The sequence below is a fragment of the Mesoplodon bidens genome (genome assembly GCF_964165515.1).
Source record: "Mesoplodon bidens genome assembly, chromosome: 17".
Classification (NCBI taxonomy): Eukaryota; Metazoa; Chordata; class Mammalia; order Artiodactyla; family Ziphiidae; genus Mesoplodon; species Mesoplodon bidens.
In genome coordinates, this window is record NC_138174.1 from 2,431,407 (window position 1) to 2,719,764 (window position 288,358).

Sequence of the window (288,358 nt, forward strand, 5' to 3'; positions counted from 1 at the left end):
TCTGTCCACTGTAAATCGCTCGGCACAGCCGCTGGCTTGTTTTTAACAACCCTTCCTGACAACTGTAGTACTGCCTTTTCCCCTCATATTAATTGATACATGTGACAGAGGATAACGCCATCTCTGGGACAACAAAACCTTTCGTTCCCCTGAGCCTCTGGGCATCCACTTGGCTGTCTTTGTAGATGCTTTTTCCTCGCTGATTAAATGAGATAAATTCAGGCCACTTTCTGAGTTCCAGTGAACCGGGAGGGGTAATCCAGCACCTGTTGGAGGCTTGTGAAGCTGGTGACCAAGCCGCCCACACCTCCCTGGCTACTCTGTCCTCCCAGCCTGGGAGCCGACCGGGAGCCTCTAAAACCAGCCTCACCTCATGCAAAGCCGCTCCTGCTGGGTTTCAGAACCACATCTTCATTTTTCAGATTTTTCAAAAAGGCTTTGATGGTCAGAGCTAACAAGTAAGTACAAAGCCTGTAATTTAAGTCTGAAAAACATGTTGATAGTAAAAAAAAAAGTTAGCTATTTGACTTACTTTAGCTCAAACATCCAGCTATTTGGAAATATCTGTTTTTGACTGAATTTCTCCTCCCATCCAGGTGTTTGGCATTTTGTAGACAAGGATTAAGTGACCATATTAGCATGTAATGTGTCATATCCCTGGAAATTTGGGCAAACTAAAAGAAATTGGCTTCTTTCTTAGCATAATCAAAATAAACTTTTCTCATTTCGTTTATAAGGTCACATCCCAAAGGGGAGGTGGGTTCCATGAAATAGTGGTTTTCATCCAGTTGCTACTGGTTTCACTCCGGGGTAAGGATTTCCAGCGAATAAGACATGTGAGCTGAGTGGTCGGGGCCCGTGGAGCTACGAGGCCCCTCAGGACGCTGCACGTGTCACCTCCATGCAGGCATGCGGCCTCCGCTGGCTGCCCCCAGCTGGTCCTGGGGAAGCACCTCCCAAAATGTATAGACAATGCAGATGGACTCTCAGCCTTGTAAGTTTCCCTCGTGAGGGCTGAGGGTGTGAGAGGATAGAGCCTGGACCCCTGGCCACAGGCAGGGGCAACAGGCGGGGCTGCACCACGCCCCGCATACTTCCGGGGGGCTGGCCGGTGCACGGGTGGGAAGAGGATGCTCAGGGATGGAGGCTCCCATGCGCAGAGCTGAACCCACGTCAGAGCCAAAAAGCAAACCCGCTGTGGACTAAAGCATAGCATTCGCTTGCCCTCTCCCTGCTTCTGTTTTCTAGACATTTACGGACGTGGGAGACTCTGGGCCAACCCGCTGCAGGTCCAGGCTGGCAGCTGCTTCAGTAAATTCCTCCAGTGAGGTGGATCGGATCCTGGTACGGACCATGACACCAGGGTGGAAGAGAAGTTATGGACAGGTGCGCACAGAGACAGCAGGATGTTTGTAAACAAAGAACAATCCCTGCAGCCAGCCGTTTCTGCCTTGTGTTTTCCCAAAGCCCACACCCGTGGGGGTGCTGCAGCTGATTCCTGGGGAAGACAGAGGGCACGTGAGCCCTTTCCACGAGATCACAGTATTGGGGGTGAACGCGGGCAAGCCAGCTCTCAGTGCCCTGCGGGTATGAAATAAACCCTGGTCTCCAGGTGTGGGAAGCCATCTTCCTATCAAGGTTTAAATCAGTATTTTTCCTGTCACGCTCTTCTGAGGTCAGGAGTTCGTACAGCCTTTGTCGTCACCGTGCCCTGTGTGCGTCGCACCCAACAGAAAGAGCTCTGGCTAGACGTTTAACTAACCAGGAGTTTTTGTAAAGATCATATCCAAATTTCACCAGCTATGGGATTGGGGGAAAATCACTCAACCTTCTGAGTATTTCTTTCAGTTTTCTATAGTGAAATCACAGTAACACCCACGATTCAGAGTTGCTAGAAGGAGCACAGGAGGACACAGATTTTCGGAGCTTTGCAAACTCTCAAGTATAGGACACGAGGCGGGGGGTATGCACCTCTGCCTTGTGGGCCCCAGGAAAGCACAGGGCCGCAGGCCTGCGGTGTGGGCAGCCTTCGGAGGCCGTGTGCCTCAGGGTGGAGGAACTTGATTTGCGTTTGGCAAAGATGTCCTTCAGATCAGCAGGTAGAGAACTGAATCTAAGGGGCGGGGAGGCCTTTACGTGGCTCTAAGGTGTTTTACACAAAAGGCAGAGAAGAGAGGCAGTGGACCCAGGGCGGGGCTGACGGTGGGATGGGCGTGGCCAGAAGCAGCCTGTTTTAAGACGCTCCAAGAGTCAAGCGCGTTTCCACAGTGTGAACGGTGTGAACCTGGGGAGACAGAGTGAGAAACGAGTGTGGGAGTAAAACACACATGAACACAAACCGAGAGTCAGTCTGGCACATGCTCAGTTTGTTACCTGCGCGCACCTGGAAGGGAATGTGAGCTGGTGGGACCCTGAGTCTGCAGACCACGGGTGACGGCAGGGCTGAGACGCGAGTTCCACGCGTCAACGGAATTGAAAATGACGGTTCCTGGGAGCACTCAAGCTTCGGGGGCAGGGGTAGGTGGCCAGAGACTGGGCGCCAGGGTCCCCCAGCATCCCGAGGGCAGGAGCCAGCACCACGGGGACTGGGTCAGATGCGGCCATCTCTGGAGGCCTTCCTGACTCCATCAGTTCCTGGCACAGAGTCAGGCTGGGATTCCGTGCAGGGCTGTGCCTTTACTCAGGGGCCACCCGCTCACACTAGGCGGTGGACCCGTGAGGGCAGGGGCCGTGTCCTGGTCATTGCTCTGGATCCTGAATCTGCCCCAGGAAGATGGCAGACGTTGAAACTGATGTTTGTTGAGCAAAGCAAAACTTGAAAATCTGCTTGAATACCCTAAGATTTTATCCCATTTTGTAAGTAACTTGTGTCAGGAGAAGCTTCAATTGCATAATAGGTGGGGTATGTGTAAATGTTACTGTATCCATAATACCTGGCCCTTGCTGTATCTGGGGTGTGACATTTTGCCCTCAAAATGTATATAAAAAATATACAGCACGGAGACAAAAAAAGAGAAGAATCTCTCTCTCTTCCTCTCTCCTCTGTCCTTTCACTTTTTGAGAGCTGTGGCTGAAAAGAAATCCTCTAAGATGAAAACTACTAATCGCAATATTTCACATTTGGGGTCATTTTCCTTCATTTTTAAAAACATGGCTGTAGCCTCCCCTCCACTCCCCACTCCCAGCCATGTTTCTAACCTGCCGCAAGGCCAGCAACACCTAATGCAGAGTGTCCGTGTCCGAGGGTGGCCATGCATATTCATCACCGCCCCTTGGACCATCCTGGTGATTTATCTCTTGCATCTCTCATCTCCTTACTGGGTTTATAAGTTATGTGATCTTTCACTTTCTGTGTCAATTTCCTGTCCTCATTTTGCAAATTCAGTGCCACGCATCCATTTCTATTAATTTGGCACCTGGAACTGAGATGTACTGTGTGGTCTGACATCTCTAGTTCAATCAAGATAAAAGATCAGACCCGCAGCTCTCTCTCCGTTGCCCCAGATTGTGGTGTTGTTCTCTGTACCAAGCTGAGTCATCTCCTTAAAGCATAGGCCTCGGTTTCCTTGATCAGTAAAGTGGGGATCATACCTGCAGTGTTTCCTTCTCATAAAGAAGTGATAAAATTCCTAAAGTAAAAATAATTTTCATTGGCTTTTGTGCTTCAGGAAATTATTTTCCTTATAAAACACGGGGTCACCTGAGTGATAAGGAAACCCTGTTTAACCACAGCCAATGTCTGCAACAAAGGCCTGGCTGGAAGTTCCAGAAGTGGCCAACCAAGCCTCATTGACCGTATCTCCAAGTGTAGGTGACACCTATGGAGACAGTTATGTCTGTTAAATCTGAAGAGGATTAGGTGCCTATGAATTAGAATAACGTCTGCAGTTACACCAGGGAGGATGCAATTACCAGGGTGATCCATCCTTACCCTTCAGGATGGAGGCCGAATAACAGCTGGGTTTGAGAAGAAAGGTCTACTCCCATGATCAAATTTCATCAATGATCAGGGGCAGGATGAGTCATCCACCTGCTGAAGCTCCCGGGCCAGACCTTCGCTGCAATCAAACATCGACTCTAGAGGACCAGGTCCTCCCGGTCACTCTGTGCCTTACAAGGAAATGTCCAGACTCGCAATGTCCAGATCCACGTAAGCCTCAGTATCCACGAGGGGATCCAAGAGAAGCCAGTGCAAATGTAAACCAGGCCACAAGGCTAGGAAAATGCCCAGAGGAACCACCGCCAGGGGGACGCCAAGTCTGCACGAGGCTGTCCTGCTACTGGGTTTTAAAAGTAGTTGGTTTTCTACGTCTGTGACTCTATTTCTGTTTTGTAAATAGGTTCACTTGTACCATTTTTGTAGATTCCACATGTAAGCGGTATCATAGGATATTTGTCTTTCTCTGTCTAACTTATTTCACTATGACAATCTCTAGGTCCATCCACTGAGGGGGAAAGCGGGGGGAGGGATAAATTGGGAGATTGGGATTGACATATACCCACGACTACATATAAAACAGAAAACTAATAAGAACCTACTGCTTAGCACAGGGAACTGTACTCAATACTCTGTAATGACCTATATGGCAACAGAATTTTTAAAAGAGTGGATATTACGTATATGTGTAACTGATTCACTTTGCTGCACAGCAGAAACGAACCCAACACTGTAAATCAACTACATTCCAGTAAAAAATCATTTTAAAAAAAGTAGTTGGACATTTTTTAACACAGTAGCTCTCTCTCCCTTTACACTCTCTTCTCTTCCACTCTTCAATCTGTAGTGGGGAAGAATCTGTATTTGGTAATTTAAGCTCTCATCTTAAGAAAAGTTTGAAGTAGTTGTGAGTAAACGTTGTGAGCGGGAAACCTGAACCCGGAGTCGGTGTAACCGACCAAGTCCCTAACACATGGGGAAAGTCAGCAGCACCAGAAATAAACACAGCCGCGCATACATCAGCAGAGAATGTGGATGGAAACTTCACTGTGGGTATCACTGGGAACAGGGAGAAAACAAGCAGATGGTAATACTGGAGGGAAAGGGGAAATATAAAAAGAAAACATAAAAAGAGGAACTATTGAACTGTTTTGCACAGGATAGGAGAAATTTTGAATTGTTTTCTACTTAGCAAGGTAAGAGTTAAGATAACAGTTACGATAAAAATAAATAACACATTCATGAAAAGGATTATATAAAGGCGTAAAAGAACTTTAGGCTTAAAAATGGCGTTCAGGCAATTCTAGAAAGTAAGTACATATATATTTGCCTAAAATTAGTGATAAAACTGGATATATCAAAATCTAACTTGCATTTGAAGAGATATAAAACAGCCTGCAGACATGTTTAGTTGAAACAAATCTAGTACATCACAAACAAAATGCACAGCAAAATGATTTTTCAAAACATTATTTGAGGTTTTTCACTCATGAATAGCCACCATCACGGTTATTTATCAACATCTCATATTCAATTGTTAGAAATGTTATTGGTAACTGAAAGTATGTGTTATCTAAACAGGTATGTTTTGCAGAAGCACCGAGATGGGCATTGCTTTGGTTCATGTCTGAACCATTTCGGCAGCAGGCGCCGTGTGTGCAGCCAGGTCTGAGCAGATGCTGGGTGTTGAGGGCACAGCCCTAACAGCATGTGGCCCAGCCCCCCGTCAAGGGGTTTGGGCTGGTCAGTCGTTAAACTACTCTGTTCACATAAAGATCTTCAGATTTACGCCAAGACACATCTTTCACATGAAACTCGATAAATGCTTCAGCTTCAAATGTTAAGCAATCCCACCCATTTGTCCTCAAGCACCATTTCCTCTGAGCCCTCCCTCCCCGACCATCTAAATTGGTGAGCCCTGGTCTTTCCCGTTTCTAAAGTCCTCCCTGTGCTGCCCCTAGAGACGCACTCAACAGTCTGTTCTGTCTGACCTGCCTGCTCTCAGTCTGCTACTGTCCTGTGCGTCACACATCACCGAGCCCCAAAGGGTTCAGGAAGTGCCTCGTGAATGAAGGTTTACGGGACCCGAGCAACAAATAAACAAATGACGTGATAACTAAACTGAGCTGTCCCAGGGCAATCATGAGACCTGGACAAAATAAAAAAGCCGATTTACCTGTGCCCTATTTTCGTTTTTATTTCCCTGGAAATGAAACACTCTTCATTTGGATTAAAGATTCATTTTCAGTCCAAAATGACATGTCCAAATTTCTCAGCTTCTCTGGATTACTGGATAATCCAGGGGTCTTTCATTCCTCAGACTAATTTATTCTTCCGCCCTCTTTGAATGAAATGAAGTGTGCAACTTGAATCATGGAAACTACTATTTTAAAAATTGTTTACAGGGGATAAGGGGGGAAGGGATACATTGGGAGATTGGGATTGACATATACACACTACTACTACTATATATAAAATAGATAACTAATAAGTTCCCTCTGTAGCACAGGGAACTCTACTCAATACTCTGCAATGGCCTATACGGCCATATGGGAAAAGAATCTAAAAAAAAAAAAAAGAGTGGATATATGTATATGTATAACTGATTCACTTTGCTGTACACCTGAAACTAACTCAACATTGTAAATCAACTATACTCCAATAAAAATTTTAAAAAAGAAAGAAAGAAAGAAATTTATTTGGGATAAAAAAAGTTGTTTACAACCTATATAATTAGACAGGTAAATATGGTCTAAGCACGATACATATATTTTAAATGTGTAATAGTGCTACCACAACCATTGATGAAAGATAACTTTGTTCTGGTTTATATGAACAAGTTTATACATCTTGAATACTTCTTGCAGGTTGTATTATGAAAATATTTTCTCTCTTGAAGAAGGGATTAGTTGTCAGAAATCCGATATGTTCAGCAAGAGAAGGAATCTTGGTTTTCTGATGGAGGTGGATTTTCTGTTCAAGATCAGTCATAACTTGTTCCTATAAAAACACACACGGAAGGGATAAGGCACGTTCTTCCCTAACATTGCAGGGAAGCAAGTTCAGAATTTAAAGATGAATTACCTCATTGTTCTACTAATATACGGTAATTAACTGCGCCTCTCGGTTTAAGTTACTAATTGGGGGATTCCCATCAGGGATTGGAGCTACTTCTCCTCTCAAGAATGTTCACTTCTAAACCAGTTGTTAGACGCCGTCTCATTAAGTTACTACTTCGTTCGCTACAGCTGCTGCTTCTTCATCTCTTTCTTCAGAAGAATCCAATCCAGCAGAGGCGGCTTCCATGTTTCATAATTACCTCTCCTCCAAGGAAGGCCAAAGAAGCTGACGGTAGCGCAATCCCATGACTGCACATCTTGGAAGTGATGAGGTACAGTCAATAAAATATAGATGTATGCAGGATTAATGGAGCAGGTTGCATTTCAGAAGTAGAAAACCCTTGCAATTATAAATTATTTCTTAAAGCTAACTGCATTAAAAAGAAAATCTTTCTGATTTCTCTTAAAGTCACTTTAAATGGATCCATTCTTCTGGTTGTTTGTCTTAGTTAACCTTACATTAAGCTTTGTCTCTAGTTTAGGAGTTTGTTTTTCAAAAAGTCACTCTATTTGCAAATAAGAGAAAGCTCTGCAGAGAAATAAAACTAAAACACAAAATCTTCTTTTCCCTCAATCAGAATTTAACAATGAGTTCACTGGTGCATGACACTAAAATGTATTTCTCTGTTAGCAGTTGACACAAGAATTCAAGCAGGATATTAAGCTGAACAGCAAGGTCTTGTGAGAAAATCAGGAAAAGTCTTCGGAAATCCATCGCCAGAGGCTCCACACTGGTGAAGGGGGGACTCGTGCTGGAGGGAGGGTGGGTGTCTCCCCTTGGGAGAGGTCACAGGTGCGTTAGATTTTGAGAAGTCTTGGTCTCAGACAGCCACGCTTTTTCCCACAAAGCTGTCAAATATGTCTTACCCTTAAAGAACCATCAAGAAGGTGTGAGAAATAATGGAAGCCAGACAAAGGACAGTCCTGTCCTTAATTGCTTGTTTGTGGAGGCCCAGGCCTCCAGTGGTGGAGAATCCTCACCAACCTCACCTTATAGTATGATGAAAACAAACACAAGTTAAGATGTGGGTTCACAGCTGCGAACCAGGCCACAGGGGCTGAATGAGATCAGGAAACAGTGCCCCTCAGAGTCTGCTGACCCCCCTCGGGCCTGTTAGCTTCTGAGTCTCCTGGATATGCTGAGGTTCAGGCAGAGCAAAGATAAGGTTTCCGTGTCCCCTCAGCACCTGGGCCAATTTAGCAGCAGTGCCCCTCACGCTGGGAGACTTCCTATCCTTCTAGACTTTTCCTCCAAAGCAGTTTCTTCTCAAGAGTGTCCCAGGTCAGAGAATTTATGGTAGATTATCGGGTGGTGAAAAGAGCCCCCTCTGCCCTGTGTACTGAGCTGTGGTGCAAAGCAGCCTCTTTGGGCTCGTGAGGACCTGTGTGTCTGTGAGAAATCCGGAACCAAAGTAAAAGCTGTAGAACAACAGCGACAGCCAGGACAAAACACACCGCCTCGCTTTGACCCAAGAAATGGAAAGCATTCTACGTGCCTCCAAATTCAGCCACATTCAGGCTCGGGCCATGGTAAAGATGTTTTTTTTCCTGTTCTTCTATAGAAGGCACTAAATGTGCATCAACACCCATATAGGAAAATAATTTTTTAATAATGGAACTTAATTTCTATGTCCCGGCATGCCCCAGTCCCACCAGGGGCAGGAAGTTCCTTCCAATCACTTCCAGGGAAGCCCACCACCTGCGGGCCAGGCAGTGCTGGCACGGGCGGCTAGGCCATCCAGTCATGTTCGTCTCTGCAGGGACGGCTGGTCCCCAGCAGCAAAACCTCCCAGGTCCCAGCTGGGCCTCCTCCTTCAAGGACCCTGCAGGTCTCCGGGCTGTTTCTCAGGCACCTCTGAGCCCATGCTGGTGCGAAGGAGCCACAGAAGCATTGGTGGGTTTCCATACACCTTCTGCAGCTCCCAGGAGCTCTCCAAGGCAGCCCCACATCTCGAGCAGCAATCGTCACCTGGTGCTCTGGCTCCTGGACCCGGGGCCCTGCGCTGATGTTGGCTGATGTCCCTCAACCTCTGAACTTTCAGATTTCCTAGAAACTAGATGTTTGTGCCAACCCACCAGCGAGCTGTACAACGTTCACCCTCTCCTCTTCAGCAATACCTCAACAGCTAGTGGGTGTTCTAATAATTCTAAGGAAAATACTTGACCCCTCTGGGCAGAGAAAGCCAAGCTACACCTCGATGGCTCCAGACTCTGACTGTTCCAGAAGCTTCATGCTCCAAGTCCCTTAAGGACTAGACATTTTTTTTTAATTAAAATTCTTGTTTTGAGATAAATGTAGATTCACATGCAGTTGTAAGAGATCCCAGGTATTGAATACCTTGTACACAGTTTCCCCCGATGGTAACATCTGGCAAAACTACAGTACAATATTACAACCAGGATGTGATGCAGTCCACATACAGAACATTCTATCGCGCCAAGGACGACCCCATTTTATCCTCTGGCAGCCACTAATATGTTGTACTTTCTCTATAATTTTGTCATTTCAAGAGCATTATATAAATGAAATCATATGGAAACATTATATATAACATATACAGAATATTACATATTGCATATATAATATGTATATGTTATATATTAATATATATGTACTATATAGCATATGTGCAATTTAGTACATTAAAGTACATATATAGGATATGCTATATGCTATATAGTACATATATATTATATGAAAATTTTTGTGATTGCTTTTTTTCCCCTCAATATAATTCTCTGGAGATTTAACCAGGTCATTGCAGGCATCAGTAGTTTCCTCCTATTTGATGCTGAGTAATATTCTGTGGTATGGATGCCCCACATCCACTGAACGACATCTGGGTTGTTTCCAGGTTTGGGCTATTATGAATAAAACTGCTATAAATATTCGTGTATAGGTCTTTGTGTGAACGTAAGTCTTCATTGCTCTGGGATAAACGCCCCGGAGAGCAAATGCTAGTAGATATGGTAGTTACACACTCAGCTTTTTAAGAAACTACCAAACTGCTTTCCAGATTCCCACCAGCAGTGCCTGAGCGACCCAGTTTCTCTGCACCCTCGTCAGCATTTGGTGATGTCACTATTTAATTCTAGCCATATCAATAGGTGAGTAGAAATAGCTCTTCACGGCTTTAATTTGCATTTCCCTAACAGCTAATATTGTTGGACATCTTTTCGTTTACTTATTTGTATTTATCTGTAAATCCTTTTCACTGAAATGCCCGTTAATATCTTTTAACTATTTTCTAATTGGATTGTTTGTTTTTATACTGTTCTGTTCTGAGATTTCTTTATATGTTATAGACACTTGTCATTTATCAAATATTTAGCTTGCAAAATTTTTCTACCAGTGTATAGCTTGTCTTTTTATCCTCTTAATGAGTGTTTTGCAAAGCAAAACTTCTTAATTTTGATGAAGTCCAATTTATCAATTTTTCTTTTTATGGGTTGTGCTTTTCATGGCAAGTCTAAGAACTCTTTGCCCAACCATATGTCCCAAGATTTTCTCCTGTTTTTCTCTAAAAGCCTTAAATAGAATGACAGATTTTTTTTTTTTTTTTTTTTTTTTTGTGGTATGTGGGCCTCTCACTGTTGTGGCCTCTCCCGTTGCAGAGCACAGGCTCCGATGCGCAGGCTCAGCAGCCATGGCTCACGGGCCCAACCGCTCCGCGGCAGGTGGGATCTTCCCAGACCGGGGCACGAACCCGCGTCCCCTGCATCGGCAGGCGGACTCTCAACCACTGCGCCACCATGGAAGCCCAGAATGACAGATTTTGACTTAAGTTTTGTTTAAGCTGTGAAGTTTAGGTCACTATTTTTTATTATTATTATTATTATTATTTTTGTCCTATGGATGTCCAGTGGCTCCAGCTCCATCTGATGAAAATCTGTCTTTTGCCTTTTGTAAAAGTGACTCGCCCCTCCTCCTCTTCCTCCTTTTGTCTTATTTATAATTATCTTGGATATTCCTCAATTTTTCATATGAACTAAGGCTCAGTGGTCAAGTCTCATTTAAAACTGCCCTTTAGTAATCTGACTGGAATTTCACTGAATCTGTATATTAAATTGAGTACAATCGACATCTTTAAAATATTTACTTTTCCCATTTAGCAAAGTGAAATATATCTCCATTTATTCTGGGTTCCTATGTCCCATAACTTTTCATAGTTTTTTCTACAGAGGTCTTAAACAATGTTTGTTAAATGTATTCCCAGATACCATATAATTTTTGCTGACAATGAGAAGTATATCTCTTATTCTACTGTATTATTTTTATTGTTCTTATAAAAACTCTCTACTACTTTCAAATACCAAATATTTTGAATCTCCCTTTCCAATTCAAATATTTTAGCTTTGGTTAAAACCTCTAGATAAATATTAAATAGTAGGGATAATCCCTAACTTGAATAAGAATACATCTAAATATGGGGATATATGTATAACTGACTCACTTTGTTATAAAGCAGAAACTAATACACCATTGTAAAGCAATTATACTCCAATAAAGATGTTTAAAAAAAAAGAATACATCTAAAGGTTTACCATGAAATGCTACTTTTTTTTTTTTTTTGGAAATGCTACTTTTAACAGATATGTTTTTAAAGTTAAAAAAAACCCTCCTATCTAGTTTGCTAAGAGCTATTGTCATGAATGTGCACTGAATTTTTGACAGCTTCTTCTGCATTTATTGTGCCAAACACAATGCTGTCTCTTTCCTTTACCTTACTAATATGAGCAAGTGCAATGATAAAGAATAATGCTGCATCCTGTGACAAATTCCACCTCTGCACGCTCTATTTTCTTTCAATACTGCTACACTTGCTATTTTTTTTTTTTTTGGTGAGATTTTTGAAAATGTGATCATGAGTAACATTGCTCTGGATTTTTATTTTATTTTCCTTGTCTAGCTAGATGTAGATTATTGGCCTAAAATAATAGGTGCATGATTTAATGCACCTTAAAATAAGGTGCATAATTTTATTTTGCTATGTTCTTGGAATAGTTTGTCTTGAAGTTTTGCTAGAAGTCATCTAGTAAAAAATGTCTCATCTTGTCATTTGAAGGAGGGATCAGGAGGGACCAACATACAAATGTATTTCTTTTAAAAGTTATTGGTTTAAGTTTCTTAAAAAACAAATTTATTTGAGAAAAATTTGGTAAGGTATATTTTTCTAGATAATAGTCTACTTCATCTATATTTTCAAAAGTTTGGTACGATGTTGTATGTGGCATTTTCTTGTTTTAAAATATCTCTCAGGGGCTTCCCTGGTGGTGCAGTGGTTAAGAATCTGCCTGCCAATGCAGGGAACACGGGTTTTATCCCTGGTCCGGGAGGATCCCACACACTGAGGAGCAACTAAGTCCGTGCGCCACAACTACTGAGGCTGCGCTCTATAGCCCGCCAGCCACAACTACTGAGCTCGCGAGCCACTACTGAGGCCCGCATGCCTAGAGCCCGTGCTCCACAAGAGAAGCCACCGCAATGAGAAGCCCGTGCACCATAATGAAGAGTAGCTCCCGCTCGCCGTAACTAGAGAGAGCCCATGCGCAGCAACGAAGACCCAATGCAGCCAAAAATAAATTAATTAATTAAAATAAAATAAAATAACTCTCTGTTCATTAAAGTTATGCCTACTTTGTAATTCTTGGAGTTGTTTATTTGTTCCTGACCGATCCTGAATTTCTCCTGCTCACTCTGTTCAGATTATGATCTATTTTTAATCCTCTCAGAGAAAAGTTTAAATATATATATTAACTATGGGTTTTTCTAACAATATGTGACAGTATTCGGTACCTCTAACTTTCTCCCTAAACTACAAAGACTTTAGCATATTTAACCTTTCCTGTTCATATTTCTTATTGTTATATGCAGATTTAGTATCTTTGTGATTGACAATGAATTAACTTTGGTAATATATATGTTTTTAATTCTTTTTCTCTGTTCACTATTGTCTCTGTCATGGCACACACATTCAATTCTTTTTGTCTATGTTTATTTGCTTCCTGCAAATATACCTTTTATAGTACTTTTAGTAAGCATATGTGGTTTGTAAAGTCTTACCTGTCTTTATATTTCTCTATTCTGTGCTCCCTGTTGAATGATAATTCAGCTGGGTATAGAACTGAAGTTGATATTATTTGTCTCTTGGTGATTTGAAAGCTGTTACTCTGAGGCCCTCTGCTCTATATTGTTGATGTTGAGAAGTCTATTCAAATAACTGCCCTTCTTGTTTGGGTAATTAGTTTTCCTCATTATTAGTTTAATATTTTCCCCCTCTTATCTAGGTGTGGATTTTTAAAAATCTTTCATGGGATTTAAAATGGATAATCGGGCTTCCCTGGTGGCGCAGTGGTTCAGAGTCCGCCTGCCGATGCAGGGGATATGGGTTTGTGCCCCTGTCCGGGAAGATCCCACATGCTGCGGAGCAGCTGCGCCCGTGAGCCGTGGCCACTGAGCCTGTGCGTCCGGAGCCTGTGCTCCGCAACGGGAGAGGCCACAACAGTGAGAGGCCCACGCACCGCAAAAAAAAAATAAAAATAAAACAAAATAAATAAATAAAATGGATAATCAATCTAGAGACTCCATACCTTTCTTCACTCTGAAAAATTCTCAGCTTTTAGCCACTGTCTCTATAAACACTGTTTTTGGTCCACTTCCTCTGGTCTTGATGTCCTTCTGTTCTTAACTAGATTTTGATTTATCCTGGACCTTCAAAGTCTGTCTACCACTTTACCTAACTGCTCTTTCATATCTTCAAAAAATCTCCTTGTCTTTTGGGGACACATTCTGAGTAAATGCCGCAGTACTGAGTTTCAATTCTCTAATTGTCTTTGGAACTAGAATGTTTTGGAAGTTGGATTTGTAGGCAGAACTCATCAAGAAGGATCTCCATGCCTCTGTTTCTTTCTCTCTCTCTCTCTCCCTTTCTCACACACACACACACACACACACACACACACACACACACACACACTCTTTACTGACTTTTCTAGGAACTGCAGTTGTGCACGTCTTCCCCACAAGCCCACTCCTGAATCCCAGCCTCTGCATGTCCAGAGCCCTTCCTCTGAAGTGATGTTGGGGATATAACTTGCATTCATTCATGCAGTTAACCAAAGTGAAGCACAGCTGTTCTGAGGAACACTGTGCCAGAAGGACCCTCCAACCCTGGCCGTACAGCCCTGGCCACCACATTTCTGCTGGCCCTCTACCAAGAACTCAGCATGACTCCTTTTATTATTTGTTTTTCCAAGGAAGACACATTTTACTATAAGAGAAAGGCAATAAATGGACAACTACATAAATAGAAAAGTGGAAACGCAATGTTAGAGTTATACACTGTAGATTAAACATCAAACCCAAGTTGGGGGTATATTTGAGGAGTGCTTATTGGCTCAAAATATTACCTCAGCACTGGAATTTCACTTATATTCTTTATTAAAGTTGGTTATTCTCCCACACAAGTCCCCCAAACATGGATAGCAAGGAATCATTCTGAATGCTTTCTGTGCCTCGATTCTCAAAATCAATCAGTCAGCAAGACCGGACATTATCTCCTTATATTTTTAGAATCTTGCTTCTTTATATCCCATCTAATGACCTCATAATCTTTACTATGGTAACAGTCCCCTCACTATTCATCCTGATCTAATATTTATGTAAGAGTTAAATCCCATTTTTAAAAATGCTGTTGGGCTTCCCTGGTGGCGCAGTGGTTGAGAGTCCGCCTGCCAATGCAGGGGACATGGGTTCGTGCCCCGGTCCGGGAAGATCCCACATGCCGTGGAGCAACTAGGCCCGTGAGCCATGGCCGCTGAGCCTGCGCGTCCGGAGCCTGTGCTCCGCAACAGCAGAGGCCACAACAGTGAGAGGCCCGCGTACCGCAAAAAAAAAAAAAAAAAAAAAAATGCTGTTAAAGCTCACGCTTATTTCACAATATAATGAGTTAACTTTTTCAAGGAGGCTATCCTTTTATACACTTAGTTTGGGCCAGTCACGTTCTACGTGACTTTACATATTTATTCACCTAATGATCACAATACTCCTGTGATGCAGATCCTATTAATAGGCTTACTTTACAGCTGACCAAACTGAAGCACAAAAATATTATGTAATCTTCCAAAGGTCATGGAGCACATAAGTGGCACGCTGGTCCCAGAGACTGTGCTTTTGAGCGTTACATGTAACCACAATATCCAGTTTATACCACCTTTGCCTCTAAGGTTAACAAACCAAAATTTTGCATCTTTGTAAGGTTTTAAAGTTCTTTTGGAACAGAATCTAGCTTATTCATCTGCATACCATCCAGGGCTGCTTTCAAACTACTATGGCGGCAGAATTGAGTCATTTTGACAGAGACCTTGTGACACTTAAAACTAAAATACTTATTGTCCTGGCCATTTGCAGAAAAAAGCTGCCAACTCCTGTTGTAGAGCAATAGTTATGCCTCCTGCAAGCAGTCTTCTTAAGTGAGGGTGTCTTCCAAGCTCTGAGGGGCAGGTTTGCACAGGCTTGCGATGCCCGTTTGTGGGCTGACATGATGAGACACACTCACACTCGACTTCAGGCTGATCTCACAGAGCCTGGACCCGTGGTGTTGGAACCAAAAAGGACCCTGGAGGCCACCTTCATCTGTGAACAAGACCACCAAGGACCTACAGGTGCGCAGACCTGAGCTGGTGGGGGAGCCAGCCTTAGCCTTCGATTCTCTTTAAGCTGCGGCTCAATAGGGTGTCAGGAATTCTAGAGCAGACCTAAAACTGACATTCAGTACATTATTTTGAGATTAAATAAAATATGCACTCAAAGGATTAAGTGCCGGTTTTCACAGGGGCATGTGAATAAACGCCCATGCAGAATCACTATGCTTTGCAATTTATTTTTTTTAATTGAAGTATAGTTGACTTACAATATTGTATTAGTTTCAGGTGTACAGCAAAGTGATTCAGTTGTACATGTATATGTATATATCTATATTCTTGTTTTGATTCTTTCCCATTATAGGCTATTACAAGATACTGAGTATAGTTCCCTGTGCTATACAGTAAACCCTTGTAGTTTATTTTATACATGGTCGTGTGCCTCTGTTAATCCCATACTCCCAACTTACCCCTCCCCTCCTTCCCCTTCGGTAACCATAAGCTTGTTTTCTATGTGCAATTTGTTTAAAGAGCAAACTGCTCTATGGCAGGAGTGTCCGGTCTGCAGCCTGCTTGGTGCTTGTATGTCGGAAAGATTACAAGGCAACACAGCACGATTTTACCTACAGGTCATTGAGGCTAGTTTACTAGTCCATTGAACTGCCCCAGGGGACCATCAAATTCTACCTTAGGTAAGTTTTGCAACAGTGTGACAATAATTTCAAAAGGTTGAAGTGAAGGAAATAGCCACGTTTTTCCCCCTCTCAATTTTTAATTAGTGATATTAAATTACAGAAATGCCAAAAAAAAAAAAACCCACCATGGACCGTGAAGTCCATCTGTCTTTCAGGCTCATGCAGATTGTCTGAAGTGGCACCAAAAGGGTATTCACGTGGGAAGAGGAGTTACCAGCATGAAGCTCCAGTCGCCCCTTCCATCTGCAAAGTGCGGACCTCGAGTCTCCCTGTGGGAGCTGAGTGAACACAGCATCCCTAAGCCCATAGGACCCTGAGCCATACTCAAAATTACATGCAGTAAACCTGCCGGAGATGCTTTGTCCTATTTCATTTTGAACTCATGTCCCTTCGGAGCCAAGTTCACTACATTTCTGTAGTTAAAATTGAATGTGGGAGCCTATCGTGTTTTATACTGATTATGACACCACTCTGTGCTCTCACATTTATTTGTTGGTCATTATAAGATCTGTCTTGTCCTCTCCGTTCCTAATTTTCACCAAAGTGGCTCATCCCAGATACATTAATCCTTTATATCTAATAACTGAATGCATCAAGCCCCCTTAAATATCTATAACAAGCAAAAATCTATCATATTTTAGCTAAGGGTTGTATTAACTTTGTTATCTCTTCGTAGAAGCGCAGAGAGAAAGCTGCACATGTACAAAGGGAACGTACCTTAACAGAAGGGGAGTGCTGTGGCTTGCATTTTCCACCGTATCACACGCAAACCCGAGGAGGTGTCCCGGTGGCCCGTGGAGACGGCGGTCCCCAGTGGCATTGTCTTTCCCTGTGTAGACACAGTGGGCAGGTGTCATGATTAGACTTGACAGCTTGAGTTTGGAACTCCTAAGGGAAAGCCAAGGACAAGGAGGTAGTGAGGTGGAAGGAGGCGAGCTGGGGGCCATGGGAAGGAGGGGCTGCGTGGGAGAACTTGGGCTGCTGCCAGGAGCCACTGCCAGGGCTGGAGTCCAGGGAAATCTGGCCACGCTTTCCCCCAAATCTGGCCTCATGAGAGCTGGAAGGGAGACGCCAAGGATAAGGCACACACCACTCTATTGCTATTTGAGGGGTTTGTTCGCTTTTCTGTTTTAATGACAATGATCAGGGTTACCTGCCGTGCAAGTTCTGGGGCACAAGGTTTATAGCAAGGAGAGACTGAAATTCAGAAACTGCGTGTCACTCTTTATCTGGCTCTTACCCGACATGTACACAGTTCCTGATGGAATACAGGTACAGTAGGAAAAAATATCTCACCCACAATATTTAGGGCCTGATACTTTCTGAATTTAAGACGTTTCCAGAGTTGGGATACATTAAGCCTCAAAGCTTACAAAAATTAAAACAAAATTACCTAGTAAGGTATGGTACAAACCATGTAATTTAAATTTCCTAAGAAATGAACAGTTTTACAACCATTATTATATGATTATATTTGATCTCAACTTGTAATTTAACATATGCACATGCTAAGAACATCTTTTCTAGTCAGGACATATAGATTAATTCCATTGTTTTTATTGGATGCAGAGTACGTCACAGCTTGGATATATCAAAATTTATTTAACTCTTTCCTTACTGATGGTCATTTAATTTGTTGAATTTGTTACCATGTTTTTTTTTATACTAAAACTAGTTTTGCAATGAAAAAAAAAAAGAAATGAACAGTTTTTAATTGCATTGTTAGAAGACCTTTTATTCAATACAAATATATAATAAAATCATGGATATGTATTAAGGATCTCTCTTTTTCAGTCATTTGAAAACATATGGGTTTATCTAATAGGAGAAGATAATGTAATAAATCTGAGTGCATACCCAAATATATTTTAATTGCCAATTATTGCACTGAAAATAAACATCTGCATTAGATACTCATTTCTGTAAAAAAGTAATGCTATAATTTTTTTTTTTTTTTCGGTACATGGGCCTCTCACTGTTGTGGCCTCTCCCGTTGTGGAGCACAGGCTCCGGACGCGCAGGCTCAGCGGTCATGGCTCACGGGCCCAGCCGCTCTGCAGCATGTGGGATCCTCCCGGACAGGGGCACGAACCCCCATCCCCTGCATCGGCAGGCAGACTCCCAACCACTGCGCCACCAGGGAAGCCCTGCTATAATTTTTAAGTAGTATTTATTCAAAGCAAATACTTTTTGATATACAGGTGGGCTGCTGACAAAATCCTATCATCATGATTAAAATCTGCAGAAACCTAAGGAAGAGAAAAACGAGCCCTTTGGAAAAGATTCATCCAAGGCAGCAGCATACTATGTTATGCCTCTATCTTCCTAACTTCTATTTTCACCTGGAGAGCCATCTTCTTTATGGCAAAGATCTGTGTTCCATGAAATTGATTAGATGTTTTTAACAAGAAGTCATTTTTGACCCATTCATTATTACCCTCACAACCCAGAATGTTACATACAGTCACTACCCAGTCATTTGTAACCTGGTAACTCACAGCATCACCACTCATGCATTCATCATTACACCATCTCAGCATCACCAGCCATCACAGTATCATCAGCCATCACAGCATCATCACCTCAGCATCACCAACCATCACAGCATCACCAGCCATCACAGAAGCAGCATCTCAGCATCACCAGCCATCACAGCATCACCAGCCAACACAGCATCATCACCTCAGCATCACCAACCATCACAGCATCACCAGCCATCACAGAAGCAGCATCTCAGCATCACCAGCCATCACAGCATCACCAGCCAACACAGCATCATCATCTCAGCATCACCAGCTAATGCAGCAACTCCAACCAACTCACCCCCACTAACCATCACAGCATTGCCGTACCACCAGAACATCATCAGACAATCGGAACATCACCATACCATCAAAAATTGTTTTTTAATCAATCCAATGATAATATTTTAAGAATAGAGTATAAGGAGGAATTTTTATGGAACAATTATGCATGTTTCCTGGGAGTTCAGACTGAGATATATAAATGATCTGCAATTCTCTGAGAGATTGTAACACAGAAAGTCTGGTCTGATACATAGATTTGGTTAATACTTTAACAAGAATTAATAAGAATGGAATATATATGAGGGAAATATCAAGAGAGAATGTCAGAAATAATTAGAAAATATCACTGAAAGAAGGAAATAAGCTCTCAGAGGAGCTGGAATCACACCAACAATAGTTGTTGCCCATTTCCTAGTTTTGCCAGCTTGGATACCCTACCACACCTGTTTTTATAATCCAAACAACTTGCTACTAAATCCAGTCTCCAAGACCTCTTGTGTGCATGTGTTTTAAGTTTATACCTACCACTGCTCAGAGCTACCTTCCTTGAGTTACTTCAGTACCTGCCAAGTTTTTTGCCCAGGTTTGATCCAGTTGTTGAAAACTAATAGCCAGAAGAGCAAGTCTGCTGGTGACACTGCATCACTGCACCATTGAATCATGTACCGAGTTCCAACAACCACCTAGACCTTACATGGCAACTTTCAGAGCCAACAGGTAAATCTTTCAGGATCTAGTCATTTTAAAAACTGTTCCACCTCAGAAATTAGATGTCCATCATTTATGGACAGTATTTGTGATCAGAAATCTGAGTAAGAAATCAAGTAATCTATGGTTAAGGCTATGATACTGATTTTAACTCTTATAGAAGTTTATTTAAAGAAAGTAAGAAACTATCATCAAAATAAGAATGCCTTTGAAATGTATATAAATTGTATTTAAATTGCTGTGAAAATCAAAAAATAGTTAAGCCATTATCATATTAAACATACTCTCCGTTCCCTTTTCTTTGTTGATTTCATCAGAGAAAATACTGGATTTGCTTTTTTAAAAAAAGCCAGGTTCATTCTAAATTAGATTTTGTATGAACTGGAATGTTTCAGGGAGTAGAAAGGGGTAAGTCTGAGAAAAATATCATCCACACGACTCTCTGGGTTTCCCCCTTTGATGGATTCAGAAATTTTCCCACACACTTCTATTCTATCATCTGATGTAAAATGTAAACCTACAGCATATGTGTAAACACAACTCCAAAGACGACTGAGGTGATCCTCTTTCCAGGATGGAATCTGAGTCTTTTCTGCCCCGTGTGTGTGCTCGGCTGAGCTGTGCCCCGACCCCTCATGCAGACTCTGCCCCCAGATCCCAAATCAGCCAGTGTGGAAAGTGCCCCCCGAGAGCACAATGTTGCCCCATGCCCTCCCCTGTCCACACCGCTTCAGTTTTAACATTACTAGTTAATCTAAGTCTTATTCCCTTCTATTTGCACAGACACGGCTCCCTCTCAGAATATATTATGTCACCCAAAGCACAAACTGAGTCTCTCCTCAGTGGATGCCCAGAGCCAAGTGTGGTACCCAATACACGGTTACTGTTTGTTCAACGGTCAGTGAGTCACGGAAGGGATGAAGAGAGACAGAGAACGGCTCACACCCATCTCCCTGCCCATCAGATGTATTCACTCATCACAAAATTTCCATGACAACCCAGAGCTGCTTTCCCACTTCAAATAGCACACCCTAAAAGCCGTGATTCCACATGCTTAAAATAAGGTAATTGTCAAGAATAAATTTCTGGGCTTCCCTGGTGGCACAGTGGTTGAGAGTCCGCCTGCCGACGCAGGGGACACGGGTTCGTACCCCAGTCCGGGAAGATCCCACATGCCGTGGAGCGGTTGGGCCCGTGAGCCATGGCCGCTGGGCCTGCGCGTCCGGAGCCTGTGCTCTGCAATGGGAGAGGCCACAACAGTGAGAGGCCCGCGTACCGCAAAAAAAAAAAAAAAAAAGAATAAATTTCCCCTAGAGCAAAATTAAGGGCCTGTCCAAATGTTTTTCAGATTATTATAATTGTTTACGCAGTACTGCTTACCAATCCGAGCTATCTACAGAAATGGAATCTAACTCAGCAAACAGACAAATTTACTTGGCTCCATTTTAAGATTAAAAGCAAAATTATAAGTAAAAAGGAGAACACGTTTGATTTTTGATACTCACTGTACCTCTTTACTAGAAAATTATATGTCCTGAATACTCGACATGCCCATACTCTTTCTTAATTGAAAAGTAAGATTCATACATGAAGGCAGAGTTATTTTTTTATCATTTTGAACAACTAAAATATTACAAACGAATGACACGAGTGTGAAGAGAAAGCAAACGAAGCAAAGCTCTTTAACCAGTACCATTTCTGTAAGAGCTCCTACTTGGGAAGATAAAATTGCTCAGCATCGCTGGGGAATCACAAGCCCTCTGTTAAGTAAAAGGAACGATACTGTTTGGGATGACTCAGAATTGCCTTGGCGCTTAGATACATTCACGGGGGGTGTACACGCGCTCAGTACATGTGTTTATCTAATTCCTAAAACTTCTGTTTAAATAGAAAATGGTCACAAACGGTTTCTTTTTATCTTGTAAGGCAGAAAAATGGCATGTGAGCGCCGGCCAGGAAAACAGTCCCTGCATAAGTGAATAAACACCCTTATCTTCCCCACGGTAATGGACGTGCCAGGTGATCTCCCCTCTGGCACTGGAAATTATTCATCCAGTGTACTCTTTTTTTTTTTTTTTTTTTGCGGTACGCGGGCCTCTCACCGTTGTGGCCTCTCCCGTTGCGGAGCACAGGCTCTGGACGCGCAGGCTCAGCGGCCATGGCTCACGGGCCCAGCCGCTCCACGGCATGTGGGATCTTCCCGGACCGGGGCACGAACCCGCGTCCCCTGCATCGGCAGGCGGACTCTCAACCACTGCGCCACCAGGGAAGCCCCAGTGTACTCTTAAATCTACCATTGTTTCCTGGTTTTTGAAGATTTTCCCAAAAGGCGTTAGCTAATTTATCCGACTGATTTCATAATGTAGAAGTGAATTAATTACCTCTCCCCATCTTTGTCTCCAATCAACTCTCCCTCTACAAATAAAACTACCTAAATATATGTAGGTGATGAGAACAGAGAGGAAAAGCTAAGATTCTCCGTTTAGGAATGATTCTCAAGTCTGAGAAATTGTCCTAGTCCAGAGGACCCTCGGTGGATATGATGACGCCTTGTAACAGGGAATCCAGGATGGGATCCTGGAGCAGGACAGTTGGTAAAAACTAAGGAAATAGGAACAAACTATGGACTTTAGTTAATGACAATGCATCAGTATTGGTTCATTCACTGTGATGCATGTGCCCTAGTGATAGAAGATGTTACTAATGGGAAAGTGAGCCTGGGATGTACTGGAACTCTATACTTACTACCTTCTCAACTTTTCTGCAGATCTGTCTATTCTAAAATAAAAATTATTTTAAAATGCTTTCTCTTACTGACTGAATTATTTTGACCCCGATGAAATACATTTAGACTATTATGCTACAGTCAAAATTAGTCTAAAGATTTTTACAAAAATCTCATCAATTAAGAGATAGAGCTGAACTGTGACAAAATACCCTCTTCCTTTGATTTTATAAAACAGTACATTTTTCTATGCTTACCTTCATGTGATTAATAAAGCATGTAGGTGAAATGAGCTGGCAGAATTCACCAAAGTTGTAAAACATTTTGAGTTGCTACATGTAAAATAATTATGAATCAAATTTAGGAATTACACAAAATAGTCTCTTCCAGGGGACCAAGGCACTGTGGAAATGGCTCATTTTTAATAATATTCCATCGTATTCAATAGTTGACAATGGGAGGAAGTCACCATATTAAAACTAAGCACAGGGTGTGGGGTGGTCCATGACAGTGAAAAATACATGGCTTAACCAGGTCATAAATGGGCCAGGAACTGCTTTTTGGGACCCAATGCCCTAGAAACTGAACAATTACAGGAATCAAAAATGACCAGAGCCTTTCTGAGTCTTTTATCAAATGATTCTGTAAGACGATTCATTTCTAAAATCTTTCTCTCACTTACTAATAAATATCTTCCATAGATGTGGATGATGAATGTGTATATACACGCTTGGAAGTTTTATATTTTACTCTCATAAAATTAGTAGAAGTGAAGGGGTCTGCGTTTTTCTTTTATTCCAGAAATAAGCTTTCCATATAATCTAATGGAATTACGTGTGCCTATATCCTTGTGTGCGTGTGTGTGTGTAGAAGCAGGTCACAAGTGATGCAGACTCACATATACACTGAGAAAGCTATCAACCAAGTGAATAAATCAGAGACTGTAAGTGTTCCTGCCCTTACCCTGCAGAGCTAGGTTATCATTTATGGGTTGTTTGGATTTCTTACCCCCTCCTGTAGGGAGCAGAATTGTGTGAATTCTTCCTCATGCTTAGATGTATGAAAAGTACCCCTAAACGTTCCTTGAGAAAGCAAACATTGTATTTAATGCAACACATTAACACATATTACAAATTTTGAAATGGATTTTTTTCCTTTGTGATAAATCTGTGCTAACAGTGGGTTCTTGTCAGCATCCTCCAGTGTGGCTGGTCCCTTGAAAAGGTTTCTAACTAACAGGGGTCTGTGGAGATCCAGCCAGAAGAAGCGTGAGCCCACATGGCCTGTTGGCAAGTGGAGAAAATCCCGAGATCAGCTCACCCCACACTGTGATTCCCAGAGCACAGACTGGTCGGGGTGCTTGGGGGAAAGTGCATCAGGGTGAAGTTTTCCTTGTTGGGCTTCTTTACAAAAGGGGAAGAGGAATTGAATATCCTGACTCCGGTCCACGTGGGGCTCCCACTGGCGTAAAGGGAGGATTTGAACACGAAAGGAATGTGAGTTGTTCACTCAAACTCCTGCAGGGTGTGTGTGGCCCAGATTCCAGCCCTTCACAAACAGCCTGAATCAGGGCTCCAGACAGGAAAATGAAGCCCATCCAGGAGGCACTGCCCGTTCGAGCACCCTCGATTTTTTAAAGAGGTTTTGAATAATTTTTCTTCATTTTTTTTCTTGTCTTCATGGTGAATTACGGCATCCCCCCTGCTATTTATAGCGTTTGCACATCAGTCTAAAGACCGGGATAGGGTCTATTTCTGCAGCGCAGAGGCTGCCCTTGGATGACGGGTCATGTGTGTCAAATCCACGCCAACGTGTGACAAAGTGCTCTTGGAAGGGCCAAGATGTGAAAAGACTACTGGAAAGCACACATGTGGTTTTTGAAAGAAAGAAACAGCACATTTCCATCCCCAGCAGACAGAGAGTCCGGCAGAAAATGCTTCATTTTCAATAAAACTTCTCAGGCTCCACTGAAACCTGGATCAGGTTTATTCCTACTGATGCCCCTGGTGGCCCTGCGGTGGGAGGGATTACAGGGGTGACTCGCCCCCCACCACCGATATCGTGGGGATCATAAAAGGCCCCTGGGGAAAGTAAACCACAGTTCATGTCCCTGTAAAGGGAGCAGGAGAGGCAGGGACCCTGTGCTCTCCCCAGACCCCGGCCTGTGTCTTCACGTCCTAATGGGATGTAACAAATGGACTGAACCCCGAGGCCATGGGGCTCATGCTTACACTCGTAATGATTTTAAAATGTGTGGCTGCATCTTGAGAAAGAACAGACCTTGACATAATATCCGTTATCAAACGCCGGTAATTGACACAGAGACAGGCTGCGCTTTACACTGGGTTGTAATGAATCTGCTTGGCTGACCCCAGAGCCTGCACTTCTGAGCGCCCACGACTCACGACCTGATGCTCTGTCAACTGCTCCAGGAGAGATGAATTACGGATGAGGTACTAATGACGCATTTCATCACCTGTTTACCTTCAGTGATCAGTTGCCCTCCTTTAATTTACCAGAAAGACGTTTTTTGAAGCTACTGTCAGTTAGAATGGCCTCTTGTTTGAAGTGGTTATAAAGTAACACATACCTGAGGAAACTTGGCTTCTGGTTCTGGTACTAAAGTTCTACAGGAAGAGAGAGAAAAAAAAATCAGGGTTTTCTAAACAAGAGAGGAAAGGTTAACACTTGTGATTTCTTCCATTAGTAGGTTTTACTTCTCAAATAAGGGCCGCCAATAAAGTTAACCCATCAGAATATGTTCTCATAATTTAGGATCAATACTGAAGCAAAAGTCCCATAGGCTCTGTGCTGCATTTCATGTCAGCATCCATTCCTAATACGTGGAGGGTCACAGAGGCACCATCACAGAAAAGAAAGATCAAAAGAAGTGGGGTGAGATCCCAACTCTGTGTGGCTTCGGTAGCCACTTATCCTACTGCATTTTAAATTTCCTCAAACGCCTTTCCCACTGAATCGTTGTGCAAATAATAAGACAAAATTAGAAAATGGTTTTATACTGTCTGGTACCAAGCAAGAAGCCGTGCCATTTTCCTTTCTCTTGCATTTTAACAGCTATTAACATTCAATCCTATTGATTTCAAATCAGCAGATATTTGTGCTGCAGGGGATAGAAATCATCATTAAGGAACCATAATAACCAAATAACTATAATAAAAGGTAGAATAAAGCAGGGAATTTCTCTAAGAACTTTATTTCCTGTTTATTTCAGCTTTAGGTTTGTTTTCTTTTTCCATTCTTCATTCATTTTTATATAAAAATATTACATTAAATCTCATGAAATCTAGTTTAATATGTCCTAGTTTCGAATCCTAATGTAATTCACCCCTGAAAAAAATCACGAAGTTGCACTAGCTTACAATTACCTCCTACCTAGAATCTAAACTCTACCTGGTGGGTGAAGCTGTGTGCATTTACTAACCATATGAGCAGACACTAAAGTTACATGTGACAGAACTCAACTCAAAGCAGCTTGATCTGGTGGGGGACATATAGGCCCCCTTGCCTAAGAAAGGGGCAAATGGCCTTGGGCATAGAGGGATTCAGGAATGCAAACATTTCCCCAGGAAGCCTTCTCTTCTTCACCTCCAGGCTCTGTTTTCCATTTTCTTGGCCTCCTTTTCAGGCAGGCGGTCTCTCTCTATAGGCTGGCAAGATGGCCCAGTGGCAGTTCTAGGCTTACAACGTCCCTACAGCCAGCAAATCCAGTGAGAAGAAATCATCTTTTTCAGGAAATTCTAGCAAAAGCCCTAGAAAGGTGGTGCCTGGCCCAGCTGGCTTATGGCCCCTTCCCTGAACCAATCACTGTGGCCAGGTTGGTACAGACTCTGATTAGCCACCTCTGTGACTGAAAGGGAAGGAGGCCAAGCACATCACACACATTCAATGGGTTTTCTACAAAAAGCTGTGTTCAGTTACAAGGAAAACTATAGAAGAGAGTAATGACTAGTCGGTGATAGCCCTGCTCTTGACTGGTCCTGAGGCTGACCTGGCTCCGACCTTCATTCTCCCTTGGATACAGCTCTTGGGGAGAGGGCAGTGCGGTCTCCGGCGACCTTCACTCAGGACACCGGCCCTGCGTCCCCGTGTTCTCCTGCGACTTCCGTGCTCCTTCCCGTCCCTAAATCCTCAGGCCTCTCTGCACCTCTCTGATCGGTGACTTGTTTGGCCTCGTGAGCTGATTCCTGACCAAGCCTGTCCTTATCAGGCTACCTGATCCCTGTCACCCTGGTCACCTCCATGAATCCTGTCCAGGCTGGTTTCTAAGGAACCCACACACACGTCCCCAAAACTGTTTGCCAGCTTCTCTCTTACTGCTGTCCAAGCTCCAGTGACGAATGTGCCCAAATACAAGCAGACTATTCTCTAAAATAGTCCTCTTTTGCCTAACTCCTTGTGAGTTTATTTTCTGTCACTTTATTTATTAGCCTAAACTAATATACTCTTCAATTTCTCATTCCGTTAAATCTATTCATGTTTTTCTAACCACCTCCCCCCCTTATTTCCTGACTATTGGACTCTGATATTACTTTAAAGGCCACAGAACCATTGGAAAATGGAAAATGGTATGGATTTAGGTTTGGAAGGCACGGGCTCAAGGACCAATTCTACCACTTCTAATTGGGGACTTGCTGCAAATCACTCCCCACGGGGACAGCTCAGCATCGGTGAACTGGGACACGGTCCTTAGAGCTTGCTGTGAGGCTCAGAAGAGGCAGGCCATGTCTGCCAACTGCACATATTGTTCAATTGTATGTTTCAATGTTTATACTATTTATTATTTATCTCACATACTTGCTTTCGTGATAGTTTGGTTTTGCTACTTCCACCAAATTAGACATATTTGAAGGAGACCAGGAATTATGAACTACATTCTGCTAGCATACCTTTAGGAACACAGTAGATGCCCAATAAGTATTTTATTTCATGCTTGGCTCTGAAATATAATGTAAGGAGAAATACTTGGCAGGTTTGAGCCTTTAAAATTGGAGTGTCAACCCTACGATCACTAGAACTTTAACACCAAAGTCAAATCTTATCATTTAGGCAACATGGAATAGATGAACAGAATTCCATTTATGTAGAACTGTCCAGAGGGAGCCATTAATTCATTCTCTCTTGAGGAATGAGAAGGAAAGGCAATTGCAGTGTAAAAATAATGACTCGTATGTCATTATAAAGCTGGGAATACCTGCTGAACTTTTACTTAATTTTGGCGTCAAGGAATAGATTATATTCGCCCAATCTTTTATCCTTCTGCATGGAAAGCAGAGAAAACCAATGTGGAGAATGAGTGACAGACAGACACAGGGAGACACACGAATAAGATGTGAAAACCTCATCCTTGTTCAAGTGTCCCTCAACTTAGACTGCTTTCCAGTCTCGTGTTTTATGAGGCACCTCAGCATCCTTGTAATAAGTTCCCATATTTACTTAAGATCATTTGAGTTGCACAAAAATCAGCCCTGATAAACAGTTTAATAATGTCATTTCCAATACATGAGACAAGTAAAAATTCTACCATTACTCACTTCATGAAGGAAGACAAAATACTAGGTTCATGATATTAGGATAAATATTAGGATGGGAAAGGTGAGGGAGATTTTATTTCTGTGTAGGGTGGGCACTTACCAGAGGACAGAATAGCTCTTTCCAGGCACAAGGAAGCTAGTTTCTTTACTAACAGATTGTACTGGCTGAGTCTAGAGTCCCACACTGGACACTCAGATTTGAACCAAACCCCAGCACTGTGATTTAGTAGCTGCATCACCATTCACAAATCACAGAACCTTTCTGTGCCTCCTTTTCCTCTTAGTAAGAGGCAAATAGCAACGAAATCTATCGCGTAGCGTTCTTTGGATGATGAGATGTTGAAATGTACCAAGCACGCTTAGCATGTGCCTGGAATGCAGAAATATTCAGTAGCTCTAACTGTATTTATGACTGTGGAATTAGGTGGTTTTGCAGAGCTGAGGTTAGTGGTCTGCTCTTGAAAGCAAAATATCTTAGAATCAACGGGTAGCTCCAGTCTGCTGAAGCTGCTCCCACATCAGCTCAGAGCAGCATTTCTCCTCTCAGTGCCCAGCCCTGGCAACGTCTCCACCTCCACAGCTGGGCTTGCACTTGAACCCATTCCATCAGGAGCATCCCCTCAGTTTTCTCAATACTTTACATCCTTAGCCCTGTACCATGACCACTGACATTCCAATCCACGCCACTACAGCATCAAGAACCTCTAAGAAAATACAAATATTATTTACTAAACCTGATTCACTATGGGATTAACATGCACTGGTGTATATAACAGGGAGATTTTCTTCAAAGCAAAATAAAGCAAAATTTAAAAAACCACTATCTTAATTACTCATTTCTGACCTCAAGTTTCAATTAGTGGAAGGCCTCATTCTATAAACAGTCCAGTGAGTGACCAAGTGTCTACTTATTGGTCCATCTTCACTGCCATTTATCAACCTATCAGTTAAACTTGTTTATCATTCCTCGTGATTCTTAGTGTCCATATATTGGATCTAATTCTATCTTTAAAGCATGATCTACCGTGTACACTACTGAAGTCCCAAATTATTGTTACCCAAATGTGGACTATTTCCACTGTTTAGCAAACCTAACCAGAGTTTGGGGAGGATTCTAAAGGAGATTTAATTAAATGCTTCCATTTTATTAGACCTCACCATTTCTGGTAAGAGTTGAGTGTGGTAGAACACTGCAGTTGGGGCTGAAATAAAATCTAGAGCCTGTCTTCAGATTTAATTTAATTCTATTACTGCTTCCATGATGAACATGGAAATTAGGTGTTGACTGGAGAATCTGAATCCCAAAGAATGACCTCTAAATAAAAGAGCTTTTAAAAACCTTAATTTGATGTCTTGGTTGAAAGATGCTAAAAATAAAATTAAAACTAGGCTCTTTCAGGGGAAATACTAAAATATTCTCATCTAGCCAGCAAAAAGACTCTAAAATCACATGCCAATTATACAGCTTTTAAATTTATTTTTTTTAATATTTGTTTCTTCTAGAAGTAAACAGTTAACGCAATCTTTTAAAAATAATTCTCAGTATTAAATGGCCTTTGGCTCCTTCTCTATATACTTACAAATGCTGGTGTACAGAGACCTCACTTTAGTGATCATTTTCAGTTTAGACTCATCAGGGAAATAAGTACAGGTCATGGTCTGAAAATGAAACAGTGGTATTTTAACTTAACTTTTAAAAAAAATTTATTTAGGGCTTCCCTGGTGGCGCAGTGGTTGAGAATCTGTCTGCTAATGCAGGGGACACGGGTTCGAGCCCTGGTCTGGGAGGATCCCACATGCCGCGGAGCAACTAGGCCCGTGAGCCACAACTACTGAGCCTGCCCGTCTGGAGCCTGTGCTCCACAACAAGAGAGGCCGTGATAGTGAGAGCCCCGCGCACCACGATGAAGAGTGGCTCCCGCTTGACGCAACTAGACAAAGCCCTTGCACAGAAATGGAGACCCAACATAGTCAAAAATAAATAAGTAAATAAATAAAAAGCCAAGCATTTGAAGCCCTTAAAAAAAAAAAAAATCTACCCTCAACACCAGCCCTGTACCTGACCAAACACCACTGTCTCAATACATCAGTGATATTTTCCCCACTAACCGTTTCCATAAGATTTTTTAAATTATTAACTTTCCTACAGAATAAAGAAAAATTATGAATGCAAACGTTATAATTCATCATGTCGATAAACAATTTAACATGAATTATACCTTATTTTATTATTTTTTTAGTCTTTTAAAATGTATTAAACAAATTATAAAAGTCATGCATTTATGACAATTTCAACAACACAGGAAAGTATAAAGTGAAAGATAAAGCACCCCATCATCTCACTCCTCACAAATCATCATCAAAAATGTTAAAAAAAACAACAATAGCATTAAAAAATCATCTTCAATAATTTCTTACATATCCTTCCAGAAATTTTCTCTTCATGTATAAGCATAGAAAATCTTTATACAACCCAAGTAGATCCATACTGTACACAGATCTTTGCAAACTACTTTCACATTTTAAAAATGTATTTTTTTTTTCTTTTTTTTTTTTTTTTTTTGGCGGTACGCGGGCCTCTCACTGCTGTGGCCTCTCCCGTTGAGGAGCACAGGCTCCGGACGCGCAGGCCCAGCGACCACGGCTCACGGGCCCAGCCGCTCCGCGGCATGTGGGATCTTCCCGGACCGAGGCACGAACCCGTGTCCCCTGCATCGGCAGGCGGACTCTCAACCACTGCGCCACCAGGGAAGCCCTAAAAATGTATTTTTTTAATTTATTTTTTTAACATCTTTATTGGAGTACAATTGCTTTACATTGTGTTAGTTTCTGCCGTATAACAAAGTGAATCAGCTATACATATACATATATCCCCATATCTCCTCCCTCTTGCATCTCCCTCCCACCCTCCCTATCCCAGCCCTCTAGGTGCACACAAAGCACCGAGCTGATCTCCCTGTGCAATGCGGCTGCTTCCCACTAGGTGTCGAATGAATTATACTTTAAACTCAGGGATGAAAGCTTACTCTTGATGACTTTCTTTCAGCACAACTCTTACCCCATTCTCAGACAATTTTAGCATCTCAAAGGATTTGTCATCTTACTTTTTTTTTTTAACTTGGTTATTGGTTCATTCCTAAAAGGCTATAGAAAGATAAACTGTAAAAGCAACTAATTTATAGTTATGGGATGTGAGTCCTGCCTCTGTGCCCTAAAATATTAATTTCTTTGGATTTCAGATTTTTTATGCCCCATCTAAATAAGGCTGAGCTACATGTATGGTTGACCACTTCTTCAGTACCACAATGCTTTACATTCTCTTTTCTTCCTCCCTAACAGCTATACTTTTAAGTATGTTTTTGTGCTTACTGGCTTGTAGTTATTAATAATAATACAATATTAATAAAACCTATCTACCTTTCATTAATCAATAATAGATATATGTCTGTCTACCTAACTAACTAATCAGGGTTTCCTATGAGGATGAAATAATCATTGTTACCATCCTTAACGGGTATAACTTTAGTCAAAAGCAGAGAGTCTTGATGCTTTTAGTCTGAACTGCATGACACTAGTGCATTTAGAAGCCGTCTTACAACTCTGTTCTGGGAACTGCTTCATCAGGTGACCTCTCAGACTCTTTCCAACACCAGGGTTCAATCAGTCACAAGCAACTTGATAAAAATCATTATGTCTTCAAAGCACCATCCTGCCATGTGGACTCGAACAAGGAAACAGATTTAGGCTATGCCATCAGTGGTAGCAAGGACCCTGTACAGATTTTCAAGCATTTCCTCCTTTCCATGGGTTCACTGTGGTGAATGTCAAAGGGAGGGGCCTGCAATCCATCCGTCCTCCTGGGCATGAAATATGGTTGTACCAGGAGTCGACCACACGTGTGAACGTCTTTAGGAGCATCCACAGTCGTAGGCACTGCGGGATCTGTCCTCTTGCAACCATCTGGGTCAACAAGGCATATCCACATTAAAAAAATCTAATAATACAAGGGAAACATGCTGTCAGGACCAATGAATTAAAACAGTGGTGGCTATGGGTTAGGAAGTGAGGGCTCGCTGAGAGGCTGGGTGATCAGGAAACTCTCCGTGGACGAGGCAGAATCAAATCACCAAGGATTCTGACAGCTCAGGCTGCGACCAGGCACCTGTGTTACAACAAGGTCAGGACAGAAAACACGTTTTCTTGACTGAGCTAGCATAGTCAGGAGGATTTAGAAAGTGACAGCCTTTGCAACTCCAAGTATATGCAGAAGTCCACTGGACAGAGGAAACTGCTTGCACAGACGATCAGTTTGAAAAACAAAAAAAAGACAATTCTTTCCCTTTGACATTGATTAGGAAGGTAGCAGAAAGAAGGAGCTGATAAGCACATAAAGGAAAAGAGTTTGTGAGTCTTGACGATTTTTATCAGGGAGACCAGCAGTAAGCAGTTTCCTGAGCACAGCCTAGAAGAAGCATGGAAGGAAATTTATATGAAAATACTGGTCTTTTTCCCAGATGTTTCCCATGTCTAGACAGTTAGTGAACAGAGATGAATATCTGTAGTCTTACTTCATGTACCAAAAATCTCCTCCTTTTAAAATGTCTGCCTGGACGCCCAGAGCGGGTGTGCCCTATGAGTGATTTTCAAAGTATGACTCAAACAATAGGAAGCTAAAGTGAATTCATCTATTTTTTGTGCTTTGTTTTTATAAGGACGGCTGATAGTTCCCTTGGTATCAAGACTTCTTGAAAAGGGGGAAAAATAAGAAAATGAAAAGAAAAATAGTTGATTTGATTCTATAGCCTCCTGTCAAGTGCTGTTTTGAAAATTCAACTTTGAATTTTCTTGTGGCATGAGGACAGCGTTATTTCCATTCCCAAGCTCTCATGTGTAGCTTAACTGAGTTGCAGGGTGGAAAGAGACTTTGAGAATTCAGCCAGTCCAACCTTCAACTGCAGAAGCAGAGATGGAGGCCCTGGAGTGTTTTTCACTGGCAAATAGCCTCCTCCCAAGGCCAAGGAACTCTCTGGAGTTATTTTGAAAATGTAGGACTGTCGCGCCCTGATCACGACAGAGGTGTAGGTAGACCCCCGTTCACCAGGGGACGTCAGCCAACTTTTTAGAGTGGGATGGGATGTCCACTGTCACCTAGGAATACAACTCTTTGATGTACTGTACCTTAAAAAAATTTTTAAAGGAAAAAATTATTTCTGAGGAAGGGCAGGATTGAATTAGTTTGCAGGAAATTAAAGCCCAAGGATAGAACAGTATCACTGTTGCATCCTTGGCAACCTAGCAGAAAATTCTGGTTACTCTTGCACTTAAATTTTCATTCACGCGCTTTAACAAGCTATTTTCTTATGGATTTTGCTTGGAGAGGTATCTCACATCCAGTGCCATGCGCTCTGAGGTGTTCTCACCTTGAGAATATTTCCTTCATGTAAAAAGCCTACGACTCTATACTTAAAAATACCCACGTTTCACGTAGGCATGTTAATTAACTTTAGCACTTGATGAAGTGCTTTCCAGCGTCTAAGATGCTGAAGAGGGCATGACTCTGAGCTTCAAACATCAAGTGGAAATGCTTGGGTAAATCTGGGTCAGGTGATTATTAATTTAAGGCCAATCAATGATTGACCATTTATGTAGTATGAGCTGCATTTTAAAAAATCTTAAATTTCGTGTTTTCATAGAAGTGGTCAATGGGAACAAATGACACAGGAAAACAAAACATCAATAATTCTAACCTCAAAAAATACTGCCTTACGGGATTGCAGCATTATAGGAATCTGTATGGTAGATTAGGACATTTATGCTCCAAGTCCCTCCCTAATTGAAGAGCCCATGAATCCGTGACCTCTGGACAAAACAGGGTTTCTCAACTTTGGCATCATGAATATTTTGCTGGATAATTTTTTGTTTAGCAGCATCTCTGGCATTTGCCTACTAGATAGTGGTAATACTCACGGCAATCTACTCAGTGGGAAGACAACCAAAACTGTCTCCAGGAATTGCTAAATGTCCCCTGGAGGGCAAGATCACCCACCAGTGGAGACTAGAGAAAGAATTTTTTAATGTACTTTTAAAAAATTTTATTTATTTATTATTTCTTCTTTTGTCTGCATTGGGTCTTCATTGCAGTGCGCGGGCTTCTCATTGCAGTGGCCTCTCCTGCTGCAGAGCTTGGGCTCTAGGTGCGCTGGCTTCAGTAGTTGTGGCTCGCGGGCTCTAGAGCGCAGGCTCAGCAGCTGTGGCGCATGGGCTCAGCTGCTGTGCGGCATGTGGGATCTTCCAGGACCAGGGCTCGAACCCGTGTCCCCTGCATCGGCAGGCGGACTCTCAACCACTGCACCACCAGGGAAGCCCTAATGTACTTTTTAAATGTTAACTTTTACCCCTTCCATAAACCCCCTCCCCAGTTACAGTTCAGTCAATGTCCTAAGAGCCTCACCCCAATTTGGGACCAAAACGTGCTGGGCTTACATGACCTCCAATAAAACTTCAATAGTATTAAGAACAATTCATCTTTCTTTCTCATTTATTCATTTTCCTTCTGAATATTTAATAATAGTGTAATGCTTTCTAATGTTTCTTTTGATATTTGCTGTTTCTATTAACGTTTTCTATACATGGCTCTTGAAAGAACGAAAACCGTATAAACCCTCAGGTTTTAGCAGTTGTGTTCTGGATCGCTCTTATGTTTTCACTTTGAAAGACTGATTTGGAGCCTATGGCTTACATTTTGTTTTATGAACAAGTAGACACGCACCTGTGTAGCTGTTTTAAGATTAGCAGTGAAGCCATCAACATGACGTAGCAGCTGTCACCTCTGTGTCCAGCCCACCGAGAAGTAATGCAGCAGTATCTTGCAGTGTTTTCAGTGGGACCGGCCACCATCCTACATGACCAGAATCTAAAACCACAGAGGAGAGCTGGTGTTGTTCTTTGGCACTTAATAAAAAGTTAATGCTGGGCTTCCTTGGTGGCGCAGTGGCTGAGAGTCCGCCTGCCGATGCAGGGGACACAGGTTCGTGCCCCAGTCCGGGAAGATCCCACATGCCGCGGAGCGGCTGGGCCCGTGAGCCATGGCCGCTGAGCCTGCGTGTCCGGAGCCTGTGCTCCGCAACGGGAGAGGCCACAACAGTGAGAGGCCCGCGTACAGCAAAAAAAAAAAAAAAGAAAAAGAAATTCTTCAATACAAATGTAATACAGAAAACAACCACAGTCCTTTATCTTAATTTCTATAATGTTACAGTTTTGTGAGAGCACAGAAGGAAATGTATATGAAACCCGGGTAGTGACATCATTCCAGAAATTCTTTAAACAATTGAACACGTGTATTATAATGTGTTAATATTTTCTCCCCAGCAAGTGCCTGGTGTTAGGCCCTTAGGAACTGCTGAAGGGCAAGTTCACAAGCTTGTTGTTATTGACGCTTCTTTTCCAGAAGCCCAGGCGTTCTAGTTCTGCCACAGTCAGTCTTGGACTTGTTTTTACCTTTGCCAAAAGAATTCCCTTGACTTCTGCTCTGATTTGGATTCTGTTCCCTTGGTCCTGTGACTTTCTCTCTCTAGGATTACTTTTCAGTCTAGGGGAAGACATTTTCCAGAGTTCCCTGAGAAATGGTACTTGGCAGGTCATTTTTTCGAGAACTTGCATGTCTGAAAATGTCTTTATTATACTCATTCTTGATTGATAGTTGGCTAGGTATGAAATTCTAAATTCCCTCAGCATTTTAAGGTTTTGTTCCATTGTCTTCTAGCTTGAGGCGCTGCTGTTTGAGAAATCCAAGGCCAATCTGGTAGTTCATTCTTTTTACGTGATCTGTTTTTCACCCTTGGAAACTCTTAGACATTTTAGACCGTCTAACTCTGAGCTCATTCCTGAGAGTGCCTCCACCTTTTCACTAATCATGTGTCATATGCAAACAAAGAACTTCTGATTCCCATTTGTAAAATGTGTAATACAATATAATGAAAATTGCATGTAAATAGTACCTCGTGAAATTTTGCTCCATGATGAAATTATCCTTTTTTTTTCACTTGAGGAGAAGTGTTACCAGAATTTGTGACCTTATCTCCATCAGCTAAGGGAACTTCTAGGGAGCTTCAAATCCCAAACCCAAGTTTTCTCTTAGCGCTCGCCCCTTGGACTTTCTCCAGCTGGGATTCATCACGCCAGCCTCTGAATTATCTCCGTTTCATTTCCTGTGGTTTCTGACTTCTCCTCTCCTCCTGCCAGTTTCGCTGGACCTTCTCTCCTTGACCCTGGTTCCTAAACATGGATATGCCTTTGGATTCTTTGCTGATGCTCTCCTACATTGTGTGATATTTGAATTTTAAGAGGCCTCATTTAATTTTAGGATATTAAATGTCACCATTACGATTGTCACTTTCAAAATACATATCTGATCATAACCTATTTTACATGTCGCCCTGCATTTCCACCAATATCATCCTCGGAGTGGTGTACTGAAGAAAAAAGCTGAACTGAGATCTTAGCGTAGGTGTTGGCAAACTTCTTCTGTAAAGGGCCAAAGAGTAAATATTTTAGGCTTTGCTGGCTACACAGCCTCTGTGGTAAATACTCACTTCTGCTACTGCAGCGTAGACGCAGCCATTGACGATACCTAACAAATGAGGGTGGCAGCATTCCAGTCAAACTTTATTTATGAAACAGGCAGAAAGTCTTATTTCACCCTGGGCTGCGGTTTGCCAATGCCAGAGCTATGTCTTGAATTTTGCAATAAGTAGATGTTTGACCTTAAGAAAATCATTTAATGACCTCAATATCACAAAACTACTGCATTAGAAATTATTTCTTTTGACTAGAATTTTCCTCCTCTCGCCCACTACCTTATGGGCCTACTAAACTCCTATTCATTTTTGAGACCCAGCTCAAATGTCGCCTCTTGGATGAAGCCTTACTTCACTCATGCTTACAAGACTGAGTATTAATAATCTTGGTACTGGACTTCCCTGGTGGTCCAGTGGTTAAGACTCCGCATTTCCGGGACTTCCCTGGTGGTGCAGTGGTTAAGAACCCGCCTGCCAATGTAGGGGACACGGGTTCGAGCCCTGGTCCAGGAAGATCCCACATGTCACAGAGAAGCTAAGCCCGTGTGTCACAACTACTGATCCCGTGAGCCACAACTACTGAAGCCCACGTGCCTAGAGTCCGTGCTCCTCAACAAGAGAAGCCACTGCAATGAGAAGCCTGCGCACCGCAATGAAGAGTAGCCCCCGCTCGCCGCAACTAGAGAAAGCCCATGCGGCAACAAAGACCCAACGCAGCCAAAAATATAAATAAATAAATAAATTTATTTTAAAAAATAAAATGACTCCGCACTTCCACTGCAGGGGGCACGGGTTCGATCCCTGGTCAGGGAGGTTCTGCATGCCGCGCAGTGTGGCCAAAAAAAATCTTGGTACTTATACTATACTTGTACCTAGTCAGAATTAGCTACACCTCCTTTTATTCCCATACAGAATACATTTAGAGTCCATTAAAACACTCTCAGTGCCCTTCTGTAGTTGTTTTACATGTCTCTCTTCACCCCTTGATTTTAAGCTTACGTTTTGAAGCTTCAATATCTATTGAAGTCCCTGCTATGTAATTTACGCTGAATCATTGCTTGTTAAACATTTGTGCATTTGTGCGAAGTAATGGCCTGCATGTTCCTTACGTTGTCTTCCTGCTAAAAATATAATTATACATGTTTTAAACCGAACTCATCCTATTTCTTCCCAATTCTGTTTCTCCTCTTGTTAATGACATCCTCAGTCTTAGTTACCCAGGGCTCAAAATTAAATTTATCTGCATTGTGGTTAAAAGAATAGAATTTGTGTCAGACAGATGTGAAGCTGAAGCTCAGTTAGGATCCTGGGTACATTATGACTGTCTCAAGGCAAAGTTTCCTTATTTCTAAAAGGATTAGGTGCAGCCCAGGGTTACCGTGGGCAGTCAATAAACCTTGGGTTTTGAATGTGTAGCTGACACTCTACAAATGGTTCCTGTTATTTCTTATTGGGCTCGTTCTAACAGTTCTGGTAGTATGATCTTCAACAAATTTTGGAGGAAAACTCATTTTCCCTGTAACTTTTCTTGGTTTGCGATTACACTACCTGATGCCCTTGATCCTGGAACATTTGGTAAGAGCTAATTCCTTCTGGAGACACTTAGTCTCTCTGTAATACTCAAGTAATATATGTTACGTTACATTTTATAGCCAAGAATTAGTTTATAATTAACGGATAGTATTTAATTGGATGTGACTCTTTTTAAAAACCATGTGTTCTGTCCATAGAGGGAAAATATTTATCTTTATATTTTTAGATGTTTTGGGGAAACCCCCATATACTCAGGCCTACTGTATCTTAAACGCATCTAAACATTTTGTGTAGCCACTGGCTTTCAGTAACTCAATGAATGATATTATTCAATCAAGCGTTTTTTAAGAAGAATTTTTTTCTTTTCATTTATAATCAGAAGTATACAGATGGCTGTTAATTTTGTGTCTGCGCCCCCTTATTCTTTCTGCACAACACAAATTCCTATTCATACTCCAAGCTGTGTTCCTAAAATTCATTTGGTTCCCAAATATCTATTTTCTTGTGACAGGTCTTTAATTCTGTTCTGGAATAATATTTTAATATTCAGCTTAATTTAACTTTTTTATAAACTTGTGTTATTTTAAAAAATAGATTATAAGCTCTATGTATGAAATAAAATTATTTTATTAATGTTTATATTCTCACACAACCTGGTATAATTCTGCCTGTTACACAGGCATTTATTCTTTTCTCATCGTTGTATTAATGTAATAAAAATTATAACGAACAAAGCTGAGCAAGTCTCCACGAGCCCTGTTCCACAGACTAACTGAACAAATGTTTCTTGACTTCAAATTATTAACATGCTAGTTTTAGAATAATATTGATCATTTTCTTTGAGGAAAAGTCAGTGAATGAAATATACATGTAACGAATCTTCTCTGAGTATCTAAATCCTCAGTATATACATTCACTTAAAGGATGTGCTATTATGTTACGCCTTACAAAACCCCATCCTACTTTCCAAATACCTGTATAGTAATTGAGCCTGCAGGATAAAACACCATGTCCCACAACGTGCCTTCTTTGAAGAGATATCGTCTCTGATTGAAAAATCATTATGGCTATTATTTATTTTTGCAACTCTGCAAAAACTAAGCCACTAAGACTATGCAGAAGAATTTCGAAGAGAAATACAAAAGTAAACAGTAGGTTTCATAGGAAATTTATCAGACTTAACATGGTAATAAATGTGGTAAAAAATAAAACCTCAAACATAGCAACCAGCAAAACAATGAAAACAATGCCTTAAACTTTGTCCACCAGCTCCACCACATGGCATCACGGGAATTTACAGTTTATATTCAAGGGGAAAATAATCTTCCCAAATATTTAAAAATACCTATTCATGGTGAATTGAATGTCTCATGACCAAAAAAAAAAAAAGTATTGAAAGTAGTAAGAAACAACTTTTATGAACAACTAATGTACGTCCTTTTATCGTGTTCTAAGTTTAAGAGGTTATAAGAATATAGTATTTTCACCCCGCAGGAAAACAGATGCCAAGGTAAACTAACTTTGAATTTTAAACATAAACTTTTGCAGAATGTTTTGCAATATTATTTTACAGTTTACAACACTGGGTTGAAAGTTCATGGTTTGTTTTATTCTATCCAATATCTATTTTACACAATAGTCTTATATCTGTGCAAATCACATCATTTCAAAAAATATAGGATAGAAAACCATAAGGTCATCCCTTTATAAATTTAAGAAGGCTTTAAAATTAAACAAATTATTTCTTTGATTTAACATTCTGATCTCCTACCACGCTTTGGTCTGTATCCTTACGTTGCAGCCTACAAGTATAATTTTAAAAAAAATAAATTCTGCAATACTATTGCTGTGAGAATCCAAAGCTGACCAGCCTAAGGAAAAGAAGGACAGGATTTGGGAGGGATTTCAAGCGCCCATCACGGGGAGAAGGAGTCAGATAACAGAGGTAGGGAGGAGAGGAGGGGTGGGCACCGCAGGGCACTCACCTCTGAGTTCTAGTGTCTTCTGGGGGTCTTAGGTCTAATCTACAAACACTGCAACTGGACTTGCCTGACTCAGGTGCCTGCCCTGAGCTCAACTATCCCAGGGAAGACTCAGTCACCTTTGCTCATAGTCACTGACGAAGGCCATTCCTGGGCAACCACCAAGTGTTGGCAACACCTGGGTGCCGTCCCTATAACCAACACCAGCACCAAGATGGTTCTAAAGGCAGTGGGACTATTTAAAGGAGGAGGTCGCTTCCAACTCCACTTTACCCAGATGAATTACTAAACCAGCCAAATCTAGGTAATTAAGTATTTCCAGCCCAAGAGGTTGAGGTCCAAATTATATTTATGGATTTTAGACCACAAATTGTACATAATGGGAGAATTACAAACTTCTCTCTCTCTCGATGTAAATTTGGTCTTTCTTTGGGCAGATTGTAGGAGTACCAGCTAAATGAAGCTTTTTTGACCAATAAAGCATTTGGTCCTGTCCCATTAGGTGTTAAAGGAGGTTACCGGAATTACGACAACCCTCTGGACTGAATGAACTTTCACAGCTGCACCCCTGAAAGACACTACCTGTTGCCAACCATGAGTTGGCAGGTGATGGTGGCTCTACGACCATGACACTAAGGTCATGTCTGCAGGCAGGGACCCACCTGTTTATGTGGGATATACAGCTAATGCATTAGCACATGTGCGCTTCTTAAATATCTTTTATATCCTGAGGGCCAACTTTTCAATAACAAAATAATTCCCCCTGCCATTTATGAGGCACTTACTCCATGTCAGGCCCACATCTGCTTTACATGTACTAACATATTTTAGTGCATGTACAACAACCTTGTGATGTAAGTATTATTATCATCCTCTTATACATCGAGAAACAAAGAAATGCAGTCCCAAGATGACACTTCTAAGAATGATTTAAATCAGGTCAATCTGCTTTGAAGCCCATCCGAAGATAAATTTCCCTATAAAAGCATGTTTAAGGTCTATACCGAGAGATAAACTATCCTTTTCTCAAACTTATTAGAAAGTATAGATAGTGTACAGATTCAACTGCAATATAATTCATATCGAAGGAGCAGATTCTTGCCTTGTTCTGTGTCAAACTCTGGACCAAGGAAGAATCTCAGACTCCTAACGCGCTGAGAGCAGTAGCTACAGATCTCACCCGAAGAACCGCACAGAAACCATTTCCAGTTATTGTTTGTACCGTTCACTTGATAGTTATAGCAGTCCTACATTGGGCACCTACCGTAAGGCAGTTGGTTTTCCTACATTGTCTTATTTAATCTTCCCAATACTGTCAGGTTGGTATTATCATTCCCCCTTTACAGACGAAGTCGGGGGGGGGGGGGTCGCAAGGCCCAGGTCCTAAATTAGGTCCAGGTGAAGCTGGCTTTCACATCCATCTGGGAGGGGGAGAGCTTGTTTCATTTTGTTTCGATTTGGAGGCTTATACTTTTTCCGTTACAACACATGACACCTCTAGAACATTCATTTACGTCCCTGTGTTTAATCTCACCTCCCCAGATATACAGTGAGCCAAAGGTCACTTCAAATTCCAACGAAATGCATCGTCTTGGGGAGGGCTGTTATCAGCGGGTATCAGGTGTTGTGGCCACATGGCTGACCCATCTAAACTGTATTTGGTGGGCACCCTTTACATTGCTCAGACCACAACGCAGAGATGCCACGTGCTCTGCAAAGGAGTGGCTTTCCAGCTGAAGAATTTTATAAGCAATCAACAGTCTCTGCAGAATCACATAACAATTTCCTCTGACTATTCCAACAGAGATGTCTCTCCATCAATATTCTGTGCTACCAATCCACGAACAGAGATAATATTCCCAGAATTCATTTCAAGTATGAACAGCATAACCAGGGGGTTGGTTGAGAACTCTTGAGAGAGAGAGAGAGTGTGTGTGTGTGTGCATGTGCGTGCGCACACAGGCATGTTATAGGTTTACAAGCTTTCCAGTAGTTTGTTTTTTAGAAATCTTTGAGTACGCTTCTTTGAAAAGACTTCTGGATCCTCCGCGCCAAGGCACCGGTATTTCTAGCTAGAACCAAAGTTAACTATTGACCCGCACACTGTCTTGCGGGAGATCCAGGCACTTAATTACCACCCCGTTATCTGCTTTCGGTATCTTTCCTCCTGCCCGAATCAGCTCAACAATTTCCAGACATCATGACATCTTCTCTGGTGTCATCATTTGATCACCCACTTTTTGATCTTTACAGTTCATCTAAGTTTTTTACTTTCGGAGAAGCACTACACATTGTAGAAGGACTTTAATTTTTTCCAGCCTAAAATTTAACTCTTGCTTTACCTTACATTTTCATTTAAGAAGCTATTTGATTTCTTTTTAAAACATCTTAAAACATCAGTCCTTGAAGTGACTTTGAAAGTGTCTGCTCTCTCCAACCCTAGTTTGCGTATTCCAGAAATCGGAACTCTGGGCTAGTTTTTATTCCTCTTTTTGGACAATAATAACTATCCCACAGCAGCCGGGGTTGTATAGACACAGCGTACTGTGGAGTAGGCTGCATACTCCTTTCAGACATTAGCACTTCCCTTGCCTGGAAAGATTCATTTGACACTAGTTTTGAAGTCCTCCAGTGACATAAATGTGCATTCCTTTCAAGGTCCCCAACCTGTTATACGAATGTTCAACTCAATGATCCTCCAGACAGGTCCTCAACTCTCCACAGCCTTCATTCTACGAGGGATGTTATCTTATCTTAGAATTACACTTAAATTAGGCTGAGATGATCTTTCTTAAACAAACTTTGTTAGCTAATACTTAATACACTATGGCATTCAGGCACTAACTCACCATCTCCCTAGGAGGTGTTTTGAAGTATTTTCTCGTGAGTTTTTTTTTCTATTTAAGGAGGATTAGAACATCTTTTCCTTATGAATCCTACAGATAATTATATTATCTATAGGATTTTGAGACAACGTGTTCCAATAAAGAGACATAAAAATGTTAAGAACAGAAAACAATGAAGGATACGTATGTGTACACACACACACACACACACACACATACACACGGGGAATAGGGAAAGAAGAACAGAGGAGAATAAAATTCATTAAAACCTATAGATTTCAAGTAGGAGACTACAATAATATACTAAAAATTGTAGATACCATAAAAAGTAAGGTTTGTTGGAAATTTTCTCCCTATGTTTGTAAATAATTACTATAATGTTACTTAAGGAAAACTTTTGTTGAGTTGCAGAAAGCAGGTTACACTGCATTTCAAATTTTAATATTTAGTTGCTAAAATATTAGCGCCTTAGAGATAATAGACAGCAGGGGGAATTGGTGCCATTTTCATGACAATAATACAATTTTTAGTGGAATTCACCTAAGCCTGTGGAGATGGAGAGGGAGACCTCCAGTCTAATGCTCTTTTTTTAAATCTCCCCCATGCCATCCCCTCCCCAGGCTCCAGGTCATGGATGCTCTCAGGACAGCAAGGCAGAGGCTCAGAAAGCTGTTTTCCAAGAACTGACTTAGGCACAAAATTCCGGGAACAAATCACCCACCAGCATTATTTTATTGTTCTGCTTTCAAGAAACACAGGTCTTTCTTAGAACTTCAGCGCATGGCCTACATCACAATTCACAGGCGTTCAGGCAAAATTCGCAAAATGTTTGTTAGTCTGCAGTGAAAGTCTCTGTTCAGACTCTTCTGGGTGCTCCTAATGGGCCTCGTCAAAGCCAGGCTGGGACATACATTCTCATCCTGCAAAGCAGCTGAATCTGCAGCATCTCTTTATCTGCCTCTCCCTGCCCCCTTTTAAAAATCAAACTTATCCTTTCACCCACTTTTATTTTCCTTACCAGGCACATCGATACACACTCCAGACCCATAATAACCCATTCAACACACCTACAAACTCTGTTTAAATCCACTAAGGCCTTATGAAGTGATTCAGAAAAATCGCATAAACAGTGTCACAACCAGAAATGAAGAGTTGGTATTACCTGGACATATTACCTTTCTGAGAGCACACAGATTTATTTCCCCCTCCACTTTCTTTGTTCTGTATGTAACGTTACAGTGAAACCAAATCTACACTCTGATTTTCACATTTTATGAATTTCATCAACGCTAAGTATGTCTAATACCCTCCCTTAATTTTTATAGATTTGAATTAATTTGGAAAAAAATGGAAATGAATAAAACGATTAAAGAGTTAAATAAAATCAATACATTACTATCCAGAGACAACAAAGATTAAATTTGGGAATAATAATTTCATGACTTTTCTCTCTATACTTATTTATACCCAAGTAAAGCATATGGGTACTTAATGATGTATTTGTTAATAAGTTAATAATTTTTACAACTAATGAAATGGATAATTGTGCATGATAAAAAATTAAAAACAAAATGACAGAAAACACTATTCTTTCTATATATATATATTTTTAATTAATTTATTTATTTATTTTTGGCTCTGTTGGGTCTTCGTTGCTGCGCACAGGCTTTCTTTAGTTGTGGCAAGTGGGGACTGCTCTTCATTGAGGTGCACGGGCTTCCCATTGAGATGGCTTCTCTTGTTGCGGAGCACGGGCTCTAGGCACGCGGGCTTCAGTAGTTGTGGCACGTGGGCTCAGTAGTCATGGCTTGAGGGCTCTAGAGCGCAGGCTTCAGTAGTTGTGGCACACAGGCTCAGTAGTTGTGGCTCGCGGGCTCTAGAGCGCAGGCTCAGTAGTTGTGGCCCACAGGCTTAGTTGCTCCACAGCATGTGGGATCTTCTCGGACCAGGGCTCGAACCCGTGTCCCCTGCACTGGCAGGTGGATTCTTAACAACTGCGCCACTGGAGAAGTCCCGAAAACGCTATTCTTAATGGTTGCATAATATCTTTTGGATGTGCTATGAATTCTTGTCCACTCTTTTGAAAACACTTCTATGATTCCAAACTGTAGTACTATTATATTTCCATTTTTGTACTTGGATCCAGACCAGATCTCTGATTATGACCTTGGATTCTGAGATATTAAATTGTGGGCTCAAACTTTAAAACATTTAAAAGCTTTTGGAACACAAAAGCCAATGTGTTTCTAGAAAGGTTCTATCAAGTTTATCAATCACTGTAACTCCATACCTCCTGACCATAAATTAGTCATATTTTAATTGTTTCCTATTTTATAGTTAATAGTTAATGAATGTAACTTGTGTTCCATTTATTACAAATCTATTGCACATTGTATTTGATTTTATATTGATTTGCCATTTGTATGAAATTTGTTAATTGACCTTAGTTGATTTTTATTAGTGCTTTAATTTAGGTGTTTTTTGTTTGTTTGTTTACAAAAGCTTATTATATATTATAGTAATTAATACTTTATCTGGCATTTATATAGCATATTGTTTTCTTAGCTCTAATAATTTTAATCTTTTGACTTCAGTGTGTTAAATGTAATTAATTAATGTTTTCCTCTGTGACTTCAATTCTTTTCAATATATTGATAATTTAGTGTTTAATTTATGTTTTGGTAAATGATATGAGATGAGAACAAACATTGAGTTTTTCCAAGTAATTAGATATTCTTCCCGGTACCACTAATCAAACTATCCATTCTTCTTTGGTGTGGTGTGTTTTCTTGATCACACACATGCACACACCACACACACACACACACACACGGAAAGGGAGAGAGGGGCTTTCCTTCCACCCGCTGAAGCTAGCAACAGAACCAGGATGCTTAAATATAAGTAAGTATCATTTTACATCTGATAGGGCTTAATTTCCCACATTCTTATTCTTTTTTATTCTCCCCATTCTAACTTTTTCTAACTTTTATTAAGCCCTCCCCCTCAGCATCCTCACGAAACCTATTTCCTTTATCCTATGGCTAATAATTGTACTAACACTTTAAGAATTTAAGTTAATGTGGGAAAAGTTAATATCTTTAACATAGTTCGTTTACTTATTCAAGATCATGGCACATTTCTCTATTCCTTAAAATTCACTTTTAAGTTTCTTAGTAAGTTTTCTGGGTTTTTTCCTGTATGTTTAACATAATTCTCTTTAGGGAGATTCTTAGTAGAATTTTTGGATTTTATTTTTCTGATTGTTCTAGTTTTATTTGCTATCATAATCCTCTCTCATCTCTACACCATCAAACTTATAGAAGCTATACAAGAGAACTTTTAGTTGTATGCTAGCATTCACTCACTTTACTGAATACTCATGCTTAATTTTAGGTTTTTATCCAATTGATTCTTTTGCATTCATTAAGCATGGAATTATGTGATTTCAAGTAGTGGTGAAGTTGTCAACTTTGCAATAGTTATATCTCCTTTCATGCATTTTTGTTGCATTGACCAAAATGTCCAGAACAATCTTGATTAGTTGTGATATGTTTATAAATATATACATCAACAGAAATTCTGACTATATCTCTGTTATGTTTGTTTTGCTGTTTTATACCACAGGAACACAAAGGATCATGAGAGACTACAATGAACAATAAAACCAAAAAACTGGATAACCCAGAAGAAACTGTTAAATTCCTAGAAACCTACAACCTACCAAGAATGAATCATGAAGAAATAGAAAGTCTGAATAGACCAATAATGAGTAAGAAGACTGAAGCAGTAATCAAACACCTCCCAACAAAGAAAGGCCCAGGACCAGATGGTTTCACTGGTAAGTTCTACTGAACATTAAAGACAAATTAATGTAAACCCTTCTCAAACTCTTCCAAAAAACTGAAGAGGCAGAAACTCATTTTATGAGGACGGTATTACCCTGACACCAAAGCCAGATAAGGACACCACAAGAAAAGAAAATAAAAAATCTATACCCCTGATGAATGCAGACGCAGAAATATTCAAAAAAATATTAGGAAACTGAATTCAATAGCACATTAAAAGGATCATACACCAAGATCAAGTGGGATTTATCTCTGGAATGCAAAGATGATCCATATATACAAATCAATCAGCGTGATACACTATATGAATTAAATAAGATAAAAATCATCAGATTATCTCAATAGATGGCACAAAGAAACATCCTCTCATGAAAAAAAAAAAAAACACTCAACCAATCTGGTATAGAAAAAACATACCTCAACACAATAAAGGTCATACCTGACAAATCCACAGCCAACATCATACTCAATGATATGATGGTCATACCCAATCTTTTCCTCTAAGATCAGGAACAAGACAAGTGGCCCACTGTCACCACTTCTATTCAACATAGTCCTGGAAGTCCTAGCCAGGACAATCAGGCAAGAAAAAAAAATAAAAAGCACCCAGACAGGCAAGGAAGAAGTAAAATTGTCTTTGTTTGCAAATGATATGATCTTATATATAGAAAATCCTAAAGACTCCACCAAAAAAAAAACTCATAAATAATAAATGAATTTAGTGAAATAACAGAATATACAATCAACATACAGAAATTAGTTACATTTCTATACATTAACAACCAATTATCTGAAAAAGAAATAAAGAATACAATCCCATTCACAATAGTATCAGAAACAATAAAATACTTTGGAATAAATTTAACCAAGGAGGTAAACACTTTTACACTGAAAACCAAGACTTTGGTGAAAGAAATTAAAGAAGATATAAACAAATGGAAGGATATCTCATGTTCATGGATTAGATGAATTAACATTGTTAAAATGTCCATACTACCCAAAGTCATGTATAGATTCAATGCAATCCCTATCAAAATTCCAAGGGTGTTTTTAACAAAAATAGGAAAACCAATCCTAAAATTTATATGGAGGAATGAAGACCCTGAATAGCCAAAGCAATCCTGAGAAAGAAGAACATAGCTGTTGGCATCACACTTCCTGATTACAAACTATACTACAAAGCTGTAGTAACCAAAACAGTATTTTATTGATTTTAATCATTTATTTATCATTTATTGATTGATTTTATATTTTGCTATGAAACTTCAAGCACATTTTAACTTGACTTATGCTTTTAATCAACATAAAAGGATTCTCATTTTGCCACTCTGAACTGTTTGAATTATTAAATTTATTTTTTTAATATCCATTTTATTTGTTATTTTATACTATAAGAAATACCATATGAAATATCTTCTTGACTTTCATTTTACCACTTACTTTGATGGTTTTCATCTTCTTTTTAATTTTATTTTTTAAAATGTATTTGAGGGGACTTCCCTGGTGGTCCAGTGGCTAAGACTCCACACTCCCAATGCAGGGGGCACTGGTTCAATCCCTGGTCAGGGAACTATATCCCACATGCCACAACTAATAGTTCTCATGCCGCGACTAAAGATCCCACGTGCCGCAACTAAAAGATCCCCATGCCACAACTAAAAAAAAAGATCCTGCATGCTGCAACAAAGATCCGTGTGCCACAACTAAGGCCCAGCGCAGCCAAATAAATAAATATTCCAAAAAAATAATTAAAAAATAAAATGTATTTGAAATAAATTTTCTTTGTTGATTAAATTCAAAATTAAAATCTGCTTTAATCCCCCCATGCAAGACAAAAAAATATGTGACACATTTAAATTTTTTATCTTCTTTTTTAAATTCATAACCTTAATACATAAAAACTGTTATTTTTATATTCAGGTTATGTTTCCTGAATTACCCCTTTCTATATATGTATATCACCTTTATTCAGACTGGTTAATAAATTTGTATTCTATTTTTTCTGTATTTATTTTTTTATCTTTTTTCTTTTCATCCATATCTCACTATGTAACTTTAGAAGATAAAGTTCTTAATCATAACTATGTAAGGACATGCAAATGCAAAAAAAAAAAAGCAAACAAAAAAACCCCACTTGGATATTATGTAATAAAAATATCCAGAGTTCAGATTTCAAATTATCTCATAAATCTCATGGTTAGTATGAAATTTATTAGAGTTTTTTGGTTGGAATACAGTTGAACAGGAAACAAGACTCATTGTGTATTTTTTTTGGTATTGAAATACTGAAAGATCTCTTTCAATTTAAACTCTAACATAGCTAAATAAAGTGTGAATTTAAAGAAGGTACAAAAATGACAAATAACTCATTTTAAAGTTACACCTAGTTTTAGATGTTTTGCAATATTTAAAGAGAAATAAAGAAAAGGAAACATGATTCCAGCAGCCTAGGTCAAAACCAAAGTTCAGACTTGATTTGTTTAGTTGAATTCTATTTTTTTCCTCACACTCCAGTGGCCTAGTGTTCTAGTCTAGGGGTCCTTTCCTTTCCTTTTTTTCTTTTAACTGTTTGACTCCCTTCACCCACTTCTCCCACCCCACCTCTGGCAGCCACCAATCTATTCTTTGTATCTATGAGGTTGATTTTGGGTTGTTTTTTTTTTTTATTTTTTAGATTCCACATATAAGAGAGATTATAAGGTATTTGTCTTTCTCTGACTTATTTCACTTAACATAATGCCTCCACGTTGTCAAAAATGGCAAGATTTCCTTCTTTTTATGGCTGAGTAATATTCGTGTGTGTGTGTGTGTGAGAGAGAGAGAGAGAGAGAGAGAGAGAGAGAGAGAGAGAGAGAGAGAGACATGGTCTTGGGATCACCAGATGAGCTATCAGCAAAGCCATGGAGTATTGAAAGCTAATGGACAGGGCACAATGACCTTGACATGGTGGAGAAAATTTAACCCTAACTGCCTACAGAGGAGAAGGAAACAGCAGGGATGAAGCAACAAAACACAAAGGACTTTTAGGGCAGTGAAAGTATTCTGTGTGACACTATAATGGTGGGTACATGTCATTGTACATTGGTCCAAACCCATAGAATGTACAATACCAGGAATGACCCTAACGTTACCTATGGACTCTGGGTGATAATGATGTGTCCATGTAGGGTCATAGATCATCACCAATGTACCACCTGGAGGGGGATGTTGATAATGGGGGAGATTATGCATGTGTGTGGCCCGGCGTTATATGTGAAATCTCTGTACCTTCCATTCAACTTTCCTGTGAACCTAAAAATTCTCTAAAAATACAGCTAATTTGAAAACAAAATGAAACAAACCTATGAAGCATACTGGTTTGTACAGAGACCGGCAGCAGAAAGGAATAGAGGCATCGGGCACCCCTCAAGGTGGAGGGCAAGGTGGGCTTGAAGGTGGGAGAACAGGTGCCCTCAGTGGGGGCAGCAGCCTGCCCACGTGTCCTCACCAGGGGCAGCAGGTCTCCTCTCTGTGGAAGTTGAGCCAGGACCTGCAGAAGGGACTACCAGGCACAGCGGAAGGGACGTGCCAGGCAAGGCGGGGACAGTGGGCAAAGGGGCGGCCTTGGCACTGAATGGTCCCACGCACTTCCCTTCAGCCCTTTCCCCGGGTGGTTCTCACACTGTGGTGACAGTGCTTACAGGATCTGTATGGGAGATGGAAGGGGTCCAGACTGAAGACAGAGGAGCGAAGGGGAACCAGGATGACGATGAGGGAAGGCGTAGGACGCACGCTTTGCTGAGCGCTTGCAGCGAGACCAGGACCGGCCCAGCAGGAGGACACGGGCTCCAGGAGGGACATCGATCATGGACTAGTAGGTCACCTGAAGTCCACACTCAATCGACAGGAATACCACAGTCCTTTCAAAGGGGAAAACTAATTTGTAGGGACTTAGAAAGGCAATCAAATTTTTTTAAAGCATTAATCATTCTAAGAAAATAAAAAACAAACCAAGGTGACATATATTCAAAATATACTATGTGTCATCTATGAACAAAAGAAAGCCTACCTAATCATACATTATAACCACTAATTTAGCCAAAATCATCATGAATTAAGTAGGGAGAATGGAGATGTGTATGAGTGTTTGTACGTGAACGTGTATGTGAATTACTTGTGTGTTTGGGGGCGGGGTAGCTGAGCGGGTGTTGAGTAGAGAGGAACTTAAAAACCATAAATGAGTAATTCAGAAGTATTCATTTAAGCCTATTATTTCAAACATGAAAATAAAGCAGCTAAAAATCTGAAACTGACTGCACCCGAAGAGTGAGGCTTGGGCACAAGGGTGGGTGGATCCTGTGTTACTCTTTTAAGTTTAATTTTCATACATACAGGTATTACTTTGATTTAAAGAAAACTTTTAAAGCAATTAAATTAAACAGGAAAATGCATCAACAATGCATCATAATGAGACTTTGCCACCTGCATTTGACTTCACCTACATCGCCTTCTGGTGTCTTCCCAAAGGACCAGAACAGTGCTGCTCTCAGGTTCGTATCTGTGGAGTATCATTGCTGCCTAGCATCTCAAAGGCGTTCAATAAATGCTCTGAATTAAATATGTAAATCCAATCAATATAAAATGAGCCTTCTTTTTACAAAAAGTGAAAGGGTGTGACTCAAATAACGCTAAAGCAATATTAAAAAGACAGTGAATGGGTATCCAGGCAAGAAAGTTTACCCTGAAGCCAGATCTTGTTTAAAATCCATCCTACGCTTTTTGGGAAGATCCCTAAACTTCTAACATTTGAATTTTCTCATGCTTAAATGGTGATTGTAACAGTTCACTCATAGGGTTGCTATGAAGATGAACAGAAATTACATGGTTTGCGGCTCCTCTTTGTACACATTTAGTAAATATCAGTTTCCCTTTTCAGACCAGTGATAAATGGTATAGTGGCTTCAGTGGAAAATGTGCATGGGTTTATATATCTTGATGAATTAATTTATGGAAAGGAACTAGAGGATAAACCAAGTGATGTAACACAGCAGACACACTGCAAAATCCATGCTAAAACTTTAAAGGGAATCTGTGCCCATACACAGAAACAGACACATGAATACTTCCCCTAATTCTGCAAAAACTCTGGTTCTAGATGCAACAGAATCTCAGACTTTAACTGGAGAGTTTAATACCTAGAAGTCTCTCTCTATGCTTGTAGCAAAGCCAGGGCATCCCTCGGATGCCCTTGGACTGTCAGAATCAGCCCTAATCAAAGACAGAATAAAAGAAGAAATAAAAGAACCAGAATTGGAACTCAGATTTTTTTAAAAAACCGAGACTTGTTCTTAACTTTTTGAGTTTCCCTGCTTCACAGGTCTGACTCTGTGCATTGCACCTCCAAGTTAGCTTCTCCAGTGCTAGAGCTATTTCGGATTCAAAGAGAGTCCTATGCATGAAGGAAACACATACTTCTACGGGAATAAAAAAAAGTCAACATTCCTTAAAGATGTCTCTTATCAATTACAACTCAAGTGTTGATTACAAAGGGAAACAATTTCCCATTCAAGACTGCCTAACTCGGGTCTAGTTTAATGTATTCATCGAAGCTAAGTTAACTTTCCAAAGGTCTTTAGCACAACAAGCCGGCATCCCCTCCTCCAAACCCCACCCGCAAACTCTGAAAGGAATGTATATGATCTGGACAATACACAAAGGAACAAGTGGGGATACAGAAACAAATGGCTATTGTGATGGGAGCTTGGGGGTTCCTGATCCCGGCTGAGGGGCTAGAAAGAAGGCAGTCAACAGTGGACACCAACAAGAGAGCATTGTGCCCGCAGAAGACTGTACTTTGTGTACGAGGGGAAAATCAAAAGCATTGTAGACATTGCTCTGATTTCCCATAACACAAATGTTATAAGACCAAGAACAGCTGAATGAAATGGCAGTTGATACAGGAGACAAGTCCAAATGATGAAGCCTAGTCATGGTCAACAGTTAATTAAATTCAACACACTGTTTTTATCATCCTTGGGCTTTGACTCTCTGACACTGACATTCCCCACACACTTTTTAGGGAGTTTTGACTTGGCTGGAATCTCTGGATAATAATCACCTTCTATTTAGCTGAAAGCAGCCGGGAGAGGGGCCGTTTGATCATTTTTAGTGAAGACGGTGAAGGAAAGCATCAGAAAAACCTCTCGCTTTCCCAGTGTGGTTGTAATTAGCATCCCTCTGAGTCAGTTCTTAGCCGTGACAAAGACCTGTGCTTGGTGGCTGGAAGACGGGGTGTCTTCACAGGTGAATGGGTGAGGAAGGGGCCAGAGGAGGGGTGGGGTGGGTGAGGGTACAGAAAAGGGGGCGTGGAAAGAGGCCGCGTTTTCCTATTGCTTTCTTGACCTACATAGATTTCCCTTTGGGGACTGAATGAGGACACATAACTACCTGCCCTGAAAGTTGCACAAAAGAGCATCTGCTCTATTCTAAAGGTGAGAAGAATCTTTGTACAGGGATAAATATAGAAGCACACACACAGCAGTATGAGTGTCTATATTTATTCACATCCAAGTTAAAAGAAAAGGACCTTTTTAAAGCCTACGAGAATATTTTCTACGTATGACCTTCATGTGCCTAAAAATAATTTCACTATCATACACACAATTCATTTCTTCTTTGAAGCAGAGAGGAGAATAATTAGCTTTTCCAAACTCTGTATCATGACTAATTTGGATATAATATGAGCCCCGAAAAATCTCCAAAAGAAAAGTAAATCTCCTGGAAATGCAAAGGAAATACTTTCCACTAGCTCTGTAATTGTTTACATTATATCCCAAAGATGTTATGACTTGATTTAAGAATTTAATGATATGGCAGTTGCTTTGTCCATGGTTGGCCAAAAATAAATTTTTAAACAGGTTCAGGTCGGTCACCTGGACATGGAAATTGCACTCCCCACCCTGGACGGCTGTAGGAGGAGACCTTGTCAGCATCTCCATCATGGGCGGTAGGGGATTCGAGTCTTCCAGCAGCCCCCACCCCTGCTCCCACTTCCCTGAGTGAGTGCGTGGCCACCCAGCCATGTCAAAACTGCAGGGACCCCAAAGCTCTCTCCCCTCCCCACAAATAAAAACCAAACAAAGCAAACCAGCAGAGCGGAGCACCCTGAAGCCCTGCAGATCATTTCATGTGTGAATGTGTATGTTTTCAAAGTCATATAACTTCCTATCACTTCCCCAGAGCTGGTACTTCTAATTCATTCAACAAGTATCGATTGAGCACGGGGGGAGCGCGGTGTCCTTCTAGGTGCCTGGGAGACCGCGCGTGGGAACTGTACCTGGAAAAATCCCTGCCCACGAGCTTCTAGTGGAGGGAGAGGCAGTTGATACTGAGTCAACACAGACCTAGAAGGATGTCAGGTGGATGCAATGGACAATGATTCAGAGTAGGGGAGGGCGTGTGGGGTAGGAGAGTCTGCGTAGGACTGTCTGCGTAGGAAGGTCAAAGAGGCCTCTCGGAAAAGAGGGCGTGGAGTGAGGGTCTGAAGGAAGTGAGGGTGGGGTCACATGACACCTGCAGCTTCCTCCCACTTGCCGTGGCCTGGACGAGCCTGCGGTGGGGAGGGTGAACAGGAGGGTAGACGTGGTGACTCTTGGCGGGGGTGAGGGGAGCCAGCCCCAGGCCACAGAGGCCTGGGCCCCTTCCCTGAGGGACACGCAGAGCTGTGGGAGGGTGTGCAGCAGAGCGGTGGCATAATGTTCCCCATCTCAGTAGGACCGCTCTGGCCATCGGGAGGCCCTGGCGTGCACCCAGGTAAGAGCTGGGGACCCATGTGGAAGTCGCAGAGGTGATGAGACATGGTCAGGGTTTTGGGGGGGTTGGTATATTTTGAAACAAGAGCCCAAGGGATTTGCTGGAGGGTTGGAGTGGGCGTGAGAGGAAAAGAGGCGTCTAGAGGTCACAGTTGCCACTTAGGAGTAAGAGGAGAGACCGTGAGAGGGACAGATACACAGAAGAGATGCCGAGAAGGCATCAGACACAAGACGCGTTCCAGGGAGGACTCTGAACCGAAGGCACACGCTCGGGAAACACTGGCTTCTAGGAGAGAGTGCCGGCCTCGCGATGAAACGCAGTAACCCAGGGAGTGAGTGTAGACCATGCAGAGGAGACAGAGGCTTGGGCCCAGGGCGCACTGCAGCGCTGGGGCCTGAGACGCTGGGGAGCCTGCAAAGAGCCCCCAGAGAGGAAGAGGAGACAGGAGAGGGGTCCCAGAGGACAGCCGGGCGAAGCACCAAAGGGACAGCAAGGAATTCTCTACCAGCAGCTACTGATGGAGTGAAACGTGTGAAATAAAGACAGAAGGGGCCACTGGATTGGGTAACATAAACCATTACATTAAAGTAAAAGTCTATGAGTATTTCTATTCCCTGTATATGTGAAAAAGGACACATGTCAATGGATCATGAGAAGAAGCAAGTAGACAGAACGTAGTTTGGCTGACCCAGTGCCAGGACACCGTCTCCTGCGGGGCTCCAAGGTGCCGGCAGCAATGAAATCCCATGTCTGCAGGCCACTCTCGGGTGTCAGGAGTGACCCTGGAAACCGTGAAGTGACAACGTGCTTTGCTGTTAAGATACAGTCTAGGGGCACTTCACCAAGGCCATCTGCTTTTCTCCAGGAGCCTCTCAGCCCCCTTCAAGCAGGAAAGGCTTCCAGAGAACAAGGCTGTGTTACCCACACCTGCTTCCATCCTCATCACAGACTCCGAGTGAGACACTGGGCCCTGGGAAAACAGCGTCCGTGTGATGTCCCCCCAGGAAAGGAAGCAATGGTGGGCCCCCATCCGTGTGAAGCACGCCAGGGGGCCCAAATACACAAACAGAGCAAAGACACATGGCTTAGCTGTGCATATCAAATTATTGAGAATCCCATCGTTAGTTTTCCTCGTTTTGACTACATTCACTGTGTGCGTTCAGATCTGCAACATAAAACAGAGGACATGGGCTTCCCTGGCGGCGCAGTGGTTGAGAGTCCGCCTGCCGATGCAGGGGACACGGGTTCGTGCCCCGGTCCGGGAGGATCCCACATGCCGCGGAGCGGCTGGGCCCGTGAGCCATGGCCGCTGAGCCTGCGCGTCCGGAGCCTGTGCTCCGCGACGGGAGAGGCCACAGCAGTGAGAGGAACGCGTACCGCAAGAAACAAACAAACAAAAACCAGAGGACAGAAGGACAGCAAAGCAAGCCCCGGCAAAGCTGCTGCGCGAGCCCTGGCGCGCGGAGGTGCTTTCTGCTTCCCCCGCTCCGGGTCACAAGCCCTAAGAGGGGCCCCACGGGGGCTGCTGCACCACCCCAGAGGAAAACTGAAGAAAGGCTTTAAAATACATACAAACTCACAGACATTCCTTTAAATGTACAGAAACTACCGTCACGTAGTTTCATTTTAATCCGAAAGAAGCGCTGGCAGGGTTTCTGCTGACTCTGCTGAATTGAAAGCCCTGCCATCTTCTGCGCAACCTCACTTGCCATCCCACGCAGGAGCAGAACCAATAAAACACGCACGGCGGGGCAGACAGAAACCCACGTCTCCCCCATGCACGGAATCGAGATCAACGGTCACGGGAGCTCAGATGTGACAGAAACGGATACAGGTGCCGATGCTGTCCTTGTGCCTGAAGAATCTGGTTCTGCAACGTTTTCCTGAAGGAGCCCAGGCCGGTCACCTGACCACAGGTTTTCCCGTTCCCGTCAGTGTTAGACAAACAACGGACGGTTGGAAACAGAAGGACCACGGCTAATTTAAGGCTCTTTTAATGTCAGGCATCCTTAGCACAGGAACCGACCAACATGGTGGAGGCATTTCATGTGAGAAAGAACGGCTCACGGCCTTTGCGTTCATCTTAACATCACCCACTTCTCTGCCCCCCAGCTGCTTCTTTCTTGAGCTCAACCATATAAGCCACTGAGTCAAAACTAAGTCTAAGGGGCTCAGGCCCCTCCTTCAGAGGCCAGTGTGGGATGATGGGAACATACTCTTGGAGTGTGACACTGGAAGGCCAGGAAAGCCTGTGTGCATCCCTTAAAGAAATCTCTCCAGATGAGCCTAGATGCAGAGACCCCTGTTTAGAATCATCTGAAATTGAACCTAAATGGCTGAAAACCATCTAATCTGGTAATGTTTATTGCCACTTTCAGGATGACTGCTTTAAGTGAAGAAATAAGAGCTTAATTTTGACTAAATATCTCAGGATCTCTAGCCTGGAGGGTGTGTGTGTGTGTCAATGTGCTCAGAGTTGAATTGGAAAGAGGAGGGTTAGGGTACCTTTTATTTTACTTTAAACCAATAAAACCCTAGCTTTATAGTGAGAAAAGATTCTTCAGTCATCAGGGCGTAATATCAAGGAGTTCTGACAGTATGGATTCCTTTGTTGAGCAAGTCCATGCATGTAGGCTACACATACATATTAGGGTATTTGCTGCAGAGCTAAAGGTCACAATTCTTGTCCAGAAATTGCATTATGTCAATGGTGTCTCTAGAATCGTGGCCACATCCCTCCAATCTTTGCCTCCATCTACATGGCCATCTCCCTGGGCATCTCTGCTTCTTCTTACAAGGGATCTTGCCACTGGATTGAGAGCCCACCTAAATAAGCCAGGATGATCCCATCCTGAGACCCTTAATTGCATCTGCAAAGACTCTTTTTCCAAGTAAGGTCACATTCACAGCTTCAGAGGGTTAAGATGTGGACCATTCCACCAACTGCAGGTGGATAGGCTTTTGGCAGATGGAGAGAAACAAGGACAGTTTAGCACAGCTGCAAACTGGTGCACAGCACTACTCCAACATGCAAAGAAATTCTGACTTTTCCATTTTCTATAACTAAACTTTTAAAAACATATATATTTTTTATTGGAGTATAGTTGATTTACAATGTTGTGTTAATTACTGCTGTACGGCAAAGCGATATATATACATTCTTTTTTAATATTCTTTTCCATTATGGTTAATCATAGGATATTGAATATAGTTCTCTGTGCTATACTGTAGGACCTTATTGTTTATCCATTCTATAAAAGCTTATATCTGCTAGCCTTAAACTTAACTTTTTCTTGAGTCTCTACAAGTGCCAGTGGAGATGGAAGGAGACTTCAACGTAGGAATCCAAGGAGAAGAGTCAGGGAGAAGGGAATCTTCAATCCTTGCCTTCCCTCCACCTGGCTTCTCCCCCTCACACTCAATGACAGAGGAAGGGCTAAATCTCCCACTCCCACTTTATTCAGGAAGGAATTTTCTCTCTGTCATACCGTCCCCTTTGCCAGGTGATAACTACCTTAACCTAAGAATAACGTACTTGGGAACACACTTAACAAAAGTGCAAAAATTGTACACCAAAAATTATAAAATATTGTTGAAAGAAAATTAAATGAGACAAATAAATGGAATATTCATAGGATATTTAATATTATGAAAATAGAGATATTGCCCCGAATTTATCTACTAATTCAACACATTTCATTTCAAAATCCCCGGTACCAAATTTTTCTAAAAATGTTGACCAGCTATTACTAAATTTCATATGGAAATGGTATAAAACCAGGATAGCCAAAACAGTCTTGAAAAAGAAGAATAAAGTTGGAGGACACACCATTCCTGGTTCCAAAACTTGTTATGAAACTATAGTATTTAAGACAGTGTGGTATTGGCATAATGACAAATAGTGCAATGAATATAATTCGAAGTCCAACAATAATCCTTTCCCCTTATGATTAACTGATCTTCAACAGGATGCCAAGACAATTAAAGAGAGAAACATTTGTCTTCCCAATAAGTGGTTCTGGGACAACTAGATCTCTACATGCAAAATAATGAAGTTAGACTTCTTCATAACGTAAAAATGAATTGACTCAAAATGAATCACAGACCTAAATGAAAAAGGTCAATTATAAAACTCTTAGAAGAAAACATAAGAAGTCTTTGTGATCTTGGATTAGGAAATGGTTTCATGGTTATAACAGTAAAGGCCCATGTAACTGAAAGAAAAATAGGTAAATTACTCTTCATCAAATTAAAAATACTTTTGTACTATAAAAACTGGGAAAACTTTATGTGTAAAACACAGTCCACAGAATGAGAGAAAATATCTGAAAGTTATATATCTGATAAGGGACTTGTTTCCAGAATATATATTTTTAAAAGTTTTATAACTCATTAATAAAAAGATAAATAAACCAATTCTTTAAACAAGCAAAGGTAGAAATAAAACCTTCTTTGTTCACAGATGACATTATTTTCTATGTCTATGTAGAAAATCTCAAAGAAACAGTCCAAAAAACCTCCTAGAACTAATAAGCAATTATAGTAAAGTGGCAAGATATACAAAAGCCAATTTCTTTCATATATACCAGCAATGAACAAGTGGAATTTGAAATTAATAACCCAATACCATTTACATTAGCACCAATGCATTAAATACTTAAGTATAAATCTCACAAAATATGTGTAAGATTAATATAAGGAAAAGTACAAAACTGATGAAAAGAATCAAAGATCTAAATAAATGGAGAGAGACTTCTTGTTCATGGATAAGAAGACTCAATATTGTCAAGATATCAGTTCTTACCAACTTGATCTATAGATTCAACACAGTGACCATCAAAGTCATAGCAAGCTATTTTGTGAATACTGACAAATGGATTAAAGTTTATATGGACAGATAAATGACTGAAAATACCCAACACAGCAATGAAAGACTTACTTCTAGACTTATTATGAAGCCACAGTAATCAACACAGTGTAGTACTGATGAAAAAAATAGGCAAAGAAAGCCCAGAAAGAGACCCACATAAATATAATCACCTAATCTTTGTCAAAGGAGCAAAGGCAACTCAGTGGAGAAAAAAAAGAATCTTTTCAACAAATGGTGCTGGAACTGGACCAAAAAATTGAATCTAGACACAATCTTTATACCTTTCACAAAAATTAACTCAAAATGGATCATAAGCCTAAATGTAAAATACAAAATTATAAAACTCCTAAATGATAACATAGGATAAAATCTAGGTGACCTTGGTTTTGGTGATGACTTTTTAATTTTTAAAAAAAATTTTAAATTTTTTGTTTTTTTAAATATTTTAGATATTTATTTATTTATTTTTTGCCACACATTGTGGGATCTTAGTTCTCCGACCAGGGACTGAACCCAGGCCCTCATTAGTGACAGCACAGAGTCCCGCCAAGGAATTCCCTTTTTAATATATTTTTTTTTCTGGCCTGGTGATTAATTTTTAGATACAACACCAAAAGCACAATACTTGCAGGGAAAAATAATAAATTAATGTCAGTCAAATTAAAAACCTGTTTTCTGCAAAAGACACTGTTAAGTGAATGAAAAGACAAGCAAAAAATGCTTGCAAAACATATCAGAAAAAGGACTGGTATCCAAAATATACAAAGAACTCTTAAAACTCAACAATAAGAAAATAACCTGGTTTAAAAAAATGGGCAAAAGATCTGAACATACACCTCACCAAAAAAGATACACGGATGGCAAATAAGCATATGAAAACACATTCAACACCATATGGCCTTAGGAAATTGTAAATTTAAACAACATTGATACACCCACTACTCACCTATGAGAATGGCTAAAATCCAGAACGCTGACATCACCAAATGCTGGGGAGGACATGGAGCAATAGGAACTCTTATTCACTGCTAATGTAGCAAAATGCTACAGACACTTTAGAAGACAGCTTACCAGTTTTTCACAAAACTAAACATATTCCTACCACACAACACAGCACTTATGCCCCTTGGTATTAACACAAATGAGCTGAAAACATATGCCCACAAGAAAACCTGCACATGAATGTTTATAGCAGCTTTATTCATAATTGCCAAAACTGGGAAGCAACCAAGATGTACTTCAGTAGGTGAATCAACAGATAAACTGTGGTCCATCCACCTAATGAAATATTACTTAGTGTTTAAAAGAAAGGAGCTATCAAGCCATGAAAAGATATGGATGGGTTAATGGGTACAAGGATACAGAGCTTCTTTTCAAGGTGATGAAATATTCTAAACGTAGACTATGGTGATAGTTGCACTACTCTGAATATACTAAAACCCAATGAATTATAGACTAAAAAAAGAAATTATTTGCATCCATACCATGCATTATATATTAGACTTTGAACTCTTATTTATGTTTTCCCATTTGAGCCTCCCAATAAGTTTTAGGATTAATTATCTCATTTTTTAAAGACAAGGACATGTGGTTCCAATTAGTTATGCTAGTTAGTGAGGGAGCTAGACAACAGACACCACCTCCTACAAACCCTTCCTCCTACTGTGTGTTCTCACCACCCCCCTTGCTATCTCTCCCCAGAACAAGAGCCGATGGTGGCAGAGGAGGGTCTTAGGCAGTCTGTCCAATTTGTCCACTTACTTTATTCACAGTTCCTTGAACGAACCATGTGACCGTTCGGTCAGGTTGGAATTCATTTTGATCCAGTATATACAATGTGGCTTACTGGATTTGGAGGAGACATGGTCATTCAACTTTTATTTGCAAGTGTTTAAGAAACCAATCATGCAGGTCAGTGACCCCGATCCTTCAAGAAACCCTGGGGAACCTCAGAAGCACATTCCAAAATTTTGGAAAGATTGTCCTTTCCAGAAGGCATCATTTTAATTTTCATTTTAGTATCTTGACCAAGTGTGTGGACCTGCCAGGGAGACCTTGGTTGGCATGATAACTCATTACTCACTGGACAATCTTAGGTACGAATTAAAGTCTCTGAAGTGCAATTTTCTTTTGAATAAAATGTGAATAATAAAGGGCCTTCCTTGTTAGGTTATTGTGAACATCACATGAGCTGAAACACACAAAAGGTTATCAGAGCACCCTGCCTGTCACATAATATTTCATTAATACAATTCAGTCCTACTATTATTACCAAAAGAAAGAAAAAGAAACACAAGGAAATATTTTGAAGGTCCACTGGAGGACGTGATTATAGTTTGGAGAGATGGACAAAGGAAGGGGAGGAGTTAGAGGCGACCCCAAGGTTTCTGCACCAGAATAAGCAAGACAGTGACGCTGCCGTTAAACTTAAACGAAGCTCAGTGAGTTTTTTCACGTTGGATGTAGTCGCGTGAGAGCAGAAAACTGAAATAAACTTGGGAAGAATCTATTGTACAATCAAACGCTCTTTGCTTCAAAATAGAAATAGATTCAATGACTATTTGTTGAATGAATGAATAAATCCAGGGTTATCACTGAATACCCCTTGTTGGCTCCTTTGCAGATTTTGTCCTAATTCCCACATGCAAGCTTAGTCCAAAAGAATCTGAAGAAGGACATCTCTTAACCCAAAAGATTTAACTCCTCCAAACCTGGATGAGCAAGAAAGGCAGGCACTTTGTGCTTTCAGACACTTCTAGAAAAATCTGAATGTGGACTGGACATGAGATAATACAAAGGTGTGATTGTTAATTTTTTTAATGTAAGAAAATGCCTATAATTTTTGGTGGTGCAAACCAAAGTATTGTATTTGCTTTCTGAAATCATTCAGCAAAAGAGAAAGAAAAAGAACATATGAAAATTGTGTTAATGGTAGAATCTGAGTGACGAGATTATGTTGGCTCTTTCTTTACTTTTCTTTATTTTTTGTTATAAAAAGAAAATAAGTGAGAAGTATAAGGATCAAAAATCAAGATACTCTGAGCGATGGAACAAAACAGCTGAAAAACCTTGAGACTGTCGACTTCCAGAACACATGCTAAATAAATAACAAAACACTGTGGTTTGAGCCAATTAGTCCTGGTTCTTTACTGTTTTCAGTTGAACATTTTTATGCCATTGTGAACAGAATATTGATTTCATATTTACCACATTGCTATCATAAAATACTTTTTTCATAGTTTTAAGAGCTGACTATTCTATGAATCCTTAAGATTAATAGAGCACATTTCCTTCTAAAACCATAGTGTTCCTTACATGGTTAATTGATTTCTCTCTACATCTAGCTCATTCAAAAGAGTAATTAAGCATTTTACATATATACAATAATGCAAGATTTGGAAGAAGAAGCAGAGAGACATGAAATCTGCATGGAGAAAAACGATCAGTTTAGGGAAGTAAAACAAATATATATGTATGTAAACAGTTTATTTGGTGTGGGTTTCAGCTTAGAGACAGTCCCTCACATATGATAAACCGTAATCTATTTTCATAGGTAGTGGGAAAATCAAAACAAAAGAAACGTCATCGTTAATTCAAGTAAAATCGTGTCCTGTTTCTCATTAGCTATTTACAATTTAAAGCTACATAGAAGAAAACTGCTAAATATGCTTCTCCACTAAAATTATATTCTAGCATAGCTAAGATCATGTTTTACTTCATGTTATTTTTAAGTAAACATATATAGTGCCCGTGAATAAACTTGTTTTCCTCAATATAAATGAAAAGTGCAAGTTTGGTCATAATTTTCCACAAATAACAATCAGTAAATATGTGATTATATTTAGTGGTGAAAACCAGCCACCTATATCAGCAGGTTAAGCTTCTGTCCAAGAGATTTTTTTTGAATTTTAACTTAAACATTGTACAGTGCAGTGGATGGCACGTAGCCTGTTTTTTATTTTCCTAAACTTCATCAATTCATAAAGTTTTAGGTATCTTCACTTAGAATTCTGTCTTAGGCATTTTCACACACCAGTACTTTTTTAAGGAAGCTCTATGGTTGCTCTGGGATTTTGTTTTTATAACAGACTACAGTTAATCAGAAAGAAATGTATTTCACTTTGAGTTTATTTTTAAATTTAAATGAATGAATCAACTCAAGCAAATTTAGATCTGATAAAATAGGACTCCAAAACAACCCGCCTCTTGGCTTTTCTGGATGAAGAATATTAAAGTAAAATGTAAACAGGAGCTGTGGTTCCAGTGAGGAGATAATCTCTGTTTGCCCCAGGTACTCTGATCTTACCATTTTGTGAGTAGAAAAATAATCTAATTAATTTGATTGCCTTGAAGTACTTGCTTTATTGCAAATCATAAAACCAGATGAGGAATAAGATGAAACAACACTGGCATGACCCTGAATACTTGAGATTTTTCAGTAAGGCGGGGAACAAAGGATTTATTTCTCTAACTAAAGGATGATGAGATTAGTTTCCCCGTTTTCCCATTAGCGGCTGTATATCTTTCTCATCCTCTCTCGGTCCTTACTCAACTATTTGAGCTCCTCTATCACTAAACTTGTAATGTATTCCCTGCCCAGCCTTCAAAGCCATATTCACATTCACAGATAAAAGGCTTGGTGCACCGTCCGGGGTAGGACGGCCACAAGCCACCCTGTGGTGATGACATGAGCACATGATAAACGTCCTGACACAAAAAAGCTATTTTTTAGAGGCGGCCACCACTCCATAAGCAGACCTTTGTTGTTCTATCTGTGAGTTAAAGGATCGGTCCTCCCACTGAAAGGCCCTGGAGTCGACAGACGGACTGCTCCAAGTTGCTGACACCACAAGACAGAACAAAGAATCTGTCCAAGTCTTGATCCCCTGGGTCGGCAGAGGCCAAGTTCAGCCAAGCCATCTATCAAGGCCCTGGAATGTGCAGCAAGAAAATACCCGCATTCTGCCAAAGGAAAAGCAAAGCTGAGTCACTGACGCTTCACGGGACGAAGGAAATTCTTCCACGTCCAGAAGGCACCAGCAGCCTTCATCCAGGTCTGCACCGTATAATGGGTAGATTTTCAGCAAGTGCTCAGAAGACAAATGATGCTTTTATCTGGCTTCTCCCCCTTGCAGGAAGAGTTTACGTTAAACCCACTTAGCTGTCTGGAGTGCAGCCTGCGGATTACCTGTTTGTATGAATCGACTACATTACCTGGTCACGTGACTGGGGGAGATGGGGGAGGAGGAGATTTTTGTCAAATTGGTTTTGCTTTGAAGGGATCTTCAACAATTTCTGAAGCCTCACAAAGACGACTATACATTCTGGGCCCCACTAGGAGAGAGGATTAAAAGGGAACAATATACCGAGTAGAGACGTTCGTCTTGTATTTCTAGTAATTTTATTAGTTCAGCCTCACTCAATTGCAAGCTTTAACATCAGCCACTCATTATGGCAAAAAAGTTGGGAAGCGAATAAAAAGCATATCTCTGAGACAGTCTTCTCAAGCTTGGGAGCTAAGCGTCCAATGGAATTTTGAGATAAGGCTTCAGCAGGTAAAGTGAAACAATCCTCTTTTGAAAGAAAACTGAAAGGCCCTAAAAGTCAGGTATGAAGACAGCATTTGGAGGACAGGCATCTTAAATGTTAACAAAGTTGAACTCAAATACCTAAAATGATTAATTGACCAAACTCGCGTTGAGGTTAAAGCTTTTTTTGTTCCTAAAATACATTTTGATTCCAAGAAGGAATTCTTTTCGCAGCCACCCTGAGTGAGGTCTTAGTTTTAGCCTCAGAGGTTTGCCTTCTTTATATTTGTAAATTTCAGTCTCAACTGAGGGCAGGTGGGGTGATAAGATGAAAATGGCAGGATATCAGAGAATTTAATTTCCAGCCTCAGTTCCAACGCCCGAAACCAAATTACACACTAAGTCTTGTTGGTAAAGCCCTCTAATGTCAAAAGTTGACAGTCAATATCTTGTGGACCTCCCACACACAGCTTTTTTCTTTTTTTTTTTTTCGGGACCAAATAAGATAAATGCATGTGGAATTGGTTTGGGGGAAAAAATCTGAAATATTGTGATGAACTCATCCTTGGGTTGAATTTAGGGTGGATCTCACAGATAGGGAATGTAAATTTAATCTACAATTTTGTTCTCCATTCCATTTCCAATTTTCATCTCTTTAACAGACAAAGAAACCACTGGACTACTGACTGCAGAACAGAAGAGAAAAGTGGATTCTTCAGGACTTTCTGCCCTGCCTTCCGGTCATTTGCTGTGTTAGCTCTCAACCTGAAGCAATTTCTAACTGAGACCAAAAGCCCATATTTGGCCAAGACAAGAGGCAATTAAATAATTTAAGTTTAAAATTCAGGTTTAAAATTCAATATAAAGGTTTTTTTCTAGAGCTTGATAAAGACAAAAGAAATCTAATTTACAAAAACTGAATATTTCTAGACACATACTTCTTTAAAAAGCAAATTCACAGATATTTATTCACATTACAAAAGATTGACTGACTTTAGCATAGCTTTGATCATCCAAAGTATAGTTGTTTTTTAGCAGCTTTATTAGATGTAAATTGTACCTACCATGAAGTTCACTCATTTTACTGTACAAGTTAATGGGGTTTAGTATACTTAAAAATCTGTGCAACCATCACCACAATCTAACCTTAAAATATTTTCATTATCTCAAAAAATAATGGTGTAGCCATTAGCATCCACTCTGTCCTCTCTCACCCCAGCCCTAGGGTTAACAATTAACCTACTTTCTGCCTGTTCTGGGCATTTCATGTAAATGAGTTCATACAATACGTGGCCTTTTTTGACTGGCTCCTCTCTCACTGAGCACAGTATCTTTGAGTTTCATTCACGTCTCAGCCTGTGTCACCACTTCATTCCTTTCGTTACCAAATAATATTGCATTGTGTGGATATACCATGTTTTGTTTATCCGTTCATCTACTGATGGAAATGTTAGTCATTAGGGAAATTTAAATCAAAACCACAAGGAGGTAACACATCATATTCACCAGGTAGCTATATTAAAAAAACAGACAATAGGAAGTGTTGGGAAGACACAGAAAAATTGGAAGCCTTATACTTTGCTGGTAGGAAAACAGTTCAACAGTTCCTCAAAATGTTAACTATTGAGCCATCGTATGGACCCCTAATTCCACTCCTAGGTGAATTCACAAGAGAAATGAAAACATATGCACATGAACGTTTATAGCATCATTGGGCACAACAGACAGAATTCATTTTATACACTATTTTCACAAACATATTTCAAATATAAAAGTTGACATTCCTAAATTCTACATAACTTCTCTAACCTCTCATGTGAGAGAATCTGTTTAGGGGAAGCCCTTGGGGGGACACTGTGGTGCCACTGGCCGGGTTAGGGTGTCAGCCTCCTGAGAGCAAGGTTTTCCTCCTGTTTGTTTGTTTTGTCTTGATTTTAGGTATCATCTAGGAAGTAGAATTTCTAGCAAGCTCCTGAAGGAGTCCCCATCAGCCTCAATTAAGTAGGATGACTTATTAAAGATGAACAATGTAAATGAGAAATTATCGTTATTATTATAATTATTATCATCACTATTACTTTGCTGTTAGAGTACTTTGTCTTTGATACATTAACTAGAATCAAAATTCTCATCTTCAGAGAGTCGGCCCCTTACTCTTCGTGCCCTTGTAGGTCACCAGGTGAGCAGCCTTTAGAGGCATCTGAGTTTTCTACGTGGTATTTCATCTCTTTGCCTGTTTTCACCCTCAGCTGTGACTCCCCATCTTCACATGTATGTTACGTGAGCCAGGTCACACGGTTTTCAAAGACGGTCATTTTAGTGACTATGCTTTCTTCTTTTACCTTGGGGTCAGGTTGTTCCATGCTCAGAAAGACGAGGGAGGATTAACTGTGTAGAGAGATAAACAGATCTGTGTTGCTGGAGAAATAAGTACAATGGGGGGGGGTGTAGGAAAACAGTTTTATTTGTCCTTTTCACCCAAAGGCTAAGCCATTCCTATCAGATCAGCCAGTCCCACTGCTTTCAATTTTAGTGAAGCATATTTTTTTATAAGACTATCTTAGGAGTTTGGGATGTAAGATGTAATAAGCATTCTCAACTGGAAAAACCACATACAACTTGAGAATGTGTCACTCACGCCTCCCCTGCAACCTATTTGTGCCTGGACAGGTGCTGGGCACACAGCAGTTTCTCAGTGAATGGTTTAAAAATTAAGGACACTGCCAACAAACACATGAAAGAATGCTCAACATCATTAATCATTAGAGAAATGCAAATCAAAACTACAATGAGATATCATCTCACACCAGTCAGAATGGCCATCATCAAGAAATCTAGAAACAATAAATGCTGGAGAGGGTGTGGAGAAAAGGGAACACTCTTGCACTGCTGGTGGGAATGTGAATTGGTACAGCCACTATGGAGAACAGTATGGAGGTTCCTTAAAAAACTAAAAATAGAACTACCATATGACCCAGCAATCCCACTACTAGGCATATTCCCTGAGAAAACCATAATTCAAAAAGAGACATGTACCAAAATGTTCATTGCAGCTCTATTCACAATAGCCCGGAGCTGGAAACAACCTAAGTGTCCATCATCGGATGAATGGATAAAGAAGATGTGGCACATATATACAATGGAATATTACTCAGCCATAAAAAGAAACAAAACTGAGCTATTTGTAATGAGGTGGATAGACCTAGAGTCTGTCATACAGAGTGAAGTAAGTCAGAAAGAGAAAGACAAATACCGTATGCTAACACATATATACGGAATTTAAAAAAAAATGTCATGAAGAACCTAGGGGTAAAACGGGAATAAAGACACAGACCTACTTGAGAATGGACTTGAGGATATGGGGAGGGGGAAGGGTAAGCTGTGACAAAGCGAAAGAGAGGCATGGACATATATACACTACCAAACGTAAGGTAGATAGCTAGTGGGAAGCAGCCGCATAGCACAGGGAGATCAGCTCGGTGCTTTGTGACCGCCTGGAGGGGTGGGATGGGGAGGGTGGGAGGGAGGGAGATGCATGAGGGAAGGGATGTGGGAACAGATGTATATGTATGACTGATTCACTTTGTTATAAAGCAGAAACTAATAAAAAAAAATTTAAAAAAAGGAAAAAAAAGTGTATTCTGCTCTTTTCAGATGGAAAGTTCCTTAAAAAAAAAAAAATTAAGGACACAAAAATGAAGAGAACAGCTGAGGCTGGAGACACAGACAGATTCTACAAGTCTTCAGACTGAAAGGAGAGTCAAGTGGTTGGATCGAGTGTCAGAAACATTTCTCTGATCTCAGGGTTGAGGACAGACTGGAGAAGGACAAGATAAAAGGAGAAGTACCAGTCTATCCACATAGAGAAAACGAGGGCCTGAACCACACACGGGAATTAAAACAGACAGGTAGTATTTACGAGAGGGCAGGGAGGGTCATCTGTGAGGCTGACTGACCCCCTGGAAGCGGAAGGTAAGAGGAAGGGAAACACCAAACATGTGTCCAGGTGGCAGGGTCAGGCCATGGCCTCACGGAGGCGCCTCTCACCTGGGCAGGAATTTGCTTGGCTGGGGATGGAGAAGAAGTGAAGTTTGGTGCTTACGGAGGATTCCGCGCCTGGATTATCATCCAGTGATACGTGGGCAGGCAGCGGATCACAGAGGCCTGGATTTCGGGACAGGGGTATGGCTGGGCCACGCACGCTGCAAAGTCTCCAATATAAAGGTAGCAGTTTAAGCCTTGGGAGTGGATGAGCTTTCCAGGAAGAGGGCAGAGGATGAGGAAAGGATTATAAATGGAGCCCCGGGGAACAACCAAATTAAGGTGTGGACAAAGGCCCTCACCATCACTAGAAAGGTGGTGTGACTCAGAAAATCTGTCATTATTGATAAACAGTCAACCGCCTCCTGTTATGAGTTGAATTGTGTCCCCCGCAAAATACATACGTTGCAGTCCTAACGCCGGTTCTTCAGAATGTGCCTTTATTTGGATGTAATGGGTTAAGATGAGGTCCTCCTGGAGTAGTGGGCCCCTAATCCAGTTTGACTGGTGTCCTTGTAAAAAGAATGTCACGTGAAGAAACAGACTCGCACACAGGGAGGATGCCACGCGAAGACTGCAGTTAGGCTGACACAAGCCAAGAAATGGCCAGAAGCCAGGAGAGAGGCCAGGACAGATCCTTACCTGCTGCCTTCAGAGGGAGCTCGGCCCTGCAGATGCCTTGATCTTGAACTTCCAGCCTGCAGAACCGTGGGACTATACATTTGTTTCTAAGCCACTCAGTTTGGGGTACTTTGTTATGGCGGCCTCAGTGACTGGACACCGCTGCCACACAAAGACAGTAAAGCTTTTCTGTTCTAACCCCCTCCACACTCCTGGCATCCTTCTTCGATCTTTCTCTTGATTCTCAGAGGTTTCTGGGTGGGTAGATCATCCCCCCTCACTCACCAGAGCCTGAGAATCAAATTATCCTGCACGTCTTGACCACTTCTGTTAACCTAGTCTTTCCCCCAGCTTGAGATAAGCCAGGAAATATCATTGTACCTCAATTTCCTCATTTTAAAATAAGGTGGTATGGGGCTTCCCTGGTGGCACAGCGGTTGAGAGTCTGCCTGCCGATGCAGGGGACACGGGTTCGTGTCCTGGTCCGGGAAGATCCCACATGCCGTGGAGCGGCTGGGCCCGTGAGCCATGGCTGCTGAGCCCACGCATCCGGAGCCTGTGCTCCACAACGGGAAAGGCCACAACAGTGAGAAGCCCGCGTACCGGAAAAAAAAAAAAAAAAAAAAAGGTGGTATGATTGCAAGACTATTTCCAGCTCCAAGTTTCTAAAAATAATTGGATGGAAAATAATTTGCAGAAAACTGAGGATCAGAGTGTCAATCCCCTCCCACCCCCATCTCTTCTCACCACTAAACATCCCGAGCTTTTATCTGAGCAAAGGTAGAGACCTTCCTTGGGACCTTAACAGATAAATCCTCACAATTCGCTTGCCATATTTTTAAGCCTTTCTTATAGGCTTCTTAAATATGAAAGTCTCATAACTGCATTAACAGTATTTTTTCCTTTATCTTAAACCTGTCCCCTTAAAGCTTCAAACTTTACTACGATTTGATGTTAAACTTGATGACTTACAAAATCGCAGGTATAAGACCACAATTCAAATCATTCTCAGATTCATCCCTCTAGACCGTGGTCCTAAATTGTTTTTGTCATTTCACCACCTGAAATGCCTGTCTGATTTTTGCTTCACCTTCTCATCTGCTTTCTCTGCCATCAAGGTTAGACTGCCCATCATTTCTATCTGTTTCCTCCCCTTCTCTAACTATATTGCTCTAACTTACCATTTCAAATTCAATTTCTTCCGTAAAACTAAAGAACCACCTAACGAAACAAAGGAAACTCTTTAGTGCCATCCTGGCTTTAGAATCTGTGCTCTTCCTGGTAACTCATAGCCTTCACCAAACCAATGGTATCACTGCATATCTTAAATACTGTTATATCTTAAAGACTGTTATCTAAATGTTGTTGAAACTTTATCACATGCCAACCTGAGAAAAAATGTTGTGTATATTTTTGAGATAAGACAGCCATCACAAAGTTGGCCCACGGACTGTATCTGGGAGTAACATTTCTCACTGTTTTTTTGTTTGTTTTGCCCTTTACTGTCATAACTGTGAAATGCATACTTCATAAAAATAGTTTTGTTTCATGAAGTCAAACCATATTGTCGTTTTAGACCTACTAGTAGTAGAAGAGGAAAAAAGGTATGTTCTTTCCAGCCTGAGCTTTGTAAGAATTTTACATATTTTATTTTAAAACCAAAATAAATAAAATCCTTGTTCTTTCATCCACCAAGCACAATGCAGGTTCTTCAAGAAAATAAAATATTGTTAATTGATTCTCCAAAAGCCCAGTAGAGTGTAGAACCCTGTTTTTCACTACGCATTTTTATATCTAAGTATGTATTTTACAGGAGTTTCACAGTAAATAGGAAGTGGCCCTTTAACAAGTGGTTGGCAAATAGCCTCGTATGGAGGGGGACAGGATTCTCAAAGGAAATGGCAGAATAGGGGGGTGCCAGGCTCATCAACTGAGAGTCTTTTATCAGTGGAAATGTAATGAGACATTTATCTCAAAACAACTCTCTGTGAATCAGGTTGTTTTACCCATTTTCTAGAAAAAGGAACCGAGTGTCATTTCCTGCAGCTTGTGAGGGGCAGAGTTGGGACCATCTGTATCCAGGTTAACACATCCTCCTACTCCTCCTGATCACAGAAGAAGCCGTAAGCGAGCTGCCTATATTAATGCAAAGAACAGCTTCCTTTCCAAATAATCTGAATTCAAATTTAGTAGATTCCCGATGAATACGGTTTTACTTTACTATTTCTGAGATTCTACCCTATTGCAGGCTGGATTCCTTTTCAATTCTAAGTTGCAGGGAAATCCATCCTAAGAAAAGTCTGTCTCTGTCTCTCTTTGTCATGTACACACATTGTTACCCACGTTTAGGAAGCTGTAGACTTTTTGTCGACTTTGTGTAAATCAATGGGCTATAATGCATACCTTTTTTCTTTTCCTGGCTGCCAAGGCATGGTAGGTATATAAGTGGATTTATGGTGCCACCATGTGGTAATATACAGAGACTCGTTAAAAAAATTTTTTTTCATTAATTCATTTTATTTTACTTATTTTATCTTTGGCTGCGTTGGGTCTTTGTTGCTGTGCAAGGATTTTTCTCTACTTGCAGCGAGCAGGGGCTACTTTTTGTTGTGGTGCACAGGCTTCTCGTTGCAGTGGCTTCTCTTATTGCGGAGCACGGGCTCTAGGCACGGGGGCTTCAGTAGTTGAGGCACGCGGGGCTTCAGCAGCTGTGGCTCGCGGGCTCTAGAGCACAGACTCAGTAGTTGTGGCGCAGGGGCTTAGTTGCTCCACAGCATGTGGGACCTTCCCAGACCGGGGACTGAGACCATGTCCCCTGCATTGGCAGGTGGATTCTTAACCACTGTGCAATCAGGGAAGCCCCTCATTTTATTTTTTATGCCAGTTTTATTTTATTTTTTACATCAGGCTCCCTGGATTTCAATCTGTGACTTCAGCATCACCTGTTGTACCATTATTCCCTGACTCTCCGTAAAAACACTGCCATCCAAAAGGAGAAGTTTGTGTGACTTTGGTCTTTTGGGTGGGATATTAAGTAAAAGATGAGATGTTGGATGCTGCTTTCTACTGGACCAGGCATGGAGTTACTTGTGGGTGTACTTTTTAAATGAGGCTTCACTTGCAAGGGTGCCTTTGATTGCTAAGAGGTACGAGTAAAGTGGAGTCCAAGTATTTGTGAGCTATCTACAGGCAAAACATAACCAGCTGGAATACAGTTAGTGACTGGTTTTCTCCAGGTACATTTTCTAATTTATTCAACAAGAATCTGTCAAGTCCATGACTAGCATAAAGTATTCTCCTAGAAATTGTGGGAGCTCACAGACAGACAGATGGATGAAGACAGATAGACTGATGGATAGGTATACAGATAGATGATAGATAGACAGACAGATAGATACAAACAGAAGGAGATAGTGACAGATTTCCATCTTTGATCAGTCTATAACAAACTGGAAAAACAATGCCTAGAAAGGTCATACAACACAGCAGCGGCTACAAATGATTCCTGTCACAAGGGATCTGCCTCTAATGGCAAAGTCTTTGTCGTTTACCTTAAATGATACAGGGATATATTTATTTGTCTATATAATATTATATTTTACAAGACAGGATAGCGTCATGATCAACACTGCAAACTCTGAAGCTAGACTTCCTGGTTTCAAAACTTGGCCCTGTGATTTGTCATCGAGGCGTATTCCAGGAAGTCACTTACTCTCTCAGTGCGTCAGACCCATCAGTAAACTGGAGATTATATCCAACTCTAAAGGTTGTCTAAGGACTGGATGGTTAATAGGAGTAAAGCTCTTGCCATAAGTAAAGCAACGAATGCACTGCCTGGCACATAAGTGCTCAGTAGATGCCAGCCATTCCCACAATATTATATTTACTATCTTAAATTATTTTTACAGATGTTTTAAATTTTACCATATAAACAAACAGGGCTGCCCACCTTAAGCTAGAAGTCTTCAGCACAGATTACTACAGTGATTCATACTTAAATTTGACAAGATTAGTCTCCAAGCTCCATAAATAGAAGCACTATACTAAGTGGACATAGGCTAGAGCACCTTCAGGTCTATGGTCTGCCCAGCCCTAATCGCTCTGTCATTTAAGGCGGTTTCCATTAACTTACAGAGGTGTTAGCAATCTCAGATCCTTTTCTGCCAGATTCATACAACCAGTGATCTAGGGAGCCAGGATGTGAAGCCAAGCCCCAACCAAAAAAGAGAGTGAGATGACCTCGTGATACTTCACCGGTAGGAGATGCTATTTAATAGCCTTTTTTTCAGGTTCTGACTCAATACTGTATTTTGTTGAATCTAGGATGCCACAGGTTGTGAAATACACATTATTTTATGTTCCATTAAGAAAGAAAATACATGCAGCCAATTAAACTGGTATGAGTTCAACTATAAGATGCATTCTGATTTCTGGGATGTTCGAATTTGAAAAAAAATACAATATTAGAAATGATAAATTATGGTCATAATTGTTTAAGGAGTTCAGTAATTTTAACTGCTGGTGCTTAGAATTTACTCAGAGGAAAGCACTCATGATCCTGCAAACCCAGGGGGTCCTGGCCACAAAGAGGTCATGGTCCGCGAGTGACCAGGCCCCTTGTCAATCCACTCAGCACGAGCGGGACTTCCCACGTCCGTGTACAAAGATCTCTGCCTGCATAGAGCTCATCTTCTATTGGAGGAAAACACACCATCAACAAATAAAAATATAATTTCAGGTAAGTGCTGTGAAGACAACGAATGACTGGTTAACAGTGACTGGGGAAGGAGGACAAGATGTGTAGAATGACTGGGAAAGGCGTCTCTGAGGGTATGACTTGAGGCCTGCGTGATGCAACGCCAGGCAGGAGGCTGTCGGGAGAGTGGCCGAGGCCCTGGTAAAGGGCACCAGTCCCAAGACGGAATGAGATGGAGGGAAGAGAGTAAGTCTGGAGGATGGAAGACACGAGGAAATGCGAACAGACTCAGACGAGATCAAAGAAGTGGGCGGGAGTCACGGAGAGGGAGGAACCGCCTTTCCTCTGCTGCCGTGTCCAAGCTCAGCCACCACGGACACAGACCCACCGACGGGTGGTCCATCCGTTTCCTGCTGGCAGCCAAGTCCATGGAGACCAGCTGGCCTCCTCCCTCTCTCAACTGTTAGGGTGAACCCTGCCAAACTGGCGGAGACACAGGTCACAGGGGAGGAGCTAACCGCTTTGGTGGATAAGTTGGAAAATGGCACGTGGGTCACATCCCGGGACTCAGTTCCATGAGCAGAGCGTGACCCGCATGCAAGCCCAGCTCTTGGTCTATGCGAATGCAAACGGCATCCTGTGTGAGCCACGGACCTGCTGAGAATAAGGGAGGCCTTATATTCAGTCTACTAATTATGGGTCTCATGAGGGCAATTTTGTTTTTTAAAAAAATTAAAAAGCCAGTCAAGTAAGGGGAATGCAAGCCAGGGATTTCCTGGAACTTAAACATTTTACATTTTTAAAAGAAATGACAAAATATCAGCTCGGTTATTTCAAAAAGTTGTTATAAGGAAAAGAGTCTTTGGATCTGACGGGGTTGAGGTCAACTCCCTTCATCAGTGTAGATTCCTTTCCTTCAGAAATCCACATCTGCCTCCCGTGTGCCTGGCTCACAGTCTGTCATGTATTTCAGTGGATTTGCCTTGGAAACCCAGGCCCCTCTGTCAACGTGTGACACCACACTTCACTCTGCCTGCTCATCTTCTGTATCTCACACCCTAAGCAGGGCATTCATCCATCACTTACGTTTCATACAAGAAGCTTAAGAACATGTATGACTGGGCAGGACCCTACGGGGATGGGGGGGGCTTTGCCATCACCTGGTCCAGTTTCCTCACACACGTCACAGATGTGCCCCAACTTGGCAACCACACAGATGGCATCTGCCCTCCAAATGGTGCCTGAGCTCAGGAACGGCCGTAAACTCAGCTCCCTCATTTCAGTCTCCACTGGTTACCCCTCCCTGGATCTCTACCCACGGGTCCCCTCACCCTCAGTGTTCACACATCAAAGGTGCAGAAGCACAGACAGAATTCTAGCTCTGGCCACAAAACAGAACTGAATTTCCCATAATTCTCAGGTTATACAGGTATGCTGAGCTCTTAAAAGAAATTTATGCTCAAAAAATACAGCCTAATTACATGAAAATCGTGTTGAATGGAAGTTATTTTTAAAAAATCATTATTTACTTCTGGAAGTTAGTTGATTTTATTTTTTTCAAGCAGATACAAGGATATTACCACCAGAGAGCACCATGGTTCTTCCTTAATCTGTATATACATACCGGTTATACTGATCCTTAATTTCAGGGGTTTCTTAAACAATAACCATCATAATTTAAGCTGAATTTGGAAAATTCTTTTGCTTTATTTTTGATCTTTGTCTATTAAAATATCCAAAGGTATTTCAATTTTGTTTTTTAATGTGAGATATGAAAACATGTTTAGAGTGTGTTTTCAAACACCATGATATACTTTTAAAGTTTTAAAACAGTTTTGCTTAAACCTGACCCTACCTCATCCAGTGTTATTTACACTTGACCTCTTACACTTGTGCATACGCCATCCATTTCCTGATTCGCATGAAATGTTTGTGTTAATGATCCTCAGGTCTTATTTGTGGAAGAATACAACTTTATTTATGAATCTTGAGAACGGCTGATGGGCTTGAATACCATTTTAGAATCATCCCACTCTTTTACTGAATAAACATTTATGCTTATCCTTCTCACTGCCCTCATCTCCAAACTCAATGGATAATATCTAAGGCCACTCTCTGCTCTGATGTTTTATGAGTGTATGAGACCATATTCACAATGCACCAGCCAGAGAATATTGCCTCAGAGACAAGTACATGAACAACCCCTGCTTTAAGTCAAATCTGACCATATGATTGTGTGCTCTTTCTTAATTCTGAGGGTGTTTTTAGAATAAAGTATGTGTGGTCAGGTTCCCATAAAGAGGAACTTCCTTTTTCTCTGGTTGGGTTCAGGAATGGACATTTGGGAATGCTGCAGTTTTGGTTTCTTGGGTGATGATTTCAATGGCCTCTGCCTGGAACTCACCTTGCTTTTCGGACATCACCAGATACCACGTTGGCCACACAGATATAAGCAAGTCCCCACTCTGATTGTGAGCTGTGCCTGGGTGAGAGTTGCTTAGAAGAACTAGAAGAACTGACCCCAAAGTTCCAAGAGTCCGGGTCCAGGGAACCTCTGTAATGAGATGCCCCTGTCAGGACATAAAACCAGGGTGGGCGGGTCAGCGGACAGGGTGACTCTATGGACAGACTGTCCTGTGTTCAGTATCCAGAGCTGGCCTTTCCTACTGCTAGAAGGAGAACTTGGAGAAAAACAGATTCCTTCAATGTTAAACATGAGAGTTCAAAGTCATGTTAATTTGATCTTTGAAAGGGATGATGAATACAAGACATCCTTGAGATATAAAAAATAATCCAGCACTAGTTTTGAAAATTATGACTTGAAATAAAAATGCTTTGAAAACATCCCTTATTACATGTCTTCTAGAGCAGGCCCTGAAAAGATCATCTAAATAATCGATCGGTTATTTTTCCTTATAGAAATTCCTTTAATAATACAAAACTTTTCTGCTGGGGAAGCAAAACTGACTTTGATTTTTCTAGGGAAGCAAAGTTGTAAAGGGATACAAAAAACGCAGGTATTTTATATGACAGAATTGCACGTGGCTTAATTTAAAATAAAAGAAGACATGATATAACAGTGAAGTAGCCCTAAATTATATGTCTATGATTTTCAATTGCATGAGATATTTATGCTTTAGGAAGCTTTAATTTGGGTTAAAATCATATTGACACATATAAGCCTCTGTTTCCTTAGTGATTAAATTAAAATGGGAGAACACAGCTCTCTCCTAATACATTCAAGCTATTGTCTCATTAACTGTTCTCCAGAGGACTATTCCAGGTAAATGATAGGAGGTTTTCTATAGAAAAAAGGTTCTAGGGCTTCCCTGGTGGTGCGGTGGTTAAGAATCCACCTGCCAATGCAGGGGACAAGGGTTCGAGCCCTGGTCCAGAAAGATCTCACATGCTGTGGAGCAACTAAGCCCATGAGCCACAACTACTGAGACTGCACTCTAGAGCCTGCGAGCCACACCTACTGAAGCCCGCGTGCCTAGAGCCTGTGCTCTGCAACAAGAGAAGCCACCGCAATGAGAAGCCCGCGCACCGCAACGAAGAGTAGATCCCGCTCGCCCCAACTAGAGAAAACCCCCACACAGCAACGAAGACCCAATGCAGCCAAAAATAAAATTAATTAATTAAAAAAAAAGAAAGGTTCTATGATGAAATAAGTTTGCAAAAGCCTACATAACTTATCTCCTTCCTGGAGATTCACAATGAATATTATTATTTAAGGACACTGAGAAATTCTGGAGTAAAGAACCTGCTAGAACTTTTTGATATAGTTTCTCAAACCTATATAACCACACCCTGAGCATATTAAGGAAGAAGTATTCCACAGCACACAGGTGAGAAATGCTACTGTAAACAAGAGCATAATTGAATAATTTTCACCCCGACATCGCCAATAAATATCTTAGTGGAGGGCTTCCCTGGTGGCGCAGTGGTTGAGCGTCCGCCTGCCGATGCAGGTGACACAGGTTCGTGCCCTGGTTTGGGAAGATCCCACATGCCGCGGAGCGGCTGGGCCCGTGAGCCATGGCTGCTAAGCCTGCACGTCCGGAGCCTGTGCTCCACAACGGGAGAGGCCGCAACAGTGAGAGGCCCGTGTACCGCAAAAAAAAAAAAAAAAAAAAAAAAACTGACAAAGCATTAAATAAAATTTGAATAAACATGTAAGGACAAATAATCTCAAAAGGACAGGAGCTATAGTCTGGTAGTCATATAAAAAAGGCTGTCAGATTTAGATAAGATCAGGTAATTATTTTCCACCTGAATGCCTCCTGCAGTTAGGTATCTCATTTTCCTGTCTCACTAAATGAAGGAGGAGAGGAAAGCAACAATAGCAGTTGATCATAAAGATGTGTGATCTTTTCAAAGACATAAACGCCCTAAAAACAGAAGAAGAGGCTGCAGAGGCTAACCTTGCAGGTAATCGTCCAAGTGGAGACATTCCTAGACTCAGAAGTACTCCTGACTATCATTAGTTTCAGATTTACTACAAGGAGGTCCTTCCAGGGTCTATTGTCTTTCTTTCTTTCTCTTCTTCTCTCTTTTCTTTCTTTTAGTTTATAATACTAGTGCTAGAAGTTCTCTCTGAGAACAGCCAGTTTAACCCCTTAGAAAGGCTATGTGACTTGTCAAAATCTCTGACATTTAATTATACAAGCATCATTAGAGCTTTTGAATCCAGGTTCCCTGCATCTCAGTCCAATATTTTTCCCATCATGAGCCTCCTAGGCTTTTATGTTTTGTTTTGCTTTCTACCCAGAATAAACAACACACAATTTGCCACTGAATTGTCTGGAACTCCTTGACACAGCTTCAATGGTCCCTGATTACTTCATTCCATAGATTATGGAACTAAACCACAGACAGACAGACAGACAGACAGACACACACACACACACACACACACCCCACGGAGACGTCCCCCCCCAAGTCAGAGATCTGATGAGTGCTACACCAGAGAGAGGCACTGAGGGTATTTCCCTTTCTGATCACTCCACCCACAGGGTGCTCATCATCAACAGACTTTGAGTAAAACCCATGTAACTGAGGATGGCAAGAAGCGCCCTAGAATCTAAAAATATGAATTTAAGGACAGAAAAGACATCACTGTCCTTATTATTTGTAAGGTTCAACTATTTTATGAAATGCATAAGGTTCATTCATAGGACTCCTCTAGAAAATCTTTCATCATTTTGTGTAAAACACCACCGATATGTAACCCAGTGAAGCACAAGAAGAAGAAAACCACCTTCCCATCTGCAGTTTCACTCATGTCATTTCACTCTGCCTTCACCGCTTTAATGGATAACCTGCCCATCAACAAGGCAGTTTCTGTAGTTTGAAATAGGACCTGCTGGTGTGAGTGCCCCAAAATGTATTCTAAATGAAAGTGGATCATGAATGTATTTATAATGTGGACTCTAAAGCAAGCGCCACAGAGTGTTTGAAGAGTTCTTTGTGCCAATTCTGTGACTATTTTTTAAATTCTGAAGAGGTTCTAAATTAACAAGTCATGATTACGGATGAAATGAAATAATCTGAACCCTATTGACTTTTTCCTGATATAACTGTGCTTTGATCCTTGTTTTAATGAAGCTCTAAATGAAGGATACATATCAACTCAAATCTTATTTCCCAAATGTGAGCCTGACCTGTGTTGCTTTGTCCTTTGAGATGTCAAAGGTGGTTAAAAGAATAAAATCTGACTTTGATCGTTCCTGTACGCCAACCAGAAACGTTTCTATTGTAGAAGATCTGCATAAGCAACAATGACGTTCTCTTCTCACTGTCAGGAAGGCAGTGGAGCAGCTGCACCCACTCTGATAAAACACAGATGTTCTCTGCAGCCCCATCCATCTTACTCCCGAGAGCTGCCATTAATCAGCTCCATTTTCCCACCACCTTCTTTCCGAAAGACCATCCACACAAGGGCTCTGGCTCCCTTTCTCTGACACATGGTCATTGATGTGACATCTTGGGCACACACACCCACGATATGAGAGAATTCCAACAGGACTCTGCAGTGCTTCAATCTCCTACTAAAATTTTGGGGTTTGAGTTACATTTATTTTAGATGTTAGAACAATTTAAGAAATACAAAATAGTATTATGGCATGAAATTATTCATTTATGATCCCACCAGGGAAAGATGAATACTATTCATATTTTTACAGATTTCCTTTCAATCACCTCTTTGTCCACATATATGGTATATATTTTAAAAACTTAGTATTCTCCCTTTTTGCTCAATTCATGAATAACTTACCATATCCTTACAAATCTTTTTTAAATGTTATATTTAATTGCTAATAATATTCCATTATATTGATCTAACTGGAGTTAGCCAATCCTATTCTTTTTCATTTTTAACCTCTAAATTTATGCAAAAATATTTCTCTAAATTTATTATTGAGTTCTTGGAATAGATTCCTGGAATTAGAATTAATGAGTCAAATGACTAGATGTTCTTAAGACTATTAACAAAAATAACGTAAGGGCCTGCGTTTCACAAATCCTCACCAGTAACAGCTCATTTGATAAAGTAAATTTATTTGACATTCCATTCAATAATAAGGGATTGGCTTTTTAATATTTATCATCCATTTATGTTCCCTTTCTTGTGAATATCTTTTGTTTTAATATTTTCACATTTATTTATGCTACTATGGTGTACATTATGCGACTTACGACATGTAATATACTATATGTTCTATTGTATATATTACATAGAAAGGCTTGCCATTTTAAACTTAGCAAGAATGTCTTTATCTAAACAAATAATAGGTTTTCACTTATCCATGTGCTCATATTTTTTCCTATAGAAACTTTACAAATATTCTGCAAGACCAGAAAGCCTTCAATCAGAGTATGACAAGAGACTGTTACCCATATAAGCGCTATACACATTCATAATCTTTTCCATAATCCAAAATACTCTGAAACTAAAATGAGAGGATTTTATAAAATTATTTGGAAGCAAAATCTGATATAAGATTATATGCTCATAAAAATCCGTGGGCTAGGGACTTCCCAATGAGAAATATGAAAGTCAGGTATACAGCAAAAAAATTCTACCATGTGATCAAATTCAACAATTCTCTGTATTCTGGGACTTCCCTGGTGGCGCAGTGGTTAAGAATCCGCCTGCCAATGCAGGAGACATGGGTTCGAGCCCTGGTCCGGCAAGATCCCACATGCCGTGGAGCAACTAAGCCCGTGCGCCACAACTACTGAGCCTGCACTCTAGAGCCCGCAAGCCACAACTACTGAGCCCGCAAGCCACAACTACTGAAGCCTGCGTGCCTAGAGCCCGTGCTCCACAACAAGAGAAGCCACCGCAATGAGAAGCCTGTGCACCGCAACCAAGAGTAGTCTCCACTCGCTGCAACTAGAGAAAGCCCGCGTGCAGCAACGAAGACCCAACGCAGCCAAAAATAGATAAATTAAATAAATAAATTTTTAAAAATAATAATAATTCTCTGTATTCTGGGACTTCCCTGGTGGCACAGTGGTTAAGAATCCGCCTGCCAATGCAGGGGACACAGGTTCGAGCCCTGGTCTGGGAAGATCCCACATGCCGTGGAGCAACTAAGCCTGTGAGCCACAACTACTGAGCCCATGAGCCACAACTACTTAAGCCCACGCACCTAGAGCCCGTGCTCCGCAACAAGAGAAGCCACCGCAATGAGAAGCCTGCACACCGCAACAAAGAGTAGTCCCCACTCGCCGCAGCTAGAGAAAGCCCGCGTGCAGCAACAAAGACCCAAAGCAGCCAAAAATAAATAAATTAAATAAATTTTAAAAAATAATAATAATTCTCTGTATTCTGAATGTGTTTGTGTGCTGTGTGTGTTTTGTGTGTATGTGCCCTGTTCATCATAATGCCTAAATATATCGCAGATCAATTCAGTTCTGTACTCACTTCCTGGGTCCTCTTTTCTCCTTCCTGTCTGTATGTTTTTTAAAATAGTCTTCATTTTCTGCTTTATAACAAAGTGAATCAGTTATACATATACATATGTTCCCATATCTCTTCCCTCTTGCATCTCCGTCCCTCCCACCCTCCCTATCCCACCCTTCTAGGTGGTCACAAACCACCTAGCTGATCTCCCTGTGCTATAACGGATTCACTTTGTTATAAAGCAGAAACTAACACACCATTGTAAAGCAATTATACTCCAATAAAGATGTTAAAAATAATAATAATTTAAAAATAATAAAAAATAAAGTAGTCTTCATATACCCTACTCAGTGAGGATAATCATATATTTTGCATCATACATTCAAACTCTCTGCAGATATATTGATGCATTTGATTCAAAAAAACATAATATTTCTATCAGTTAAAAAAAGAACTTGTATTCTCAAGGATTCTGGATAAGGGACTGTGGATGTTAATATCAATTATAAAAGAATTCTGTTTCATAGACTAAGCACTCACACATATTCACCTTCTGGCATGAAGCCAAACTAAACAATCATTTAGGTATATTTGCAAGTGATTGTAGCAGAATGCCACTGCATCCATGATTTTTTAAAAAATACAAATTCATACTAAAATCAGGCTACGACTGAAAGAAAAAGAAAATTTGGATAAAAGGTGTTTTCCAGTGAAATTGTCTAGATCTTCTTCAGTCTCTTTACAAGAGTCCTTCGTAGAAATAATAATTCTACTTAGCTGTGTGTAAAACTGGTAGGCTAGGGATTCCCCAGTGAGAAACAGAAAAGTACAGCATGCACCAGAATAGCCCCCCACGTGATCTAAGCTCATAAATTCTACTGTATTCTGAGTGTATACACGTCATGCATTGTGTGTGTATATGTCATGTTCATTATGATGCCAAAATAGATCTCGAATCTCTTCAATTCTGCATTCTTACTTCCAAGTCCTCTTCTCTCCATCCTGTCTACATTATCCCTAAGAGATCTCATCTGTCTCATGGCTTCAAATTCCCTGTGCTGGACCCAATAAAGACCCCCAAAGATGTTCACAACCATGTAAGGCTACACATTACTTTACGTGGCAAAAGGGACTTTGCAGATATGGTTAAGGATCTCAAGATGGGGCGATTATCTGAAATTATCTGGGTCAGAATCAGAGAACGTGACGTAATGATGAAAGCATGGGTGTTGATCAGAGAGAGAGAGTTGCAGCTCCTACCTGGACGGTGTGAAGATGGAGGGGTCGCTGAGCTGAGGAGGGCAGGCAGCCTCTAGAGGCTGGAACAGACTTGGAAATGGATACTTCTGGAGGCTCTAGAAGGAACACAGGCCTGCTGACACGTCGATGTCAGCTCGGGGAAACATTTCAGACTGCTGACTTCCAGAACTGTAAGATGATAAATATGCACTGTTTTAAGCCAAATACATTTGTGGTAATTTATAACAGCAGCAATAGGAAAATAACACATTCCCCTACCAGCAGACAATTCCCATCTGAGAATGAGTGAGACTAGGCTTCTGAGTTCCAGACCTATATCCTGATTTCCATTTGGCATCTCCACTTGCATGTTTCAGATGGACTTAAAACTTAGCATGGTCCAAAGGACATATGCTCTGTGAAAGTCATGGACATTACAATAAACTACAGTTGTGGAAAAGAAACTTAAATGCAAGACAAAATTTGTGTAACCTAGGTGCACAGTTTACTGGTTCAGGACAGGCTTAGTTCCAACCTTGCAATGAATGACCTTAAATAATAAGAAAAATTGCCCCAAAAGAATTATCATAATGCAAATAAGTCATTTGCTTAAAAAACTTTTAGACATCAATTACAATATCTCTTAAAAGACTTTAGAATTTTAATTATCTAAAGGTTATTTAAAAAAAAAGTTGGGTTAAGAGAAACTTTTTCTATCATGCTATTCTTTTAATTTCCTGGAAGAGAGAAGCCAAAAAGTAATTAAAATACTGAAAGTGTAAGGGATTATCATCACCAGAGTATCTTCAAAAACAAAATAAAACAAAACAACACAAAAAAATAATTAAAAACTTGCTAGAGTCTTTTGGGTCATTGGCTTCCAGTGAAAAATCATACTAAACACGGACTAATTAAACCAGGGCTTTCACTGTAGACAACGCTAACGCTATGAAACGGCAAGAGAAAAATAAATTATATATTGATCAAGGGTAAGTCATGAAAAAGACAATAGGGCTTGTAAAATATTAGGAAACAGGTAGGGAGATAATTAAATGTCTGAAATACTACTCTCTCAGAAATTATTTGATTGGGTTTTACCACCATGAAAACCTTCATATTCTCAAAATATCACTAAGTCCTCAAAATTACCCATGCATATGAATATTCGTACATGAATATATAGACAGATATATAGATATACGTATATAACTTAACCCATTAAAGTTAATATCTTTTAACATGGGATTCTGTATAAACTGGTGGCTTTTGCAAAGTAAGCTCCTCATCAATAATTTCTTCCTGTCTATGGTCAACTCTTAAACTTCACTTCATGTCTGTACATCCAAAGCTCAAATCTTTCACCAAAGTACAAAATGAATTTCAAAGAAATGGACCAAAGGATGGCTGGTATATGCATATATACATACCAATAAAGTGCATTTTCTATGACTGTGTTAGCAATAATAGCTGCATGTACTACTGAATATTTCAAACTTCAGACCCTATTTATAGCACTGTGTCAACACGTATTACAAGGCTGTTGTCCTGTGGCTCTTTCACAAGGTCCAGCTGAGAATTACACCATGTCATCTGCCTACTGTTGATGCTGAATGGGAACTGTGGCAAACAGCCCAGGCACTGGAATATTTTAATTAAATTAATATTTTGATTACTATTGCAAAAAATTATAATGCCATGACTCCTGATAAATAAGATTTGAGCTCTGTGCTAAGTGCTTTATCTGCTTATCTCATTTAAACCTCACTGCAACCCTTCAAAACAGATATTATTCACGTAAAGCACTTTTTACAAGTGAATATACTGAGTAAAGAGAGGTTAAGTAACTTGCAGAGGTTGCACAGGTAGAGAGGGGTAGAGTAGAAATTCAAACCCGATTATGTAACACTAGAATGTATTTTTGAATAAAACATTAATTGATGTGTTAGAAATAAGTAACATATATCATTTTTAGTCATTTTAAAAAGCAGTGAATACATAGTAACAGACTACCTGACGACCACACGAAATTGTTACAAAATAAATTTGTAGGGTCTGTTTCAGCATAAAGACTAAATGAGAAAATATATATGTGCAAAAAACACATTTTGTAAATCCCATTATGTTGCCAGAAATGACTGCCTATCTGGGGAAAAATGATGATCACTTATTACGTATCATATTCAAAATTAAATTCTAGATGATTTGATATTTAAAATATAAAAAAGTTTTTAAAAGTCTAGAAATACTAAGAAAGTGTTTGGAAACTAAAGATTTAACTAGAATATTTTTTTAAATAATGGAACAGAGCGTGCTGAAGCAGGATGCAATCATATTTTTTATTGAGGTGTAATTGACACATAACAACATATTAGTTTCAGGTGAACAACATAATGATTTGAGATTTGTATGTGCTGTGAGCAAGTCTAGTTAACATCTCTCATCATGCAGTTATTTTTTTTCTTGTGATTAAAAGCTTTTAAGATCTGCTCTCTTAGCAATTTTCAAACATGCAACACAGTACTATTAACTATGGCCACCATGTTGTACTTTACATCTCCATGACTATTTAATAACTGGAAGTTTGTACCGTTTGACCCCTTCACCCACTTCCTCCACCCCAGCCCCTTCTCTGGCCACCACAAACCAGTCTGCTCTCTTTTGTTCTCTGTATCTATGAGCTGTCTTTTTTTTTTTCCTATTCCAAATATGTGAAATCATACGGTATTTATCTTTCTCTATGTGACATATTTCATTTAGCATAATGCCCTCAATGTCCATCTGTGTTGTCAAAAATGACAAGACTTTTTGTGATTTCTTTTTCTATGGCTCAGTAATATTCCATGGTATAAATATACCATCTTCTCTTTATCCATTTATCTATCAATGGACTTGGAGGTTGTTACCATAACTTGGCTATTGTAAATAATACTGAATTTGAATTTGAGGGTGCATATACCTTTCTGAGTTAATATTTTCTTTTTCTTCAGAAAAATACCCAGAAGTGTGATTGCTGATAGTTCTATTTTTAAATTTCTGAGGAATCTCCACACTACTTTCCGCAGTGGCTGCACCAATTTGCATTCCCACCAGCAGTGCACAAAGGCTCCCTTTTCTCCACACCCTCAGCAACACTTGTTATCTCTTGTCTTTTTGATAACAGCCATTCTAACAGATGTGGGCTGATATCTCATAGTGGTTTTGATTTGCATTTCCTTATGATTAGTGATGCTGAAAACCTTTTCATGTACCCGTTGGCCATCTGTATGTCCTCTTTGGAAAAATGTCTATTCAGATACTCCGCCCATTTTTGACTGGATTGTTTGGGTTTTTTGCTATTGAGTTATATGAGTTTTTTACTATACATTTATATTCGTGCTGGGCACAGCTGGCCAAGGTAAGAACTTACATTTTACCTGGAGTGAGATAGGAACCACCTAGGAACCATATTTTGAGCAAAGAAGTGACAGGGTCAGGCTTAAGTTTTAAAAGAATCACTCTGGCTGTTACGTGAAGAATAGATTATCAGGGGCCAAGGGGAGAAGCAAAGACACCCGGATCTTTATATTTACTCTCTGGTGGCCTTCTACCTTAGGCCTCTACAAATGCATTGGTCTACTTTCATGTACCTCATGCATCCGGTTTACTGAATGCTTGTGTGCCAGGCACTATGCCACACACCAGGGCACAAAGGTGACGCGGCACAGGTCCTGCTCTCTAGGACCTACAATTTAGTGGAAGGCACCGAAGCAAAAACCCCATAACACACAGAGTGTAGGTGCTATAACAGAGCGTTGTACCAAGTATTATTAGAGGAACAATAATGAATTCTATGATTGTTCATTTCTATTCTAATAATTTCTGATGACTCCTGGGAGGTAAAGGAGGAGGAAACCAGGGCTGTGCACCATGATCTGTCGACAAGGAGCAGAGGGAGGAGAAGATGCCAGCAAGTCCCCAAGCGCACATGGAACGCAACCATGAAGACTTTAGCGGAATAGATCTGTGCATGCTTGAAAGTGAAGACCTAGTAAAACATAGCTTGGAAATGATGGAAAAAATACGGAGACATAAGTGAAAGAAAACACAACTTAGAAGGCCTTGAGGTGCGGCCAAACTATGGACTTACTTTCCTGCAGGAGCCAGGGAAAGGTTTTAGAAAATGATTTATGTTCTAAAATATCCTGGAAGGCCTCTGTGAAATAAGAGCAAGTCCCACTGAAAGTACAGGCTGAGATGAACACACAAGAGACAACAGACAGGTTTTCCTAAATTATAACCTACCAGCTTGAAAGAGGAAATGCACCTTCCCAAGACTTCACTGATCTCTAGTCACTGTGGATCCATAAAAGACTCCACCATAACCAGAGAAGACAAAGCCCAAGTAAGATGGGGACCATGACAGAGCCAATGCAGATGTGTTTAAGACGTGGAAATTTGAAAATAAAGAGATGGGAAAAGACCTGCCAGGTACTGCTATAAAAATGAAAACTGACTTCGAGAAAGGTATATTTGACAAAACTGAAGACAGGGTCAAAGTATTGAGCGTGATGCGGGCAAATGCTTTATATTGATAAAGGTACCTTCATCGAAAGGTCCAAAAACTTAAGGACTGAACAGCATCGCTTTGAAATATATAAAGAAAATATTTTCAAAAAATACAAAGAGAAACTGGCAAAACCAAAAGTACTGGCAAGTCACGCTGAAAAAAATAAAGGTGTAAAGAATTTGAATATCAGAAACAGCCAGCTTGGCATGATATAGATAGAGATATAGATATAGATATAGATGATATAGAGATAAAATTGTGCACCAAACAAATTGAAACTGCGCATTCTTTTCAAACACCACGGAACAGTGGCAGTAATTAGCCAGATGTTAGGTTACCAGAAAATTCTTTTAGAAAGTCCCAAAGCAGAAATTACACAGCCCAAGTTCTGATTACAATGTCACAAAACCAGACAGGAAACAACCAAAGGCTAGCCCCAAAGAACTTTCCACTCAGAAAAGTTAAATCACTCTTCTAAATGACTCAAGATAAAGAAAAACTAAAAATTAAAATGAAAGACTATTCAGAAATGAGTGAGAATAAAACACCATATATCGGGCTTCCCTGGCGGCGCAGTGGTTGAGAGTCCGCCTGCCGATGCAGGGGACGCGGGTTTGTGCCCCGGTCCGGGAGGATCCCACATGCCGCGGAGCGGCTGGGCCCGTGAGCCGTGGCTGCTGGGCCTGCGCGTCCGGAGCCTGTGCTCCACAACGGGAGAGGCCACAGCAGTGAGAGGCCCACATAGCGCAAATAATAATAATAATAATAATAATAATAATAATTCAAAGAAGACATACAAATGGTCCAAAACTATATGAGATGCTCAACATCACTGATAATCAGGGACATGCAAATCAAAACAATAATCACCTCACACCTTTTAAGACGGTTATTGTCAAAAAGACAAGAGATAAGTGTTGGTGAGGAAGTAGAGAAACTGGAACACTTATACAGTTAGTGGAAATATAAAATGGTGCAGCCACTGTAAAAAACAACTGTATGGGGCTTCCCTGGTGGCGCAGTGGTTGAGAGTCCGCCTGCCCATGCAGGGGACGCGGGTTCGTGCCCCGGACCGAGAAGATCCCACATACTGCGGAGCGGCTGGGCCCATGAGCCATGGCCGCTGGGCTTGCGCGACCGGAGCCTGTGCTCCGCGACGGGAGAGGCCGCGGCAGTGAGAGGCCCGCGTACCGCAAAAACAAAAAAAAGAAAAAAAAACAACTGTATGATGTGAAAGCCGATACCAATTCTCCTCCTCATTATTAGCAAGATAGCATCTCTCTTCTTTTAGGCTGATTTATGGCTTCTCAGCACAAATTCCTTCCCCTTCTCCATCATGTGCTGATGCATCACTCCGGGCCATCCTGCATAAACACATCAAGAGTCAGTGTGGCCCGTGTGGAAACTTGTTAGGCTGATAGGAACAGAAACACCTGCTGCCGTCCTCTCTAACGGGCCCTAAATTAAGATTTTTGGCATCCTGCTCAGGTGAAATCAGCAGCAATGTTCCAGCTGAGTCCATCTGGGAAGAATGTCAACAGGTAACAGGTGAACGTTGCATCATCCATCTGGAGGAGTTGCACATCTTATTGAAGAACCACAGGCACCTCCACAACGTGCTGCGCATGCATCATTAAAAACATGGCTAACATCCTACAGCTTCATGGGTCTACGTATGTAGTGAATAACTTAAACGTTTCCATCAAGAAAGAATTCAATTTTATTTGAGATTTAGAGCATTTTAAAATTCTCAAGCAAAAAAAGAAATCAGTATTTCACATAAGCACATTTATTCTATTCTCCTATTCTCATGATTTTAAAAATAATATCCAAATTGCCGCTTTAGTAAAGGAGATAACCAGATGGCAATTTTATTTCAAGAATTTTATTTCGAGAAGGTCAACAAATCAATCTTGGTTAAGCTTTTTGTTTATATAGTTTAAGTGCTTCTTAAGCTTCTTGGATCTGCAGATTTATAGTAGTTATAAGATTTGGAATACATCTTGGCCATTATTCCCTCAAACTTTTCTCTGCCCCTGCTTTTTTGGGTCTCCAATTACAGACATGTTACATTGCTTTACATTGTCCCACAGGTTACTGAGTCTCTAGGTTTGGGTGGGTTTTTTTTTTTTCTGTCTCTTTTCTTTGTCTCTGTTTGGATAATTTCTATTTCTGTGTCTTCTACTTTATGAGTTTTTCATCTAATCTGGTATTTATCACATCCAGTTAAATTTTCATTTCAGTTGCTGTTTTTTTCAGCTCTTGAATTCCCATTTGGCTCTTTCTATATCTTTTAGTTCTCTTGGTATTATGTTTTAATGTCCAGTTTTCCCAACACCATTTATGGAAGAAGCTCTCATTTACCCATTATACATTCTTGACTGCTTTGTTGTAAGTTAACTGACATATATGCATGGGTTTATTTCAGGGCTGTCATGTTCCATTGACATGTGTGTTTTTATGCCAATACTATACCGTTCTGATTACTATATCTTTGTAATATAGCTAGCAATCAGGGGGCATGATGCCACCAGATTTGTTCTTCTTTCTCAAGATTGCTCTGGCTATTCGAGGTCTTTTATGGTTCCATACAAATTTTAGGATTGTTTGTTCTATATCTGTGAAACATGTCACTGGAATTTTGATAGCAATTGTACTGAACGTGTAGCTGGCTTTGGGTAGTATGGACATCTTAACAATATTAAATCTCTAAATCCATGAACATGAAATACCCCATAACTTTTTATGTGCAGTATTCTCATTTAATCATCTAAATTACCAATGATTGTAGTAATTTCCTTGCTACCAAACAGTTATTTTGGAGAATGTTATTTTAATTTTCAAGTGATTGTATTTTTGTTTAAATAGTCAACAGAAAGGAGATTTGTAGGATTCTTTTGTGGTTCCTTGATTAACAGGTGAGTTTTTCTTTCTTACGTGAAATTAATTCTTCCATACCAATTCCATTAAGTGTTTTTCTTTATTTTCATATTTTCCTCATCATCTCAGTGGGAAATCAGTGTTCTGTGACTATGACAATGTCAGGGTCATTTTAAACTCCTTTTGAAGGAAAAGTAAGTTGCTGTCTACTTAGAATGTAAGTTGAAAACCAACAGCCAGCCTCCATTGTGCCAAGCCATGATTTTTTCTGCACAGCATGATTATGGCACCCTCCAGCAACAGCAATTCAGGAGTAACTTGAAGATGTGGCTGTGTAATTGCTCTACACCTAGAGTCACAGAGACAGTAACAGCTCAGCAAGGGACCAGGCAGATCATCCAATTAGTAAGTACAGTCCCTTGTTTTGTAGACTTTTCCACACCTTTCATGGAAAATTTGCATTCATATTTGCATGAAGAGCAATGCCTTCCATAACAGAAGACTAACAACTTATTGTAATTTATGAAAACTTAATTTTTAAAAGCGTTACCCATAACCTCAGCTCCTTTAGAAACTAGGTAGAAATGGTTTTTCATCAGCCTTTAAAACTAACTATATTTTTCTATTCTAAATGTCAGTTGGTAAGTAACTCACCAGGGTAGATCATGAATAGCACTCAAGAGACACTGGAAAGTTTATATTTGAGATTCTGTATTTCAAAGTAATTGGAATTTCTTGATCATGAAGACAGGTGATGTCTATGGAACATCTATTTGTACCTTAAAAGCAGGTATATCCTGAGTTACCTCTAAGTGTACTCTTTACATAGACAGCTGTCACCTGCTCTGGCCATTTTTACTGTCATTAATAGGATCTCCTTTCCTCACCTCCCTTCTAATAACGAGACATGGGGTTTCACTGTCAGACTTAAAGCCAGCCCAGTAATAATTTTAATACTATTACTGATGCTACTTTCATCTTACCTCTAATTCTGATTTTAATTCTAATACTAATACCAGCTAAAGTTCACTGAGTGCTTATTAGACACCAAGCTCTCTTCTAAATGCTTTACATGGATTATCTTTTTTAACACAAATAAGAATCTACTACTGTAATCTCCATTTTACAGGTTAGGAAACTGAGGCACAGACTGTTGAGTAATGCAGGCCAGTGGTAGAAGTGGGCCATCTACCCAGGCATCTACCCAGAGCCTGGAATCTGGTTTTAAACGCTGTGCTACTGCCCGGCCCTGGAGCTCATCTGGGTATTCAGGTCATATCCAGGTAAAAAGGGGAATTCTGAGAGCCTTCTCCAACTACAAGGGCCCATGGAACCTGTCTTTCTTGTAAAAACTACAGGCAACTTGCCCAAACTTGATCCTGCCTGCCTCAGAAGCCTGATGAGAGTCACACGCGTGACTTTTCACGAGCAGGAGAGAGAAATGGGCTTCATAAATCATAACCTCCAGTTGTTCATTTCTGAGAAGGAGAAAAAGACCCCAAAAGGATAGCAGACTTTATTCAGATGTTTGACAAACATTTGACTAGTGATCATAACGCAGTGATGAAGGGCAGGAGATTACCACACTCGCACATTTTCTTTTCAGGGGCTGTTTCTCAGAGGAAAACAATGGATCTTATTTGGAAATACTCCCTCCTTGATCTCATGTTTTTTGTTAATTTTAAGGTGGTAATGTTGAATGGTTATTCCCATTGGCGTCAGATAAAGACTGAAATTGTCCATTGAATTTAACAACGAGGCAGTGTGGCTACAGCAGAGGGAATGAGGGAAACAAGGTAGGGGTGAGGTTCTAGAGGTGAGATGGCCCAAGTTCACGGAGTCCTGTTGAAATGCTGGCTTTCATTCTGAACATGGTGGAGCCACGGGCATGATTTGCGCACAAGAATGGCATGATCTGACTCAAGATTTTAAATGATCACATAGGCTGCCATGTTGTGGACAGACCCAAAGGATACAAGGACAGAAGAGACCAGTGAGGAAGGGATTTTAATAATCCCAGCAAAGGAGGACAAGGAACTTTGGTAGCAGGAGAGACGGAGGGGTGGAATGCCAGGATGGAGGTGGAACCAGCTAGATTTGCTGAGAGATGGGATGTGGGTAAGAGAAGCAGTGAGGTCCAAGGAGGACTCCGGGGCTTTGCTGACGGCACTGGTCCTGGCTTTTTGTTTGTTTGCTTGTTTGTTTTGTTTGCACGGCTACAAGGATGGAGTTACCGCTAATTGAAATGAGGAAGTATTCAGAAGGAAAAACAGATGGCCCAATGCATTGGTGCCATGTTATTCCATTTCATTAATTCAGTCAATAAAATGTATTGCGTGTCGATGTCATGGGCTGCTCTATGTTAGATGTCAGAGATGGAGAGAGAAATACATGCTGTCCGTACCCTCGAAGAAGTCACAATCTAGGAGGAGACAGACATATAAGACCATGTTTCAAACAATTTACTTCCCTCTTAAGAGGAGGAAATGTGTTACCACGAAGAGAAGTGAATTTATCACCCCACAGAACATGACTAAACCAAATCATTCCCCAGTCCCATCTACTAAGGTTCTATAATGTTAAGAGAAAAGTTTGAAATATCCTCATCCTGAGCAGGTCCAAACAGCTAAACCCTAAGGGCAGGTCAGTGTTTAACATCATCCCCCTGACCCCAAGCAGGTGCACGTATGACTTTATATGAAGAGACCTGAGTTGACAAAATAACTCTATTTATCTATTTTCAACATTTCCCTTTATCTTGAAGCACCAACTGTGAGAAGCCAGGAGGATAGAAGAAGATCTAAGAGTAAATCAATTTAGGATAAATTGGCGTCCTTCTGAACACAGCAATTTGGCAAATGGGAGGAAAAGTGTCTACCGTAAAACTCAAAGAGCATATTATCACCGTAGATGCCTTGTTGGTTCTGAAATCCTTCCTTAGGGTGTTAAGATTTTAGACTCAAGAAGAACATGAGAAACACAATCACGTCTTTTGTTTTGAATCACTTATTCACAGTATAACCTTTTTAAAGTTGTCATACACTGTAGACATTTTAAGTTTTGCCCTAGTTTTCAGAAATATAGAACTTTTCCTTCCAGTGTGTATACACTTACTACTGTGATTATATAATATTACACATATTATAAAATTATCATTCTACTTTGAAAAATAGCCTCAGTAGTTTATAGCACCGCTATATTGAGCCAGCTTCCCCAAAAGCTTCCCTGGGTTGAGCTGATCATATTTCATTTCTAGGATTAATTAGATACAAATTCTAGGACTAAACCATAGTAAGAGCAAATTAATAAGCTAACAAACCATTTCCAGAGCTCTTACTTTTTATGCTAACATTTCTATTGTGGTCTTGAAAATGAATGTGGCTATGCATCTATGAAATGATTTTAAATAAGCTAATAAAGACGGAGTGAACATTGAAGAATCTAAGAAACAGTATAGAGCTCTTCCTTCAAATTTACATTTGGATCTGACCATGCCGGCAATAGAAAGCACATCTCTCACACTGGGGCAAACTTCTGAGCAAAGACCTGTTACCTTCTCCTAAATCTATTCTGAACGTAGAAGCTATTCCCAGTCCTAAAGTGCTAAGTTCAGGAAGATAAGAACCATTGTTATTTGTTTTTGTATCCTAGTGTCTGATACACAGTAGGTCTTCAATAAATGTTTGCAAATGAATAAAGGAATTAACTAGATCACTATTTTTAATTTGATAATTGAAAGTATTTTCACACAAGTTAAAGAATGTATCAGTGAGGCAGAAGTGACCTAAGGCATAATAGTCTTGGTTGCAGGAAATTTCTCTGGTTGATAATTACTCTACATACTACAGTATATACACATATCAGAGAATAATTTGGTGAAACCTAGACTTAGTTGGTAGTGGAGTAAAATATTTTGAGATGCTATTTAAAAGATATATGCAAATGAACTTATCATTATAAAATTGTATTAGAAAAATCATAGTACTTCACGTAATATGGCACTTTGAGAATTAAATGGTATAACACACGTAAAGCCTTTGAATAGCGACAGAGACCTAGTAGGTGCTTTGTGTACTTTGCAAGATGAGGAGAGAGAATGGACTGTTCACAGTTAAATTTGTAAAACCTTGAGAAAAACCCATATGAAATTGTAATGAATTAAAGAAACGTTTATCAATCACCTACTACCTGCCAACTCTGTATAAGTTGCTCGATAGGGATTGAGGCATGACTGAGATGCAGTTTCTGCCTCCGATGTGTGAAGGTGAGGTAATTATAAATAATTAAAATGCAACATCCAGGTGCTATGATGGAGGTATGTCCAAAGCTCTGGGGGACACAGCAAGATGAGCAGCTAGGCTGTGGAGAAAAGGACCCCGGAGTTGGGTCACAGAGGATTCCCAAAGGGCGAAGGAAGAATGGTTTTCCAAGCAGAGAAAACAGATGGTCAGGAACCTGGAAGCAAGACCATGCTGTGGATTCACTTTAATCAGGGACAGACAATGTGGGGCAATGCTTCGGCAAGACTGGGACGATGGGTGACCTCAGACTGAAGGGCCCCGTGGGTTTAGCATTCTTCCTCTAGGCAATGTTGAGCCACCAAAATTTTGATTATACCATCGCCTGAAACGTAAGATATTTTAAAATAGCATTTCATCAAACACTTTGGAAATCTTCTGAGAGCTGAGCCACTGAAAAAATATGGAACTTAGAGTTCTGAAATGTCTCAGAAGATAGACTCTCGCCCTGCCTGGGTCATTCCTGGGAGAAGCCTGGAGGAGCTGCAGTGTTATCAGTTGCACTTCAGTGAATTTAAAGAGGAACTTAATTTAGTATCAGGCATTCATTAAGGTATTGGAAGGAATCTGTCTCACTGTCCCTGACCAAGGTCATTAAACAATGCAATGTTTGCATATATTATATACAAAGCTAAGATTAATCCTGATTTTCTTATATACCAATGTTTCACCTCATAATCGCACATACAGAGGCAAGAGAAAAACTGAGCAAACGCCAAGGCAATTAACCAGAAATAGGAAGGATCCTCCTGATTTGTCTCTTTAAATCTCTATGGAAACTATATTGACAAAGTACGTGATAATCTTCATATACAAACCCTTCTCTTTAGAAATGAAAGTACCTATTAAAAAGTTTAAAGTACCGGGCTTCCCTGGTGGCCCAGTGGTTAAGAATCCACCTGCCAATGCAGAGGACAAGGGTTTGAGCCCTGGTCTGGGAAGATCCCACATGCCGCGGAGCAACTAGCCCCGTGAGCCACAATTACTGAGCCTGCGTGTCTGGAGCCTGTGCTCCACAACAAGAGAGGCCCCGACGGTGAGAGGCCCACACACCGCAATGAAGAGTGGCCCCCGCTTGCCACAACTGGAGAAAGCCCTCGCGCAGAAACGAAGACCCAACACAGCCATAAATAAATAAATAAAGCAAACTGTCAACAAGTAAAAATAAAATAAACACTATTATAATAATGTAAGTTATTGATCTGCAACTTGCTTTTTTTCATTTGCACAAACACGTCACATATGCTTCCCCTGATGATAATCATTTAGTTAATTTCCAATCTTTTACTTTAATAAACAATGCCAAGCCAAACATCCTCATACATATTTCCACAGGTTTATGTGAAAATCAGTCCAGGATATATACAGAGAACGGAATTGGGGAAATGTTCATCTCCAATTTGTCTAGATCTCGCAAAATTGTTCTCTAACGTGTTTGTACCAACTTTTACTGCACCCCAAGCAGTGAGTGACACCCTTCCCATCATTTGATTGTCGGGCTTGATGAATGTGACCATCTGATGTGTGTGAGATGATGTCATCAGATATTTCGTTTTCATTTCCCTGATGGTTAGTGAGGCTGGATATCTTTTCATCGTATTGGCCTTTCAGATTTCTTTTCTGCCAATTGCTTATTCACCAACGTATCTGCTACATTTTATTGGTCAAGGTAATTCATAAAACCAACCTTGACTCGAGGGGAGGAAAAATAGAGTCCACCTCTAAACAGACAGAGCATCAGGCACACAGAGAGGGGAGGAAGGAACTGGCCACGGCCATCTTCAAAGGCTGTCCATTTATCAGTCATGTTGCTTGCCTTTTTGTAATTGTTTTAGTTAATTTTATAGGAATTATATATCGCTCCCCAAAAAATAACTCTTTAACCATTTAGGTTATTACAGAATATTGAGCAGAGCTCCCTGTGCTATACAGTAGGTCCCAAATGAAAACAGAATTTGAAAAGAATAGATAACATACATATGTATAACTGAATCACTTTGCTGTACACCTAAACTAACACAACATTGTTAATCAACGGTACTCCAATGTAAAATAAAAAAATAATAATAATAATTCTTTGTAATTTATGCATCACAAATGCCACTTCCCAGTATGTGGCTGGTCTTTTCACACTTTACAGAGTCTTTCGAATCATAGAAGTTTTTGGTTTTAATATAGTTAAATTTATTGCCTTTGTCTCATGAACTGTGATTTTTGTGTCTCTTTTAAGAAAATCTGTGCTCTCCAAAAGTCATATTCTGCTGTTCCTCCAAATGCTTTAAATTTTAGTATCTACATTTGGGTCATAAACCATTTGGTACTTATTTTAGTACACAGTTTGGGGTAAGAATAAAATCTATTTTAACTTTTTTTCATATCACAAGCCAATTCCCCCAGCACAGTTTGTTAAAGAGTCTAGATTTCTTTATTTATTTGTAATGTCCTTCTGCCGTATAATAAGTTTCCTTATATTTATGGGTCTATTTATGGCCTCTCCAGCTATAATACAACACTATTTTAACAACTTAATAAATAAGTTAAGCCTGAATATTTGGTTTGATATACCTTCATTTTTCTTCTTCAACTTTTCTTGACTATTAATGGTTCTTTGTTTTCTCATTCAAATTGAAGTCAGTTTGTCAAGTTCCATTTATTAGTATTTTGATTGCTATTACATCGATTTTTAAAACTTAATTACATGATATGCAATCCCAATAAAAATCTCACCAGGCATTTTTCATTTTTTTCTTAGAAATTGACAAGCTGATTCTAAAATTAATATGAAACCATCTAGTGTGTAGAAATCTGGATATCCCAAGCAGTCTTTGAAAAGAATTAAGTTGAAGGACCTATACTATTTGATTTCAAGACTTATTATAAAGCTGTAGTAATGAGGATTCGGTGATACTGGCATGAAGATTGACAAATAAATCAATGGAACAGAAAAGATCCCAGAAATAAACCCACATCTGTACTGACATTTGATTACCAGCAAAGTCAGCAAAGCAACGACAGAGAGGAGAACCTTCTCAATAGGGATGGCAGGAACAACTGAACACCGTCCAGAAAAACAGACTGTAACGCCCACCTCAAAACAAACACAAACACAACTCATCATGGATTACAGACCTACATTTAAATGCCAGAAGTACAAAGCTTCTAGAAGAAAACATAACAGAATATCTTCATGATTTAAGAGGCAGGGAAGGTTTATTTAATAGGACACAGAAATGTAAAGCCACAAAAGAAAAAGTTAATCTATCAAAACGAAAAACTCTACTCACAAATTCATAAATAGATACTATTAAAAATGAGTACGAAAGTACATACTGAAAGGAAATATCTGTTTATCTGACAAAGACTCGCTATATAGAAGAACACCTTCAACTCGATAATAAAAGCCTGTCTAACAAAACACGTGCAAAAGATTTGAACAGGTACTTCCCAAAGTACCATATATGAATGGCCAACAAGCGCGTGAAAAATTTCTGAGCACGATTAGTCATCAGAGAAATGCTTATAAAACTATAATACGATACAGCTACACACCCATTAGAATTAAAACGAGTCACAGCACTAAACGTTGGGGAGGATGAGGGGAATCTGAACTCTCGTGCATTATGCATAGGAACGTAAAATGATAAACCTCTCTGGAAAAATGGAAGATGGTGTCTTAAAAAACTAAACACACACCTACCCCACGACGAGCAATTCTACTTCTGGGTATTCACCTGAGAGAAATAAAGTATGTGTCCACAGAATGATTTGTATAGAGACGTTCATAACTGCTTTATTCATAAGAGACAAAATTTGGAAAGAAGCCAGTGTCCATCAATAGGGGAATAGAAAAACAAATTGTTTCAATAAAAAATGTTATTCAAAAATAAAAAGGGGCTTCCCTGGTGGCACAGTGGTTGAGAGTCCGCCTGCCGATGCAAGGGACACGGGTTCATGCCCCGGTCCAGGAAGATCCCACATGCTGCGGAGCGGCTGGGCCCGTGAGCCATGGCCGCTGAGCCTGCGCATCCGGAACCTGTGCTCCGCAACGGGAGAGACCACAGCAGTGAGAGGCCCGCGTACCGCAAAAAAAAAAAAAAAAAAAAGGGCTAAAGATTTTAATAGACACTTCTTCAAAGAAGATATACAAATGGCCAACAAGCATATGAAAAGATGCTCAGCATCACTAATCATTAGAGGAATACACATTAAAACTACAACGAGATGTCACCTCTTACCTATTAGGATGGCCACTGTCAAAAACAAAACAAAACAAAACAAAACAAAAAACAGTGTTGGCAAGGATGTGGAGAAATTGGAACCCCTGTGCACCTACCCCAACCTCATGATCCAATTAAATTGAGAATTCCATACCGGTCAGTTTAAAATGTAAAGAAAACCCAATTTATTAAGTGTAAAGGGCAAATTTGGAAAAGAAGAGACTGGATTCTTTATGCTCCCAAGGGCCCGGTAGAGTGGCCCGAGTTTGAGGGACCTGCATCAGGATGAAGGCTGCCAACACTGGATGTAACAGTGACCATTCCCTCAGAGATTATGAGTTCATTGCTGCTAGTAGCCCGTCTTTAATTATTAAGGAGAAAGTTATGGGATCCAAGTTAGGTCTCTGGATATCTGTATCGTTCCTTTAACTTATCTAACAAGACAGAGCTGGGTAATAACAAATTGTTTCACAGCCATGGTCCCATGAACAGCACAAAATTTTCTCTAAAACACTGTACACTCCAAAACCAACATATTCAACAACTAAATCTAATCATACTCCGTATGCTTCTTACTTTACTTTTTCTCAGTGCATAAAATCTTAACAAGATTCTTTTAGAAACTCCTATGGGAAATCTGATACCACCTCATTTCCTTACACTCCAAAGTGAGTTGTTTAATTCACGCTTAAGAAATTTCCCATGTGTTTCTCTTTGTTTTTCCTCTCCTGGCTGGCACAATTTTTGATATGTAGTAGGTACTACTTTAATTGTTTAATTTTATTTAACTGAAGATATAAAATCAAAGTTTAAATGTTCATAAAAGTTTAAGAAGGAAAAATTTTTAAAAATCACTAAAGTTGAAGCCAATGAAATGACAGGGAAACTATAAAATACCTATTTTCTTCCATCCAAAAAGTCCTTATTATTCTATTACAGGTTATTCCAAAGCATTTTAAATGATTTTTTTTTTCAAAACCAACAAAGACCAAAAGGGTAAAATTTTAAAACACAATACAGGAGTTTGAGCAAATTCAGAGTTTTCTCATCATTAAAGTTAATGAACCTTTGAGACTATAGTTTTAATATGAAATGATGATGTTATTCTTGAAATCTGTTCATGACTATTCATGGTGAAGCAGTTTTAGGTTCACCGAATTTACATGTTGCATATTACAGAGCGTGACAGCTTGAAATCCCATGGCCAAGAAACCCTGTGACTTCCAATTCAAGTTAATTTATGTCTTAAGTTTATAGATATGTAAACCCATAACAGATATTTTCATCGACAAAGACTGCAGTTGCAGTGAGGAGCATGACAACTATTTCTTCTCTACCATGTCTAGTGCCAGTTTCTGAGTGAGCACATGTAATCATGTTCTTATACCTCCTTAAAATATTTTAGGGCCTCTCATGTTTGTTCCAGTGTGCTAAGCCATATGACTTTCTAAATTTCTAGCACAGTCCAGAGACTGCAAAACTTTAATACATTTTTTGAAACTGTTTATTAGAACACAAACGTATCTGAAGGAGAATCTGACACAGTGACCATGAAGTTTTCTTATTCAAGGAATCTTTTTGAGACTCATAAAGGTTACAGACACTGTCAAAACAAATGCACACTTACACAAAATTCTGCTTACAATTTTAGGAATTTCAAAGAATACTGAAGTCCAATTCTTAGGTCCCAGATTAAGAATCCTTACCTAGTTCAGTCCCCTTACTGGGAACCAAAGCCCAGAATGGGCCAGGACTCAACACTTTAGTGGCCAAGCCAGCCTGACACCCAAGCCTGTGCTGTCTGAGTTCAATGCTTTTTTCCTGGACTGCACTCAAACTCAGAAGAGGTGACAAGAAAGAAAACGCAGAATTACAATTCAAAGTTCTCATTAGATATGGAATAAAGGCTAAACCAGACAGAAATGATAGGTGTAATAACTCTAGCATAATACATTTAGTGGTAGAAAACAACCAAAACAAACCATCAAAAGTGATAGCCTAGGCATATGAGTGGCCAAAGTAAATGTATAAAGCGAGCATGATCATCAATATCAAGTGATTGCTGGAAGGGAGGAGGGGGAGGGGCAGAGACGAGAGGGAGGTAAGGGGGGGCAGGGGGGAGAAACGGGTTTCCTGGCACAGAAATAAATATTGGTCTAAAAAGTCACACTGCTGCTAAGGTTAACATGCCTTAATCTAACCAATTAAGTGAAAATGTGAAGATGATATAAAAGTCTGCCATAGGACTTCCCTGGCAGTCCAGAGGTTAAGACTGCACGTTTCCAATGTAGGGGGTGCAGGTTCGATCCCTGGTCGGGGAACTAAGATCCCACATGCCACACGGCAACTAAGCCCACGTGCTGCAACTACTGAGCCCATGCACCGCAACTAAGAGCCTGCGCACTGCACTGAAAGATCCCAAGTGCCACAACTAAACCAAATAAATAAATATTTGGTATTTATTTACCAAACACAGCCATATAGGAAAATAAATAAATATTAAAAAAAAAAAAGGAGAAGAGAAAGGACTTCCCTGACAGTCGGGTGGTTAAGACTCCAAGCTTCCACTGCAGGGGCCACAGGTTCGATCCCTGGTCAGGGAACTAAGGTCCCACATGCCGTGAGGTGCAGCTAATAAATAAATATAAAAAATAAAAGTCTGCCATAAGGTAACTATAAAAGGAACAAATATTATCTCGGTTTTTTAACCGAGATCTTCTTGGGGTAAGATGGACCGTGCTCAGATGATGCTTCGTTCAGAGAAGGAGAGGTGTCGCAGTAGAAGGGCCAAGGTTTCAGAAGCAAGTGGACGCCAATCTGCACAAGGCAGGACAAGTATTTGGAACCCTGCGTCAAGGGAGGACTGGAAAGGGCAGGACAGAGGTGGGAGAAGAGGAGGAGGGCGGGGTGCGGGGTGGCAGGAGGACCCCACTGTGCACAGGTACTGCAACAGGGAAGAACGAATCTGACTCCGTGTGAGATCCGTTCCTTTCGCTTTAACCCTTGGGCTCTGCTGCCTGCGCTCAGTCGGGCAGGCTCTGCACCTTTTGTGAAAGAACGTTGCCTAGAGCCTGAAATACAAAGGACAGCCCATTCTCAAAGCTCCGACCTTTAAGAGTCTATTCATGTAGAGGTAGAGCTGCAGAATGTCTGGTTGGAGGTTTACAGCAGGAACACCATGGCCCGACCTACCTGACAGCTGCAAGAACAAAGGATCCTACACCAAGAAGTCTGCAACAACTAACCGCCTCCCTCCCTCACCTGGCCTCTAAAAATGCTTTGCTGAAACCCTTCGGAGAGTTAGAGGCTTTGGGGGCATGAGCCACCCATCTCCTTGCTCGGCCCTGCAATAAACCTTTCTCTGCTCCAAACTCTGACGTTTCAGTTTGTTTGGCCTCACTGTGCATTGGGCACATGAACTTGCGTTCGGTAACAGTATCTCTTCCTCAGAACCCCCAAATCTCGAGATTGGTCTAAAACTCACAGAACGTTTAATGTGAGTGGTCACGTTATGGAAGACACTGAATGACCCAAACGCTTCCTCTAAGGTGATGTAGGAGCCAAAACAAACCTGTTAATTCTTAGAAAACTCTTTCTGACAATAGAACATATTTCCAAAGAAGACTGCAGAATCTTCTCTGGAAATGTTAAGGCTAAATTAGTTATACAAGAGATTAAAATGATGCAAGTATAAAACCAATTGAAGTTATCAAAATCTGCTAAATATCTTCTTTAGTATCATTTAACTTGTTTCTTGTGATTCTATGATTTGCTTTCTTCAAAAGCCCACATATTTTAAAATATTAGACACCATAAGAAACAAGGATTTCAGGTACTGAATTTAAATACATCTGTAAAATTCACTCATGCACATGGATTTCATTAAGTTCAGTCAAGCAAATAAAACCTGTTGTTATGAAAAGGACCTCAGACAGCTCATAATTACATAAAAATAAATGCACCGGTTGAAGAGTAGAATAAAATTAAGATGTCAGCATTGATGAATCTCTTAACTAAAATTTTTAAGAAGCACTTTAAGACTCAGTAACTTTTCCCTGTTTTGTGTGGTCATATTAAAATGGTAACAGTTAATTTTGCAGCAACTTGACAGTAATTATTTAATTCTTAACACATTGTGGAAGGTAATTTTTAGAAATGATAGACTAAACATATTATATTAAAATCTGCTTAGTTAATTAAACCATGAAAGACTAAGATGGCAATTGCAATAAGAATTCAATTTAATTCTAAACCTGGACTAAATTTATAGATGAGAAGTAAATGATTGGTTCTAACACATGTAAGTAAGGATTACAATACGAAAATGAATACTAGCTCCAGGTCAAGAAGCTAGTAAAAGGCATTCTTGGCAATGGTAGCAGCAAGATTCTTTTTGGTAAATATTGGTAGCTGACACCAGTTAGGACAGATGTGTGTTGCAGGCTTCACTTAAAAGCTAGTCTCAGATCAAAATCCATCACACATGGTAGGTATTGCATTGAATCTGTAGACCGCCTTGGGCAGTATGGTCATTTTAACAGCAGTAATTCTTCCAATCCATGGGCACAGTGTATCTTCCCATCTGTTTGTGTCATCTTCCAGTTCTTTTATCAGCATCTCATAGTTTTCTGAGTACAGGTCTTTTACGTCCTTAGTTAGATTTATTCCTTGTTATTTTATTAATTTTTATATGATTGTAAGTGGGACAGTTTTCTTCATTTCTCTTTCTGGTAGTTCTTTGTTAGTGTATAGAAATGCAACCACTGAGTATAATATTAGCTTTGGGCTTATCATATATGCCTTTAATATGTTGACGGATTTCCCTCTAGAGCCACTTTGTTGAGAGTTTTTATCATACATGATGTTGAATCTTGTCAAAAGCTTTTTGTGCATCTGTTGAAATGATCACATAGTTTTTATTCAATTTGTTAATGTGGTGTATCACATTGACTGATGTGTGGCTACTGAACCATCCTTGCATCCCTGGGATAAATCCCACTTGATCATGGTGTATGAGCCTTTCAAAGTATTGTTGAATTCGGTTTGCTAATATTATGCTGAGGATTTTTGCATCTATGTTCATTAGTGATAGTGGCCTGTAATTTTCTCTTTTTATGATATCTTTGTCTGGTATCAAGGTGATCCTGGCCTCATAGAATGTGTTCCAAAATGTTCTGTCCTCAGCAATTTTTTGGAATAATTTGAGAACGACAGGTCTTAACTCTTCTCTAAATGTTTGATGGAATTGACCTGTGAAGCCATCTGGTCTTGGACTTTTGTTTGTTGGGCGTTTTAAAATTATTGATTCAATTTCAGTAATGGTCACCAGAGCTATATGCTGTAGGGCTTCCTCCTATGTGGGCTGCCCGGGCTGTTCTCTTGTAGCAGGCTGACTACTGTGGGCATGCTAGTAGGCTTGTCTGACCTTTGTTCCAGTTGGTTGCCAGGCCCTGCCTTGTGCGGAGGCTGCCAGCCGGCCGTGGGTTGGCAGGTCCAAGTCCTGGCATGGTTGGATACAGGGCCAGGGGAGTCTTGGTCCCGGTGCCAACCTGCTGGCGGGTGGGGCTGAGTCATGAGGGGGTGACCTTCTGGTGGGCTGGGCCAGTCCGGTCATGGTTGGCCGCAGGGTCCATGGCGTCCTGGAGCTGGTGATGGGGCCATGTCCTGGGGTCTCTAGCTGCAGGACCCTGGGGGTCCTGGAGTCGGTGTTAGCTCTCAGGTGGGTGGGACAAGGGCCCAGGGCATTCCAGGGCTGATGCTCACCCCTTGGTGGGTAGGGCTGGGTTCTGGGCCCTCTGGTGGGCAGAGCCAGTCCCAGGGCAGCTGGCCTGCTGTCGTGTGGGGCTGTGTCCCTGCCCACCTAGCTGCTTGGCCTGAGGCAGCCCAAGACTGGTACTGACTGGCTGGTAGGTGGGGCTGGGTTCTGGCTCTAGAGGGAGGATTTCAAAACGGCGCTTACCAACACCAGCATCCTTGTGGTGGGATGAGCTCTGCACAGTGGCTGCTGCAGAGTCCTCATCCCAGGCTGAGCGCCTGCTACCTCCTGCCTCTCTGCGAGGCTCTCCAAGATCAGCAAGTGGGTCTGACCCAGGCTCCCTCCAAGTTACTGCTCTGCCCTGGGTCCTGGAGCGTGTGAGATGTTATGCACTCTTTACGCATGGAGTCTCTATTTACCACAGCATTCTTCTCTCTTTATCCTTGGTTTTCTCTGTTAAATTTCTAGCTAGTCTACCACTGAGCTCTTTGCTATCATGGAGCTACCAGCCTCTTCTCAATTGCGTATTACCAAGCTCTCCACCATATCTGAGAGTGCCCTTCCCCACCATCTCCTCCAAATAAAATCCATCTCCTCAAGAAGGGCTGTGGAACTCCCTGCTTAGCCTGCCTCTGCCCCGGGCAGAACCTCGCCCCACTGCTCCAGAGCTAGAGGCGGGCACTGCGGCCTCCTCTCTCACCATGACCTCCCACCCTACGACTAGGGCACTGATTAGGGACTGCGGCCCCTAGTCTCCTCTCTTCTCCGAGTGTGGAACTGCCTCCTACGAGGGAGCCAAGATGGGGACAGTAGTGGCCCCATATCCTTGGCCTGCCACACCTGGGGGAGAGGTTCCACCCTAGAGTGGTGGCTAGGTATGTGGGAAGTCCCAGACCTGTCGGCCACACTTGCCTGGAATAAAGCTTGTGCCTGCAGCTTGCGGGGGGGGGGGGGGCGCTGAGGATGCTGGAGGCCTGCCCCTTCTAAGGAGAAGCCAGCAACGCAGACTGGGAACTGGAGGAGAGGAAGGCCGTCTTCTCGGCTGCACCCACACAGCGCATCACACGGAGCTGGGGTGGCGCAGATTCAGTCCTAGACCGAATACCCAGATTCTTGCTGTTCTTACCAAGATTTAGTAGATTCTCACGAATGAATGTTTCTCCATTTACTGTATGCCCTTAGGACAATTTCCAGAGACCTTAAATAAATGTTTTTAAAATAATTTTCACCACTCACTTTTGATTGTTTCACTGGTAAGAGGGTCTGCAAAGAGCCTCACATCACCATTCCAATACGTTTTCTACTTAGGTGCACTTTTATCATTCATTTAAAATTTTCTCTTTGTGTTTTACAATCTAAGTAATATATTTTTCTGCATGTAATGTATTCATAAATAGGTATAAGATGCAAATAACTGTACATGTCCTGTGTTGATCAAAATCTCTCAGATAAGGTGCTCACTCAAACCCATTTGGAGAGTTCAGACCTGGCACACACCCCTGGCTTTTTCCACACTCCACTTTGGATATATTTACCTTTTCCATCAGGGAAATCACGGCACGTGCTCTGGGTCCTTGACGCTGTACACCATCCCCAGCAGGAAACTCTTGCCAGCTCTTTTTTCCTAAGCCAACGAGAGACATGATGCTGGTCTGGGATCGTGTCAGTTTTGGCAAGTAGAATACATTAATAACTTTTACACTATTTGACACAAATATAAAAACAGCAACCTTTACTGGATAGTATGGACATTTTTAGAGCAACAGTTCCCAATTCTTTTCATTATGCTGCCTGTGAAATATGTAGAGAATTATTAATCCATCTTTAATAGTACATCTGAATCTACAGCAATCTTACTTATCCCTGTGAGAGTAAATTTTTTTTAAAAATGGTTGTCACTATCACCTATGAGGTGGAGAATAATTAATGAAAATTTTCATTGGACTTTTCTGGGGAAATGGCTTTTGATTTCCACCTGTGAAAAGTCTGCTTTAAAATAAAATGTAATGTGAGAGTTGTAACCATTTCTGCTTTGCCATTATCCACTTGGTTACGTGAAAAACATTTTTAAATACCCCAGCGTCTTTGTGTTTCTATTTGCTTCCAGATAAAATAGCGTTATCTCCATTTAAAAATTCACAGGATACACCAGTAGGACCCTTTCAGGAATGTGTTTGATAATTTACCTCCTCAGTACGTTACACAAAACATCTGCAGACACCCCGGCCATTCCCCAGACACAAAACTGCTGGAACCAAGTCACTCTCCCGTGCGGAGGTGTCAACAAGTAAACAAATGACAGACACAGAAGCACTACCAGGAGAACCCTGTGCCTTATCATCATTTGAGCGAACCGCTCCAGGCTTTAAAAAAGAAAACAAATCGTAGTACAGCTGCTCTTCAAAGCAGCGGGTGGGCGCGCAGTCCCCTTGGTGCCGAGACCAGAGTTTCTGCAAACCCCGCGGGGGCCGGCCCTGCTCGGTGTCCGGAGCCGCAGAGGCTCGCGGGGGACAGGACGAGGGACACACCGGAGCCCGCGAAGGGCCGGGTCCCCAGCAGGGCCGCCCTGGCGCGCGCGGAAGGGGCGGCGCCGGTTCTGGTACCTCGTGGGCCGAGGGCCGAGGCGGGAACACCGTAGCTCCGACCCGCACTGCGTGACCCGACGCCGCTGCACCAGGAACGGCTGGAAGGCGCCCCCGCGGCGGCTGAAGAGACGGGCCGGGGGCCAACGACCCGCGGGGACGTGACTCGGGGTTGGCACGTCGACGCACGCACGCACGCGCGCGCGCGCGCGGGCGGGACGCCTCGGGGGCCCCGCGCGCCCCGCCGAGGTCTGCTGCCGCCGACCGCCCGGCCCCGGGTCCCGGGCGTCCCGAGCCCGCGCGGGGATGTGGGCGCCCCCGCCGGGATGTGGGCCCCCCAGCCGGGGAGCGCAGTCGCCGCGGCGCCCGCCGAGGACGCAGGACGGAGCCGCGGCCCGCGCTGTCCGGGGAGAAGACGGAGGCCCTTCCGCCTGGGACGACAGGACCTGAGGCGCCGGCCCGCGGCCCCGGCCCGCGGGAAGCAGCGCAGGTAAGGAGCGCAGCCGCGGGCCACCGCTTCGCCGTCACCTGCCCGGTTTCCAGCCCCTGAGCTGGCCCGCGCGTGGTCAGGGGCCCCACAGCCCGGCCCCGCACCTGCTTCTTCCGCCGCTGCGGCCCGCGGGTCCGGGGGAAGCCACGCAGTGTAGTTGGGACCGTCCGCCTGTCTTTGCCCCAAGAGTTTTGCCGGCCGAGCCGCCCTCGGACTGGACTTAACTTCGGGGGAGTGACTCGTGTTCCGTGCACTGGTTTTGCTCATCGCGTCGCCCTGGGTTACTGACCGGTCCGCCCCCGGAGTTAGGCGCGAGCACACTTGGGGGCTGACCTGGGCTTCCCGGGGGCGGGGCGGGCGGGGGGTGGAGACAGAGAGCCCTGAAGTCACGGGTCTCACACCCGCTTCCCTGGGGTGGTCCCTCCAGCCTCAGCCACTACCCACCGAGTACCCATGGTTGGTAGGTACATATCTGCGTGTTATCACTTGGTTAAATCGGGATTAATTAGAAAGTTGATAGGAGCCATCGCTGGATAGTTGGCTGGGACAGTCACGTACGGTTTTTCTGGGAAACAGCTGCTCGTCCAGTGATTCCTGCTGTCGTAGGAGTAGATGTTACAGAGATGGCACTCTGTGTAGATGCGTGGTATTGTTTTACTAGTGCTGCTGGGTGTCCCTTAAAGCGGGTAAATCTGTGTAAAGCAAGGGAATTGTATTCTTTTAAGTAAGCCTTTTTCTGTGGCTCTTCTTGTGCTTTTCGTTCTTGAATATGAGCAGGTTATTTAAAAACTATGAAAAATAGATTTTACAGTATTTTTCAAATATTTACTTAAGCTGATCTCTTGGTTCTTGGTGATGGACTATTTTACTGGAAGGTTCAGTGTGTCTGGTATTAAAACTTCCTCTGGAGAAAATGTGCTTCCAAACAAAATGATTGCAAAGTGGCCTCCAGTCCACGTGTGTAAAACATCCTGCAGTGAACTTTTGAGGTTGTAGAACAATCATGTTTTCAATTATTTTACTTTCTCTGAATCCTATGGTTTTTCCATTTTCAGTGTTTGTTAGAGCTAAATCAGACATTAAACACAATATTTAGTAGATATTGCACATAAATCATTAACACGGATAGTACACTTACACTTCAGGCTTAGAAGCATAAGAAGGTGCCCTGCATAACAATTGTAATCTATGAATAATGTTTCTTTAATCTCAGAAAAAAATGATGAATAATTTTTTTATTATTATTTATTTAAAAATGATGAATTATTCAAAGTGATGAATAATCCATTGAACAAATTAAATTCGTTAGAACTACATAGCAGACTATAAAAGGAATAAACAAACTCACATTTAACCAATAATTTGTTTGCTTTTTTAAACTATGAAAACACCTCTCTCAGAGATAATGAGGATAATACTCATTTCTTTTTTTTTTTTTTTTTTTTTTTTTTTCAGTACGCGAGCCTCTCACTGTTGTGGCCTCTCCCGTTGCGGAGCACAGGCTCTGGACGCGCAGGCTCAGCAGCCATGGCTCACGGGCCCAGCCGCTCCACGGCATGTGGGATCTTCCCGGACCTGGGCACGAACCCGTGTCCCCTGCATCGGCAGGCGGACTCTCAACCACTGCGCCACCAGGGAAGCCCTCATTTCATTTTTAAAGAGGCATTTTATTCCTGTGGCTAGATCATATTTTAAATATATTATATTAAAAAATATATATGTACTATTACATTTTAATCGGCACCATTTCATTTTCTTGGTTCTGATTTTTTTAAAATAAACCTGTAGATTACTTAGAGTTTTGTTTTGTTTTTAATTTTATTTATTTTTGGCTGCGTTGGGTCTTCATTGCAGTGGCTTCTCTTGTTGCAGAACATGGGCTTTAGGCACGTGGGCTTCAGTAGTTGCAGCATTCAGGCTCTGTAGTTGTGGCTCGAGGGCTCTAGAGCGCAGGCTCAGTAGTTGTGGTGCACGGGCTTAGTTGCTCCACAGCATGTGGGATCTTCCTGGACCAGGGATCGAACCCGTGTCCCCTGCATTGACAGGCAGATTCTTAACCACTGTGCCACCAGGGAAGTCCTGATGATGATGATTTTTTTTTTTTAATTTATCAGACCCTTGTTTAGTCTTTACTACTTAAGATTGTGCCCTGCAAGAGCTCCTGTCTTAATGTGGATAACATCTGCAAGTATCTACAAACATAGTTACAGTTAAGCAAAAAAAAAGGTAATTCTATTTCTTTCTCCAGAATTGTATTGTTAGAAAGTGATTTATGTGGGAATGATCATTGTAGTATAACAACCCAAACATTTAATTTTCTAGACTTAGGAAATGGTGCTTTGTGATTTTTTTTTAAAATGCCCATTTCATTGTCTTCTTAGTTAAATTTATACGAAGTAAACACAACTGGTTATGTGCTCTCAGTGATACAAATACAGTGTTTTCTGTATAGACAGCCCTCCTTCGAAGTATATTTGCATATAAATTTCTGAACATGACACCTTCCAAATTAGGAAACAAAATAACTACATATAACACCTTGTCCTTTTAGCATATCATTTTGTTAGATGTGAGGGAGATATTTGTACTGGAATAGGAGGCCGCAGGACAAGGAGATAGTAAAGAGATGCTTCCTAAGTATTTTAAGGCCATGGACCCCTTTGAAAGTCTGGTGATAGTTATAGGTGTGCTATTCAGAAAAATGCCTGGACATGGACACCAACTTTGGATTCAATTTCAAGAGGTTAACAGCTCTCTAAGCCCAGTCTTGGACTCCGACCAAGATCACTTAAATTAGATTTTTAGCATGTCAGTAGGCTTCGTTGCTGCACATACAAAACCCTAAGTCATTCCATCATATCAGAACATAACTGCATTAATAATTACCTTAATAATAAAACAATGAAAACTTAATTGGAAAAGTAACATGAACCAGGTATTAATTTATAAAAATGTGCTTATTATTTTTGTCTAATGTTTGTTGCTAAACACTTTTTTTCAAAAATAAGGTCTCTGAATGAGAAAAGGAAGAATTTTTAAATTTGAAAAACTCAACTAAAATCATATTGCATTGAAGACAAAGACCTAAGGAGCAAACAGATATGAAAAAGCTAGGGCTGTATACAAGTTATATTCTTACAAAGAATGCCTATATGAATCGTGGAGCTGTTTAGGTGCAATTCTGTGGGTTGTGTTGTAACTCAGGTTCCTGACCAATGGCTCCTCTTGGTAGACACGGTTTCCTCCTCTGTATCCTTCTCCTTTAAGATTCATGACTCAGTCTATTTGTTTAAAATCTCTTAATTCAGAATGAATTGAGGGAAATATCCAATAAATTATTCTCCAGAGACTCTCCTTCTCAGATGTACCCCTAATAGCTTGCTCCTTTACCTCTGTCTTCTGGCATTTGCCTTAACAACAAAAGGGCTGTGTCCGTGCCATCAGTTGAGCTCCTGCTTTAACCCAGGCACTTTGGGAATTCCATTTCATCCCATCTTCACAAGCACCCTGTGATTAGGGCCCCCCTTTACACAGACGGAAACTGGGCCACAGAGGCTGTCGTTGGCCCAGGTAGCTGCTGGGCAGAGCGGGGTAATAACAGAGATCTGCCTCCAAACCCGTGGTTCCCACTGCAGCACAGTGCCCAGGAAAACCTTCCCACGAGCCCTGCATTTCACTCTTCTTATGGATGCAAAACAGCTCAAACAGCCAGTCCATATGACTAGGGCTAGTAATTCCTTGAATCAAGGGAAAAGAAGACGAACGTTTAAGGTTAAAGTGACGTCGTATAAAAAATAAGCACCACTAACCTTCACGCCCTTAAAACCTCACAGAATTTGTCTTTGGAAACTCTGTAGACACCTCCTTTAGGTCTTCCTCCTCTCATTAAGTGTATTTCTTTGACTTTTTAGTGAGTCAGGTAAATACAGGAGATCGATGGAATAATATCTTATTAACACAGTATTCTATTAGCAAGTATCGAGGTGAGTTGAGTATAGTAGAGGGTGGTCTAGCCCACTGTACTTCCTTTTTACGAAAGATTTTAATTTTATTAACATTTATCCTAGTCTGCCTGGGACAGTTCTGTCATCCTTCACACAGGATCAGGTTTTACTCCCCCATTTTTGCCTGTCTTCCTTTTTTCCTTTCCTGTCCTTTCTTGATGGGTCCTAGACCAGTTTTTCTGTACATTTCATGGGGGGATTTAGAGCACATATTTGTTGTAAATTTGGTCAGACTCACACCCACACACGGTGCAGGCTCGTGGTTGGTACAGGCTCTGACTTTGCTGTCTTTCCGTCCACAGCCTTGAGGAGGGAGGGGCCTGTCCTTGTATTTCCCTCCATGGCAGGAGCTCTGGCCTTGCTCTGCCCAGAGGCCAGCTATCCCTGTTGGGCACAAAGATTCAGGCTGGGCCTCTGGGCCCAAGAGTGGGGCTCATCACCTGCTGCCTCCGCGCCTGTGACGCTTCACCTCCCACTGTCTCTGGCTGGGACTTCCGTCCGAATTTCTAGCCCTTGAGAATTTTCCACTCTTTCCTATAAGTTTGACTGTATATACTTTTTGATTAATTAATTAAATCATTTTTTTTAATTGAAGTATAGTTAATTTACAATGTTGTGTTAATTTCAGGTATACAGCAAAATGATTCATTTATACATTTTATATATATATATATATATATATATATATATATATATATATATTCTTTTTCAGCGTCTTTTTCATTATCTTTTATTATAAGACATTGAGTAGAGTTACCTGTGCTGTACCGTAGGTCCCTGTTGGTTACCTATTTTATGTATAGTAGTGTGTATCTGTTAATCCCAAACTCCTAATTTATCCCTCCCCCCAACCTTTCCCCTTTGGTAACCATAAGTTTGTTTTCTATATCTGTGGGTCTATTTCTGTTTTGTAAATAAGTTTATTTGTATCATATTTTTAGGTTCCATATATAAGTGATATCATACGATATTTGTCGTTCTCTTTCTGACTTGCTTCACTTAGTATGATTGTCTCTAGGTCCATCCCTTTTGCTGCAGATGGCATTATTTCATTCTTTTTTACGGCTGAGTACAGTTGATTTTAGTTTTTTGAAGGTGGAGGGGATGTAAGAATGTAATATAATTATCAGATTCACTTCTTGAATTGACAATGCTAATTAGACACAGTAAATTTATTTTTAAAATAGTAAAACCAAAGTAAAACATGACCCACAATACAGTTTATTTCCAGTGGGTTGTATCAGGAGGTAGAAAACTTTTTCTGTAAGGAGGCATGTAATAAATACTTGAGGCTTTGTGGGCATAAGGCCCCTGTCACAACTAACTACTCAGCTCTGCAGCGTTGGCCGCCATGGGGATCCCTAAAAGAATAAGCATGGTTGTGACCTGGTCTCGCTCTACCTACAAGGACAGGTGGCAGGCCTTATTTGACACACAGGCCATTGTTTACCAAACCCTGACCCATACTAATGAAAACAGTCAATTATTAAGAAATATGTTTAGTTGTGAAATATTTTTCAACATAGACTGGAATATATGTAGACATTCTTTTTTGAGAAATCACCTCATACAAAATACTACTTAGTCATCCTCGAAAGATTTGGCAAAGAAGGAATTAGTCCCTTTTATCTTGACTTTGCTTTCTCTTCTCACCTCTTGCTTCAGAGAATGAGATAATACACAACCCCTGTGCCCCCCTGCAAAAAAAAAAAAAATGTTGCTTTCCTCTGTGGAGCTAAAAATTCAAACTGAGTAAATTAATGTTTGTAAACTATGCCCAGGTTGTAAAAAATTAGTACAAATAAGCGTTTCTCTTTTTTTGAAAAATAATACGGTAGTAGCTGCATCACTGAGAATATACTATACATGTTGCATTACATTAAGAATCATCCCTGAGTTCCATCACTCTGCAAAACTGTTGCAACAACGCACAGCATAGAAAACTGTATGAGTGACCCACACTTTAAAGGGGAGATTGCATTGTACCTATCAGTAAACCATGATCATGTGCATAGTTTTGATTTTATATTTTTATTACTTCATACAATAATCAAATGAGGTGAGCCAGATGAGTAATTGTTCTTTAAGAAAATAAGCAGGAAATAAGAATTGGAAATAAGAAAAAAAAGAAAACCCTAAAAAATATTTTATAAAGTTTGCCTTTTTGGCATGTGTAAGATTTTATAATTTCAGTAGACTAAATGTTCTTAGTTTCATACTGGAAAGGATTCCAGATTTTTCTATGTTGCTTAATTTAAAAATATTAGCTACATATTGAAAAGTGATGTTATCCCTTATTTGCTACACCTTAAACAGTTGGGAGATATTTTCCAACTTACAGATTTTGGTTATTTGTAGATTTTTTTTTCAAATAAAATAGATGCCCAGGGTGATGAAAGGGAAGGTATCTGTATATACTTTCATTAAGAATATTTTCCTGCAAGTAAACTGAATAAACTACTTTTATTAGATTTAGAAAGTAAATGCAAGGCCTGCAGGTGTGCTTCACTAGGATTAGGACAGGAGAGGACAGCAGAACCCAGAGAATCCCACAGGTAGCCTATTTGTTCCAAAGGCAGATGACTTCAGTGTGGTGGTGCTCACATGCCTCTGGTTTCACACATGAGGGTTATTTCTGTGTGTAAGTTAGAGTAGCAAGAGTGTCCCGTAAAACCTGAGCAGTGTGCTGGCGGGGATGTGATGCAAGAGGAACTCCCATTCACTGCTGGTGGGAGTGCAGAAGGGTGCGGCCACTTTGGACGACACTCTGGCAGTTTCTACAAAATTAAACACACTCTTAGCATATGATCCAGCCATTGTGTTCCTTGGTATTTGCCCAAAGGAGTTGAAAACCTGTGTCTACACAAAAGTCTGCACCCAGGTGTTTATAGCAGCCTTATTCATAATTGTCAGAATTTGTTGACAACCAAGATGTCTTTCTGTAAACGAATGGATAAACAAACTGGTACATCCAGACGATGGAATGTTATTCAGTGCTAAAAAGAAGTGAGCTATCAAGCCACAAACAGACATGGAAGAACTTAAATGCATATTACTAAGTGAAAGAAGAAATCTGAAAGAGCTACATACTGTATGATTAAAATAATAAGACTTTCTGGAAGAGTCAAATCTATGGAGACAATGAAAAAAGAGCAGAGGTTGCCAGATGCGGGGAAGCGGTGTGAAAGAGATGAACAGACAGTACAGAGGATTATAGGGCAGGTAAAAAAGTATTCTCCATGAATCAATACAGGAGGAAAGCTGGAAAATTCACACGTGTGTACAAGTTAAACAAAACACTCCTGAACAACCAGTGGGTCAAAGAAGAAATCAAAAGGGAAATGGAAAAATACCTTGAGGCAAATGAAAATGACAACACAACATAAAACCTTTGGGGTGCTGCAAAAGCCATGCTAAGAAGAAAGTGGAGAGCAAAAGTGCCTACATTAAGAAAAAAGAAAGATCTCAAATAAATAACTTCATTTTATACCTCAAGGAACTAGAAAAGGAGATCGAAGTTAGCAGAAGGAAGGAAATAACAAATGTCAGAGCAGAAATAAATGAAATAGAAACTAAAAAGACCACAGAAAAGATCAATGAAACTAGGAGCCGGTTTTTTGAAAAGTAATTAAAATGTACAAACCTTTAGTTAGACTAAGAGAAAAAGAGAGGACTCACATAAACAAAATCAGAAGTTAGAAGGAAGTCATTACAAACAATAGAACAGAAATACAAAAATCGTAAGAGACTACTATGAACAATTACATTCCAACAAATTGGATAGCCTGGAAGAAGTGGATATATTCCCAGGAAAAATACAGCCTACCAGGACCAAATTAGTCAGAAATAGAAAATCTGAAGAGCCCAGTAACAAGTAGGGAGATTGAATCAAAATAAACATCTCCCAACAAAGAAAAGCCAGAGACCCGATCTGGCTTCACAGGTAAATTCTACCAAACGTTTAAAGAATTAATGCAATTTCTTCTCAAACTCTTCCAGAAGAGTAAAAAATGTGAACACTGTTTTTTTGCATTTTTACATTTTGAATCCATCTGGTCAAATTGTAGGAGATACAGGTGATGATCATTTTGGAATGGAATGTGAATGTGATCCGTTTGATCATGTAAAAGTAGGCAGGGAAAATGCTGACGTCCTCGGTTGGAGAGCAGAAGGGTGGAGAGATGCTCTGTCATTATGGACCAAGAAACAAATGCTTACATAGACTGGAATTTCAGACGTGAGCACGGGTAAAACAACAATGAGAAAAGGAGAAGAAGGCTACTGGGTGATAACGTATATGAACTCAACCCACAGGGTGAGTCTGGAGTTAGTAAATCGAGCTATAGCAATAGAAAGTTATTTGAAGGTCAGGGGTAAGTATGGGGAGGAAGATGTAAGTAGTGACCTCAGACCAGTGGATGTGGAGATGGCAGGGAGAAGCGGGAGACGTCGGGGTTTATCACAAGCCCTTCTGATGGATTTCCTCTCCAGTGTGTGCCGGTTCTGCCTTGGTAGTTACTCAGTGGGTTTCCTGTCATTCTGATGGGCACACGCCACACTTCCATTCTCTGCCCCAAAACTCTGTACTTACGGGAGCTGCAGGATCTGTTCCCTATAATTATGCAAAGTTATATGTTCATGGAATAATACTTTTTTAATGATTATGACTCACTTCAGGCATTACCATCAGTAACTTTTGAAATTTCAGGTCATGCTCCATTTTCTCTTCTGAAATCTAAAAGTTTTCTATTCCTTTTAGTCTTTCCTTTTCTTATCTCTTACTTCTCCAGCATCCCGATGGTTTTATCTCCTCTGTTTTCCCTGAAAACACTGAATTAGCCCTTTATACTAAATATTGACTTCTAAATTCCCCCAGAGTACCATGAAAAGCATAAAATACCTACATTCAGTAGTCTAGTAATCAGTTTCATTTTTTATTGATATGGCTACTCTGAAGGGAATATGAATTATCTTTGTTAAAATGCATACACTAGGATCATCCCTATTTAAAAATAATCAGAGAGGCTGGGTGAGAATCATCCAGGTAATTACATTAATTACTTTCCAGATGAAAACTGAGTTTTCAGTTGTGTATGGAATCATTTGATCACTTCATTTTGCTTACTTGAAAAGCCTGTGGCCACCTATTTTGAAGACATATAGCTTCAATTGAAAGTGCAAATAATTCACATGGTATTTTTTAAAGGTTTAAAGTTGATTACTTGCAAAGAATTTAATTTGATTTCACATTTCATTTGCCCCGAAAGTCATCCCTTATTGCTGTTATACTGACCTCTTCTGGATAATTCTTGTAATGTCATCCTGATTGTATATGTTAGCTCTATTTTTTTTTTAATGTTACTGTGCACTATAGAATTGATATCATAAAAAACAGAGTCTGGTGTAACTACAAAGTTCAACTAATTGAGGGTTGGCTCTAGGCAGGTGCTTAGCGGGCAGTTCATGGTCCGGTAGAGAGAACAGGTCTATAAACCAATGATGGCAATGTAAATACAAACAATTATAATACATTTAAAAATCCATATACAAGGCTGGCTCTGAAAAGGTAAAAGATGAGAGGTGACTCTAATCCGAGGTACAGCCGGGCAGCCGACAGCACTGAGACTCCTGTGGTTTCTTACGGAGCCCAAAGGAAGGGGACAGGTGAGATGGGCAGGGCTCCACCGTAAAGGTGCGTGTGCCTGTCCAGAACCTGGTACCATATCCTGATGGCTTGCTGAAGGGCTTGAAGCAGGGTGGTGACAAGGACAGAATCACCTGTCCTCAGCGTCTCTCTGGCAGACGCAGGGGATAAGGTGAGCACAGCGGTGCCTAGAAGCAGGGAAGCAGGTCGGCTACACACAGACCAGGTGCCGCAGTCAGGGGGCCGCTGATGGGTGGAGAGGGAGGCAAGGCAGCAGGCACTGGGGAACTTAGGGACTGGCAGGCTGGTTAGTGAGGGAGGTTCCCAGATCTGTCGCCCCTGGTTTTTGTGGAGGGTGGACGGAAGAGCGGGTCTGGGCGGATGAGAAAAGTGTGGCCTGGTCTGGGGAGATGCTGCCATATAGGTGTGCACAGCTGCAGTTAGCGTATAAAGTCACAGGCACTGTTTAAAATGGGGCTACTGTGTATTCATCAACTTCAGCTGAGCCCGGAACATGGCCTAATAGGTCTCACTAGTAACTTTCCTGCCAAATCTTCAAGGCAACTACACCAGACTTCTCGGTTCTTTCCAAACCCTGAATTATTTCATCTGAAAGTCACTTCTCTCCACGCCCTTAGCAGCTCTGACCTTGAACAAACTATTTTACATCTAGTGGAGGGTTAGACTAGTTTTCTTTAAGGCCCCTTATAGCTTTAAGATGTTATGATTCTGTTGAAAACAGATGAGACGTGTATGTGAGTTACAAACCCGAACTAGACCTACAGTGGAAACTTTGAAGATCTCGTTTCAATAATCTCAACTATGCTAAAAAATCAAAAGATTTTTTTTTCCTCGAAGTCATCCTCCAGCAGGACCAAAAGTGGAAGTCAATAGTGTTAAATGAATCTGTGAATGTGAATGGAGATCCAACATACAACTTGACTAATGGCCTTACAAAGCAGCCCCCAGTGCTGAAAAGTTCATTGCTATAAACCAGTTAACTGATGGTTGAAAGGTCCCTCAGTAAGTAACCTTTCCGTATGACATTTCAACCAGCATATTGAGTGAGGAGTTTCAAATTTTGACTTTTCAGACACAGTAATACAAAAGTACATCTCATAACATCACTGTTAAGTATAGTAGATATTTTTGTTGAGAATTGGTAGTTGTGCCATGGTTTTATGTCTAAACGAATTGCCATGATAAGAAAAATAGTAATGTGCGAAGAATTCATGGAAGATTTTTAAATGTCTTATAAATAAATGTATGATTAGTTGAAGCTGTGTCAGCTTTTCATTTAAGACCTGCAGCTGTTGGTGTTAAGAAGCATCAAATTTCAAAAGAAGTTACAGCGTAAATGAATAGAATAAGAGAAAAGGTCTCCTGAGAAGAAAATAAAAATTAACTATATGGATTATCATCACATTGCTTCTCATAATTAAGGTTTAGTGCTAAAATGTGAATTTAAATATATAATTTAGTCAGTTTTAATTCAGACTCTAAAAATAATGCCAAATAAAAGATTAAGGTTATTTGAAATTTTGATATTTGCTCTGTGTTCTTTACACCTTATAAAAATTGAATGATCTTCTTATTGTTCTTTTTAAATAAAGGTAAGACAACATCACCTTGTTACATTCACATAATTTGTTAAACAAAATATAAATTTAGTTTACTTAGAAAATAACTGTGATAATTTTAACATGTAAAGTTTACCTTCTGTTTATTATGATGATCATTATTTAAGGTTTTCTCAAATGTTAAAGTTTTTTCACTTAAAAAGAAGCCTAAGGAAAGTGATTTTTAAAGAGTGACTATTACATGAGAATATGCAGTTTACTTGGAGGAGAACAGTATACATTTAATACCAATAAAGTTACAAGTTCTCAATGTTGCCTGTGAATTTGAAGTGATTTTTTATGAGATTTTTGTCAACATTGATTCTACTGGAAACTTGTCCCAGAAGTTTTTGCTGTTCATTTAAGGTAAAGTTCATTTTAGAAAGTTACAATTACGTAAGACTGTCCTGATTCAGGGTTTAACTGGTGGTTTCGTAGGAATTTTTTTCCTCTTGGCACACTTAGTGCTGTGTTCTGGAATTGGTGCCCAAACAATTTTAAGTGTGGTATATGAGCTGTTTGTGTCACTAAGTAAAATTAGATGCGCCTGTTGCTAACAACCGGGGATGAAACTTGAGACAAGGCCAGGCTGGTTGGTGAACTTGAACTGTCCCCTCTCACTCAGCGAGTCGTGGGACAGCCTGAAACGCTCCGTCTCAGAAGGATCTGGAACGGTGCAGTTAATTCACAGTGTGCTTTTTACAACATCTAAGGTAAGTAATCGGTTTTTACTTGGATCTTATATAATCATAATGTTCAATTTAAAAACCAAATAGGTATGAGGCTTCTTGATTATTTTTTTCCTTCATAGGTATCATAATAGAAAATGAATTTTAAACGTTGAATAAATTTAGCTCAAAATGATTATGTATTAAGTATCAACAAACTAGTTAACGTCTCATTTCAAGTTTCTTTCAAGTTACTACGACTACAAATATGCTACCTGTTTTTAGCATGATTATGTCCTTCTAATAGTTTTAATTTGTATCAATAGAATACCATGATAGCATTTCTGTATTATCAGGCATTCAATCGTTATACTGTAATTAACCTAGACAAAGGATAATCTTTAAGATCACCTACTGCTAATTCTACTCTTAAACTTTAGTGGCAGAATTACGTTTGATTTACATTTTGTCCATAGTTTTGTTACAGACATTTAAAAACAGGGTAAAATTCATGAGAACAGAAGTCCAGGTAGTTTGGTACATTGAGAATAAGCAAAACAAGAGCAAAATACCAAGTTTGGCTGCCCAGCCCTTCTTGGATGAAAAAGGGAAGAATGTATCTCTCCCTAAGTCTGGAATAAATAACGTGTTGCTCAAAATATGTATGAAAAAGTAAAAAGAAGTAGAATCAAGGTAAACTGCGCTATGCTTCGGCTTGTTTAAAATGTCTGTTGTTTCTGGTGGATCCTAAGTTAATTAGGGCCCTTAGAAGACAAGTTTGTAAAGAAAGTCGTCAAGAAAGATAATGGGGAAAAAAATAGCTCAACTGGCTGGAAGATTTGTCAGCAGGATGGAGTAACTCACTAGGTACAAAATGAACTACAAAACGTACTGTGTTTATTTTTTGCTTATTTTCTTGGAAACATTTTGGATCCAAAGAGCCACTTACCACCTCATGGTTCCAGTTGGTTAGTCTTAGAGGTTCTAGAATTTATCTGAGGTTTCTCTCAAAGCCAACAGAAAAGTAGTATTTCAATATATTTAAATATCAAATTCCAAAGACTAACAAATCCAATTTTCCCAAACATGCTGGCTAAGCTTGCAGCTAAAATGCTGCAAATAAAATTGTTCCATAATGTCCTTTAAAAAAATATACACTCTAGTCACTAAACTAGATTGCTATTATATTGAAGATGAAACTCAAAGAATAATTGTAAATTATGAATGGGTGCCCATTTGGTTTAATTTTGCACATATGGTTGGACCTGGGTAGGGTCTTCCCCGTGGCTTCCTCTCAAGCGAGCCCAGCCCTGCTCACCCACCGTGAATGTGGTTTCCCAGTGGGGAACCCTCAGGACCTGCCTCCCGCTTCTTTCTGTCCTACCTGCCTCCTTCTCCTCCCAGCCTCAAAAGCATCCAGTGTTGTTCTTCTCTGGACCCACTTCAGGGCCAGATCTTTCTCTGGGGTTCTCATGAGCTTTGTAGAATTCCTCACCCACTTTCCTTGCCATTCCAGACTCCAAGCTCATCTCCTATTTCACATGTTATTATGCCTTGGGTAATTTTATGGGAAAATAGATGCAGGAGTGTTTAGCGATCTGTGGATCTGCAAGGGTCGGTCATGAGACTTCTCCCCAACCCCCTCACAGTGCCCGAGTCCACTTGACTTTGGTCCGGCTGGTGTGCTGTGCACGCTGGTGAAGGAGATGGGCTTCCCAAGGGCTGCGTGTGCCCAAGGCATCTGTGCTTTGTCCTGAAGCCACTGGGGTAGAATTAGTCTTGGGGAAGGTCACTCTGGTTGCCATGGAGACTGGATAAGGGGCGTGGAGGGAGGAGAGAAGAGCTGTAAAACATTGACAGATGGCCTCAGCTGAGGTCTGGAAAACAGACCCCAAGGGAGAACCAGCAGGAAGAAGTCATTGCCATGAAGACCGTACCTAAAACCCAGCCTCACCTTTGTGACCATTTTAACTGTATTTTAAACATTCTCAGTGAGTTTTACATGTGAAGCATCTCTGAAAAGGCACACTGTCAAGAAGCCTGATAGGCCACTTGAGCTGATCAGTTGACCAACTGATTGTTGATCGGTGGACAGAATTGATCATCGTATCACAGAGCTAAGAAGGCATGACTTTGGAACTCAGTCTGGTTTATATGATCGCGAAAGGGGAATACCTAAGATAGTATGGTTGAAAAGCAAAGGTAGAAACAGTGGTTTTCTGATGCTAATCTTCCTCCCAAATCCAACTCATGTATCAAGGGAGAACTTTATGTGATCTTGAACCTTAAAATACACTGTTGAAATACAGAGTGCTGGTGGATGAACATTCCTAGTAGAAAATGAAGTAGTATGATGGTCACTGAGATGTGAAATGCAGGAACTGTCAGCCTATAAACTACGACATATGCATCAATCACATCATTATGACAATAAAAGGGCCAGGAAAATAACAATGTATAAATCTATTATTTTCCCCTTTTGTTCTATGGGTTCCGATTATTTTCCTAGCAGTTTATGGAGTTTCTGTTAAAGTTGGTATGAGACATATATGAAGTGTGGTAAAGATGGAATGATTTCGGTTTTCAGTCATAACATTGGACCTAGACATGGGGACCTCTTCCACAAATACATCGTAAATGAGAATATACTTCATTCTGCCTGCCTGTCTTTAACAAATACGCATAATTGAGCCCCTACTCAGTTCCAGGCACTACTGTAGGTGCTGCTTATATTGTGGTGAACAAAACAGTGAACAAAACATCCTTATTTTGGCCTTATTTCCACCAGCTTCAACTTCTGGACCTTGATATTACCCTTTAGTCAAATACTATATAAGGACATGGTAAAAGCTTCAGATTTCTGAGTTTCTTTAATAAAACCAAGAATAAAACACTAAGAAAATATATTTGAATTGCCCATCTTTATAAACTTAACACTGCTTTAAAATAAGCCTCTATCTGAACTAAGCAAACATGCCTTTTAAAACCACAGTTTTATGAGCTAACATTTGTGTGACAGTGGGTATGAGTGTTTTTTTTTCCTTTTGTTACTTTTTCATTTAAATAAAGGTTTCTTCCCTGTTCAGGACTGTTAGCTACTTAAAGGGCATTTCTTCTGTTGATTTGGTGTATTTTGTAAGGAACTTTTTAAAGTGGCAGTTTGCCATTTTATTTTAAAAGTCAATTCTATTGTAAAGAAGAGAGGATGGTTTGATGACCTTTAATCTGTGTGTGTGTGTGTGTGTGTGTGTGTATGCACGCATGTGTGTATTTATAGCAGGGGCATTCATGATTGTGAGAATTGTACTGATTGTAACTTTGGATGAAATGGATAACTACAATTTGTGTACTTTGCTATATTTAGTGACCATGCTGAGCAATTTGACCAAAAGATGAAGCAGAATTATTTTTGAAATTATTTTGTCATCCTAAATGTCGTCATAAAGTTGGGACAAGTATGGTGAATTTACTATTAACTTTACTATTATCAGAGGAATATATATATCCAAAGGTGTGTATATATATATATATATATATATATATATATATATATTTAATCTGAAAAAAATACAGAAAAACATCTGGGAAATGAAATTTTAAGTGTAAATGGTGGAATATGGGGGAAATTTTTGTTAACCATTTTTAAATTTCTTTATCGTCTATTTTCTATGGGTATATATATTTTTTCATAAGTTTTTCAATAGTCTTTTTCATTCAACACTCTATCATTAGCATTTCTCTAGGATATTATATGCTTTTCAAGCAGTTAATTCTGAACTAATTACTCTAATAAATTATCATTTATTTACTTTCCAGTCATTCACCATCACACATAACGTAAAATAAATGTCCTTAAACATGGATCTTCATTTTCATTCCTAATTGTTTCTTTGGAATAAGTTTCTAGAATTGAAATTATTGTTTGTTTGAGGTTCTTGGTACATCATCCTTCTAGAGGGATGATGTTAAGTTTCACTTTCAACAGCAGAGGAGTTCCATACCCATTTTTCCGACACTTTGCCAATAATGGCTACTACCAGTTTTTAAATCTCCCTTAATCTTTGAAAACTGCTTATGGAACTTGTGTTTATTTGCATTTCATGGTGAAGCTGAACCTTTTGCTGTGTGTATTAATCATCTGTGTTTCTTTAATGTATGTGCATTGTTTTGTTCAAGTTTTATTGGATTATTTATATTTTTAAGGGTGATAACCTTGTCTTATCTTTAAGGCAAATATTTTCCCCATTTGTTATCTGCTGTTGAATGTTCCTTGTTGATGTACTTTTGTCACATCTACCAGGGTGAGCTCCTCCCCACCGCTCTTTGTTTTCCTAAACGTTGGCACCAGTTGGGAATGCTGTGAGTTGTGATGCAAACAGTGAGGCAGGAAGTACCTTGACAATTAGCTATTTAATGTGGGGATTAGCTATTTCTTGGAAGTTTAAAGGAAAATGGAGGTAAACTCGTCCAATGATTCTCAGTGCCAGCCTGACCTAGTCAGCTTTAACTTAATAAGCATGTATAAGAGACATGGAAGCAACCTAAATGTCCATCAACAGATGAATGAATAAAGATGTGGTCTACATATGCAGTGAAATATTACTCAGCCATAAAAAAGAATGAAATAATGCCATTTTCGGCAACATGGATGAACCTAGAGATTATCACACTAAGTGAGGTAAGTCAGAAAGAGAAAGACAAATACCATACGATATCACTTATATGTGGAATCTAAAATATGATACAGATGAACTTATTTATAGAACAGACAGAGAAAATAACTTATGGTTACCAAAGGGAAAAGGTGGGTGGTGGGAGATAAATTAGGAGTTTGGGATTAAAATATACACTGTACTATATATCAAATAGATAAGCAACAAAGACCTACTGTGTAGCACAAGCTATATATTCAATATCTTGTAATAAACTACAATGGAAAAGAATCTGAAAAGAATATACATAGTAAATATATATAAATTCAACTATACTTGTAAATCAACTACACTTCAGTTAAAAAAAAAAAGTATATGAAGAGCGACCCATAAATACTGGATGTCTCTCATTTCTCACTTTCGTTTACTTATCACTTCTGTGTATGGGCTTGTTCTCGACTCTCTGTGTTCTTTTCTTTGTCTATTTGTCTGTCCTTTTGTCACTGTCTCATTTTTTCATTACCATAGCATAAAACTGTGCTTTACATCCAGCAAGATTAAGCCCCACTCTTCACACATTCATTTGTTCAGTGCATATTGGCCTGTTATGTGCATGTAACTCCTGCAGGTCATGGTATGTCATCACATGGTTATGATTGACTTTGCGTGTGAGTGGCCTTGTCATTCTGATGGATGATGTAACATGATGGTACTGGTTATGTCATAGAAATGATGCTACTTGAATATAGAGCCAGGTGACTATGAAAGGCAATTTTTGAAACTGAAAAATAATTTTCCTGAAGTTTTCAAAGGGACATGATGGATGCTATAAGAGGTTTGGTAATGCCCCAGTCAGCATGCCGTGTGGCCTGGCAGGACCTCACTCAGTGCTATAGAATTCCATCCCTAACACTCAGGTGCCTCTCCCTTGAAGAAGGGGGGTGACCAGAGAAGCAGCACCCACGGGACCCCCTCCATCCCTGCCTGTAGTTCTCTTTGCTAAAATTAGCCAGTGAGCTTATGGCAGGAAAACAGCCTCTGTCAGACATATGTGTGGAAGTGAGCATAACCCCAGTCCTCCTAACACTTCAGAGATTGATTTTTGTTTTATCCATTGCATTTCTAATTTTACTGAATTATGACGAGAGCAAAGAATTTGTATGAAATTTATCCTTTGGCATTTCTTCATTCTTCCTTGTAAATGTTTATCAAATTTTGCAAAGGTTACACCCATGGTTGAAAAAAGTAAGCATTTCCCAATTTCAGGGATGGAGCTCTACACACATCCATTTAAACACATTTTAATTGTGTTGTCCAGGGTTTCTATAGAAATATGTTAAAGTCTTCCACTATGGTAATACCTTTCTCGGTTTTTTCTTAATGTTCTTCTTCCATTTTTCTCACATATATACAGATGAAGAGGTACAGAAACAGGTATAGGTGTATCAGGACATTTGAGAGAGGCATACACGTCTAGCATTTTATAGCCTCCTGATGAATTTGCTTATTTTTATATCCATAGTATTACAGCAGTGCCCCATCGTCACATGCCCTATAATTATGGGAGTTCAGATACAGCATAAATGTCAGGTGGCTCCTGTCCTTTGCTCCTGCCCCAGGAAACAATGCCTGGTTTTCGTCCTGTTTGGGGAAAGGGTGGGAGGTGGGGGTGTGGATGTGGCTGAGTACCAGTGTCAGGGTCGTGCAGAGCAGGCTCTGCCACCAGCAATCACCAGAGCGGGTGATTCCTCACAGCGGGGTTCTTGGAGTCACTCCTCCGTCCTCTTCACCTCCTTCCTGGAATCACTGTGCAAGCCCAGGGGCTCAGGGCCTCTCGCTTCGGTGGCCGAGCAGGAGGTGCTGGCCGGGAGGCTGGATGGGACGGTCAGCCCACAGCCTGATCACGTCTCCCCTGGGGCAATTTCACCAGCTGCATGGCACGACTCTCCATTTACAAAGTTGAAATCTGGGGCCCATACCTGTCGTGAAGCTTCTTTGCTTTGGTGTTGTCCAGACTCAAAGTGATTTTATTTAATAGACTTGAATTAATTTATCCTGCTCAGGAGTCAGTATCTGTTTCCAATCTCACATATCTTCAATTATAGAAAATTCTTGGCAATTACCTCTATGTTTTCTTTGGTTACTCCTGCTGGAGCTTCAGTAAGACATGTTTAGACCGTCTCGTTCCTCAGACATGTCCTTTAAACTTACCCTCACGTTTCCCATACCTTTTATCACTCCGTCGTGTTTTCTAAGATCTGTCTTCCTATATGTACTGATTCTCTTCTCAGCTCTATGTAATCTGTTAAATATAGGGAAATTGTCTTTATATGTCATAACTTTAAGCTATACAACACATTCTTTGGAATTTAAAATATAACTGAACTTCTCATTTCGGAGGAGTCTGTTTAGTTCTTTTTCAAACCCACCTTTTTAAAAAATCCTTTTATATTAGTTCCTTTTGAGCATCATCCATGTATTTATCATTTCCGTGTCTCAAACTCCTGGCAACAGCCTATCCAACCAGGCATTCAGTAAATGTTAGTTAAAATTAACAATGTCTTTTAAAAACATTTATGTAGTGGACGCTGTATTCAGTTACTGTACTATGACAAGAATCAAAGAATGTAGAAGGCAGAATTTCTATCTTTAAGATGGTTTTATTTTAAATAATAAATAGGTAACCGTGAATTCAAGAGCATATGAAAACTTCTATTTTTGCAAAACATACTGTAATGTTTCGTATTAAAATATTGATAACTATATTTAGAGAGAAGCATTTAAAGCTAATCAAAATTAAGTATACCATCAACATACTTTAAAGACAGTTAACAGGGAAAGGGGTGGGATATTTTTTAGTTACTTAATTTATTTATTTTTGGCTGTGTTGGGTGTTTGTTGCTGCATGCGGACTTTCTCTAGTTGCGGTGAGCGGGGGCTACTCTTCGTTGCGGTGCGCGGGCTTCTCATGGCGGTGGCTTCTCTTGTTGCGGAGCACGGGCTCTAGGGCACATGGGCTTCAGTACTTGTGGCTCGCGGGCTCTAGAGCGTAGGCTCAGTAGTTGTGGCGCATGGGCTTAGTTGCTCCGCGGCATGTGGGATCTTCCCGGACCAGGGCTCGAACCCGTGTGCCCTGCCTTGGCAGGTGTATTCTTAACCAACGAGCCATCAGGGAAGTCCCCATAAATTGTTTTTTAAATAAAGGAGCCTATGAGAATAATTTTTGCTCAAGATGTAGTAAAACTCAAAATTATTTACCTTGGAATGTAGATTTTTAAGTTCTAACATAAAATATTATCTTATTAATTTTTTGTAAAGGGTCTATAAGTAGATCATAAAGCATAATGCATTGTTCCAGAGCAGTTTCTTGCCAGCATGAATACTGATACTTTACAGTTATCTGACCTCGAAGTGATAAAGAACTGGTGTCCTTTCCAATGCTAATTTTAACACATATCTGAAGGAAGCTAGCTGAACCTGATAGCCTCTGAAAGTCTCTTCCAGAAACAATTGAATATACAGTGTCAAATAAAAATGGAAGCCGCCATGAGTCACCGTTAGAATATAAGCTAATAATTTATTAAAATAACAACATCAACTTTTTAGGGAAAAACACTGGAGTTGCGTGTTCTGCCTCATGCCTGTCTAGAGTAAGATCCTTGTTCAGTGCAACACATCTAACACTGGTAAATGGCAGCTTAACCAACAGAGTTAAGGGGGGCAATCGTAAAACGTGGCTTCGTTGCCGAAACTCAGGCCCAGGTGCCTGCCGCTCAAGCAGCCCTGTTCACACTTTGATTTCTAGCCCCAGAAGACCCATTTTCATACTTCTGACCTCCAAAACTATAAAATAATAAAATCATGATGGGTTAAGCTAGGTTTGTGATAGCTTTACACCAGCAGTAGGAAGCTCTAGATAGGAATAGAAATAGGTAGCAAGTGGAAACCATACGTGTGCGTGCACGCACGTGCGTGTGTATACACACACACTTAGAAAACTGCTGTTTTTATCGATCTGTAGCAATACTGTAAAATAATGCACTTGCTTTAAATTCAGATTCTCTGGCCACCCTTCCCAATCCAATCGCAGACTCTTAGCCTATCTTTTACAGAAAGTGTGGTTTTGCCACCATTATTTAGATGACAAGTGCTTTGGAATAAATATAACAGAGTACTGTGTTGGGAGTGAGTGGGTGTCCGGGGAAGACTTCTTTGAGGAGGTGTCATGTGAACGGGTCTGAAGCTGAGGAGGGAGCTGGCACAGGGTTTCAGGTGGAAGGGATGCCCAGGAGTGAGTCCTGACCTGAGGGCTCACCTGGGCTGTTTAAAGAGTGGATGGGGCGCTGTGAGCAAAAGACCAACAACTGCAGGTGAAGAGGTGAGCAGAGGCTCTCACGGAGGGTCTGGGGGGTGATGGAGGAGGTTGGATGTTCTCAGTGGGGAAAAATCACGGGAAGGTGTGAAACTGTAGAGTGACAGGCGCTGACTTACATTTCACACGTCTGCTTGTGGGTAGAGAGGGGTTTCCGGAGGGGAAGGAGGGGAAGCAGGCTTGCAGTGGTGCAGATGACAGTTCGCAGTGGCTGGCACCAGGGCGGTAGCCGTGGCAATGGAGAGAAGTAGACAGATTTGGGATGCAGGTTGAAGGCAGAGCTGATGTGGGGCTGTGTGGGTGGTGATGGACTTTCTAATCCAAAAAAAGACTGGAGGGGTCAAAGGTGAGTGAGTGAAGAATGCCCTCGTGAAATTGTTAACCACTTAGGTTTTGAATAATGCAGATTGTCAGTCCTGAGTGTTTGAAAATACTGAGTGATGAACAGCACCCTTTTATACAATCAGACAGAACACGGGAAATGCCTGTTGTTTGGTTGGAACGAAATGTATAGAATTATTTTGACCATAACATTTTAAATAAGGACACCTCCAAATCATTCCTAAAAATAAATGCATAAAAAAATCTCAGAAGAGAATATTTTATATGATTCATCATTTTGCTACATTTACAATCAGAAAAGTCATCATAATTTCTAACCTTAATTTAAACAGTTAAAACCATGTTCTTTTTTTCTTTGTGTAAAGGGGAAAATTGAGCAACTTTTAAAACTCTCTTCATAGAGTTGAAATTGTTACTAAAACTCTTAACCTGATTTACATAAAACAGTGAATGTTTGTAAACATTTGTACACGTACACATTTTGATCTTTCTTGAAGTAGGTCAGTACTTGGGAGCTTTATTATAGGCCAAAGTTGGTGTGGTAGGTATCTTGAAAAGAACCTTTTTAATTCTGAATAATTTAGTAGCTGAAGGAAGATGTAATTTAATCATTTGGCATAAAATTGAGTAATTGGATTTTTTTTTCAGAAGGCTCTTAGGTACCAGCTTGATTTTCCTCCCACTGAATCTTTTAAGAATGTGATAACTTGATTGTTGTAGGTTGATGCTTCAATTCCAAGTTTAATCCTGCAGAATTTTGAAAGCTGTATATATATTGATTTTATTGATTAAAATCTGAAAATATAATCACTGGATTTCAAGCGAATTTGTCATATCTAAATATGTTGCATGACAGATTATCACTGTGGTTGAAATACAGTGACATGTTTCAAAGTAATAGCCAATGCTCATTTTAAACATCACTATATTTGGAAATCTGTTGTTGGGGTAAAAAGTATTTTGTTGGACTAATGGTCAGTCGGTATTGACAAACAAATTCTCTTTCTGGCCATGTGTCTCTCCCTCTCTCCCTCTACCCCCCTCCTACCCCCTACCCCCTCTCTTTACCCCTCCCTCCCTTGCCCCCCACCCGGTGGCAGATGGTGCGTGAACAATACACCACGACCACAGAAGGCACCCACATAGAGCGTCCGGAGAACCAGTCTGTCTACAAAATCGGCATTTATGGCTGGAGAAAGCGTTGCCTCTACTTATTTGTTCTTCTTTTGCTCATCCTCCTCCTTGTTAATTTTGCTCTTACAGCTTGGATTCTTAAAGTGATGTGGTTTTCCCCAGTGAGTATTTTGTTTCCTGATAAACATGTTCTCCTTTTGTCTGTGCTGTCGCTCCACCCACATTGTATCAACAGAAGCTTCCTTTCATGCAGTTAATGTTGGTTTCCTGTCTGGATCAGGATTTTCAGTAGCAAAAAATCATATAACATTTACTTTTCTTTTTTAGCTTTTTAAAATAATTTCACTGCAAACTATAGGGTGTTGGTTTTCGTTGCAGTTCTGTATTCTGATTGTGTTGGTGGCTACCCGAATCTATATATGTTAAAACTCACAGAACTATAAGCCTCAAGAGTCCATTTTATTGCATCTTAATTTTTAAAAAACTTGAAATAGGAATGGTAAGATTTTTTTGTGTGACGTGATGGGCTCTTGCGTGTTTGTTATAAAGTGATTATTTAAATCTTGTATGCATTTCCTAAATACTCCTTTGTATTTACACAAGACATAATAAAATACTGAATACTGAATAAAAACAACTCAAGTTTTAAATAAAGTATTTAAGAGAAATACAGTAAAGTGCCGATAGGAAATCTATGAAAATGCATACATAATTTAAGTTGATACTAAAAGAAGTGAAGAAGAAAGCAATAACAAATCTCTTTTTAACAGAGAGGGATGGGTCACCTGTATGTTATAGAAGATGGACTTTTCCTGGAGGGGGAATCGGAGTTTTTATTCCCACTGTATGCCAAAGAAATACACTCCAGAGTGGTAAGAAAATGAGGACACATTTAAATAATTTGTGTTTCATGAAAAATAAATAATGGTGAAACACAGAAAGTTTGCTTTTCTGATGAAAGGGGTGCATGCGTCGACACTGCATGTTTCCCTGGCCACGTGCCTTGGGTGAGCCCTAGCAAGTGACCGCCATGGTCACACCCAAAAGCTTGCCTGGGAACCCCCAGCACTGCCCCAGCAGATTTCTGCTTACATCTCATTGACCAGAATTGTATCACTTGGGTCTCCCTCCCTGCAGGACAGGCTGAGAAAGCAATTAGCCTTGGCAGCCCCTGCGGTGGAAGCCAGAAAAAGAATACTGTTGGAGAGCATCCATTGGATCAGACAACCAGAGTGGCTCCTGGGACAGCTTACTTTGTCTAGGCCCGGGAGTGGGCTTCACAGCTCTGACCTGGGCCATGTCCTCCCTTTCAGGGAAAATGATAAAAAAAGAAAAAGAGCCTGGAAGTTGGCGCCCGAAGACCGGGCTCCGTCATGGAACTGTCACCTGCTAGCTGTTACTTTGGGAGAGCTGTCATTGAATCTCTTTGAGCTCAATTTCCTCATCTGTATGTGAGGAGTAATGCCACCTCCTTCAAAATGTGGAGGTAAAAGGAGAGGCTGATGGTAAAACTCGTTGGTGAATTATTAGCTCTTATTATCATGCTGGTTATTTCAAAACACAGCGAACACAAGTAGTAAGGTCACGCCATTGGATAAAAGGTGAGAGTGGTACATCCACCTGCTTTCACAAAGCAAGTTGGAGACTTTCTGACCTGCTAGAGCTCCACAGCGCTCCTAAAACTTCGTTCCTTCTGCGAAAGCATCGTACACCCCACAACTGGGGAAGATACTTGGTTCCCTCTGAGTGACAGAAACCCACCCGAATCCAGCAGCCAAATCACTGCATTCCTTTTGAAGAAAACTGTTACAGAAGAACCAGCAATCTTCTGTGAGACAAAGCCTCCGCTCAGACTGTGACCCCACTTACGTGCTCATAAAGCCACTGTATCTTCCAACAAAAAGCTCTAAAAACGTAGGCGTCCAACAGATTTTAAAAGCTCTTGAAATTGTGAGAAGCCTTTTGCATTTTGAAAATAAGTAATATGGTCTTTATTTATAGAAGAGCTAACCGCTCTCTGATTTACCTTTTAAAAATATATCATGTCCTGGGCATAAATTATGAGAAATGAAATTTTAATTCCTTGGAAAAGACAAAACACGGATTAAATCTTGATTGTTTCAGATCTTCACCTTAAGAACGGACTTGGTCCATTGTAACCAGTGCACACAGGCTCTGTAAACCCAGGAGGTTATTATATTTTGTGGGGAAAAAAAATAATGCATTTACCCCCTTCACACAATATAATCCAAGTTTAAAAAATAGTTTTAGCCACAAATTTATAGGTTCACAGGATCTATGACATTGGAGAAATTATTTTGTGTAAATCTTCAATTTATATACAAATACAAAGGTATAGTCATTTTAAATAGTCTATATTTGGCTCACATTGTAAATCTGTTTTTAGGACTCATCTCTACTTCTGCAGTCCACACAGAATGTGACTGTAAATGCACGCAACCCAGAGGGAGAAGTTACAGGCAGATTAAAAGTGGGTGAGTCCAGCTTCATAACAGTGCTTTGCATGTGTGTGGTCCATGAACAGTTGTGCTGAATGGATCCATTTGTTTTTTTCCTTCTAGAGAATTCAGAGTTATTTATGAGCAATCAAAGTATGAGTTTTCTAAATATCATGCTGTGTGGACCATGGAGACTAGTTCAGGTGATGGGAGGACAGTCTGAAGTATTCTAAGTGAAGTTATTTTGGTTCCAAGAAATAAGAGGACCATTTAAGGTAGTACAAGAAACAATGATTGTTGCAGGATACAAAATAATCCCACAGAGACTGAGGAAAGGAAACAAAGTAGCTGCCCTCAAGAAAAGAAAGACCAGGGCCGGAGAATCAAAGTATTCATCCTCTCTCTCCCTCTCTCCCCCTCCCTCTCTCCTTCTCTCTGCCATGTTCCCCTCCATTCCATGAATCTCTGTCCATGATTTTCACTTGGTATCATGGTTGCACCAGTTCTAACTCTACAGGACTCTCTGGTTCTTCATCCGATTGGCTATAGTTCTCAACACCAGCCAACTTGGTCTTCAATGTCATGCATTCTCAATTCACAGCTAAGTACTCTAATTGGCCCAATTACTCTGTTCAACCAACTGCCCTTGGCTGAGCCATGTACACCCATCCGATCAGCTAAGACCAAAGAATATGGTCCCATGGGAGAAGGGTCCTTTGGAATCGTGCACAGAGAGCAAAAGGATTAGAAAGAAAGAATATCGATGGGAGAAATAACAAAAGAGCAAACAGCTGGTGAAAGGAATATACCTTCTGTACACCATCAACACTTTATAGATTTGCTAAATCTAAGAAATTGGTTGGCTCTTCAGATTATGGGGAAATAGATGACAAGTGTACTGCCAACACAGGCAGGTAACTTTCCGTGTCCCCCTTTTTTAATGGCTGTTGTTACAGAACAATAATGTTACATTGGAAGGTACAGCCATATCTTAACTTTATGATTCCTCTTTATTACAGTAATACATGAGTTCCATAGTCTGTGTTCTGATTTAATCTTTATAACTTTTTCTGAATGATAAATTGTATTTCTCTTTTGCTTAGAAGCTTGTTTTATGACCAAGTCCAGTGAAATTCTCAATAAATCTAGAGATGAACCTGAGCTTACACAGCATACATGTTCGTGAAACTTGTCTAAACCAAATCATATTTCTTTATAAATTATATTGTATTATGAATTGTGTCTACCATTTCTTAAATTTCTTAAAAATGTTTAACTGACTATAGTTTTTAAATGTTTGAGGGATTTTTACCCATCTTCTGTCATTCATTCAACAAACATTTATTGAATGACTATGTGCTACTTTCTATATGCTGTCAAGTAATTAATAACATTTAGAGTGTGTAATTATTTTTTGGGAGTTCCAAAAGTAAAAGATTCATTTTATATTCTTCTGAAAATGATTTAACACAAATACTCATTTTCACATTTAATTTTTTGCTAAGTGTGGAGTTTCATATATAGAGGAGTTAAAGATAACCTAAATCTGTCTCCAATTTCGTAGATGAAATAATGGAAGCACTGAAAAGCTAATTTTCTCAAAAACACACAGCTCGTTAGTAGAGAAGCCAAACCAGGAGTCACCTTAGGACTTGCTTCTCCATCAGGGGTGTTTCCACCACCCTCCCTCTCTACTCAGATTTCATTAAATCATGGCACACCAGGAACGGTCCTTGTTTCTGCAAATAATGGTGGTGTTTTTGTCACCAAGGAATTCACTTTAAAAAAAAAAGTTTCCCATCAGAATTACTTTAAACTGTTAACCTCAAATTCTGAGTTTTAACCTTAGTGTTTCATACCTGAAGTAGAGTTAAAATAAGTGATTTCTATTAAACCTTTGGTTGGAAAGCCTCTCTGCTATATTGAGAATCCTGAACTAGGAAATATTCAACTCACCAGATCCAAGATGATTTCCAGTAAATGACTTCCCACAATCACACTCATTCCAGCCTCACATTTCCTGGAAGAAGTTAATTTTAGCCAATCTGGATATTAAAATGTGATTTATGTGAACTAGACAAAGTAATCCCATTTAATTAAATGAATAATTGTTTATTACTAAGACCACTGAAAAAATTGGCAACCAATGCAATCAAAGCCAAAAGTCTTAAATTCCAAAAACAATCAAACATAGGAGAGCAAGCATCAACAGCTAGCATCTCAAATCTTGGAACTAAAAGACAACAAATTGTGAACAACAGGGGAATCTTACTAGTTATAAATGCAGCTCTGGTTACTACAGTTAATGTTCTTTTGACTTCGAATAATAGAAACCAATTCTGGTTAGCTTCAAAATAAGACTTTTTAGCTGAATGGGGTCAATTTTGGCAATTCCTATTTCGCTGAAATTTTCTGTTTCATCTAGGTTTTCAAATTTATTTGCATAGAAGTCTACATAGTACTCTCTTTTTGTTTTTTTAATTTCTTCCATTTCAATGGCATTATTTTAATGGCTACATAATATTCCAAGGAATATATATATATATAATTGTAAATATAATGATAAAATTATATTGTAAATATATTTATTGTAAATACAGTATAATTATTGTATATATACAATAATATTATTGCACATTTAATATATATATATATATATATATACACACACACACACACACACACAATAATTTGATTATGTAATACTCAAAAATTGGAGTTAGGTTATTCCATTCAGTCAATGACACAGTTCTTAATTCAGGGCACTCATATATTTAAGAGGTATTCAATAAATACTTGTTGAATGAATGAATGGAGGAATGAATAAAAGACTGTGTAGGAAAGGATGGGCTGGAAAGCCAGCTTAAGTGTGGGAGAGAGTTCTAGGAGATGGGGTGGGGGAAGATGGCCTGTCCAGGGTGCTCCAGAGTGGACAAGGGTTCAAGTATAAGTCTGAGCCACAGCTGTGAGGGATTTGGGGTCATGAGTGGAAACAAACTCAAAATTTCTTAGGTAAACAGAAGAGAGAAATTCAATAAAGAAAGTCAGGAGTTTTAAAAACAAGGGGTTAGCATCACTGTTCACAATAGTCAAAACATAGAAACAACCTGTGTCTATAGACAGATGAATGAATAAGATGTGGTATACACACACACACACAATATAGATATATACATTGTGTATATATATACAGTGGAATACTACTCAGTCATGAAAAAGAAGGAAATAATGCCATTTGCAGCAACATGGATGGAGCTAGAGATTATCATACTAAGTGAAGTAAGTCAGACAGAGAAAGATAAATATATGATATCACTTATATGTGGAATCTAAAATATGACACAAATGAACTTATCTATGAAACAGAAACAGACTCACAGACATAGAGAACAGACTGCGGTTGCCGAGGGGGTGGGGGAAGAATATGAAAAAGAATATATTTATAACTGAATAACTTTGCTGTACAGCAGAAATTAATACAACATCGTAAATCAACTATACTTCAATAAAATAAAATTTAAAAAAACAGTGTTTTTAAAACTTGGTGTTTTAAAACTACCTAGAATCTCGCATTCTCCCTTCATCAGGGAAACATGAACTCTTCCAGGTCAGCCCAGACATCCTCTTCCCTGAGGTGTCATCCCTGACCCCCCAGGAGGGACAGGAATTCCTTGTCAGGGTTCTCACTGGACACTGTCCATGCTTGTATCACAGCACTTATCAAATTGCCCTGGGACTAGACTTATATGCTTTTTTCTTCAGTGGACTATGAAATCCTATAAGTTGTGAACTGCATCTCTTTTATATAGCCTCAATTCTTAGCACAAAACCTTGAACATAAAAGCATACAATAAATTTGTGTTGAATGGAAGAGGCTCACTTTCCTGAATTTTCTTTGATTTGAGGATTTATGTAGCTTTGTTACTCATGAAAATTATGCAGCTAAACTCATTTGTTGAATATTTCATCAATGTATATGAAACAATGGTTACAGAAAAAATGTCATTTAGTTTAACCACTTTCACTTGATAAATTCTCCTCGAATTGTCATATGAATCTCCAATGAGCTAAACAGTGAACTCTTATTGGATAAATTAGTCCAGTTTTTTTCTCTTGATTCTAAACTCAAATAACTTCAAATTCATCACTTAATGCAAATCAGTGTTTGTATGATAAATATGTAAGATATATCAGTGACCCAGAAGAGGTAAATAGTGACACTGAATCACAGGATAACTGAGTTTGGGTGAAAGCCCAGGAGAGCAAAAATACAGGCAACTATCAAAAAATAAAGCCAGGCTTCCTTAAGAGAAAGGGGATAAAACATAGAGAAAAAAATGTGTTCCACTTTGTAACATGTGCACACACACACACACACATTTAAATGAAGAATCATTGGAGGGTTCTGAGGCACAAATTAGTGAAAAAACATAAGAATATGTTGCTGACAATATCCAAAATGGATTAATGTATTAGTTGAAAAGCTTCTATTTAATTTCTAGCAGGTACCAATCAACTTGAATGAGTACTGTGAGGGACACAGGGACACATACACAAAATCTGCAAGTATCCATTTCACAATAAACTTACTTTTCTAGATAAGAAAATAGAACTAACAAAAGAATGAAGGGACACTTGTAGTTCCTTAAGCAAATGCTGAGCGCTATGTTCTAGAGAGATGAATCCATTATGCTGCTAAGGTTAGAAGGACAGGAAGCACGGAGAAATCAGAAAACATAAAATGATGGATACCCAAGTGTACCAATGAGAGACATTGAACAAGATCTCACACGCTGAAGGTACAGCGTCCCCAGTGCCTGGCACACAGAAGCACACATTAAACATCTGCTGAGTACAGTCGTAATTTAAAATCCAGTGGGTCGGAGATTGGGATTGGCGTATATACACTAATAGGTCTAAAGTAGATAACTGATAAGAAGCTGCTGTATGGCAAAAACGAACAAACAAACAGAAAAAGGTCATGTGAAAGGAGTAAGCTTGGAGGAGAAAGTGATGCCCTGTTCCTGAAGTAGAAAGAAGGGCTGGAGAAGACAGAAGTGCCTGAGATGAAGGTGAAGGGCAGGAACTTGAGCGTGTGTTTCCATGGTGATGTCTGTTTGCTCCATGGAGTAGGAGGTGAGGATCAGGGCAGAGGCAAGAATCCGAGTTTGACTCATTCATTGTCTGCATTAACTTTGGCCATTGAAGGAAGCCATTCATAAGATGGTCTTTCACAAATCTCACATTTCAGAATATAAACTCCTCAGTTGGTTAATACTCAAAAGAATACCAATTTCAGTAATCTGCATAGAAGAATCATATTATTTGGGGCAAGTTTTAAAAACCTGAAAAAATTAATTTTTATATAATTCATTCATACATTTTTTTTTGTTTTTTTTTGTGGTTTTTTTTTTGCGGTATGCGGGCCTCTCACTGTTGTGGCCTCTCCCATTGTGGAGCACAGGCTCCGGACGCACAGGCTCAGCGGCCATGGCTCACGGGCCCTGCCGCTCCGCAGCATGTGGGATCTTCCCGAACCGGGGCACGAACCCGTGTCTCCTGCATCGGCAGGCGGACTCTCACCCACTGCGCCACCAGGGAAACCCCATACATATGTTTGATATAGATCAACATACATGTGACCTACATTAATTTTAATAATATAATGGATTTAGGCTTAGGACTTAAAATTTAATCACAGAATCAAAAAAAATTACTGGTAACAAATCTTAAATGTTTAGTGATTTGGTACCACTGGGTCCCATGGCATGTGTAAAAGTAGAGCTTTTAACACTGCATAGACTACACACTTTATAATAAAATGTTTTAATTCATTCTTTAGGTCCCAAAATGGTAGAGGTCCAGAGTCAACAGTTTCAGATCAACTCCAAGGACAGCAAGCCACTGTTTACTGTTGATGAAAAGGCAGTTGTGGTTGGTACGGATAAACTTCGAGTAACTGGTATGTAGTAGCTCTTTATTTTTAATTAAGGAATAATTGACAAACAACATGAGTTTCAGGTGTACAACATAAGGATTCAATATTTGTATATATTGTGAAATGATCCGCACGATAAGTCTAATTAACGTCCATCAGCACACATACTTAAAATTTTTTTCTTGTGACAAGAACTTTTTTTTTTTTTTTATGGCTGTGTTGGGTCTTCGTTTCTGCACGAGGGCTTTCTCTAGCTGTGGCGAGCGGGGGCCACTCTTCATCGTGGTGCGCGGGCCTCTCTCGTTGTGGAGCACAGGCTCTAGAGCGCAGGCTCAGTAGTTGTGGTGCACGGGCCCAGTTGCTCCGCGGCATGTGGGATCTTCCCAGACCAGGGCTCAAACCCATGTCCCCTGCATTGGCAGGCAGATTCCAACCACTGCGCCACCAGGGAAGCCCGAGAACTTTTACGATCTACTTTCTTAGCAGCTTGCAAATACACAATATGTGGTAACTGTAGTCACCATACTATATATCATATCCCCGTGACTGATTTGTCTTATAACTGGAAGTTTGTACCTTTGACCACCTCCACCCATTTTGTCCACCTCCCAACACTCACTTCTTGCAACCATCAATCTGTTCCCTACGTCTGTGAGTTCAGTTTTTGTTTTGTGGTTGTTTGTTTTTTAGATTCCACGTATCAGTGAGATCATATAGTACTTATCTTTCTCTGACTTTTTTCACTGAGCATAATTCCCTCGAGGTCCATCCATGTTGTTGCAAATGGCAGGATTTCCTTCTTTTCCTGGTTGAATAATATTCCGTTGTGTATATACCACATCTTCTGTATCCATTCATCTGTAGTAACTCTTAAGAAAAACAGTATCCCATGGAGGGCACTTCTGCAAAAGCAGATTGTAGTTTTGGCAAGTTTACTGTGGAATATTTCAGGCTGATAAGAAAAAGGACCGTAGTTTGAATTTGTTGACTTTTCTTCATGGCATTTCTTTTGAAATTCTTTGATACTCTCTTAGAAGAATGAAATCTTCCTCACAAGTCTTTACCCACTCTTTTTTCCCCACCATATTGTTTCCTTTTATCTCTTTCCAGTTGGTATAACCCAAAGGCTTTACACAGAAATAGAAAACTACTACAGCCATCATATAATTCCAACTGTGTTGGGAAAATTGCACCAAAAAACAAAACTTGATTTATTCTTTATGTCATACAATTCCATAGTTGCTACAATGATGGTTAAGTTTTGTTAAATATATAAAATACGAGAAGAATACCTTTATAAACGTTAATTTTTGCAAGTAAATTCCCATTCAAGCTTTTCTCCACTACATACTATAAAAGTTTGATCTCTGTTTTAAATGGATTGATTTCAAGTAGCCTTTGGAGTTTCTTGGATCAGCAAAAGCAGCAGCAGTTGACAGCCAAGGAAGGAGGAGTGAGAAGTGACAGAGAACCAGGTCACTCTGGGGGCAGAGAAAGAGAATTCAATGCTTGGCTGTACACTCGTCCCTCTGGCCACTTGCCCTGAGCATGGGGCGTAAGGGGAGGGACTCAGTGGTCTTTCTTTAAGGCGGCCCCTCCGGATTCCTGACTTGCAGTACATCCTGATCTGAACGCACATCAAGAAGTGCTTTCTTGCCGTTGCCTTTGTCTCAAGAACGCAAAGAGTAATGTGAAATCCCTCGTCCATTCTTAAACAGCTGCCATATATACTCTAGTCAACGGGGAAACTGAAAAATCATTTTTAAATCAAATTCATGGAGGAGATTAAACAATTTCACCACCCCAGTTTGAAACTGATCTCGGCCTTCAGCAGTCTCATTTTTCCCCCTAAAAATAGAATTGTCACCAAGTGACCAAAATCAGCAGGTCTCTTTTACTAACCCCAGTTGCAGAGCATGTTGTTGGAGCAGCATCAAAATGTCATCTTCAAAAAACAATATTTTATCCCGTTGCCAGAACTGGCTTCTGGAAGATGATGCATGGTTGGGTACTTCAGTTCCTTGGCAGTGATTCGCTAGGCGGGGTCCATTCCCCAACATTTAGGAAGGAAAACAGGGCCCTGTAAGAGTATCCAGTCTCATCACTAAGGGGAAAGACACAATCTAGCAATAAGGCAGTTCAATCCCTTCATCCTTCTCTCATTAGCTAAATGGGATTACATATGTCACAAGTGACGACGCAGAAGTTCTGGAGTCACCCACAAAGCCACCCACAAAAGAGGACCTGGAAAGTAAGGTTTCAGCCACTGAAGAAGAAGTGAAGGTAAACACAGGTGGTGAGCCCATGTCCCTTAAAGATGTGAAGATGGATCTCTAGCAGCTGCTTAGAGAGCACCACACCCTTCAAGCACATGCTCGACACATCTGGCTCCGGACCCAGTCATGCAGCTCTGTGGACAGTTGATGACTTGCTCCATCAGTTAACAGCCCTTCAGCTGAAAGGAACAAAAGGCCCAGTTAAAACTGGCTTCAACTCTAAGGACATACGTGATCCCACAGGAGGTCTCCAGGCTGATTCATTCGGTGTTTTCCTCCAGCTCTGCTTCTTTCCTGACTTTCCCCTTTCAGTGGTGGTGAATGGTCCCATCAATTCCAAGGGTCACTTCCTTGTGCAGTGACTTCTCCAGACTTCCATAAGAGGACCTTGATGGCCTCTGGGGGTCTGCGCTCCTTAAGTTGTCCTTCCAGCCTAAATTCTCCTCGTATTGCTTGCATTTCTCTCTCTCTTTTTTTTTTTTTTTTTTTTTTTTTTTTTGCGGTACGCAGGCCTCTCACTGTCGTGGCCTCTCCTGTTGCGGAGCACAGACTCCGGACGCTCAGGCTCAGCGGCCATGGCTCACAGGCCCAGCCGCTCCGCGGCATGTGGGATCTTCCCAGACTGGGGCACGAACCCGTGTCCCCTGCATCGGCAGGCAGACTCTCAGCCATTGTACCACCAGGGAAGCCCTGGTTTGTAATTTTGAAATTTCATTTTGTACTGACTGGTGGAGCCCAAGACAAGGGTGTGGTCTAGGCCAGGCAGAAGGACCTAGGTAAATCATGATGAGCACTTATCTGTGAATAACCCTGCTGTGCATAGGTTAAAAGTGTGGGCTTTGAAGTCAAATCACAGGCCGGCCACTTAGCTGTGTAACTCTAGGCAAGTTAATTAACCTTTCTGTTCCTCAGTTTCCTCTTCAGTAAAATGGGAAAATAATCATACCTGCCTTGTAGGGTTCTGAGTACTAAGCAAGTTAGGATATATCACCTTCGAATCTCTGCACCCTAACCCAATACCCACACCGTGTCTTGCACATAATTAGGTTCTCAGACTAACCAGACAACTGGGAACATACTGATTTGTACAAATTAGAAAGTCAATTTTAAATATTCAAAATTTGGATTTTTCTATAAATTTCCTGATGTGCCTTAAGAACAGATGACACAAGATACAATTTTTACACATAAAATCTAGAGAATGAATCAAATTACTATTACCGAAAATATATGGACTTAATGCAATTTTCAACTGAAATTTCTTTCAATTTGAGGGCTAATATTGCTTTCTGGTTTTAAAATAAGCCTGGGTATTTGTAACTGCTTTAAAAATTGTATTTTGTTATAGACATCTAATGAAATCATGGTATCCTTGGAAAAGCAGGAAAGCAGTTATACCTATTTTTTTCCTGCAACTCAAACACCTGTACGAATTCAGCAACCATCAGAACCTACGTGTCCTGTAATATGCAGTATAAATGCTCGATTTGTTGGCTGTTGTTTACTTTACTTTTGTAAAAGCTTCATCTTTGGTTTGTGTTTAGGGCCTGAAGGGGCTCTTTTTGAACATTCAGTGGAGACGCCCCTCATAAAACCGGACCCAACCCAGGACCTTAGGTAAGAATTTTGTTCAAATATAAACTCTCTTATAGAAGATAACCTGGTTATGTGCTAGAATAACACGTTAGCAGATATTACCAGGTTGTTTCTTATTCCATTAGTTGTCTTTATTCTGATGAACTTCCGCCCATAACAAGGCATTTCTTACAAAAATCCAAAGGAGGTTAGAAGTCCTACTGTATGTCCCGTCCTTTTGTCTCTGAGCTCTTTACTAGCCCTGCCCCTGCCCCTGCCCCAGTGCAGCCTGTACTGTTCCAATAGCTGTTCCTGCCTCCAGAAAATCTGAGGGACTTGGCTAAATGCAGCTATTTTATTTATTTTTTCCGATTTTTAAAATTGTGGTAAAATACACATATAAAATTTATCATCTTAACCATTTTTAAGTGTACAGTTCAGAACATATTTATACTTTACATACTTTAAAAGAATTTTTTTCTTTTCCATTATGGTTTATCACAAGATATTGAATATAGTTCCCTGTGCTATACAGTAGGACCTTATTGTCTATTCATTCTATATATAATAGTTGGCATCTGCTAATCCCAACCTCCTAATCCATCCCTCCCAAACCCTACCTGCCCCTTGGCAACCACAAGTCTGTTCTCTATGTCTGTGAGTCTGTTTCAGTTTCGTAGATAAGTTCATTTGTGTATATTTTAGATTCAAAATATAAGTGATATTATATGGTATTTGTCTTTCTCTTCCTGACTTACTTCACTTAGTATGATAATCTCTGTGTCCATCCAAGTAGCAGCAAATGGCATTATTTCATTCTTTTTTATGGCTGAGTAATATTCCATTGTCTATAGGTACTGCATCTTCTTTATCCGTTCCTCTGTCAATGGACATTTAGGTTGCTTCCATGTCTTGGCTATTGTGCATAATGCTGCTATGAACATGGGGGTGTAAATGCAGCTATTTTAAATGTTTCATTGATTCCACATCAGCCAGAGTAAAGTCCAGAATGCTACTGGGGCACTTGACTTGTGACCTAGACTCCTTGGGGCTCTCTAGGTTGGCACCCTGGGGGCCTCCTGCCTCACCTGTCCTGAAACTGAGCCACCGCCAGGCCCCGACTCCACACTTGCACACACGTTGTCCCACCTGACTGGGGTGCCCTCCTTCCCTTGGAGATGCCACGAATAATCTGCTTGTCCTCACACTTCAGGTCACATGCCATAGGGTTATGATTCATGTGGTCCACAAACCCTTCGTTTTTCCCTGAAGAGCATCAGCTGAGGCAAAACATTTGCACGTTTTAGTGAAAGAGGATGGTGTCTTATATGGGCTTGAAATTTGCAAAAGGCATTCTTAAACATTTCAATTTACATTACATTTTTTAAATAGGTGCACTGTTAGTAGAGACAAGAACGTTATAAAACCGAGAGCTTGACGGATTCATATAGGCAAAAAAAGTTGATATATCTTTTTTTCAACTGTGGCAAAATGCACGTAATATAAAATTTACCATCTTAACCACTTTCAAGTGTACCATTCAAAAGTCTAAGGTACGCTTATTGTTGTGCAGCCATCCCCTGCCTCCATCTCCAGCATTCTTTACATTTTGCAAAACTGAAACTCTGTTTTTAATTAACATTAAAAACTGCACCAAGTCTATAAACCAATAGTGATAAAAAAAAAAGAGAGAGAGAAACTACACTGAAGATATTAATGGCATAAAAACACTGATGGAAAAAAAAATCTTGCTGAAGATGAGCTTACTAAAAGAAGAAGAAAAAGGCAAATGAATAAGGAATTGAACTACCATGAGGAAGAATTAGCAGCCACTTCAAGTTACCCCTGAAACTCCAAGTAGTAGAGCAAAGCAAAGAGATTTTAAAACAGGTATGAATAAAAGGCTCAAAGAGAAAAAAAAAAAAAACTTGAATACAAAGGTAAGGCAAAGACAAGATGAAAACGGAATATTTGGAAAATAACAAAAAGAAGTTCTAGGAATGAGAGATTGAGTAATTAAAATCAGTGGCAGGGCTTCCCTGGTGGCGCAGTGGTTGAGAGTCCGCCTGCCAATGCAGGGGACGTGGGTTCGTGCCCCGGTCTGGGAGGATCCCATGTGCCGCGGAGCGGCTGGGCCTGTGAGCCATGGCCGCTGAGCCTGAGCGTCCGGAGCCTGTGCTCCACAACGGGAGAGGCCGCAGCAGTGGGAGGCCTGCGTACCACAAAAAAAAAAAAAAAATATCAGTGGCAGCCAGAACTTGGTTTCTCACACCATTCTCCAACAAAAGGAATCAGCATTCTTTGGAGAAATCCTTGGCTCATTCTAGGACTGGGAAGGTAGGTGAATTTAGAGCATCTTATAGCCAATAAGTAAGAAGTACTAAAAAATCCAAACAATGAGGGTATGTCAGAAGGAACACAGGAGTCAACTGAAGGTTGGCAGGTATCAAATCTCCATGATTTTTAGATTCATTTTAAAAAATAACAATGTTTATATGGAAGAAATTACATCTTTTGCAGATACTTAAATGTATGATAAAACATTTAGATGTTAAAATATGTAATGGGTGCCTCGTTTTTCAAAATTCTTTTAAGACAGCCATGAAGAGCACTGCTTGGTTTTCTGTTCTACCAAGTTTTGGAATGTGTGGGTTTCGGGGATGAACATACTCAGTTTTACCAAACTTGGCCAACGTACACCTCAGAGTGCTTGCAGTGATGTCTAATTCATGAGCAGTGAGAGTTTGTCTTTCCTCACATTTTTACCAATATTCGGCACTGTCAGAGTTTATGATAGTTTTCATCCTGATGTGTGTTATATTGTGTTACTTTACTTTTTGTTTCCCTGATGACTAGTGTGGTTAAGCATCTTTCATATTTTTATTTTGTTATTAAGGTTGCTTCTTCTGTGAATTGACTCTTCATCTCTTTGCTTCTTTAATTACTTTTTAAAATGGATTTGTAGGGATTAAAATATATACATATTCAGAATATTAGCCTTTTTCCTATTATATTTCTATTAATTTTTAATGTTTATATACTGAAATTTATTAATCATTTCTTTTATGACTTCTGGATTTTAAGCCATAATTAAAAGACTTTCCCTACATGAAGAGAAACTCGTCAGCCACGTTTCTTGTATGGCTTTCTCTCTTACATTTGGATCGCTGATGCATTTGGAGTTTATTCTTGTATGAGGTACAGATACAAAAATCTGGGTCTAATTTTCACTCTTCCAACTGGCCAACCAGGTGCCAGCAATTGCATTATTATGTAACTGCCACTACAATTTGAAATGTAACCTTTATCATATAGAAGATCTCCCTGTGCATCTGGGTCTGTTTCTGCAGTTTCTACTCTATCCTGCTCAGCTGTCTATTCAGGTCCAAGTACCAACTTTGTTACTTAAATAAACTTTAAAAGATATTTCAGTGTCTGGTAGGGCTAGCCACACACAGACACACATACACACACACACGTACACATACATACATATATACACAAACACATGTACACATACACATACGTACACATACATACACACGTACAATATACATATACATATATACACACATGCACACACGTACACATACAAACACATATACACACATACATATGCATACACACAAACACATATACACACACCCAAAACACACACATATACATACATACACACATGAATACATACACAATACACACAAACACAGAACACACACATACACACACTTGCAGCTTTTCCCTTTCACCGTTTCTGTCTGCTGTTGCTTATTTTTCCACATGAACGTGAGTTCTTTGATATCCGACCACTGTTGAATGCGTTCACAGAGCGGTGCACCTCAGAGCATTCTAATCTCAGCCGTTTGGGTAACATGTGTCTACACCTGTGCTGCACTGAAACGTTTCACCTTCAGGGATAGAAATGACACAAAGGGGACGAAGGTTGCTCTCCCAGGAGCATCGCAGTCTAATGCCGTTAACAGCTAGTCACTGGGCCTGTTGAGGTCGTTTGCGGTTTGAGAACTGGTCTTTGAAGCAGACTCACCCTCACCAGGGTCCCTGAAACAGGCCCGACCTGTGCAGTTGCTCACCCATCCACCTCCCTCCCCTGCCTTCCCTCCCCTCCCCTTTCTTTCATCAGTCCTGGCAGGAGAAATGCAGGCAGTTAGCAAAGTCAGAAGGGGCCTGCGATCAGCAGACCAGGCTCATGAAGATACAGCGTGTTTCCCCAACACCTAAACCCAACAGAATTTGACCGATAAATTCTAGGAATGTCTCTGTTTCCTCGCACTCAAAGTAATATTTTAAAATGTGTAACAGATCAGATCTTACATACTGAGATGTACATAAGGAAGCTTTGTTTTCCATAACAAATAGTGGTAGACAAGAAACTTGCTGATCAAAGGGAACAATCCACCTGATTTAAAAGTCGATCAATACTACTCAGCCATAAAAAAGAATGAAATGATGCCATTTGCAGCAACATGGATGCAACTAGAGATTATCATACTAAGTGAAGTAAATCAGACAAAGAAAGACAAAAACCATATATCACTTATATGTGGAATCTAAAATATGACACAAATGAACTTATCTACAAAACAGAAACAGCCTCACAGACATAGAGAAGAGACTGGCGGTTGCCAAGGGGGAGGGGGGTGGAGGAGGGATGGATTGGGAGTTTGAGATTAGCAGGTGCAAACTTATATATAGAATGGATAAAAACAAGGCCCTACTGTATAGCACAGGGAACTATATTCAATATCCTATGATAAACCATAATGGAAAGGAATATTAAATATAATATATGTATGTATAACTGAGTCGCTTGGCTGTACAGCAGAAATTAACACAGCATTGTAAATCAACTAGACTTCAATTTTAAAAAATTGTAAAAGTCAACTCAGTCAACTCAGCAGCAAATTCATTACCAGACGCTTCTCTCCTCTTAAACATTACCCTTTCTGTCTCTTACCCACCTCCACCTTGCTGTTACCCTGCAGTGGGAGGGTTTCCATCCTGTTCTCCTTCTTGTGGATCTTTGCACATTTCAAGGAAGTCCCCCTTTCAACTTTTGGTTGAGTCAGATTGGAGCAGCTGAAAAACCTGTCCAGTGATCACGTTGTGCCATCTGGTGGAAACTCAGTCTTTTCCAGGCGGAGGCAAATAAGAGAATTTTTCTGCTCCTGTGTTCCTGGTTCTGTATCTGTGTTTGACTACATCACAAGGAGATGCTAATACATTTTACAAAAACAACGCCAGCGGAGGCCAGTCTCCACCCTGTCAACTCCATTAATTCAGTATTTTTCCAAAAGAAATCTTTGCATCTGCCCTGTAATCTTCCTAAATGAAAAAAAGGAAAAGAAAAGAAAAGCAAACAACACCTAGAGTCCAAATTTACATCCTATTTTCTGAACGTGTTAGCAAATGTACGCGTTGCCCTTAAATTTCTCTTTTTCCCGAAGAAGTTTGTATTTTGGCTAAAAAATAGTTTTCCAGAGATGTTCACCAATAGCATTTTCTTCTGCTGTGGTGTGCCAGAGTGCCAACCACGCCGTCGAAGCTACTGCACAGGGCTAGGACTGTCTAATATTTGCATCTATTTTCAGAGGATGCTAATTTCATAGACTCCATTGATGGGAAATTAAAATTCTTCACTGCACTTTATTTCTGGATTTATCGATGAGTAACTTACTATATGTTAGCATTCAAGAATGAGTGAAAATACCATATACCTTACTGATTATATTTTCTATGCTAAGCCCTTTGTTGGGGGATTCCGGGGGTGGCTGTTTTTTATGCTATTTTTCCTGGTTTCTCTCCCTCATTTCAGACTAGAATCCCCGACACGGAGTCTCAGCATGGACGCCCCGAAAGGCGTTCATATTCAAGCTGCTGCAGGGAAAATGGAGGCCCTTTCCCAGATTGACATCGTTCTTCACAGCAGTGATGGGACAGTGAGTCCAATAGATGGGGGCGGGGTGGGCCTCCCGTTGTACAAGTCCCCTGAGCACTGATGACATGCTTGTCCATTAAGGCATCAGCAGAGTAAATTGATGGTCGTTTGTAAAGAAACATCATGAAAGGCATAGCACAGAAAATGTGAAAGGAAGGAAAAGACAATTTAGCACTGAAAGAAGGGCCAAGAAAGGTTAAACTAATTCTCTGTTGGATCCAGACCGCTTTGTTTGGTATTTGTGCAATCAAGTCTCTTGTTATTTTCAGCTTTGAAAAAATACTAGACTTTCAGAGCTTCCAGAGAACATCAGTATGCCACTTCCTAGTGGTCCAACTTCCCTCAGTAGGGCTGTCACTAGGAGTTACCTGTGACAACCGCCATCTGTTACTGCCAGGGGTGCTCGCTCGCACCAAGTTCTGGGTAAGTGAAAATTAAATATGAAAAGTAAGAGCTACAGGAAGAAAAAACCCGGAACCTCAGGTCCAGAAATAAAACATCGCTGATACGAACTGTGGCTATAACGGACAGCAGGGTACAGGCTCCCCGCTCTTGACCTTTCTAGCGCGAGATCAGTTTGCCAATTACTGTGTGAATTCAGGGACGTTAACAGGCCTCTCTGGGCCTACCCCCTCAGTTGTCAAGTACGGGAGCTAGTGTTTACTTCACAGTGTCACAGGGTTATGAGACCCCAGTGCGGTAAGATAGCTTTGAAATGACACTAATTTAATAGTAAGAGGGAGGTGTTGTTAAGGCAGCTCCTGAGTACACAGGACCCTCGAGGGCAGCCCGCTGGTGGGAAACCAAGGTCATCAGGCGAAGCCCCTGCAGGTTGTAACTTACAAAGTTTTGATGCATGGAGCAGATAAATGCAAAAGTGGAAGCCAGGAATTTTGGAATCTTATTACTAAATCATAATGTCACTATGTACCGGAAGCATATTGCCTTGAAAAAAATCTATACTGATCTTAGTTTTGAAATAATATTACTTATTTTCATGAATTCGGTGTCATTTTAAAAATAGCACTCAGCCTGACCCGTACTTGAAGTTGATACCCCTTATCACTGGGAGCTAGTTCAAAGTGAAGAGATGTCTGGCCTCCCAGAAAATATTCTCCCAAAAAGGCAAATGAAGATGAACAAGAAAGCAGTATATGGACCATCAGTGACCAGAGTTTGCCGGAAGGACAGGAAAAAAAATAACTAGAAAAAAATTAACCAATTAACCAGGAAAAAGGAGAGAGGAGAAGCCAACAAGTTAGGGAAAAGCAAAGAACTGGGCAGAACCCAAAGCATTAGATGATAACCTAAATAGGTTCTGCGCTAAAAAAAAAAAAAACCCACTTGACTTCCTCCTCTGACAGTGACCCAGACCCCAGGACAAAGCCTGCCTATCACGCATGTGTACTGTCACCCACCGCTTCCGTGAAGAGGTCAGCATCCCGAGAGGGGACACAGACGCAGACGCCAGTTTATTAAAAGCTTGGAGTATACAGGATGAGAGCCACGTAAAACAAAGGAGGGGTCCAACCTTGTTGGCGAGGAAGAACATGGAACCTTCCCAAACATGGTTTAATTCCTTCTGATAAGTGAGTGCCCTGGTCAGGCTTGGCAGCTCTGTGTGACCACACTTAATTTTCTTAAGCTGTCAGATTACCAGATCTCAATAAATGGCCATTTGTTTGTATTTCAGTTCAACTAAACCTCGATAGGAACAAAAAAATCCAGTGGCTTTCATCTTATTTTAGTTGTCTGTGTGTCTGCTGCTTTCCTGCATTTAATAGAAGGCAGTAGAGTTTCAAATAATATTTTAAAAGCTGGGGAAGGCTTCCCTGGTGGCGCAGTGGTTGAGAGTCCACCTGCCGATGCAGGGGACACGGGTTCGTGCCCCGGTCTGGGAAGGTCCCACATGCCGCGGAGCGGCTGGGCCCGTGAGCCATGGCCGCTGAGCCTGCGCGTCTGGAGCCTGTGCTCTGCAACGGGAGAGGCCACAGCAGTGAGAGGCCCGCGTACCACAAAAAAAAAGAAAAAAAAAAAAGCTGGGGAAATGGTTGACAGCTATTAGGATGAATTTAATTGCCTCTCACAGGAAAATAAAATCAGGAGAAATTCCAACAATCACATGTTAAAATGACTAAGATGAATCTACTTCTGTGGCTTGTATCAATACTTTATCCTAATAGGGAGGAGAAGCTGAAGGTCAAAGTGGAACACAAGGTAAATGTGAATCAGGCAAAGAATTGTATGATTTTGGTCAAATAATTCTGAAAGGTCTTCATAAAAGTGTCGCATCGTACATTTTTCTAGCTCGCCTAGCAGAATGAGTAAAAGAAAAAAATGACTTCCCTCCAGTTCCTAAGGACTATTTATCCCCTGCCTGGATGTAAACTAGAAATAGGCTTTTAAAGAATCAGATTAATTGTAATATGATTTCAGTCAAGCCAGGTGCCTACTTCATTTTCTCTGCAGAGGAACAGCGAATTTGTTTGGAACATTTTGAGCATTCAATTTCATGCTTGTTGCGTTCATTCCTCCTTGACCACTTCATCTCTCGTTCTCTCCCAAGCAGCTTGTGCTCGATGCTGAAACCATATGTTTACCCAAGTTGGCTCAGGGGACTCAGGGTCCCGCAAGCAGCTTGCAGGGACTCTACGAAATCTGTGCGTGTCCAGATGGGAAGCTTTACCTGTCTGTGGCCGGCGTGGGTACCACATGCCACGAGAACAGTCACATCTGCCTCTAAACCAGGGGCATCTTCCACAGAGCTACCTGCCTTGTTTCGGTGAGCTTTGGAGTGCTGACCTCAAGCCTTCACACCTGGAGCAACTCGACAAAGTAAAGCTGAGTTGGCACATGGGAAGGAAGTAGGACCTGCTTTTGAAAGGAGCTCAGAAAGAAAAATATACCAGTGCAAGTGTTCCCATGAAACTACGTGATCTCAAAGTGGCGGGTGGACCTTAGACACAAAAGTCAAAGGAATATCAGGAGAATGTGTTGATTCCACTAGACTGATTCATTTCCATCAGAAGCATTGTGACTTTCCCTTTCTTGTACGTGTCGATCTACAGTGGAATATTGAACTGCTGTGTGGAATATCAGCTGTGGGTATCTGACTCCCCATGAGAGTAGCCGTGGTCCTGCTGAGGTGCCGTGAGGTTTTCCTCTGTGTCGCTCAAACCTGTAAGTGCTCTCTTCATTTTAATGCAACGTGTGCCAGGTTTCACAAGAAAATCTTCAAGTTTTGAAGGGATGTTAAGGTTGATTTGATTTTCAGTATGTAGTCAGAAGAATAAATTATACAAAACCATGCTTTCTTTATATAGTCAATGAGCAATAAAAATCAACCTACATTTTTCATACACTTCACAGTTTGTCTTACTTTCTTTAATCCGCATAACTCTTTGAGGTAGGTACTACTTTTCCCCCAGTTACTGGTGATAAAAAAGGTTCAGATGAGACAAGTCACAAGGTCACACAGTATCTGTTAAAATTAAACTAAACTGTGACCCTGCATTTCCACATCGGTTTTAACTTCAGACAACTTTGACCTGTGTCTCATTCCATCCGCGGCACCAATCTACCTGATACCTGCGTAGACGGGCTGGTGCTCACTTGACAAGTGGAGAAACTAAAGTCCAAAGGGGTTTGTCATCCACCAGAATCACACCGCGAGTAGGCAGGAGCTCCCAGCTGCCCAGCAGGCATGCTCACCTGATGGGACAGGTGAGGCACCAGGTGGAACCTCATGGAGTCAGCCTCTTACACTCACCGTCGGCTGTGTGATTTGTATTTGCATCCGGTGGGCACACTGAACCCATGAGCACGTTGGTTTTGTAGAGGCCACTCACTCACTCTGTAAAATACCCTTTGGCACCCAGAGCCGTGGGTGTCGGTTTTGGTTTGTGGTTTACCAGTTGTTAGCATTAGAATCCCCACATGGCACAAGACATGGTGGGACCAACAGCACTGCAGCTTTGGGTTTTTTTAAAATTAATTTATTATTTATTTTTGGCTGCGTTGGGTCTTTGTTGCAGCGCGCGGGCTTTCTCTAGTTGTGGCGAGCGGGGGCTACTCTTTGTTGCGGTGCGCAGGCTTCTTATTGCAGTGGCTTCTCTTGTTGTGGAGCAGGGCTCTAGGCGTGTGGGCCTCAGTAGTTGCAGCACGCAGGCTCAGTAGTTGTGACTCGCGGGCCCCAGAGCGCAGGCTCAGTAGTTGTGGTGCACAGGCTTAGTTGCTCCGTGGCATGTGGGATCTTCCCAGACCAGGGCTCGAACCCGTGTCCCCTGCATCGGCAGGGGGATTCTTAACCACTGCGCCACCAGGGAAGCCCAGCACTGCAACTTTCTAATTAAAGGACTTATAACTATACACACAACTTCAGTTTCACTTTCCACAGTCTCAGAACTGAGAGAAAAGTGAGTCTTTATTTCCAGTGCTGTTTTGACAAGGTGTTAACAGTGCAGCCCACTTCTGACAACTCTGCGACTACTAAATTACTAGTGTCATAAACACTTGAGATTACAAAACAAAAGTACAGTGTTTCCTAAGCAGTTAAGGGCAAACTCAACTCTGAATATAATGCTCCTAGTTTCTGGGGGCGGGGGAGGGCTTTAGATTATAAGTTGGTATTTGCCTTTTCCATTTAGTTGAGTCCTGATTTTTAAAATGAATGTCTGCTTTCTTGCTCTGACGTTCCTATTGTCACAGTAAATAATGTTGCCGTTCTTGTGTCCTATGTACTTTCCTGTACCATGTCTGTGCAAAAGGAAAAAGTCGTCCAGCCCAGTTGATGTAGATGGAACACAGGATCACCATGGAACATTTCTAAACTAGTTTGGTTCTCATAGAATGCGTGTACCTGTCAAAAAAAATGACGCCGATGATAAAGTGAGGTCGAGAAAAACAAAGTATGGGGAATAGAACCTTTTAAACAAAAGGTGTAAATCAGATCTTTTTGCTCCTCTGCTATAATGGAGAATCATCGCTAAAGTTGTTTCATTCTACAGAGTGATCTGGAATTTCTCCTTGCTTAGAATAAGAACTTTTAGATGGGCTGTATTCTAAGATGTATTACATAAACCTGTCTTCTTAAGTACATTATACGGTGGAACTTAAATTTCCATTAAAGGTGTAAGGCCATGCTTATGAATGTACCCAATGAGGCATACACACAGATAACCCTACACACTAAGTGCTTATTGACCGTCAAGTGCTGATATTTTAGTGACCTCGCAAAATAGTCCTTGTTTCTTTTCCAATTTCCGAACCGACTGAGAAGCAGACACAAGTGAAAAAGATGAAGATCAGAATATCAGCTTTAATAGTAAAGTTGGATTTGCAGCAAAATGGACTTGCTAAGACCTTTCAGCAGAACAACCCCGAACCTCTCCCACCCCTGCAGGCTCCGACTCTGCAGCCCCTACACGAGTTCAGGTCCCCCCGCCCGGGCACCCCCAGGTCAGTCTCCACTCGTGCGCGGACAGGGAAGCAGGGTGGGAGCTCCCGCGAGGCTGGGTCAATTTGTATTGGTTTTCGTCCCCTCCCTTCCCTGATCCAACACGCCTCTTCCCCCTTGGCTTTAGCTGGCTTCTCCGTATTGTAAGTGCCACTGCAAATAGGCTGTGGTTTAATAACCAAACAAACTTTGGGTCACGTATAAACAAGCAGGTGGAACAAGCGGGTCTAAGGGCACCGAGGAAAAAAGGTGGATTCTGAGCTGAACAGTCAGTGCAGCTTCACCTTTTGTCCTGGGCTTTCTATCCAGAATAAATGAGGGCACTTCCCGGGCCACTTAGCAGCTACAGGAGAAACAAGCCCAAATTTTAAACACATAGTTCTTATTTTTCAGTAAAATGTACCTCGCGTTGGCTTTGGTATCCAAGTCTTCCCCAGTCTCTCCCACACCTGACGGCACGGGGTGCCCGGGACTGGCTTCCAACCCAATGAAGAAGTGACGATACTTTAGGCTAAACTTGTCAAAACAAGATAAATGGAGAAGAAGCATCAGAAGCCAGAGTTTTAAGAAATTCCACCTGCCGACTGCAGCTCCTGCCCGTGGGGTGCGCGCCCTGCAGGTCGTGGACCTGCCGGCCCGCGCGATGGCGAGTCAGCTTCTGGAAGGAGAGCTCTTCCCAGGTCTGTGTCCGTGTGTCTCCTGCTGGTTCTCAGTCTCTGGTAGAAGCCGGAGTCATACATGACTCATTAAAATCTCATCTAACTGCTGTTTTCTACTAGCTTTTATCCTTGAGGTCTGCAAAATATTGGAAGGACAGAAGATATCAGCTGGCGCTAATGAAAGACAACCCCACCGGTCCCCAAAGCAGACCTGTTCTCTTTATTTGACTGAACATTATTTGAACATTTTCCCACCATCATTCTCAGGCTCGTCTCTGGTCTCCCCCTGGAGGCTGTGGAGCATTCAGCCCTTCCGCTCACGGGGAAGCACAGAACCCGCTCCCAAGTGTAGAAGGCCTGTTCCAACCCCTTTCTCAGGAGCAGCTACGCCCACACCAGCTGGCAGTTTCCACCTTCTTTTTAATAAAAAAAAGCAAAATAGGATAAAGGGGTGGGGGAGCCTAATACAAAAAATAGTTCAGGTCCAAAATTCCTTACCCTGAATTTCAAAATCTAAAAAGTTCCAAAAAATGGAAACTTTCCAAATACATCTACTGCAAACTATGGGTGGCAAAACCTGACCTAAATTTAGATGAGGCTACTTCTCATGTCTGTGTAGTTTACTGTGGGTGGGTATTCATGGTCTCACTGCAGAAATACTAATGTGTTTGATTAAAGGGAGCTGCCCGACTCTGATGGAAAAGCCTCATTAAACCCAGTTTATATGCACTGGTATTAATGTTCTAAAATCCAAATTCTGAAAAACATTTGGATGCAAGGGTTTCATATAAGGGACTGTGGACCTGTATTTTTTCTTTTAAAGGAAGTCTAGAAAAAACACAAAACTCCACCTAGATCGACTACCACAAAAGCCAGACAGGGTGTTCTGTGTACATTTTAATATCCAAAAGCAATGAAATATATTCCAAGTGTCGAATCTGAGTTTTAAAGTAGCAAGAACTTAAGAAAGTCCCAGACAGCTGGAGACCCAGCGTTTGGGTCGCCCCGGAACAGAAAATTCCAAGCCTGGTCTGCAGGATTTAGAAGACTTGTCCCTGAGGTGTAAAGATGAACATGTCCTACCTGTTAGGGCTCAAATGTGAATTGGCCCCAAGCACACAGCCCTCCCCTGAGGCAAGGTCGGTATCAATCCAGCCTCTACCTAGAGAAGAACCATATTTAACGTATTTCCAAATACATATGTATACCACATGTCAATTAATTTTATTCCCTAAAAAGGCAAAATAAAATCAACTCAACAAAATCAGTGAGTACCTAATAAACCTAGTATATGTCAAGTACTTTATATTCAGTCATAAGAAAAGGAACCTATTAAAATTCCAGTATAAAATATATAGGAAAGTTCTATCCTAATATTTCCAATAAACGCACATATACACACAGGTCAGAACTTCATATAGGAAGATATTAAGTTTGATTTTCAAGGAACTGTTTCTCAGGAAATACCAGCTACAATGATTTCATATGTACATTTGCTTTATTAAAATTGTGGCACTTAATAGAAGAAATTATCACATGGCTTCACATCCAGAAGCAATACAATAGTGGAGGTGCAAACATTCCTTATTACCAATAAAAGTAAAAAAGTTTTAATATGTTCCATAAGCCCTTAATTGCATAAAATATTATATTTAGCATCATTTACAGCCAGCACACTTATAGAAACTAATTATCATCACCTTTCTTTTACATTCTGCAAAAGAAGTATGTTTGTAGGACATTCAAACATGATAAAAATTAAATGTCAGTTCTGAATTGTTCGTGGGGCAAACAAGCTGATAATTCCTCTTTTATAACTTACTAGATATTGTCACATGATTTTACAATTTTTTAATGCCTTCGAAGTGAAATCCAAAAAACTCCACTAATGCCACATTGAAGGACAAAAAATGTTTACTGCAGCACCTTTAGACAACAAAAGATCGCATCCTGTTCAACCACACTATATAAATTATGACGTTTGTGGAAAATATGTACAAACAAACATAAAGCAAATGTTCTAACAGGTGACAGACGTCGCTTTGGCAGGCAGTTCTTGGAAGCAGTATTCACATCCAGCGGCCAGAACGGCCACCACTGGGATCTCCCACGTGCTACCTTCACGAACCAGGAAGCCTGTAAACCCAGGGCGGGAGGACATCCAGAACAAGGATGTAAAGTGCACTCAGTGCATCCCAGCAGTACCGTCTGCAGAGTCTCAAGTAATATTCAGGAGTAAAGTACTGTACCATGTTATACATGTACTGAGGGTCTAATATGTAAAATTGCAACAAATTCATAATCAGATCCAGCTGATAAGAAAATAACACACCCAAGAGGATCCACTTAAAGAGAGAATAAGCTCCAAAGACTTAATTCCCCTTATTTGTTTAAACCAATGATATGTCCAGTGTTTCATTAGCTCCTTCAAAAAATACTACATGGAAGACATAAAACTAACTTCACCCTAACCAGAGTCAGAGAGACTCTTATCTATTCCACAGTTCACCACCAGCCTCAAAATAGTTCTTAGATCCAGTTAATGTCTTCTGTTGAAATTCATGTTAATAACAACTCCAAAATTCTCCCCAAACAGTCTGCAGTGTGCTTCGCAATTCCTAAATAACTGGCAAGGAAGCTTAAGGACAGCAATTCATACTTGTGCTACAACACATTCAAGACCTAGCTCTGCTTTTTCTTTAAATGTGTTCACACTTTTTGTTGTATAAAATTTTCAAGTTTTATGATGATACAGGCAGTACATTCCATCACTCTCATGGCAACCTCAGAAGTGAACCTGTCATTCGGGATCTGTGGGAAAGGCAGCAGATCAGGGTACCTTGTTTTTAAACTGTCTACACCGTAAGCTTCCAAGGTATGGACGTCATTCGTCAGGCCTTCCAGATGCTCACTGTATTCCTCTATTTTCTGTGCGAGTGCAGTCGGCTTCACATCTTTGTCGGACTTGCCCCGCACAGCATAGTCGGCGGCAATCAGAGCCAGCTTGGTAGAGAGGAAACATTTGAAGCACACCCATTCGTTGGCGTTTTTGTGGAGGTCATTCCTGGCGGCTGAGAAATTGGCCCTGGCTTGTCGTAGCCATCTGCGTGCTTCGACTGGGTTACCAACTGACTTGAAGGTGGGGGGAACAAAGAACCTCGGAGAGTAAGTCTGTCCAGCTGAAGGTGGGCATTTTTCCTTATTTTGTTGTTGCCTTTCAGATTTATGGCTCGTTGCTTCTTGATTCCATGAAGTGTAAAATCTCTGAAATGAGTACTTCTCTGACTGAAATCGGGATGCTGAGGTTGAAAACGTTCGCCTCGAGGCTCTGTCTGAATTTTGATCTAGAAAAGCCTGTTTCTCTAATCTGTTAATTTCATTCTGCAGATGTTTAAAAACTTCATTAGCAATGTCATGATTCTCTGGGTTTTTGTCAGGGTGCCATTTCAAATACAACCGCCTAATAATCTTTTTTCTTTCAGATTCTGGAAGCTTCCAAGCTTGCTCCACCACTGATGTCACTTCTTTTAAAATTTCTGGTAAAGAATTCACCTTAAGCTTCTTGGGGGAATGATGCTTCGAAGAGGAGGTCTTGTGGCTCTCCCTACCAAAGAAAAGAGGAGGGATGCTTCGTAGACCAGGGGCCAGGAACTCAGTAGGGCTGGTGGGTGTGGAAGGGGCACTGTCTCTGCTCTGAGAGCTTTCCTCTGGCCTTGAAAACTTATACAGATCAAGAGAGCTAACTATTTTATATTCACTATAACCAATATCAATCTGATATATCTTTCCTAGAAAACTAGAGTTGTCAGCATCTTCTCTTTCAACTTCTTGTACGATAATGGCGTATGTATATGTCGGCTGGTACGACCCATAGATCTCCCCACCTTCAGCATCAACAAGGTACCCAACGTATTCCCCCGGGTAAAAGACATTCATTGGGTCCATAAGCAGAGTGTAATGAATCTCAGCAGGTATCGGAGTGCCGGGCATTGGGAGTTCAAGTTTCGATGGTTCTGAAGAGTCGTATTTCACTCCTAAACTGTCGAGTTTCTCACTGATCCTGTAAATATCATTGCATCCTAGCATAGCAATTAGATACGAAGTGTCGGAAATCAAATTGTCGGTCGCTGATTTAAGCGTCATTGCCAAGGCTAACAGGAAGTTAATGTCTTTACTGTCTGAATGCTGTATGTAGAGCAGGATGACTGCATTCCCAAACCTCTTCAGGAAAGCAAAAGTTTCACTTCTGCTCTGAGGGATAGGATTGAAACCTTTAACTCTTAATGTTGTCTGAAGCTTCTCAAAACAGGACACTTTCAAGCCTTCTCTTAGAGCTTTGCAGAGTCGTACGGCTTTCTCCTCGTTGGCCAGAAAAGCGTTATCATTTTCATGCTTCATGATTCTAATCAGGCCTGTGATGAACTGTTCAGAGGACAAGAGTAACTGCAGCCTGCCCTGAAGAGAGCACAGCGCTCCAAACTGGCAAACTCTGGGAGTCTCCTCATCTAACTGCTCCTCGAGGATGCTGCTCAGCAGACGAGGTCTGAGTTTCTGAGGAAAGAGCATAGTCAGCTTAGTATGGAACCCGTGGTCTTTCCCTAAGTAGCACTGGCTGAGATCCACCAACATCTGCACACCAATGTTGCCCTGGATCCTGCTCTTGTAATGCGGGGCGTCATCAAACACCAGGATGTTGGACTTCACCAGCCTCCCATCCTGGCTTGGCAGGTAGAGTGAAAGGTCCCGGATGTTCTCGAGATCGCCCCGCACCTTGACCGAGTCATTCTGTAGACTCTTGAACAAGCCAGAAACGACTCTCTTAACGGTACGCATTTCATTAGGATCTAACTGTTTTCCTTCAGAATTTTTGAATATGCGGCTCAGCACTTCAACATACTGCTTGGTTGAAATGATATCTTCAGTGCCTAAGTGTTTGAACAGCTGGTGAAAGGTGCCCAGTTCTAAAGGCAGCTTGTACAGATACGGTTTAAAATCAGACTCGTACTCAAGATTGATCACCACCTCCTCTGGCTTCAGAAGCTTCCAGCCATCTTCCACCATCACAAAAGCAACGCCCCGCAGTTGAAAACGGAACTCCCTTTTCTCTGCGCTGAGAAACTCGTATATGCTCCTTAAGACCTTTGCTCTAGTCTTGACCATGTCTTCATCCAGAGTTGTGATGTTGCATATGTTCCTGCAGTTATTGATAACCTTATCCAGAGGGGGGTCCAGGTTCACATTCAGCATACTTAAAACCTGCTCCAGCTGTTCTTGTGGACCAAGGTCACTCCCTTCTTGTTCTTTGATGCTCAAGGGGGTGGCTTTCTCTGGAAGAATAGGGCATGACGTCCATAACAGCTGGAGCACATCGCACTGCTTGAATTTTGGATTCACCTGTGCTCCGTTGAACTTTATAAGAGGAAGCGTTCCGTTTACCTCTTGATACTGAGGATGAAATCGAATGAATTCGGCAGGGGCCCGCTCGGGACATAAGAATGGTATTAAAGACAGTTCTTTCAAAAAATTTCCAGATAACAAATCCATTCGTTCTTGGAATATATGGTGGAGAAGGATATCGACTGTATTTTGCAATGTTTCTTTAGACCAGTTTTCTGTATTAGCCCTCACACTGATCTCCTTAGCAAACTGTAACAACTGCTGCTGAGAAAGGATGTGTTTTAGTCCGATATTTCTTAAGAATTCTACCCAGGATGTCATAAATGCAACTTGATTTTTGGGTTTTATAAGTTGTTCCAATTTTTTAAAGAAGTCCTTAGGAATAAACAATTTTTCAGGAAGCATAACTTCAAAAACTCTCACAGTTCTATCATAGAAATGTTTGGCTTGCTTTAGTCGACTGTTAGCATCATGGATTATCAATAAACTTTCCAGTTTTTCAAAAAGTTGTTCCTTGATCTCTGACAATTCCTCAATACTTGAGAGTCTATTCTTAAGATAGATCAAATGCTCTAATTTTGCATCATAAGAGAGATTTTCAATTTTGGGTAAGAGGTGTTTCAAATAGACCTCAAGATCATCTACAGGTACACAACCAAGCACCTCATATAGTTCTTTTAAGTGTATTTTTTCTTCAAGAAATGCAGAGGACGATGATTGTGTCCATTTTTCCACTTCAGCGGAAGGAATACTTTTTGTAAGCACATAGCATGTTCCAAATTTCACAATGCTCATATAGCGACCACTGATGGATTTGTAGCATGGAAGTGACTTTAAAATTTTTATGTCATCTTGGGACATCAAGTGATTCAAGTTGCAGTTGAAATACATCAAAAGTGCTTCAAAGTCACTTTCTACTAATTTTTCAGTTCTAAAAGTTGAGGTTTGGACCATATAATGCACAGCCTTCAAAATGCTTGTGGGGCTCTCTATGTTTGCTGTGTGACATGACAACAGAGGAACAAATGCACTGTCTTTGGAGCAGATTTTGTTCAAAGCAAGCTGAATACAGCCAGCTTTCATGAGAGCATGAAAAACCTTATCACTCTGGGCATTTGGAAAGACTGCAATGTGCATGAGACTTAGAGGAAGCAGAACATCACCTTCGGGAACTACAAGCTGATTGGCTGACACAGTAAACTTTGTTCCAGGGAGCAATGCCCAGTCTTTTAGGGTGTCAACAACAGTGTCAAAGGTTGCTTTTGTCTCTTCTTGATCCTCTTTCACATTTACGGATTCGCTGATAAAATGCCATGCACTCTTAAGCCAAGACTCACTTGTAAAACTGTCTTTCCACTTTGTGCAACTTTTGGTCTTATATTCACGGGGCAACACAGAGGATAACAAGTCAGCAAAGCTGGAAATGTCAAACACTTTTGCAACTTTACAGTTCAGTAAAATATTATTGTACTTCAGGTACAATGTATTCATGAACAAGTCTTTGCGGGATGGAATCAATTCATGGTATGTTGTTAGAAACTTGGGTCGTTTTGCATCAAAAGTTTGCAAAACACTGTCTAGTGTAATGAGAAGGGGCAGTCCCTCCACTTCAATCCCGTTTTCTTCTGCATCCTTAAAACAGTAATCAACTAAGAGTTTTAAACTGTGAAAAAGTTTCAGGTTAGTCTGCTGGAGACGACAAGGCAGCTTCCCAATATGGCAATTAGTATCGGGAGAGGAAAACGTCATTAAAAAAGATCGCACATCAGCAGGGGTGACATAACTAACGGGAATATCGGCATCTATCAGACAGTGGTACAGATTAGCAGTTTCATCACAGTTATAAACCAAGTTGAAGCCAATTTCCAAAAGCAGGTGTTTCAGCCTATAGACATTCTCTGCCACTGTTTTGCGTGTGGTGATGTTATAGTCTGCATTTTTAAGGTGGTGTAATTCATCCTGCAGCAAATTGTCAAAAAATGGTCTAGTTTTATTTGAAGTCGACATATTAATCCAAGTGATTATAACTGCAGAGTGCAGGTCGGAGCCATCAATGTTCGGAGCCCGCACAACGGGTAGAAGGCGCTTCATGTCCTCGTGGATGCAGCTGTAAAGTGCTTTCACCAGACAGTATAAATCTGGCTGTAGATCAAGCCTGTTGACTGGGAAGAATGACAAAAACTTCTTTAAGGTGTCCTTTACAACATGAATAGGCGTGTTCTGTAAGACCGATAACGTCGGGTCAGAACCAGGGAAATAGCGCTTTTTTAACTGGATTAATAACTCGACGTACGCAGGAGCGATCAGGGCCGTCATTAAGCTGTTGTTCCAGTCACTCCGAACGCCCACCCCGTTGTCATCCCGCCACAGGTTCCTCCTGGCTGAATCAAGAGCAAAGTGGCCGTTCACGTGAAACGGTAACCCCGTCTCTAAAGAGAGGGGCAGAAAGCAGAAGGCCCTGTGGGGCTTTTTGTAGTTGTGGGTGATGCAGGCAGCTACTCCACCACGTGGGAAGAGAGTGATATCTTGGTTCTTGTGAGCTGATATAACGCTCTTAGATACTTTCTCCATACTTGAAAAACCTGATCTATTACAAATTAGCCAGGTGGTAAGGTTTCCCTCAGAGTCCTCCGTATCCATAGTGTAGGTGATCTGCTGAACCGGTATGTCCTTGAGCGGCCTCTTTTTAGTGACACTGTCAATTACAGATGCGTGAAACTGCTTCCTTTTCAGCCTGTCTCCATCGGTGATGTTGCCCTTCACAGAATACAGCACGTTTAGGGCTCCCGTAGCTTTATCTATTTCACAAATAGAAATTTTTTCCATGTGATTAAGAAACATTAAAAGTTCAGCCCCATCTGACCGCAGTTTGTCCAAAAGATTCTGGACCATTCTGTCTGATGATGGAACTGAAGAAATTTCTGAAACTTTTGCCATTTCCGCATTACGAAGAGGAAACCGAAACATTGTGCAATTATCCAGTTTAAAGTGGGTTCCCAGATAAAGATCCAGAACATCTGAGAACTGTGTCCGAAAATCTTCATCCAAATCTCTAAACATGCGTCCAGGACTAACAGATGTGGCTCCTGGTGCGTATCTGGCATGAGGATCAAAAATACACAGGATGTCATTGCCGGAAATAAAAGAAGGGCAGTCTGTAATGTGATACACAGAATTGAATCCTATTCCGTATTGTCCAGTTTTACACGGATTTCCTTCCTTGGTGCCTTTCCCGAGGTTCTGAATCCCTCTGACGTCATCTTCTGTGAAAGGCTGGTTGTTGTACACACACAGTGCTGGCCCCTGCAAGGGGGCCCACTTGTCGTCAAATATCCTATCAACTGGATGCTGTCGAGGGTCAAACACAAAACAGATTTCTGTAGCCTTTGCATCATCAGCATTCTGCAGAAGTTCTTTCAGCATTTCCTTTTCTGAAGGATAGGCATTAAGGATACTCTTAATTCTGCTGGTCAGTTTTTCCTTCTGTCCAAATTCAGTGCCCAGCGTTGTAAAGCAGATGTTGGACGCATACCTTTCTAAGGCTTTATGTCGCTTTGGTACTGCTCCTAGTTTCACAGCCACTTCCCTGGGTATATCTGCATGACAGTATTTTACAGTGCTATCCTTTACTTTTATCCAGGGACAATCATTGTAGCATAAAGATTTTGCAGGGAGAAGCCTAAGATTAGTATCTGGCAATAATATTTGGCCGTAATTTTTCTCACAAAATTCTTGTTTCTTTTCTCTAATGAGACTCCATATTCCTTCACTGATTATTCGCCGGCAAAGCTGAAAATTCTCTTCTGTTATTTGTTTTGTTTCTTTTTCTTGAGCAATAGATTCCAAAACAAGGGCAAAATCTTCAACAGTAAAAGACTGCCTCACACCCACACTTTCAAAAAGTTCACGGAAATTATTTTTATATTTATTAGGCAACTGGTAAAGGTATGGGGCTGCTTCAAAATTCAAATGAAAAGCTATTTTTTCTGAGTCAACATATGCATTCTCAACTAGAATGAAGCTAAAGGTTTTTAACTTTTCAATAATTGATATCTTAGTGATGTCACTTTGCATCATTGCTTCATGAAGGTATTTGTAGCAAGCGTTGGTGATGTTCTCCTGGTACAATGTGATTCCATCATCAACTGATTTTGCAACTTCTTTCAACTGGTTTACGACCAGGTCAACTGTGGGCTTCCGCAGTAACCCCAAAAACTCTTTAACAGCCAGTGGCACTGAACCGCAGCCTCTGAAGGAATGTGAATTTTCGTTTAGAACTGGCTGCAAAAGACAAACTATATCTTGATGCTCAGCTGTATAAAGATCGGTTGCTGCAAACATGGTTTCAGGCTTAAAACTGTTACCTTTCCAGTCCAAAGAAAAACCTGCTGGTTTTGTGAGAAATGGGAGGAAGGGGATTGTTTGATATTTTGCAGCAAAATCCTTTGCTCTAGGATCCCTTATTTTTAGTTTTTCATCAATAAGACTTAACAGGATGCTACTTCTTAGACAAGCAGCACCGTGATCCCTTTTATTAATTTCAGCTACTGACTCGGCACGTTCTAGCATGTCATCCCATAAAATATCATCTTTTGCCATACCTAACTGGACGAGTTTAATCAGAATAATAGGATTTAGGTAGTCCTGAGTAGAGCCGTAAGGAAATCGTCCATCTTTAGTATCAAATAACTTTGCAACCCGTCCTTCAGGGTGGATTAATCTTGATGGTAAAACCAGAGGATGCCCCTCCAGAGAGCAAGGGATACATGGAGTAACACGAAGAATTCCTGAGAACTCATCAACTTTCTCATTCAGAACAAAATTCATTAAAGGATCTCTGAGTTCTGCTTCAATTTCTTGAATATTTGGAAAAAACACTTCTGAAAAAAACTGTTTCTCTGAAAATGTATTTTCAAGCAGTATCTGTTTGCAGCCAGCTTCTTCAAATCCTAATTTTACTGAAGAAGGAAGTTCAACAGCACAGAGGTTTCTCGACCCAGTCTTCTTGAGGTATTTCAAAAATATCTTGAAGGCTGCTGGACCAACATCTCTTCGCTTAAGTATACAGTCATCTAGAAATCTCACATTCTTCATGGAAACCCATGTGGATCCATCAGAGAAGACTCTTGTCAATTCCTTCCCTTTCCCGTGAGCTATATCTTCATAAAATCCTTGACAAATTACAGAGAAGTCATCATGAACCAGATCAGGGTCAGGCCACACTGCATGGTAAGTATAGTCCATCAGCTCCCCACTTGTGGCCAAGTCACGCAGGATGCTGAGTGCCTCTAGGTAAGCTTTCACAACCACGTGTCTCATGAAGGTGGTGTTCCAGCGTCCTTTGGTATCTGTCTTCCAGATCTCTTTCCTGTTTGAAGTAACAGCAAAGCACCCGTTGATGTGAACCGGCAATCCTGTTTTGATTCGTAGGGGTAAATAGCAGAACACCTCTCCAGCCTGTGGTCTCACAGCCCACTTCTGGTCCTGGATCTCAGCCAGAAAAACTCCCACGGCCCCACAAGGAACCACTCCCAGCCTTCTCCCGCTCTCACTCAGGGAAAACTTGAGAGCCTCTCCTGTATCCATGCAGGTACATATAAGCCACATGGTACACTCCATTGTTTTTTGTGGTAACTCATCCGATGGCTTTTTGGATTGGCCGGACTTAGCCATTTCAAAGAGAGCAGCTGGGTCATCATCTGGACCTCTAAAAAGTGGTGACTGTAAATCAGCAATCCTTCTGAACACGTGGTGAAATTCCTCCACTGTGATCTGAAGGATGCAAGCTGACTTGGGTGCATCAGCGGGGAGCTTCTTGTTACTGCTGTTGCAAGTCTTCATGAGCTTAGCAGCTTCTTTTAAAACACTGATGACAGGTGCAATCAATGCTTTGGAAGAGCACAATTTTTTTTTAATTATGATTGTATCTTGAGCTAAGCTGGGATTGGTTTCCTCAATTTTCAAGTACTTCAGATACATTGAGGTTACACTCTGAGTGAAAATGATAAGCCTGTGTCCACAGAGACTGAATTCATCCACAAGAGAGTAAATATCTGCTGTGTTGTAGCAGGTACTGCTAACTTCACTCACTTTGGCTTCCTGCTGAGTTCTAAAGGACAGTCGGAACAGAGTCCCACTATAGCTGTAAGGTGCTTCCACAGTCAGAGGTAACTGACAGCCAAATACGTCTATGAATGGTTTGAACTGATTAGGAAATTTCCTAAGTCTTTTCTGCTGTTTACTCCAATTAATTTTGATCCCGGGATTAGATCTGTCTTTAATGTGTTTACTGATGTGGTTTATGTTGGGATCAAACATTATCATGAATTCTCGACTCATGATGATGGGAATGTCAGTGATGTGGTACACGGAATTAAACCCAAGACCAAATTTCCCAACTTTGTCAACTTCTGCCCTCTTTAAAGATTCCCCTAGCCTTGTTATGTTCACGAAGTCCGAATCTGAGAATTGAGAGTTGTTGAATGACCACAGAGCCGGCCCATGACATGCTGCCATCCCCGGGTCTAGGAGATTCTCTCGAATGTCCATGTTTCTTCTCATGTCAATCATGAAGCTGCATTCTGTTGCATTCGCGTCGTCAGCATTTTGAAGAAGTTCTTTAAAGATATCTGACACTGAAGGGTATTCTTCCAGAATATTTTTAATTCTTACAGTCAGTGGTTCTCTTTGTCCTGACTGCTCAAAGCCCATGTTTTCGGGGTTGATCAGTCTTGTACTGAGGCACGGGACTTTCAGCCACTCTGCAGTTTTCATGGGTATGTCCTCATGCACCAAAATGATTGGTTCCACAGAATCTTCCAGTAAGTCATTCAGGTCATCAACTTTGATGTCACAGTAACAGCATTCATGAATTGGCTTCATGATAAGCTTGGAAGGATCTCTGCTATGATGTATAGGAACTGGTGTGTTGAGGCTTGCTGGAATCTGATTGCTATAAAGCCATCGGATAATATTCAACATAAGATGAAGATTCTGTTTGCTTTCTTGGTCACTGAGGTCTTGGCCGCTTTTGAGGTACACCTTCTGAATGACCATGGAAATGTGATCTGGCGTCAGCTCCTCTACTGAACCACAGGCCTTGAACAGCTGGTGGAACTTTGCCATGGTTTTAGGCACACTGTGCAAATAAGGCTGAAGGTCAAGATCATAAAACGGTTTTATCACAGCTTGGGCGAGAGGACAGAACTTTTTGCCAGTCCAAACCCACGGAAATTTTAAGGCTCTAAAAGCATCCTTCCCTTCATTTAAATGATCATGCATGAATCCATAAATTTCGAGCAAAATGTGCTGGAATTGATAGTAGTCTTCATCAGTAAAGGTGTTCGAAGTGTACCAATCGACAACAGTTTTAAAGTGCTCTAAGACAGCATTGATACCAGGTTTTGTAAAGATACCTAAAGCTTCTTCCAAGGTCACATGGACACGCTCAACAAGAGGAAGGGATGAGCCAACCAGAATGGCGTGGGCCGCGTCGCACATGTCCGCGGGTGCACAGAGATCCCAGAGATCCCCTTTCCAGACTAAGGAGCCTGGGTAGTTTGGAGGCCTTTGCTTGCAAGCTGGAGCCCATTTGATTTTCTTCAGGGCCATCTTCCCTTCAGATGACTGCAGCAGGGCATGGTTCTTATTTAAGACCAGTAAGAGCGTTCTGGCTTTCTTCAGGAGAATGTCCTGATTTGTACAAGAGCTGGCCTGTAAAGCTTCAATTTTTTTAGCCACTTGCACAACATCTTTCTCTTTGAGACTGGCTTCGTTTTTTAAACCAATCTGTCTTAAAGAGTGAAGAATATCTGGTGAGGTAAAAGCTGAGGGTGGGAAACAAGTTTCTTCTTCATCATAGAAGAGGTCCTTTAATACTTCCACATCAGGGTCAAAGAGCTCACTGGCTGATACCAGCCGCTCCTGTGAGATCTGAATGAATTTTAATGGCATTAGCCAATCAAGCACATTTGGATTCTCATTTTTAAGAGAGGATAGATTCTCGAGGACCCACAACATAAGGTGTGTCATCTCTTCGTGTGAATAAAATGCATTTTCGATGTCTTTTAAGATAAGCTTTAAGCAGCTGGTGGTCTTTACCTTCTCCACCTTGAGCAGGTTTGCCAGGCGGATGGTGGCCTCATCGCTGCTGTCCACGACTGAGATGGAGAGGCGTAGGCCAGCCGGGAGCTTGGATGTGTGGTGCAGGACCCTGCAGCCCTTCAGCCTGGTGTAGGAGGAGATCCCCTGACTGGATGAATGGTTAATGCGCTTGAATATTGTCAGTTCCTGAATTACTCTTTTCTCCTTTTCACTGCTATCAGTTAAGTTAGCTAAGAACTTCCTTAGGGCATCTTTGTGCGTTGGAAGGAGCGATGCAACCTGGTTGCACAGCTTCTGCAGAGGCATCTTCTCCATCATCTGCAGAACAGCACTTGGGGATGGCGAATGAATGTATTTTTTAATAAGTGGATGTTGTATGGAGGCATCTAATTGCTTAAGGACAATCCCTCCAAGTTTTTGTACGACATCAGCTAAAAATTCTGGGAGCTGTGCTTCAGATTCATCATCTAAAATGACTAATGAGGGGATCCTGAGTCTGATGAGTTCCACACACGTCTGACCTTCTTCTAGTGAGGTCCTAGGGATGAGTGGCATCTCATCAAATAAAGTCAAATCCTCTGAAAAATGTATATAGAGATTCTTCCACACCATTTTAAGCCATGAAATAGATGGGTGCTTTTTGTCTTCATCACATGGATACCACTGAACAATCAATTCCCTGCCAGGCCAGAATGTGTTCACTACTTCTTTGATAAGACGTGCAAAACGTTCTGGGTTTAGAAGCTGTAGCTGGGTACACGGTCTTCCTGTAAATCACATAAAGAAATTTTATGAATACATACAATTCTACTGTAACTTATTTAACTTTCTATTCTCATAGATTAGACAGATTAAATAGTACTAGAAAGTCATTTTGAGAGTTTTAAGTACACTGTGAAAACGGAAAAATTGGGCATAACTGGGCTGATCACACATAAATCCATATTTATAATAGCCTGTGGGAGTGATAATTCTCTCTGGAAAGTGCTTATTTTAAATAAATATCTAAAATGCATTTAGATGTGTTTTAAAAATTATCCTATAATGCCCTACAAATAGAATCAACATGGAAAATAATTTTTAGTGGTGATTTGTTCACAAATAAAAGCACCAAAGAAAATGTGGATAAAGTTTAAATAAGTACCCTTTTATTTAAGGGTAAGTAATTTATAAGGAGGCCCAGTTTCCAGGAGCTGGGTGGCCACAGGATAAAGCAAGGCCCAAGTGAGCACACGGGTGCTAGCACCCTGTCCCAGCTAACCAAGGCTGCCAGGAGCTGAGGCCGCCAGGACACTGGAGTTTCCTCTCCACCAGTAACTAGATGTGTGAGGAGTTAGGGGTCACACAGCCTCTCTGGGACTGGAATTCTCTCATCTGGAGAAAGGATGAGGCTGAGGTTCTAGCTCTAAGACCGCTCTGTGCACGTGTCTGGGTACGGAGCACAGTCACAGCCCTCCGAGGCAGCGCTTACTTGGTACTTAGCACAAAGTAAAGTGTGTTCTTCTGGGATCTGGGCTTTGCAGAAGTGCTTCAGGGACAAGCAACAGGGGAAGCGGGCCCTGCTGTGAAGGCAGGGTTGCCCCCAACAAGGCAGCTCCACTCCCAGATGTTTTATAAACTAAGAGACTAATCAGGTTTTCTCTGGGGAAAAAAAGATTTTTGCTGACTTTTAATCAGTGGTCTAGGAAATAACATTTTATTTCTAAGTGCATGTTGTGTTTCAGAGTATTTTATCTGCAATACCAGGAGTAACAAAATTTTAAAGTAACACTAGGTACCTATAGGTATGTTATTTGCCCATATAGAGAAATAAAAAGCATCTCAAATTCAATCTTATGGAAAACTAATATTCCATTTTCTTCCTAGGTACACGTAATTTCTATACTCTTAAAAGACTAATTTTAGAAAAAGTTATAAAAGGGGGCACACCTCAAGCCCCTTGAAATTTTTCTGTATCAGCATTTGTTAACCAAGGAAGGACACCCTTGTTCCAGACTCACACATCAGGAAGATGACCTTACTTTCTACCAAGAAAATTATCTTTCATGTTACAATAAGACATTTAAAATTACTGCCATAGAAGTTTAAGCAAGGGCATACTTTTGCAACTTTTGAAGACATCAATACCCACATTCTGATTATTATCAGTTTCTACATTGTGTGACTTAGGGTAAGTCAAGTAGTAATATTTAAGAAGTCATACATCTTGTCAATAGTCTGACTAGCATAGCCTTCTTGGTCTATGAGTCCCATTAAGATACAATTTTTTTAATTAATTTGTTTAATGTTCTAAAAAATGCTTACTGAATTGAATTAACTATAATAAAATTTCCAAATCACAAGTAAGGCAAGGATACAATACCAAAGATACAAAAAAGGGTTAGAAATTAAAAATCAGAACACTCAACCAAAAAATCAAATACGCACCACACTGTGTCCTACGTTAATAATTGGCACATGACATGCATTTTGTAGATAATCCTATCCAATATGCTTGCATGAACTTTGGAACTTATAAAACATACCTTCAGGAAAGTTAGCTAATATCAATGTGTAAATAAAATGCCAATAAAACCCGCACACCACACGTAACATGCGATTAACACCAGTCATGCTCAAATGAAAAACCAGCAGGGAAAATAAAGGAGAGAGAAAATGTAGTAGGACACAATTCTAAGTACATAAGTCAATTCAATCTGAAGTCCCGATTTCTGTTTATTTCGTATTTAAGCCTTTAGCTTTTACCCTAATATATAAATGTTAACACAGAAAGAAGTCTCCCTGCCCTGGATTAGAAAGTCATTGAAATTGTAAAGCATCTCCAACAGTATCAGTAAAATAATTTCACAGCGTTTTAATAAATGACTCGTGTTTCTGTGGCCTAGTCTTTAAAATCATCAGCACTGTCAAAAGAGGTTACGTAGTACTGATAGGTATCCCTGGAGACAGAAAGTGCTTATCTAAACTCTCATCAGATGTGTCTGTTTAGAAATAGCTCTTCTCAGGGTAGTTTGTGCTTTCCTATAGATCGGTTCAAGATAATCACATCGATATGCTGAATCACTATTCAAGGATTGCACTACATTTTTTGTTTTATGTGTTTATGTTCAGTCCTAACTTTGAGAAAGATTTTCAACATGAATGGAAATAGGATATTACAGTCTACTTCAAAATAAGGTGAGGGGCCAATTAAATGGTATGCCATCAGTCAGTCAAACCTTCAAAGAAAAAGGAAAAAAGGGAAAGAGAATGAGCACACAGGGAAGGCGAGGACAGCCCGCCAGCGGGCTCAGCACTCCCTTGGGCACTCTGCAAGCCTGGGGGCAGCACCTAACACCCCAAGGGGGCCAGCGGAAACCTCATTCTACCTCGGAAGGCACCAGCGTCATTCAGAACAGCACTCGTGACCAAACTTCTCTCAAGAAGTCATCACTGACACTGCTTCGGCTTCCTAGTTTCCATCCCTAATAGGAGACGGACAACAAGTGGGGAGATGGCCGACACAACCCAGAGTCCCCAGGGCAGGTGCTAACTGTGCAGCCTGCTGACATCAAGATCCTGTCTTCCTCTTTGCTCACACCTTAAAAATATAAGAATATATAGTCATAGCAGCTGTGGATGATCAGCCACTTTTAATACAGGCTAGAAACCAAAGTTAATATTTATATGAATTATCAGCATAACAATGATTTGGTTTCTAAATTTATTTCAGCTTCAAGGAAGAGACTGACTCAAAAAATAATGTTTACTATAAAAACAATTTCTGTAAAGCAAATTTTACATACTCTGATCTTCCAAGTGAAACATGAACTGGGGGGAAATAATACATGTTGAGTCAAAACTTGTTATTAAAAAAAAAAAGACAGTCAATAACTGACACTCAGCATTGTGCAACAGTCCAGCCGTCCCTAATGGGAGCTGGCGGCCACTCTACCTTTGCTCGTTCCCCGGGTGCACTAGGCACACTGGACCACGCTCCTCGGTGGCCAGTCCATGCAGGGCCTCTCACTTCATCGGCACAGATCCCAGAACGGATCCCCCTCTGACCTTTTTAATCTCAATATTTACGTGCATCATATAATAGGTGTGTGCACTCTCACACTTTCCCGTTAAATACCACAGCTTAAAATACCAATTTCAGCATAATTCTTTCATTTGAGACTAAATGTTCTATGAAATGAATGTTTCCAAGTCATTTAAATATGGTTCTATTGTGGTATGTGTAACAACCACCTAAATACTCTACTAGTATAGTTTCCTCTCTCCTTTAATAATTACCACCAGAAAAAAAATACTGATATAACTTCTAGCTACTTAGGTAAATGAAAAAACAGGATTCAAAGAATCAAATGAACAAAAACATCAGGCTACAAATGAACACAACATTTAGTCATCATACCTGAATATCCCCAGAGAAGTTGTTGTGCTAGAATATAATTAAATCCGTTCTTAGAAAAAGCCAGAATTGTCACAATTTTCACATGATGGCTACAGGAATTATTCTGTATCTTAAGATAACACAGTTTGCAGAATCTTACACATCATTATGTAAAAGAAAAGCCATAAACAAAACTCCAAACATAGCACAATGTACATTTAAGATTTAAAAATCTATTTCAATACGAACTAAAACCAAACTGTTACGCATTCCTACCATTTGTCTGACTCAACTTTTTTTCCATTTATTTCCTCCAAAACCCATTGACCGGCTCCTCTAACTTCTGACTGTCACCCATTTGCTCAGGTAACCTAACACAGAAATAATCTAGACCTGTAATAGGAAAAACAAAACAAAACAGAATCATCATTCCAACTCTGCAGCTCTGGCAAGTCACTTAAATCCTTCAAATTCTTTCAGCTTCAACGTCTCCACCCCTCAAAGGAGGATGACGATTATTTCACAATTGTGAAGAACAAATAAGATACTGAAGATACAAGAGATCCTGACTCACAGGCACAGTGCGGGGATCTGCCTTTTTGTCCTTGTCCCTGCAACACCATCCCACCTGGCCCAGCCGTGGAGGCTTAGCATTAGCTTGTCACCCAGGCACTGGGAGTACAAAAGAAATAACAGATGGCCCCTGCTCTCAAGGATTCGTAGTCTGGCACAGTGAAAACGTGCCTGTGATCAGGCAAAGGGGAGCACATGGACTGCGACAGGGTTCGGGAGTGAACAAGAGATGGCCCCTCAGGTCTGCGGGGCCGGGCAGGGCCGGAGTCGGGAGAGTGGGAAAGGGAGCTGCTTGGGGGAGGTGCGTGGGCTGAGGGTTAGAAGATGAAGGAAAGTCACAGGGCGAAATGGAGGAGGAGCCAGTAGTCTAAGCAAAAGGAACACCGTGTGCAAAACACAGGTAGGAGAAAACCTTCATTCGGGTAAAAAAAATTTACCAAGCACCCACCTTGAAGTGGGCGCTGTGCTGCACGGCGGTGACAAATCTCACAGGGCTCTGGTCTCACAGGGTGCAGGGAACTCAAGTTTGTCCATCTGCACGCGCCTGTGGTGACGAGAACAGAAGAGGGACACCGAACGAGTCGGGGCCAATCACGGGACGCCCCGCAGGCCACACAAACAAGACCGCGCCTGTCCCTAGTTAGGATCTGCTAGAAACCCGTGAGCGGGGCAGGCGGTGATGAGATGAGGCGTGTGGGCACAGTGACGTGTCCCAGAGACAGAGTGCCTGCAGCACAGCCAGGGAAGGTGCAATCCCCAGACCCCGGAGACCGGAGAGCAAGGATGGTGAATGGCGGGTTCATTCCTGGGCATGGTAACGGGCGCCTTTCCCAGGAGGAAGGATCGGGCAAAAGGAGAGACAGACGCGGAGAGAGGATGAGGACCCCAGCTGGGAGAATGCCGACGATGAGACACCTAAGGAACTCCAGGGCAGAATGATAACAGCTGTCGTTTCATCACCATTTCTTATGAGCAGGTAGCGTGTTAAACTGTACACGTTCTGTACACATCATCCGATCTTCAGAGAAATGCCTACCATGACTAAAATATTACAATTGAGGTTATCAATAAGCTGCCCCACTGCGATAATGCAAACTGGATAAAATTCAGTTGGTAAGTTGTGACTGCCTGCCATCCTCCACTCAACCCTTATTCTCATTTCATTCCACTTGTAAGAAAGCAATATTGCATTTCATGTAATTGAATCTTGAGGGCCCCAGATATACTCTTAATGGAAGCATGTTCCTGGACTACCATGATACTGATGAGGAAAGAGAGGCTCAGACAGGTTGGGTAATTTGTTCAGTCACACGATGGAGGAGTCGAGTCTGAGCCCAGATTTGTGCAGCCACAGAGCCCAGGCTGTAACCACTACACTGCACTACACTGCCCCTCCTGAGACTGGGGTGACAACTGAAGGTATGGAGACCACTACATATGCGTGACAGTGGATGCCTGGGGGTGAACGAGTATACTCGAAGAAAGTAAGGAACAAAATGAGAGCTGAGCAAGGAGTTCCTGAACTAATCCCATTTAGGGGGTAAGCTGAGGAACGGGAATTCACAAATAATTCTCAGAAGCAGGCAAAGAAGTATAAGGACACCGAGAGAGTGGTATTATCAAAGCCAGGGGGTTCAAAGAGGGAGTGACCAATACTACCAAAGCTGCAGGGAGATCAGGTAAAAAGAACAGAACATTCCACTAGATTTAATAATTTTTAAAAAGTCATTAACTGGTGACCTCAGTCAGGCAATTTTATTGGAATGATGTAGAAGCAAAAGTCCATGTGCTGTGATAACAGATGATGAGAAAGTACAGACAACAAACACACGCCACTCCTTCCAGAAGCTGGACTATGACGGGATGCAAGAAAGCGAACCAAAGTCAAGGTCTGTTTTGTTTTCCCCCAAACGGAAAAGACGGAAGCGTGTAATTGCAAATGGGAAAGAGGCAACAGAGGTAAACGGTGAAAGTACAAGTAGTAACTTAATGCTTAGCTCAGAATTTTAAATGTGAAACAAGTGAAAGGTAAAACTACCACACAATGAGACAGATTTTGCTTGGGCTACGGAATTAGAGAAATACCCATTGCAGAGAAAAAAACTTCACACTTCAATTGTATGCAGCAGTACTTTCAAAACTGGCCAATCAGATTTTACTGATAATTGGTAAACAGAAGTCCACAGTGCTTTGTGTCAGCAAAACAATCACACAGTCATTATTTAGACCAAAAAGCATCCAGTGCTGGTAGACATCTGGGACGTTCCCTACCATAGGAAGGGAGCTACACAGACGTAATACTCTCGGCCTCTCGCCTCCCCACTCGTAATTCCCCACCTGCTCACACACCAGAAAGAGGAATGACTTATCAACCAGTCAGGGTGAAGAGGCTCTGCCCCCGCCCAGGGAGACTCGTGGGGCAGGGCGTACCCGGGAAGGAAACCCGAGGTCTCCCAGTGCCCCTGCGACTGGCCTGGCGAGCTCACCCGCTTCTGGAGGGGTCACAGCACAAGTCCACCACGCGCCGCAAGCCAGGAGCCCCGCTACCAGGATTATCAGTAACACAGGGGAGACGGGCGACGTCTACCTGCTGGATCCTTCTCTGTGCATCTCTTCACTGACGTGGCTCTCAGGAAAGCAAAGGTGTCATTTATTGGGTCCACATCAGCCCCTACACATGTTTCATGTTTAATGTTCCCAAAACATGGCAATAAAGTAGTATCAAAAACAAATTTTTGTCTGGAAACAATGGTATAAAAGCAATAGGGAAGATACCCAGGAAGCAGTTACCCATCACCCATATGGCCAGATAAAAATACTGGAAAGGCTAGAGATCAGGATTATTAAATAATCACAAGGGTGGCAGGCCAATACTTAAATCAAGATAGGAAAAGTGACCACGAAGCCAACTTCTGGGGTAACTGAGCCACAGGTTACAGGCAACAAACACAGTGAAGATGTCTCTTCTAGTGTAACAGTCAAAAAAAAAAAAAGAACCAGGAACCAGAGATAAAACATGGTGTTGGTATGATCCCAAAATAACACAGAATCAGAATCCACAGTAGGTGAGAAAATGAAAAGACACACAAAGTGGGAAGACTCAGCGTTATAACAATGTCAAATTACCAAAGTTAAGAGTATATAAATTTAATTTGTCCCTAAAAATATTACAGTAGGTACCACATCCATCTAAGGCCAGAGAAGCAAGTTGTGGCCATGTTCTGTGCTACAGGGTACTTGAACATTTTGAGTAAAAGCAGTATGATTCTGCTGGTTTTCTACCCCTTTTACCTGATTTGATTCTGAATAACTTTTGACTGATTTCCAAACCCCTATCTACCTCAGAAACTACTGGCCATTAACAAAAACTCTGTCTTCAAAAGAAAGTAAAACCACACAATGAAATAGCACAGCCATGAGAAAGGATGATCTACAACTGCGTGCACCAACCTGGACGGATCTCACAAACTCTGAGTAAGTGAAAGCAGCAGACAGAGTGCACACTGTGATTCCCCCACAGGGAGTACAATAACTCACTGAATCAATCGGTGCTATTAAGAGTCAGGGTCATGGTTACCCTTGAGTGGACAGGACTCTCACAGAAAAGGCAGCCAGCAGTCTCTGGGTGTTGGCAGTCTTCTGGTTTTGATCTGGGCGTGTTCAGTTTATAAGACTTCATTAGGCCTACATTTAAGATACGTATACTTTTCTGTACGTACATTATATTTCAATGTAAAGTTTTTATGTAAGAATGTAATAGAGAATTTGAAAAGTAAGGATTTCTAAAACTTTGGAGCAAAGAATGGCAGAGTAATAGGAATCCACGTGTAGACTCCCAGAAAGGCTACTCTGAAGATGACAATTCCCAGTGAAGGAAGGGATCTCGATCTCGGGAACAGCAGTGTCCCAGGGACCCCCTCCCGGTTCACAGCCGCACTCCCTGCAGCGTCACTCTGCTCCACCCTGAACTCGCCTCCCCCATTCCAGCTCCTTTCCCTTCTGTTTACATGAATGAAGCACAATCATTACCTTTGAAAAGAAAACAGCATATAGTATAAGAGACACATGACAAAGAATATGCTTTACAACCTCAACTAGTAGGACAAATCTAGAATTTTTCAGGCCAATATCTAACTTAGAAAAAGTTCAGGCAACAGTCTTACAAGAGAAAGGATGCTCACCAAAGTTGAAAGATAATACTAAACAGAGCCATGGTGATTATTTTCCCCCAATTATTCTGTCTTTTCCTAAAAAGGATTCCCAATAAAGGACACCCAGCCTTTGCTACGACCCCAGGAGTGCCCTTTCCTGGCCCTGCTGCAGAGGTCGTTTTGTCAGCCTGCATTTCCTCGACGCTGCCCCAGGACAGCCACACAGAACTGAGGAGGCGGGTGGTGTGAGGACCGAGCAAGGCAGACGACCTTCTCTCCGCGTACGCGCCCTCTAACCCACAAGAGCACCCTCACCACCGCACAGGCTACAAGGGATGAGGCTGGGGGCACAAATGGAAAAGAAACGGGGAGCACTGAAACCTGTAAAGCACTGCGCACGTGCCAGGGATCACGTCCATAAAGGCACACCGCCAGACCGTGACAAGAGACTTTTAAATACAGTATCACATTCGGATTCTTTTAGATGTCAGAATCCAGCATTGACACATCTTAAACTACAACAAGTATGTGAAGTTGAACCACATGGCACTGCTGAGTGATAACGTCTACAATGGATAACTAATAATTTCGTATTGGTTCAACTTAATAGGAAACTTACATAAACTGTCATTTTTATAAGTACATATATTAAAAAAAAAAAACAACAACTAAACAGCTATAATACCTCGGGTTTGGGCAGCTTCCTTTAAAGCAGACAGAAGGTGAGGCTTCAAGTTATCCAAAATAAATTTTCCTTCGAGACCTGGGAAAAGGGACCTGAAAAGTTAAAGAAACACGGCAATTTTAATCTTCTAACAATTCTAAGATACAGAAATTCAATCTCATAATTTCAAGCCAGTTAAATGTACTTACTATTTTACATCAATTATAAGGCACACATCTAATCATACTGTAATACTTTTTGATCAAGTATTATCCAGGCTTCGCTTTAAGACATGAGGACATCATGCACCATATCCAAAGCCAGAAATTGTCTAAACTTCTTAGAATAAAATTCATTTTATTTTCTGAAATGTCAATACACACCCTGAGTTATAAAGAATTACTTAGTATAGTATTTTAATTAATTTAAATTAACTTCATCAAAATAATTCATTTTTGACTAAGTATAGTTACTATTAGCTCTTTATAACCATTCTTCTCTGTGTTCTGTTATTGGAATTTCCAAGAAAAACAACTGCTTGGACCCGCTCTCTAACTGGTCAACATCTGGATGCCTTTCACCTTAGAATGTAAAAATGTATCCTTTCCTATTTTAACAAAGCAGCTCTGCAAAAGTCACCCTAAGGTAACATCCACACTGACAGCTGAGGAATTTCACAGCAGCCGACTGGAAGTGCGGGCAGGGGCAGGAGGTGGGGTCCGCGCATACCTGGGATAGTTTTCTGCGCTTATATAAACCACATCTTGATCGGACACAGACGAGGAGAAAGGGACGAAACTTCCGTTCTGTAGGGGCAGCAGCTCCAGCCCCAGCAGCTCGCCGTAGGCCTGGTCGGAGAGCACGAACTCTAGCAGGTGCAGCTTCTCGGCGGCGCTGGTACCGCCCAGGTGGGCTGCCTTCCGCAGCACCTGCCGGGTCCACGCAGGCGTCACCTTCCTCACAGGCCTCACGCTGGACACCGCGAGCTGAACGGCGGCGGCCACGTGGGCCGGGACCCTGACGACCTGCTTCCCTGAGCTCTGGAGATAGCTGAGCACGGACCTGGTGCATTCCAGACTCTCGTCCAGTTCCGAGAAGCACGCCTGCTCCAAGGGGACCCAGTGGCCGCTGAGGGAATACAGGACTGCGTGCTGGAACAGCTCGTGAAACAGAGGCTCCAACACGGGCTGCCAGTGCGCCGTGGCCCGCTTGACGTCGGGCCACAGCTTGTAGACGACGTCCACCGACAGGGGCAGGTCGGGGCTCCTTCCCGCCTGCAGACGCTCTATGGAGTCTAAGATCAGAGTGGCGTAGGCTCTAGGCACGACGTTCAGGACGAGAAGCTCGTTCCACAGGGCGGCCGGGTCCCTCCACTGGTCCAGCTCTCTCCATTTGATGCTCCTGCGATTGTCCGTCAGGCCAAAGAAGCCACTGATGTGAACTGGGAGGCCTGTTTTGCTTTCCTCGCCAGGCGGCAAAGGAAGGAAGCAGAAGGCTTTCCCGGAGAACTCGGCCGCTGCTCCTCCCTCCTCCTCACCTCTGCTTGACAGCAGCATGGCTATTCCAATGACGGGGATGAACTTCAGCTCATCAGCCAACGCATCCAGCCTACTACTAATCCCGCGCCCACCCACGCCGTTACACACCAGCCAAGACGTTCTCTGTGCACCCCTGGCACTCTCATCTTCTAAAACTATATTTATAGGGTACGTGACACAGGTTATGCTGTTGCTGGGAATCTTCTCACAATAGTTACCGATGGCGGCCCCCAGGATCTTTATAGAATCCGGCCGCTCCTGTGTCGGGGCTGCAGTTTCACTAGCAGTCACTCTGAAGACCAGCTTCTCTGTTCCATCGGCCTCGCGGACGTGTAAGGAGATGTCCTGCACACTTTTCAGGAAGAGCAGCACCGTGTCTGCATCTGCCCTGAAAGACTCAAACAACTCGAGAACCTTCTGCTTATTGTAGAGGTTACTACTAAGCTGGGAGGGCTGTAGCCGAAGGGGGAAACGGAAAAATGTTCCTGGAAAACTGCCATTTATAAACGTCTCCTTCGTGCTTCCAAAGATGCCAATAAATGGTGCAAACTGGTCTGAAAGTTCGCTAATTTCTCTGCTGTCATCTTTGAGATTCCAACATTGGCCTGATTCATGTGGACCAAAAAGTGTCTGATGAGGATCTAACATCCCAATCTGATCACCACTAAAGATACAAGGAACATCTGTAAAGGAAAATTCAAGTCATGATCCACTCTGAAATTTAAAGGACAGTTGTAAGCACAACTACAATACATAGTTACTATCAGATATTACACATGAAAAAGCATGAGCCACAAGATGACTCTAAACAGATTTATCTAAAAACAATCTAAAGCTAGCTTTGGAAGTATAATTCTTTGAGCACAAAAAATGATTTCTCTTTTGATTCAAGAAGTACCAGGCATTGAGAGACTTTACGTGATTGTTGTGAAAACCTAAGATATACCTTCAAACACTTATTAAACAATTAAAATACGTAAAGAGAATTTGGATATTTACGCTCTCCCCATAGCCAAGTGAACCCAATTAAACAGAACAGAGTTGCAGCCTATGCTCAAACTAAAACTTCAACCACAGATTCTCTGAGAAAAGAGGGAAGGGAAAGAACACAGATGATCAGCAAGCACCGCGCCCTGGAGCGAGTGTGAAATGGGCAGTGACTTGAGGGCCTAACCTTCACACAAGACACAACTCCGTGAGGTCCACCTCTAATACGCATGGTCACTGACCACAGCCTCAGGTGTCACAACCGCCGACTCCTAAGCTCTCGGGTATTTTAAGTAGGAAATGTTACATCCACCGGCCCAGCCACCACGTCCACCAGCAACGCCGGTCCACGGCCCCCTCATCCACACTCCCTGCTCCACTCCCACTATTGAAACTATGTCAGGGAGGCTCCTGATGGTTGTAAAGCAGGACTCAAGAACTTCGCAAATCCTCAGATTAGGGAACAGCACCCCGGGTAACACTGTCCCACATAAATGTGCTCGTTCTCCGATAGCGAACAAATCCACAGTGAGAGCAGATGCTGGCCATAAGGGGAATCTCTAAACAATTCACTCCTGTACAACTGGCTCCATGCTTATGCAACTCACGTGTGTGCCCCCCTAAAATTTAAAAACTACTACATGACACAGATGTGAGGAGTAACTCACAAATAGTTGAACACATGAATATTAATATTTGTATAACTGTTATATAATGATTTCATCAGTGTTATTATATAACACATAACTAATATTACTTAACACAATATCATACAATATATCATAATAATGTAAATGCAATTTAAAAAATAGGCTTACTAAAAGTGGGCCATAGTGATGGTGACCCTATATCCCACTTGCCCAGGGCAGTCCCAATTCAGGCCAGTGTCTGAGAATAATACCACCTCTTTCACTCTCGGCAGTGTCCCAGTTTGGGCAATAAATTATGTGCCACTCTAGCTACAGCTACAGCTCTGCCAGCTCAACCCTCCTTCTCCTGCAAGTTCAAAATGCACAAACGGTTTCACACTAAACGATAACAAGTGCTAATTTCATAAAAAAGTTTTATCACAAAACTATAGTAAATACTAAGAGCTCTGATTTTGGAAGAACAGCCATATACCCTTAGAGGTGTCTACCCTAAGAGTTTCAAGTATTTCCTACTATAACTATGAATCAGAAACCTCATATTCTTTCTAGATTCCAAGCATGATTTCAAAGTAATGGTTAAAATACTCGTAAGTTTAAAGAGAGTAAAATTTTTATGAGGAAAGTGAGAAACCAGAGTCATTTCAAAGGTCCTCCCCTTGGCAGTTATTCAATACCACTGGATAGTATACTTTCTTCTTCCTGTTATTTAAACCTATGTACAAGAAAATCTGTGAAAATCAGTTTGCCTGACTCTTAAAAGATTTGCAGTGTAAAAGTTTTTAGAGTAACAATTTTGTGTAGGCTTTCAACAGCTCATGTAAAATCTCAAACCTCACATAAAATGACTTAATATACTACACTGATTCCACCGGAAATGATGGCATTAACTTTTGCATCACATGATGAAGATCTGGTACAGTTACCATGGTAACTTGAGAAAACACAAGACGCACTGATATTTCATTGATATACTTCTTGCCACTGACAGAGAATTTGGGAAAAATGCCTTTTAAAACAGTATCATCTCTGAAGTTAACCCAATAAAGTACAAAATACAGGCTAAAATAATTTTCAGTCTCAAGACTGAAAAGCCAAACACCATACCTGTTATATGATAGACAGAATTAAACCCAATTCCAAATCTTCCAACCTTCAAAGGGTCGTCCTTTTTCCTGCTCCGTGCTATTTCCTGAATGCCGTGCCAGTCCTCTGGGGTGAAAACCGCATTGTTGTACACATAGAGAGCTGGCCCTGGGCATCAAGAGGCAGGTGTTGAGAAAGAAGGGAGCCTGGGTGTTCACTTCTCTTACAATAACTTCCTCTACATAACATTGCTTATTTGATGGGAAGATGGAAAGAACTGAACGGAGTGACTGACTGAGCATTACAGTTTGGTTGTTTTCACATTAAAAACAGAAATTACAAATTAATGGTAAAAATTACCAGCAGAAGAAATATAGTATTGTTGACCAAAAATCCAAAAAGGAAAAATTATGGTACTTAGATACTCAAAACACAGGGCAAAGAAGAAAATTAATCACAGTGCACTACTTTTAAATTTGTTCCTAAATAGAATATTTATTTATTTTTGTGAATGGAATTACCTGTAAATGTATAAGAAGACTAAAGAAACCTTGTTAATATATTATTTCATAGGGTGAAAAATAACCCTTCTCATGTGCCTATGAATTCAAGCACAGATATGGGGATGCTGGCCACAGTTTGCTTTACAAAAATGGCGTGACTGCTATTTGGAAAATACTCAAAGTGGGGATATGAAAAGGCCAAGACTGCAAGGCTTTTGTAGGAACGATGAGCACGTGGAGGCTGCCTCTGCTAAACCCAGGCCACAGGGTGTCCTCGGACACAGCAGGGAAGGGCCCGGGGGAGCCCCAGGTTTCGCCACACACCTTCACTTGTACCTCTTAATTAACCACATCCTTGAAACCCTTAGTAAAGTGAGAAACTGGGGAAGATCTCTGAGTTTTCTGCATCGGATCTGACATTCTGAGTCTTTTGTCATCTCATTACATAAAAAAGAAACAAAGGGCTTCCCTGGTGGTGCAGTGGTGGAGAGTCCACCTGCCGATGCAGGGGACACGGGTTCGTGCCCAGGTCCGGGAAGATCCCACATGCCGCGGAGCGGCTGGGCCCGTGAGCCATGGCCACTGAGTCTGCGCGTCCGGAGCCTGTGCTCCGCAGGGGGAGAGGCCACAACAGTGAGAGGCCGGCGTACCGCAAAAAAAAAAAAAAAAAAAAAAGAAACAAAAACAAGTTGAACTCAAGAGTTCTCATGTACAACACTAAGTGTCAGTAAAGGGAAAAAACTGTGACCCAAGAAGATGACACCAGCCAAGATACCGCTCATGTCTGAATGCGAGAGAAAGACCCTCAAACACCACAAGCACGGAGGGCCCTCAACAAACATTTGTTAATTAAAGAGATCACAGATCATGTCCACTTCCTTCTGTATGTGCAAGTTTTAAAAAATTGTCTAATCTGACGTCACTTTAAAGAGCCTCTCTCTAAGTATGCTCACGCATAAACTCAGGTAAATAATCTTGTTTCATAATTTTTTCTTTTAATGAGGTGAAGTCAGGGCTGGAAGGAAGAACTCCTAGACATGGGAGAATTGTGAAGCAGAATACTTCCAGGATCTCTTCCTGTCTACAGTTCTACAGTACGCTCCCCAAATAAGGATGACACCAGACAGAAAGCATTATGACACACACGATCTCCTTCAACCCTCAGAGTGACTGGGGGTGGACTACGTTCTCGCCACTCCACAGGGGAGCAGGCTGACGGGCAGCCAGCCTCAGAGCCCCGCTCAGGCACAGGGGGGGAAACACGAGGGGCAGGCCTGACTGACACTCGACACGCCAGCACCCCACGGACGTGGACCATGGGGAGCCCCGTGCAGGATCAGGGTTCAGACAAAAGTCCCTCATATCTACACGGGGTATCTTTCAACAATGACTACATTAAATCACAGACTCTCAGAGCCAGGAAACCAGACTGGTTCCACCCTCTCACCGAACAAATGAACAATGGGGGTGAGCTGACTTGCCCAAAATCATGAAGGGGGCAGGAGTCAGGGCTAGAATGAAAACCTCCTGACATACTACGTCTCATCCCATCTCCTTATAGAATTTTTAAAATGCGCAGGACTTCAGGAGTCCTTACGTTGGTTATCGTTTCTTACTGTCTTTACTTTCATTTTCCTTACTCCCTTCTCTCCTTCAATCTTTCTTCTCACCCTACTTCAAAATAATTCAAGGGCATTCTCAAAGCACAAAGTAATACACAAAGCCACAGCCTCTAACTTCTTTCCAAATGCAGAGAAGTGTTCTATTTGTCTCGCTAATGATATAAATGCTCACAAGTTGACTGAACAGAATAAGAGGTTTATGTATTTACATTGCTTATTACTCTGAGTTTCAAGATTTTTATTCTTTGCTCTGTAAAAAACACCAACTAGCAGAGACATCTGCCCACAAAAAGCAGAGAAAAACATCTCTTGGAGTTAAACACGCCAAAAAGTGAAGGACAGGTGGTAACTTGACTGTTCATTAAACACTTAATTGTAAATCACTAAAACTCACCTGTTAGTACATAAAATAAAACTTGTCCATAACTAATTATTAATTCTTACCCTGATATTGTGCCATATCTTTTGACCAAAGAGTCTCTGTTCCATACTGAGTTTCATCATATAAAAATTTAACTTCTGTGGCCCCAGCATCTTCTGCATTCTGAATTAATTCCTAGTCAAGAAATACACCAAAAAATAATAATATTTAATAAAACAGTAATCTACCGCCCATCTTTGTATTTACCTATAATATTTAAAAAGTAATTACACATAAGTAAAGAAAACCCACTATTTGCGTCGTGAGCGAGGTCTTTGTACATCCTTAGGGTTAGCAAGTGCTGATGTGTGGTCCTTCCACATTGCTTATTGTGTAGATCTGTGTGCCAGCCAACTCAGTATAATTTTTCTCCCTTGGATATCTTAGTAGAATTCGACATAGTTTAGTCTAACGTAAAGAACAGGTGACAATGTCCTGGATGAGCTCTGAATTAGACCAAACCAAATCAAGGGGTTATATTTTAAATGGATGGGTCTTTAGACACAGAATAATCCACCCTGAATTAGCACACTCGTGAACCTCTAACTTTGGGGGGCACTATTTTTTACTTTCCCAGCACCTGGAATCACTAACGGGGGTGGGGGGTGGCAGGGATGGGCAGGAACTGCAGAGGGCGTACACTGATACTACAGCCATGCCGACAGCAAAGCCTTCATCAGAGCGGGTGACACAGCACACCGCCTGCATGCAACAAGATAAGCATCAGACTGAGTGCGGGAACAGTGTGCAAATGAGAGCTGGTTGTGACATCAGGTGGGTGGTTAGTCCACGCCGTGCACACCAGAAGGCTGGGGACAGTTATCCCACATGCCGTTCAACCCCAAACACGAACACGTGACCACGCTTTTATCTACCTCCTCATCAGCTACAAAGTCTTCCTGTTTACACAACTTCCCATTTCTCATGGGATTTTTAAGACCCACTCCCACCCAATTTAGTCTAGTAGAATCCCTAAAAATTAGCAATCTTATTTACATTAGGGTATACTATAAAATAATATTAAAGGTAGAAATAAAAATTAAATAGGTAGCAAAATGCAAGTTTCACTTACAGGATGATAGCACTTTAGAGGCTGGATCTTGCTTTCATCTGGATAGCTACCTGAGACTTATGTGTATTTTAGGCAACAGAGATGAAGAACACAAGATAACATCCCAAGTCCCAGATTCCAACTATCAGAGTCTCCAGTTGAACAAAAAATACGATGGGGCCCTTCTTCTCAGGGGATCTCTTTCAAACTGATTCTGAGAAGAGGCAATACATGTGCCAATTTGCATAACATCTTGAGCTAGTCACTAAAATTTCTCTGGATCTATTTCAGCAAAACATCATACAAGGTGGTGGCCTAAGTCTAGGTAATTCTAAGATTCCTATTACATCCAAAATGGTAGAATTCTACTAAAATATCCAAGGGACAAAAATCATACTGAGTTGGCTGGCACACAAATCCACACAATAAGCAAAGTGGAAGGACGACACATCAGCGCTTGCTAACCCTAAGAATGTACAAAGACCTCGCTCACGACCACTGCCTTGTTTGCCAACAGGATCTCTATCACTCATTTTTGAATTGATGAGGCCCTACTAAATCCTATCTTAAATTCATTCTGTTCACCTCTCTCTACCCCCATAACCCAATAATGACACTCTTCCCACCTTCACTTTCCCAATATCTCAATATAAAAATGGCTTTCAAATTAGCCTTCTGTGAGCCACTGATGCCTGTTCTCAAAGATGGACGTAAACTGCCCCCGTGCCTCATCATATTAAACTCCCTAGGGTACAGCACTTCTCAATCGGCGCCTGCCTGAGTATGACTAATACTTAAGGTAAGCTAAACTGACCTAGTGCTTATTCTCTAAAATTTTACCATCTAAACTATAAAATATAGTAAGAGCTAACATATTGAACATAATAAACACTAAATAATTAGAGGAAATGCATAATAATTGATCTACTTATACACTTAATTAAGGAAGTTTATTAAGCTTAAACACAAAATCTAACTTTTGCAGTATCTTCCATTTGCATTCTTTTATCATTGTTCAGTTTCTTTTTTTAATGAGTGTATTCAAACTAAAAGAATATATCGTAAATAGAAATACTTAACTAAAACAATTATCCTTTTAAATAAACTCTCCCAAAAAGCAAGCTTCTAAATCTAGGGGAGTCAAACAGGCATGGGTTCATGGCCCCTGAATGTGGGTTTTGTCTTATTTTATTTGGTCGGCTGGTTGGTTTGTAATGCCCCTGCACAATGTTTTACATAAAATTCATAAAATTACATTACATAATTACATAAAATTACCAAATAAATGTTCCTAGAGCAACAGTGCATGTCTACAGCACACTGCAGCTTAGGGGGTTCCTTTGCCTCTGAAACCTCACATATTTACATGGACTGCATCTCAAGCCATCCCATCCAGCACATGCACTGAAGGTACAGAGGGAAACAGACACAGCCATTCAAATCTAGACAAAATTCTAAAATGTAAACACTAACAGGCCTGGTAAGTAATACTGCTCCGTCTCGTTTTTATCAGTGTAAATGCGCACACGCACACACCCATGCCTCACCTTAAGAATCTGTCCTCCTTCCGGATATCTTCTTAAAATGTCCTTGAGGAAATCAACCAGTGGGGGAGTTGTTTGACCAAATCGACCTGAGAACACGTGTAAAACAATTTAGAAGAAAGTCCAGTCCTCTGGCCTATATCAACGTGTTATTTGGTTCTGAGACACAATGAAGTTGTGCAAGTTCTGACTTCACACACTTCACTGCAGCCCTCTGGTACGAGGGCTACTGACTAAACAGATTCAGTACAAAGTAAAGCAGATTCAATTTTATCAAATCTCAAGATTTTTAATTAAACTACAAATTAGGTTTTTAAAAAATGTTCAAACATATACCAAATGTCACATAAGATTATTAATTTAAAAATAAAGAGCATGGTGGGGTGTTGCTATTTTCCAAAGCAAATGAAATAAATGGCACTATTTTGTGGGTGCTTTGCCACTAAGTAATAAGCCAGAGATTGTGGTGCCTGTTATGACATCCTTAATAGTCGCAAACTCAACCAAGGTTCTGAGTGTTTTGAAATACGGCACAATGTCTCAATGGCTGCCCAGTTCAAATACCCTAAGTCTCTCCTAAACTGGAGATTCTCAGAACTGACCAACCAGGTCACCTTCAGACAGGTGATGGCAAAGCGTAGGGAGCATGGGGGAAGGGAAATAATTTCTCAGATGCACAGAATGAAAATACATCTGTTTATAAGTAAAAAAGAAATCTGTGCTTAAGGCAAAATCATCACTATGAATTTATCTGCATCATTTTAGTACAACTACCCACCACAACCAAGCATCCGCAGGACCCTGCCCGCAGACCACTCCACCCAATGCATCCTTACAGCTCACTGGCTCCGCCCACACCTGTGTTCCTCTGGCCCTGACATCCCCTCATCACATCCAAATGTTATGTACAGTCATTTTATTTTTAAAACATAATCTTTATGCGACTAAAAATGGAATTTACTCCTGGTAAAGTCAATGTTATACCTCCCCCTTTTAAGCCTTTTGATTGAAGGTTTACAAAAAGATGACAATTTTGGGAAGTCAGATCTCCAATCCTGATCCAGTCAGATAACTGAAAAAAGAAAATAAAATTATGAAAAGCAATATAGTTCCTAATTCTGTAAGTTCAAAACTTTACCTCATTTTTTTTCACCTAAGAAATGTTTGTTTTACAAAACAGAAATAGAGTCACAGATGTAGAAAACAAACCTACGATTACCAGGGGGGAAACAGGGGAGGGATAAGTTGGGAGATTAGGATTGACATGTACACACTACTATATATGAAATAGATAATTAATAAAGACCTACTGCATAGCACAGGGAACTCTACTCAATACTCTGTAATGACCTATATGGGAAAAGAATCTAAAACAGAGTGGATTTATGTATATGCATAACAAAAAAAAAAGAAATATTGTTTGTTAAGTGTTCGTAGAAGGAAATAAATTGTTCTGGAGAAGTGAATATTCCAGAGAACAAAAATTTAGTCAAAAATTTTATTTAAAAATGTAAATGCTTTTTCCTTAAATAATTACAAATAGATAAAGATATATAGATTCTTCTTTAAAATAATTTTTAAAATTTTATGGTGAATCAGGATTATCAACATAAACAAAATCATTCTTTTGATCAGCATTTCCAGAGAGTATTACTCAGAACAGAGCTCCATGGGATTCGACAGATATTAGAGGACCAAAAAAAAAAAGCTTTAATAACTTGGTTTTTAGGGCATTCAACATATTAATATTATGGTAACCTCCTTTAAAAGGATTATACTAGTGGTATTTCACAAATTTTAGCAGTAATTTTTTTTCATGTATTTTGAAGAGCATCTTATAAGATACTGTTCCTAGAACTACACTTTGGTAAACTGCTTATAGACGTTGTTATAAAAAAGCTATGATGTGAAAGGAAGAGACAAGTGAGGACTCCAACCTCTGAAGCTGCTTTGGTCTATGATTTCCCCAACCGGCTTTCCTGAAAAATGCCTCAATATTTGTTTTCCTTTCGGTGACTGCTCTGTTTCCCACAAAGACAGGGTACAGTGTGTGACCGTGACCCCCAGGAGCAGGTAATGGACTGCTTTTCTGAAAAAAATGCCAGATCCACTTCTCCCCAGCAGCGCACACATGCTACTGAGGAGTGACCTTCAGGCAACAGTCTGCAAACGCTACCCCAGCTCTCGCCTCTGCAACTGACCCTTCCTTGACAGGGAGGACAGGGTGCTGAAGGACAGTGCTCCATATCACGACTCCACCATCTCCATCGTCCACCCCCCACCTCACACGGCTGCCCTCCAGGCTCCCAGAGCTCGGCCTGCCAAAAGGCGGCTTCAGCGGCCCTCCTCCACCGACAGTGGCACCAGCGTGTCCATTCCCAGTTCCTCTCACATCTAACTCGATCTTCTCCACTTCCAATTGTTCAGACTCTCAATTTCTGTTGGATTTTCCCAAGTCTCCTTACTTTCTGTACATCATCTTCATTCTAGTCCCCATTTCTAAAATACAAATCTGAACACGGGGGCTTCCCTGGTGGCGCAGTGGTTGAGAGTCCGCCTGCCAATGCAGGGGACGCGGGTTCGTGCCCTGGTCTGGGAAGATCTCACATGCCACAGAGTGGCTGGGCCCATGAGCCATGGCCGCTGAGCCTGCGCGTCCGGAGCCTGTGCTCCACAACAGGAGGGGCCACAACAGTGAGAGGCCCACGTATCGCAAAAAAAAAAAAAAAAAAAAAAAAAAAACAAATCTGAACACAGTTGTTAACAGTTCTTACAGCTCCCAGTTTATAAAGCACTTTCATATACGTGTTCCCACTGAATCTTAAGGCAAGCCTGTTAAAAAAAACCTCTGTGCACAGGAAATACGGAGAAAGATAATCACAACAGTACTGTTGTTAACAACAAAAATTCAGAAACAACCCAAATCCTATGACATATTCATACAGTGAAATATTATACAGCAATGAAAATGACTTAACTAAACTGTACATAAATTGGGGTGAATATTCATAACATAATATTGAGTGAAAAAAGCTAAATCCAAGTTGCTACATATAGCATAATAAGCTTCTTGTAAAGTTCATAAACAACTAAAAGTAAACAGTATATTGTTTAGCTTATACACACGCATCCATACACACATACAAACACAGGTATCCACACACACACACACTTATGATAAAACTATTGAAACAACTATAAAAAGGCAACAGAATAAAACACACGAAGAGGTAAGGCAAAAGACACAGGCATACAGGTTGGGGAAGAAAAGAACAGAGGGAAAGGAAACCGTCAACAGCATTGTAGTTCTCCAGTTGGATGATGTCATCAAGGTTGTTCATTCTATTATTAAGTAACTAATTAATTGATTACTAAAAGAGAGCTATGAATAAGCCAAGGATTAGCAGTCCAATTCAGTTAGCTAAGGTACTTTTAAAGAAGAACAGCAAGAAGGGAGGAAGGAAGGAAATCTGTAATACAGGAAGATGTCTCCAGGTCTTAAAGAGGACTTGAAAATGAAGAATACACGGAGTGGAACCCTGTTAGTGAAAACACACCTAACTGCTGTGTGAGTCTGACACTGAATGCTTTTGGTAGATTGTAATCAGTGGCCCATATCAAGGCTGTGATTCTCCCAAAGAGAAATCAAGCAGCAGAGATAACCTCAACAGTGCTACCTGCTTTCTCCCCCTGAGCCTGCCAAGACTTGGGAGTTCTGCTTGGGCCTCTCTCCTTGGACCTTAAATCATTCAACCAAGCAAAGTGACATTGGTCGTGTTCATTTCCAGAGGCAACGAAACCTTAAAAGTTGCCCATTTCAGTCTTCATATTTTGTTTCAAACAGAATGAGGACAAAATACTTTGAACGCCGGGTCTCTGTTCAGGCCAGCCTAAGCCTCCCTTAAAGACCTCAGAGACGCTCACTTTCATTTACTAGGAAACAATAACTCTCTCCAAATTGTGAAGCAAACAGTATAATATTAACTGCAGTCTGGATCTCCCAACACTTTTCCCTCTGTTCAGCTGTCAAGAACACAAGGAGTTCTCAAGATTCAAGGGATGACAGTTAGGACGTTGCTGATCAACTAAAAGACAGGAAAGGTAAGCGATACTTCAGACCTCCAGGTCTGAGGCTCAGACACATTTGGCTCGAGGAGAAAGGGTCAGGAAGATACGCAGCTCTAACAGACAGCTTCACTCTCCTCACAGGACAGGAAGAAGAACTTACAGATTCCTCTTCCAGACCAGGAAAAGCAAGAGAGACAAGGAGAAGAAGGATGGTAGGTGACCTGGAAAGACTGAAGACCAAGTAAGTGCCCAATGCTAAGTTCAAAACCAACCAGAACCAGCGAGTGACACCGAGGTGTCGGCAGCTCTTGTTTCTGCTTACCCTGAAATATGCAGAAGTCTCACCAATGATTCAAATCTAAGAGGTTCTGAGCAGCAGTGAATAAAAAGGGAAAGAAACCACCTCCATGAAAGATTCGCTTATAAAAAGGAGACCCTTCTTGATGACACGCGTTAGCATCACTAAGGTCACCAGTTCAGTAGAAGTCACAGCCCGTCCTCTGCATCAGGAGGGAACTGTGCCCTCTGATCGTTTTCTAGGAGCGCTCCATCCTTGAGTTCAAAGTTCACTTTTAATGGTTTAAGCTCTTCTTTGTTTTAAAGAACTTTACATTTAACTTTTATTTATTCCCAATTGACAGCCTGACAGGTTCTCTCTGATGTGGAATAGTCAGAAGTCCATAGACTTCGGAATCAGACAGACGTGGGTTCAAATCCTGACTTGATACTTTATCTCTCTGAATCTTAGCTTTGCTCTTCTACAAAATGGACTAGTCGGGCTTCCCTGCTGGCGCAGTGGTTGAGAGTCCGCCGCCGGTGCAGGGGATGCAGGTTCGTGCCCCGGTCCGGGAGGATCCCACATGCCGTGGAGTGGCTGGGCCCGTGAGCCATGGCCGCTGAGCCTGCACATCCGGAGCCTGTGCTCCGCAACGGGAGAGGCCACAACAGTGAGAGGCCCGCGTACCAAAAAAAAAAAAAAAAAAAAAGGACTAGTCACAACCATCTCATGAGGCTGGCTGCTCTGAGTAGTAAATGAGATGATACATGCAAAGTCCCCAGCAGCACAGTGTGTGGAACATAGTTAAGTGCTCAGCAAATGTTAATCATATTCCCAGTGAGTTCACCAAGGTGCAGAAGGAGAAACGCACTGAGCAAGCTGCTTCCCAAAATCATGTCCCCAGCCCTGACCACTATCCCTTGAGCTTCAGTGCCAGATCCATAGCTGCCTGTTGACCATCATGCCCAAGACTCTTACACAGCAGAGACCTCAGAACTGGTTAGAATTCATTTTATCTCATTCCTACCAGAAATAGGAAAACAGATCCTAACATGTTACTTAACTCGGCCTCTGTTACCCGCTGGTAATACAGGAACAGGATCTAGGCCATCTACCTCTCCATGCATTTCCCTAGGTGCTTATATCCTGCCACCAGCTCAAACATATGCAAAAGCGAACTGAAACTTGGATCCCCCCGAACTTGTTCATCTCTGCTAACTGAGCATTCTTTTCCTGGTCTGACTCAAGGCCTGTGAACATCCTTGGCCGGGCCTTCTCCCTTATTCTACATCCAACACCGCCACCACCCCTCCCTCAGTCTGCACAAATACACACCCCCGTCCGGTACCAAACCACCATAATTTTGGCTTTTACAAAGTCCGCTGTGCATCCTTTCCTCTCAGTTTCAGATCCACGATCGAAGTCTGGAAGCACACCCCTCGCACTAGCACTAGCTTCCTAACTAGACTCCCCGCCGCGCACCCACTCAATCTGAAACACACTGCACACCACGCCCGCGTCCACCATCCCACAGCAGTGCTTTGCAGAGACACCTCCAGAAACCTTTCCAATAGCAAGACAGAGCCCCAGCTGACTCTTTGGCTCTGACCACATCTAGGGGATAAGATGACAAAGGAGAACCAGAGGAACAACCAAAGAAGTAGGGATAGGACCCGGGTGGGTACACAGGAAGGTCAAGAGACTGGGGCAGACACAGATAAAGAGGTAAGAATGACAAGCTTTCCTTTCAGTCCTGCCCAAAGCCCTCAATCAAGCCACTGTCTGACACCAAAGACCCTGGGGAACCAAGCAGTAAGGAGGACTGATCCCTGGAGGAACACAAGAACAGGTTAACCTGAAATCTGTCTAAGAGGGCAAGAGACCAGAGGGTGCACCCAGGCACACAGAAGGCTAAGATTACACTGAGAGGTTAAAAATCATGGGTACCAAGCATGTCCCCAATATTTGTACTGGGTAGTAAGGAAATCCAATACTTGAAATGCCATCCTGGGTGGCTCAAGCAGTCCTTGTGTATCTGGTTCAACTCTTTTTTACCTCTTTATCACTTAAAAAGTGAAGATATTTACTAGGATAAAATAATAAGTTAATTTCTAGTAAAACGTCTCCATTTAACACCTCCTTTAAGAAAACTGTAGTATTTCCACCAGTCTTAAAGGTTATATATAACATGAAATACTCCTATTTTCCAAAGTTTTGATCTGTTAAATCATTCATTTGCACCTTACAAGTTTTACTATAAATTTACTCCTCAAAATAACAGCTTCCATGTTAAAGTATGCCTGAAGATCCTCTCAGTCCTAAATTTCTGTGATTCAGAGATGGGTAGAAACTTCTAAGCCATAAAAGGTGAAAACGTACTGACCAGGATTCCAGTTAAATGCATAACAAAATCAGAAAAATATGAGTAATGATGAAGTCACTTCAGTGGTTATGGCTCCGAAGAAGCAAACCAAAAAAACAAAACAAAACAAAACAAAAAACCCTCTTGCTAAAACGCCCATCAGAACAGTATATTAATTTCAGGAAGTGAAGATTCAGACAAAAGGGGGGAGGGGAAAACAATGCTGAAACGGGAAATCGACAGAAATCACAGCAGTGACAGGCACACAGCCCCGTCCTTAGATCGGTATCCACCAGGCATGATCATTCCCAGGCGAGCGGGAGCCCAGTTCCCCGTCCCAGCCGCCCCATCCCCGGCCTCTCCCCCGAGACCCCGTCCCAGGTACCCCCCGTCCTCCGCCCCCATCCCCGGGGCCCCGTCCCCAGCCCGCCCCCCCGTCCCTGGTCCCGCCGTCCCCAGGCCCCGTCCCCAAGCCCCCCGCCCCAGCCGCCCCATCCCCAGGCCCCACCCCCGTCCCCGGGACCCCGTCCCCGCCCTACCTGCCGGCCTCCGAACCACAGCCGCTGCTCCGACACGGGGAAGCCCGTCTCGGCCGCGAGGCGCCGCTTCACGTCGCGCACCGTCCAGGACGCGGGCACCGCCAACGTCCTGCAGCCCACGCAGCCGGGAAGCACCGTCACCCGGAGCCACCTGTGTGAAGGCAAAGGCCTCAGCGGGCGCCACGTGGGGCCGTGCCCTGGGCCGACCCACGCTCACCTGTCGCCCATGACGTGTCCTCACCGCCGGCGATGCCGCGCCCGCACCATGCTCCCGCCGCAGCCCGCGCCTCCCGGCCCGGCCCGCCGACAGGGAGCCGCTGGAGGAAGCCTCGGCCGAGGAGGGGCCGGCAGAGGCGGCAGCGCGCTCCCGGCCGCAAGGGCCCCGGAGGCGCCGCCCGCGGGCACGCGCCCGCCCGGACCGTTAGCTGAGGAGACGCCTGGCCTGCGCGTAAGGCCCACCCGCAGGCCCTGCCCCAGGCCCCGCCCCTCCGAAGGCCCCGCCCCTCATGGACCGTTCCGGAGGAGATGCCCTTCCCGTCAAGCCCCGCGTCTCCCTCACCTTTCCTTGAGGAGACCCTAGACCCACCAGGCCGCGCCCCTCCCTCAGGCCCCGCCCCGCCCCGCCCATCAGGACTCGCCCCGCCTACAGGCTCCACCCCACCCGGATCTGTAGTTGAGAAGCTGCCTGGCCCCGCCCCTCCCTCACGCCCCGCCCCCGCCCGCCCTCCCTCCGTCTGCGACAATGCCAGGCAGGGACCGCCTGCGACACTTCGCTGGAAACGCGGGACGCAGGTTTACAGAAGACTTGTTTTCCTTGACCGAGTTCAAAAGTGTCAGGACATGCAGAACTAGACCTGCAGGACCTACGTCTCCTTCAACCGTAGTGATTTGAGTCTCTGGAAGCATCTCCAAATGAGGTTGACGGTGGCCTCTCGGGCACCAGCGGGGAACGAGGCGGCCGCAGAACAGTGTCTCCGCGGATTCGTTTCCTCTTTGTTTTTAAGGTACAAAAGGAGGATCGATGATTCGGTTTCCTGATGGAGTAAGGACTGCCAGCAGGAAAGTGATAGATGAGAATGCACGCAAGCGTATCCTATGACGCGTTAAAACATATGCAACTTATTTTGGCAATATTGTCTTCTGTTGTTGTGGCCCGTTTCCCATCACACCTGCAAGCTCCTTGAAATCAGAAGCACGAGTCTCAGAGTTGATGGAATCGCCCCAGAGTGACTAACGTTGCCTTGTAATTTGAAAGTGCATGTGGCTTGTTGACGCTTCAGAACATGTCAGTCCTTTCTTCCGGCTAACGTCTCTCGTAGGTGTGGAAGAGACACATTGCAAAACAAAAAAAAAGGCAACGTCTACTCAGGCAACTCAAAGGCTCTGTCGTGAACAGGTAAACTTGTGTGCTTCTTGTTTAAATACCCTTAATAGAATTAAATTTTAGTGTTGACCCCAAAAATGGTACTAAATACTGTTTTTCAATTTTACCCCCTCCTCCACAGAAAATATTACTCAGAACTCACTATCAGTAATGAAGATACCAAACACCCTTACAGCTGTTCCATCCCTTCCTTCCAACCGTATTGAAAAGTGAAGTTGCTATAAGTCATGCAGGTTTTTCCCTACTTCCTGAAGGGAGAGGATTTCACAAGAAGTGAAGCCGATTTGGCTGGGGAAGGAGGCTGGTCACAAAAAGCTTTGAACACCTGGAGTTCAAAGTACACTCAGGATATCCTTTAAAGGGTTGGTCAGCGTGGGGAATGCAAATCTGGAACTCAGGCGAGGTGTGAAAGCTAAGGATATAGATTAGGGAATCATTCTTTTAATCACTCTGTTGATATTTGTTAAACCTCTCCTGTGCTCTAGAGGCACACACTTCTACACTGCAGGAATACAGCAGTGAACAAAACAGAGTCCCTATCTCATGCTTACATTTTGAGGAAGAAGACAATAATAAACAAGTGGACAAATGATACATAAATTCATGCTATGAGGTCAGCCAGTTCTGTTTAAGTGAGGGGAGGGCGTTGGGGCAGTGCAAGATGGGACAGGAAAGGCACTCGCGTGGTCGCAGAACTTCTTCCTAAGGAGTGACAGCAGAGGCCTGGGTGAAACACAGGGAGATGAGCTTGTCCAAAGAGAGCTTACAAAGGGGGCAGAGAACTGGTGCAGCTCACACTCCCCTCCTCTTTCACCTGCGCTCGGTGTCGCTGCCTAATTCCTCCCCCTCTTCCAGTTCTCCCTCTGACCCATGCCCAACCCGACAAAAACTCAGATTTGGAATTAGTGTCTCCTGTTACTGGTGGCTTCCCGGGGCCTGGAAAAGGTTCTAACACAGAATAGGTGCTCAGTAAATATATACAAAGAAAGGAAGGACGGACTGAGGGAGGGAGGCAGGAAAAGAGGGAGAGAGGGAAAAGAAGGAATGAATAAATATCTGGAAAATACAGAAAAGTGGAAACTCAAACATTATTCATAATTCTAACACCAACCTTAACACAAACAACAATTTTATACATGGCCATAAATTTAAGGGGTTTTAATATGATGGTAATTATACCATGAACACATAGTAGTTTTCAATGTTTTTATCACTGTGTAAATCTCATTTCTATTAACTGCCTAACTTTCCATTGAGAAGAAATATCTTAGGCTACTTCAGCCGATGAATAAGTATGGTAGTTTAATTTTTAATAAGTATGGGTATTTTAATTTTTCAAAAGTGCACAGACTTCATAACTGTTGAATATCTGTTCATGAAACGTCACCATTATGTATAAGAAGGAAATTTGTAAAACGTATTCTAAGAAATGTTAAGCTGAGCCCTATATTCATTCTGTAGGAACCTATTATCAAATGCAGAATAGCAAGAAGCTGAAGCTTTAGTCCTTTATTTTAGAATGAGTCCAAATCAGTAAGATAGGAGGGGGTCATGGGACCACCCTCTGAGCCTGTTTAAGTTATAGAGACGGGCAAATGCAGCTGTTTTATTGGACAAGCTGGATTCAGCAGGACGCAGAGAACAATGTTATTCCTTCTCATGACCCCTGTTTTAACTTGCCCTGGTGCTTTCTTTCTCTTTCCCTGGATGACGTATCTGGCATTGCATGGGCCCCAGCTTCCCCGTCACTCTTAGATGATGAAAATCTTCCAGTCCCTAACGTGGACACATTTTAGTAACTGAAAATCCTATCCAGGGTAATCATCAAAATGCCAGTCCAATCCAGTGTAAAAACTCTTAAATTTTTATTCTGGTCCATTTGCAGTCTCACACTGCAGTTTAGAAGCATAGCTCCAGGCTCAGGTTAACTTCCCCTGAAACAATGCTTTGTGATTTTACAAACTGGAATGCGCCTGATAGCATATCTTTGATCAGAGGGAAGCAGTTAATTAGCCCCTTCTGGAAAATGTTCTCCACTTACACAAAGACAAAAGTATAACAAATCATTATTCCTTTGTTTCATGAGTCAGCACAAGGCTGTTTAGCTTGGAAATAAAAAGATGAGGATATTGTGGGCATGCCATTCTGTGAAGTCCTAAAGAATAAGTAAAACCATAAACGAAACAGGGAGAGGAAAAAGATCTCTAAGGGAGAGAAAACAGCACCTGCAAATCATGGAGTCAAAAATAGCAATAAAGCTGAGGAACTTCTAATAGTTCCCTATGAAAAGGTCAGAGGGCAAAATTCGTGCTGGAGCGTAAAAAATATGACCACGCGGTCATGAAGTCTCTATGCCACATACGGAGTGACTGGAGGGGATGGGGAACCCCTTTCAGATTTTAATCAGGTTAGGCGATCATAGTTACATCTTACAAAGATTCCTCAGGCAGCAGAACGGAGGGTGACTTAAGGAGACAAGACTTAAACTAGGAACAAAACCAATGGAAAAATCGTATCCGTGAGATTAAGTAAAAAGCTTCAAGAAGGGCGTCAGCAATGCCAAGTAGCTGAAGTGCCCGTAGGACCTGACAACGGGGAGGCCATTGTTGACTAGTTCTTTGCTCCAAAACCTACAAGAATTTGTAGGATCTAGGGTCAAGTTATTCAGCGTGGCAGACAAGGCTCATCACAGTTTAGCACCAATCAACCTTCTCAGAGTCTTCTCAGGCCACCCTGCCAACCATAATATAGCCTGTGTCCAAGACCAGCTGATACTAATATGTAACATTCATGGAATACTCACTACGTGCCAGGCACCTGCTAAAAACCTTCTGTGATTCAGCTCATTTGATCTTTCCAACTATGCCGTGAAGTACATAAAGACCTCAACTGTCAGGTAAGGAAAATGAAACTAAGTATCTTACTTACAGATCTACAGCTATAAGTGGGAGAGCCAGAATTCGAACCCAGGTCGTGCAACGCCAAAGCCCCAGCACTGTTCAGTGTTAAACTACAATATTTATAAAATGCAGCCACTTCACTCTGCCTGGCCTTCCTCGTGGAAAGGAAAGCACCTGCACTGTCCCACCTGCCTGCATCCTCTACCCACACCTCTCCATCTGATAAATCCCTAAGTCGTAGTCCTAGAATCACCGCTTCTCAAAGCTTTCCTCAACCCTTCCAGGCTGCTTCCTTCTGTATCATCTGAACACTGTACGTTCACATTGGTGCTATAGCACTGACCACATTTTTATTAATCATATTTCATTTCTCTTCATTGCAATGCATTTTTCCTTGTATCTTCAGGGCCAGCGCACAGAATTATTCAACAAATGTTACTCAGACGTTTAGGGTTAAATGAATGACTGCATATAGGTGGATATTAACTCCACTCCTAAGATCAGTCAATAAGGTTTTGTTTTGGTTTTTACTTCTGTTCAAAATGCTTTTGGCTGCAAGTAACTGATTACCTGACGAGCGGTAGCTAAACTGATAAGGGTTTGTTTTTCTCTCACGTGCAGAGGAAGACTGCTCATCTGCAGTGACAGGACCAGCACCCCAGTGACGTGGGGACCTTCTCTCCTTCTCATAAAATGGCTAATACAGCTCCAATATATCCATATTCAGTGTAGGAAGAAGGAAAAGGGAAAACACCCATCCTGTCTGTTTTATGGGAAAAGAAGAATTTTCCCAGCAGACTTCTATTTCTCATTAGCCAGAACTTTATCACATGGCCACGCCATAGCTGCCAGGGAGGCAAGGAAAGTGAACACAGTTGTCTCTTGGTCTGAGGAGCAGGAGGGAGGGGGGATTGGTTCCAGGACCCCCGTGGTTTCCAAAATCCTTGGATGCTCAAGTCCCTTATATAAAAGGCCATCATATCTGCATATAACCTACACACATCTGTGTACTTTAAATCACCTACAGGTTACGTATAATACCTACTACAATGTAAATGCTCTGTAAATAGTTGCCGGCTCATGGCAAATGCAAGTTTTGCTTTTTGGGACTTTCTGGATATGGAGTTTCCACAGGTTTATTTAGCTTTTCAAGCCTCCACAGTAGGTTCCAACAAGATAGTAGGAATTTGTGAGTGATCACTGGATCAGCCTACAGCATTGCTCTAATCTACATGGCAAAATTATGTTTAAATCATCTGCAGAAATATTAGAAAAGAGTGCAACTGATAAGATTTTAAAAGATGCTGTGTAGTAACATACCAAGGTACATTTTTTTTTCTGAAGGATGGGGGAGAGGGGATACTGCGTGCAAGTAATCTTTCTTGGCCTTGGGATGGGAATTTGGGCAGATCCTATGATTTTTTTCTCACCCTAATATAATGGCAGTCCTGAGGTCACTTTAAGTTATTTCAATTCTATGATTGGAATAAGTTCAGCCAAAATCATTACATAAAAATTCAACCTACAATCCTCATTCGAAGGTCAGTTTTCTCCTCACTGAAGCCATCACCACCCCACACTAAGGCGGGTGGTCAGAGCCTTCCTAGAGGGAAGGGGTGGGGGTGGGTTCTCCTCTCTCCTTGTTCCCCCAAATAGTCAGCTGCGATTGAGCCCACACAGGCCAAAGCCCTGAGACAGGAAAGGAAAGAGGGTGGTGGTCTGTTCCTACTTGGCTGGGTGGACCTGAGCCCTGTGGGCCTGGCAGGTGATTGAGGTCACCCTTCCTCTTCCTTACCCCTGTGTTACTGAGCCCCTGTGTTTGATAAACCTCGCCCCGTTTCTGCTTCCTATCAGATCGCTTGAAGGAGCATGGGAAGTCCACCGTCCCGAGTCAGGCTTGCTGGTTTCCACTCGTTTTGTCTCCATGCTTTCCTGGGGCGTCCAGCACCTGCCCTCTGCCCGCCACAGCCTCCACTGCCAGTGAGTACCCTAAAAACACTGAGTTGGACCCTTTAAAAGGTGAATTTTATGGTATGCGAATTATATCTAAAAATAATAACACTGCAGTTGATGCAAAGGCAAAGGCATTCCCTGTACCACAGTGTGTAGAGTCCCTCTGGGCACAAACATTTGTGAATGTGGCTACTTTGACTTTTCTGGTGAGTCCAGTGGTTTGTCTATTTAACCATCTTCTTAAGATGCTCTGAGTCTTTTTCCAGAATGGTTGGAACTGACATCTTTGCCCTCAAATACATACAGGAACAGAATGAAATACAAACTCCTTAGAAGGACATTCAAGTTCTACTTGTCACGCTCATCTCTCACTCCCCGCCCTCACCCCAATTTACTCTCCGCCCCCCGGCTCCCACCTACCCTTCCGGGCTCTGCTACAGCCTCATGAAATTAACTCCCCAGCTCTCTCATGTGGTCTCTGCCTGTATTCCCCTTCCTTCCCCGATGTCCACTCCTCCTTCAGATGCACCCCAAGTATCCTTCGCTGGGAAGCCTGATGCCTCACAGGGCACCGTGGCTGCGGGCCTGGTGCTCACCTTCTAGATGACTTCCCCCGTGGACCCCACAACTCCACCATCAAGGCCTTATGCAGAGTGATCCTTTGCACGGAGGACCTGGGCTTCAACCAGTAAGGCAGAGCTTATCCGGCAAGCCACGTTCAATACAACAAGCCAGACAAGTGACAGAACTTCCCTTCTCTTTGTGCCAATGGAGACACGGTGCCTTAACTTTTTTTTTTTTAATAACTCTGATTTTATTTGTAATTGTATATATTTGCTTATAACTTTGACAAAGAACATCAAAGAATTTGGCACTGAAATCTCATATTGCTGTGGTTAAAAGGAACCTGAGAGCTTGGATAAGGGCAGGGTAAATAATAATAATTTGACTATGATATCTTATCCCTGAATGCTTTTGACATATTTTATAGTGTTCTTTAAAAGCTCAGTAAATATAGTATGGTATCCTGGATTGGTCCTGGAATGGAAAATGATGCTAGTGGATAACTAGTGAATACAAATAAACTCTGGAATTTAATTAATGATAATGTCCTAATGTTGTATCAGCTAGAACTCTTGTGATTGAAAGTAACTGGGGCTCAGCTCAGTGTACAAGGAAAATGGAACAATCATGAGTTTATCTCAGATTAGACTTGGTATGGTACAAACTTCTTTCTCTCTATTCTGCTTCTCTCTCTGTCTCTCTCTCCTCTGGATCCCTCTATGTTGCTCTAAAAGAAAACCCGTGTACTTCACTAAGATGCCACTGTTAGCCCCAACTAGTTATCTACTTAACATTCCAAGTGGAGGAAATGTATGCTTCCCTCTCCAATATCTATGTATGAAAAGTGCTAAAGAGCTAAAATCTATTTTAGTTATTTATTCACCCTTGAAATGATTACTAAGCCTGTTCATTTTGGCCATCCAAACTCATGTGATCAAATAAGAATCAATCAACTACAGGGAAAAACACTGTCTTCGGAAAACTGAATCTATGCAGTCATGTCACCAACATGTATGATCTCAAACAGGATAGGGCTTCTTTGCTACATGATCCCATAGCATCCTGTATATTCCTCAGTGAAATTATTCTAAATCATCGCAAGTCTGTCTTCCTCATAAGACCATCTTTGGTGACTTGAGTTATGAAATATTGCCTTACTCATCTTTCTATCTCCATGTTTATCTGATGTTATTAACTACAAAATACTTGATGAATGGAGACAGAAAATAAATCAATCTGATGCAGGTAAGAAAAATAACTGGAGTTAGCACAGAATATGTTAATATTCATTTTTGTTTTTTGGCATTTAAGCAAAATTAATTTTGTTTAATGGAGGCATTAGATTTTAGTCCATGCCTCTGTTTGTTTCTCTGAGGTATAAGTGACAATGTAATATTAGTTTCAGGTATACAACATAATGATCGGCTATTTGTATATATTGCAAAATGATCACTGCAATAAGTCTAATTAACATCTATCACTACACATAGTTACAATTTTTTTCTTGTGATGAGAACTTTTAAGATCTACTCTCAGCAACTTTCAAATATACAATACAGTATATATATATATATATATATATATATATATATTTTTTTTTTTCGGTACGCGGACCTCTCACTGTTGTGGCCTCTCCCGTTGCGGAGCACAGGCTCCGGACGCGCAGGCTCAGCGGCCATGGCTCACGGGCCCAGCCGCTCCGCGGCATGTGGGATCTTCCCGGACCGGGGCATGAACCCGTGTCCCCTGCATCGGCAGGCGGACTCTCAACCACTGTGCCACCAGGGAAGCCCCTACAATATAGTATTATTAACTGTAGTCACCATGCTGTAGCTTAAATCTCCATGGCTTATTTATTTTATAAATATGCCCATTTTTAACATAGCTCCTAGATGCTAGCTTTTCCCATCTTCTTTTTTTTTTTTTTAATGTATTATCCATTTAACTTGAAGGTGAGGTTCTAGACTCAGCATTTTCACATAATGAATGAGAATCCACTGGAGCATATGGTTTCTAGCCAACAGGTGAAAGAAATCCAGCAAGGCTCTTTAAACCCCATTCAGGATGGGAGTAAGGGTGGCCCAGGAAGCCTGAATGATCATCTCAGATTCTCACTTATTCTTCCCTTCTACACAAGGAAGGAAAATGGAGATAGAGGAGACGGTGCCTTAACTTTTATTTTTAGTTCCATTAAACATGCTTTGGGAAATGATGTCATGTTTCTGAATGAACATTCCTCCCTTTCCTCCTTCCAAAGAGGGACTATGAATTCCCTAAATTGCTGTAAAAGTTTTGAGAAAATAGGATTGTATAGATTTTACATGATGCTTTTGAATCTATTGTTAATGTGAATGCGAGGTAGTTGTTTGGTTGCCAAAAATCCTAGATTATTCAAAGATAGCTTTGCCAAAGTGAAATTAACCAGGAAGGGCCTTAAGTGTAGTCATGGTTATATATAGCAATGGGGTAATCCCAAAGAACTTTGCATTAGAAAGGAAAAAAGTGACTCAGGCCCTCAGATTTTGTAAAGGTGACACATCTTGAGCCATATTCGCCATTTCAGGGAATAATAAAACAACCACATGTGGTTTCTGAATTCCTCTTCCATTTATGACGACCTTGATTAAACATCCTCTCTTGGAATGCTTTATAGAAAATATGGAGATAGAGTGAGCTAACTATAGCAGTATGTACATTAAAATAAATGTACTGCATGCTAATAATTAGAGTGTTTTAATGGAGTCTCGGCCCTAGACACAATGGTAGGAAACTTACGACATAAACCTATAAAACACTCCATCATAAAATTGATTAAATTGAACATAAAAAACGGAAATGGTATGAGCAACGAATACCATAATACACTCTAATACGCTTCTTCCTTTTTTCTGTTTCTTCCAGCTATTGATATTGTGCTTTTCTTTTAGGAAGTTAATAATTTTCCTTCTGTTTTGTCCTTTATTTACACAAGTTGCTTTTCTTCACTTTCCACCTGTCTCCATCCTCCACCCCTTGTGTGGAGGTGAACTGATGGTCAGACCCGACCCCCCCTGCAGCCCCGCTCTCACGCCTTTCCATGGGAGGGATGTCACCGCTCCGAGCTCACTTCCTCACCTGTACGACCCTTCCTCAGGGTTACGGGGAGGTGAAAAGGGCTGTCGCTGACCTGGGAGGGTCGCATTTATTCATACAATAAAAATGCGTGACAACCACGATGCGCTGGGTGCTGGCATCCTGATAAAGGAGCACAGTTCCCGCCTCTGTCTGGGGGTGCATCAGCTCATGGAAACGGCCCCCAGGCAGGCATCACGAGAGGGCGGCCTCCACACTCTCCTTCTCACCCTCGTCCTCCCCATCGCCCTCCTCGGTGGCTCTGGCACCTGTACAGTCAAGGCCAATGCCAGAAGAACCGTGAAGCAGGCCAGTGGCGTCTTGGGTCCTCTTCAACATCTTGATCTGAACTTCTCCTCCTCTCCTGATGCACTCTGCACTTTTATCTACGGCTTCCCCAGCTCTGCTGAGTTCAGTAAGCATGACCTGTGCCCATCCTATGTTCAGGCACTCTGCCGGGTGCCCAGAAATCAAAGACCAGTAATGCTGTTAATATGGACCCCAGTGCCCATAAGGAGCTCAAAGACAGAAATGATACACAAACGTCATTTCAATATGAAAGGGAAAGTGCTAACATAAAGGAAAGCTCCTGAGCCTCACGGTGTTGTCTTCCATTAAAGGTTTTCTTGGATGAGCACTGCAGCCTCCAGTCCCTGTCAGGAAAGAGACTGCCCTCCTGGTGGATTCTGTGTCTGGACTGAGATCTGGTTCTTCCTTTTCCTCCTTCATTGTCTTTACTCCCAAGTGCACCCAAGGTCAGCTCCCATCAGCTCCATCCTTCAGGCCGTCCTGGATCTGCTTCCCTGCCAGGCACATCCCTCCTGCTCACGAGGAGTCCCACTCCGAAGTGGCCCTGGAATTCCCTTCAGGTGCATTTCCCTGTGTCTATGTGTGTTTAGAAATAGAATTTATTTTTCTTTCCGTCTCTTTAAACCTTCGTTGGAGAAGACCACGCACACGGGCTAACTCTCAACAACACGTATCCCTCTCGATGCCATGGCACTGTCTCCTCTGATCCCCACGTGCTTCTTCCAGCAGGAAGGCAATGCAGCCTATTCCTCTCTCTCAAGGATATTTCTGTTGCTGTGTGGGCACTAGGTTCAGAGTTTGGGAAGGTGAGTCACCTAACTGCCTCTGAAATCGTATCACAGAGACCATTGTTCACTTAAAGCAGACATTGGGATGGTGAGAAATTCAAAACCACACATAATAATAATACCTGCCATAATGAATCACTTACTGGGCACCAAACACTTCTAATTTAATCTTCACTAAAATCCTATGAGGCATTTTTATTTCTATTTTACAGATTTTTTTAAAAAAGAGATTCAGACCACACACAGGGCCAAGATCTAACCCCACTCCGTGCAAAGCCATACCCTGTCCATACCCCCATTTGGGCTTGTTATTGGTGCTAATAGAGATGTTTATCCTGGGGAAAACATGACTCTAGGGTACATGTTATACTGTTCAAATAAGGGAATGGTTTTCATGTATAAAAATTTCTGTGGCTCCAGAGGCAGATTTGGGGTTCACGCTAAGGAAAAATATTCCATCGATTAGAACAATACTCATTTGTATTCATTTATCACCAACCACATGCTGAATCTTTCACACCCACTGTCATATTTAATTCCCAGGTAAATCTACAAAGAAGACATTATCAACCACATTTACAAATCAAGATTCAGGACCCAGAGATGGTAAGTAATTTGTCTAAGATTTCCTTGCCAATGCCAAGTGTCAAGACTGGAACCCAGGTTTCCATTCAATTTCCTTATTCTATGCTGCTCCCCAGAATTGAAGTAAAGGGGAAACACTTTGCTTGAGATTCTAAAAATCTCACACAGTCAGCATGCTTTAGGGATAAAAGTGCCCTGAAATCTCTCCTAAGAGCTAATTACAATCTTGTATTTTCAAGCACATGGCAATTTTATAGTCTGGCTGGACGTAGGCAGTACAAAAGCCCTCACACACGTGCTGGAAAACACTTTTGAATGAATATGGTAAGTCAGACAGACAAATATCATACGATACCACTTATATGTGGAATCTAAAAAAATGGTACAAATGAACTTATTTACAAAACAGACATAGAGTCACAGATGTGGGAAACAAACCTATGGTGCCCTTTTCCACATCAGGTACTATACAAGTGTCTTACATTCACAGTCTCTGATCTAACATTATTATATGCATTATTTTCCCCATATTATGAAAAGAAGTAACTTACTCAAGGCTCCATGACTAGTAAATGGGATTCAAACCAAGTTATGTCTGGCTCAAAAGTTTATACTCTTCCCATTACACAATTTGTTTTCTCTTAAAGGAGCTGGGAGGGTGTTTGTTGAGTTGGTTTTGTTGTGTTTGGATGCAGAGGTAGGTGTCTAAGGGGAAGAGAAGACACAGAAGGGACAGGATGGGAACCATCCTCCCCTCTCTGGCCACGAAGGACCGGTTTGGAGCCTGTGAGGACAGAAGGTGAAGGACCAGTGCCATGAAATACTGGACGGGAATAAGTCCATGCAGCACTGCCTCTTTCCTAGGAAACAAAATCAGTACGGGCTTGAGGAGAAGCCATTCCTCTTCCCGACCTACCATCCACAGGTGGCCGTCACTTTGGTCCCAAGGGGTCCGTTGGGATAAAGTCTTACTGAGGTACCAGCTGCAGGGGTCATGACAAGTGCCCTTGACCAAGAGGCTCAAGTGGAAGGAATGTGAGCAAATTCGTTCCTGGCCCCACAGGAGATGTCACCACCCTGAGGACACCCAGAAGTAGCTGGGGAAGAATTTAAGCCAACAAGAAGAGCATGGAGGTTAAGGTCTTACCAACAGGTGAAGATCTGGAGCCATGGAGACATGGGTGTAAATATTAATTGCCCTTATTTATACTCACAAGCTATTGAAACCTCGGAGGTGCGGAAATAATTGCTAATCCACTGTTCTTTCTTTGGACTCTACCTCCCTGGCTCTATTCCGGGGTTACTGCCACCAAATCCATGACTCCATCAGAAGTCAGGGCTGGCAGGTTTGCTTCGCCCTCTACTGCGCACCTGCTCTTCCCTGTCTGGGCTGTTTTCATACAATTGGACTCAGCTTATCTGCCTGCTCTCCTGAAGACTGGACTCTGCTCTCTCATCTGAATCTCTGTTACTTCGACTATGGGATAGTAGGAAATAAATATTTGGTCTTTGCCTCTGGGTCCTGGCACAGAGCTCCTAAAACTCTCGCAATTTCCTGAGTGATAAGAGTGTTTTCTGTATGCTGAGGGCAGGGCCCCCAGATAGCCTCAGATGGGGTTGAGGAGGGGAGTTGGTCACCCCAGGAACCAACGATTAGAGGGTAGGAACTTTCTGACCCGTTCTGATCTCCAGGGAGGGGAGACAGACTGGAGATTGACTTCAACCACCAACGGCCAATGATTTAATCAATCGCACCAACATGATGACCCTTAGCTGGGAACTCTGGAACGACCACCAAGCTGCAGAGTTTCCAGGCTGGTAAGCACATGGAGGTGCTGGGATGGGACGTGCACCTGGAGAAGGCCCGGGAGCTCTGCACACCTGCTGCCCCCAAATCTTGACCTATGCATCTCTGCCATGAGCTGTTCCCGAGTTGTATTCTTTATAATAAACTGTAGCCATAAGTGAAGAGCTTTCTGGGTTCTGAGTCAGTCTAGTGAATTACTGAACCTGAGGGCAGGGGTCCTGGGAATCCCTGAATTTGTAGTGGGGGTAGCCCGGGGATCCCGCCCCTGCTGGCACCTCAAGTGAAGGCGATCCCGCAGGACTGAGCCTGTAACCGTGGGGTCTGTGCTAACTCTGGGTCGTTAGTGTTGGAATCAACTTGAATTGCTGGACACCCAGGAGGTACTGGAGAATTAGGGGACCGATGGTTGTTGGAAAGATCCTCATCAGGTTGTCGACATTCATCTTACATGACATTCCGACACTGCCAGGTGGTCAGGACATTCTCCCAGCCTCCCTGGACAGACTGACACATGAACCAGCATAGAGCTGTCAGGTAAGGGCCTCCTACACACAGCCCTCCTGCCAGAACTGCCGTCATCTCTCACCTGGGTAGTGACAGCAAACCATGATGGGTTTCCCCGCCTCTATCCCTGCCCTCCACACAGCAGCTAGAGGGACCCTTTTACAAAGTAAGTCAGACCGTGTCACCCCCTGCAGTGGGTTCCCATCTCCTTCACGGCTTCCTCTTCAACCATGACTTGGACTCCCTGGCCCTCAGTCCCTCCCCGCCAGCACACCAGTCTCCTCCCTGTTCTTGGAACGTGCCAAGCAGCTCCCAGCTACGGGATCTGCATGTGCTCCCCTGTCTGGAACATTCTTCCCCTAAATAGCTTATGACTAATTCACTCACCTCCTTCAAGTGTTTGCTCAAGTTTCATCTCCAAGAGGTCTTTCCTGAGCATCCTATTTAAAACTGTGACACATGTCCCTATGACACCCCATTGGACTCCCACCTCCTTTTCCTGCCCACTGTTCCTTTTGTTCCATTGTATGAAGTACCATATAATTTAATTATGTATTATGTTTACTGTGTACTGTCTTCCTCTGTTAGAAAGGAAAAGTCACAAAAGTCGGTATCTACATCCATTTCATTCCCTTACATATTCTAAAGACCAGGCATAATAGCAGAGCACAGGGAGATCAGCTCAGTGCTTTGTGACCGCCTGGAGGGGTGGGATCGGGAGGGTGGGAGGGAGGGAGATGCATGAGGGAAGGGATGTGGGAACAGATGTATATGTATGACTGATTCACTTTGTTATAAAGCAGAAACTAATTAAAAATAAATAAATAAATAAATAAATAAATAAAAATTAAAAAAAAAAAAAGGCCAAGCATAATAAATGCCCAACACGTGTTAGTTGAATGAATGACTTTAAGGACAGAGCTTTTGTAGTGAGCAGAACTCTGTGGGGTCTTCCCGGAACAGACCACCCCCACCAAGTCCTCTGCCTGCCTCTTGTCTGTAGAAAAACTATAGCCTCCTAGGCCTTCCCAGAGTTCCAAAGAGTAAACTTAATCAGAGAAGTGAGAAAATGCAAAAAGAAAGGAAAACAGTCAAGCAAGACAAAATAATAATAGTTTAGCCATTAAAAGTCAAGGACTTTTAGTTCCTCCTCCAGGGCTACAGATGATATTCTGAGCCATGTCCTTTGAGCTGTTTTGCAGATACTGAAATCCCCACCAGTTAACTGCATGCTGCCCACAAGCATGGAGACCCCAGACCAGTTGGAACCAGAAGGTTGATGATGTTGACTCCCAATCACTTCACCACCAACCAATCAGAAGAATGTCCACGAGCTGATCACGCCCTCCACAAGCCCTCTCCCTCCCCCTGTCTTTATAAACCTTTACCTGAAAGCCTTTGGGGAGTTCAGGCCTTTTAAGCACCAGCTGCCTGGACTCCTTGCTTGGCACCTGCAATAAACGCTGCACTTTCCTTCACCACAACTGCAGGGTCAGTACACTGGCTCTACAACGTGTGGGTGAGCGGACCCAAGTTTGAATCGGTAACAGTTTGTCTGGAGGATCCTAACTGAAAGGGCTGCACTGCCATCCCCTGGTTAGATGGACACTCAACACCTTGGATGGACCCTGCAGGAAGACAGCACTGGTCCAGTTGTGGCCGGGCTTGAAACTGACAAGGGCTCTCCACTTGGCCAAACTTTAGAAGGCTGCTCTGAGCCCTCTTTTCGACTAGGCCTTGTCCTCAGGCTCTGTCTTTGAACAGCCTAGCCCAGTTTTGGCAAGAATCCTGCTGTCAGTTTAGCAAGAATCTCCTCAACCTTGAGATCTTATTAACCCCCCACAGCTAACCAAAGTCCTCCTCCGGACCCTTGATACCTTGTCACCCTGGCCTGCCTTCAGCAAGTATCCTGTCAAGCCAGTTTAGCTGGAATTCCCCACCCTGGATGCCTCCTCTTATTAATTTGCCATCCACTGGCCCCCTCTCTCGGCTCACTGGCTATAACTACCTAGATGTCTTTGCTGTATTATGAGTTAAGCCAGATCTCCTCCACAATTGCAATCGGTGTCAAGTCCTAAATAAAATCTTCCTTACCATTTTAACAAGTATCAGGATAATTTTTTCTTTAACCAACCTTATGAGTTTGAACAAGTCACATAACTTTAGTTTTCTCATCCATCAAATGAGACACTAAGACAGGATCTCTTAGACATTGTCACCAGCCTGAATCAACCCCAAATGAACCAAGCTCTTTAGCACCCTGTACCTAGAACTGTTTCCTTAGCATCCTAGGGGGCAGTTTCCCCAAGTCTCGTCCACCCCTCCGTATCTTGGAATCTGCTCTTTGCACTGTCACATACTGACACTCCAGAGTCCCCCTGAAGGCAATGGAAGGGAACCAATCCCAAAGTAGCCTTCAACAAGTGAGACTAACTCAATTTTTAGTTTAATGTTCAGATGGTATAGTCAATAATATATCTGTTTTTATCTTAGCGTAAACATTTTATATTGTTTATCACATAGATAATCTAACATCTTTTCCCCAAATACTTGCCTAAAGCCAGTTCCCTGGGAAGGCTCTGTGTGTTAATGCAGTGGCTCAGAGCAAGGCGCACGGCCCACACATGCCCCTGAGAACTCGGGATACAGTGCTCCAGAGATCAAGCCCACACTGGATCCTTTTTAGCTTTAAAACTTATTATCTAGCCCCAGGGACAAAAAGACCAGACAATCAAGTTTTACAAAGTTATGGTCTTAATAAGACAGGTTTTAAGTGTCTTAATAAAAGTGTGTTTATAGGTTGATGCTTTGATTATCAACCCATATACTCTGCTCTATGTATTCATAAATGTTGCTGTAACGAGTCACTGACATTTTCACTTTAAGTAAATTATAAGTTCTGTGGAAATTCTAAAGTACCCAAAGCCTATAGGATGTAAGTCTCTGCAAAGATATTCTCAAAGTTAATTTACACTTTGTTCTAGCTGTAAATAGACTTTATCACCTAGTGACTGCAAAGACCATCTAATCTGTTGGGTTTTTTCACTATATGTTAGACGCTTCAAATCAATCCTGATTGTTGAAAATGTATACTTAGTGTCAGCATCAATGAGTCTATGTTATCACTGCTACTTAAAATAAATTTATAAATGAAATTATTTCTAACAAATCAGCCAACTGATGAGTTGAATGAAAATGAGGTCACCTTTAACTTGAAAAAAACATCTAATTTCAAAACTACATGCAGAAAAGCACTACATGGAAGCAGTTTAGAAGGTAAAAAAAGAAAAAAACCAAAGAAATATGGGATATAATACATATGATGCTACATGAGGGTTCTTCTTTCAAGCTTAAACAATTTAGCATCAGAAATAGTGAGAAAATTCATCTCAGGTGACTTCTCATAATATTAGAAATAATCAAATATTCCAATTTGTCAATAAAAGTCAGACCCATTAAGTAGTCTCTATAGCTGTGTGAACCACACATTTGAATGACAATCAGTCACAAAATGAATCCTGATTTGTTAAGAGGTTAAGTTCTTTTGAAAAAGTTACACTTATTTCCTCTGTCTAATGAATAAAAATTTTCAAAAGGTAAAGAAAAAAACCAAATGTTGGGTTTTTTCAATATTTCAAATTTGGAAAGCCAAATTTTAAAAATCTTTTTATTCGTTGACATCATTGGGTTACAAGATGTGACGCCCTACCTGGTCTCTGTGGCCCTAAATTTTGAATTACTGAACACACTATTTGAATACAGCCGTCAAAAATCAATGAAAGAGTATTCTGTTATATGCTTAAGAAAAAAGAAGAGCACAGAGAAATTTAAGGGGTAATTATAAATATACACCGATACTATATTTTTGCATAAACCCTGAAGCTTATAAAATATGTTCTCATAAAAGAGCAACTAAATTTGAGGAAAGGAGCAAATGTTATCTTTTATCATCATAGTTTATAAAGGAAAAGCAGAGAGCTCTCTCTCTCTCTTCTCTCAGCTTATTTGATACAACTCCAAGTACTTCACAGTTGTTATTTAATATTTTCTAAATAATCATATGGGCAGTGAAAGGCACCAATATATACATTTTACGAAGGAGACAATAGGATACATCTAGTCAACTGTCCATTGTAAGAGCCACACCAGGAAACAAAATCCAAAACCGTATAGAGAGACGTAAGGAGTGACTGTCAACCACGGCTTGAAGTGTTATCTGCACAATTCCCATTAGAACCAGCGTATCTATGGTTGACTCACTTTTACCTCTAAAGAGCTTTCCTTTGTTTTTGCCAACATATGTTTCATATGGGAAAACCCAATAAGCTTAAAATGACAGTGCAAAGTGTTGTAACTTAAAACATTAACTCATTTACCTATTATCCTTGGTCTCCATTATCACTTGGCCTGGAATATCTGTCTGGGAGAACCATGAAAATATTTTTCTTTCTTCCAAGTCTTTCCTTTGTGTTTCCTGTAAGTGTGTACTCCAGTTCAGCTCTGCCTGGCCAGTGAAAAGGCTGTTTTCCCCTCAGCATCCACTCATCATCTGATGTCCGAAAGCGTTGCTGTGTTTTGTGTTTGTGTTCCTTAAAGTATGACTCTCCAGTCTCAAAGTGTTGCCTCCTTGTGTTACGCCTTCTGATCCAACAACCCACAGATGTTCTTAAAATGGTATTGATTAGCTAATGGGTTTTGGCTTTTCCCCAAAGCAAAGATAAGCTATTTTCATCTGAGAATCTTCCGTATTTCTTTTTGAAGGAGTTGGGGAAGATATGTAGACGTTCTCAGCCTCCGTGTTCCTCACCCTTATCTCAGCAGACGTGCAGTACTCCTTGGCGAGCACCTTTCTTCTTGCTCCTGTGATACCTGCATCTTGGCATCACTTTTGGGCTCCTGAAAGAAAAATCAAGGAAGGGTAAAGGAAGGGGTAAGGGAAAGTACTCAAAGTAAAGGCACTGACAATGCAGTTCCTCGTGGAAGACTGCCATGGTTCTGAGCTCCAGGGACTTTCTAATTATAAACTGCTGGTTGCACCACAGCCCTGCCAAGTAGCATGGCACTTACCCTTCCCCTCACCACCGGCAGATACACATTGTAACCACACAAAGCTGTCTCTATAAATAAAGACATGTCCACTTAATTTAGTTTCATGTTCTCACTACCTGTGCATTTCTCCTCATCCCTCTAGTCCCCCGGCTTCTTCCAAGTGGACTATGTGCTTCCCACAATGTGCCTTTTGTCAGGAACAATACCCCTAGATCCAAGCCTATGACTTTACACATTATAGCTCCTGTTTGAAAATGAAACATCTACGTTTTAAAAAAGAAATTTTACTAGTAATATGCTTAATAACCATTGTTGCCTGCAACAGTCTAACATTTTAAGAAATAAACTAGAAGAAAAGGATGACAAACTGAAACAATGGTAAGCCAGAGGGATGAATGAAACTGAATTTTCTACCCACTCCTACAAGTATCATGCTTACAAAGTCTTTATAATTTTCAAGGCGCCCTCTTAGACATTATCGCAGTTCTTTGATAGAGACAGAAGTGCGCGTCTGGAAGGTGAGTCGCTGTGCTTCAGCATCCTCGACTAGAAAGTGAGGGACTGAAAATGGGAAAACCAGTTCCTGACTTCTTATTCTGTTTTTGCTACCCAGCAATGTTTCCTTTTGGACAAAAGTAATGTAGAGATAATAATCTAAGCTATATTTAGAACACTATAGATTCTTGGATTCATTAAAACCCAGGGAAGAAACTCAAAACTCACTGCAAATTCTTCCCCAAACACTTCCCTAGTGACTTGCTATAATAAAAATATTCCTAAGCACCATGAGTGAGATTAACGGAAACAAACCAATCCAAAATCTTATTATTCTTTTATAGGAAATCATATATCAAAAAATTTGACTGCCTCCTGTCAAGAATTAGAATAATTCTAGATTTTAAATTAAAATTTAAGAATTAAAATTAAACTAAGGGATTGTAGTAGCAAGAGAATGGAAGCCTTTGGTATGATAATGGATTTTAAAAATTGGGCTCTTCAGGGCTTCCCTGGTGGCGCAGTGGTTGAGAGTCCGCCTGCCGATGCAGGGGACACGGGTTCATGCCCCAGTCCGTGAAGATCCCACATGCCGCGGAGCGGCTGGGCCCGTGAGCCATGGCTGCTGAGCCCGCGTGTCCGGAGCCTGTGCTCCGCAACAGGAGAGGCCACAACAGTTAGAGGCCCGCGTACTGCAAAAAAAAACAACAAAAAAAGGAGTTTTAAAGACAACCATTTATAATAGCAAGAAAAAATAAGTTACCTTGGAATAATTATAACAAAAGAACTTGCATAAAAATTTTAGATAGAAAATCTATAAACTTGAACAAAAGACACCCTTTTAAAAATGGAGAGATGTATATGATGGGCGGGAAGGCTCAATATCACTGAAATGTCCACTCTCCTCAGACTGATCTTTTAATTCAAAGGAATTCCAATCAAAATCACAACAACCATTTTTTTTTAAGATTCCATATATATGTATTAGCATATGGTATTTGTTTTTCTCTTTCTGACTTACTTCACTCTGTATGACAGACTCTAGGTCCATCCACACAGACGTAGAGAATGGACTTGAGGACATGGGGAGGGGGAAAGGTAAGCTGGGACGAAGTGAGAGAGTGGCATGGACATATATACACACTACCAAATGTAAAACAGACAGCTAGTGGGAAGCAGCTGCATAGCACAGGGAGATCAGCTCGGTGCTTTGTGACCGCCTGGAGGAGTGGGATAGGGAGGGTGGGAGGAAGGCTCAAGAGGGAGGGGAAATGGGGATATATGTATACATATAGCTGATTCATTTTGTTGTACAGCAGCAACTAACACAACAATGTAAAGCAATTACACTCCAATAAAGATGTTTAAAAAAAAAATCCCAACAACCTTTTAAAATGAAACTTGAAACTCTAAAATTTTTATGGAAGAACAAGGGGATAAGAATAAAGAAAGACACTCCTTCAGAAGCATGAGGGGAAAGACTTGCTTTACTAAATAGCAAACTGTAATATAAAACAAGAATAACTAAGTTGGTATGGCATTCACACAGGAACAATCAAACAGCAGGAAGCTTAGAAACAGATCCATGCATTAATGGAAACTTGATACATGACAGAGGTGTTTGTCAGTTCAGTGGAGAAAGCTGGACCCTTCAAAAAATGTTACCCGGACAAGCGCTTATCCACCTGGAAACATAAATGTATCCGTACCTCACACTGCATACAAGTATCAATTTCAGATGATTAAGGGCATAAGTGAGAAAATCAAACCTTAAAGTTTCTGGAAAGAAATATAACCCAATATCTTTATGACCTCAGGGTACAGAAGAACTCCTTAAACAACAAATAGAAAGCCCTAACCACAGAAGAAAAGATGGCTACATTCAAACCACATTAAAATTTAGAACTTCTGTTCACCTAAAGCAAGCTACATAAATCAGGAGAACATATTTGCCACACAGACAATCAAAAAAAAAAATCTTGAAAGTAAAAAAAGATACAACCTCAAAGAAAAGTGGGCCAAAGACTCCAATTTATATATACTCTTTCCTAGGCATAGCATTTCCGTTTTAAAATGATAAAATTTAAATTTGTTCTATACTGTGTCTTCTACATGGGATAATGTCGAAAGTGTTTATAACATGATGAAGAGTATATAATGACAGCTCTGTCTGAAGTAGTATCTTTAATATCTTTCATTTATTATCATAATAGCTGTTCATTAAAAATGAGGCACAGATGGAATACCAGAGTCTGCGTAATAAGATTTTAAAAGAAGAGGAAAGGGAGGGAGGGGAGGCAAGGAGAGAAAAGGGATTTGCAGACAGGGTCGCCCCTCACAGCACGGCTTCACTTTTTGGTGCCTACTTGAGCAGCACCCACTCCTTCCCTAAATACCTCTCTGTCATCAGGGCATGCGTCCAGCCCCTTGTGAAACCTCCCTGAGAACTTATTCCCCAAGCATTCAAAGTATTCTTTGGGGTTCCCAAGATCCACTTGGTGTCAATAAATCCTTCTTCATTAGTATGAAATTCTGCACGTGCTATTTAAATAATAGAACTGTAGGGGAGCAAAATTTGCCATTTATCATACTAAATGAAGTAAGTCAGAAAGAGAAAGACAAATACCACATGATATCACTTATATGTGGAATCTAAAATATGACACAAATGAACTTATTTATGTAACAGACTCACAGACATAGAGAACAGACTTGTGGTTGAGAAGGGGGAGGGGTGGTGCCAGAGGGATGGATCTGGAGTTTGAGATTAGCAGATGCAAACTAGTATATATAGGATGGATAAACAAGGTCCTACTGTAGAGCACAGGGAACTACATCCAATATCCTGGGATAAACCATCATGGAAAAGAATATATATGTATATGTATAACTGAATCACTTTGCTGTGTAGCAGAAATTAACACATTGTAAATCGACTATACTTCAATAAAATAAATTTTTTAAAAACTTAGGCTGATTATGTTTAAGGCCCCAAAGCCTCAGGGAGAACCTCTGACCTTCCCACAAACTGCCTAAAAGAACATAGAGCACGTGTTCCAGGAAGGGAGCATCACCATACATAACTGTATTATGCGCTAAGTCTGTCTGTTACCATTCCTCTCTGTGTCCCATTGTCTCTGCCTGGCCCAGCAAACGGTTGTTCACCAAACTTTTGCTTTTCCATCTTCATGTCAATTGCCTTCCTCCACTTTCAAGTCCCAAACCCCTATTCCCAACCTCCTCTCATGTCTTTAGCTGAGGATGGTATCTAAGGTGAGGGCTTCGGCCACTTTGGCGAGTTACTCAGGTCCTGGGTCTCTCCATGTATACACGTTAATAAAATTTTGTCTGATTTTCTCATCTTAATCTGTCTCGTGTCAATTTCATCCTTAGACCAGCCAGCAGAACTTGGAAGGGAAGAGGAAAATTCTTCTTCCCCAGCAGTACCTTACCTATGTGTAGTCCTTTACAATTACATGCATTGTTTCATGTGATCCTCAAGACAACTTTATAAAAGAGGTAGACCAGATAGCTTCCCCATTTTACAGGTTAAGAGTCCGAAGCTATAAGAGGTTAGAGGATGTGCCCACACCCTACAGGCATAGAGAAGGGGACAAGATGACAGAAGTCCTCAGGACCTGTCGGTGCTAGTTTACAGAGATGTTAGCTCGTCCGGCGGAGCGTGAGGGAGCGAGGCTGTGCACACCATCACAGAGCCTCCTAGGGCAGTAGGACGTGACAGAGCCCCAGCAGACCTCTCGACCCCCAGGTAGGGGATTTCAACAATAAACCAGGCTGCTTTCACATAATAGTATTGAAATGTGTGGAGCGCATCAACACTCACAAATAATTATAGACTGTTTATTATATATATAATAACCTTTATTATATATCGTTTTACTTATTCTCATGATTATATATTGTTATATATATTGTTTTATTTATTATATGTTGTTTATTATATTTATAATGAACGAGCCTTTATCATATATTGTTTTACTTATTCTCATGATTACTTTTTTTTTTTTTTTTTTGCGTTACGCGGGCCTCTCACTGCTGTGGCCTCTCCCGTTGCGGAGCACAGGCTCCGGACGCACAGGCTCAGCAGCCATGGCTCACGGCCCCAGCCGCTCCACGGCATGTGGGATCCTCCCGGACCGGGGCACGAACCCGTGTCCCCTGCATCGGCAGGTGGACTCTCAACCACTGTGCCACCAGGGAAGCCCTCTCATGATTACTTTGTACTAATTTAAGATCAAAATATGTAGACAAAGAAATATTAAAATGTTTTTCTTGATTCTCAGTACATGCTTTCACACACATGTTTATTCAGTTCAACAAACATCCATTTCTTGGTGTGCTGTGGCCATTCTACATATGCAGATATATGAACACATCTCTGCCTATAATTAAGCATATATTTAGTTCTATTTCATTTTTATTGTATTAAACTACAGAAATGTTTTGTTCCTTACTGATTATATGACTACCACTATATAGATTTTTATACTTATGTGTTTAATGCTTCTCTTGTGTATAAATCTTCATCTGATAATGCATCCATTTTTGAGTGCTTCAGTGTATCACACATTTACTTTTATAAATCCTTAACAATAACAATGCATGGAAGATAAAAGCTAGTAGCCTTTTTATGGCCTCAAATATGACTGAACAGCAGTCTGATGCAATTTTAAAAAAATAAGAAATGCGAACATTCAAACTATCCATACTGATAAATTGACAATTCCTCAACAAGACAATCAAATTAATCAAGATAAGATAAAACTGGGTCTTTTCTTTTACTGCTTTCATGATAATTTTGTGTTTACATATTTCATTAACACAGCCAAGAAAATTAGTATATCCTAAATTTTGTACCCACTTGCATTGCTATTGATAGTAAAACTGTAATGCAGTATGGTAAGGTTATCTTGTAGAGGTATGGTATCTTTAATTTGTTAAGGTGATTTCATAGATATTATCTTATTTCAGTCTCATAACAGCCTCGTGATTTGGTAGGAAATTATTAATTCCATTTGACAGATAAGGAAACTGGTGTCCAGAAGAGTCAAGCACCATCTCATGCTGGGACTTAAACTAACGTCTTCACTCCATCTCTTACCTTAATCACGCTATTGAGTACCTAACACAATACAGACACTCAAATATTATTTCCTTCTCTGCTCATAGGGTCCCCAAAGGGGAAGGAACTGCTCCCGTCATATCACTTTGGGGTAGAGTCATTCAATCGAGGCCACGACCCGGGAGTCACATAACCTCTCCATGCCCAGCCTTCCTCACTGTGACACAGGACAGCTTGCCCCATCCACACACAGAGTCATCATAAACACCAGCCTGAACGGGATCTAAAAGTACTTAATGAACGGCAGGCTGGTCCTGCAAATACGGGATGCCAGTCTTCTTGCTCATGGACTATCCTCCAACCCACAAAGGGACAGGAAATGTTCATGCTCTTCTCACCCCCTGATCCCTGTCCTTCTCTCACGCATCAGGGGCTAAACAGCCAGTGCCCTATAATGGCTATTAGGGAACAGGCCTGGCCGTCCACCCTGACCAGCTGTGAAATCCCCGCGTTCTGCTCTGACTCCTGAAGCCACTGCCCACGGCTAATACAAGCACAGTGTGTCTCTCCAGTGATTTCTTCACCTTCCCAGCAAAAACACCCTAGTGTGGCAACCTGGGCTTCCCTCAGAGCAGTCGGATTTGACACCATATATGATCTCATTTAAGGAGCAGGAAAGAAACACGCTTGTTCCACTTACTCACCGGGGTGAATATTTCTTTGAATTGCTCTACTTGAAATGGAAACTGGCCGGACACCCAGGGCTTAACTCACGGCCACTGTGGCCAAGGGCTCTGTCTTAAGGAAGCAGGGACGTCCAGGGTGCCCCTCCCCCTTCACAGCTCACATCGACCCCTAAGCTCTACCTGTCACGAAAGCTTCAGTTTCCCTAGAAGCAGTCTTTTCACCTATGTATAGCAAAGACTAGAGCCAGAGTTGCCTTCAGCGATCTCCTGCCAACAGGATACACATTCCTCTAAAGCTGGGAATTAAAAATCAACATTACTGGGCTTCCCTGGTGGCGCAGTGGGTGAGAGTCCGCCTGCCGATGCAGGGGACACAGGTTCGTGCCCCGGTCCGGGAAGATCCCACACGCCACAGAGCAGCTGGGCCCGTGAGCCATGGCCGCTGAGCCTGCACGTCCGGAGCCTGTGCTCCGCAACGGGAGAGGCCACAGCAGTGAGAGGCCCACGTACCGCAAAAAAAAAAAAAAAAAAATCAACGTTAGTCTTCATCATGTTTGATCAGACATAATCACAGGCAGCTAAATCCTCTGTGACGTGCTGAAAACTCACCCTTGAAAGTCCCTAACGTTACAGAAACAAGGAACCAATACAGACAGACTCCAGGCCCACAGAAAGCCTCCACTGGAATTACCCTCAGAATAATGGTCTTGCTCTGCTTGCTGTCAGAACAAAACATGAGTCAGCACAGACTTGAAAATGGCATCTTTGCAAAACAGAGAAGTCAGATTAATTCACCCTATAAATCAATAGACCAAAATGTAAGGCAAAGCAAGAATTGCGGCTGTCATTAATAGCAGAACTGTATGGGCACAATCTACTGTAGAAAAGGTCATGGTCACTATAGCCTTATTTGACCTCAAGTAAACATCCCTGAAATGGAAGATTTACAGAAATGCACTTTACGAAGCCGAGAAGTGAAGTTAAAGGTAAGGGATACTTATCAGTGGTGTGTGTGTGTGTGTGTGTGTGTGTGTAATTGAAGGTTTCCAGTAGAATGTACAGCAGAAAAAATACTGTCTCACATTTAATAAGAAAAATGTATAAATTATCCCCTTACTGTCCCAAATCCCTTCTATGTTGTACAAATCTTCCTCGTCCACTTTGCAAAAAGTTCCTCAAGAACGTCTTACATCTTTGCCCCCCTACTCGGTCAGATGCAGGGCCATGGATACAGAAGGTATTCAATAAAGAATGAATAGTTTAGTCACTTCGGCCCATTTCCAGGTAATAAAAGACACATATATTGTCATAGCATATCTTGAATCGAGTTGATCTAGCCTCAGCTTTTGGTCCGTCGATGGGCAGAGCTAATTGTTGGAGGCATGGGTTTGGAAGGGCTACCACTGGAATAAACTCCTTGGAGTCTTAGGTTTACCTTTAAAAGCTCAATTATCTTCAAAGATAAATTTTACATAAAAGTAATATGCCATATGGGTGAACTGTATAGTATGTGAATGATAACTCAATAAAGCTTTTAAAAATAATATATTAAAAATAGATTATATGACTGAAATACATCTCTTTTGATATCATCTAATATTATTATTATCCAGTTTTTTGAAGGGAAAAATAACATTCACTCATTCACTTGAAAACCAATGTTTCTCTGGGAGCCTGCCAGGGACTTTGCTCACCAGCCATCTGATCCCAGAGGTGGGGAGGGGAGAGGGTCACTGAGTTATTCTCAGGCCCAGTTAAGGAGAAACTGAGGCTCCAAGAGATGAAGCATCAGAGCTAGTCTGATGTAGAGCCCGTTTTCAAAACCGCGTTTACCTGACTCCTAATAAGCATATTTAAAGTCTCGGGTATTTTTTTCAGTCATTAGCCGGGCCTCTGGGGAAAATGAAGGTACATAATACGTTCTTCAGGATCAGAATTTTCTTAGGATAATCACTGAACTTCAACATTTAATAAACAAAAAGATCAATAAATAAACCCAGGGAAATGTTTGGCATGTTATGGAAAATTGATAAAGATTAGATATAACTTATATTTTAAGTTTAAAAACCTAACAAATTAATATCTTTATGCTCAAAGTAACTATTATTTATCAGTTAAGATTCTGTTTATATAAGGTTGCCAGACTTAGCAAATAAAAATATGCCCAGTTAAGTTTGAATTTCAAACAAATAACAAGCAATTTTTTTAGGTTATGTTTATCTTATGCAATAGTTTCTGTAATTTATCTAGTAACCCTATTAGGACATTTTTTAATGGTTAAATGTATCATTGCATTAAAAACAAGGAGAAGGGTGGGATGAATTGGGAGATTGGGATTGACTTATATACACTACTATGTATAAAATAGATAACTAATGAGGACCTACTGCATAGCACAGGGAACTCTACTCAATGCTCTGTGGTGACCTAAATGGGAAGGAAAACTGAAAAAGAGGGGATATATGTATATGATTCACTTTGCTGTACAGCAGAAACTAACACATACATACATCCCCACATCTCCTAAATGTTTTCTTTATTAAAAAAAAAAAAAAAAAAACAAGGAGAAAGACTAAACCTCTATTAATATGGTGAAATAGTGCGCAAATTCCAGATGCCCCAAAAATTCAAATACAAACTCCTCTCTAGCACTTAGTACTTTAATGAAATAAGGAGATCTATGAAGTTTAAATGACCACCCATAAAAATATTCAGGCGGCTTTGACTTATTTTAAAATGTTGTCGTTTCAGAACATGTGAAAAGGATATGTGAACTGCAGAGCCTGTATTTTCTTGACTAGAGGATAAACTCGTGGTCTCATCCAGAGCAGAATATTGAAAACGAATGCTTGTCTGGATGGCATGTTGCTGTAAGTGGACCATAGATTTCCCCTTACAAAACCGAGAAGCCCCGTGGCATCCTGGGTTTTATGCTGCCATGACCTCTTAGTGCCCTGAGAAGGCACACAGGGCGCAGGGGTCACCACTCAGGGTTGGCAATCTGAGCGCTCACTGATGTCCAGCAAGAAAAGCGAATTTAGATACCGCCCAGTCAACCCCCTCTTTCTACAAATAAGAAATGGTCGGGGCTCCACTCTCTTTTAATTTTACATTCTATAATCTGCAAAATGGGTTGCCTGTTTCACAAGGCTGTTGTGAAAATGAAGAGAGACAACATACGTGAAAGCGTGCTATTTGATCAATAATTGTGATAAACTGGAGTATACCAGGCCTTGAAGGAAATTTAAAGACTGTCTACACCATACCTCTCATCTCAGAACTGAGGTTAACAGACTTTCCCATTAGCACAAAGAGAAGCCACAGCCAAGGCAGAGCCACGCCTCTGATTCCCAGGCCAGTGTTTCTTCCAACTTCCTTATGTCTCCTGGCACAATGGCGCCATCCTCGACTTAAATCTGACACTATGTGCTAAGCGCAGAGCTTAAGGAAAACAAAGGTGGCCAGGAGAAAGGCACGCAAAATAGAAACTAAAACAGTAACGGGATTGGTAATATGAAAAGCCAGTTGCCACCCAGGTTGTCCAAGATCAGAACCGCCACGGGAATTGCTCCAATTTCAAATCGGCGCCTTTTGCACCGCTCACTCGGACTCATGGCCGGACAGTCAATATCATCCTCAATTCTGCCATCATACAGGATTTGATGGGAGCCAGAAAAAGGAAATTGGCCTTTCCTCTTCCAGTAGAACATGCCTGCGGCAACATGGAAATATCAGCATCACTTTTATAAGAGATCCTTAGCAAGTACTGAATATATTTTTTGTACTTAGAGCTGATGAAGAAGCACTTGGTCAAAAGATCATTTCAAAATTCATACCTTTAGGGAAATGGTATGAGAAACCTCTAATTTTTTTTGATTTTTTAAAATAAAAATGTATTAAAGAATTAATGACAAACATCATAAGCATAAATAGTAAAACAACGAACACAGAATTACCAAGAACCCAATCCCTGTATAACACTATGTACATTCTTACTGTTAAACATGGTCTTATCCAGTGTGAACGGCAATTTATGCTTTACTTATTTTTGCTTGTCAAAAAATGAAGGATTTTCTTCTTTGCTTAATGAATAAATCTTTTGTTACTTTACCTAGGCTCTCCATTTGGGAAAGAAAATCTTGAAAGTATGCTCATCGTAATTGAAATTTTATTATAATTGAAAGTCAGTTATGTTGTCATCAGATTGCATTGTTCTGTTGGAAATAATTGTGAAAACCTGAGCTCCATCTTAGGATGATTATTTAGTCAACAAGGACTCTATTGCCATTTTTATCAAGGTGGTTTATTAATGTCTAGTCTTAGAAAAAGATAATTTAAAATTTTGACAACACTTTTTTTGGCTCCTACGTACCTATTCATTAAGGAATCATTCACCTAATGACATAAGCAAAGTGTCTTTTCTTTCTCCTATCGAAATGCTTTCTATTTCTTCCATCCACCTGGCCCTGGGATGTCAGCAGTCACAGTGAATCAGTAGAAGGAAAGACCGGGGCCCTCAAAAGAGGAAAAATAATCCACATTTCATTTTGCCCAAAGACAATCCAAATCACTAGATTTACAAGAATGTTTGAGAAACCTCTTTAGCCTGCTTCCTCACAGGTGGATTGAATGAGAAAATGACAGAACACCCGCGAAGTAGCTACATTTGTGCCAAGTACCGTGCTCGGTGCCCTCAGATGCACTGGCTCACTTCAACCCTAGAAAATTATGTGAACAACAACTGCCATCATCTCTGACACAGGAAGGAACTGAGGCTCGCAGAAGTTGAGCGGATTTTCAGGGGCTGCAGAGCTGAGATCTGAACCCAAGGCTTCTGAGAGCAACTCCAGTGTAAAGCACAATACACAAGATGCTGCTGATGTAAGCCAAGTCTTAAAATAAGGCTGTCAATCAGGTTTTCCTTCCTATTATGTGAAGAATAGAAAACACCACATTAATCATGGAAAAGATCTTACAAACCAAGCCAGGAACAAGGAAAATATGGGAATATGGTTTGTTTGAAAGGGAGACCGAAGGAGGAGCCTTGACCTCCACAGAAAAGGAGGCCATTGGCCAGCTGAAAAGCCAGGAAGGTAAAGAAAGGATGAAGGGACGGCCACGGGGAAGGAGGCAAAGGAACTGGATATCATTTGTCCATGATGTGAAGAAGACTGCAGCGAGATTAGGGAAAGACAGCTGGTTGGTTATAAGTAAAACCACTGGGTATGACAACCATGCATTAACCTAATATGTGTCTGGTTATCAAGGAATAACTTCCGAAAACAATGTGAGAGATTTGGTTTTCAAGGGACAAATAAAATGGGATTAAGTGTCAATCGCTTATCTGCAGTGGAGGAAAGGTAAGAGCTCCCCTCAGTATAACTTCAGGGCAGCTCTCCTCAGCTGCGGGGGCGTATGGGCTTGACCTGCATTCTGCCTTTTACTCAAATGAACAGGCCTTCCTCACACAGAGAGAACAAAACTTACACAAAAATTGAAGCCCAAGCTATCGACATGTTAGAAGCAAACCCAACACTCTTCACCGAGGTATCAACCTTGTTTTAAGAAAAAGAGTGAGAGATTTTCGTTGCTACTGTTAAAACTGGGATACTCTAAGAATTTAATGATCTCTTATAAGATAAAATTTAATAACTAAGTAAAATGTTTTCAACTAAAAGCAGGATTTTCAGATATTACTACTTAAGAGAACTGCAATAAGGGGCATCATTTACGAGCATGCTGTTTAAAGGAGGACAATTACTATAAATTAGCCCAGAAGGCACTTGGCGAATCCCGCTTTATTATTCAATAGCACTCTGCGCTCCACACTGCATTACAGCAGCAGACCCTTTGTGAGCAAACCCACAGGACGCGGTGGGAATTAAAATGACAAAGCCGGGAGCTCTGAGCATCTCGGCCGCGGGCATCTCTCTAGCAAGGCTGCAGCCGGAGCCTCCCCTGCAAACCGCAGGCTGCGGCCCAAAGTGGGAATCGCCAAAAGAACCCCTAACTTACAGCAGCACAGAGCTTTAAAGAAGCGTCCCTGTCCTCTCACAAGGGCGTTTCCCAAGGCGACCGCAGGGCCCGGGAGCCCCGGTCCCAGCCCCGCTCTCAGAGGACCTGGTGACCCATCCCCCGCGGAGCCCGCATTCCCGTGGGCCCCGGCCCGCTCCCGTGACATCCGGCCGGCCCCTCGCATACTCACCGGTGGCTGCCAGCATCGCGTCCCCGGCCTTTGTGGTCCTTGTGTCCCATCAGCAGGTTCCAGTGTGACTGCCACCGCAGCCGCACTGGTCCAGGCCACCGGACGCCGTGCCGCAGTCAGCAGCTACCCGCCCACACCCCGCGCGCCTTTTTTTTTTTCTTTTTAAAGAGACAGGACCATCACCAACCTTCGGTTTCAATAATGCTGCAAAATGCGGCTTGGTCGCTCCCACGGGTGGTACAGAGGACAGTAAGTGCATTATCTCTTCTGTTCAAATTACAAAGTTGCACTTAGGAGGAAGGCATGGCTACCAGGAGATCATCTCTCTTGGACACTGGTATACCTAAGGCTGTGTGACCTTAGACAAGTCGGTTGTGGGTTGCATTTTCCCCATGGAAAACAGAGACTGTGACCGGCCGTATCCAGTCTGGAAATTCTATAATCTACTAGAATTAAAGAGCAGCCACACACTTGCTGCTAAAACACGATAATACGCTATGTTTGTCTTGTAGGTTCTAGCTCACAAGAAATTTTTTGTGTTTTATTTGGATTTGGGTAGGAGTTTCCAAAGGTTAAAAAGAGCATTCACTCAAACGGCTTTGTAAACTGTGAAATGCTATACAGCTGTCAAACGCTCTGAGTTTTCATTGTTACTATTTAATAATAAAACGATAGGAACGATAGATCAGATAGTATCTATCTCCTTGCTTCCTACAAGAGGAGAGTGTGAAATACCAGGAGGATCTGTTTTCATAGACAGCCCTACCTCCCCTCCCCCTTCGGTGCACTGTCTTCCTCATCCAGGTTCCCGGTGGACGAGCCTGCTTCACCAGTGTGGATCTGGACTGCAGGCTTATCTGGGAACGGCTGGAGCTTTGAAGCTCTGGCTTGCTTTACCTCTGAGGAGAATCCCTAACTCAGCTCAGCAAACTCCAGAACTCTCCACTGGGGAGACCAACCAGGCCCCCAGTGTCAGAATCACTCCAGATTCAAAGCCACCCGCCTCTGCAGAATGGCCCTGTGCAGGCTGCACTCAGGACACTAAACTGCTTGGTGTTTCCCTGGCATCTTAGCGTCACAGAGTTAGATGTATAAATATAATGTCCTAGGAGATGGTAAGGAAGTGTTTTGTTCTAGCAAAATCACTATGTAACGACAGGTTTCCATCAGGAAGAAATCGTGCTGGGGAGCCCTTTTCCCTGATTCTCACATGGTGCCACGTGGGCCCTTGGTGGCAGGTGGAGGCCAACCTGTCCCCTCAGTTCTAACAGCACCATTTCAATGGTCCCCAGGTGAATGAAGCCCATGTCGACCGAGACACGGGCTCCATAGACCCTGGGAAAATCTTCAATTTCTTGTTCACCTAGCACAGTTATCTGCTCATAACTCTGAACTATTAGATAAGTTCTAAGTTTATAACTCCCCACTCCCCAACCTGCCAAGGAAAGTGGATCCCTAAGAATATCCCGGGTAGGGGGTGTGGGGATGCAAGTAGCAAAAGCCCAGAGAAGAGCCTGGTCGTGCTGACCGAGCTAGAAAGTCCTCCAGGTGCCAGGAATCCAAGGAGAGGGAAAGCTGAAGGGTTGAGAGGACCCAAGAGAGAGCTGGAGGAGGGGCGGGGGAGGGGAGGGGAGATGAAATGTTTCTATGATGAGTGAAATTTGGGGGAGAGACTTAGAGAGTGAATTTCCAGGAAGCCGTGCTGCAGCTTGTGCGGTGTCATTCTGTCCTGTGTCCCCTCATCAGGAGCAAACTTTAGTAAGATTGTTCCCATTTCTCCCTGATACTCTGCTGCCGGGTCTGGGATCCCTCTGACCCTGCCACAGTGCTGAGTCACGTCAGCCCGGGAGCAAGAAGACATTTGGGGAGGGATGCGGAGTCTGCCTCCAGGGTGGAGACCCCCGGGTGAGGACTGCCATGTGGCGTGACCACTGCCCCTAAGCGAGTGCCTCCGTGCCCTCTGACTTCCGTCCCTCCTTCTGGGTCAGTGACGCTATCACCCAGGTCTACCACCCCAGGCCTACGTGCTCCAATTGCTTCTTTGGTATCTCTCGGATACATTCATCAAAATTGGCTCTTCAGGGACTTCCCTGGTGACGCAGCGGTTAAGAATCCACCTGCCAATACAGGGGACACAGGTTCGAGCCCTGTTCCGGGAGGATCCCACATGCTGCGGAGCAACTAAGCCCGTGCGCCACAACTACTGAGCCCGTGTGCCACAACTGCTGAAGTCCCCGTGCCTAGAGCCCGTGCTACGCAACAAGAGAAGCCACCGCAACGAGAAGCCAGCGTACCGCAACAAAGAGTAGCCCCCACTCGCCACACATATATATATATATATATTATGTATAATATATATTATAATATATATAATATTATATATATTATTTAAAAAGTGGTCTTCAGGGCCGTATAGACAGGAAGAAAGGTCGTGGGCTTGCCTGCCACCTGTGTCCACACAAATGCAGCCAGTTACACCAAACCCCATGGTCTTATGCTGTCACTCATTCGGTGATATTTTTGCAATTAAATGACAAAACCTAGATTTTTTTTCTTAAATGACAGTTATTGCCTTACACTAATTAGAAAGACAATGTGGGTTTCTTTTAGAAAATGACAAATATAGCCCATAATCCTACCATCTGATGTAACTGCTCTTCATTTTTTGATACACATCCTATTTATAGATTTATGTATGTATCAATTTTGTTTCTGGTTTTCCCACTTAAATTATACTGAGAATATTTTCCTCTTTTATTCTTTGAGAACATACTTTTTAATGCCTGCATAATAACCCTTCTTACAGCTATGCCATAATTTATTCAACCAATTCCCTGTTGTTGGACTTTAGGTTGACATACATGGTTTTCAGAAAGGTTAAACCATTTTCCCCACTTACTCACGCTTCAAGGAAGCACCCAATGAAATACTGGTTATGCAGAAGTCACCCAGTGAAGTTTCAGCGCCTTCACAAGCTTGCACAAGACAGCCCTTTCCACTGTCATGACACTCGCACGTGATTCCCCATGGCTTTACACTCGTTCTGCAGGTTCCTGTACCCCCATGACCCCCGCCTGCACTGTCCAGATGCACCAGCACCTGCAGGAAACTGTACATGTTCAGTTAAATTCCTGGTACCATTCATGGTATTTGAATGTTGTTGTCAAAAGATTTAGACTTTGTCCTAACAATGTTAGGGAGTCAAAGGCTTCTGGATAATTAGTGAATCACGGATCTTCTGTGTTCCGGTCCATGATTGGCTGTTGATGCACACGGCTTAGAGGTCAACATATCTCCACCTCACCTCAAGCTGACCCTAGGAAATAGCATAATAAACTATCATCTAGAGCCACCCTCGCCCAGAACCACAAAGGCTTAGTCAGAGGAGAAGCCTTTGCCACTTGTCTGGGGCTTTTAAGGAGCTGGCACCACCAGGCCTCTGGCTTCTTCTCCTGGAAGACTCCCAGCCATGGCTTTCACCACGGCCCACTCTTCCTTTCCAGCCATGTCTTGGGGCCTAAGCCCCCTGCCCACGCGACCTGCATCATCCAACTCGTACAAAGTTGTATGAGTGTCAGATTTTTATCAACTCAGAGATGGCCATTCAACCTGAGAGACGTCAGCTCCATCTCAGCACCTACTCATAATTCTGGAGTCTTAGCTTTCATGCCTTTTTCCCAGTCTCTGTTAGCTCACCTGTGTACAGGGCTCTCTTCATCCCAATAGCTGCTTTCAGCAGCTTAGCAAGCAAACATGGCTTCAACCCCTGTAAACCAGTCAGATTCTAGGCAAGTCACCTATGACTTTCAGTTTTTTCATCTGTGAAATGGGAATATAACCTCCCAATGTGGGAGTACACGATGCTCGGCATATAATCAGTAATTTCTAGGTGTTCAAATCGTAGAGGTTATTAGTTTTGTATATTTCCTGCTTTAAGATACTTTCCCAAGTTGAGAAGTATAACTTTAGACCTGGGGGCAAGACACTTGCCCTTAAAAACTACCTATGTTACTTCAGGTCAATTTTCAGAAAATCCCATTACATTTCTAACAACAGCAGAAAAATGATCCCATGACAAGACCTAAGAAGGACATGGAGCCCCTGAATTGTGAGAACATGAGGGCCATCGGAAAAAACTAACAGACCTACATTCCCATAAGCACGTGGCCCTCAGTACAACTAGGCCGGCAGGGAAGAGGCACCAGCCATGTTGTGGGTTTCCTGTAAGTCCCCACAGCCTCTGGCCCCGGTGGACATGTAGGTGTGTGGCCAATGTTAGCTGAACAGAGGGGTTTGGGGCAGAGCCGCTATGTGGGGGACCAGGCTATGGCACCCTGAAATATGCCACTTTGGCCTAAGGATTATTTCGAACTGACGACAATTGAGAAGCAGCAGACACAGAAAAGCTTTACGTCCTCCTCTTAATCATCGGAGAGGACTCTGGGCTCCTAGCAGCCCACATTGGGAAAGCCCACCTCCCTTCAGCTTCCCCCGGTGTTTACCTTCCCACAGTTTGTCATTTTCCTTTGGCTTGTCATACCCCTACACACCCATTGTCATTTGTAAAGAGCCTGTGTAAGCCCCAAGTTCTAACCACCCCTTGGCGACTCATCCTTGAGTTTCTCCAGTGTGTATGGGCGCGGCGCATGGCTTATCAAAATTTCTGGGCTTTACTCTTGTGAATCTGGCCTTTGTCAGTTTAATGTCAGAGTCCCAGCAGAACCTAAGAGGGCAGAGGAAGGTTTTCTGCTCTCTGGTGCGTACAGACTTGTAACTGGTTCCCTGAACTATTTTCTCAGCAGTCAGTCCCTGGAGCTCAGCTCTGAGTTAACATGCTTGCAGCTTTCTAGTCCTGTGATGTCCCAGAATAACCAGGCCTTCTGAGGCACATTCACATAGACAAAGAGACAAAGGCCATCGCCACACAGCTTCCTTGTAAGTAGCTTTCAGTACAAAGTTAAAATTGGGCTCATTTTGTCCCTGCTTCAAAATATAAAGGTGTCACAGTGAAGAAATACAAACTTTGCACATCTTAATTACAAGGGGCCCAATTCTGCCACTTGATGCTGTGTAGGTAAAATTACAATCGATGTTTATAGTGATGCATGAAACCAACCTAGTCACCTAAAAAACAGAAAAGAAAAAAAAAAGCACACCAATGTACAACATCATCAGCTCCTTAGAAAAGGAACACTGTTGTCAATAACCCAAACCTCTGTGAGGCCACAAAACGAAACACAGTCTATACAACTAGGAGTTGTCTCAGGTCAGCCTCCCATCCCCTTCGGGGGTTTTTTTTTTTCTTTTTAACTTGAAAAATATATCATTTTGAATATATAAAAACCAACCATAATCCTACCACTCAGAAAAGCACTGCTGGCATTTTTTAGTGGGTGGAAATCATTCCAGGTTATTTCCTAGGCGTATGTGTGCAATCGACAACTATTTATTTATTGATCACCCTGTATGTGTAAGGCCCTGTTCCATGCGCTGCAGCAAACAAACAGCAGTAAACAAACGGGCGGGGGGCCCTGCCAGGTGGAGCTTACGTTCTAGCGGGGAGAGACCAAATATACACAAATAAACATATATGTAAGCATAAAATTAAGCAGTATAAGGAGATAATGATGACATTGAGGAGGTGCTATTATAGACAGAGAAGGAGTTAGACCAAAAACTATTTACTGGACACTTACCATATGCCAGCTGTATGAAATACAGAATTTTCAGGCTTAGAATCAGAGTTACAATTCTTAACCTAGTAAGGTTAAAGACAACAATAATCAAAGAAAGAAATCAAATAGTCGACATTTTCATATATTTCTTTCGTTTTTCTTAAACACTCAAAGTGTTAATTTTTAATTACACAAGTAACATCATTGCATTCTTAACTTTTTTTGTTTTTTTGCAGTACGCAGGCCTCTCACTGCTGTGGCCTCTCCCATTGCGGAGCACAGGCTCCGGACGCGCAGGCTCAGCGGCCATGGCTCACAGGCCCAGCCGCTCCACGGCATGTGGGATCTTCCCGGACTGGGGCACGAACCCGTGTCCCCCGCATCGGCAGGCGGACTCTCAACCACTGCACCACCAGGGAAGCCCCCACTGCATTCTTCTTGAAAATGACTCAAGCGTTACAGCTAAAAGAAACCTTCCTTTATAACCCGAACATCCCGCCAGATTCTCATCTCAGAATAAATTACCGTAATCATGCCGAGTGACTCCTTCTAGAGTAAACCTAGATCCTTTCAATAACGTGTATCACTACAAACATGACAACGCGTTGTATCGAGTCTTCTGAAGAGCGCAAATTAGACTCCTCGTCCTGCAAATTGCTTTTTCCACCTAATAATCTGTCAGTAAATAGTCTTAAATTTCATGCCAGTACCCCAGTCTTTCTAACTGTTGCATAGTACCCCATAGTTAGGACGAATCAGCGTATTTAACTCTTCCTTTTTTGATAGATGTTAAGATGATGTCCAATTTGTAGTATTTAAAAATAAGACAGTACTTGCCTCTTCATGTCCATGTGACTATTTTCCTAGGGCAGGTAATAAGGAGTGGAATGGTTGAAACATAGGCTTTATATCTTAATATATGCTGTACAGTGGCTCAATCCATTTAAAGTGCTTGTATTGGTTTAAAATTTCACTGGAAGTACATCCTTCACAAAATTAGAACCACAATATATTCATTGTTTAAGACTGCATTTTCTCCCATATAACAAAATTCTATGAACATTTTTCTGTGTCTTTAAGTGTGCTTTTAAAAGACGATTTTTAGTGGAGGCTTATTATTCCATTTCATTTGATGTATTATAATGGCTTTTATCAATTTCTCTACTGTTGGATATTTCAGATATATCCAATTGCAGCTATAAATCTTTGTATGCATTTAGAATGATTTCCTTATGCTATTATTCTTTGAAGTTAATAGTGGACCAAAGAGGATGGACATAAGATGTTTAAAGCATCTTATCCCAGTTGCCAAATTGGTCTCCAGAAAGGCTTCGCCAGCTGACATTCCCACTGGCAGGAGGTGGGGATAAGCACGTTCATTTTTAGATGAGCCGGATTCAGCTGTCCTGCAGGTTGCACTATGTATGAGGAAGTCATGAAGGACTTTGTGAAGGTACCAAATCCCCCCACCACGGAAGGACCTCACACAGAGACGTGAGGCAATGCGACAGTGGGTAAGAACACGCCAGCTGCGTTCAGGCCCCGGCTCCCCACCTACCACTGTGGGTCCTGGTCACACGACTTGTCTTCAGGCATCAGCGTCCTCAAATGTAAAATAGGATGATGACAGAGCCTGTGTGCATAAAGCTTTCTGCACAGCACCTGGCCCAGCTCTCCCATAAGTATTAGCCAGATATCATTACATCATTGCCAACTATTCGCCTAGAGCAGCTACTGCTCCACAGAGGCCCTTGGGGGGAGAGGGGAGGTGGTGACATGTGTCAGCCCAGGAGCAGCTGCCTCGGGTCATGGGTGACGTGACTCACTGAATCCTCTGCCACAACGCCGGGCAAATGTTGGTATAACCTCACGGTGGACACGTGTGTGGAAGGTGGAGGGGGTGGCCTGGGGACACTTGGTTCCACTCGGTGACACATAAACAGCTGCAGCATCCGAGGAGCCCAAGAGAAGCCTGGTGCGAGGCAGTCCCCCTCCACACCCGGGCCAGGCATCCTCCCTGCCTCAGCCTCCTCCACGCTGTTCATCCTTTTAGCAAACCTTGTTTCCGTCCCCACTGTGGACTGAATGTCCGTGTCCCCCCTGAGTTCAGACACTGGAGCCCTGTCCCCAGTGTGATGGGGCCAGGAGGTGGGGCCTCTGGGAGGGGACTAGGGCACCAGTGGGGAGCCTCACGGCGGGGTTAGTGCCCTTGTTGGAAGAGGCAGGAGAGATGATCTCTGCATCACGTGAGGACACAGCATGCAGGCGGCTGTCCACAAACCTGGAGGAGGGCCCTCACCAGGAGCCCACCATGCTGGCGCCTTGATCTCAGACTCCAGCCTCCAGAACCGCAAGGAATCAGTGTCTTGATTAAGCTGCTCAGTCTGTGGTCCCTGGTATAGCAGCAGAGCTGGCTAAGACATGCCCTTCTAGTGCCAAGACTTGCAGTGGGCCCCGAGGATGGAGGGATGGGGACGGCCCCTCCCCAGGGGAGTGCAGGTCCCCCAGTAGAGGGAGGCACACAGACGTCAGTGACAGTGCGTGTTTGTAACTGGGTGTGTCCACCCAGGGCTGGGGAAGAGGACAGAGAGGGCGAAAATGACTGCCTGGGGGGCTCCGTGTCAATTAAAGACTGGTGTTCTCAAGAGAAGCTTGTGCACAAAATACCACTCAAATGTGATTTTCATATTAAAAATTAATATTTATTTTATTAAAGTTATACATTTAAAGTTTTCCTTTAGCTCTTAATCCAATTCACAAATCTTATTATCTTATAAAAACATAGCATGATTCTAGTGAATTTTAGCAATCTCTACTAAGGAAACTTTGACAACTTAATTAGAATGCCATAAATCATTCAAACTTATTAGTAAATGTAAAATCTTCAACTTACTTTTATTTATTTATTTATTTATTTATTTAACATCTTTATTGGAGTATAATTGCTTCACAATACTGTGTTAGTTTCTGCTTTATAACAAAGTGAATTAGTTATACATATACATACATCCCCATATCTCCTCCCTCTTGTGTCTCCCTCCCACCCTCCTTATCCCACCCCTCTAGGTGGTCACAAAGCACCAAGCTGATCGCCCTGTGCTATGCGGCTGCTTCCCACTAGCTATCTGTTTTATATTGGTAGTGTATGTATGTACATGCCACTCTCTCACTTCGTCCCAGCTTACTCCTCCCCCTCCCCGTGTCCTCTAGTCCATTGTCTACGTCTGTGTCTTTATTCATGTCCTGCCCCTAGGTTCTTCAGAACCTTTTTTTTTTTTTTGGTTCCATATATATGTGTTACCATATGGTATTTTTCTCTTTCTGACTTACTTCACTCTGTATGACAGACTCTAGGTTCATCCACCTCACTACAAATAACTCAATTTCATTTCTTTTTATGGCTGAGTAATATTCCATTCTATATATGTGCCACATCTTCTTTATCCATTCATCTGTCAATGGACAATTAGGTTGCTTCCATGTCCTGGTTATTGTAAATAGTGCTGCAGTGAACATTGTGGTACATGACTCTTTTTGAATTATGTTTTCTCAGGGTATATGCTCAGTAGTGGGATTGCTGGGTCATATGGTAGTTCTATTTTTAGTTCAACTTACTTTTAAATGCTACAATTTAATAAACAAAATCATCTTGAGTATCTAAATAACTCCTACAACTCATAAACTTATAAATGTAATGATTCTTAAGTTATCATAAATGTATACATTTTAGTAAGACTTCAGTATACAACAGCAAATCAAAATGACCTACTCAGTAACATTTTTAATAGAATCATAGAGCTAATCATTGCTCCTACACACCAATTTCTTTTACACACACTTAAAATGTCAAACATGCACACCTTAATCCTCAGCACTAAACTATAAATATCACAAAGTTGATGGATTTCATCCCCTTAAAGATTTCTATATTTAATTCACAAGCTTCTCAGGATTGAAAGATGCTTAGCTTGTTATAAAGCAGAAACTAACACACCACTATAAAACAATTATACTCCAATAAAGATGTTTAAAAAAATAGATAACAAGAACCTGCTGTATAAAAAATAAATAAATAAAATTAAATTTAAAAAAAGAAAAATTTTTTAAATTAAAAAATTAAAGATGCTTACCCGCTAAGAAGGCAATTATGTAACCCCAACAATTTTGGAGGTGACTTTTTGGGCTTCTGAGGGTGCGTAACAACAAGAGATAAGAGCTGGGACCTAAGCTCGGACGCTTTCCAGATCCAGACTTGTTTTTCTGTGACCTCGAAGCCAGGCTGAGCCATACAACTGTGGTCCTACACCTCTTAGGGAGGATGCTCGGGGAGCCCACTTTCTCACCTCACCTAATTCTTCTCATCACTCATGAAGTCTACAAAGGCCAATCAGGATGCTCCCTCACCTGTTAGATGTTGTGTCTGACATGCTCATTGGCTAAGTTTACACCTTCCCTTGTCTGATAGAACGAGCATGAGGCCTCATGAAGAAGGAGGCTCATCTATTTCCTGGTGTCTCATGCCCTCTTGCTTTCTGTCCACTGTCCAGGGCCCCCCTTGGGTGGCCCCCTGGTATGCTGGGGGCAGATGTGCAATTCTTCCCAACGCTGCCTTCAGTGACATCACACTGGGAGCTTGAAATCAGTTATGGTGGGAGTGTTTACACCATGAAAATAGGTGATGCTACAAACAAGGGCTTTCAGGAAACTGGTGGTTAAATACTCGCTGTTGGTGGTGCCCCTGGCAGGCTTGTCACACGCTGTACTCTAGGTCAATCCATTGATTATTCTCTCCTCCCAAACAAACTTGGTCCATGCCAAGTTGGAGTGTTATAGAACTCTGTACTACTCTCTCTAGTGGAAAAGACTAATATTAGATAAATCAAGTCACATTAAGAATTACTGACAGTTGTTTACAAGCAAGCTGAGAGAGGAGGCCTATTCCATAGGCTGGTGGGAACACCATGATTTTTTTAACATGTGTCACCCTCTGAGAACCTTCTCTCATTGTCCTCATAACTGTCTTTCGACAGAGCTTTTCCCCTAGTGTCTTTTTGGTTTTATTGTTGTTGATCCTAATCTTGAAAACAATCTGTTGCCTTAAAAAAGGCCACTTTCAAAATGAAGAAATGGAAATCTTTGTAATATCACTGTTCAGAGACAACCGCTATTAATATTTTGGTGTATTTCCCTAATTCTGTTTTATATCTATACTTATTTCTACATAGTGTTTAAAAAATAGACACACATGATGTGTCTCACCTGGGACTCCCCCAGCTTAGCGAACATATCTTACACCAAAGTGACCTGACTTTTCTCTGGCCATCAGACTCAAGGGTGGCCCCCCTTTTTTTTTTAACATCTTTATTGGAGTATAATTGCTTTACAATGGTGTGTTAGTTTCTGCTGTATAACAAAGTGAATCAGCTATATGTATACATACATCCCCATATCCCCTCCCTCTTGAGTCTCCCTCCCACCCTCCCTATCCCACCCCTTTAGGTGGTCACAAAGCACCGAGCTGATCTCCCTGTGCTATGCAGCTGTTTCCCACTAGCTAGCTATTTTACATTTGGTAGTGTATATATGTCAATGCTACTCTCTCAGTTCGTCCCAACTTACCCTTCCCCCTCCCCATGTCCTCAAATCCATTCTCTACATTTGCATCTTTATTCCTGTCTTGCCCCTAGGTTCATCAGAACCTTTTTTTTTTTTTTTTGGATTCCATATCTATGTGTTAGCATATGGTATTTGTTTTTCTCTTTCTGACTTACTTCACTCTGTATGACAGACTCTATGTCCGTAGGGTGGCCCATTCTTAGACCGACTAAGGACCTGCGAGCTGTGGTCCTACTCAAAAGATGGGCTAAGCCCATCAGCATAGGAATTTGGAACTGAGAGACAGAGAGGAAGCCAGTGAGTGATGAAATTGAGATGAACATGTGTGAGGCATGAGAGAAGCTAAGGAAGGCAGTGTGGACCATGTGCAGGCTGGATTGTGAGACAGCAAAGGCTGTGCTTTGGGAGAGGAAGTGTGGGGTGGAGAGAGGAAAACAGGAAGCAGGTGCAGGAAGAGGTAGATTTCCCTCAACAGGGAAACCAGGAGCCTGAGGAAGGAGCCTTACGCTTGGTGATTTTCCAGATTCAGTTTCCAGGAGATCCCTCTGTCTGTGATTCTCATGAGGCTCCTGAAACCTACTTAAAGCCCCTTGCATCTGAGCCAGGTCAATGTTACTGACAACCAGAAGAGTTACCGACTCAAACAATTTAAGTCTGAATTGACACTTTTTATTGACTATTATAAAATATTTCCCCAAACTTGGTCTATGCTTTAAATACATAGTTTTTAATGGCTAAATAATATTTCATAGTATGGATACATTGTATAAGAAATATAAATACAACAAAGTTGATTACTGTTAATGCTATCAAAATGAATCCCAGGGTATTGAGAAATCTAATCTGTGATTGCCCAGATGATCCAGGAAGAGCTCCAATATTCAAGAATCCTCTTACCCACCAGACGTGACAACACACACACACCAGAACTGACGGTGGAGAAATCTAGCATGCCTTCAAAAACTTCCTTGAGTGCTGTTTTCCTAACTTAACCCATTACAAATATTTTGATGAGGGCACGGTGGCTGTTTTCCAGCTACCCGCTGCCTTTGTAACTCATGTCATAGCTCTGCCTGATCTTAGCCTTGGGACAAGGAAATCCAGGAAAAAGGCCACCATGAAGTCCAGGTGAGCAGATTAGACGCACAGAAACAACACTTACACCTAAACTGTAAATCTGCCTTTTCTTTCTAATAGATCTACTAGATTGAAAGAACATAAAATGCCATGGTTGTTCTTTATAGGGAAAGCAGAAATGGCATCAGCTCAAAACTTGGCACCAATGCTTGGTAAAACCTTGGGCAAAGTGTGAGGAATGTGGGCTCCATCCCGTTTCTAAATAGATATCAAGTGCTGCACTTGTGGGTTTGGAGATTGTTTGGGAAAATAATCTATCACCTTTCCCTCATGCAAATTTCACCTGCACGGTAACCTGAAAGTTCTCCTGTAGCTCCTCTTTCCCAGCTTAACAGGACAGTTAGTTTTTCTAGCTGAGCTTCTCCCAAACCCCTAAATTCACGCCAATCCTCCCACAAAATTCCACCCACCCGGTATTATCAAATACACACGAGAGAGAAAAGCCACAGGATAATTCAATCAGCGGGAGCATCTCTGAACTTCTTTGAGTGCTTTGCCTTATCTTTTTCCAATGATGGAGCTAAACCACCTACATGGTAACGGACAATGTTCTAGTTCTTATTTAGTGTTACTTAGGAATTACTGTGGCCCCCTTAGGTCAAAGGTTAGTTCTGAGAAAATGTGACATAAAGTGTGTAAAAGATGAAGCTTATTTTACAGATAAAATGCTGTCTTTTGCTGGAGGGTCGAGTAAGCCAAAAGTTCTGGTGAACAGACTGAACTATGACAGACGTGGGTTCCAGTCTGATCTTCTTGACCCTGGGCTAGTCCCTCACCACTCTGTGATTTGCTTTCTTCTTTTATAACGTGGTTTTACTGATGTATTGCCTCCTTCATCCAGGTTCAATGTATTCTGTATCAGTAACACCTCCCTCACTAAGTTTATGAGAAGATTAAGAGAAGGCTGTGACGTGTCTGCACTAAAAGTGGTCTTAATGGGGAAAAAAAGGTCACGTTCCCAGGGGCCTTACTGAGGGTTTAGTCCCTCTCCCTGCTACTCCCCTAGTTGAATTACTACCTCAGATGTGTCTCATTTGGCCTTTACATTTTGGCCAGCACAGTGTTTGGTAAATAACTTAAATACTTTTTTTTTAAATTGTCAACATTTAAAAGTTGGAATATGTCACTTTCAATCCAGGTTTCTGGCTTCTCTCGACCAGTGGGAGAGCTGAGGACTCATGACCCATGTTCTCAAATGACCATCAGTCCACAGTCAGCCCCGGCTGGCAGGGGTGCTCCTCTGGAAGGGGTTGGGTTAGCTTCGCTTCACGAAGGGAACCCAGAAGTACGTCTGCACACCCCACCTTGGGACGTGGAGGGGACCTCATTCATGGAGGGCCAGGGACTCCGCCTTTGTCATTTCCTACCTCACAGCAAACCTCACGATTAAACTAGGCTCAAAACGGAGGAAACGGGAGCTCGCAGAGGTCAGGCACCGCCCCCAGCCACGCCCACCTAGCGGAGCGCAGAGGTGGAGTCCACACCTGTTCCACCGCGACTCAGGTCCTAAGGTCAGTGGGGTTGTTACCAACCCTTTGAGTCGGGTCCCAGCAAGGGTCCTCCCGCCTGGTTTGCTCATCCCAATAGAACGACGCCCAGTTCGGTTCAGAAGCAAAGGAAAGTTTCATTCTTTGATCAAAGACGGGTAGGTGGGAGCCTGCTCTGGAGGGCATGCTCCCCCGCGGCCGGCTCTGCAGGGGTGCTTTATGGGGTCTCAGCCACGGGGCAGGGGCGGGGTTCTCACGGGGCGGGATTCTCGCGGGGCGGGGTTCTCGCGGGGCGGGGTTCTCGCGGGGCGGGGTTCTCGCGGGACGGGCGCAGGCGCAGCTGGGCTGCTCACGCTCCAGGTCCCGTGCCTGCGGCAGCCTCTCTGCGCACGGCCCACCGCTGCCGCCATTTTGGACTGAGTGCCGGTGTGGCGTCTGCACGCAGCCAGCAGAGCGCGGGGCACTCTAACCTGACGTGTTAGGTGGACGCTTCTGTGCGCGGCCCTTAGCGAAGATGTCAGCGCAGCCATTTTGTCCCAGGAACCCTGGTCTGAGGTGCCGGGCTGCACGTGACCCCCTGTGAGCCAGTGATACTAGACTCAGCACAAAGGAAAAGGAAAAAAGGTTAGACTTGACTTTATTACCAGATTCCATCATTGTTTCTCCGGAATTGTGAATGGCCTTTGCCGGTGACAAACCCTTGCTCTACTGTCTGCCCTGTTCCTCACTGTCGAGGTCAGGACGCGCGCGGCGTCCTGACCCGGGTGGAGGAGCCGAGCTGCTCCTCAGCCACCGCGAGGCCTGGCACGGGAGCCCCCGGGCCTCGGCCCCGACCGTCCACATCCCTGAGCGACCCCCATTTGTCTAACCTCTTGGAGACAGAGGACCCCAGACAGGTTAAGATACGTGCCCAAGTATCGGCAAGAGAATACGGCCACCGGTGAAATCCTCCTGACAAGGCAGGACTGCGGGTCTTTGGCCCCGACCCCGAGGCTCACCGCCGGGCTGAGCGTCCCTGGTCGCACGGTCGTGGTTTTCCAGAGGAGAAGCTCCAGGTCAGAGAGAGAGTCCCACGGGCGGTCAGGGGGCCGTGGCCCCAGGTCGTGTCTGTGGAGGCTGGGGCTCGGGGCCCCTTCCCTCGAGTGTGATGCACCCACAGAATGACCCCTGCCACTTGGGGGCCGATGGGTGGTCAGGGGCACCAAGTGGGGTCCGTCCACTTAGGGGCACAGTTCGGGGAACACAGTGTGGCCCGCGTTCATTCACTAGCCCCCGCGGCCTCCTAGGTCTCTAGCGATGCCCCGCTGTTGGGCTTTGTCGAGCTCTCCTCCTGTGTAGACCGGGGGACGATTGGATGGACCTGGCCTTGGAGGTGTAAGGGGTTGTTGCCAAGTTACTGGTTCCAGGACCGCCCTGTTGGCAGTTGCGTCCACCTTGTTGTTTCCCTTTATCACCGCTGCACCCCCTTTGGTAACCCCTACAGTGAATCACTGCTGCCTTTATGGGAAACTGCACTGCTTCTAAGTGCTTCAGTATCCTTAAGCCGTGTTTCACCTGTTTATATTCTGCAGTAAGCGTCCCTCTTTCCTTCCAAATAGACCGTGTGTGTGCGCGCACGCACGCGCGCACATACACGAATGTGTCGGATGGCATATGCGTACTAGAATCTGTGTAAACATTCAAGATCTTCCCTGTCCCGAGCTCTAAGGCTCAGATGAGGGCCGTCAGCTCCGCCTTTTGGGCAGAAGTCCCTGGGAAGGCTTCGTGTGTCTATCACTTGGGTCTGGGAGGTCACCGCGTGTCCCCCCAGCCTTTTCCCTCCTTCATAAAACTGCTTCTCTCTGTGGACCGTTCCTCTTTTTTTTTTTTTTTTTTTTTTTTTTGCGGTACGCGGGCCTCTCACTGCTGTGGCCTCTCCCGTTGCGGAGCACAGGCTCCGGACACACAGGCTCCGCGGCCATGGCTCGCGGGTCCAGCCGCTGCGCGGCATGTGGGATCTTCCGGGATAGGGGCACGAACCCGTGTCCCCTGCATCGGCAGGCGGACTCTCAACCACTGCGCCACCAGGGAAGCCCGGACCGTTCCTCTTTGGGGTTTGGGCGACACTCACTTCCTACCTCCGGGCAACTGGAATCGATCGTGTCTGTGGTTTCTATACAGTCGTGTTCCAGGGGCCCCGTTTCTGTGTGTAGCTGGGTAGCAGGGTTTAGTGTGTGACAGGTTTTTGTGGTGGCCACTGGGTTGTCTAAAAGCACAGCCTGCACTTGCATCCACCCTTCAGGGCATAGCCACTGTGTTCCCTTAGGACTTAACAAAGCCGGAACCTGGTGTGGGGTCCATACAGTGATTGGATTTGCTCCAGGGAGGTCGACTTGCTCTGTCCGGGGAGGTTTGTGCCCAGCCATTAACATCATCCTCTTGTGCCCTTTGTCTGTGAGGACACCACCCTCCAGCTTGCTTCCCATTAGGTGGACAGCAGCCCCCAATTTATGTGAGATATCTGAGATATCTCTTCCCAGCAGGGGTACAGGACATTCCGGGACATACTGGAAGGAATGGGTGAGCGTGTGTTGGTCCACTTCACATTCTAGTGGCTCTAAGAATGCCCGTTCTTGGGCCTTCCCTGATACCCCCATAATTTTACAATCTTGGGGCCCAGTTTGCCTTATCTGGTGATCAGAACAAAGTAAGTAGCATCAGTGTAAACTAAGAATTCGACAGGCTTTCCCCCCACGGCCAATGTTGGCCAGGGTTCCGGGGGGTTCAGGTGGTGTGCCAGCTTAGGAGTCCCCAGACCCGTCATTCTTCATCTCTGTGGACCATCTGCCTTCGCGGGCTGTGGCCGGGATCTGCCATTTCAGTCCCCCTTCGGGGGCGGCAGGGTCATTCTCCTTTCCAGGGTCCCTCGTTTACATGTGGTGGACTGATTGGGTCCTAGTTTCCTTGGCTTGATGTCCCTCCGTGAGGGCCGGGGGTCACTTGCTGGAGTCGAGAGTCTCCATGGGCAGGTAGTCCGGATTCCTGGGCTGACTGGCTGACACTGGAGGCCAGCAGCCAATAGGTGGACTTGCCTCCGGGCCTCTTTACTTTCTGACTTTTCTTCCTTTATATCTCGGTTATTAAACACCCAGTAGGCAACCTGGACCAGATACCCCATATCAGGTTCTGTTTCCAGCCTCTGACGTTTATGCCTAAAGTCAGGGGCAGTTTGGGAAATGAAATACGACCTCAGGATTGCATTCCTTCCAATGACTCAGGGTCAGTGGTGGTACAGATTCGAAGGCATTCCCGGGGTGCTCTAGGAATGCCTAGGGGTTTTCCATTGGCTCCTGACTGATTTCCTTTATCTTATTCCAGTTGACAGGTTCTTGCCTGCTGCCTGGATTCCCTTTAGGACCATATCTTTACAATAGGTCATCCTCAATCTTCTCCCCTCTTTTCCATTGTCTCCGTGGTCCCAGTCAGGTTCCTTATCCAGGACCACTTGATTCCCCGTCTGAAAATAGCATGACCTGCGTTGCTTCTCTTCCCTGTGGCTGCTTCCTCTCAGGCTTTTGAAAAGACCACGGCCTTTTCTTCCCCTTTAGGAGTACATTGAGGAGGCTCTGGATGTCGGCCCAGGTGCTGGGGATTGCCAGAATTTGTTACCGACCCTTTTGAGTCCATCCACAGCGAGGGTCCTCCTGCCAGTGTCGTTAGAGCCAACAGAATGAGACCGAGTTTGGTTCAGAAGCAAAGGTAAGTTTTGTTCTTTGATCAAAGAACAAGGAGGTGATGCACAATGTTGTGTTAGTTTCTGCAGTACAGCAAAGTGACCCACTTATATCAATACATATACATACATTCTTTTTCATATTCTTTTCCATTATGCTTTATCACAGGATACTGAATACAGTTTCCTGTGCTCTACAGTAGGACCTTGTTGTTTATCCACTCTCTATATAATAGTTTGCCTCTGCTAGTCCCAAATTCCCACTTCAATCAATCAGTCAATCAATAAAAATAAATAAAACCAAAAAAATAGAGAGGCTAGAGCTCCTGCTCTAGGGCACATGCTTCCCCAACAGGCAGAGGAGGGGCTGCATTATAGGGTCTCAGCAGCTGGGACAGGGTGAGGTTCTCCCGGGGCGGGCACAGGTGCAGCTGGGCTGCTCACGCTCCAGATCCAGGGCGGGGAACCCAGCCTTTCTGCACCAGGCCCACCACCGCCCTATTGGATTGAGTGTCATGGGCGGGGCTTCTGCACCTGGCCCCTGGAGTGCTGGGAAACACGTATCTCCTGTGAGTTTAGTTTGAGGCCTCTGCACACAGCCCCTTGTGAGCCAGTGACACTAGACTCAGCACAAAGGAAAAGGAAAGGTTAGGCTTGATTTCATTACCCACACTCTATCTTTATCTCCTGGAGTCGTTTGCAGCCTTTGCTGTGACAGGCCAACCTGAGAGACGGGGACTAGACGAAAAGGCCATCCAGCTGCTCTGGGTGTGGCTTGGGGGCTCCTCTGGTGCTGGCTCCACTGAGAGGCAAGCTGATTCTTAGGGGGCTTCACACTGGCAGATGCTTGGCAAGAACTGAAAACACTCTACATCCTGTTGTCCAAGCAAAAGGGACTCAGTTTGGGGCTGGTCTTCCCATGCTGGCGAGCCTGGCCACCAGTCTGTCTGGCGACTCGGTGCTGTCTGGATTAGTCCGTGTGTCTGTACTGATGTTGGGGGCATCTGTACTGATATCCACCATCCCAGGCCCGCATTTCCCCAGAGGCCGGGGCACCAACAACCTTGGCGACTCTACTTCCAACCACAGGGGGGCGCAGCGGCATCACTAAAAAGATTCCCACGACAAAGCTGCTAGGACACAAGGTTTGGGGAAAAGACTCATGGTTGTGGTGTTTTGTTTTTTGTTTGTTTGTTTTTATGATAAAATATTCTAATACATACTCAAATGCAGTTGTTCAAAACAGAACCTGTTCCAAACCCCTCATTTTGCAATTGAGAAAACGAAGGCCAGAAAGCTCCAGGGCCTCAGCCTCCCAAGGTGCACAGGAAATTGGTGGCCACCTACCCTGCAGGCTTCTCCAGAGGATGCAGATTGACCCAGCCAGGGTCTGGGGCTGGGCAAGGGCCATGCACAGCTCAAAGAACACAGGGAGGCTCGGTGACAGCAGCTGCACTGTGTGCCATGGAGAACTGCCCAGGAAACCTCAGCATCATTTCCAGATTGGAGGAAGTCGTAATGTAATGGGGAAATCAAGGAGTGCACAGCACAGGAAGAGTGGATGATGGAAGCACGTGGAGCCCAGAAGGGCTTCACTGGCTGCAGCTGCACCTGTAGGGCCAGCAATCACCCTCGACCTCCTGGCTGCCATGTTTGCACGGAGAGCTCCTTCCCTCCACGCAGAGTTGACGAGCTCTGTCTGTTCTTGAGTGTCTGATAAAGGATCTAATTTAAAAGATTATTAGGACAGGCCAAAGCAGGGGAGCACTGCCCACTGAAGACCCTGCACGCCGTGGGCAGCTAACGCAGGAGGCTGTTGAAGGGAGCCCACCAATGGATGGAGCCTAAGGACTGATTATCTGGGCTGGTGCATCTCTAGCATTCAGACAAATCCCCATTTAAAATTTTTATTTTATTTACACTTTTGCTGCATTTAGTCATGATCATTCTAAATTAATTGTTGTGGTCTGTGTAATTTTATTAACTATTTTTTCTTAGATATACCTTGTGTACCTTTCCAGGGTAATGCAGTAAATAAAGAGGAAAAGAACTTGAGAGACTGAAGCACTCAGAATGAGTCGTTTCCTGGTTATCAGACCTAATCCTGTACTAGCGTGGATGCTGTATCCATGGTTAACCTCATGAGGAGGCAAGCTGTTCATTTCTTTTAAGATGTGCAGTCCATTTCTTCTAGAGGCAAATAACCTAAAAGACAACTAAGCTAGACAATAAAAGATAGTTATGTTTGGGCTTCCCTGGTGGCGCAGTGGTTGAGAATCTGCCTGCTAATGCAGGGGACATGGGTTCGAGCCCTGGTCTGGGAAGATCCCACATGCCGTGGAGCAACTAGGCCCGTGAGCCACAACTACTGAGCCTGCGCATCTGGAGCCTGTGCTCCATAACAAGAGAGGCCGCCATAGTGAGAGGCCCGCGCACCGCGATGAGGAGTGGCCCCCGCTTGCCACAACTAGAGAAAGCCCTCGCACAGAAACGAAGACACAACACAGCAAAAATAAATAAATTAATAAACTCCTACCCACAACATCTTCTAAAAAAAAAAAAGATAGTTATGCTTTATCATTTCTATAAATTCTGCCCTTCTCCAAAATTGTCTGGATAAAATTTACCCAAAAAAGCATATGATATCATATTTATAGGAATTCCATCCAAAAACAACAAAATACACTTTCTTCTCAAGTGCTCATGGAACAGTCACCAAAATAGATAATATCTTGGGTCACAAATCAAGCCTTGGTAAATTTAAGAAAATCGAAATCGTATCAAGTATCTTTTCTGACCACAACGCTATGAGACTAGATATCAGTTATAGGAAAAAAATCTGTAAAAAATACAAACACCTGGAGGCTAAACAATACACTACTTAATAACCAAGAGATCACTGAAGAAATCAAAGAGGAAATAAAAAAATACCTAGAAACAAATGACAATGAAAACACGACCACCCAAAACCTATGGGATGCAGCAAAAGCAGTTCTAAGAGGGAAGTTTATAGCAATACAATCCTGCCTTAAGAAACAAGAAACATCTCAAACAATCAACCTAACCTTACACCTAAAGAAATTAGAGAAAGAAGGACAAAAAAAACCCCAAAGTTAGCAGAAGGAAAGAAATCATAAAGGTCAGATCAGAAATAAATGAAAAAGAAATGAAAGAAATGATAGCAAAGATCAATAAAACTGAAAGCTGGTTCTTTGAGAAGATAAACCAAATTAATAAACCATTAACCAGACCCATCAAGGAAAAAAGGGAGAAGACTCAAATCGATAGAATTAGAAACAAAAAAGGAGAAGTAACAACTGACACTGCAGAAATACAAAGGATCATGAGAGATTACTACAAGCAGCTCTATGCCAATAAAGTGGACAACCTGGAAGTAATGGACAAAGTTCTAGAAAAGCACAACCTTCTGAGACTGAACCAGGAAGAAATAGAAAATATGAACAGACCAATCACAAGCACTGAAATTGAAACTGTGATTAAAAATCTTCCAACAGACAAAAGCCCGGGACCAGATGGCTTCACAGGCGAATTCTATCAAACATTTAGAGAAGAGCTAACACGTATCCTTCTCAAACTCTTCCAAAATACAGCAGAGGGAGGAACACTCCCAAACTCATTCTACAAGGCCACCATCACCCTGATACCAAAACCAGACAAAGATGTCACAAAAAAAGAAAACTACAGACCAATATCACTGATGAACATAGATGCAAAGATCCTCAACAAAATACTAGCACACAGAATCCAACAGCACATTAAAAGGATCATACACCATGATCAAGTGGGGTTTATCCCAGGAATGCAAGGATTCTTCGATATGTGCAAATCAGTCAATGTGATACACCATATTAACAAATTGAAGGAGAAAAACCATATGATCATCTCAATAGATGCAGAGAAAGCTTTTGACAAAATTCAACACCCATTTATGATAAAAACCCTGCATAAAGTAGGCATAGAGGGAACTTTCCTCAACATAATAAAGGCCATATATAACAAACCCACAGCCAACATCCTCCTCAATGGTGAAAAACGGAAACCATTTCCACTAAGATCAGGAACAAGGCAAGGGTGCCCACGCTCACCACTGTTATTCAACATAGTTCTTGAAGTTTTAGCCACAGCAATCAGAGAAGAAAAAGAAATAAAAGGAAGCCAAATCGGAAAAGAAGAAGTAAAGCTGTCACTGTTTGCAGAGGACATGATACTATACATAGAGAATCCTAAAGAGGCTACCAGAAAACTACTAGAGCTAATCAATGAATTTGGTAAAGTAGCAGGATACAAAATTAATGCACAGAAATCTCTTGCATTCCTATACACTAATGATGAAAAAGCTGAAAGTAAAATTAAGAAAACACTCCCATTTACCATTGCAACAAAAATAATTAAATACCTAGGAATAAACCTACCTAAGGAGACAAAAGACCTGTATGCAGAAAATTATAAGGCACTGATGAAAGAAATTAAAGATGATACAAATAGATGGAGAGATATACCATTTTCTTGGATTGGAAGAATCAACATTGTGAAAATGACTATACTACTCAAAGCAATCTACAGATTCTATGCAATCCCTATCAAACTACCAATGGCATTTTTCACAGAACTAGAACAGAAAATTTCACAATTTGTATGGAAACACAAAAGACCCCGAATAGCCAAAGAAATCTTGAGAAAGAAAAACAGAGCTGGAGGAATCAGGCTCCCGGACTTCAGACTATACTACAAAGCTGCAGTAATCAAGACAGTACGGTACTGGCACAAAAACAGAAATATAGATCAATGGAACGGGATAGAAAGCCCAGAGATAAACCCACACACATATGGTCCCCTTATCTTTGATAAAGGAGGCAAGAGTATACAATGGAGAAAAGACAGCCTCTTCAATAAGTGGTGCTGGGAAAACTGGACAGCCACATGAAAAAGAATGAAATTAGAATACTCCTAACACCATACACAAAAATAAACTCAAAATAGATTAAAGACCTAAATGTAAGGCCAGACACTATCAAACTCTTAGAGGAAAATATAGGCAGAACACTCTGTGACATAAATCACAGCAAGATCCTTTTTGATCCAGCTCCTAGAGAAATGGAAATAAAAACAAAAATAAACAAATGGGACCTAATGAAACTTAAAAGCTTTTGCACAGCAAAGGAAAACATAAGATGAAAAGACAGCCCTCAGAATGGGAGAAAATATTTGTAAATGAGGCAACTGACAAAGGATTAATCTCCAAAATTTGCAAGCAGCTCATGCAGCTCTATATCAAAAAAACAAACAACCCAACCCAAAAATGGGCAGAAGACCTAAACAGACATTTTTCCAAAGAAGATACACAGATTGTCAACAGACACGTGAAAGAATGCTCAACATCATTAATCATTAGAGGAATGCAAATCAAAACTACAATGCGATATCATCTCACACTGGTCAGAATGGCCATCACCAAAAAATCTACAAAAAAATGCTGGAGAGGGTGTGGAGAAAAGGGCACCCTCTTGCACTGTTGGTGGGAATGTAAACTGATGCAGCCACTATGGAGAACAGTATGGAGGTTCCTTAAAAAACTAAAAATAAAACTACCATACAACCCAGCAATCCCACTACTGGGCATATACCTTGAGGAAACCATAATTCAAAAAAAGACATGCACCACAATGTTCATTGCAGCACTATTTACAATAGCCAGGATGTGGAAGCAACCTAAGTGTCCATCGACAGATGAATGGATGAAGAAGATGTGGCACATATATACAATGGAATATTACTCGCCATAAAAATAAATGAAATTGAGTTATTTGTAGTGAGGTGGATGGACCTAGAGTCTGTCATACAGAGTGAAGTAAGAAAGAAAAACAAATACCATATGATAACACATACATATGGAATCTTAAAAAAAAAAAATAAAGGTCATGAAGAACCCAGGGGCAAGACAGGAATAAAGATTCAGACCTACTAGAGAATGGACTTGACACTGGGAGGGGGAAGGCTTAGCTGGAACAAAGTGAGAGAGTGGTAGTGTATATATGGACATATATACACTACCAAATGTAAAATAGATAGCTAGTGGGAAGCAGTCACATAGCACAGGGAGATCAGCTCGGTGCTTTGTGACCAGATAGAAGGGTGGGATAGGGAAGGTGGGAGGGAGACAAAAGAGGGAGGAGATATGGGGATATATGTATATGTATAACTGATTAACTTTGTTATAAAGCAGAAACTAACATTGTGAAGCAATTATACTCGAGTAAAAATGTTAAAAAAAAAAAGCGTATGATAGACCTAATAAAAGAAGAATGAGATGGGAGCTAAGTATCAAGAGGAAAAGATACAGTAAATACAGTAATGCTAACATGTAACATATTTTCTATAACTGAGTATGAAACATGACTCTGAGCTTCCTGGAGGCCAAGGCAAAAATGGAAACGAGAAATATGTAATAACAGCAGCAGACAGAAAACATGATTTTTAAAAAAAATTATTCTTCCTTGAAACCAAATCTAAAAAGCATTGGTGTATGTAAGGATTCATACGATGGCTTTAAGTGAAGAAATGATGGACAATATCCTCCATAAGAGTTTTTGCACAAATTTAAGGCGGTAAGAATTGATATTCCAGCACAACCAGTAAAGTTAATCCTAAGAGTGGCTGGGCCAGCCTAAGCGAACTTGTGAAGAAAAACTCAGAATTCCAGCAAATGGAGGCATGGAATTAAGGTGGCTGTTTCTTCTACATCCTTGTGCCTGGAGCCAGGTATGAATGCTGAAGACAGCTTGTTCCCATATAAACTCAGATGGGATTGGTCAAAACAGGGTCTTGCAAGAATTCAGCATCTCTGATTTGAAATTATAAATGCTTCTCCTGGGCCGTGTGTCTGGCTCCTTGGCAGGCACTGGGGCACCCATGCCATGCTGTCTAAGTGCGTCCACTGGCAGCTCCGGGAACCAACAGGACATCTCAACGGTACGTGTGTGACACTGCTTTATTTCATCATTTCATCTCTGGATAGAATTTTGAGCAGATGTGCATTGCTCTCTTTTTAAGGTAAAAAGCAATGAAAAATGCTGTGGTTTTGAAGTTAAGTGAGCCCTTGAAAAATATCAGCTTTGTTTGGCTTCGGGTTTTGTTTTTTCCTATACTCTAAGTTTCTCTTCTTGGCAGCAAAATATCTAATTGAAAACTCAGCACGCCCACTGACTTCCCACTCCTTCAAAAAAAAAAAAATTCTGTGGAAAGTTTTCACTAACTGAGAGAAGTTTTCAGTTTGGCTTTATTTTTAAATGATAGTCATTTACTTAATCTTTTAAGCATTTGTAATAAATTAATCAGTTAACTCCCATGTATCAATTTCTAATGTGTCTAATATTGCCCTGAGCTACAAAAAAAAAAAAAAGATAATTTCTTCTATTCTCACAAATATCACAGTCTTGTTGGAGAGGAGAAACTGAGACATGTGATACAGTTAGGGGACTAGTAAGTACGAATATGTGTCAGATCCCCAAATGCAAGTTCAAAGAAGGAGGGATCATGGTGGGAAGGGGTGGTCTGGGAAGAATTCAGGGTCTTTACCCGTGCAATCATTCCTCATGCCTGAGAGAATGAGAAATATCTGAGAGCCCTGCTGCTCTCGGCCCTTCTCCAACCTGACAAATACTTATCCAGATCCAAATCTCTCCCCACGTTTCACTGTGGCTCCTTGTGAGAACAGGAAAATCCTGCCCATGAATCATACACTGGGAACTGCACAGAACCTGGTCGGCTCTGAGCTCATCAGCTCACACTGGGATTCCTGAGCACAGGCTTGCATTCCCGCTCCCAGTCCTCCCTTGGCGACCTTTCACTCCAGCATCACCTTTTGTGCAGAGAACCAGGCACGTTTCTCATCAGCATTAATCCTGCTCTCAGCCAGCCAGGTATGTAGATGAGCACCAGGATGTGAATCTGTCAGAGGGATTCCAGCCCAGCCTTCTCTCACAGCTGGGACACTGGCCGAGTCATGGATACAACCTGATCAGACATGAGGCTGACAGGTACATTCTTTATAATTATGGTCCTGTTTGAACATTCCCCTTATCAAAAATGTAACAACCAACGAAAGAAGAAGTCCCTACTTCTTTCTTAGTGTATTTTTATTTTTTCAAAATTTTATGACCACTGTTGAGGAAAGGAGTAAGTTTTGGAATTACCGAAACAACATGTTGATGGCAGCAGGGTGCCAGCTTCATCAGCTCCCCCATCCCACTGAGACCCCTTGACGAGCCAGGGGACAGAGACTGGGCAGCAGCGGAGGTGAAATTTACTAGGTAGGACCTTGGGTTCAACTGACAGATCTGCTGCAGTCCTATCAGCTCTCTTGGGAATTATAACGCATTTTAACTTTGTACATTTCACATATTTCAAATATGAGAGCTCAGGACTGACAATAACTGGCCCTCATTCGCTCAGCAGACCTTTATTTCACCCTGACCGTGGCCTGGTTCTGGGCAGTGTGGTGAGGATGTTAACAAATGGTCCTGCCCTTTGGGTGATCACTGTTTTATAGGGGATCTCTGAAAGCAAGAAGGAAGGAAGGTCCCAGAGGGGTGGCCTTTGAACTAAATCGGTCTTTCAAAATAAGTTGGTCAATAGAGTTGGACGGAGGGAAAGAGAGTTTTGGAAGATGGACCTTTCAGAGAAAGCAATTAACTTGAGCCAAGGCATGGGCACAAAAAAGCCAGAGCATTTGTAGAATTTCAGACTGGGTAGAAGAAGCACGAGAGGGCCTTTGAAAAGTACGGCTGGAGAGGTAATGAGAGTCTAGATCTCGTCGCACAAAGGACCTCTTATGCTACCCAAAGGAATTTGGATTTTTTTTTTCCTTTAGGCATAAGGAAGCCATTGAAGGTTTTTAAACAGGCAGCAAAGTAATCAGATTTACTCTTTGGAAATAGAACTCCTGATTAGTTAATGAGCTCATATTTCTTTTCTTTCATGTTAACCATTGTTTTATTTTTTGGTCTTTAGACTCTATTACTGATTGAAATAACAAAATGACTGGAGTTAAGAGGCTATGCCACTTAACCTTCCAAAGTCTCAGTTTCATCTGTTTTTAAAATAGTGGTTATATTATCTGCTTTACCTTACTAAGTTTGATGTAAGAATGAAGTAAGATGAAAGCAGATAAACTGGCTTGCGGTACTATTGTCATTGGTGTGCCTGTTGGACTCTATCAGTTAGCTGGTACCAAGCAGGTTACAGGTGAATCAGTGTTTACTTTCAATGGGGAAAGGATAGTCTTTTCAACAAATGATGCTGGAACAATAGGATATTCACCTGCAAAATATATATATGAACTTACTCCCTTACCCCATACCATACACAAATATTAACTCAAAATTGTCCATAGATCTAAATGCTAAGCACTAAGTCTATAAAATTTCAAAAAGAAAGCATAGAAATGTAGGAGAAAATCATTGTGGCCTTGAATTACACAAACATATCTTAGATATGACACCAAGACAAAATTCAAAGAGAAATCGGTAAATTGGATTTTGTTAAAATCTAAAATACTTGCTTTTCAAAACACATCATTAAGCAAATACAAAGATAAGTCTCAGGCTGAGAAAAATATTTGCAAATCATATATCTGATAAAGACTTGCAGCTCAAAGAACTCCATGACTCCGTAGAGAACTTTACAACTCCATAGAAAGAAGACAATCCAATAAAAGACAAAAAACTTGAACCAAAAAATATACTATGGATAAAAAATAAGCACATGAAAACTGCTCAGTATTATTTGTGGTTAGGCACTCATGCATATTTGTTGAGTGAATGAAATATATAGAGAGACAACTTTATAATATCAGTCGTGGCTCTTTCGAGTGAGAAAGAGAACAATGATGATGTCATTATTAGCCAAGTGAGCCTCAATTGAGTTAATCCAAATAATTTACATCAAGGTGAATTTTTAATCTAAAATATTTATATATTTGAGGTAAAACTGGTAAATTTCTTCTTAAATTATTTGGATAATAGTTCAGGGCTCCCCTGGTGGTGCAGTGGTTAAGAATCCACCTGCCAGTGCAGGGGACATGGGTTTGAGCTCTGGTCCGGGAAGATCCCACATGCCGCGGAGCAACTAAGCCTGAGTGCCACAACTACGGAGCCTGCGCTCTAGAGCCCACGTGCCACAACTACTGAACCCATGCACCACAAGTACTGAAGCCTAGAGCCCGTGCTCTGCAACAAGAGAAACCACCACAATGAGAAGCCTGTGCACCACAACGAAGAGTAGCTCCCGCTCACCGCAACGAGAGAAAGCCTGTGTGCAGCAACGAAGACCCAACACAGCCCAAAATAAAATAACGTAAATGAATTAAAAAAGGAAACAAAATCTTAGTTCAGAAACTTGAGAGATGTTACACCGTACCATTTTCTATCTTGGCTGTTAGAATTTGTGTGTGATTGGAGGATCCAAACCTCAAGTTTATCAGGTTCAGCATCATACACTGAACAAGTGTATTCCCCTCCCTTCCCTCCTGGGAGGTGAGAGTGTAGCAGCACCCAGGGGAAGCAACCCATACAACAGAGAGAGTAAATGAGAGGGATTTCAGTAGACCAGACATTTCAACACATGCCCAGAGAACAGAGAGCGGGTGGGCAGGGCAGGGCAGCGAAGGAAGCTGGAGCCCAGAATATCATACCTGGCGACCCTGTGGAGTCTCCCCTGCGGAGGCCTGGAGAACCTCAGGCCTCAGAAGTGTGGGGTACAGTGGCGTAAGTGAAGGAGAAGGCAGAGGAGCAGAGGGGATTTGTGGCTGCTGTGTGGTCACCTCTCTTCCACCCCCTCCCGAGCAGGTGGAAGGCCAACACTGCCACTAGTAAAAATAGTGGTAAAGGAGGTGGGGTTTTGGGGGGTTGTTTAATAAATTTATTTTCTTATTTATTTATTTTTGGCCGCATTGGGTCTCTGTTGCTGTGCGCGGGCTTTCTCTAGTTGTGGCGAGCGGGGTCTACTCTTTGTTGCTGTGCACGGGCTTCTCATTGCAGTGGCCTCTCTTGTTGCAGAGCACGGGCTCTTAGGTGCATGGCCTTCAGTAGTGGTTCATGGGCTCTAGAACGCAGGCTCAGTGGTTGTGGCACATGGGCTTAGTTGCCCTGTGGCATGTGGGATCTTCCCGGACCAGCGCTCGAACCCGTGTCCCCTGCATTGGCAGGCGGAGTCTTAACTACCGCGCCACCAGGGAAGTCCCTAAAGGAGGCTTTTGTAAAAGAGACTGTACCAGTTTACCTAGGAAGATGTAAATCTTCTGTCCTAGATGCTTCGTTACAGAGACTCCTTCTGGCATCACGGAGTGGGGATTGACTAACCCAGTCGAGCCACCTGTGGTGAAGGACCAGTTCCTTTTGAACATTTTTTAATCCATTTCAGACGGTTACTTTTTAGAATATAGTGGAAATGAATTACTAGAAAAGATAAAAATGTAAAGGCAAAGACATGCCAAGTACAAGCCCAAACGTTTTATCATTAGATCCAAGAGACACAAGATTGCATTTCAATCAATGTAATCAGAACAAACAAAATAGGGGGGAAAGAATTATAAAAATGGTACATATTTATTGATAGTGAGCATGTAGTTTTTGTCATTCTGTGATTGTAACTAGAGGTTATAAAAGAAATAGTGATTGTCCACACTTTAAGCCTATAAGCATTGGATGGACATCACATATAAAAATATTGAAAGTTTTTATTGTAAAAAGTGAGCCTGATTCTTGCTTTTAAATGTATTTAATCCGTGTTGCATTATCAACAATGCTATTCACAGAAGATAATACATACCTAAACTGTTTCCATGTACTTTTTTCTTTATTTTTTGAAATAAAATTTACACACCCCAAAACTTGCCATTTTAAATTGTACAATTCAGTGGTTTTTAGTATATTCACAGAGTTGTGCAACCACCACCACTATCCAATTCCAGGACATTTTCATCCCCCCAAATGGAAACTTTATACTTGTTAGTGGTCATTTCCCAAACTCCCCTACCCCCAGCCTCTGGCAACTGCTAGTCGCCTTTCTGTCTTTATGGATTTGCCTATTATGGACATTTCATATAAATGGGGTAATGCAATAAGTGGCCTTTTTTGTCTGGCTTCTGTCACTTAGCATCATGTTTTTAAGGTTCATCCATGTTGTAACATGTGTCAGTCCTTCATTCCATTTATGGATGCATAACATTCTGTTGTATGGAGGGATCACAATTTGTTTATCTGTTCATCTGTTAATGGGCGATTGAGTTGTTTCCACTTTTTGGCTATTACGAACAATGTTGCTCTTAACATTAACATACAAGCTTTTGTGTCAAAATATGTTTCCAGATCTCTTGGGTATATCCCTAGGAATGGAATTGCCAGGTTATGTAGTAACTTTCTGACTTTTTCAGGAACTACTATTTTCCACAATGGTTGCCCGTTTTACATTCCCACCAGCAGTATATGAGGGCTTCAGTTTCTCCATATCCTTGCCAACACCTATTATTTCCCCTTTTAAGTAATAATTATTATAATGGGATGTAGCTGTTGTTTTTAGTGTGTGTGAAATGATAAATCATTGTAGATTTGATTTGATTTGCATTTCCCTAATGATATTGATCATCTTTTCATATGTTTATTTTCCATTTGTATGTCTCCTTTGGAGGAATGTCTATTCAAATCATTTGCCCATTTTAAACCTGAATTATTTGTCATCTTATTGAGTTGTAAGAAATTTTTTATATATTCTGGATACTAGACCCTTATCAGATACATGATTTAGAACCTTTTTTCCCATTCTGTGGGTTGTCTTTTCACTCTCTTTATAGTTTCCTTTGATGCACAAAAGTTTCTGGTGTTCATGAAATTCAGTTTGTCTCATTTTTTCTTAGCTTACTTGTGCTTTGGGGGTCATCTCTAAGAAGCTATTGCCTAACCCAAGGTCATAAAGACTTACGTACATGCTTTCTTCTAAAATTGTTATAGTTTTAGCTCTTGAATGTAGATATTTTATCCATTTTGACATAATGTTTAAATATGTTGTGAGGCAGGGGTCCAAATTAATTCTTTTTGCATGTGGTTAATCAGTTGTCCTAGCATCATTTGTTAAAAAGAGACTATTCTTTTCTCCATTGAATAGTCTTGGCACCCTTTCTCAAAAAAATCAATTGACCATAAGTGCATGGGTTCATTTCTGGACTCTCAGTTCTACTCACTGTTCTATGTGTCTATTCTTATTTCAGTGTCACCTATGTGGATTACTGTAGCTTTGTAGTACATTTTGAAATTAGGAAGTGTGAATCCACCCAGTTTGTTGTTTTTAGAAATTGTTTTGGCTATTCTATGTCCCTGGCATTTCTGTCTGAATTTGAGGATCAACTTGTCAATTTCTGCAAACACAGTAGCAGAAATTTTGATAGTGATTGCACTGAACTGTAGATCAATTTGGGTAGCATTCCCATCCTAACAATATTAAGCCTCTCACTACACAAACATGAGATGCCTTTATATTTATTTAGATCTTCTTCAATTTCTTTCAGCAATGTTTTGTAGTTTTCATGTATAAGTCTTGCACTTCTTTTATTAAATTTATTCCTAGGTATTTTATTCTATTTTAAATGGAATTGTTTTCTTAATTTCAATTTTGGGCTGTTCATTGTTATTGTATGACACAATTGATTTTTTCTATGGTCTTGTATACTACATACTTCCTGAACTCATTTATTAACTCTAATAGATTTTTGTATGTGGAATCTTCAGGGTTTTCTCTATATAAGGTCTGTCATCTGCAAATAGAGACAGTTTCACTTTTTCCTTTCCAGTCTGGATGCCTTTTATTTTCTTTTCTTACCCAATTGTCCTAGCTAGAATTTCCAGTACAATGTCTTGTTCCTGAACTTAAGGGGGAAAGCTTTCAGTCTTTCACTATTAAGTAATATGTCAATTGTGGATTTTTTTTTGTGTGTGTGGTACACGGGCCTCTCACTGTTGCGGCCTCTCCCGTTGCGGAGCACAGGCTCCGGATGCGCAGGCTCAGTGGCCATGGCTCACGGCCCCAGCCGCTCCGCAGCATGTGGGATCCTCCCAGACCGGGGCATGAACCCGTGTCCCCTGCATCGGCAGGCGGACTCTCAACCACCGCACCACCAGGGAGGCCCAGTTGTGGATTTTTTGTACATGCGCTTTATCACATTGAGGAAGTTCTCTTCAGTACCTAGTTTGTTGAAGGGTTTTAATCATAAAACGGTGTAATTTTGTCAAACGCTTTTTCTGAATCAATTGAATTGATCACGTGGGCTTTTTCCCTTTATTCTATTAATGTGGTGTATCACACTGATGGATTTTATATGTTGAACCACCTTGGACAGAGAGTTCCTTAAACATCTGAAGGCAATAAACCTCTGAATCTTTGTGGGGGGGCTGGGGTGCTTCATGTGCATGTGGGATAATACCTTTAACCCTCAGACAGGCAGCTTAGAGCTCTGCCTTAGCCTTCACTTCCTGCTGGCACAGAACCTCAAGGTCAACTAGAGGGGAGAGCTTTTATAATAATAAATTACACAATAATTTGCATGTGTCATCTACACGTAATATAAATATATTATACAAGTATATATATTTATTTGTAAATATTTATGCACCCAATATAGGAGCACCTAAATACATAAAGCAAATACTAAGAGACCTAAAAGGAGAAATAGACAGCATTACACCTCTTTTTTTTTTTTTTTTTTGGCGGTACGCAGGCCTCTCACTGTTGTGGCCTCTCCCGTTGCAGAGCACGGGCTCTGGAGGTTCAGGCTCAGTGGCCATGGCTCACGGGCCCAGCCACTCTGCGGCATGTGGGATCTTCCCGGACCGGGGCAAGAACTCGTGTCCCCTGCATCGGCAGGTGGACTCTCAAACACTGCGCCACCAGGGAAGCCCACAATACACCTCTTTATACAAAGAAACAAATTATATTATATAAACTTTGTGTGAATAATATATGCTACACATATTTGATAAACATGTATTAATATGTATATTCAGTTTATTTATAATTGTTATAAATTATAATTTATAGATTTTATGATAATTCATTTATAATACATATAATACATTAATTTATATGAATATGTACATTTTAATAATTATATAAATTTATAAATTTCTTACATTTATATTATACAAATTACCAAGCTCTCCAAGATTAAGAGCTGGGCCAACAAAATGGAAGCCCTGAGCCGCAGGTTGGCTGCTGTCCTGAAGACTACCTGGCATACCTGTAAATGCCTACAAACTGGTGAAACAGCTGACCACAGACTGGCAGTGCTGGAGGACCTTGTCCTGCAGGACTCAGCCACAGGTTTCACTGCCGACCTCTCAGTGCAGTGGCAGTCCTTCTCCACTGCGGAAGTCAGCAAGGCCCTGGATCCAGACATGATTTCCAAAAGGGAACTTCCAGGAGCCAAAGACCAGGCAATGCCGAGTGTGGACAACTCCTTTGGGATGGCCTATGATGAGGCTTTCTGGGGGTGCCACCATGGCAACAGTATGCCACAGCTGCTCATACCCCCTTCATAGAGGTGGACCCATGGGACAGCCCACACCTCATCAGGTACTACAATGTCATGTCTCACATGGAAATTGAGTTTATTAAAAATAAAAAGGCTGATGAAACATGCTGACGAGAAAGTACACTGAATTAAAGCATCCGTAAAAAATACGGACAAAGGACCTGAATAGACATTTTCCCAAAGTTATACGAATGGCCAACACATCCATGAAAAGGTGCTCAATATCACTAATCACTATGGAAATGCAAATCAAACCCCACAATGAGATACTACTTCACCCTGTTAGAATGGCCATCATCAAAAAGACAAAACATAACAAATGCTGGTGAAGATGTGGAGAAAAGGGAACCCTTGTGCACTGTTGGTGGGAATGTAAATTGGTACAGCCACTGTGTGGAACAGTATGGAAGAGATCAGATTTGTGGTCACCAGAGGCGGGGGGTGGAGGGTAGGGGAACTGGACGAAGGTGGTCAAAAGGTACATACTCCCAGTTATAAGACAAGTAAGTCCTGAGGGTGTGATGTACAACATGATGACTATGGTTAGCACTGCTTTATGATAGATTTAAAAGTTCGTAAGAGAGTAGATCCTAAGAGGTCTCATCACACGGAAAAAAAATATTTTTGTATCAATATGAGATGATGGATGTTAACTGAATTTATTGTGGTAACCATTTCACAATATACATAAGTCAAGTGAAATATACATATATTTTGCTGTATACTTTAAACCTATGCAATGCTATATGTCAATTATATCAGTAAAACTAGGGGGGGAAGATGAGGAGAAAGTTTACAAAATAAAGTACATTTCTTAAAAAAAAAAGAAATTAGTAGTGCACTGATCTACATTCTGTCATAATTTCTTTATTGTGAGTAAAATATTTTCCTGTCCTGTAGCTGAGTCATCAAAATATACTCCTATACAAACCTTCAGTGCAAAACCATATTAAACATGCCAACTTGGGTTTCTCAGCATTGTGTTGAAATGCTACAAAATTATGTATTTGAGCATTCTGAATTTCCCTACTTGTCTCATTGTGGACCAGTAGCCAATGGTTTGCAGACCAGCACCAGTGAAGGAGCCCACCTAGGAGCTCTTCCCTGAGCAAAGCCCTCACACGTGTGAAACTCCAACTTCCTCTTCCATGGAGGGTCCTGGGAGGAAAACAGACCCATCAAGCCACAGCCAGGGAATCCCCCACCACCTACCCAGAACAGTCACCTGTTTCATTCACTCATTTATTGATTTACACATGCATTCAATGAAGGAGAATTACCACAGGAGGAAAATTAAAAACACCCAAAGAGAGATTTCCCGGGCAGTCCAGTGGTTAGGACTTCTTCCAATGCAGGAGGTGTAGGTTCAATCTGTGGTTGGGGAGCTAAGATCCCACATGCCTCCTGGCCAAAAACCCAAAACATAAAATGGAAGCAGTATTGTAACAAATTCAATAAAAATTAAAAAAATAAATAAAAACACCCAAAGAAAGTAAACAGAGCAAGTGACTCTGGAGTAAAAAAAAAAAAAAAAAGATTCAAAGAACAGAAGAGAACTTCAGAAGAAAGTTTAACTGAATCATTAAAGATTCAACAAGAGATATTAAAGAATTTCTCGGATTCAAGTAAGTTTCCTTTTGAAACAAAAACAAGAACATAATGTCTTGAAAAAGAGAGCAAAGATAAGCATTTGGAAATGAAAAATATGATTGTCAAAAAATTTTTTTTCAAAAGAAAGAATTTCAAAGTTAATCAAAATAACTTACACCAAGGGGCGGGGGTGGTGGTGGTGGGAGGGATTAAAGGATGAATTAGATGGGAAAGTATTTAAAAAGAATTAAGAGAAGTAGGCAGTCCAGGACATAATATTTGACTAGCAGGAGTTCTAAGAAGAGATACCAGAAAATGAAGGGTAGGAGATCATTCTTTTAAAGTGTGAGGAGGACAAAACTTTACTCAGAACCAAAAATGTTCAGAGTAAATGGGACCATAGAATTCCAAGCAGGACAAAAGACATTAAAATGCTTGAGACTCATCTTTGTGAAATTTCAGAACAGTAATAGTAATAGGAGACTTAGCAATATTCCAAAGAGGAGAAAACAGACCATCAACCAAGGAGAAGATTTCCGCTGGCATCAGGTTTTTCCCATCAGCCACACATACGTCAGAACATATTGAAGCAATGCCTTCAAATGCAGAGGAAAACTTATTTTGAAACTTTAATAAATGGCCCAGACAAACAATAAACTCTGCAAAGGGAAATAAATGCATTTTAAGTGAAACTGGAAGTTCCCCTCTCACATCTTTTTTCTTCAGAATTTACTGGAGAACATACTCTAGTCAACTGAAGGAGACAGCCAAGCAGACTCACTGTGGAGCCTACTGAAGGCCCAGATGGGGTGGAAGACTCCAGCTGATGGCACATGAGGTTGTCCCAGAAAAAACCTCAATGAAAATTAGAACAATTAAGGACTCCGGGAAAAGGAGGACTTCATGCAGTTAGTGTGACAGGCAGATAAATTTTAGGTTACAGTGAAGGTATATTATTCCTTTTCCAACAATAAGTATAAAAATAATTTAAAACTTGAGGGGAAAATGGAAAGATGTGAAGACTGGCTTAGATGTGACACTTGTACTGTGCGAGCTTTGAGCATCTACTGAAAGTACAGAAAGGGGCTTCATTTGACTGTCGTGAGCCCCATTCCTCTTGGACACCACCGCAGTTCTGCACTGGACACTTAGAGAAGGGGATGTTAACTGGGAAATCCACCCAGCACTGCAGGAGCAGTGTTTAGAAATTCATAAAGGCTGCCCTTGGCTTTCTACTTTTAGAATCAACCTGCAGACATTGAAGACTTAATTATAGTTGCAGAATGAAAGGTAAAATATTATCAGCCTTAATAAAGTCATAACTGTCAGAAGTTGTCAGTGAACAGGGCTAAGGAAAAAGAGGGAAGATTGTAAGGCATTTTATATGGTGCAAGGGAGTCAAAAACATTGACAAGTGTTGATGAAACAAAGAAATAGACTATGTTGCTTAATATGACAACAATAACCAACATAAAAAATTTTTGAATTGTCAAAAATTTAGAGAAATGGAAATGGGAAAAGGCAGTTCTATAAGTGAGATAAGTCTTTATCTTTTGTATCAGAAAGCAAATATTGTTTTAAATGTATTGGTCACTTGCATTTCTGTGAAATGTCCAGAAGAGGTGAATAAATCTATAGAGACAGAATATAGAATGGGGATTGCCCAGGGCTGGGACTAAAAATGTGGGGTAACTGCAAATGGCCAGGAGGACCATTTTGGAGTGATAGAAGTGTTCTAAAATTGGATTGTGGTGATGCTTACACAACTCTGTAAATTTACTACAATTCATTTCATTGTACACTTAAATAAGTGAATTTTACACATACATTATACATCAATAAAGCTGTGTTTAAAAAAGAACTGTTAAAAATTGACAGATTATTGGAAGTTTTAGTCACAGCAATCAGAGAAGAAAAATAAATAAAAGGAATCCAAATTGGAAAAGAAGTAAAGCTGTCACTATTTGCAGATGACATGATACTATACATAGAGAATCCTGAAGGTGCTACCGGAAAACCAACAGAGCTAACCAATGAATTTGGTAAAAATTCATTAATACAAAGTTAGTGCACAGAAACCTCTTGCATTCCTATACACTAATGATGAAAAATCTGAAAGGGAAATTAAGGAAACACTCCCATTTACCACTGCAACAAAAAGAATAAAATACCTAGGAATAAACCTACCTAAGGAGACAAAGGACCTGTATGCAGAAAACTATAAGACACTGATGAAAGAAATTAAAGATGATACAAACAGATGTACCATGTTCTTGGATTGGAAGAATCAACATTGTGAAAGTGACTGTACTACCCAAAGCAATCTACAGATTCGATGCAATCCCTATCAAACTACCAATGGCATTTTTCACAGAACTAGAACAAAAAATTTCACAATTTGTATGGAAACACAAAAGACCCCGAATAGCCAAAACCACCTTGAGAAAGAAAACTGGAGCTGGAGGAATCAGGCTCCTGGACTTCAGACTCTACTACAAAGCTACAGTAATCAAGAGAGCATGGTACTGGCACAAAAACAGAAATATAGATCAATGGAATAGGATAGAAAGCCCAGATATAAACCCAAGTGCATATGGTCACCTTATTTTTGATAAAGGAGGCAAGAATATACAATGGAGAAAAGACAGCCTCTTCAATAAGTGGTGCTGGGAAAACTGGACAGCCTCGTGTAAAAGAATGAAATTAGAACACTCCCTAACACCATACACAAAAATAAACTCAAAATGGATTAAAGACCTAAATGTAAGACCAGACACTATAAAACTCTTAGAGAGGGCTTCCCTGGTGGCACAGTGGTTGAGAGTCCACCTGCCAATGCAGGGGACACAGGTTCGTGCCCCGGTCTGGGGGGATTCCACATGCCGCGGGGCGGCAGGGCCCATGAGCCATGGCCGCTGGGCCTGTGCGTCTGGAGCCTGTGCTCCGCAACGGGAGAGGCCACAGCAGTGAGAGGCCCGTGTACCGCAAAAAAAAAAAAAAAAGAACTCTTAGAGGAAAACATAGGCAGAATACTCTGTGATATAATTCACAGCAAGATCCTTTTTGACCCAGCTCCTAGAGAAATGGAAATAAAAATAAATGGGACCTAATGAAACTTAAAAGCTTTTGCACAGCAAAGGAAAACATAAGATGAAAAGACAACCCTCAGAATGGGAGAAAATATTTGTAAATGAGGCAACTGACAAAGGATTAATCTCCAAAATTTGCAAGCAGCTCATGCAGCTCAATATCAAAAAAACGAACAACCCAATCCAAAAATGGGCAGAAGATGTAAATAGACATCCCTCCAAAGAAGATATACAGACTGCCAACAAACACATGAAAGGATGCTCAACATCACTACTCATTAGAGAAATGCAAATCAAAACTACAATGAGGTATCATCTCACACCAGTCAGAATGGCCATCATCAAAAAATCTAGAAACAATAAATGCTGGAGAGGGTGTGGAGAAAAGGGAACCCTCTTGCACTGTTGGTGGGATTGTAAATTGATACAGCCACTATGGAGAACAGTATGGAGGTTCCTTAGAAAACTAAAAATAGCACTACCATACAACCCAGCAATCCCACTACTGGGCATATGCCCTGAGAAAACCATAATTTAAAAAGAGTCCTGTATCACAATGTTCATTGCAGCTCTATTTACAATAGCCAGGACATGGAAGCAACCTAAGTGTCCATCGACACATGAACAGATGTGGCACATATATACAATGGAATATTACTCAACCATAAAAAGAAACGAAACTGAGTTATTTGTAGTGAGGTGGATGGACCTAGAGTCTGTCATACAGAGTGAAGTAAGTCAGAAAGAGAAAGACAAATACCGTATGCTAACACATATATATGGCATCTTAAAAAAAAAAAAGGTTCTGAAGAACCTAGGGGCAGGACAGGAATAAAGACACAGAGGTAGAGAATGGACTTGAGGACACGGGGAGGGGGAAGGGTAAGCTGGGACGAAGTGAGAGAGTGGCATGGACACATGTACACTACCAAACGTAAAATAGCTCGCTAGTGGGAAGCAGCCGCATAGCACAGGGAGATCAGCTCGGTGCTCTGTGACCACCTAGAGGGGTGGGATAGGGAGGGTGGGAGGGAGACGCAAGAGGGAGGAGATATGGGGATATATATATATATATATATATATATATATATATATATATATATAATATATAGCTGATTCACTTTGTTATAAAGCAGAAACTAACACACATTGTGAAGCAATTATACTCTAATAAAGATGTTTAAAAAATTGATGGGTCAAAGAACAGATGCAAAAGCACATTATTTAGAAAATGTTAGGTTAATGTTAGGTAACCAACAGGAGTAAAAATAGATGTTTTCAAGAATCATGTAGGAACAGTGGGGCATGGTGAGAAAGTGAAATGGAGGCTGTTATTTATCATTTATGCTTTTCTATGCTATTTGATTTTTTTATCAACATAAAATTTTAAAATATTTTTAAACATTTAGATTCATTGATGCAGAAAATAAATTCCTATTTTTAATCTTTTAAAATTTAAATATGAGTAATGATGCCATTGGGTAAATGAGCAGATTTTTTTTTCTTCTAAAGACCAAGGCCAAGTGGCACACTCTTTTAGAAGCCACCATTGGTAAGTCAATGGAGGCAAGAGCTCAGCTGAGCATAGTCAGAAATGTGCAGCACTCCCAGAATAGAACAGTGTAAAGGAGAATAAGCAACTGACCATCCTGGGAACAACATTTGGTACAGCTATGCTAAGTGGTTGCCATGGATTAACAGATGAAACATAAATAATTTTCAGGGAAGCAAGTGCCCTAGAAAACGAGATGACAAGTGAAGTCGATAATGTTCTCAGCTGTCTTCATCTGTTTGTGTAAGAACGATGCCAAAGTAATCATCTATATGCTTGGGTTCTGAGCCTCATGAAGCAGCCTTCTTAACCTGGCCCAAAACTGATAGGGTGGCTGATGAGAGACTGTCAACTGTGAAAAACAAATAGCAAGAAGTTTTCGAGATGGGAAGTGTTAGGGTGGATCTAGGGGCTTAAAGCTGCAAGCTGAGGGCCTTGCAGTTGGTTTAGTCACCAACACACTCAGCACCAAGGTTGCTACAAAGTGCCTGGGAATATTTCAGTGTCACTTTGTTGGGTAACCAGAAACTTTAGACATGGACTCCCTTTCAAGTAAAGTGCTATGTTGGTAATAATAATAAACCCATTGAGGGATCGCATGCAGCCAAGCAGACAAGAAAAGGGAATGTGTTGCCTTTGGGCCAACTCCATCGTATTCAATTCTGTTGCACAGTCTTCCTAATAACAGTCTTGGTTTGCTCATTTTTTTCAGAATCCTCTTTTTACTTAAAAGTGTTCTTTAACCAGTTTGAAACTGAATTCTAAGAGAAAGCCAGTTATGAGCCGGAGAAGTTGGAGACTGATGTTCTCCTGGGTCTGTTCATGAGCCCTGGGGCCTGCTTTCTCTCAGACATAAGGAGGCACATGTGAGATCCCCACCAGCTACAAATGTTCATGTGCTAGGCAGGATGCAGAACTTCAGGGGGTATAAAACAGCGAACTTCCTGAGTTACACAGGACAAATTAATAAAACGGTAACTAGCAATAGAGACCAGCATATAGAGTGTTGTATGGGGTGTGTGTGTCAAGTTTTGTTCAGGTCCTTTGATGCTGGGTACGTGAAACCATCAGTGTGTATGAAGGTGTGCGTGTGTCCGGGAGGATGCAGGCGATACTCAACATCTTAAACATTGAAAGGGGAATATGAATGAGACTAAATAATGATCACTCTCCCCTCACTCATCTATCCCCCCTTTTCCAACTCTGTCTGCTCACATGTTAAGCTGCATCTCTTCATGTTTTACCCCAGGTCAAGGTGATTACTGAGCTCAAAGATCTAACAAGTTCACCACAGACAATGCCTCCCTGACAATGTGCACCTAATCCAGCACTACCCAAGTCCACTGTTGGGACACACTATCCAGCTGTGAAGCCCCAAATGCAGGTGGAGGTGGTGGTCCTCTTCCTTTGGACCTTCCCTCCTCTGCCCCCTCAATAGAAAGGTAGAGAAAGACACTCACAATCTCTCTTCACCTTTAGTCCAGCCCAATCATTTTATTCTTCAAACAAAGGAAAAGAATTGGAATAATTAACTTAATTTTTCCCTGGACCCTATTTTCTTATGTTCACTTTGATTGGACATATGTCTTTTGCCTACCATTTCTTTTTCTTGGAATATCTAAACAGCCAGAGTAAAGAAGGCTGGGTTTTTTTCTTTTCCCTTTCCTTTGAAACTTAAAAGTTGGAGTTCCATAAAAAGTCAAAGTGAGGGACAGGGACTCATCAAAGAAATAATGCAAGAGGATTTCTCAGAACTACAAGTCACTAGTTTCTGTATTGAAAAGCCAACCAAGTAACCAAGCAAATAAGCACAATCATATCAGAGCATGTTGTCAAATTTTGTCAGAATTCCAGGACAAAAGGAAGCTCCTAAAACCTCCTAAAGATGAAGAAAAGAAAATGCAGTTAAGTGGAAGCCAGAAAGCAATGGAGCAATGCCTTTGAAATTCTAAAGAAGATGTTTTCATCCTAGAATTATATACCAAGCCCAACTATAAATCAAGTGTGAGGACATAATAATGATATTTTTTAATGTACAAGTTCTCAAAAAAAATTTTTGTCCCTTATATCAAAAAGCTAAAAAAAAGCTGAGCTTTTTTTTACTAAAAGCTACCAGAAGATGAGTTTCACCAATAAAAAGGAAGACAAGGAATAAAAGAAATAAGAAATGAGCACAGGAACAGGCAAAGAAATGGGGAAGAGAGATCCCATGAGGACAGCTGTGGACCAGGCCTGGAGGACAAGAAGTCTGAACTAGAGGAAACTGGGAGGTTGTAGAAGAGGTTTCTCCTGAAAAAAAAAAATGAAATTGATCGAATGCCTGATGTGATCTGGGGGAAGATTTGGACAATTTGTTAAGAGTTTGTGGTTGAATTAGCAAAAAAGACATAAAAATCAAGGGGGGAAAAAGATTGGTAACTCCAAGGAAAACAAAACTTTGCACAGAAAGGGAAAAGTAATCATGATTTACTACATGGCTCAGCTACAGATAACATTTACATGGTCATAATGATGTAAATACTGAATACTGAGCTAATTATTTTACAGCATAACTATTTTTGGAACGTGGAGGAGAGACATAGCTAAGGAAGCCTCTTTTATAGTAGAAAGATAACCTACAGCTGAACAATTGAAAAGTAGAAATAGAAGCATGCCATTAGAGAATTATACCCTAACACAGGTAAACACAGCTGTCTCAGAGTAGAAAATGAGGTGAGAAAGGGATGGAGCCTATTGTTTCTCACAACCAGCTTGTTAGCTTAAACTAAGGGCACGTATAAATTTGATAAATATTAAAGCTAAGACAAATACATACAAAAACAATCCAGTTAACAAAGGGGTTGGCACAAAGATGGGTTGCTTCTGATACCATAAAACTGTGGAAACCTGAAGCTTCCGTTGACAAAATAATTATCCAACCTGGCTTCAATTAGGGGAAAAAAAGACATATATACTTGGAGTCATTGTAGTCAGAAATTAGTGGAATTTTCTGGAATTACAACCTTCTAGAACTAATAAGAAATAAGAAAGATATTAGAAGTGGGAAATGGTTTACATTATGAAGCAGAGGGCTGGCTTTAAAGAGCTCAGATTATTTTGCGAAGATGTGCTTCACCAGCTTAGTTTTATAGCTTCAGTGTCTGAGCCTATGCTTTCACATAGAGCAAACCATGCTGTGGGTTACATCTATCCGCGGTTAATGGTGATCCGCACCCACATAAGAAGGGGTGATATTGGGAGGTTGGCTATATGTGATCATTCTCCCGGTTACTTCTAATCAGTGATGGAGATTGTCTAAGCTCTGGGGGTTTCCAGCCATTCTTGTCCTCAGTTTTCAAGAAAAAGATTCAGTGTAGAAACAGTCTGGAGGGAGTCATGGAAAAGGAGAAGGCTCAAGAAGAAACCACTTGGGAAATGCAGTCGCCTGGTGGCTAAGAGGAAGATGTTCGTACCACCAAGACACTGGAATTCAAAATAACAGATCAGATTTGCACAGCCTTATATGAGGCAGTGGAAATAAGAAACAAAAGACAAGAAGACTGGCCCTGCCGTGACTGGCAGTGCATTCTGCGCCCATCTGTTTGGGTTTACTGAGTTGTCCTTTGCCAGCAGAGTTGGGGAAGTGCATAAAAATAATTCCATCCCATCTCAGGCGGGCAGTATAATCAGAAAGGGAATATAATAAAGCAATTCATGGAAATGGTGGGGTGTACCCTGTAAAAACTTAAAGCCAACATCTCTGGGCCAGGGTTGACTTCTTCAGTAAACTTTTGCTGAGTTTCCCAAGACAGCATGTCTCTTTCTTCTTTTCCCAGAAGCGTCCAACCCAAAAAGCCTTTGGAAATAATGTCCTGTGCCAGTTTCCTAATCCCAAAACTCTACAGCAGATTATCCTAAAATAATGTCATTAGAAACGCTAGACTGGATTCTCAGTTGATTGAATTATAAGTTGATATGAAGTCAACTGCAACTATAAAATTGAACGATAAATCCTAATCGTGTCCCTTGAACAACAACAACAAAAATGTGGGGAGGGGGTCCTTCAGTAAAACCTGGGCTGCTTCATGTCTCACAAATCATGACGCTTGGACTCCTTAAGTAAAATAGTGAGGCTCTGTCTTCTTCCTTTGACCCCACAAGCCATGCAGGCCCTCAGGGGAAGAAGAGGCAGCCCTGACCCCTTGTGTATGCATCAGAGCCCCTGCGGGAAGCAGCAATTCACCCAGGGGCCCCACTTCACACACATCAACGCAGAGACCTTTCACAGAGCTGTGGGCCACCCCAAGGGCTCCACCAAAGATGCGAAGAGACGCCAAGGTGAGCATCATAAGGGAAAAAGCCAGGTTCCCCCGGTTTGATGGGAACACAGGAGAAGGGAAGGTGACCAGAGCCCAGTGGCTACATTCTTGGAGAGACAGTTATTACCTGAATGGTGGGCCGATAGGGGGAGAGCAGGGGAGGACGATCCTGAGCTCTCTTCCCACCTGCTCTCCATCCTCTGGCCAGGCCCAAAGCTGCCTGACAAGAAGCTGAAAAAGGGAGTTCACAGGGATCAGTCTCCCAGGATTCAGACCGAAGAGAAGAATGGATGGGGAAGGTGGGGAGGAAGGAAGAAATGAGGAGAAACCGGCACAACTGGCCTTTGAGCCCAATGGTTGACTTCGACAACACCTGGAATTGATTTTTCAGAAGCTTGAAAAGTACGTATATTAACGTGTGTACATGTGTATGTAACGTAGAGCTCACACACACACGGACTAATCATCATTGTACCTCCAAAGTGATCTCAGTTCGCATAGAGTCAGGAAGACACAAAACACTTTATGTTATACAAATATGGGTGTCATAGCAACCCCCTGCCCCACAAGATTCCCGTTCAGCCTGGAGTGAGAGGCCTGGGTGTTGTACTTGCAACAGCTCAGTGAGTGATTCATTGCACATAAAGTTCTGAGAACCAGCCACTTCAATATCAGTCATGCACCTCTAAGGAAAAATTCATTTAAGCAGATTATTTTCCTTCTGATGACGGGGTTGGCCCCTCTCTAACCTCCTGAAGGAGCAGTAAAGGTGGAAAGGTGTGAAGGGAAGGACAGAAGGCAGAGACAGGAGCAAAGACAGCTTCTGAAGGAAACAGGGAAAAAGCAGGGAGAAGAGGGGCAAGAAATCATAAGAAAGAGGAATCAGAAATGTGCACGTGTGGCTGACATCATAGCAGAAGTTTTATGTAGGGTCCATTTAAAACCTCTAAAAATTCTAAGCACTGAGAGCATTATGACCACCTGCTGAGAAGTTCTAAAGACCGTGACACCCTGGTAGCTACGAGCGCACCCACGGCCCAGAGCTTGGTTTGTGAATACCATCCTGCAATGAAAGAAACCAGGGATCCTTGGAGAAATAGCTGATTCTAAGGCTGGGGCAGGAAATATGCAAGATGTACCTGGAGCATCTTGTAGGGTCAGGAAGTGAGAAAGTACTCAAAACAAACAAGCAGGAGCATCTGAAAGGGACACAGGATCCAACCTGAAAGAGCTCCCAACAGCCAAAGCAACAGAATAAAGTATATTGGACTATAGCCCAAAGTGAAGATAAATGTACACGAGTCCACAATTCTATAAATAAATACTGAATAATTAAATGAGGGGAAGAGATATGGTTTTCATACACAGGAATTCCAAGCAATACACACAGATACTCCCCTCGCTGGGAGTGGAGTTTAATTTCCTCCTTGGAGGATGGGCTGGGCTTAGTGACTTGCTCCCAAAGAATAAAGAAATGGGAAGAGAAAAACAGTGACTTTACAGTGGAGAAACCTGACTGACACCACCTGAACCAGGTGGAAGTGAACAGCACCAGCAATGTCACGTGGAGATCTGTGCCCTCAATACCATATGTGCAAAGGACATGTCTCCTCAGGGGTAATCTTGCCAGAAATCCATCATTCTGCTCCAATTTGGAGGACATCAGATGAACGCAAATTCAGGGACATTCTAAAAAATGCCTGCCCAGTACTCCTCAAAACTGTCAAGGTTATGAAAATAAGGAAAGGCTAAGGAATTGTCACACAGCTGAGGATCCCAGGGGACATAACAGTGAAAGCAATGTGGGGTTCAGGATGGGACGACGGAACAGGGAGAAGAGATTATGGGAAAACATGTTTGAATTCATGTTTTAATAAAGTCTGGATTTTAGCTAGTAGTAATGCAGCAATGTTAAATTTGAGGAATTTTAATTTTTTTGAATTTTATTTTTTTAGACAACTGGTTCTTACTAGTTATCCATTTTATACATATTAGTGTATATATGTCAATCCCAATCTCCCAATTCATCACACCATCACCACCACCCACCCCACTTTCCCCGCTTGGTGTCCATACGTTTGCTCTCTACATCTGTGTCTCTATTTCTGCCCTGCAGACCAGTTCATCTGTACCATTTTTCTAGATTTCACATATATACGTTAATATACGATATTTGTTTTTCTCTTTCTGACTTACTTCACTCTGTATGACAGTCTCTCTGTCCATCCTACATCTCTACAAATGACCCAGTTTCGTTCCTTTTTATGGCTGAGTAATATTCCATTGTATATATGTACTACATCTTCTTTATCCATTTATCTGTCGATGGGCATTTAGATTGCTTCCATGACCTGGCTATTGTAAATAGTGCTGCAGTGAACACTGGGGTGCATGTGTCTTTTTGAATTATGGCTTTCTCTGGGTATATGCCCAGTGAGGAATTTTAAAAGTATACAAATAACTTTACCTTTAAATAAAAAATCAAATATCTATTAGAACTACTGATACTTCCTATAATATCTAAAGCAGTTTTTAAGACATTGGCTTGAATACTATCTTAATTGAATTACAAACCACTTTTGAAAAACGAATACTGCAAAAAGCAACATAAACCCTTCTGCTTCATTTTATGCACAAGGATCATCTGGATGTTTCCACTCACTTTACTGAATTAAAACCAGCTCATCCTCCAGGAAGCAAAAAGTAACTGCCATATGAGTTCACTGGCCAAAAGTTGCATGAATAAAACCTCATGTAAAATTTCTGAAATTTTCCTTGAACTAAAAATAAGCAAAATGAGTTGTTGATGACTAGATTGCTGATAAGGTCACCCCGGGAGACATTCCAGAAGCTCTGCAGATAATCAGCTGCTCCCACAGTAAATTTCATACAGTTGGCCCCTAAGAACTTTCACTCTCTGAAGTGATAAAACGTTTTGATTAATGCAAAAATTTCTCTTTTAAAGTTCAAATAGGAGGCAACTATTTGGATAACTAGAGGTACTATGAAAAAATTAGGTATTGGGCTTCCCTGGTGGCACAGTGGTTGAGAGTCCACCTGCCCATGCAGGGGACGCGGGTTCGTGCCCCGGTCCAGGAAGATCCCACATGCCGCGGAGCAGCTGGGCCTGTGAGCCATGGCCGCTGAGCCTGCGCGTCCGGAGCCTGTGCTCCTCAACGGGAGAGGCCACAACAGGGAGAGGCCCACGTACCGCAAAAAAAAAAAAAAAAAATTAGGTATTGAAATGGGATAATAAGTCCCTGTGCTGGTAATTGGTAACTATAGGCTGAAACATGGTTATGGTGCCTTTTTTCTGGATGAACCTCCAAGTCCTTGATTCACGGTGGTGACAGCGAGTGATACGTTTCTTTAGACGCCTCCCTCTGGGGACAGTGAACTGGTTCAGAACAGCTCTGGCTAGAGATGGTTTACCCAGGGATAAATATTCGGTTATAATGCTTTTTATTCCTAGAGTACTGAATCCCAAGGATTCTCTGCAGGGCCAACTTAAAGGACATTTACGGAGCAAGATGTTTCCTGAATGTTTCTCATGGGTTGGAAAATGGTTTGTAGGGAGAGAGGACACCTGTACTTCCCCGGGCACCAGATTCCAAGAGTGACCAATAAGTTCCAATCACAGCAGCAGTTTCTCCATCCAAGGCCTTCAGAGATGTTGAAGGACAGAGGCAGACAGACAGACAAAGACAGACGGAGAGAACCAGACTTAATGTTCCCAAAGTACTAATTCACCACGGAGAAGACAAAATGTTTCCATAACTGTGATAGAGCATCCTGTGGCAGCTAAGTTTTATTTCATTCTTACGAAAGTATAGATTTTTAAATTTATCCTAACCAAAATATTGACTTTATTCTCTTTTAAATATCATTCTCCAATATGAACTGCTGAATCCTGGGACCACAAGTAAGATACTCTGAAGGGCTATCTCCTTATCTCACACCAGGAGCACAAGTTACATGGAAACATTCACAGTTGATTCATCCCTGCAGACATCCCTCCATCCCCTGGATGGAGAACAGAACCAGATATCCCCATGGGGACGGCTAAGTGGTTTTTTAACTACAGAAATGATGGGTGACGTGGACCAGGAAAAGTTTCTAGATGCAGACAATCTTTGCCATGCACCATGGCAGGAATTCCACAGTCGCAAACAAATCCTTGATGAGATATTAGGATGGATTCAAAGCTTAACTTTGAGGGGAATCCCACCTCTGCTGCCGCTGCCCCTAACAGCCCACCATGTGCTGGGATTGTGTGGACTTCCGTTCCAGCCAGAGTCCTGGCCTGATGTCCCAACATTTATAACCAGAGGTCACTCACTCGTTTGGTAACCAGAATGTATCCTATTCTCTTAATGACTTGATTGAAACTTCCTAAGAAGAAGAACTATGTCTTTTTATCCCCAAATCCAGCTCAGGCCTAACCTGATGAACCATAAATATTTGTCCAATGAATGAATAAACTACACTGTTTTATCACCCTAAGTCTCTTGTGTAAAATCTAACGTGATCCTTTCAGAATCTGCCACCAGGAAGATGTTGTCTCTTTTAAGGAATTTATAAGCATCTTACATTAGAATCAGAATTATTTAACTCGCTAAGCTTAGCTTTTTGCCCTGGCAGCCAAATCAGAACCAAATACTGTATTCAATAGCAGTAACGAGACAAGGCCTTGCAGTCAGTGTTTTCTTTTCTGATTTTGGTTTATTAAACTTATTGTTTATTTGTATTTTATTCTAAGCTGCCTCAAATTTAGAAAGACAGTGATCGTTAAATAAAAAAGTAAAGAAGTGGCGAGGTGGGTTATGTTAACTGATCCATGATTTCAAGGTGTCCTTTTCCTCCCCCAGGGGCAGGAGACTACGTTTCTTCCCCTCCCTGGGAAGCCAAGGGGTGTTGTCTGTGTCCTGGGGGCAGGAGAGTTTTCCATCCCTCCCCCAAGGCAGCTGGTTCTGCTTTTACACCTTCAGGGGCAGAGGATACGTGGGTGGGCTTTGGGCTAGTCCCCAGGAGCAGCTGCCCTTCTCTGTCCCAGCATCGAGGGGCTCCAGTCTTCTGCGTCAGGGGGTGGGAGCTCCTTTTCCATCTGGGCTCCCAGCTGAGGGACATGCTCGCCCACATGAGCCTTGGGAATCTGCCTTCTCACTTGTCTGTATGGGGCCACCTCCTCCTCGCGCTGCGGGTGATCTGGCCTCTCCTGGAAGGGCTGGTCCCTGTTTGAAATTCCGTTTACTTGGTGACCTTGTAACCTCGGCTCTCTGATGGGCTCCAGAAAAGTCATGATTTGGTAGATTATCCAGCTTGTTGTCATTGCTAAGGTGGGAGTGATATTCTTTTGCAGTTTTCTACATCCTAAGTAGAAGCAGAATCACCAAGGTGATAGTTTGAACCACCACTGGGTGTTTTTCGAACACCCTTCAGCTGTGGAGCCATGGTTCCCATCCCCTCCTGCCTTCCTTATGTCCAACTGGGGCCCGGGCTCTGATCCTTTGCCAGGGTTCACATTCCGATCAAACCCATGACCTGAGTTTATTAGTCCCATGCCCAGGCACCTGGGTAACCAGCCGTCCTGATGGGAAATCAGATTACACCACGGGGTGGAGAACCACAGCCTCCTATGTAGTTATCACTTTTCACATCAGGGCTGTATTTTGGCAAGATCTCATAAATTTTCACAACAGGAACTTTGAAAAGCAACACATAAGGTTTACATAGTACAAAGAGAAATAGAGATGAATCATTTTCATAATTAATGCGTAGTAATTATATCAACACAGTCAATCCAAGTAATTTAATCTTAGCCCCATGATATGGGCTCTGAAGTTACCACGAGCTTGTTTGGTCTGGATCAGTACTTGACAGATTTGTACTTTTTCTTGAGCTTTTTGATTCATGAAAATATATGATAAGGTCTATATGGAAAATGAAGCCTTGGTACCTTCCTGAAAGTTATTTTTGCAAATTATGGAGGCCTTTATAACAATATCTTTCCTAATCATCATCTTTCCAATTGTCTTTATTTTCTATGTTAACTTGTCCTTGGAGGGTTACTGTTTCTGGTTGGTATTATATATGCCTGGAGAAAGGAAGCAAAATGTCCATTTGAGGTATCCTAGTCCAGCAGTGAGATTAACCAGCTTTCCTGAAGTTGCTAGAAGATTGTACAGATCAAAAATTATACTGTTTAAAGTTTTAAAGCAAGTAGTCTCCAGTTGAAATAATGGCAGATGACTGTTTTTTTCCTAATAGAAAAGTGATAAATGCAGTAACTCTGTTATAAGGGCCACATGCTATAAATTTTTCTGAAACAATTTTTTATAGTTTAAATTACAAATACCAGAAGCCAAATGTTTATAATTAAAAACTTAAATTCTGGTATCACAAATCCCAGACTGTCAGAGAGCATGTACCTTTTTTTAAAATTTAATTTTATTTTTTTATACAGCAGGTTCTTATTAGTTATCCATTTTATACATATTAGTGTATATATGTCAATCCAATCTACCAATTCATCACACCACCACCCACCACTTTCCCCCTTTGGTATCCATATTTTTGTTCTCTATATCTGTGTCTCTATTTCTGCCCTGCAAACCGGTTCATCTGTACATTTTTCTAGGTTCCACATATATGCGTTAATATACGATATTTGTTTTTCTCTTTCTGACTTACTTCACTCTGTATGACAGTCTCTAGATCCATCCACGTCTCTACAAATGACCTAATTTTGTTCCTTTTTATGGCTGGGTAATATTCCATCGTATATATATACCACATCTTCTTGATCCATTCGTCTGTTGATGGGCATTTAAGTTGCTGCCATGACCTGGCTATTGTAAATAGTGCTGCAGTGAACATTGGGGTGCATGTGTCTTTTTGAATTATGGTTTTCTCTGGGTATATGCCCAGCAGTGGGATTGCTGGATCATACAGTAATTCTATTTTTAGTTTTTTAAGGAACCTCCATACTGTTCTCCATAGTGGCTGTATCAATTTACATTCCCACCAACAGTGCAAGAGGGTTCCCTTTCCTCCACACCCTCTGCAGCGTTTGTTGTTTGTAGATTTTCTGGTGATGCCCATTCTAACTGGTGTGAGGTGATACCTCATTGTAGTTTTGATTCGCATTTCTCTAATAATTAGTAATGTTGAGCAGCTTTTCATGTGCTTATTGGCCATCTGTATATCTTCTTCGGAGAAATGTCTAATTAGGTCTTCTGCCCATTATTGGATTGGGTTGTTTGTTTTTTTAATATTGAGCTGCATGAGCTGTTTATATATTTTGGAGACTAATCCTTTGTCTTTTGATTCATTTGCAAATATTTTCTCCCATTCTGAGGGTTGTCCTTTCGTCTTGTTTGTAGTTTCCTTTGCTGTGCAAAAGCTTTTAAGTTTCATTAGGTCCCATTTGTTTATTTTTGTTTTTATTTCCATTACTCTTGGAGGTGGATCAAAAAAGATCTTGCTGCGATATATGTCAGAGAGTGTTCTTCCTATGTTTTTCTCTAAGAGTTTTATAGTGTCTGGTCTTACATTTAGGTCTCTAATCCATTTTGAGTTAATTTTTGTGTATGGTGTTAGGGAGTGTTCTAATTTCATTCTTTTACATGCAGCTGTCCAGTTTTCCCAGCACCACTTATTGAAGAGACTGTCTTTTCTCCACTGTATATGCTTGCTTCCTTTGTCATAGATTAATTGACCATAGGTGTGTGGGTTTATCTCTGGGCTTTCTATCCTGTTCTATTGATCTATATTTCTGTTTTTGTGCCAGTACCATATTGTCTTGATTACTGTAGCTTTGTAGTATAGTCTGAAGTCCGGGAGTCTGATTCCTCCAGCTCCGTTTTTTTCTCTCAAAACCACTTTGGCTATTCGGGGTTTTTGTGTCTCCATACAAATTTTAATATTTTTTGTTCTAGTTCCATAAAATATGCCATTGGTAATTTGATAGGGATTACACTGAATCTGTAGATTGCTTTGGGTAGTACAGTCATTTTCACAATATTGATTCTTCCAATCCAAGAACATGGTATATCTCTCCATCTGTTTGTATCATCTTTAATTTCTTTCATCAGTGTCTCATAGTTTTCTGCATATAGGTCTTTTGTCTCCTTAGTTAAGTTTATTCCTAGATATTTTATTCTTTTTGTTGCAATGGTAAATGGGAGTGTTTCCTCAATTTCTCTTTCAGATTTTTCATCATTAGTATATAGGAATGCAAGGGATTTCTGTGCATTAATTTTGTATCCTGCAACTTTACCGAATTCATTGAGTAGCTCTAGTAGTTTTCTGGTGGCATCTTTAGGATTCTCTATGTATAGTATCATGTCATCTGCAAACAGTGACAGTTTTACTTCTTCTTTTCAGATTTGTATTCCTTTTATTTCTTTTTCTTCTATGATTGCCATGGCTAGGACTTCCAGGACTATATTGAATAATAGTGGTGAGAGTGGACATCCTTGTCTTGTTCCTGATCTTAGAGGTAGTGCTTTCAGTTTTTCACCATTGAGAATGACGTTTGCTGTGGGTCTGTCATATATGGCCTTTATTATGTTGAGGTAGTTTCCCTCTATGCCCACTTTCTGGAGAGTTTTTATCATAAATAGGTGTTGAATTTTGTCAAAAGCTTTTTCTGCATCTATTGAGATGATCATATGGTTTTTCTTCTTCAGTTTGTTAATATGGTGTATCACATTGATTGACTTGTGTATATTGAAGAATCCTTGCATCCCTAGGATAAATCCCACTTGATCCTGGTGTATGATCCTTTTAATGTGTTGTTGGATTCTCTTTGCTAGTATTTTGTTGAGGATTTTTGCATCTATATTCATTAGTGATACTGGTCTGTAATTTGTTTCTTTTGTAGTATCTTTGTTTGGTTTTGTTATCTGGTTTTGGGAGTGTTCCTTCCTCTGCAATTTTTTGGAAGAGTTTGAGAAGGATGGGTGTTAGCTCTTCTCTAAATGTTCGATAGTATTCACCTGTGAAGCCATCTGGTCCTGGACTTTTGTTTGTTGGAAGTTTTTTAATCACAGTTTTCATTTCATTACTTGTGATTGGTCTGTTCATATTTTCTATTTCTTCCTGGTTCAGTCTTTGAAGGTTATACCTTTCTAAGAATTTGTCCATTTCTTCCAGGTTGTCCATTTTATTGGCATAGAGTTGCTTGTAGTAGTCTCTTAGGATGCTTTGAATTTCTGCGGTGTCTATTGTAACTTCTCCTTTTTCATTTCTAATTTTATTGATTTGAGTCCTCTCCCTCTTTTTCTCGATGAGTCTGGCTGATGGTTTATCAATTTCGTTTATCTTCTCAAAGAACCAACTTTTAGTTTTATTGATCTCTGCTATTGTTTTCTTTGTTTCTATTTCATTTATTTCTGCTCTGATCTTTATGATATCTTTCCTTCTACTAACTTTGGGTTTTGTTTGTTCTTCTTTCTCTAGTTCCTTTAGGTGTAAAGTTAGATTGTTTATTTGAGATGTCTGTTGTTTCTTGAGGTAGGATTGTATTGCTATAAACTTCCCTCTTAGAACTGCTTTTGCTGCATCCCATAGGTTTTGGATCATTGTGTTTCCATTATCGTTTGTCTCTAGATATTTTTTTATTTCCTCTTTCATTTCTTCAGTGATCTCTTGGTTATTTAGTAATGTATTGCTTAGCCTCCATGTGTTTGTGTTTTTTACATTTTATTCCCTGTAATTGATTTCTAATCTTACAGTGTTGTGGTCAGAAAAGATGCTTGATATGATTTCAATTTTCTTAAATTTACTGAGGCTTGATTTGTGACCCAAGATGTGATCTTTCCTGGAGAGTGCTCCATGCACACTTGAGAAGAAAGTGTAATCTGCTATTTTTGGATGGAATGTCCTATAAATATCAGTTAAATCGATCTGGTCTATTGTGTCATTTAAAGTTTGTGTTTCCTTATTAATTTTCTGTTTGGATGATCTGTCCATTGGTGTAAGTGAGGTGTTAAAATCCCCCACTATTATTGTGTTCCTGTCAAGTTCCTCTTTTATAGCTGTTAGGCCATTGCCTTATGTATTGAGGTGCTCCTATGTTGGGTGCATATATATTTATAATTGTTATATCTTCTTCTTGGATTGATCCCTAGATCATTATGTAGTGTCCTTCCTGTCTCTTGTAACATTCTTTATTTTAAAGTCTATTTTATCTGATATAAGTACTGCTACTCCAGCTTTCTTTTGATTTCCATTTGCATGGAATATCTTTTTCCATCCCCTCACTTTCAGTCTGTATGTGTCCCTAGGTCTGAGGTGGGTCTCTTGTAGACAGCATATATATGGGTCTTGTTTTTGTATCCATTCAGCGAGCCTGTTTCTTTTGGTTGGAGCATTTAATCCATTCACATTTAAGGTAATTATTGATATGTATGTTCCTATGACCATTTCCTTAATTGTTTTGGGTTTGTTTTTGTAGGTACTTTTCTTCTCTTGTGTTTCCCACTTAGAGAAGTTCCTTTAGCAATTGTTGTAGAGCTGGTTTGGTGGTGCTGAATTCTCTTAGCTTTTGTTGTCTGTAAAGCTTTTGATTTCTCCATTGAATCTGAATGAGATCCTTGCCGGGTAGAGTAATCTTGGTTGTAGGTTCTTCCCTTTCATCACTTTCAATATGTCATGCCGCTCCCTTCTGGCTTGTAGAGTTTCTTGTAGAAATCAGCTGTTAACCTTATGGGAGTTCCCTTGTATGTTATTTTTCGGTTTTCCCTTGCTGCCTTCAATAATTTTTCTTTGTTTTTAATTTTTGTCAATTTGATTACTATGTGTCTCGGCATGTTTCTCCTTGGGTTTATCCTATATGGGACTCTCTGTGCTTCCTGGACTTGGGTGGCTATTTCCTTTCCCATGTTAGGAAAGTTTTCGAGTGTAATCTCTTCAAATATTTTCTCGGGTCCTTTCTCTCTCTCTTCTCCTTCTGGGACCCCTATAATGTGAATGTTGTTGCGTTTAATGTTGTCCCAGAGGTCTCTTAGGCTGTCTTCATTTCTTTTCATTCTTTTTTCTTTATTCTGTTCTGCAGCAGTGAATTCCAGCATTCTGTCTTCCAGGTCGCTTATCTATTCTTCTGCCTCAGTTATTCTGCTATTGATTCATTCTAGTGTATTTTTCATTTCAGTTATTGTATTGTTCATCTCTGTTTGTTCTTTAATTCTTCTAGGTCTTTGTTAAACATTTCTTGCATCTTCTCGATCTTTGCCTCCATTCTTTTTCCGAGGTCCTGGATCATCTTCACTATCATTATTCTGAATTCTTTTTCTGGAAGGTTGCCTATCTCCACTTCATTTAGTTGTTTTCCTGGGTTTTTTTCTTGTTCCTTCATCTGGTACACAGCCCTCTGCCTTTTCATCTTGTCTTTCTGTGAATAGTTCCACAGCCTGCAGGACTGTAGTGCTTCTTGTTTCTGCTGTCTGCCCTCTGGTGGAGGAGGCTATCTAAGAGGCTTGTGCAAGTTTCCTGATGGGATGGACTGGTGGTGGGTAGAGCTGGCTGTTGCTCTGGTGGGCAGAGCTCAGTAGAACTTTAATCCGCTTGTCTGCTGATGGGTGGGGCTGGGTTCCCTCCCTGTTGGTTGTTTGGCCTGAGGCGACCCAACACTGGATCCTACCCGGGCTCTTTGGTGGGGCTAATGACAGACTCTGGGAAGGTTCACGCCAAGGAGTACTTCCCAGAACTTCTGCTGCCAGTATCCTTTTCCTCACAGTGAGACACAGCCACCCCCCGCCTCTCCAGAGACCCTCCAACCCTAGCAGGTAGGTCTGGTTCAGTCTCCCATGGGACCACTGCTCTTTCCTCTGGGTTCCGATGCACACACTACTTTGTGTGTGCCTTCCAAGAGTGGAGTCTCTGTTTCCCCAAGTCCTGTCAAAGTCCTGCAATCAAATCCTGCTAGTCTTCAAAGTCTGATTCTCTAGGAATTCCTCCTCCCATTGCCGGATCCCCAGGTTAGGAAGCCTGACGTGGGGCTCAGAACCTTCACTCCAGTGGGTGGACTTCTGTGGTATCAGTGTTCTCCAGTTTGTGAGTCACCCACCCAGCAGTTATAGGATTTGATTTTATTGTGATTGCACTCCTCCTACCATCTCATTGTGGCTTCTCCTTTGTCTTTGGATGTGGGGTATCTTTTTTGGTGAGTTTTTTGGTCGATGATTGTTCAGCAGTTAGTTGTGATTCCGGTGCTCTCGCAAGAGGGAGTGAGGGCACGTCCTGCTACTCTGCCATCTTGAACCAATCTCAGCATATACCTTTTTAATTGAGGATCTGGCCAGGGACCCCAGCAGAACTGAAGGCTGAGACTGGCAGTGAGAGTGGTCAGGGTGGGCGTGGCCCTGCCTGCCGGGGCCCCCAGGGCATCCTCCGAGGGGGTAGGACTGTGCCCAGCTTGGAGGTGATGGATCACCTTGAAAGAGCAGCTTGGGCAGGACCCATCTCTTATAAAAGCACTCACTTAGAATTGATGCCTCTCTGTTAGTGGAATAGAGCAAACATTTAGAATTGATGCCTCTCTGTTAGTGGAATAGAGCAAAGTCAGTCTGATATTCTTATGTGGCCGGCTCTGCAAGGTTTCTTCTGCAACTGAGAATGACAGAGCAAGGATGCGTTTCTGGAAGCCAACTAGTCCAAACCCTTCTCCAGAGAAGAGGTGAATGACAATTCTACATCTAAAATGAAAAGTTCAGCCAATCCTTTGTCAGATAAGAAACACATTTGGAAGAAAAAGTAAGCCAGATGGATAGGTATTTCACAAAACTAAACCAAACTATACCCCAAACTATAATTAGACGACGATATTAGCTTTCTTTAAGCATTTAGAGCAGATGACCCAATTTCATGGTCTCAGTTCTTAGGCTATAACTTACCCTTGTCAATTAGCTGACTCTATATGTATTCTCTAATGGTGAGTTATTTGGAATGTAAACATTTTGAAAAAGTTAAAATCTTCTTATATTTCTTTCCTGAAACAATTTTTTCATTCATTTAAAGTCATTTAAGAGTTTATTTGATCTGAGAATTTTTAATTGATTAGGAATATAGCATATATCTTGAGAGAAAATATGTTCCTCGCAATTATTTAACTTCTGTGTCAGAAAACTATTGGGATTCTCCACCACCTTGCATTGTTCAGGTTTGTATAAGCTGTTGCAAAATAGCATCACCTTTTATGTTAGTTCCTTTGTTTTAAAAGGCACTAAGTATGACTTCGTTTACTTCTGACGGAATTGCCGTTGATCTAAACAAGATCTAAAACTACAAACCAAGGCATCATTTCCGAAGGGAGCCCCTTGTGCTTTTATTGTAACGTGGCTGGCTCACTTGACACTGGCGATCTCTTCAGTATCCCTTAGTCACATCTGTTTCATGGATTTACTTGGAAAACAAAAGGGCTGTGAGAGACTGGAAGACACTAATGCTGCCACCATGCATGGATTCAATTCCTCCGTCTTTGAAATCGCCTCCCAGACACATTCTGTGCATTTGGTGCCATGTGGAACAACTTAAGCCAGAGAAGACGGCGTCAATATTAGATCAAAAGTATTTTTCCAGATGCTACTTCAAAATAACAAACAGAGCTGTAGAGCTTACTTCCCAGTGGAGACAGCATTTGGAACAATGCTTATCATTCACATCTCCTGCTTCTGCGGATTAAAAACATTGATCCGTTCTTTTCAAAAGGCCACTGAAATATTTTGTACCCACCCAAAGAGAGTTTAACAGAGTCTATTAAATGCCCACCCTCCTGGGCCTGTGCCTCAGGAGAAGAAAACCAGTGACATGAACAGATAAGAATTAGAGTCTGGAAAAGATACTTTCATTAGGGAAAAAAAAAAAAACAGAGATAAAAGGAAGCCAGTTAAAAGGAAAAAAAATGAGGATTCGAGGTACAGATTTCCTTTTAAGTATTTTTGCGTGTTTTTATTTTCTAAGTCCTTCTCTAATTCACTCAGCCAAAGTACTCTACCTCTCTCAGCATTCCAGGGACATTTCATTTAACTGTTCCTCTGCAGGGGATGATATCGTGTGCTAAAGAGATTTGGGCCCAGTTAAGTGCGAGGCTCTTTGAGGACATGAACCTCATCTTCACTTCACTTTGTATATCCCTGGGTGTCTTCCCAATACAGTCCCTCTCTGTGGTAACAATTCAATAAATGTTGAGTTGAAGAGGAACAGGATGGGATGGAGTGGATGGAACAGGTAAAGGAGAGACCAAGGACAAGATGGGAGGAGGTTTGAGACATTTACTCAGAATCAAAACAAGTCCACAAAAATGTATGCAGAGAACAAAGAAGTTTGTTCCAATTATTCCGTGCCGCTAACAGGGAATGGAACGGCTATCCTGCTACAGAAAAGTAGATGAGTTCTACCACATCTACTCATCAACCACTTCTCCCTCGTCTAAAATAAGGGTTTGTATGTGGAGTCAGGAGGGAGAGATTCTCCTGTTCTGAACTCCAGGTGCACCTGCAGCTCCGTCTACACTCCAGCCACCTACCTCAGCCCAGGCTTCCAGCTGGAGATGCTCTGCCATCAAAGAGCAGGGGTGGCAATGAGTTGAATCTGAAAGAGTTATGGGTGAAGGCTTCAGCCTGTTGGACCCCCTATTAATTTAGCTCGGATGTCTCATCACTAAGGAGAAAAAAATTAAAAGAAAGAAAGAAAAGCCAGATTCCTTCCAAAGTGGCAAAAAGAGCACAATGAAAATGTCTCAATATGTTCTCCAAAATCTCACCCAGGAGAGCTACTCTGAAGCTCTAAGTGGAACATGATACTCTTGGATTGTTCCAGATGTGTTGCTCAATCACAAAAATCTAAACGGTTCCTTGGCAATAAACAAATATGTAAATTATGTTGCTTCAGCATTTTTAAGTGGTGGGTAGCCTGAAAATGCTTTCTAAGAAAAGATTAGTCTGTGTGTTAGATGTACTAGATAGACTGTCCTTCTTAATCAATGAAAGTAATGCCTCCTTTCCCACTAACTTAATCCAGAATAACCTTATATTATTATGACACTTTCAGAAAGAAAACACCTGTGTGTATCACCTGGCACAATTTAAAACTTGTTAACAAGGTGGTGACAAGGAATTGGATGCCGTTTACCAGTGGTCGCTACAGGTTTCCAATAATCAAAGTCGATTTTGATCTCCCCAGTTCCTTGCTCACTGGTAGTTTAAATAAATGCGTACCTTCCTTCAGTGAGGTGGGATCACTGTTCTTTGCCAGCAGGTGGTGCAAAAACCATATCGTAGAGATGGTTCCAGAAAAACAAAAGGACGTCTCAAGTTGGGAGCTTAGGTACACATGGACACTGCTGGTGGAGCTCCTTCTGTAACCTTGGCAGGTGCTACTTCCTTAATATATCACCCCTTCCCACCCGACCACCTTGCTAATTCCACACCTTTGGTTGGACACAGAGTTGATCCATTTTGGCCATCATGACAAATTTCATACTCATCAGCTCTCATCGCATTTCCTCTGCTTTCTCCAGCTCCTTGAGGTTGATAACCAGACCAGCCCAAGACCATTAACCATTCCCAAGAGAGGCAGGTTATTTGTGACGTGACTCCTTCTTCTCACCTCACCTGGAGGGCCTCGGTTGAGATTGGGGTCCCTAGATCCGATGAACTCTGTCTACTAAGCTTCTGTTTCCGTTTCTCCACCTCATTCTCTGCTTCCAATCAGAGATGAGATTCTGCACCATGAAAACTGGTCCGAAGCAAATGACTATGATTATTTAGTGACAGAAATAGTGAACCATGGGATGTGTTGTGGAGAACAAACAAAACCAGTTAAAAATGTAAAGAATTTGATCGTAGAAATTTTGAATAGTTTAAAATCTGCTTGATTATTTCTTGTATGGTCTCCTTCAAATTCCTTACCTCTTCCATGACTCAATTTATTTATTTATTTACTTATTTTGGCCATGTGACAAGAGAGGGCACAGAGGAAGTCGAATGAATTGTAAGCACTCAAGAAAAAAGAATAAACTAGACCCAAATTTAATTCTTATTCACTGTACCAGGCACTGTGCTGTGGACTTTCACAAACTTCAGAAAAACAGCTACTAAGGGATAGTTCCAGGACTTAAATCCAAAATCCAGTTGGGTCTCCCAATGTGTTTCTCTTCATATACTGATCCATAAATGCTAATTCGATCTTAGGTTACAGGCTCTAGTTTTCAGGTCTGAGCAAGGCCACAGGTTGAATGTGACACTCAATGCTGTGGTCCTCCTTAGCTGCTGAGGACACGCTGTCACAGGGATGCTGACTGGAGAAGGTCCCCCTCCCAGAAACACACACACACACAGAGTTCACTTTAAAATGCACCCCAGTTTTAAATTACTACAAAGACTGGACATTCTGCCCTATGTCACAGAGACGGCTGGCTGCCTGAGAATAATCTGTTTCCTTTCAACAGAGGACTAAGCACCCAGATTCAAGTAGGAGAGAAGACAAATGTCCCTTCATTCCCCACTCTTCTGTGATAGCCAAAGGTATCCTTGGGTAACCCAGACAGGCCTTACATGATCTCACCACCAGCTGGACCATGCCCAAGACCTACCCCTTCAGCTTCAAAGCGAGGCTCAGTTCCCGGGCAGCTCTCTTCCCTTATCTGCACCTGCATTCCAGCGCTCCCAGTGGGCTGGCTCCAGGCAGCTCGCTCAAGCCGCTTCCTCCCTTCCTTTGCTCTGCCAGCTTCCTCTGCCCCTACAGGGGCTGCTCAGGGGACCCGAACAATCTCCTGCCCGCAGCCTCCAGAACTCCCAGGTTCCCAGACGAACCCCACTTTATTTAGCTATGGCTGTGTTTATGTGCACTTACTTTTCACAAGGATGTAGAGCAGCTCAGATTCATCCCCCTAATTGTAACCAAACACAGAACTTCATATGCTCCATTAATGCAGTTTTTATTTATAGGTTTTCTCTATAATCCTATGAACTTGTGTTAGATGGCATGTTTTATATGGATGCACATTATCCCATTGACTCTCATCATACGGGCAGTTGTCTGACCTTAAGACGTGTTTTGATCCTAATATGTCCTGATATTGCACTTAAGAATGTAGATGTTTGATCTATGTTTTATCCTTTTTATTGCTGATTCTACTTGTGCCTAATTTTTATACTCAACGTTTGCACTAAGTTTATCAAATGAGTGATCCAGGTGGTAGCAGAGACCACCTATCACTTATCATATTAGCCATATTATTCAGTACATATTTATTAAGTATAAACCAAATACGAGTCACTGAATTTAGCTCCAGGAAAGAAAAAAATGAAAAAGTAATGCTCTCAGTCCTCAAAGAGTTTATTATCTTGAAAAGGGAAAAGATTAAGAATGTACACACACTTCTGCTAAGAAGCAGAACGGGGCAAGCCTATCTCAGAGGCGTAAACAAAGTGGTCTAGAAACACAGACAAGGGAGAGGTCTTTCTGGCAGAGGGCAGGCTGGAGATTGGATGGGGGCTGGGGGGGTCTGTGCATCTGAGGATAACGGCATTCATATCAGCCAGAGGCACAGAATGGCCAAAACCAAGAAGAGGGGACCAGCAGTTGACTTTTACTGCAACTGCAGTTGGCGAGAGAACAGAGCAGAGACCATCCAGCACTGAATTGAGAAGGGTAGGGGGTGTGGACTCAAGAGGCATTGAGAGACGAATCCTCAGAATTCGACAAGTGCCCCGTGTGCCTGCAGGACTCAGCAGTGCCCTTCCTAAGCACTAGGCATTGTTGCAAGCGTGTCACATGTGTTAATGCTGCGTCCTCAGGACAAACTCCCCAAGAAAACCAAGAAGAGAAGGAAATGAAAGAGCAGGTTGAGAGCCAGGTTGTCAAGAGCCTCCAAGGCTCTATAAAGCCGAGACAGGATTCAGAGGCAAAGGGGATTCGTGGTGGCTTTTCAGAAAGGATGTGCTCAGGCAACACAGGGTGGTGAGTGGTGGGTGGGCCCTAGAAACTGGCTTGAGCTCCAGTCTCTTATCTACTGGACCTGTCCGCTTGGACCAGTTACAGGTGGATAGGATAGTCGTTGGTGCCACCTGGTCCAGCTGTAG

At 41.6% G+C, this 288,358-nt stretch overlaps 3 protein-coding genes and 1 long non-coding RNA gene across 8 annotated transcripts; 2 read left to right on the forward strand and 2 right to left on the reverse strand.

Annotated features, from left to right (window-relative positions):
• Window positions 1-6,954: 6,954 nt before the first annotated feature.
• On the reverse strand, window positions 6,955-105,181 carry LOC308604884 (uncharacterized protein; the record flags this gene model as incomplete). Its single annotated transcript, XM_081214447.1, has 6 exons — window positions 6,955-7,832; window positions 17,112-17,223; window positions 25,225-25,261; window positions 83,688-83,782; window positions 102,343-102,551; window positions 105,033-105,181. 6 exons carry the CDS (start codon window positions 105,179-105,181, stop codon window positions 7,631-7,633), a joined length of 804 nt encoding a protein of 267 aa, XP_081070573.1. The 3' UTR covers window positions 6,955-7,630.
• A 3,017-nt stretch (window positions 105,182-108,198) lies between these two features.
• On the forward strand, window positions 108,199-155,011 carry SGCG (sarcoglycan gamma). Of its 3 annotated transcripts, none has more exons than XM_081215054.1 (9): window positions 108,199-108,434; window positions 120,327-120,414; window positions 130,836-131,030; window positions 131,640-131,741; window positions 133,277-133,364; window positions 139,171-139,290; window positions 143,087-143,159; window positions 148,948-149,071; window positions 151,637-152,429. In XM_081215054.1, the coding sequence occupies exons 1-9, from the start codon at window positions 108,271-108,273 to the stop codon at window positions 151,811-151,813; spliced, it is 1,131 nt and encodes a 376-aa protein (XP_081071180.1). In that variant the 5' UTR covers window positions 108,199-108,270; the 3' UTR covers window positions 151,814-152,429. The 3 variants fall into 3 exon arrangements, with proteins under 3 accessions (XP_081071180.1, XP_081071181.1, XP_081071182.1); XM_081215055.1 differs by having other exon boundaries at window positions 151,640-152,429; XM_081215056.1 differs by lacking the exons at window positions 120,327-120,414; window positions 151,637-152,429 and adding an exon at window positions 154,349-155,011 and having other exon boundaries at window positions 108,328-108,434.
• A 1,652-nt stretch (window positions 155,012-156,663) lies between these two features.
• SACS (sacsin molecular chaperone) lies at window positions 156,664-226,632 on the reverse strand. 2 transcript variants are annotated; one of them, XM_081215052.1, is made up of 10 exons: window positions 226,519-226,632; window positions 213,377-213,896; window positions 195,096-195,246; window positions 188,834-188,921; window positions 187,853-187,938; window positions 185,278-185,389; window positions 182,730-182,876; window positions 179,180-180,671; window positions 178,472-178,563; window positions 156,664-169,451 (listed from the first exon to the last, which is right to left on the reverse strand). In XM_081215052.1, the coding sequence occupies exons 2-10, from the start codon at window positions 213,394-213,396 to the stop codon at window positions 157,894-157,896; spliced, it is 13,746 nt and encodes a 4,581-aa protein (XP_081071178.1). In that variant the 5' UTR covers window positions 213,397-213,896; window positions 226,519-226,632; the 3' UTR covers window positions 156,664-157,893. The 2 variants fall into 2 exon arrangements, with proteins under 2 accessions (XP_081071178.1, XP_081071179.1); XM_081215053.1 differs by lacking the exons at window positions 213,377-213,896; window positions 226,519-226,632 and adding an exon at window positions 195,313-195,495.
• Window positions 195,839-209,683, forward strand: LOC308605247. Of its 2 annotated transcripts, XR_014013654.1 has the most exons (5): window positions 195,839-196,491; window positions 201,234-201,359; window positions 205,956-206,122; window positions 206,648-206,710; window positions 207,385-209,683. It is a non-coding gene; the product is annotated as an uncharacterized lncRNA (long non-coding RNA). The 2 variants fall into 2 exon arrangements; XR_014013655.1 differs by lacking the exon at window positions 205,956-206,122.
• Window positions 226,633-288,358: the final 61,726 nt, after the last annotated feature.

Bases quoted from the DNA above. Each gene is read 5' to 3' on its own strand.
- SACS (XM_081215052.1), bottom strand. From the start codon at position 213,396: ATGGAGACCAAGGATAATAG. The intron at 195,247-213,376 runs GTAAATGAGTTA...GCCTTCACACAG, and splicing joins ATGGAGACCAAGGATAATAG to GTGGCTCCGGGTGACGGTGC. The intron at 187,939-188,833 runs GTATAACATTGA...ACGTGTTCTCAG, and splicing joins AAAAGGCTTAAAAGGGGGAG to GTCGATTTGGTCAAACAACT.
- SGCG (XM_081215054.1), top strand. From the start codon at position 108,271: ATGTGGGCCCCCCAGCCGGGGAGCGCAGTCGCCGCGGCGCCCGCCGAG. The intron at 120,415-130,835 runs GTAAGTAATCGG...ACCCGGTGGCAG, and splicing joins TGCTTTTTACAACATCTAAG to ATGGTGCGTGAACAATACAC. The intron at 131,742-133,276 runs GTAAGAAAATGA...ATCTGTTTTTAG, and splicing joins AAGAAATACACTCCAGAGTG to GACTCATCTCTACTTCTGCA.